General features: G+C 42.1%; 5 protein-coding genes and 2 pseudogenes across 11 annotated transcripts; 3 read left to right on the top strand and 4 right to left on the bottom strand.

The window, feature by feature from the left end:
* Positions 1 to 28690: 28690 nt before the first annotated feature.
* On the top strand, positions 28691 to 30293 carry LOC114205278 (stress-induced-phosphoprotein 1 pseudogene; annotated as a pseudogene).
* Positions 30294 to 41732: 11439 nt separating this feature from the next.
* Positions 41733 to 80190, bottom strand: LGI1 (leucine rich glioma inactivated 1). 4 transcript variants are annotated; one of them, XM_028098898.2, is made up of 8 exons: positions 79726 to 80190; positions 79258 to 79329; positions 59979 to 60050; positions 59806 to 59877; positions 48571 to 48642; positions 45598 to 45767; positions 45154 to 45318; positions 41733 to 42568 (listed from the first exon to the last, which is right to left on the bottom strand). In XM_028098898.2, exons 1-8 carry the CDS (start codon positions 79938 to 79940, stop codon positions 41733 to 41735), a joined length of 1674 nt encoding a protein of 557 aa, XP_027954699.1. In that variant the 5' UTR covers positions 79941 to 80190. The 4 variants fall into 4 exon arrangements, with proteins under 4 accessions (XP_027954699.1, XP_087876005.1, XP_027954700.1 ...); XM_088019879.1 differs by having other exon boundaries at positions 45598 to 45779; XM_028098899.2 differs by lacking the exon at positions 79258 to 79329 and having other exon boundaries at positions 79726 to 79940.
* Positions 80191 to 114164: 33974 nt separating this feature from the next.
* LOC114205394 (protein FRA10AC1) lies at positions 114165 to 156012 on the top strand. 3 transcript variants are annotated; one of them, XM_028098848.1, is made up of 15 exons: positions 114165 to 114332; positions 114443 to 114512; positions 116427 to 116503; positions 117816 to 117911; positions 118034 to 118079; positions 124097 to 124173; positions 125620 to 125703; positions 126291 to 126375; positions 134690 to 134735; positions 136767 to 136880; positions 138010 to 138052; positions 142320 to 142438; positions 147908 to 147946; positions 153322 to 153400; positions 155845 to 156012. In XM_028098848.1, the coding sequence occupies exons 3-15, from the start codon at positions 116427 to 116429 to the stop codon at positions 155885 to 155887; spliced, it is 948 nt and encodes a 315-aa protein (XP_027954649.1). In that variant the 5' UTR covers positions 114165 to 114332; positions 114443 to 114512; the 3' UTR covers positions 155888 to 156012. The 3 variants fall into 3 exon arrangements, with proteins under 3 accessions (XP_027954649.1, XP_087876342.1, XP_087876343.1); XM_088020216.1 differs by lacking the exon at positions 114443 to 114512; XM_088020217.1 differs by lacking the exons at positions 114165 to 114332; positions 114443 to 114512 and adding an exon at positions 114546 to 114927.
* On the bottom strand, positions 120761 to 121073 carry LOC114205396 (ATP synthase F(0) complex subunit g, mitochondrial pseudogene; annotated as a pseudogene).
* Positions 156013 to 160038: 4026 nt separating the features above from the next.
* PDE6C (phosphodiesterase 6C) lies at positions 160039 to 207357 on the bottom strand. Of its 2 annotated transcripts, none has more exons than XM_028098846.2 (22): positions 206923 to 207357; positions 200463 to 200615; positions 200269 to 200358; positions 199162 to 199302; positions 197851 to 197925; positions 196784 to 196848; positions 196617 to 196683; positions 192281 to 192328; positions 188018 to 188167; positions 187293 to 187436; positions 185938 to 186006; positions 181623 to 181769; positions 181276 to 181383; positions 180779 to 180888; positions 175033 to 175120; positions 168037 to 168137; positions 166101 to 166208; positions 165937 to 166000; positions 163487 to 163561; positions 163288 to 163371; positions 162753 to 162906; positions 160039 to 160100 (listed from the first exon to the last, which is right to left on the bottom strand). In XM_028098846.2, the coding sequence occupies exons 1-22, from the start codon at positions 207355 to 207357 to the stop codon at positions 160039 to 160041; spliced, it is 2538 nt and encodes an 845-aa protein (XP_027954647.1). The 2 variants fall into 2 exon arrangements, with proteins under 2 accessions (XP_027954647.1, XP_087876341.1); XM_088020215.1 differs by having other exon boundaries at positions 166101 to 166223.
* Positions 207358 to 216314: 8957 nt separating this feature from the next.
* Positions 216315 to 222410, top strand: RBP4 (retinol binding protein 4). Its single transcript, XM_028098705.2, has 6 exons — positions 216315 to 216388; positions 216495 to 216622; positions 216739 to 216875; positions 217006 to 217112; positions 220253 to 220465; positions 222125 to 222410. Exons 2-6 carry the CDS (start codon positions 216512 to 216514, stop codon positions 222160 to 222162), a joined length of 606 nt encoding a protein of 201 aa, XP_027954506.1. The 5' UTR covers positions 216315 to 216388; positions 216495 to 216511; the 3' UTR covers positions 222163 to 222410.
* A 2819-nt stretch (positions 222411 to 225229) lies between these two features.
* FFAR4 (free fatty acid receptor 4) lies at positions 225230 to 243499 on the bottom strand. Its single transcript, XM_028098887.2, has 3 exons — positions 242929 to 243499; positions 234228 to 234356; positions 225230 to 225823 (listed from the first exon to the last, which is right to left on the bottom strand). The coding sequence occupies exons 1-3, from the start codon at positions 243493 to 243495 to the stop codon at positions 225434 to 225436; spliced, it is 1086 nt and encodes a 361-aa protein (XP_027954688.1). The 5' UTR covers positions 243496 to 243499; the 3' UTR covers positions 225230 to 225433.
* Positions 243500 to 245249: the final 1750 nt, after the last annotated feature.

Genomic DNA, 245249 nt, shown 5'->3' on the forward strand with positions numbered 1-245249 from the left:
ATTACAGTTTGATGGGGATCAAACCCCTCAGTAAATGTATGAAGGGTACCACAATATGTTATCCCCAAATATGTCTCTTCGGTGTATGTATTACTTTGTGCTAAGAGACCATTGAGAACCAGCAGGCACAAGAAACGCTCTTTACCTCCCCCTAACTACCTAAAAATAGAGTATACATTTCTCCTTTTATAAAGGAAATTTACACTTATAAAGGAAATTTCCACATAAAGTTGTCTCCATATCAGGAAGAGAGCTCCTCTCAGAGATAACCTTTATCTTCCAAGGGGCTTTTATCAGTGTAACACAACAACCCTTATTTGTCATAAATTTCTTCCCCTCCCCTTCCCATAACCTGGCTCTCCTGACCAGAAGCCCCCAAACTGTTTCCTTTGTCTGGCCTATGATGGTATGTAAGTGTCAATCATCTGGCAGCTTCCTTGAGCCATGTTTTTCTTTGTGAACTCCCATGCATGGGTATGTAATTAAAACTGTTTTTTTCTCTTATGACTCTTATCAGTTTGATTAATGGGCCCCAGATATTAAATCTAGGAAGGCAGAGGGAAAAAGATTTTTCTTCTCCTACATATATATGACCAAATACTGAAATATATATATCTATATATAACTCCACCCTTATTCTATGCATGTGAAGCTATGAGATTATTCTTTAACCTAATTCTCATCTTCTTTCCTCAAAGAATTTCTGGGCAATGCCTACTGAGATGATATCCCCCGTATCCGACTTATCATTGCATAAATGCCACATTATTGAATGAGCAGGGGTTAGCACAGAGGTTTCAATAATGGATAAGCTACAAGCCTTGTTTCCAGGGAGCTCCTGGACTAGGGATGAATGATTCTAAATGTTTTCTGGGTCACAGATCCCTGATCATCCCTGTAAAAGTCCATGGACTGCAGATTAAGACTTACAGATTAATAGAAGAAAAACAAGTTTAATTACGTACATCTGTGGTGCTTGTAAGACTATGAGACCCAAGGACAAGTCCAGCAATTGGGGTTTATATACCATTTTGAACTAAGGAATGGGATAGGGGCCTGGGGCTTCACAGGGGAGGATAATCCGAGCCAGACCCCCTATCTAAATACTTCTGGGCAGTTAAGGGAAAGGTAAAAGTCTTGTGGGGCACCTGGGTGGCTCAGTAAGTTGAGCGTCTGGCTCTTGATTTCAGCTCAGGTCATGATCTCGGGGTCCTGGGATTGCCCTGTGTCTTTGTCCTTGTCATTGTCATGGGGCTGCCCACTCAGCAGGGAATCTGCTTGTCTCCCTCCCTTTGCCCCTCTCCCCACTCACACGTGTGCTTGTGCTTTCTCTTTCTCTCAAATAAATCAATAAACCTTTAAAAAAATCAAAGTTTTTCTTGAGTCAGCTGGGTCTTTATTGTCTTTAGCTCAAAATAATCCACTTGTTCAAGGGATATATTTTGAGGTTACATATTCTGTTCCCCTTCAGTTCAAATATACAGAAAGAATTTTAAAGCATTTCATTTCAAAACTTCTCTGCAACTCTTATTATCCTATGAAGATGAAAGAAAAAGAGAAGTGGATGGATATTTAAATCAATTAAAAATGAATTAACCTGGGCAGACATATGGAACTTAGGATAATTCTTCAAGTGCTTCAAACTTCCAGACAATTACAGTTTGATGGGGATCAAACCCCTCAGTAAATGTATGAAGGGTACCACAATATGTTATCCCCAAATATGTCTCTTCGGTGTATGTATTACTTTGTGCTAAGAGACCATTGAGAACCAGCAGGCACAAGAAACGCTCTTTACCTCCCCCTAACTACCTAAAAATAGAGTATACATTTCTCCTTTTATAAAGGAAATTTACACTTATAAAGGAAATTTCCACATAAAGTTGTCTCCATATCAGGAAGAGAGCTCCTCTCAGAGATAACCTTTATCTTCCAAGGGGCTTTTATCAGTGTAACACAACAACCCTTATTTGTCATAAATTTCTTCCCCTCCCCTTCCCATAACCTGGCTCTCCTGACCAGAAGCCCCCAAACTGTTTCCTTTGTCTGGCCTATGATGGTATGTAAGTGTCAATCATCTGGCAGCTTCCTTGAGCCATGTTTTTCTTTGTGAACTCCCATGCATGGGTATGTAATTAAAACTGTTTTTTTCTCTTATGACTCTTATCAGTTTGATTAATGGGCCCCAGATATTAAATCTAGGAAGGCAGAGGGAAAAAGATTTTTCTTCTCCTACATATATATGACCAAATACTGAAATATATATATCTATATATAACTCCACCCTTATTCTATGCATGTGAAGCTATGAGATTATTCTTTAACCTAATTCTCATCTTCTTTCCTCAAAGAATTTCTGGGCAATGCCTACTGAGATGATATCCCCCGTATCCGACTTATCATTGCATAAATGCCACATTATTGAATGAGCAGGGGTTAGCACAGAGGTTTCAATAATGGATAAGCTACAAGCCTTGTTTCCAGGGAGCTCCTGGACTAGGGATGAATGATTCTAAATGTTTTCTGGGTCACAGATCCCTGATCATCCCTGTAAAAGTCCATGGACTGCAGATTAAGACTTACAGATTAATAGAAGAAAAACAAGTTTAATTACGTACATCTGTGGTGCTTGTAAGACTATGAGACCCAAGGACAAGTCCAGCAATTGGGGTTTATATACCATTTTGAACTAAGGAATGGGATAGGGGCCTGGGGCTTCACAGGGGAGGATAATCCGAGCCAGACCCCCTATCTAAATACTTCTGGGCAGTTAAGGGAAAGGTAAAAGTCTTGTGGGGCACCTGGGTGGCTCAGTAAGTTGAGCGTCTGGCTCTTGATTTCAGCTCAGGTCATGATCTCGGGGTCCTGGGATTGCCCTGTGTCTTTGTCCTTGTCATTGTCATGGGGCTGCCCACTCAGCAGGGAATCTGCTTGTCTCCCTCCCTTTGCCCCTCTCCCCACTCACACGTGTGCTTGTGCTTTCTCTTTCTCTCAAATAAATCAATAAACCTTTAAAAAAATCAAAGTTTTTCTTGAGTCAGCTGGGTCTTTATTGTCTTTAGCTCAAAATAATCCACTTGTTCAAGGGATATATTTTGAGGTTACATATTCTGTTCCCCTTCAGTTCAAATATACAGAAAGAATTTTAAAGCATTTCATTTCAAAACTTCTCTGCAACTCTTATTATCCTATGAAGATGAAAGAAAAAGAGAAGTGGATGGATATTTAAATCAATTAAAAATGAATTAACCTGGGCAGACATATGGAACTTAGGATAATTCTTCAAGTGCTTCAAACTTCCAGACAATTACAGTTTGATGGGGATCAAACCCCTCAGTAAATGTATGAAGGGTACCACAATATGTTATCCCCAAATATGTCTCTTCGGTGTATGTATTACTTTGTGCTAAGAGACCATTGAGAACCAGCAGGCACAAGAAACGCTCTTTACCTCCCCCTAACTACCTAAAAATAGAGTATACATTTCTCCTTTTATAAAGGAAATTTACACTTATAAAGGAAATTTCCACATAAAGTTGTCTCCATATCAGGAAGAGAGCTCCTCTCAGAGATAACCTTTATCTTCCAAGGGGCTTTTATCAGTGTAACACAACAACCCTTATTTGTCATAAATTTCTTCCCCTCCCCTTCCCATAACCTGGCTCTCCTGACCAGAAGCCCCCAAACTGTTTCCTTTGTCTGGCCTATGATGGTATGTAAGTGTCAATCATCTGGCAGCTTCCTTGAGCCATGTTTTTCTTTGTGAACTCCCATGCATGGGTATGTAATTAAAACTGTTTTTTTCTCTTATGACTCTTATCAGTTTGATTAATGGGCCCCAGATATTAAATCTAGGAAGGCAGAGGGAAAAAGATTTTTCTTCTCCTACATATATATGACCAAATACTGAAATATATATATCTATATATAACTCCACCCTTATTCTATGCATGTGAAGCTATGAGATTATTCTTTAACCTAATTCTCATCTTCTTTCCTCAAAGAATTTCTGGGCAATGCCTACTGAGATGATATCCCCCGTATCCGACTTATCATTGCATAAATGCCACATTATTGAATGAGCAGGGGTTAGCACAGAGGTTTCAATAATGGATAAGCTACAAGCCTTGTTTCCAGGGAGCTCCTGGACTAGGGATGAATGATTCTAAATGTTTTCTGGGTCACAGATCCCTGATCATCCCTGTAAAAGTCCATGGACTGCAGATTAAGACTTTGGTTTATCAGGGAAGGCAGAAAGGTAAATTATACTAGAGGGTGTTTGATACCATAGACGTATGTATAACAATGGTTCTCAATCTTGGCTGCACATAGAAACATCTAGGGACCTTTTTAAAAACACCAGTGCCGTGGTCCCATACCCAGAGGCCATGATTTAGTTGGTCTGAGTTGCCACCTGGGTATCAGGAGTATTAAAAAGGTAAATAAATGAAAAAATCTTTAAAAGGGGGGGCACCTGGGTGTCTCAGTCGGTTAAGTGTCTGCCTTCAGCTCAGGTCATGATCCCAGGATCCTGGGAATCCCTCCACATGGGCTCCTTGCTCAGCAGGGAGTCTGCTTCTCCCTCTGCTCCTCCCCACCGCTCATGCGCTCTTGTGCTCTCTCTCTCTCTCTTTCTCTCTCTCAAAAATAAATAAATAAGTAAATCTTTAAAAAAGGAGTATTAAAAAGGTCCCTGTTCCCTGGTCCCTGCGGGGGATTCCAATTCCATCTACTGGCAAAGTTCTGCAGAAGCACAATGAGGGAGTGATTAGCCTTAGCTCTCCCCAGAGCTAAAGTAGCCCCCCACCTATTCCCATTAGGACACAGAGACATGTAGCTGAATAGGCAAGAAGCAACACTCATCACAGGAAAACCCACCAAGAATCAAATGTGAAGGGAGAAGCAAGGCCAGATCTTGGAGAACAGTCTGGGGCAGGTTGGGGAAGCGGTTCAGAACTCCATTTCTGGATGCAGAAGGAGCACTGAAATGCTGTTTTGAGACAGCATTTGGGACATACTCTTAGGTGGTTGACAGTGGCTGAGTACCACTACATTTACCACGGTCATCTCATATGACCAAAAATCACTAGGGGCACCTGGCTAGCTCAGTCAGTGGAGCATGGGACTCTTGATCTCAGGACCATGAGTTCAAGCCCCACAATGGGTGTAGAGCCTACTTTAAAAAAATATGTATCACCATAGAGTTCTATAAAAATGTTAAATTAATGTTACTTAATTTTTGCAAATTATGAAAATACAGAGAATTTTAAAATGACATAAAATGAAGGAAAAAATTTTTTAAAATAACAGATGGGGAATTGAGACTCAAAAGTGTGAAAGACAAAATGCACTGGACAATTAAGGAGATAGTTTTATTCAGGCTATTGCACGAGGGAGAAAGTTCATTACTAGGACTATCTCAGTGAAAGGGAAGGGGGCCTGGGGTTTTATAGAAGCAGGTAAACAAGGGAATGAATCTAGGGGAGTTCTGGGAAGGGTGGAGACAGGTCTTGTCTTGGAATCTGGGAGGTCAGCCTTGTCCTTTGTGAAATTAGCTGTTCCTGGAATACAAAAAAGGGTGGAAGAATTTTGAAGTACAAAAGGGTGGGGGGACTTCTTAACCCTCAGTGTGTTCTTGGGGCTCAAGTAAAATTCAGTATTGTCAAAAGGTTGAAACACATGTTCGAAGTCAATTAGACAGTAAGTGGACCAGCTGGATTCAGACCCAGTCTGACTGGTGCTATCCATTCTGGATTTGTGTCCAGAACATCAGTTTCTGTAAAAAGAGAGATCGAGTGCTATTCCGCTAGGAAAAGCCAGGCTAGAGAAGACTCCACCATGGTTCAGACCCAGTTAACCCATGAGCATGCATGAAATCACAGAGTTGGGTTCTAAGTAAATAGGTCTAGGGTCAGCCTTTGAGGAATCTAACAAACCAAGGTCCAGGCTAAGGATCCCAGTCTGGGAAAGTCCCAGGTTCCCTATAGGCTAGAACAACCAGGAACTGTCAAAGACACCGAGGTAGAAGCTGTCTCAGCTCTCCTTCCATTTTCAGTACCCCTCTGGGCTTGCACAGACAGCTGGGCACATACACAGGGAGCCAGAGAGAGACCTGTTCCACTTCTAACGGGCTGTTCAAGTGATCCTAGCAGCTAACTTGGCAGAGCAAGTAGCTGCTTCACATTAATTAGTAGTCATTCTCATGGACTCATTAAGCAAGTTCAAGGACCTTTATTGCTTTGTTGACTGAAGGGTAAAATCAGAATGAATTTTTTTACACTTGTGTAGCTTAATAATTAAAAGGCAGAGAGGTAGTTCTGTGCTTTCTAACTTGTGGGGCTTCATAAACTTTCCCTTAGGCTGCTAATGCAAATATCCTCTTATTTATTTATTTAAAGATGTTATTTCTTTATTTGAGAGAGAGGTTGAGAAAATGAGGAGGAGGGACAGAGGGAGAAACAGACTCCCTGCAGAGCAGAGAGCCCGATGTGGGACTTGATCCCAGGACCTTGGGATCATGATCTGAGCTGAAGGCAGACGCTTAACCTACTGAGCCACCCAGGTGCCTGAATATTCTCTCATTTAATATATGGAGCACCCACAATGTGCTAACCACTGACACAGGCTATTTAGTGAATAAAACAGATAAATATGCTTCCTCTTCTGAGGCTTACAAGGTAGTGGAGTAAAGAGATAATGAACACAGTAAATAAGTACATTATGGGAGAATGAGAAAACATGATAGGTGCTTTAGAAAAACAATAGAGCTCAAAGTAAAGGGAACTTGGAAGTGCTGGGAGGTAGGGTTTGCATTTTAGATAGAGTGGTCAGTTGAGAAGTTCATATGTGGGTAAAGACTTGAAGGTGAGAGAGAGAATGAGCCTTGTAGATGTAGAGGGAAGATACTTTGGACAGAGGTTAGAGCCAGTTCAAAGGCCCTGAGGTGGTATGGTAGTGTGCCTGGTATGTTCAAGGAGCAGCAAAAAGATCCGCCTGGAGCTGAAGAAAGAAGGAAGAACATGATAGAGAGGTCAGAGACTTGATGGGGGCAGATGATATAGGGCCTTAGAAGCCTCTAGAAGGGCTTTTGCTTTTATTCTGAATAAAATGGGAACTTGAACATTAGTTATCATCATATTATTAGCACTGTTGTTCTTATTTGCCTACCCTTGGGGGGAAGAGGCTTGGGTCCTTTTAGAGTCACAGGGGTGCAGGACACCAACCAGAAACAAGAATGCCAAAATCTGGATGTTAGTCCAGCACATCAGTCAGAGAATTTGGGGTCAGAAACAAAGACGTCAGGGTGATGCTGAACCTGAGGGGAAAAAACAGAAAAGGCCAGAATTGTAGGACTTGGTTCAACTAACTCCACCTCTGGGAAGCCTTCACTGACTTGTCTCCCAGTGACAACAGCTGGGGACACTTTCTTTGGGTTCCCATGGCCCCTAGGGCTTGCCCCATCATAGGATCAATCCATTCAGTTGCATTTGTCTGTCTGTCTGCCTGTGAATCTTCCCTTATAAATTCAGTTTTTAAGGTTAGGGTTCCTGGGCGCCTGGGTGGCTCAGTTGGTTAAGTGACTGCCTTCGGCTCAGGTCATGATCCTGGAATTCCAGGATCGAGTCCCACATCAGGCTCCCTGCTCAGCAGGGAGTTTGCTTCTCCCTCTGACCCTCCTCCCTCTCATGCTTTCTGTCTCTCATTCTCTCCCTCTCAAATAAATAAATAAAATCTTTAAAAAAAAAAGGTTAGGGTTCCTGTCTTATTTTTTTTTTTAATATGGTTTCTTTTTTTTTTTTTAAGATTTTATTTATTTATTTGAGAGAGAATGAGAGAGAGAGAGAGCATGAGAGGGGGGAGGGTCAGAGGGAGCAGCAGACTCCCTGCTGAGCAGGGAGCCCGATGCGGGACTCGATCCTGGAATTCCAGGATCATGACCTGAGCCGAAGGCAGTCGCTTAACCAACTGAGCCCCCCAGGCGCCCGGTTCCTGTCTTATTTATTGTTTCTTTCCATAGTATCAAATTCACTTCTGGCATATGGTAGATACTCAGTGAATGATTCATGAGTGAATGCTCACTGTCAATTTTTGAGTGCTCACTCTGTGCTGGGTACCATCTCTACATTTTATATACATTAACCCATTTCATTCTCCCAGTAACTCTCAGAAATAAAGACTATCCCTAACCCCTTCTGCTGATAAGTCAACTGAGGTTCAGAGAAGTTAAGTAACTTATCCAAAGTTAGTAAGTGAAGAAGCCACAATTTCAACCTAGGCAATGGGAGTTCAGAGCTGTGCTATAAACATTTACAAGATGGATGGGTGGACAGAGGGGTGGATGGATGGCTAGGACACATCAGAACTATGATGCAAAGTTTGAATCCCAGAACTTAGCAAGGCTGGAGGACATATTAAAATTAATAATTCGATAGTGCACAGAAGCCCAGGAAGCTATAATTATCTGTCTACTGTTGAAAGGAAAAAAGAGGAGGAATGTGGAATGCAGAAAGGGCAAAAAAGGTAATAGTCCACCTGGATTGCTACCAGATACACTAACATTCCTCGCTTCGGCCCCTTGGCTCTCTAGGAAGCTCACCCCCAGGCTCTGGAACTGCTGGTCTTGATAGCCATCCCTGCCGAGTTGGGGGGCAAGGATGGGAGGTTGTGCTAGGAATACTCAGAGGAGATGAGGGTTTTTTCTTTTACTTTTTGCTTGTGTGTCAGGTATAATTTACCTACAGTGATATGCACACATCTTAATGGTTACAGCTCAATGGGTTTTGACAGATAAAGTGAAATTTTGAGTTGAGTCCTGGAAGAATGAACAGCAGGTTAAAGATCAGGAATACCTACCTGCAAAGGCACGGAGAGGGGCGCCTGGGTGGCTCAGTCGTTAAGCGGCTGCCTTCGGCTCGGGTCATGATCCCGGGGTCCTGGGATCGAGCCCCGCATCGGGCTCCCTGCTCCGCGGGAAGCCTGCTTCACTTCTCCCTCTCCCACTCCCCCTGCTTGTGTTCCCTCTCTCACTGTGTCTCTCTCTGTCAAATAAATAAATAAAAATCTTTAAAAAAAAAAAAAAAAAGGCACGGAGAACTAAAAGAGCATCAAGTTCCTTCCAGGCAGTAGTTTGCCAAGAACAACATGCCTTTTGGGTATGACCAGTAGATAAGGGTGGAGGAAAGTCCACACATTTACACGTCAGGGATAGGAAACTAGTTTATGATGTAGAGTTTGGTTGCAGTTTATGTATAAAACTTTAACTCCCGAGAGCAACACCTCTCTGTCTTTTGCTTTCTCTTTAGAGTTCTTTGATTACTTCCATTTCATCGTAGCTTACGCATAGTACTATTCCATATCCAAACAGCCTCAGGTTTGCTGCTTACCTGTCACCAGTCCAGGCTGCTGTGTTAACCCTTACATATCCAGCCAATTTCTGACAGTGTAGAGCTGTTTATTCTTGAGGATGTGGATATGTACATCAGCTGCATTTGGGATTGCTATTTATAGGCTGTGGATAAGGACACCATTCAAGAGTTGTGAGAAGGGACAAACCATCTACAGTGTAAACACATCAGCTCCCACATGGAGGAGACATCCCAAACAGAGTGAGAGTTAAAGAATCAATTGACTGTGGTTCAGTTACTCAATACATGAGTGTTCTCTATCTACCTGGCATGCCCCCCTTCCTTCCCATCTTGACTCAAATGACATCTTTTCACCTTGAGGCCTTATTTAAAAGCCCACTCCACCCCCGCCCCCACCCATACACAGATTTCTTTTTTTTTTTTTTAAAGATTTATTTATTTATTTTGAGAGAGTGAGAATGAGAGAGAGAGAGAGAGCACATGAGAGCGGGGAGGGTTAGAGGGAGAAGCAGGCCCCTCGCCGAGCTGGGAGCCCGATGCGGGACTCGATCCCGGGACTCCAGGATCATGACCTGAGCCGAAGGCAGTTGCTTAACCAACTGAGCCACCCAGGCGCCCTAAATGTTTTTTTTTTTTAAAGATTTTATTTATTTATTCATGAGAGACAGAGGTGGGGAGAGAGAGAGAGAGAGAGAGAGAGAGAAGCAGAGGGAGAAGCAGGCTCCCAAGGAGCAGGGAGCCCGATGCGGGACTCGATCCCAGGACCTCGGGGTCATGACCTGAGCCAAAGGCAGATGCTTAACCATCTGAGCCACCCAGGCGCCCATACACAGATTTCCTATGGACATTCCTCTACTTAGCTTTCTTCTTAGCACCCATCACAATCTACCAGAGTACCTATTTTACTTTTTTTTTTTTTTGGTTGTGATAGTACATTTTATGTTCTATTTATTTTACTACAATTACACTTAATTATTAAAAAAGAAAATACTGCCTAAAGAATGCAGCCCCTGAGGGGGTCTCCAGAAAGTCACTTAAGATTATTTATAAAACAAGCAAGTCAAGGAATAGGTCACTTAGAAATGACAAATACAGGGGCACCTAGGTGGCTCAGTCATTAAGCGTCATGACCTTTGGCTCAGGTCATGATCCCAGGGTCCTGGGATCGAGTCCCACATCGGGCTCCTTGGTCAGCAGAGAGTCTGCTTCTCCCTCTGTCTGCCGCTCCCTCTCTTTGTGCACTCTCCCTCTCTCTCTCTTGAACTCTCTCATCCCAGAGATCCTGTTCCTGGTCTTGTCTCTGTTCTGAGTCTTGATCATCAGGTTCTCTTTTTCTCTGGACATGGAATCTGGATCTCCAATTTTGAAACCAAATTTGGACTCTTGACTCTGGAATGCCAATTTCTTTAGCAAGTTGCTCTCTGGTATCAATGCCAGGATAAGGGTTGTTCATAAATGCCCTGATGAGGGTGTGTAATTGTGAAGAAGTATAGCTGGTACGACACCGTCTGTCTTCTCTACTTTGAATCTCCTCTTCAGAGTGATCTTGGTCTTGACTTGATTCTAAGTCCTCATCGGGTTCTGATTTTTTCTGGCACTGATGCCTAGCTCTTCGATTCTGAAACCAAATCTGGATTCTGGACTCATCAGTGTTGATTTCTAAAGCAAGTCTTTGTTTGGTAGCACAACCTGGGTAAGGATTTTGGTCAAATGCCTTGATGAGGATTTTCAATTGATCTTCTGTGAATTTGGTGCGGGTGCATCTCTGATTCATTGTTATGGTCTTGTTTGGAGAGTTGTCTTGGGCCATGTTGGAAGAGAGTTCTGAAGTCTAAGGATCAGCCTTATTTTACTTATTTATCTTATTTATTGTTTGTCTTCATCACTAAAACGCAAGTTCCAAGAAGGCAGATGTGTTTGTTTACTGTTGTTTCTGCGATAGGCAGGCACTTACAAATACTTGTTGAATAAATGAATTATGCAAGGTTCCACTAGGAACACAGACACTCTGAACTAGAGGCACATTATTTATGATGGACATAGACCCATAACTCAAATAACATTAGAAGGAAATGAATGAAAAATGAATAGATGAAGGCAGAAGGTTCAAAATCACTAACAGAAGCCCAAATAGCCCACTTTAAGCTAGTCAATCATCTTATAAATTTGACAAACTTAACCAAATTCCCTAACATTTCTTTAAAAGGCACAGATAATGTACTTGCCTCCTTTTTAAAAGCAGGGCATAATTATAAATACTTAGACTTCAGAAGGGTAAAAGATTTACAGATTCTATTTGCCTATTTTTAGAAAAACTGTGCTCTTTGCAGATCTGAAGAAATGAACTTTTGTGGCATTCAAAACATAGGAGAATTAAACCCAGAGACTCAGATAACTAAAATTTTGAATATTATAATCTTACATATTGGGAAGTGGTTTGCAGACTTCATTAACATATGACAGCTTTTAACATTCTTCTTCCTGTTCTATCCTTGATTCAACTCTGAATTCTTGGTGATTAATTGAATTTGATTCTTCTTCACCTGAATTTTGGCAAATACTCCATTGGATATGCAGCTTGTGGCAAGTTTTATTTAGTGTTAAAATAAGTTTTTATTCATTAGAAAGGCTCAGTTAAGTCTATTTTTTTCTGAGATAAAATTTAAGTGAAATACATCCATCTGTCTAAAGGTTTTTCATGCTAAAGGTTTTAAAATGTAATGTTCATGAGTAATTATTACCTCTCAACTCTTGGATTTATGTTGGATATAGACTGACTTGCTGATTTTCCCTTAAATGTCAAATCAGAAAACCCTGCGCTACCACTTGAGAAAGACCTGCGAATTCTCAACTTTTGTTTTTTCCTTCATTGACCTTGTCAGTGACTTTTCATATGTAGTGCAGGATTTGCAAAAGAGTCCACATGGATTCTGAGGAACAGTGCAAGCTATGGGCCCCTGTGGTACCGAAGCTTCTAGCATTATAGCATTTATGCTCATGTTTCTGGTATGGATTAACAAATATTCATGATGTTTAATGAAAAGAAAATGTAAGTTCACTCATTCATTCAACACCTATTTTATTGAGTACCTAATAAATGCTAGGAATAATGTGAAGCAGGGGACTGCAGCTGTGAACAAAACAGAGATAGACCCGGTCCCTATGGAATTTACATTCTAGTGAGGGCAAAGATAACAAACAGGAAAATAAGTAAATAAGCAACTTAATTTTAAATATAAGAGTAGTACTCTAAACGGAATAAAGTGGTGTGATGTGATGGAGTGACAGAGTAGGGAGGGAGGGATTTTAGAATGGGTGCTTAAGGATGGCCTCTCTGAGGGAGGTGACATGTGAGCTAAGACCGGAATGACAAGAATACAATGAGTTTATAAAGATGTGCTGAGAAGATAAACGGTAACTCTTAGCATACCATGGCTGGCAAACCGCTGTCAATTATCCAATCTGATTTTTATTCTTCCCTAACAGGCACCTGCTGCTCTAGCCAAGTGTGTGCAGAGAGTGACAACCCTCACCTCACCCCTCCACGGGGGTGACATCTTTTTCATCAGCCCCAAATCACCTTTCACAAACCCCAAACATATAGATGGCTCTTACCTGTGAATCTTTTTTTTTTTAAAGATTTTATTTATTTATTTATTTGACAGAGAGATAGAGAGAGCACAAGTAGGCAGAGAGGCAGGCAGAGGGAGAGGGAGAAGCAGACGCTCCACTGAGCAGGGAGCCTGACGCGGAGCTCGATCCCAGGACCCTGGGATCATGACCTGAGCCAAAGGCAGCCACTTAACCGACTGAGCCACCCAGGCGCCCCTCTTACCTGTGAATCTTAGTGTTCCTTACATGATAAAATAGAAATGGGGAGAGGAAAATTTTGTGGCATCATTTGGTATCTGGGGAAAACCACTCCCTCACCCACCACCTTCATCCTGTGGGGAAGAGAGTAGAGTTTTGTGTAAGGAGGACTCTGCCAAAGATATAAACATGAATGGGAGCTTTTAGAACTCGGTGTCCAGCCAACTGGGGCACCAATCTGTGAACTTCCGGTGGACAAGCATTTGGTGCATTGTGTTGACCCATTTGAGATCTGATCAAACCCCAAAGGAAGATTTCTCTGCTTATTTCCAGGGGGACATCCAGCAGCAGAAACTTGACACTCTGTGTTTTATCTAGGAAGGAACGTTCCTGAACCTGACACCCAGATTCTGATTTCCAGGAGCATTCTAACAATAAGTGTCTCCCCTGTCATGCTTCTCCTGCTTCTAAGATTCTAGAATTCTAGAATGTTCAAACCTCTCCAATCTGCCCATGTAAACACTGCCTACCATTCAAAGCCATCTCTTCCCTTAAAGCCTATCCCAGTCACTCTGGCTTCTGTGAGGCCCTGCTGTGCTCAGTATATTACTCTCAGAGCCTCTGATTTTGTATATCAGTATTTTTAAAAAATAGTTTTTGGAGTACAGGTTTTCTACCTCATTGGTTAAGTTTATTCCTAGGTATTTTATTATTTTTGGTACAATTGAAAATGGGATTGTTTTTTAAATTTCTCCTTCTGCTACTTCATTATTAGTGTATAACTATACAACAGACTTCTGTGTATTAATTTCATATCCTGTGGTTTTACTGAATTCATTTATCAGCTCTAGTAGTTTTTTGGTGGAATCTTTAGGGTTTTCAAAAAAATAGTATCATGTCATCTGCAAATAGTGAAAGTTTTACTTCTTCCTTAACAATGGAATGCTTTTTATTTCTTTCTTTTTGTCTGATTGCCGTGGCTAGGACTTCAGTACTATGTTGAATAAATAAATCGGTATCCGTATAAACCACTTCTCCCAGAGTTTGTGATCAGCCTGGTCCAAGAACTTACTTTCCATCTAAAGGAGACTCAAGAGGAAAGGGAAAGCAAGTAGACAAGTGGGAAAGAGACAGGGCTGGGCCCCCCTCTCCCCAGTTCTTTGGTGACCACAGAAAGACCTTCTCAATTTAGATGAAACTGGTCTTTCTAGTTCAAGGTCACCATTCTCAGTGTCAAAGGTTCTCAAACTTTAGGAGGCAGAAGAATCACCCAGGTAGCTTGCTACAAATGCACATTTCTAGGGATCAGCCACAGAGATCCTTGTTCAGTTAATTGGGTAAGGCCTGGGAATCTGTATTTGTAACCACACCTCCAGGTCATTGGGATGTTGTTTACCTGTGGACATTTTGAGAAACCCTTGCCTAATGGAAAGTAGGGTACTATTGTCTACCTCTGCCTTCTTCCTTGTGTGACAGGGCACTCTGTTTTAAGACAGGGTCCTAGGGGCACCTGGGTGGCTCAGTCGTTAAGCGTCTGCCTTCAGCTCAGGTCAAGATCCCAGAGTCCTGGGATTGAGCCCCGCATCGGGCTCCCTGCTCGGCGGAAAGCCTGCTTCTCCCTCTCCCGCTCCCTCCCTTGTGTTCCCTCTCTTGCTGTCTCTCTCTCTATCAAATAAATAAATAAAATCTTAAAAAAAAAAAGACAGGGTCCTAACATTCTCATTCATCCAGCAAGCATTTACTTAAGCAGAGTACCATACTAGGCATACAAGGGAGTAGAGCCATAAGCCATAAAAATATTTGGGACATATTTATACTAAAAAATTATCCAGGGATGCCTGGGTGGCTCAATTGGTTAAGCGTCTGCCTTCGGCTCAGGTCATGGTCCCAGGGTTGTGGGATCGAGTCCTGCATCAGGCTCCCTGCTCAACAGGGAGTCTGTTTCTCCCTCTGCCTGCTGCTCTCCCTGCTTGTGCTCTCTCTTTTTGACAAATAAATAAATAAATAAAATCTTTTAAAAAATTATCCATTGTTTATCTGAAATTTACATTTCATTGGGCAATATTTTATTTGGCAATGCAATTGGCAGGGGATAGGAGGAATTTTTGCAGGTTGGGTCCTCTGGCAAGCAGACTGTGAGATGGAGTTTAGTGTGCAGGGTTTTTACTAGGAAGTGCCTTTGAGATCAACACACTCAGAAGGGGGGCAAAGAAAGCTGTACTGGGTTGAGAAAGAAGATGAACTGAGATGTAGGCCCAACAGCCTCAAACAACCCTACAGGCAACCAAAAGCACCCAAGTTGTTCCATATTGGGTTGAAATGGCTGGGACTTTCTACCCCGGCTTCCATCCATTCTGGGGTATAAGCTGTCCCAGGGAAGCTATGGCCTTAGGCAAGGCATCTCTCTGTAGCTGAGGCCGACCCTGAAGGAGCTGACAACTGAAGTTTCTCTGCGGACAATAGTCCCAGTAGCTGGAAAAATCCTCCCCTGTAGGGTGACCTGGGATTCGCCATCCCTGTGTCCACTACAGCCTCTGCGGTTTAGCAGTGATCCCAGTGGTTCCAGTCATTCAAACGTGGACATTAAAAATTAATGTGGCTTTTGGCTTTCGGCTCGAGGAGGCAAAGGTGCAACTTTCTTCGGTCGTCCCGAATCCGGGTTCATCCGACACCAGCCGCCTCCGCCATGCCGCCTAAGTTCGACCCCAACGAGATCAAAGTCGTGTACCTGAGGTGCACCGGTGGCAAAGTCGGTGCCGCGTCTGCCCTGGCCCCGAAGATAGGCCCGCTGGGTCTGTCTCCAAAAAAGGTTGGTGATGACATCACCAAGGCCACCGGTGATTGGAAGGGTCTAAGGATTACGGTGAAACTGACCATTCAGAACAGACAGGCCCAGGGCGCCTGGGTGGCTCAGTTGGTTAAGCGACTGCCTTCGGCTCAGGTCATGATCTTGGAGTCCCGGGATCGAGTCCCGCATCGGGCTCCCTGCTCAGCAGGGAGTCTGCTTCTCCCTCTGACCCTCCCCCCTCTCATGTGCTCTCTCTCTCTCTCTCTCTCTCTCTCTCTCATTCTCTCCTTTCAAGTAAATAAATAAATCTTTAAAAAAAAAAAAAAAAAAGAACAGACAGGCCCAGATCGAAGTGGTACCTTCTGCCTCTGCCCTGATTATCAAAGCCCTCAAGGAACCACCAAGAGACAGAAAGAAGCAGAAAAACATTAAGCACAGTGGAAATATCACTTTTGATGAGATTGTCAATATTGCCCGACAGATGTGACACCGATCTTTAGCGAGAGAACTCTCTGGAACCATTAAAGAGATCCTGGGGACTGCCCAGTCTGTGGGCTGCAATGTAGATGGCCGCCACCCTCATGACATCATAGATGACATCAACAGTGGTGCGCTGGAATGCCCAGCTAGTTAACTACAAAGGAAAATGTTTCAATAAAGGATCATTTGACAACCAAAAAAAAAAAAAAAATTAATGTGATCTCGTTTTATACTTGACAGATTGTAATACCTGGTTATAGTGGGTAAATCTGTGTGGCAGGAAGCCTCTGGCCTACAGTCATATATTACCATTGGCTTTCTTGAGCTGGTTCATAGTATGACATTTTTGTAGACACCAACTTTTAAATGCCTACAGCCCAGAAAATAGGTTTCTGAAAAATGAATATGTGATTCATAGTGAAATCTCTCAAGGTTTAAAAAACAGAACTGATGAAAAGCTGGGATTAGTGGTTAATCATGGGGTGACGAACCCCTCTAATTCCCATAACCCAAGTGAGTAGTAAAGTGTGACTAGTTTATCCAACACTGTCTCAGGGTTACCTTGTCTCCCATTCTTCATTCATTCATTCATTCATTCATCCAACAAATACTGATTGACTTTGTTCATAGAAGTACATAATTGACTAATTCCCCACATAGCAGAATTTCTGCAAGCTTTCCATTAGTACAATTTAAGTGAAGAATGAAAAGCTCTTCTTGTTATTGTGTTCAGGTTTTTAATTTTTTAAAAATATCTCCCAATGCCTCATTTGTTTTTCTTTGAGATAGGCATCAAAGTCTCCTTTTCCTTTACATAAATAATTTATTTAAAAAACACTGGTTCCCAGAGCAACTTCAAAGTTTAACAGCACATGTGGGCCAGAGGAATCTTCAGAAACTTGTTTATGATAGAATCACCAGGTTTTCAAAAAAAAAAAAAAAGATGCTTTAAACATTTAAAAGCTGCTTAAAACTGTGAGAGAAACACACACATGGAATTGGCTAGTGGTGTAATGTGGGATTTTCTTCATTCTAGCATCTTATTACAGTGTAGGAATGGGACAGAATTCCCTGAGATGGATGGGTACACACTATGCTAGGGGCTCTGGGGCTAGAGAAAAGGGGTGGGCCCTAGCTATAGTGAGAATAGTATTTTTCTGTTGCAAAATTTCAAGGGGGCCTCTTGGAGAGCTGGAGTTCCTCATCTTTGTCAGATGTTAGGAAAATGCATAAAGTTTGGTACCATCTCTCTGATTTTATAAAGGAGGAATAGAGGCTCAGAGAAAAATAATACTTGGGAGATCAAAGACCAAGAAGAATTGAAAGGAGAAAAAGAGGATGGGGTGGCCATGAAAATAGACCACCTTTATTTTCTACTGTGAAGAGCAAAATTCCCTAGCTGGCCACAACCTCTGCCTCTCTAGATCCACTGCCACCATTGTGTTGAGACCTGCTTCCCAGGGCTGCTCCTTCCAATGACTGAGCATGGCAGAGGGACTAAGGTGAGCCCATTCTATCAAGAGGACCCTGACTTTGGTTTGAGGACTCCACATCAGCTTGCCAGAGATTCTTCCTTCCCAGTCTTCCTTCCTTTCCAGTTTTTAAAATGAAGTAATCTATCTTCTCATTATTGAGTTATAAGAGTTCTTTATATATTCTGGATATAATTCTTTTGTCATATATATATATATATATATATATATATATGAATATTTTATCCCATTACATGACTTGTCTATTTCTTTTTCAATGGTGTATCTGACAGAGCAAAAGTTTATAATTTTAATGAAGCCTAATTTATCAATTCCCTTTTATATTTTGTGCTTTTTATGCCCAATCTAAGAAATCTTTGCTTATCCCAGGGTCACAGATATTTTCTACTGTATTTTCTTCTACAAGGTTTATATTTTTAAATATTATGTTTAGATTTATGATTCATCTTAAATAAATTTTTATGCATAATATAAAGTAATAGTTGAGGTTCATTTTTTATATGGATTTTCAGTTGTTCTAGCACCATTTATTGAAAAGACAATTCTTTCCCCATTGAATTACTTTGATGCCTTTATAAAAAATCAATTGACCATATATGTGTGGGTCTACTTTAAGACCTTCTATTCTTTTCCACTAATCTATATGTCAAGTCTTATGCCAGTACACTGTTTCTTTTTTTTTTTTTAAGATTTTATTTATTTATTTGACAGAGAGAGAGAGGTAGCAAGAGCAGGAACAAAGCAGGGGCAGTGAGAGAGGGAGAAGCAGGCTTCCCACTGAGCAGGGAGTCCGATGTGGGGCTCGATGTGGAGCTCGATCCCAGGACCCTGGGATCATGACCTGAGCCAAGGGCAGACACTTAATGACTGAGCCACCCAGGCGCCCCCCAGTACATTGTTTCTTTCTTTTTTTAAAAGCAGTTTCCCCCCCAGTTTTATTAATAAATAATTGACATACATCATTGCATAAAGTTCAGGTATACAGTATGATGGTTGGTTTACATATATCATGAAATGATTATCACAGTAGGTTAGTTAACATCCATCATCTCATATAGATAGAATAAAAAGAAAGGGAAAAAATTTCTGTGATGTGAACTCTTAGGATCTACTCTCTTAACTACTTTCCTGTATATCATCTAGCAGTGTTGACTATGGCCATCTTGTTGTACGTGACATCTCTAGTATTTATCTTATGAATGGAAGTTTGTACCTTTCGACAATCTTCCTCCAAATCCCCCTTTCCCCACCCCCATGAATCTGATCTCTCTATAAGTGAGATCTTACGGTATTTGTTTGTCTCTGTCTGACTTATTTCACTTAGGGTAATGCCAAGTCCATCCATGTTATAAATGATAGAATGTTCTCTTTTTTAATGGTTACATAATATTCCATTATATGGGTATATATACCACAACTATCCATTCATCTATCAGTGGACACTTAGGCTGTTTTCATGTCTTGGCTATTGTGAATAATGCTGCTATGAACATGGGGGATGCAGATATCTTTTCAAATTAGTGTTTTTGTTTCCTTTGGATATATTCCCAGGAGTAAAATTGCTAGATCATATGGTAGTTTTCTCTCTCGCTTTCTTTTCTTTTCTTTTTTTTTTTTTGAGGACCTCCATACTATTTTCCCATACTGGCTGCACCAATTTATATTCCCACCAACAGTGCACAAGGGTTTCCTTTTCTTCACATCCATGCCAGCATGTGTTATCTCCTATCTTTTTGTTGATGGCCATTCTGACAGGTATGAGGTGATTCCCATTGAATGCCACTCTTTTTGATTATGGCTCATTTTATAGTAAGTCTCAAAATCAAGTATTTTAAGTCCTCCAACTTTGTTTTTTTCTTTCAAAATTGTTTTGGCTCTTCTAGGTTTTTGCATTTCTGTATGAGTTTTGGAAACAGCTTATCAATTCCTACAGTAAAGTTTATTGAGATTTTGAGTGGGATTGAGTCTATAGTTTAATTTGGGGAGAACTGATATTTTAACAATACTGAGTCTTGTGAAATAATAGAAAAAAATATATATGTTTCTGTCCCTGGTTCCTGGCACAGAGGTCCTAATACCCTTGTAATTTCTTAAGTGCTGAGAGCACAAGTAGCATCTTCTGTTCTAACATTTAGTCTTTGATCTTGGTTCCTAGCAAAGAGCCCCTAAATCCCTTGGGTGGTAGGAATGTTTTTTTGTTTTGTTTTGTTTTTAAAATATTTTATTTATTTGATAGAGAGTGAGCAAGAGCAAGGGAGGGGGGAAAAGCAGAGGGAGAGGGAGAAGCAGACTCCCCCTGAGCAGGGAGCCCAATGCTGCTCCATCCCCGAACTCCAGGATCATGACCTGAGCCAAAGGCAGATGCTTAACTACTTAACTGACTGAGCCACCCAGGTGCCCCGATAGGAATGTTTTTTGTGAGGTGACTCTTCGTGGGTTCCTGGATGGCTTCAGGATGTATGCTGGTCACCAGAAATATGTAGCCACAATTAGAAGTTTTGAACTTTCAGCCCCACCCCCTATTCTTTGAGAAAGGGGGAGGAGCTAGAGATTAAGTTAATGATCAGTCATACCTACACAATACAACCTCCATAAAATCCCCAAAGTATAGGGTTTGGAGAGTTTCTGGGTTGGTGAACACATCCATGTACTGGGAGGGTGGTACACTCCAACTCCACAGAGACAGAAGTTCCTACATATGGGACATTTCCAGACTTTGCCCCACGTATCTCTTCACCTGGATGTTCATCTGTGTCTTTTATCTTATCTTTTATTATATACGAAACATAGTAAGTGTTTCCCTGACTTCCATGACCTGTTCCAGCAAGTTCTCAGACCTGAGGAGGGAATCACAGGAACCCTGAATTATAGCAGGTTGTTGGTCAGAAGTATAAGAGATAACCTGGGACTTAAAATAGGCATCGGAAGTGGGGACAGTCTTGTGGTACTGAACCCTTAAATTGTGGGATCTGATGCTAACTCCAGGTAGACAGTGCAGAACTGAGTTGAACTATAGGACACTCAGCTGGTATTGGAGAGTTGGTAGGTGTAGGAACAAATCCACATTTCTACTATCCAACACTGTCAGAAGAGTTGTTAAGTGTGAGAAGAAAGGAGAAACAAGGAGTTTTTCATAGACAAGTCTATAGTTCAATCTGGGGAACACTGACATCTTAATAATATTGAATCTTCCAGTACATGAACATGGTATATCTCTCCATTTTGGATTGTAGGTTTAAATACAAGTTTTATTCTAGTGTTTCATATGTCTTCTTCAGGGGTTGGGATGATTTATATCCTTAATTTTCTTTGTCTTCCGTTTCAACCACTTTCTCTCTGAATCTTTTTACTTCTTTCTTTATTTTGTTTCTCTTGTTTATCTTCCTGCCACTCTTTGATACTCTGTTAAAACTTCATTTGAGTCTATTCTCCATTGGGTACATGGAGCTTTCATTCCTAAGATGATTTTGTCTTTTCTTTCCTGACTTCGATCTATCTATCTATCTATCTATCTATCTATCTATCTATCTATCTATCATCTATCTATCTATCTATCTATCTATCTATCTATCTACCACTTTGTCCATTTCTGTTCTTGGATTTTAAATTTCTGACTTAAGGTGATTTTTCATATTTTCAGATGCTTGTTTGAGGATATTAATTCCATTTGGAATTTTGTGTTTTCTGGTTGCTCTATGGTTGTTTTTGGTAAAAATTTTCTTCAACTGAGGTGTTTTTATCCTAATTGTTTTCTTCCCCTTGGAGTAGCTCTGTGTGGATTTATGGAGCTTCATTTCATGTCATGGATAGAGAGTAATTGCCATTCCTAGTTCAAGATCACCCTCTTCTGTCAATGTAGTGAAGTACAGTTCCTTTAAGGGCTGGTTTTGTTTTAAATTTGAGGGTGGATAATTTTTTATGCTCTTTTCATTATTTACCTATTCCAGTTTTAGAATATCTTATTGATTTTATTAATGTTACCTTGTTTTATTTCTTTGAAGATTTCAGACAGATTCATTTCAAACTTCTTGTCAGGTTCTTGTATCTCTGTCACCTTAGGATATAAATCTTTCTTTTGTGACTACTTTTCATTGTGCTAAATGTGTTTTTAAACTTTTCCTGGAAATCTCATATTGTGTGGGAATTTTCTCCTATATCTCCCTTGTCTGTGAGGTAATTTCTTGGCTGCCTTAGCCTTGGTCTCATGGATTGACCAGACTCAACTGATGTCATATATTTGTAGTTCAGCTCAGAGCTCCCCATTTCTGGAGTGACAATTCTCTACAATTCACATGGTGTGGACCAGAAGGGGACTGCGCTATGGACACTGGCCCTGAGCAAGTAGTGTGTTTCTGCCACAATTCTAGATGCATGGATGGAGCGATATCACCCACTGTTCTTGAGTGGGAAGTCCAGCTCAGGTTCTTGTTACAGAAGGTGTATTCCAGCTTTTTCTAGGAGGTATTTAACTCCATTTCTGCCTGCCTGGCTCCAGTCCCATCTTCGGTTCCTGTGACTTAACAGTTCCCTTATTGTTTAAGCTTTACTCTCTGTTTTGAGCCACTGAGATTTTTCTCTTGTGTTTTGAGAGTAGTGTATAAATATATATCTTAATATATTATCTCTCATTCTTATGGATTTGGGATACAGGAAAGAGGATTATGAGTATATTTACTTTTAGAACTCTATCCATAAAAACCTTTTAAAAAGGGAGAATGACAATATGTATCGAAACGAACAAACGAAATCCTTTGATCCAATAATTCTGCTTCTGGAAATCTGACTTGAGGAGGTAATCCAAAAGGTAGGGGAAAGAAAGCTACATGGACAAAGATCTTCATAATTTTTTTTGGTTATAAAAATCTGGATATATTGTAAATATTTTTTGACAATAGGGAAATATTTCATAAGTATATTCACTCAATGTAATATTGTGCAGGTACTAAAAATAATAATTTATAAAGAATGTGCATATAAAAATGCTTTTATAATGCAAGAGAAAAAATTACCTTCAGACATTTTTTGTTTTATACAAGTGTGCTTAAAAAAAAAAGAAGCATAAAAATATAGAACAATGGAAAGAAACTATATCAAAATGATGAAAGTGATTGTGTTTTGGTGACTTTTTCCTTTTATTTTCGATTTGTCCAAAATTTTATGTTATACCTCTAAATCTTTTTTCTTTTTTTAAGATTTTATTTATTTATTTGACAGAGAGAGCGGGAGAAGGAACACAAGCAGGGAGAGTGTGAGAGGGAGAAGCAGGCTTCCCACTGAGAATGAAGCCCGATGCTGTGGTGTGTGTGTGGGGGGGCAATCCCAGGACCCTAGGATCATGACCTGAGCCAAAGGCAGACGCTTAACGGCTGAGCCACCCAGGCACCCCCTATAAATCATTTTTATAATAGAAAAAAAACCAAATAAATATGTTGTCAAGAAGCTGAATGATAGAAGAATGAAATTTTAGATAGGAATGCTTTCATGATTATAAAGAATGGGATGGCCACATGAAGACTGATTATAAAACATGGTTCTGATGGCCACAACCCAGAGGAAGCTTTGTGGTGTGGGATTATTGGTTTTGATCAGATCACTTTTCAGGAGCACCAGTTGGAGATGCAGAGCAAGAAGGCAGGACTAGGAGGGATGGCAGATGGCAAGAACCTTCGGTTTGCAGGCAACTAGCCAGGATCCAGGCTCTGATGAGCAACTAGGAGACTGCAGTAGGGGCCAGTTGGCAGAAGGCATAATGGGGAGCCAACATTTGTTGAAGGATTGCTGCGTTTGGGCCAGGCACTATTTGGACCCTGACGATAGAGATAAGCAAGAACGACACAGTTCTTACCTTCATGAGTCTTACAGTCTAGGGCAAGGGTTGTCAAATTTTCTTTGGATAGTAAACATTTTAGGTTTTGTGGTGCCACGAAATTTGTCATAACATAACATACAGCTCTGCCACTGTAGCCCAAAAGCAACCACAGAAAATAGTCGATGAACAGGCATGGCTGAGTTCCAATAAAACTTAATTTACAAAAACAGATGGTGGCTGGATTTGGACAATGGGCCATCATTTTACCAACTCCGATCGAGGGGAAAGACAGTAAACGAATCAACATAAATACTAGATTGTGATCCTTGTCAGGAAGGAATAAAAAGGGATGATGTGGTAATGAATTACTGTGGTTGGCCCACTTAATATTTTATCTTTCACTGAGTTGTGACATCCATACAGTAAAACACACAAATCCCAAGATAACATTAGGATGTTCTTAACCCAAATGACATGATCTGATTGAAGTTTTAAGCTGATGTGTGAACCCATTTCTTGTCTTGTGTTTGGTCTTTTCTATAGTGGTGTTTGGGTAGAGCTGGAGCTGAGGTGGCATGAGTGAGAAAAATCCATCTGAGAACATCAGTACCACTGCTGAACCATAGACATTGATTTGTTTTGTAAAACACTTCTTTGAAATATTGCTGTGATGGAATTTATTGATACCTGCCACTTAATTGGTAGATGCTGTAAGAGCTGTGTATTAATCATGGACAAAGGCCCGAGAAAAGTGCCAGCAGGGAGCTCAGAGGTGGCGTCAACTGGTACAGGTATAGACCCGGCAGAACAACGGGCAGCTGCAAGAAAGCTTAGTGAGGTCAGTGTGAAGGCGCCAGGTGAGGCTGGAGGAGGTGTCATCACACACTGGGAGCATCCAGGAAAAGGCAGTCTGAGCTTGTAGGAATCAGAGAGGTTTGGTCTGATCGTGTGTGGCTTTGTTCTGACTGGATTGTTTGAAGACATTGAGTTAGTTAAAGAAAGTTGAATAGTTAAAGGAAAGTTCTATGATGGTGAGGAGAGAGAGGAGCAAGCAGGAATGGAATGTGGGTCAGTAATAGAAACTAACCATTGGGTGTTCAGAGGGTCCAGATCTGCCTTCCCTCCCTCCGTTTTACCCTCCTTCCCTACCTCCCTTCCTTCTTTTTCTCCTTCCTTGCCTCTCTCCTTTCTTTTTTAAATATATAGGGGGTGAGAGAACAAGAAGATACTTAAGTAGTGGGTGCCACCTTATGAGGGTTGCCGTGGAACACAAACCTACTAAAATATTATTTGCTGTTTATCTGACATGGAAAATTAACTGGCATCCTGTATTTTTATTTGCTAAATGTGGCATCCTGTACTTCTGGCGTTGGTTTTTCCACGTAAGCCTGTAAGGGAATCTCTGGGAAGACAGCTGCCCCCAGGAGGCAGCCGGGTGCTGTGTTGACTCTAGATGCCTGCAGTCTCTGGGCTTCTGGGTAGCTCTGAATGTGCCTTCCTTTCTCCTCCACCCTCGCCATCCCCACCCCCAACTCAACCACAACTTTCCACTGCTCACTCGTAATCTCGCTTTGTTAAAATAGCTAAACTCTAAAAACATTTAAAACACTCTCTAAATGTAAAAGGAATCCATAATGTAACATGCATCCTGCCTTCCTAGTTAATTGCAGTCACAAATTCTTTCTTCCTTTAAAAACCTGAAGTTAGCTTAAAAGCTCCTGTCACTCACCCTGTTGACCTGGGTGTCTCCTCCCCTCCCTGCGTTCCTCCTGCCCTCTAACTGCACTGGCTCTTTGCTCCCTCCTCTCCCCACCCCTTACTTCCTCTGCTTGTCACCATGGTTACAGGCGGACCTGTTTCTTTGGTGCCCTTATCTATAGCTGGTTTCTGAGGTAATTTCCCCAGTGAATTCTAGCTCTTCTCAGTTATCTCTGCCCTCATCTTCCTCCAATGAGGAAGAAAGTCTGGGAGAGAAGGAAATCCCAGCTGCTCACATATCAAAATTCTATCTGTAACCAGGAGATTTTCTCTAGGTAATGTTACCTCTTCTGTTTGTTTTCCTTTTTTAAGGAGGAAAAGCCACTCTTGTCCCCATGCCTCTTACTCTGGTGTCACCCTAAATCCACATGTAACATTTAATTAATTAAGCGTCTTTTGGCCTTGGGGCTATAATAACACCCAGCAACTGTTTTCTTCTTTAAATGCCTTCAATTCTGGAAGTTAAAAGGGTCCCTCCAGGACAGAAAAAGGCACTGTAACCAAGATCACTGGCTCTGTCACGTGGGGGAGGCATCACTGTAGAAGGCATCAGCCTGGTCAGTCTGGGTCATAGTGAGAGGTTTTGGAGGACAGCCTCGAGCTGTGTAATGAGATGGTAAAGCTAACGGTCCCTAGAAAAAGAAACTTTCCAAGAGAGATGGAGTGGAAATATCTCCAACAGTTTTCAAGCAGCAAAGATGATTCTAAAAAGCTTTAGGTGTAACAACATGGAAACAAAGATCAGAAACAGCAGAGTTTTGATAAGTATTTTTGGCTTTTGATTTGCTCGGCTTTTGGTATGCTGAGATTCTGTGAGTTAGGTAATTTTCCATGCTCCTCATGAGCTACAGGATAACCTACTCAAATTATGCAAATGATCGTTCAAAGGAAGAGGCAGAATTATGTTAGCGTCTTCTATAATTCTATTGAAACTATGATTCATAGGGTCCATTCTCAAAGAAGATCTGCACCAAATGAACACAGTCGAGCAACATTTTTTTTTTTTTTTAATGTCATGAAAGGCTGTAACTCACAGAAACACTTAGAATCCCCATGTCCTCGCCCACCCACTCCCCTTCCACAGCTGCTGCTGGGCCTCTCTCTTCTAGAACACAGATTTGGACATGCTCCTTCAGCCTGATCTGTGAGTTTCTTTGTGTTATTCTCCTCCCAACTCTGCCTCATGAGAGCCCCTAAAACAGGAGCCTGCTGGGAGGACCGTGGGAAAGGAAGGAACTGAAGAGAAAAAGAAAGAACCTTCTTTAGCTTACAGGGCCAGGGGAAGGGCTGGAAATCCATTGCCAGCAACGCTTTTGCCCGGTTAGACTTATATTTCTGATAACAAAGCTAGTCATCATTTCCTTTAAGCATCTGATCATCTGCCCCGACCCTTTGGGACAGTCATCTTATTAGGAATAATTCGTAGTGGTATGCTGCCCTTGACCCTACCTCTACAGGTGAGATGTAAGGAGCCTTGCTATTTTTCAAGGGCAGTAAAATTCAACTATACTCAGTCATCTCTGGCTTAACCAAAGAACGGGAGGCAATGAAGCAGGTCCTCGCTGTGTGTATTGCCCGTACTCGCCACCCTCTGAGTGAGAACACTGACCTTCTGGAAAAGAAGATGGAGGGCAGGAGATCTGTTGGGAAGATGAGAGCATTGTGTTTATATTATCCCTCTTTGTTGTAGAGGTGGTGGACATTGGGGGCATGGGCAATGTGATGTTAAATCTGTTGGGGCATACAAGGAAGCATGGGTGACTGTTTCAGGCTGAGTTTAATGAATTGTTTCTATCTTGATTGAGTCATTAGGAGTTTATGTTCTAGTCTTCAGCTTTGCGTGATCCAAATTGCTATTCTGTTTCTCTTGGGATGACCAGGCTTTGGAAGATTAATCTCATCTTCCAGGAGGCTGGACCGTGGATTGATTTCAGGGAAGAATATCATCACTGGGAAGGAAATCTCTTCCCCCAAACCTCCTTTCCCATTTTAGCTGTACCTTTTCTAGGGACTACCCTTTGTGGTCCTGGTCTCCTGGAGCACGCATGTCCACAGCAGTTGCCCCGGGGTCACAGGGGCCACCTGTAGTAGTAGTCTGGTTCTGCTGCCCTCTGCTGGCCACAGTGGGCATACTCAGCCTGTTAACCATTGGGTCTTGTCGCTCGCCCCCAAGAGACTGCAATTCTTACCCTCCAACTCTTCTTCCTCCACAATCCCTCTTATTATTAAGGAGGCTGGCATGGAGCCAGCAGCTTCCACGTAGAGTTTATCTAACATGCCCGGGAGAATGATTCTGGCACCCATCACAATGGATAATGGGTTATTTCTGGGAAGGGCCCTGAAATATGTCCAGGAAATGTCTGAGCTCATCAACTATGTCCCGACTCATTCAGTTTGTTATCAGATGGTGGTATCTCTTGACCTTGCTCCCACATATTATGATAGTTTCTATTTGGGAGCCTCTAAAGAGAAAACCTCTTTCTATAGCATAATAATAATTGTTATTGTTATGGTTCATCTACTATAGCACCCTTGAAGCAGTAGCTGAGCATTGCAGAAATCTCAAATCTCAGCATCAAGTTGACCCTTTAAACAAAAAGTGAAGGGGAAAAGGTTTGGAAAGAAGCTGATGGAGGTGAAATTGGGTGTCCTGAAGATAAGGGAGACTAGGTTGAGATAGCCCAATGTGCTGGGTTATCAGGGACTAGTAACACATGCCAAATTTTATTGTACATTGTAGACCTCCTCAGAATCTTGGGCTGGCCCCTCTGGCCCTTCCTAGCACATCAATGCAGGCCAGCAGTGCCACGCTTGCGCTGTGCTTCTGGGAGAATTCACCTACCATGTAACCTTTCTTCTTTGTCATAGAGGAGCCTTTTAGCTGATGTGTGTAGATATAAGCGGTCTGCACTTTGGCCCTACACCAGTGTAAATATTATAAATATGAGACATCTGGCTCATGTCATTAATAACTACCTGGCATATTGGCATCAGATTAGGAAGACAAGATAGTAAAATCTTCATCAAACTAACAGTGATATCTCCAAGGGGTCAGGCCCTTTTAAGCTCTCTATTTGGGGGGAAACTTCCCTTGAAAAAAGTTATCCAAATATTAAATGAAAATAATTTTTAAGGGTTGAGAATATGGAGTGGATGAAATTGATTCAACTGGGTTCCAGGCCAGGCTATGGAGCAAGTAAATGAGCTAAAAGTGAAGGGCAATAAGGCCCTGAGTGCGGGCAACAGTGCTACTCTGAAGCAATTAAGTTAAATCCCCAGAACCACGTGCTCTACAGCAATTGCTCAGTAGCCTACGCCAAGAAAGGTGACTACCAGAAGGCTTATGAGGATGGCTGCAAAACTATTGATTAAAGCCGGACTGGGGCAAGGGCTATTCACAGAAAGCAGTAGCTCTTGAGTTCTTACACTGATCTGAAGAAGCCAAGGGAACCTACAAAGAAGCTTTAAAACATGAAGCAAATAATCCTCAGCTCAAAGAGGGCTTACAGAATATGGAGGCCCCGTGGTGCAGAGAGGAAATTCATGAGTCCTTTCAACATGCCGCATCTGTACCAGAAGTTGGAGAGTGATCCCAGGACAAGGATGCTGCTCATTGATCCTACCTACCAGCAACTGATAGAGCAACTGTGAAACAAGCCGTGTGACCTAGGTACGAAACTGTAAGATCCCCGGATCATGACTGCTCTCAGTGTCTTGCTGAGAGTCGATCTGGGCAGTACGGATGAGGAGGAGGGAGTTGCAACAGCTCCACTACCACCTCCTCCCAAAAAGGACACCAAGCCAGAGCCAGTGAAAGAAGATCTTCCCCAGAAGAAGAAACAGGCACTGAAAGAAAAAGAATTGGGGAGTGAGGCCTACAAGACAGAAAGACTTTGACACAGCCTTGAAGTGCTATGACAGAGCCAAGGACCTAGATCCCACCAACATGCCCTACATGACCGATCAAGCAGCTGTGTACTTCGAGAAGGGCGACTACAGTAAATGCCGGGAGCTTTTTGAGAAGGCCGTTGAGGTGGGGTGAGAAGACCAAGACTATTGACAGATTGCCAAAGCTTATTCTTGAATTGGCAACTCCTACTTTAGATGAGAATGGGTGCATTCAGGGTGGTATAGCCTTAGATGGCAACTCCTACTCCAAAGAAGAGAAGTGCAAGGATGCCATCCATTTCTATAACAAGTCTTTGGCAGAGCCCTGAACACCAGGTGTGCTCAAGAAATGCCAACAAGTGGAGAAAATTCTCAAGGACCAAGAGTGGCTGGCCTATATAAGCCCTGACCTGGCCTTGGAGGAGAAGAACAAAGGCAATGAATGTTTTCAGAAAGGGGACTTTCCCCAGGCCATGAAGCATTATACAGAAGCCATCAAATGGAACCCAAGAGATGCCAAATTGTACAGCAATCAATCTGCCTGCTACACCAAACTCCTGGAGTTTCGGCTGGTGCTCAAGGACTGTGAGGAATGTATCCAGCTGGAGCCAACCCTCATCAAGGGTTACACACGGCAAAGAGCTGCACTAGAGGAGACGAAGAACTACACAAAAGCCATGGATGTTTACTGGAAGGCGTTAGATCTGGACTCCAACAGTAAGGAGGTGGCAGACGGTTACCAACGCTGTACGATGGCTCAGTAGAACTGACATGACAGCATGGAGGTGCAGCAAATAATGAGTGACCCACCAATGCAGAAGGACCCCCAGACACTCACTGAACACTTAAAAAATCCTGTAATAGCACAGAAGATCCAGAAGCTGATGGATGTGTGGGTCTGATCACAGTTTGGTGATGACTTGCTCATCATCTTCTTCCCTTTGCCCTCATGTGGAAAGAAGAGCTGGGGCTGTAGCAAGTAGCTGGAGCAAAGCAGAGAGCAAGGGAAAGCAAACTACTTCTCTCTATATATTTACATAGACCTATGTGGAAGATACAGAGAGTCCTACTCATGTTACTTGTACTGCCACTGCCTTGGAGCCCCCCCAGCACACTCATGGTCTCTTCTGCTGCCCTGGGGTTCCGTGTTCCCTTCCCCACCCTCGGTCACTGTCGCATCGGCTCTCCCGTAGTTGGAGGAGTAGTTTTTTTTTTTAAAGATTTTATTTATTTATTTATTTGACAGAGAGAGAGATAGCGAGAGCAGGAACACAAGCAGGGGGAGTGGGAGAGGGAGAAGCAGGCTTCCCACCGAGCAGGGAGCCCAATGGGGGGGGCTCGATCCCAGGACCCTGGGATCATGACCTGAGCTGAAAGCAGACGCTTAACAACTGAGCCACCCAGGCGTCCCCATAGCTGGTTATTTTTTATTTGAGGCAGTGGCCACATATGGGGAGGGGAGGGTGTTCTTCCTGACCTCAGGTCCCAACTGTCTTCACGTTGTTAACTCCACATGCCCTTCTCCAATAAAACAAGCTAGTTGGGCGTGGTTATAAAAAAATAAAAGAAAATCATTTTTTAAAAAATCAGATAAAGAAATCCAATAAAAGCAATAGTAGCTGTCATGCATACTTTGCCATGGCTCTTTTCTCCTCTGATATTGTTACTTAGTAATGTCCCAGATAGTAGCTGTTCTATCAATGCATGAATCAGTGCATGCAGATTATGATGACTTGGAACAGTGCTCTCAGTAACATGAACAAGAAATAAGTCTTTATTATTTTAAGCCAGTAGTATTTGAGTGCTACTGAAGTATTACAAAATAACCCAGGTTATCCTGACAGATAACAATCAGTGTGAGTATATCAGTGTAAGTCAATCACTAGGGCTCCGATTGCAGAGAGACCTGGTTTGAATCCTGGTTCTGCTGTTAGCTGCATGCCCTAGGTAGACTTCTCTACATCTCTGAACTTCCATTTTTTCTTTTGAAAAAATGGATAACAATAACATTGTTGCAGAGGTTGAATGACTAAATACATATAAAATATTCAGCACATGTTCTACACATAGTAAGTGCTCAATAAGTGGTAGCTGTTTTTTTTTAAAGATTTTATTCATTTATTTGTCAGAGAGAGAGAGAGAGAGAGAGAGCACAAGCAGGGGGAGCAGGAGCTGAGCAGGGAGCCTGATGTGGGGTTTGATCCCAACATCCTGGGATCATGACCTGAGCCGAAGGCAGACGCTTAACCAAGTGAGCCACCCAGGCATCCCAATGGTAGCTATTATTATTGCTTTCAATCATTAACAATATTTTAGCCTATTAATCATAAATAGGCAGGCCATGCAAAGAAAGGAGGAGTGTGTGTGAGCCAGTAGAGTTATTAAAGTAGATGTAATACTGCCTTTTAGAAGATATAAAAAGTGGTAAGTTCTTCAAGCTTTGTGGTGAAAATATGTACACATATGACTATTTTGTGATGGGGAGGGGGGTTATATTTGGTCTTTTAAAATAGTATCTCTGCTTGTTCACACTCCATTCACAGAACAAGCCCTCTTTACTAAAACTTAGAGAATTCTGTGCTAAAAATATTCCATTCCCATTTGGTGTAGTGAAATGTCATATCCATTAAACACCAACATACCAAAGGCTGCTTGCAGATTCTCAACCCAGCAAACCCAAGTCAACAGGAAGTTATGATCAACCTTGGCTTGTTCATACTGTACATTTTGACAGATTATTTTGGACAATTATCTAAGGCTTAATTGTTATAGCTCTCATAGTATTATAACTCATTTATTTCAACTAATTTTTATTTTTTAATTTTTTATTGTTATGTTAATCACCATACATTACATCATTAGTTTTTGATTCAACTAACTAATTTTTAAAGAAAAGAAATTGTGAGCCAGAGAGTGAAAGTGACTTCTCAAGGTCACAAAACTATTAAGGCCATTGTATTGGGCCAAGATCTCTAAACTTCCAAGCCACTTTTTTCTCCATTATAACAGAGAGTTACAGACTTTTCAGAGCTCTAAGGATCTGTAGGTTGACCTGATCCAGTTCCAATATCTTTTTTTTTTTAAAGATTTTATTTATTTATTTGAGAGAGAGAGAATGAGAGATAGAGAGCACGAAAGGGAAGAGGGTCAGAGGGAGAAGCAGACTCCCTGCTGAGCAGGGAGCCCGATGCGGGACTCGATCCCGGGACTCCAGGATCATGACCCGAGCCGAAGGCAGTCGCTTAACCAACTGAGCCACCCAGGCGCCGCAGTTCCAATATCTTATAGAGAAAACTAAGGCTGAAAGAAACTCAATGTCTTGCTCTAGGTAATCCTTAAAGCTAGCATGTTCCAAAGCTTTTGGCCAACTTTTGTAACCACAGGCTTGCTGCTCCTGACATGCCACTGATCAGTTCAATGTGGTTATTTAGAGCAGAGGCCCAGCTAGTGAACTGGTGATGGGCTAGCAACATCACAATCACCTAAGGAATGTTTAAAAATAAAAATTCCTGGGTCCTATTCTTTGAAGATTCAGTTTCAGTGGCCCTGAGGTGGGGGTCCCAGGAACCTGTATAGTTAGTTTGCTTTCTAGGAGGTTCTGGGGGGGGAAACCAGGTCCAGGAACCATTATTTATTTATTTTTTTAAAGATTTTATTTATTTATTTGACAGAGGGAGAGAGAGACACAGCGAGAGAGGGAACACAAGCAGGGGGAGTGGGAGAGGGAGAAGCAGGCTCCCCGCTCAGCAGGGAGCCCGATGCAGGGCTCGATCCCAGGACCCTGGGATCATGACCTGAGCTGAAGGCAGACGCTTAATGACTGAGCCACCCAGGCGCCCCTCCGGGAACCATTATTAACAGAAGTCAGTGTTTTATGTTCTTCTCTTCTCTGGTTAGATTGATCTATGGCAATTTCCAGCTAATGCCTAGATACCTATGGGAAAGCTAAGTCAGGAAAAGTAGTGGGCCAATAAAGAGGCTCTAAGATTTTAATCTTCAAGCCAAGCTCAAGGTGATTAGAGCAAGAAGAGAGCTACCCTTGCCCGGTGAAGATTGATCTGAAGCCAAAGCACATCCAGGAGAACAAAACGTGATCTAGGAATGCTTGTTCTTATTTCCCAGGGATGGGTGGCCACGGAATCAGAATTGGCAGCTTGACTTCACTTGGGAAAATATCATTTTGAAACAGAGGATATCAATTTAAATATTTTAAAACAGAATGTTTGAGAGAACACCATTTAAAAATGTATATAGAAATTGTAGCAGTGAATCATCATGAATAATAGACAAAGATGGGAGATTGTATTTTGTCAAGTTTTGCAAAATAAGAGCTGGAAGGACTCTTTGAAACCTTTTAGTGAAGTGATTCTAGACACATCTAAGGGTGTGGTCTCTTCCCTGGTAACTCCAGCTCTCTAAATGGAGATTCTCCACAGAGACCACACCTCCGGCTGATGACTTCTGTTGTTTTGCCTGTTCAGCATCCTTTCTTTCTTTTTAATAGCACTACAATTTCACTTTAGGGAAATACCCTTACCTCACTTTCATTGCACATGGTTCTCACCCGTGGGTTCCAGGGGTGGGCATATGACCCATGCTTGGCCAATCAGAGCCTTCTATCCTTAGAACAATTGCTTCACGGATGGGCACTGGGCCAATGAGCATCAGCCCCAAAATTTTGCTAGAACTACTGGAAAAGGAGCACCATCTTTCTATTAGGCACAGCTAAACTGGCAAGATGTCTTGTTGGAGCTGCTGATGGGTATCTCTCCACCATGAAAGGAGAGACTGACTTAGAAAGAAGTCAACAATTGAGTCAGAGAAAAACAGATTTATGAACTATCATCTGAGTATCTGGTCCAGATATTTCTGAAGCTATATGTATTTTTGTATTTAAACTAGTTTAGTTGGATTTCAACAATTTATAACCCAAAGCATCCTAACCACTATGTCTCCTCAGGGATCAGAACCTGGGTGGAGAAATGATTAATGATTAATTAACTTGTCTAAGTTTATAAAGTTAGTGAGTAGCCACAGTGAAATGCAAACCCAGGTCTGCCTGAGTCTAAAACACATGTTGTTAATCATTATGTCCACTGCTCTAAAGAGAGAAATATTGTGGCCACCAACAGGATAGATCTACAGGCAAAAAGCAAGAAAAACATTGGTCATGTTTCACTTCTCCTTTAGATCCCTATAGGACTTACTTTTGCCCCTTTTGTTGTTTCTGCATGCTGCCTTTTAGAAATAAACCCCAGAGGTATGTAAATCCTTTAAGAGTAGGGACAACTTCTTGCTCATTTTGTTTTCTTCATACCATCTTCCATAGCACTTTGCTTATAATAGATGTTCAAGAAATGTTCTTGATACAATTGAGCTTGTTGTGTCCTTTGGTGTAATACCAATCAATAGTCCTGGGATACTTAAAACACTCCAGGTTCTTGGTTGGGGTGTCTATCTGGCAGTTCACAGGAGTCATGAATTTTTTTTTTTTAAGATTTATTTATTTATTTGAGAGAGAGAGTGAGCACAAGCAGGAGGGGCAGAGGGAGAGGGAGGGAAAATCTCAAGCGACTTGGTGCTGAGTGCACAGCCTGATGCAGAACTCAATTTCACAACCCTAGGACCATGACCTGAGCCAAAACCAAGGGTTGGACACTCAACTGACTGTGCCACCCAGCTGCAGAAGAATTCAGAGTCCTGAATTTTTAGTATATATATTTTGTCTTTAAGCACTTCATAGCACGGTGCCACTGATGGATACTATCCAAAATGAGTCTTGTCTTTGCTTCTTAACTGGCTATATGATTGGGCAAGTTACTTAGCTTTTCTAAGACTAAGCTTTCTCATTTGTAAAACAATGCTCTTATTACAGAATCATAGAGGATGGAATGACAATATGGATAAAGCACTTAGTATAGTGCCTGGCTCATAGTAAGTGCTTAGTAAGTACCACCTATTATTATAATGAAATTTAAATGTTAAAATATAAATTGTAATATTAAATTAAAGTATTAAAATTCCTAAAGTTTTTTTTTAGAATTATTAAATATGTGTGGGTAGACAGGGTAAAGGGAATGAAGGACAAAGGACAGTTGTCCTGGGATCTGGCATTGTTGGGAGGACTGATTTCTGGGACACAGTTTTGCTGACAATTATTGTTAAAAGCTTCAGCTAGGGAAGATGCTCCCCCTGGGGCATCTCTGAGTAGTGCTGGCCATGATTGTGGATCCCTCTTGGGGATAGAAATTTCGAAGGCATAGACTTTCTGAAAGTGTTAGTATCAAGCTTCTTGTTCTTTGGGTCTCCGTGGATTAATTAAATTAGTTCCCATCCTTCGTTTTTGTGGATCAAGTTTTAGGTAGATTTGCCGCATGTATTTGAATAAGGATTTACTCAGGAAATAAATTGTGTCTCTTTTATCTTCCAGACCTCCCCAGTTAGACCTGGGAAACAGGTGGTCTTGGCAGGTCTATCCTTTAGGTATAACCCATGGCCAGGATTCTTTATGAGGCTGAAAATTTGCTGTAGGGGAGGAGGCCACTTCTCAGATATGCAAACAGGAAGGCTGAAGCTGGTGGGCTTAAAGCTATTTCATTTCCACCAGCTTTATGGATTTTCTACAAAGTAGGACTATTCCAGGGGATAGAGGGTGGGATGGGCTAGAAGAATCACAGACCCCTAAGACAAAGTACTGACCAGCAGGGATATGTAACTTGGTAGGAGAGATGGATAGATCAACAACCAACCATAATACAAGGCAGAATGAATTATGAGCCTTGTTTATGGTAAAAGCCATGGGCTGAGAAAGCTGGAGAAAGGAGAAACCACAGGTAGCTGGTTGGATGAGGACTAAGATGTCCAAAGGTAGGAGAGTAGGGAAAGGGGATTGTTGGTTGTTGGGGTTGCCTAGGCACAGAAGCAAGTACGAACGTGCTCAGATGAACAGGGATTGGCAAGTTGTGAACATGAAGGGAGTGTGGGTGAAATGGAGGATGCTGGAGTGGAAGGAGAAGCTGGTCAGATTTTGAACTCCACCTTTAGGACTTTATAGGGCCACTTGTAGGTCTTCCTAGGCCTGTGGTGGTCCTGGATGCCCAGTGCCCCTGATAGCAATCATGTTAAAATGCATCTACATCCCACACGAAGATCAACATGTAAGAACTGCGTTGAGTAAGTTGAGCCCTCAGCGATTAGCAGTATACCTACAGATGTGGTCCTAGGACCAGTGCCAGGCCGGGAGGAGTTTGGAATCAGTTTGGGATGGAATGAGTACAGGAGTTGAGAGGAAACGTTGAGAAACTTTTACAGCAATTTGGCATTGTCGCAATAATGAAGCATGTGATCATTTTTCTGGTAATTATTCATTTTTATTCTGATTTCCAAAAATATTGGTCCACAAGACAATGGAAAGACATTGGCCAAAAATACATTGGAGATTTTTTTTTTTTAATTTCCATACTTGGAAGTTTTTTTTAACATTGGAAAATTTTTTAAAAGTTGAGCAGCTCTGATCTAGTTGGAGTAATATTACTTTTTAAAGAAATTCGAGGTGAGAGATGACAGAGAAGACAGCCCGTGAACTTGAAGATAGATCAATAAAAAATCACACAGTTTGAATAGCAGAGGAAAAGGTGATGGAAATATCTAGTACTCAGCATCGTACCCACACTGAGGTAACTACGCCTAAACATTCTGCTTAGGTGAAGATAATTGTGTGGCAAGTACAGAAAGCCACTCAAACTAATGTGGAACAAAGCCAAATGTGTATGTGTGGTGATGGTGGGGCAGGGTTGTTATTAGAAGGCTCCAGAAGTACATCAAGGAATTCAGGGGCAGGGAGTGCCATTGGATGTAATGAGGGATGAACGGGAAATGGACAGTCACTAGGAATTTCTCCCACTCTTTTCTCTCTTTCCCCCTGTGGTGGATGCTGTATTGCACTGCCCAGATCCTCTTTCAGGAATTAAAAACTTACTTTCCCAGCTGCTGGGAGGACTCCCAGAAACAGTCTCTGCTACAGTCTGCTAGTCTCTGGGGATTGCTGTGGCTAAAACACAGCCTCACCTCGGGCCATACTTTCTTCCAGCCCACATCCAGTGACTAATCACCATGGAGGGGGAAAGGTCTGGTGGGTCCCGTTGCTTCAGCTTGGGACACCTGAGAAGGAGCATCTCAGCTCCCTACAGGGCTTTTTTTTATTGGAACTGAACCACGGCTCAGCGGCTCTCTGCCAAATTCTCCTTTCTTCTCTTCCCTTCTAGGTGGCATCTCAAGGGTACTACTTAATAAATGTGTGTACATTAGCCTCACAGAGTCTGGTTTTCTCAGGCGACCTTACAGGGGCCACCAGACCTCCCTTCCCCTTCCTTTTCTCCCCTTTTCTCTCTCTGCTCTTCCTCCCCCTCCCCCTCAGACTATGTAGCTTCTCACCTCTGCTTCTCTCTGACCTTCTACCTCATTCTCTTCTCACCTTTCAGACCAGCTTCCTCTGCTTTTACAGATGCTCAGTCACTGTCCCTGTAGCATATGCCATTGGTTTCCACCCAGAGGCTCCTTACTGGGTTGAAGTACCCATCCTGCAGCTGCCATGGGCGTTAGTTTATAACAGTCTACATTTGCATACTTCTCTGGAGGATTGTCCTTAGCCGACGGGAACCTTCATCACTGGAGATGTCTGAAAGGTTATGCCCCATCCTCTTGGCTCAATGACCATTAGATGGAGGGTATAAACATCCATCCTCCTTGCCTCAAGGCAGGACACATTGTGTGGTACAATTCACATTCTGGAGTTCCCCGTGGAGACAGTCTGAAGCTAACTTCTCCTGAAAGAACATCTCTGTGTAGCACCTTCCCCTGCCTTAGTCTCACTCCCTTACAGGTGTAACAGGAAAGCACTCCCTCAGTCAATCCCTCTGCTTTGAGGGAACCTGATTTAAGATAGTCACTTTACAAATCTGGTGCCTGTGACTAAGTGACCGAGCCTCTCTGTCCTAGTTCCAAATATCGAGGAAAAAGAACCGGATCAGTTCTTTCCCAGCCCAGCTTCTGGGTTGAACCCTGGATCAGGAGTTCAGTCCAGTCATCTGAGGCTGGAGAGGAGGCAGAGTTATATAGCAAAGGGCAGAAGAAGGGTACAGGGAGAGAGGTCAAGTCTCAGGAAGGACCGGCCAATTCCTGTGAAAGTGGATCCTACCATGTGGCCTCCTCCTCAGTTCTTCTTGAATTTCTGTCAGCCTTCTCACTTCTCACCTCTTCCCCTTCTACAGTCCCAGGTTCGGATTGGAAGATGAAGTGTTGAAAGGTAGTTCCATGTGATGAAGATGGATCTGGATTGAATGTCCAGAGGCCTGGTTTGGTGCTGTCTCCCTCTGCTCACTTCACATCTCTGGCTCTCCAGGTTCAGGTGAATTAGAGAGTCAATTTGCTAATTTAAATAGTCAATGCTTCTGTGAAAACAAACAGAGAAGAATCTAAGCCTTTCATTTCTGCATCCCTGAACTCAGCAGAAGGCCTGGCACGGAGTTCGAACACTGGCAATGTATTGAAAACAGGAGATATCCTTTACAAATGAAATGGCCGTGAATTACATTAAGGTAATAAATGTAGAACATGACCCTGAAGCATGCAATATTCTGGGTGTGGAGTCGGCACACTCGGTGAGTGCTAATTTGTGTCAGGTTGGTGTTAAGTACCTTGTATGCTGTCCTGATCACTGCTGCAGTGTAACAAATCACCCCAAAACTTAGATGCTTGAATTGACTGTTTTATGATGCTCATAGATTCTGTGGGTCAGGAATTTGGACCAGGTACCGTGGGGATGTCTTGTCTCTGCTCCGTAACATCCAGGGCCCCAGTGGGGAAGATTTGACAGCTTGGGGCTGGAATTACCCGGAGGCATCTTCATTCACAGCACTGGTGCTTGTTGTGGTTGTCAGATGAGACCTCAGCTGGGGCTGTCGACCGAAGCCTGGGCTTCTTCACAATGGTGGCCTCAGCCTCGTGGGACCTTGTGAGTAGCCGTTCAGGGTTCCAAAAGTGATTGTCCCAGTTCACAAGGTAGAAGCTTCATTGTTCTTATGATCTAGTCTCAAAAGTCAAACTGCGTCATTTCCACTACATTCTATTGATTATAAGCCTGCCCAGATTAAGTTAGGCACCACCTCTTGATGGGGTGGGGGCAAGGTTCTCATAGAACATGTAGGATGGGAAATATTGTGGCCATATTTGGAAAATTCAATCCACCAAGTGCACATTATCTCATTTAATCCTTCCACTGTCCTTGGAGTAGGCATTATTTTCCCTTTGCAGATAAAGAAACTGAGGCTCAGAGAACTTAAATAACTTGCCTGTGGACAAAGCCAGTACATGGCAAGGCTGGATTTAAACCCAGTCTGTATGGAGCGGGTGTTCTTCAACAGCATATATCCTGTTTATAGAAAAAAGGAACTGAAGAAAATAAGAAACTCAAAGGCCAGTTCTCCCTGTGTGCAAGATTGGGAATGGGTAAGACTTCTTGTCCCCTATAACTTTAATGTCAGTTAACATCATCCCACGTGGTAAAGGAATCTGGTTCCTATGCATAACTTCCCGAGGTACTGCTTCTTGGAGACTGTGTAACTACTGTGTGTACCTTTGGTGCCTCAAGTTTGCCAGATATGTGCCAGCAGAGAGGTTGATGTCTGCCCTCTTCCCCCTACCCATTCATTTGGCAAAGGAGCATGGGGAGCAATAAGCTGGAGGAAGCTCTGATTCACACAGAACCAGTTCATGCCAGGAAAATCTTCTATGCCATGATCCCCTTTCGAAACCATATCTCCCCTTTAAGGGGAGATAAAACAGGGACCACTTCCTCCAGGAACTCATCTTTGATACTCCTGGGATCTTTATAAATCAGAATGTTCAGATGATGATTGGCACTTACGGCTTACTCTGTATGTTTCTTTCTTTCTTTTTTTTTTTTTTTTAAAGATTTTATTTATTTATTCATGAGAGACAGGGAGAGAGAGAGAAGCAGAGGGAGAAGCAGGCTCCCAAGGAGCAGGGAGCCCGATGCAGGACTTGATCCCAGGACCCTGGGATCATGACCTGAGCTGAAGGCAGACGCTTAATCATCTGAGCCACCCAGGCGCCCTACTCTGTAGGTTTCTATGTCTTAAACTTCCAATTAGTCTAAGGCTCCAGAGGGCAAGGGCCATGCCCTATTCCTCCTCAATTCTCCTCCCCAACACCACAGGAACAATACCCTGTTCTTAATAGGTACTCAATAAATAGGGCTGATTAGATCAAAGGGACTTAGGAAGTTTATTATTATAACAGGAGGACACACATGCCTCTTCTAAAGCCTAGCCTACCATAGGCACTGTGCTAGGTGCTAACAAACCATGTGATCCAGGAGTAGGAATTTAGAAAATCAAATATGAGCCTCCTGGGCACTCTGTAGCATGTCAGTAATATCCAAACTGATGTCTAGAAGTGAAATATCCTTGATCAGATTAAGAGGCCTACATATTGGGTGAATCTGAGGCAAGTACTATAAGGTTACAATCTCAATTAGCTCTCAGATGATTCTAGGGTCAGACACTTAGAAAGTCCCTAAATAGTGTTTTTAAAATTGAAAATCTTGACTTTTGCTTCTTTTATAAGTTTTTTGAAGAATTTTTTTAGCTAGAGCTGTCAGATAGGAAAAGAATGGGTCTTACTATTTATTTCAAATCAGTCTTCTTGAAATATGCAAATTTCTCTACCGTGCTTTAAGTTTGTCACCATTTCACCACAAAATGTTCTTAAAAGCATGACCTTTGGAAACACCCTTGAGTGTTCCAAATCAGCTGATAAACTTGTTCCTAAATCTTGGGTAATGAATATCAGTGTTTGATCTTCACACCATAAGCTCTTCATCTAAACATAATCCTATTGTATAAAACTATTTCCTCAATGTACCATCACCAAGAATAAAACAACTGTAAATAATTACCTTTGGGATATGAAAGAAAATGTAAACATTTTATTTGGCAGTTGTTTCTGAACACATGAATAAATAAATGGAAAAGTACATATTAATAATTCTTTTTGGAGTAACAGATACCATTAAACACTTATTTACACATCTTCACTGCAAAGAACAGTCACACAATTCAATTTTGTCTTATAAAAGGTCACTTCCCACATCACTGGACTGGACAGTTAAGGATGGAGATACTGGTAGTGCTTGGTTCTAGCAGTCTCAATGTTTGAAAGGCATTCATTTGCAAGTGTGATAAGAAGAGTCATCATGCATTGAGTTCATCCGGATCATGTACTGTAGAAAGTTTCTGATGGCAGCCAAAGAATTTGGTGTGTCATGCGCTTAAGTCAACTATCACATGTTTGTAAATCTGTGTATTTCCCTTAAAACTGGAAGCAAAAAGAAAATTACGCTTATTAATGGACACATGCGTGAATGATCTTGGTGCCTGAACATTTAATTCCTGAAATTTCACAAATTTGGCTTTCTCTGCATCCCAGTTATACACTTGCGTAAAGGAATAATCACTTCCAAGAATTGCATATTGGTAGTTATTTATCTGAAGAGGCTGGAACACCATGGATCCTCGTGATGGCATCCTCTGAATATCCTGAAATGAGGAACCTCCCCATTTCATTACTTTGGAATCACCAATGAATCTTGTCAAGCAAATGTACACGTCACCTTTCACTGAGAAGTGCTTAACGGCATATACATCCTCCATGTTAGGGATGTCAGTTTGGTTAGTGAATAATTGTGTTGCTTTGTTCCACTGATAAATTACAGGACGCTGGGAACTACTAGACAGGATTAAATGAGGCGTTCTGAGTGTCTGAGGTGTTCTGGCTATTTCTAGATATTCCACATCAGTGTCCCTGTACCACGCATGTAAGGATTGATGGGAGTAGAATCCATTTCCATTCCATTTATAAATGGTAGTAAAACCAGCTTTTGAACTGTCAGCAACAACAAAGTACCAGTTGTTTTCAATCTTGAATGTTTCAATGTCATTGGGTTTTCGGATTTTGAGAATTTCAATATCCTGGATTTTTATAAATTTATTTGCAAAACTGTCTCGCTTATAGATGTGAGAGCCGCCAAACAGCTGGGCCACAATAACATAGAGCTGAGTTTCAATGACTATAGGCTTGCACACTACAGTGGACGTGCCTGGGAAAAGACAAATGAGAGATTAGTTGGATGGCCATCCTCTTTTGCAGCATGTAAACATGCAGCCTGAGGCCATACAACTTCCACCAAAATCAGCCTGGAATTAAGAGATTTCCTTGGTTGAATAGGTAAGGCCAATCTCCAAGGCCCAATGGCAGCAGGATCCTGAAGTTCTGTGCCTTTGTGCCTCACAAGGCCTTGTTACCAACAACTGAGTTGTCAAGTCACATCCAACCTGCACTAGACATTCAGGACACACAGCTGTGGCCTGAGTTTTCTCCTCTCACTTCTTGCAGAAAGAAAGTATTGCTTTCCCTGACATATCATGAGTTAATTATAGTAATTCTAGTGAAAACTTCCATTTATTGATCACCAGCTATGTGCTTTGTCAAATCATCTCATTAAAAATTCCCAAAAATCTTACGAGATAAATATTATTATCCTCCCTTTTGCAGATGAGCAGACTGAACTCAGAGAGGTTCAGTGCTGCTAGGAGAAGGCAGAGTTGGGATTCAAACCCAGGTCTACCAGCGTCTCTATGCTTTTAACCCAACCTGTGGGGAGGTGAACTATTCCAGGGCTTCCGACTTGGGCTAGGATCCCACAGGTTTCTAGAACCACCCTACAAAGTCTTGAGCAGTCATCTGGATAGCCCATGGTAGCCCATGGTTCTACCTGAAATTGGTTTGTTCCTAGTGTGAATGGCTTCTTGCTCTAAAAATAGGTGATTTTCCCCTAGGGAAGGAGAGAGATGCCACTTGTCATTTTTCTGAAGCTTTAGGTCACTGGTAGCAAGAGAGAAAACAAGGAAGAGAAATCCTTGAGAAAAATGAAAGAGGGGTACAAGTCACAGGTGATACTCCTAAAAGTTATTTTGAGAAATCTTAGAGAACAATATGGATCAGTGTCCTTGCTCAGTATCTTTTTGGTATCAATAAATGTAAATATTTATCAGTAAATATCAACTAGAGGCAGTTTGGCTCTAGGAAATCCAAAAAGAGCAGGGCAAATCTGGGCCCCAAGCCTTTTCTAACTTTAGAAGCTCCAAGGCAGTAAGTTCTGCATCAACTCTTTCTACTAATAGGTGAGATTATTCTATTTGTGACCCTTTTCAGGACTCAACTGTGTAACTCTGGGAAAAATCACTTAACTTCTCTGGAATTCAGTTTTTTCTTCTGTACAATGAGGATTTGACCTAGATCAGGAATGGCCACTAGACCTCAACTATGTATCAATACTGATCAACTGACTGGGAAACTGCCTGGAAAACTGTTTTGAGAAGGATTCTGTAGTCGGGTCTGCACTCTGTAAGCAAGAGCATTGTCATTGATTAGTGATGTCTTTCTGGCATAAAGGAGGTCATAGTGACAGCATATTGGGCATATATTTGTCATCTTACATGAGATGATGTCCTCTGAAAGTATGCATATATGTGATTCATTTCTCTTTCAAGTATTCATCTTAAGATTCATCTAGAATAATAGATGGACATACACAGGTAAGAACCTGGTTTAAACTGCACAAAGCTGCTGCAGTTCACTGGAAAATTGAGGGGGCTTTGGGAAAAAGGGAAGCATGACCTTCTTCCTTGAGAAAGAAGGAGGTTTCTGGGAGGACCTCAGTTTGGAGAAGATCCCTTCATCTGGGCACCTCAGTCTCAAGCAAGCCCCAGACTTGTCTCAATCCTGTGAACAATGGGGCTGGTGGCCACCAACACAATCTAATTATGACCCTTCCCATCCAAGAAGGGAAATCTTTTACAGGGAGGTTTGAATGTTCTCAGAAGCAGATTTAAAGGTATTAGAAGCTAAAGCTGATGGAAACATTTTAGAGGGAGCCCCATATTCTAACTTACTTAAAAACTATAAAGTTGTTGAAATGAGAACAAAATTTAATAGGTCACCTAAGTAAAAGTTTTCATGGAAGAAAAGTGGTTTCCAAGGTCAAATTAAATGCACAAATCACTGGAAAGAGGCTTCCTCACTGCTAGACTTCTCAGGGCCTCTAATGCATAATTATTATGAATCTCTAAGAGGGAGATACGGTTCACAGATTTATTGGACCAAAATCCCTTTTTGTCACAGGAGTACATTAACATTTTGAGGGGGTCATGTTTGTACAACAGAGCTTGAGACTCATTGATCTAAAATAACATCTTTATTTTATAGTTAAGAAAAAGGGAAGGCCCAGTGAGGGTGAGTGGCTCACCCATCTAGTTTGTGGCAGAATCTAGATTAAAACTCATGATTCCTAGTCCAATATTTTTCTTTTAAAGAAAAATAATCTACCTTTTATTTGGCAGTTACTATGCTTGGTTCTATGCTAAGTTTCTTCAATGTGTGATCATAATATCTTATGAATACATTATCTTACAACCACCCCATGAGTTAGGTATTATTATTCCCACTTACAAGTCAGGAAATTAAGGTTTAGGGAACAATCCCCAGTCATTTAGTAAATGGTACAGCTGGGGATTAAAGGACTCTAGTGTGCCCAACAATCCCCCTATACCAGTTGTCTTTTTCTGTTGCCCTTGGTCCAACCTGCTTGACTTTCTATTCAAAATACGATCAGGCTTTTCATACCTGTAATGTTGTCATAATTTCGGAAGGTCTTTTCTACATGGTCCCATTCAAGGAAAATGCACTTTCCAGTAAAAGGCTGAGCAATGACTACATACTCATCATTCATATAAGAAAAAGTATCTATGGACAGTGATTGATAAGGCAGGTCTTGAGACTTTGCAAATTCTGCAAAAACAGGAAATGATGATGAATAACCGTGTGCTAATGCCTCATTCCTTGGCTAGATCTCAAATGTCCTTAAGAGATACATTTATTTAAGAGAAACAGTAAAATGATAATTTTACTTTGCTTTTAAACCCACAAAGTTTTGATGCTTTATCATATTTTAAAAATTAAAATTGGTCATTCGGTTTTTAAAGATATAAAAAATACCAATTCCTGCACACACACAACATGTAGCCCTTATTTTAGCTTTATGAGGTGGAATGACTTGGAATACATTACCTGTGATGATGCAATCAAAATCCTTGGGCGAGAGACTATTGATTTTGCGCTTCTTGTATTCTGGGGGGCCTTCACAGTAGATGTCTTCAACAGTTGCATTGGTGTGGCCCAGCCATTCCACCAGCCACTTCAGTTTACAGTCACAATTAAATGAATTCCCTCTCAGGTCCCTGAAAGACAAACTTCAGTTGATTTTGCTGCATGAGGGTCCTACCTACGCATGTATGATCTCTACCTCAGCAATTAACATATGCAGAATGCCTTTACCCAGCTTTACGTCATGCTGCATAATCTACCCTGAACCTGACTGACCATTCAGTTTGAGTTCAGAGAGTTCCCACAGTGCACCCTTGAGTGCCACCCAGTCAATAGAACCTCATAAGTTATTCCCTCTTGGATCAAAGGCAGCTCTGTCTAGAGCTGTGCTGTCCATAGAAATATAGTGTGAACTACATATGTTATTTAAAATTTTCTAGGGGCACCTGGATGGCTCAGTCCATTAAGCGTCTGCCTTCTGCTCAGGTCATGATCCCAGGGTTCTGGGATCAAGCCCATGTCCTGATGCCTGCTCAGCAGGGAGTCTGCTTCTTCCTTTCCCTCTGCTCCCACTCATTCTCTCTCTCTCTCTCAAATAAATAAAATCTCCAATTTTTTTTCTAAATTTTCTATATTTCTAAAAAAAGTAACAAGAAATAGGTGACATTAATTTTAATAATATATTTGATTTAAAATAATTTATTTTAAAATAATATATTTTATTTAATATCTCACACAAATATTATCATTTAGCTGTGTAGCCAACAAACATTATTAATGAGGTATTTTACATTTTTAAAAAATGTTAAGTCTTTGGAGTCTAGTGTGTATTTTACACTTAGAGCATAACTCAATTTGGATGCTAAATTTTCATCAGAAGTATGCGATCTGTATTTAGATTTCATAAAATTTATAGTTGGAAAAAAATAGTTTCACACATCCAAGTTGTTCTGAACATAATTAAGTCTTGCAATAACCGAACTGAGAATCAGTTTTTCAATTTAACTTAGTTTTCTACTTAATTTTCTAAAAATTAAGTAAAAATTTAAAGCTTTGTTCCTTAGTTACACTTGGAACACTGCTTGGTGACCACATGTGTGGCTACTATATTGGAGTGCAGGTCTAGAGAATAGAATATAGTGCTTATTATATCATATTTAATTAAATCAGCTATTTGCTTTTGTTCTTCCTCAGAGATGTAATTCATCCTGATCCTATTCCATGGTCTACAAATTCAATTTTAATAGGAAATGACTTTGACACAGCAGAGTTAATTCAGACATCCAGCAGCTCATGTCTGTAATAAACTATACAGCATGGATCATTTAAATTTCCACACATGATCCCAACTCACCAGGTTTTCTGTTTATTTGCATTGCTTCTGTTCAGAAATTCCGGCTCCTTCCTAAAACCCTTTTTGGTCACACAGAATTCCCAAGATAGGTATTGCCTAGTCTTCACACAGCACATGAATAACTTTTAAATGTTGAAGCATTTAGAAATGCTTTTTTGGGGATACATTCAAGAAAACCAAGAAATCCACTAAAAGACAAGCTGTCAAGGATCCTTGTACTTAGATAATTCTTGATTTGGGCATATTAGGGTAGGCCCAAGAGGCCAAACCCATTATGGCATTTCCTTAGAGACTGAGCCAATTTCAAGTGGGTTTTGTGTTGTTGTTTTGGTTTTTGCTCACGTGTGGTACTGGCTGACACAAGGATGGGCCAGAAGATGATGCCCGAATAAGCTGTATCCCCAAGTCGGCTATGGTATATCATCTAACCTCCAAGACATCCCAGGGCTGACTTCATCTCCCAAGAATATTCTGACCCCAAATAATGAGTGTCAACTTTTCTGGGTGATTGTAAACCAGAACAGCTAACTGTGGTCTGTCTGAGACTCTCTTGAAAGTGCCCTGCTTCTGGCACTCTCTTGGAAATGAACCATCATTCAGGACTTGGGGTAATAGGCATTGAGGAGGGGCTGGGGAAATACCACAAGGAACAAAGAAAGTTTTTCATTAGCTTACTGATTTGAAGTTAAATACTAGGTTTAGGAGAAAATACTTGACTCAGATCTTTTGTTATTGGAGAAAAGTTGTTTTGAATACATATTCTATAGCAAAGTACCTGAATTGATAAGAAATATTTTGGTTTCCCATATCCTTTCATTTGTTCCTGTATCTACCTTCTGACCATTTAAATACCCTTCTAATGTCTGGAAGGCACTCAATGAAGCTAAATTGCTTTTGAGAGAGTTAAGCATATATTACTTGCTTTGCTTACAGCAAAATATACAAATTCCTTACAAAGATCTTTCACTCTGGGGCTTAAAAGTCAAAGTTTGAAAGCTCTTTTGTTTGAAAAAGGGTCAAAAATAATTAAGTTCATTCCCTTCCTGGGGCTTAAGCCAAATTCCTGGGGATTAAGCCTAGAGTTGTTGTTCAGTCTAAGGAGAGAAAAGGCAAACTTGCCTCCCTTCCCCCACTTCCTGCTCCATTTCTCTGTTGACTGACCAACCCATGGGTGTAACCTTTCATCTGTACTCGGTCAGTTTCCCAGACTCCTTTATGTTTTTCCTCTGTAGCCCCATTTCCTGGACCTCGTGAGAAAACAGGCATCTTGAAATTTCACTCTGGGCCTCCTCTTCCCACCCCCTCAAAGTCCCTTATCAGCACTCCCTCCCATAAGATACACACTTTGCCCCAAGGAATGCCTGGGCATTATATATTCAGAATATAGAATATATATATTGAGTCTTCACTACAGAAGACTCAAACATTAGTTCCAGTAAATTTAAAATTTAAGCCAATTTAAAATTTAAATTGTAAAATTCTTATTTAATTTTAAAGCCAATTACAAATTCTAAACATCAATACCAAGTTTCTTTGTTAACTATTGCAAATTAATTAATCAGTGATTTCTTGGGTCCTCTTACACATTTGTTAAAGAATCCAGGCCTTTGAAAATATCTTTTGGGAGTGTCTGGAGATTGTTGTTTGCGAGGCTCCTGGAAAAAAAAAAAGAGCAATGTAAACTGTAATCATAAACTAAATGGATGCATTTTATGATAAAACTTAATTATGAATTGCTTTTATTCTTTCCTGACTACACTAAATTACTTGCAGTACCTTTATTTCTTCTTCTAAGATACTACTCAGATTCCCACTATCGCACTTTCAATTCTTGGTCTCTTTGCTTCAGTGCTCACTCAGTATTTATGGCACTTACGTACCATGGCAAAAAAGAAACTAACAAACAAGCAAAAAATGATATTGGGCATTGATCTTTCTATGTAGAATGGAATATGAGATTCATACTCTTAGACATTCAGTTTAGGGAATGTGTCCCAAATACTGACTAACTAAATGGGTGACAGTGCCCATTTCCCCTCACACTCAGCCTGCCCCTGCTCCTCCCTCTCTCCTTCTCACTTGCTCCAGAAGTGGCCAAACCCCCAACTGATAGTGCCAATAGCTCTAGAGTTTGGGGACCTTCTAGCCTATCCCCCTGCCAGCACATTCTTTCTTCTTTTCGAAGCATATACTCCCTTTTTATATTTTTCTTTTCTTTTAGTTCCATTCATTTGACCTCAGAAAACAACTTTCTCACAAATACCCATCCATCCATCCATCCTCTTTAATCATCTCCTTTCCTTTTCTTCCAGTTCTTATTGTCACAGGAACTGTTTTCTCTTTCTCTTTCTATTTTTTCTTTCATGAATCACTGGAGTAATTCTAATCAAAGCTAATGAGTAAGGAGTAGTCCTGATGATATCAAGAAAAGGGAAATGTGTCCATACTGTAGAAATGTGAATGTAACAAGGAATAGCAAGGGATGTAGGTACTGATAATTTTCTATTTTTAACCAGCATTGTGTGTGTGTACACACCTATCTATTATATACTTTTCTTATGAATTTTTTCCACAAAAAATTTAAAAACTAAACCAAAACAAAAAGAGCTTATGTTGTTGGCTTCCAAAGTCCTTGAAAATTCTCTCAAATTCCATTTAAAAGACTCTCAAAACTCTTCTGTCTTCTACCTGCTCTAATTAATATGAGATTTCTCAAGTGCAAACATTCAAGACTTTTAAAACCTATTTTTAAGTTAATTATGTTGTTTTCCTGAGTTTTAGAAATTATGACTAGGTTGGAAAACTTCAATGAACCTTGGAACATAAGAATGCGAACTGAATCAGAATGTTCCCATCTCAATGATGGTCCATTATGTAAAGAAGGGCACAGCTTTGGAGCCATTCTGAGCTTTGTTTGAATCCTGACTCCACTATTTCCTCGCTGTGTGACTTTAATTCTGAATTTTCTTCAGGACTCAGTTTTTTTGTTTTTTTGTTTTTTTTTTTTTTAGGCGGGGGTGGGGTTGGGTAATAATACCTCATGTCACAAGACAGAAAAAGTAAATGAGATACCTGGCTTCTGGTCTATTTTCAATAAAGGGCAGCAGGGAGGAGGGGAAGAGGAAAAGAAGGAGAAGGGTTTGCCTAAGAAATAACATTTAGGGGCACCTGGGTGGCTCAGCAGATTAAGCGGCTGCCTTTGGCTCAGGTTATGATCCCAGGGTCCTGGGATCGAGTCCCACAGCCCGCTTCTCCCTCTCCCTCTGCCTGCCTCTCTGCCTACTTGTTTTTTCTCTCTCTCTATGTCAAATAAATAAATAAAATCTTAAAAATAAAGAAATAACATTTAGAAAACTGGCCATATGAAAGAACCACTATGACTGTAGTGGTATTAGGATTAATAAAATGTTGCTAAAGAAGACTTTTCAAGAGAATGTCTCTACAATTTACCTTTCTGGCTAGTGGTTGAATGAAGAGACTTCCTGGTGTCTTGGTCTAGTCCTGAGTCACTCCCAAGTTATGTGTCTCAATTTATTTTCTGGCACCATGTGTCTTAAAGTTCTCATGTGAACTTCTAAGTGGATGAAACAAACTGCAGCTGGTTGCAGGGCACGAGGTTGGAGGAGGCTGGGTCATAGGACAGCGGGCATGAAATGAAGAAACAGTCAAGTCGTGAATTACTACTGCCACCAGGGTTGCCCAGGAAGAGGCACCATGTTTGCAATGCTGCCCAAAGCAGTTGTTTTATTATTATTCTTTTTTCCAAGGCTGTTCTTTTAAACAATGAGCAAATCTGGGAGTTCCACTTCCTGGCCAAAGGATAGAGCTCTAGACCTCACATACTCAAGGTGAAGGCCAACCACAGAAGCAGCTGTTAAGACACAGACTTGGAGCTACAAGGTTTTTGGGGTAAAGAGACATCATTTTTCCATGAGAAGATGGAGGACTTTTAAATCAACAGAGTTGGGGGCTAAAGCAGATGAAGGCAGGCTGAACTTCTTGGGCTGTAAAATGAGGCTTTATGCCTTTTGAGGACTTACTGTAACAGGGAGGCTCTCACTCTGGGGACCAGTGGGCGGGGGAGGCAGAGCAGCGTGAGGGGTGGCAGAGGCAGAAATGGTGGCTGGATTTACTGCACTCAGTATTACTCGTTTTCCTGTTTCACTGCCAAAATTCAGTGAAATACTGACTCACAGTGGACTGTTTCTGAAAAAGATAGGATGGAGCTTCACGCCTAGGTTTGGTGAAGAGTAGGCAGGAGAAGTCTGCATGGACTCATAAAAGAGGCAGAACCAAGAGGAAGTAAGACCCAGAAAGGAGAGGAAGGCTTCCGAGTCCCAGGAAGTGGAGTTCAGACAGTTTCCCTAAAGCCTTTGGGAGGCCTCAGTGACAGGGTTTACACTTGTGTAAGAAGAAAGCAGGCAGCACGGACTGGACCAGAGAATGTCTTAGGAAAACAATGCTGATAAAGCCTGGGAATTATTCTGCAAAACAAATGTAACAGGGTCCTGATATAAAGCAGCCATCCAGTGCGGGCTGATGGGTCAACGGTAAAGGATGCCTTAGGGCACATAGGAGATCAGCAGAATCTGCAAAGTTAAGAAGAGAACAATGAAATGCCTCCACACATTAATTAGCTGGCCAGTTAAGAGTATTTTCCAATTTACTAAGTGAAGAGAGTTGGAATTATTTTGAGACCCACTGCACAAAGGGGGAAAGATATTTAATCTAGCATTATCTATAGTAGAAAAGAATTGGAAACAACCTACATGTTCATTAATAAGGGATTGTGTAAATAAATGATGGTTTACACTTAACATGGAATACTTTACAGAAGATTTTAAAACAGGAGGTAGATCTCTATGATTTGACAAGAAATGATGCCCAAAAGAAAAAAAAAAAAGAAATTGGAGAATAGGATGTAGAGGGTAATCCCACTTGAGGAAGGAGGATACATGTCTAACAATGCATGAAGAAAGGTCTGGAAGGAGATAATAATTTTTTTACATTTGGAATCTTTTGCTATATAAACATCTGGATTGTGAGAGTTTTTATCATCAAGCATGTATTGTTATTTTAAATTCAGAAGAAACAAAGAATAAAGTTGAGGTTTTAAAAAGACCCCATTGCTTAGTATCTGTGTATAGAATGGTTCTGTCCAGTGAAGATTTAGTGATTCTAAATCAATTATTTTACTTCATTCATAAAGTCCCGAAGTTACCAGGCTCACCAGAGTGTAACTGTCAGGGTCAGCACAAGGGGGTCTGAGTGGTCAGATGATGTTAGCTCTTGCATGAGATGGGTTTCAGGATGGAGCTCCCATTTTTCTCACAAGATTACCACATGGCTTCAGGCCCTCATCATCTGGGGAAATTTAGGACTGCAGTCAGTCCAGATTTGGAGCCATCCCTCTGGGTTCCTTATACCAGCTGAAACCCAGCTTCGGGGAGGGCCTGGAGCTTCAAAAACCATCATGGGCATCTCTGCGGGAAATTCTCTGTGGGGGTGGAGTAGGGGTGAGAGGGCTCCTGAGGGCTCTGCGCTAGGGCTGCCAGGAAGAAAAAGTAACAAGTCCCTGATGCTCCCTGAAACTTGCTCAGCATTTGGTCCTTAGATGAAAAGGGTGAGGATCTGGTGCCTATTAGGTTAAACAGCTACAGATATTGAGATAGCATTTCATGGGTTAGGGTTAAGGTTTTTAGGCTTGATGTTACGATCATTTGATTCTTCAGATTCCATCTCTGCACTGAGTCTTGCTATTGGAGAGCAAAATGGAAAATCGAATTCATTCAATTTTCTCAGTTTCTCCTTTTCCTCCATCGTCCTCCCAGCTTCACAGACTAACAGCTTCATATTATTATTCCCTTTCCCCTAATAGATGCTCTGGTTGAAATATGTTCTGTATCTTTTGTAAACTGGCTGTCACTCTCATCTCCAGCATCACTGAATACAGTGTGGTCATTTGGGGGGTATTGGTTTCTGTCTCTCCATCTGCAAAACTGAACAAAGAATACCAATTTCATTTTTTTGTGAAAATTAACACACACAACTACTAATATTTTTTATATACACACTTTTGAAATGGATTCCAGGAAAAAATTTGGCATTTGCAGGTGAATATTTAAGCCTTATGTCAGATAATCAAGACTACAAAACTAATCTGTTTCTTTGTTGTCAAAACCAGTGATATTTAATACCTAAGCACTTTTAAATGCTCAATTCTGGAGGCTGAGGTCATCTATTCTTTTTGCCTCTCTGAGTAGACAGAACTCTATGCCTTGGTATTTTTAAGTGTCCCATCTTTTACTGATATATATATAAACTTTATTTATATATATATAAATAAATAAAATAGTGATATATATATCACTGGAATATATATTTTCTGATATATACACATATATATACACATGCATACATATATACATATATATGTAATAATACTTATTATTTCATCAAGAAAATTTGGAAAGTGTAAAAATTATTTTTTTTAAAGGATGAAATAATCATCCTGGCAGAAGTAATCACTATTAAGATTTTGTCATATTTTCTTTCAGTCATTACTACGGAGTTCATCTCATGAGGGATATTTGTGTGGAAAGCAAGAGATTCCAGAGAGACGTGCCACTGGTCTTGAAGGTCTAGAGACCTTCTTCTCTCCCCTTCTTTCTGGTCCAGAGTGAGATGGCTTGAAAGAGTGTGAGCCTGAATTGATGTGGGGGACCTCTTTCCTCTTCGAAAGTCTGCTAGGTGGGCAAGGGTCGAATCAATGCTGGATTTTAATTCTTTTAAAGATTTTATTTTTTTTATTTGACAGAGACACAGCGAGAGAGGGAACACAAGCAGGGGGAGTGGGAGAGGGAGAAGCAGGTTTCCCGCAGAGCAGGGAGCCCAATGCGGGGCTCGCTCCCAGGACCCTGGGATCATGACCTGAGCCGAAGGCAGACGCTTGACTACTGAGCCACCCAGGTGCCCTAGTGCTGGATTTTTAAACTAAATACAAGTATTATTAGGAAGAAGAGGAAGACACATTAGGAGGCTGATGGAGAGAGAGGCAAGGAGTCGGACGTGGCCATGAGTGGTCAGGAAAAGACGTTCTGTGTGGTATGACTGAAGAAAATTCTGGTGACTGTCCAAGCCGACCCCTTGCCTGTCCATCCTCACCAGGGCTCCTTGGATTGGGCAGCAGAGCGGGGTGGAAATGACATGGTCCAGGAATGGCATATCTGGGTTTGAGCTCTGGTTGTTTTCTTTTCTACAAAGTGAATGATCACTTGGTCAGAATTATCTGCAAGTTCTATTCTAGATCTTAAATCACATCTTTATATTTTTCACCATGAAAGGCTATGGCTTCATCTTTAATAATATTAGGAGAGGTAACACTTTAAGCCACGTAGTTTAGAGTCAGTGAGTTTGACCCCAGGTTTTTATAAGGAGTAAGGGTGCACTGGAATGTCTGAGTGGGGGGAGCAGATAGAACTGATCAGGAGGAGTGAAGATGAAGCAAGGAAAGGTTTTGTTTTGTTTTGTTTTAAAGATTTTATTCATTTATTTGACACACAGAGAGAAAGAGAGCACAAGCGGGGAAGCAGCAGAGGGAGAGGGAGAAGCAGGCTCCCTGCTGAGCAGGGAGCCCAATGTGGGGCTCGATCCCAGGACCCTGGGATCATGACCTGAGCTGAAAGCAGACGCTTAGCCGACTGAGCCAGCCAGGCACCTCGAGGCGAGGAAAGGTTTAGGACATATTTCATCCATGTTAATTTTTTCTAGGTTGATTCTGTAGTGAGTTCTGGAAGGAGGCTCTTCTTACCACCATATTCCTAGTGCCTGGCACAAAGTAAGCCCTCAGTAGATACTTTGAAAGGAATGAATGAACAGGGCAGGCTGGAGTGGAGGAGAGGAAGGGCAGCAATCTAGATGAAGAAAAGAGTAGAGGTTGCTTCTCTTAGGCCCCTTGTACCAAGACACTGAGTTAGGAAGAAAGTGCAAAGTCTGTGAACTGCCCTATGCCACCCACCCCCACATCACAGGGACCTGCTGCTCATAACGTGCCCTCCCTCCTCATCACCTCCCCGTGGCAATCATTCCAAAACAATGTGGAGGCTCTTTAAAGTGTGCCTTCCACTAAGCACCATTCCCTAGTCCTGATTCAGAGCCTGCCTAAGAAACATTCTTTAAGACACCAGGACACTGCCCAACTGAACATCTAGTTGCCTTGAAACCAGCTGAGTAGGGTCAAGCATTCCCAAGGGCAGACAGTCTGTCCTTCCCAAAAGAGGGATGACCATTCCCTCCACTTTGGTGTCTTCCTGGTTTACCTGGGAAAACCTCTGATGATGACTATGGAACCTACTGGAAAGTCTCCTCTCTGAGGCAGACCACACTGGCTTCGACAGCACGTTTGTTTCAGTGCCACTGGGCTCTGCTGCTAAGAAAGCAGCGCCCACAGCCATCTGGGGTCCTCCTAGCCTCCCTGCAGTGCAACTTCGCTGCTTGAGTTGGTGTCTCATGGAATTTGCGGTGCTTCAAGTGCAGTTATTTTAATTTCATACAGAATCTTTAAAGGGGATAAAAACACCATAGCACTTGAAATCCTGATCCAGGACCAAGAGAGGTTAGGCAGGGAGTTTTAGTTTATTCCTCGATAACGGTGTTTCCTGCATACCAGGTTCTAAGCACTTTGCATAGATGAACTCATTTGATCTTATGACAACCTTAGGAGCTAGGTACTCCTAAGCACTTTCTTATCTCCTGTCCCTGCTTTTACAGATTATTGTTATCACTCCCATTTTACACAATCGAAATTTGAGGCACAGTGAAGCTAAGTGACCTCCTGATATCCCACAGCTGTTCAGGCTTTGGACCTCGGCAGTCTGGTGGCAGAGGTCACCCTCAGCCACTACCCTGCACTGCCTCTTTACATGTATGTCATCGTGAAGGCTGAAATGAAGACATTTGCCTGCCTGACTGGGGACACACAGGCACCCTGAGTTTGGGGACTGCTATATGCATCTTTTGCACCCCCCAATGCTGAGCAACCAGCAGGTGCTCTGCAACACATATAGATTGATGACAGTTTTCCCCAAATATTTTTATACATGCATGCCAACAGTCCTGTCTCTACCGGGCCTCAGTCACAGTGACACATATGTGATACCAAAGGAAATCATTACCAAAAAGGCTCATGGATGTTAACAGAAACTAATACCTAATGTTTAGAGATTTCTGTCATCATTGGCCATAAACTATTTTTAATGCATTTTCACCCTGATTTCAAAAGTAATACACAGTCAGCAGAAAAATTCAAACCTTGTTGAAATATATGAACTATTCAAACATTAAAGTTAAATACATATAACATTGGGACAGTAATTCAGAATAAAGTAATAAATAGAGGGTCTCAGGATTTGACTGGCATTGTAAGGATAGAAATGTAAGGAATTCTCCTTTTTCTGAAAGCTAGCTTGAAGGGGCGGGGGTATACATAGTAACTTTTAAGTTGTCTATAAATCTCTCTTTAGAAGTTAAGTCTCCTGAGATAGATGTATAAGAAAGTGAGATAAGTTTGTTGCTTCCTTGGGAACTAACTGAATCTGTATAAATGCTCAGGTAGGCGCATTGAGGCAGCTTTGATGTTAGGCCAGAGTGGAAACCAGTTGGATCTGAAGGTATATGTCTCATTCCAACATTTGCATTTGGAGACTAAGAGTGAGGCTAGGGCCCTGTCTTCAGGATCTTCTCCTTCTTCCCTAGTCATATTTGCCCCTCAGACCATGTCCTGTGGAAGGATCCAAGTAGCTCAGGCAAAGCTTTCTGTCCCTGCTGTAACTGATGTGGTGGGCAGGGCATGAGACATCTCATTAAAACCCCAGGAAACTTCTGCCTTTACCACTACTAGCTGGGGAGCAGCTTAAATGCAGAGTGCACCTCCATGTTCTCATCTGTCAACAGGGGCAGTGCTATACCCTCTTTTGTAAGATCACCAGGAGACTATAACAAGGTCAAGAATCTGAAAGAGCTTTGTAAACTCTTCCACCAGTATACACAATTTAGAGGGTCAGATGATAACTCCTCACTGATTCAGTGTTTGCCTTTGGTTGGGAAGGGTTGGTCTGAGGTGGAGGAAAGTACACTTTAAAGCCTAAAATCTTAAAAAGGAAACTAATGGCTCAAACAAATGTCAGATTTATTTATAGGTGGTAAACAATGGAAAATTAACTTGATGTACTGAGCAGTCAGAGGGACATTTGGGTTTCAAATCCTCCCTACCCATCTCTCCTTGAAAGAAAGAAAGGAAAGGAGAAAAGAAAGAAGGAAGGAAGGAAGAAAGGAAGGAAAAAAGGAAGGAAGGAAGGAAGGAAGGAAGGAAGGAAGGAAGTACATCTCGAAGAACAGCATAATAACTTGGGGACAAAGGTATTCAGTGAGAAAATATCTGTTTGTCTAATTCCTCTTGCCAGACTGAGCTCTTCCAGGTTGGAACTGGATCTTATTCATCTTTATGTGGCGCTTCTTAGAGACTATTTAGGATGAATCATATGGCATTGCATTTTTGTAGATCAAAAACAGTCTAATATTGGCAATGCCATATGAGTCAACCTAAGTGTTAGATAAAGATGCAAGAGACCTAAGGGTCATATTCACTCAGTCAGCTTTAACCTGTTCCCTCATAACACCTCCTTCCCACCTCTAGCACCTGTTCAGAGAGGTTGGACTTTCCTTTCACTGTCTGACCATTAAGATTTATGCTACTCTCTTTGAAAACTGACTTTGGTGTTCCCTTGAGCTTGAAAATGTCTGGATGCTAAGCACATGTTATACCAGTGTCCCCTTCTTATAAGAGGCCTCCTTAAGACCCACATTTCAATTCCCATTTCATTTAATGGACCTGACAGGCTCTAGTCAAATAAAATAGTTGTTCTTCATTAAGGTGTTGTATAGATTTTTTTCTTTCTCCCTTTGCTCCCCATCTCTCCCCTCTTTCCTTCTGTTTTCTCTTCCCCTTCTTTTCTCCCTTTCTCCGTCTCTCCCTTCATTAACCCTTCACCCACCCTTTTCCCCTCCCTTCCATCCATCTATCCTTCCTTCCTTCTGGGTCAGGTAGTCCTTCAGACTGGAGAGAAGATACACTTGAGTGAACCAATGGGAACAGCAAGGCTTATGTCATGAGTTCCCAGAGAGGACACATGGATTTTACATCCTTCCTTCAGTCCTTGATTATGCTGAACATCAGACAAAAGCTCTGTTGAATGGGATTTATGTGAATTAAGCACCTCTCAAGTTGAGGTTATGACTTCTATTTCTCCTTCCATATATTTGTTTCTGTTTTTTATTATTTTCTAAACAATAATGTTTGGTAGTGTTCGGTTCTATGATAAAATGGCATAACATGTATACCATACACAGCTATTTCTGTATCACATTACAGCATTGATATGTAGCACAGCAAAGCAAATGTTTTTTATTATAACAACTTTTTACAGAAGACTTGAAGGGTCTAATGATTTGTGTGTAATACATCTGGCCATCAGTGCCCCTTACTGCAAATCCAAACAGCAGCTGAGACAAGGTTTGGTGAGAGGAAACATTATGACCCTGTGGACACATTAGAATGTAGACTCCAAAGGCAAGTATTTTTGTCTGCCTTGTTCCCTGCTGCATCCTGGGGCTTAGAGCAGAGCTGACAGTGAGGTATTGTGAGGGAACACATTAAAGTTGACAGAATGACGCTGGGATCTCTTACATCTTTGTTTTAACACTAATGAGACACATATTAGGCACTTGGAAAATAGTCTTAAATGCATGAATAGCCATTGCAGTTCAACTACTGAATTGATGTTATAATCCCATAACTCTTCAGCTCACTAGTCACATATCCCCTCCAGGTCTCTGTTTCCTCATTTCTAAAATAAGGATTATTGTGCCTATCTGGCAGGATTGTTGAGAGGATTAAATGAAAATCCATGTAAAGCAAATTGACTGACATAATAGTAGGCACTTAATAAATGTTAGTACCTTTTCTTCCCATGCCTTCTAGCCTCCTTCAAAATACGTGTGTGTGTGTTTGTGTATGTGTATGTGTGTGTGTTTAGGGGGCGAGAGAGGCTAGGAGAAATAAGTTATTTAGTTCATGTTTTTCAAAGCTTCCCAACCTCAGCACTATGCCATTTTAGGCTGGATATTTCTTTTTTGTGGGGCTGTCCTGTGTATTGTAGGGTGTTTAGGATCACTGCTGCCCTGTACCCACAAGATATCAGTTACAGCCCTGAGTTCTGACAATCAAATTGTCTCTAGATATTGATGTATGTTCCCTAGGAGACAAAATTGTCTCCCGTGAAGAACTATGACTATAGTTATAGTCATCCATTGAATAAGTATTTCATTTACAAACAAACTGTTCAGGTACTGTGTAGACATTGCTGGTGGTTATAGTATATGTTTAAATGTATATAAAGTCAAGCCTTACACAGAAAAAGAAAAACAGCACATATCAAATTAAGCTATATAGTCAAACCATAATTATCCATGAAGTGAGTAATGATGTAGATAATAAAAAAGTTATTTCAGTCACACAGTTTCCCTGCATTAGATTGTTTTCCTAATTATTGTTGGGTTAGGCTAATCATATTAATAGCAATCAGTTTTCTGAACCCACATTGGCTGATGAGAGGGAGATATGGCATGTATACATGGAGAGAAATCATTTCGGTTTCTTAAGTTTCCATGGACTACCCATGAAGTGGGTGTTTGAGCCACAGGTTGTCAAACTGCATTGTCCATTAGTAAGCTTAAAAAGTAATAGCAACATTCATACTTACAGGTGAATTAAAGACTTTAGTCCCCGGAAAGTATGTCTTGAAATGGACTTGATGTTGTTGTTTTCTATGAATCTGCAATAGGTTATAATATTTGTTGTCAGACAGCTGTAGGAACCTGAGAGCACTTGTCCTGAATTATCATGTCAAAAAAAAAAAAAAGTTTCTTTACTTACAAATACTCTAGATGTGGAAGACCAATAAAAGCATCATCACTGATCACATCAAAGGAGTTCGATGTGAATAATCTGCCCAGAAAAAGTACACAATGAAAATGGTTAACCTGACAGACTGTCAATCTTTGCTGCTGTTATCTCTTAGAGAAACGAGTGAGAGCTGTGTATGAGAAAGTGTCTGGACGTCTGCCTTTTACAGTGTTATTTATTTAGGTAATCTTTGCAGCTCCCCCCCCCTTATCTCCTCATCAAATACTCATTGAGAGAGGCTTTATGCCCCACTTCTCACAGTGGTGGATGTCACATACCTTGGGTAACATTTTTAGATAAAACTGGACAAGTATAACAGTCAAAGCAGTCAAAGCAACATTTTGCACATTATCACAACAAAGACACTAACAATCTTTCCCTCTTGCTCTAGAAACTTCTGGAACAGTCTCATCAGCTCAAACAATGGTGCCTCAGGGTGGGAAGCCCGGAAACCCTGGAAAAGCAGCTCCATTAAAGCCTAGTCATGCTTTGATATCTCATAGTAGATAAGCTATTGACACTGGCTCAATGAACATCAACTAACCTTCTTAGAAAATAGAACAGGCTGAAGATGGGAAACAATGAAACTTAGGAAAGGTATTAGACCCATTTCATTACTAACTAGTTGAAAAGAACAGTTTCACTTGGACACATTTATTTGCAATTTCAAAATCCAACAATTTGGTTTTGAAATTACTGATGAAAAAGAACATCAGCCAGCAGTCCCAACATCCTATTGAACAATTTGGAAGAGTTGCCAGTTTCTGAACAGGAGATTTAAAAGAGGTGGTTGTAGGCCAAATAATACAAATACAAATTATTGATTTATTTTTAGAGTGAGTATTAATTTATGAAATTCATTAAAGTGTTGATGCAAGCTAAAAATAAGTTTTTAAATGTACTGATGACAAACTTATATTGGGTTCAAGTGTTGTTCAGTCTACATATTAAGGTTCTTGTGTGGGGAACCTCTTATTCCACTTATAACTATTATCCAAAATGTGACCATGGTCACAGACCAGACCAGATGCTTGACATAATTTGACAACTCATATTTCACACATACCATTTAACTGCACTATGTAAAGTCCAATATTCTGTTAGTAGCCTTTTGACTTACTTTTGAAGTCTAGGGATTAAAAATAATTGCCACTGGGTGCCTGGGTGGCTCAGTTGGTTAAGCGACTGCCTTCGGCTCAGGTCATGATCCTGGAGTCCCGGGATCGAGTCCCGCATCGGGCTCCCTGCTCAGCGAGGAGCCTGCTTCTCCCTCTAATCCTCCTCCCTCTCATGTACTCTCTCTCTCTCTCTCTCATTCTCACTCTCTCAAAATAAATAAATAAATCTTTTAAAAAATAAAAATAAAAATAATTGCCACTAACTAGCTTGGTGACTTCACCTCTCTGTGCCTGTTAACTAAGGAGATTAAAACTAAGAGACCTCACTTTTTGAACGTTTATGAATAACTTATTTGACAACCGGGATTGCTTTAGAATAGTCAGAGGAAGGAAAAGCAGTGGGTTAGAGATGAATTGAGCATGATCGATAGTCTTTGAAGGTAAAAGGTGGGTACATAGAAGTGAATTTTACTATTATCTCTACTTTTATATCTTGACATTTTCCATAAAAATGGGGGAAAACATGAATTAGACAAATAAAACTAGATGATCTGTTCCATTTCTTCTTAAGCTGTCAATCCTGGAGTGATGTTAGATTCTCTGTCCCTCCTCCATCATACTCAAATCATTCACTAGGCTCTGAAAAGTCAACACTAATGAATAATGATACATATTAGATGCTTGTAATTATTAAAACGAATTCAGAGGTTTATGATTTCAGTCTAACTCTGGCAATTGTTTCTTCTTACTTCATGGTTCTAGAAAGCAACAAGATTGCTCAGCTTTACTCCCAAAGTAAGCTAACATCCAAAGCCTTCTTTAGGTTCCAGATTTTTGTTTCATTTTGTGTCATTCCATATAGGCAGTATCAAGGATGGAGAGAATAGAATAAGGCAAAATAGATACAGAGAAATACCTCCCATGCTCACTGGTTTATAAACTGCCTCATGGTTGGACCAGCCACTTCAAAGCTGTACATTCCAAGTCGCCAGAAGAAATAGCTTTCAGCACTAGTTCCCCTTATGTTGAAAGCAGATGCAAAACAGAGCGGGAAATGGATATTAGTGGGCAGAACTTGCCCACACATGTCAGGGAAATAAAACAGAGAATTTCTACTAGAATTTGTATCTGCTTGTTCATTGCTTATCCCTAGCACCTGTAACACTGCCTGTCCCATAGTGGACACTGAATAAATATTTGTTAAACAAAAGGAATTCACTTTACATTAAATTCTTGTCAATACTACTTTACTAGATTGAATGTTCCTTATAGCAGGGACTTACCCTATTTGCTTTTGTGTCCCCAGCCCTGAGCACAGTTCCTGGTTAAATAATGCTTATTGAACTAGATTTCAAGGATCAAAATCTCTGGCTAAAGCTGAAACTACAATCAAACATATGAATGAACCAGAACACAATAGAGTATATCCTATGTGATTTCACTTATATAAAGTAAAAAAAAAATACAGTAAAACTCATCTATACTGGCAGAAATCAACATAGTGTTTACCCTCGGAGGTGGGTAGTCACTGGAAGGGAGCACAAGGGGAGCCTTTGGGGTGAGGATAGTGCTGAGTTTCTTGACCTGGATGCTGGTTACAAAGGTGTTTCTTGACCTGGATGCTGGTTATCATAGTGTTGGGGAGGGAGGAATGAATAGGCAGAGCACAGAGGAATTTTAGGGCCGTGAAAATACTCTGTATGATACCGTAATGATGGGTACATGTCATTATACATTTGTCCAAACCTATAGAATGTACAACACCAAGAGTGAACCTTAATGTAAACTAGGGACCCTGGGTGATGATGTAGGTTCATCAATTGTAACAAATGTCCCTCTCTGGTGGGGGGTGTTGGTAATGGGGGAGGCTATGCACATGTGAGGGCAGGGGTATATGGGGAATCTCTGTCCCTTCTCCTCAATTTTGCTGTGAACCTAAAGCTGCTCAAAAAAATAGTCTTAAAAATCAAGATAAACACTTAAGATATATGCACTTTTCATTATGTGTGTTATATATTTTTTCAAAGATTTTATTTATTTTTTTGACAGAGAGAGACACAGCGAGAGAGGGAACACACAGGGGGAGTGGGAAAGGGAGAACAGGCTTCCCTTAGAGCAGGGAGCCCGATGCAGGGCTTGATCCCAGGACTCTGGGATCATGACCTGAGCTGAAGGCGGACACTTAATGACTGAGCCACCCAGGCGCCCCGTGTATATTATATTTCAATAAAAAAGTTTTTTTTTTAAAGATTTTATTTATTTATTTGAGAGAGAGAGAGAGTGAGCCCAAGAGGGGGTAGGGTCAGAGGGAGAAGCAGACTCCCTGCTGAGCAGGGAGCCCGATGCGGGACTCGATCCCAGGACTCCGGGATCATGACCTGAGCTGAAGGCAGTCGCTTAACCAACTGAGCCACACAGGCACCCTCAATAAAAAAGTTTCTTAATAAAACTAGAAAAATCCCTCTGGTTAAGGTAATAATGAATATCTTAGTCTTTTGATTCTAAATTCAACTGTAGATTTTTTTTTTTTAAGATTTTATTCATTTATTTAAGAGTGAGAGAGCATGAGCAGAGGGAAAGGGAGAAACAGACTCGCTGCTGAGCAGGGAGCCCTGTGCAGGACTCTATCCCAGGACCCTGGGATCATGACCTGAGCTGAAGGCAGATACTTAACTGACTGAGCCACCCAGGTGTCCTCAATTGTAGTTTTCTATGGACAAGGATTCTGTGGACTAAGATGTATAAAATTACACATATACTATAAATATAGTTGAGCAGGCTATATCCATTTTATTATCCTATATATACTTAAAAGATTAAAAATCATGTTCTATAAAGAGGGTAAAACTCTGATCCTCAATTTTTATGAATTTCTTGGAAATATGTTTGATTTCAATATTATGATTTGTTATTGAGCTAGATAGTAAAGAATCCCATAGTCCCTGTTAAAAGGAAACTGTGCCACCCCACACCATCTACTTCACATGCAAAAGACCTGGAGAGGACCAAGGTGGCCATGTTCTATAGCACACGACCTCTGTCCTTTCGCACAGATTATTAGGGCAAGAAGAGCTCAGGTCTTCATCCAGAGTAGCTGATTCTGAGGTGGGTCAGCCTCCTAAGGCCCAGATGCCCTGGTTCAAAAAGGCACATTGGGCTAATGATGAGTCCCTTCCTGGGGATTTGGAATCCGCAGAGATGGAGCCAGCCAGCAGAGGAGCCGAAGGAGAGAAGATGCATCAGGGTTGAGTTAGCTCCATGACAGGCCAAGTGTGTGCAAGGCACACTCAGGAGAGAGCAGAATGTGGAAGAGGCCTTGCAAAGGAAGGGTGTGTGAATGTTGGAGCAGCGGAGATGCCTAGATCTGTGTTCAATCCTAAGCCACTGCTTCTCAATCTTGGTTGCACTTGGGAATGACCTGAGAAGTTTAAAAATACCGATACCTGGTTTTACCCTGAGGGGTTCAAGTTAAATTCTACATTTGGGGTGTGGCCTGGGCATGGGGATGTTCAAAATCTCCCCAGGTGACTCTTCTATGCAGCCTGGGCTTTCCTTCCAGGTCAGTTACACTACTCCCCTCCGCCTCTTATCTGTGGCTGCTTCTCTAGAGAGCAGTCTGCTCTCCTTGCAGCAAGTCTGATTGGAGCAGTGGCTCTGGACATGGAGGTGCTGTGGACTGTCCTGTCCCCATAACTACATGTGGTAAGAGTCTGCAATAATATGACTCAGATTTGACAACCATCCTCACAATTGCAGCATCCTGGAAGGGTTGGTGGGGACCAATGCACCACGTGAATGGACTTGTTCCTCAGAGCCACAAATCAGAGATCTGGATCCCATAGCCTTGCCAAGCAGCCATCCTGCGGCTTTGTGTGGAGATAGTATAGAATTTGCCCTTCACCCCGGTCCTGTGGGAACCTGTGAGGTCTCTGCCATTTCCTCTATTCTCAGGGAAGGAAAACACCAGGCATTTCCTCATCGAGCTTTGGTGGAGGGATGTGTAATGAGCTATCTGTACCTCGCCCCCAAAGGAGACCCATTTATATCTCTTAGCACCCTCACGAATTCAGTAGAAAAGGGACTATAGGAGGAATGGGGAGGACTTTTTTTTCCCTCTGCAACCAAGGGAGTATATGTTTCCTTACAAGAAGGAGACTTAGGAAGATTGTACAAACCAACTGCTAATTCCAGGCAGGCAACAGCTCATTCTTTAAAGGATGGTTGTTGCCTTCATAATAGCCTATATTTCATAGACTCCTGCTGGAATATATTCTTTGGTCTTTGGAAAAACTCTGTGAAAGTGGTAAGGGAGGTGTTAATATCTGTTTGATAGGAGGAAACTGAGGCTCAGAGGGCTGTTAAAAACTTTGCTCAAGGGGCGCCTGGGTGGCTCAGTTGGTTAAACATCTGCCTTTGGCTCTTTGCTCAAGGTCCTGAGGCCCAAGACTCCTCATCCAGTGCCCTATTGGCACACCTGGTAGCAGTTTAGTATAGGGTCACGTAATGACTTAATATCTCCATTCTGGCAGACAATCATGACAACACTGCTTGGCTCATAAGGATTTAAGAAATCTAATTAAATAATAATCCCTTTTTAAAAGGAATTAATCAATTTAAGTAGTCTCAAAGTGATGTTAAGATCATTTAAACCTGTATTTTTTTTCAAGTAAAGACTAAAATTTTGGAATGCACTTCAGTGTATTCTGCTTATGAATACAATATGCTCATTGTTGCAATTCTGCAAAACACAGAAAAGTTTAAAGGAAAAAATAAAGATTGCATAATCCTACTATCCAAAGATATTGATATGCATATACATGATACATGTATGAGATATACACATATATATTTATAAAATTGGGATAATGATGTTATGTTTTTATGCCCTTTTCATGTGCTTATTTTATCATGAACAATTTCTCATGACAATAAATTTTCAATAATATAATTTTAACAGATGAGTACGTTTTGTGTTATAGATGTAATTTAATTTTTTATTGTTGATTCCAATTTTTATTATTATAAACATTACCATACCATCCTCATATGCAAATATTTTTGCCTATTTTACCACATCAACATTTATAATTATAATTTTTGTTTCTTTTTCTATGAAATCATGTCCTTTGACAATTTTATTGCTTTCTGAGCCCTTTTATTTTTATTTATTTATTTATTTATTTTTAAAGATTTTATTTATTTGACAGAGAGAGACACAGCGAGAGAGGGAACACAAGCAGGGAGAGTGGGAGAGGGAGAAGCAGGCTTCCAGCTGAGCAGGGAGCCCGATGCGGGGCTCGATCCCAGGACACTGGGATCATGACCTGAGCCGAAGGCAGATGCTTAACGACTGAGCCACCCAGGTGCCCCTTTCTGAGACCTTTTATATATTAAGAACATTACTTATTCTTTTCTTTATTTGAGGTTTTTCCCTATTGATTATGATTTGTCTTTTCATTCGTGATTTTTAACATATAGAAGTTTCACATTTTTAACAAAACATATCAGCTTCCATTGTGTATTCTTTCTTTGCTTTTATTCTTAAAACATTCTTTCCTACATAAAGATCAATGAAATATTACCTACATCTACTGCCTTAAAAATTCTTTTTTTTTTAACATTTGACTCCTTCATCCACCTGGGACTTACTTTTATGTATAATGTGAGGTGAGACACTGCCTTGATTCTTTCCTAAATACTCAAATTTACTCAAAACCTTTTGTTGAATAATTGATGCTTTCCCCATTTACAAGTGTTGCTTCCTTCAAATGTCTGCTATTTTATTGGGTTTTTCCAAGAATCAAATCTTGGATTTATTTATTATTCCTAGTGCTTCCTAATTTATTATTTTATCTGATTGCTATTTATTTTCTCTTGATTTCCTTAGGATATTGAGTTTAGTGCTCAATTCATATATTTTTACTCTTTTTGATTTAAAAGGAAAGTATTTAGAAATATGACTTTACTTCTGAGTAAGGCATCCAGTAAATTTTGAAGGTAATAATCTTTTAAAATTGCATATTTGATTTCCACAAGTATTTAGGATAATACTCTTAAAACTCCCCGTCAATGATAGGATTTTTTAAAAAGGCTTCATGATTTTATTGTTAATATAGCACTGGGAACAGAGGATGACATCCCTGAAAGATATCTGCTCCCCTCGAGCTCTAGCTCCTCCTGGTGTCTACATCCAACTACCTAGATGGGTGGGTCACATCTCTTCACAAACAGTAAATTAACACCAAGGCCGTGAAGTTGTTATGGGGTTCCTGATTGAACTGAAAAGCTAGCACCAGAGCATTTAATTCAAAAGCAGCAAAAAAGTGAGCATTAAGGTTAGTGTGGAGCTCGGAGTCCTGAGGGAAACCGAGGTGGCGACAGAGAAGCAAAGAAATGAGCAGATCAGAGAAGGCAGATCTAGCTACAGGGGAAGAAGGTGAAGTTTTAGGCTGCCCGATGTCCAGCCAAGAAGCTGAAGATGGGGGTCCACAAGAGCAAACGCACTGGGCAAGCCCAGGTGTCGATGCTGAGGCTGATGGGCCGCTGAAGTGGTTTCCTGTCCTGGTTCCTCACTTTTCCAGGTTCCAGGGAAGGAGCACATGAAGAGGGAATCAGAAAGCCTGGGTCTTAATTTCTGTGAATTGGTCGTAAATCCCCTGTGTGGCCTTAAGACTTCTCTCTATGTTGTCAAATGAGGGGGCTAGGTCGTTTCTAGCTTGAAATATGTAGAAGTCTATGCTTACAGCATTGTGGGCTTCATTCTTGGAAGAGTATGCATGGGCTTTACATGGGAAGCAGGGAGTGGTGTGGAGGCAGGTCTGCAGAGAGCTGAATGGCAGGTGTAACCCTGCTGAGAAAATCTCCCCTTGTCTCAAACTGGACTGCTCATCTGGTCATGTGCCAGGACCCCCTGGCTCTACTGATACTTCTTCAAACTCCCTCTAGGCACTTGTGACATCTCTATTATCATCAGAATTGTCATTGACCCATGAGTGGCCTGCATGGTGTCTTCTAGCCCAGAACAGGTTCTCCTGGCTGTGGAGGGGAGATGATTTGGGCAGGGGGCGGGGGGGGAGAGGTGTCTCCAATATAATCTCCCCTCAGTGAGGACTACTCTGGATGAAGAAGAAAAGAGTGAGCAGCCAGCACTTGGCTGTCACTTGGAGATGGCACTGATCAGATATAGAATGGAGAATCTGGTTTCTAAGTTTGTGATTGCCACTCATTATGTACATGATACATAAAGTAGGTGAATCTGTTTCATCATCTGTCGAGATAGGAATTATAATAACAAAAAGACTTCCTAGAAGATTCTAAGAATTACATGAGATAACATATGTGCGCATGTCTCCTCTGCTTCTGCCAAAGAATATCTAAGCAAAGAGCGTAGACATAAAACATCAGAGCTGGAAGAGCCTTTAGATGTAGTGAAGAACCTTAGTTTTACTGCTAGGGAACTGAGAGCTAGTGAGATTATCACCTGTCCCAGACAACTGTTATGGGCATTGTCCAGGGAATGAGGCAGCCATGGGTAGTGTAAGTAAACACAAAAACCCACAAATCCAGGCACATCTGGGATGTATATTTGCATATATAGGAAAGAGAGAGATGAAGCCACACGGGCCACAAGCTGCTGGAAGAGCTAGGGGCATAGCTGGAGGGACTTGACAAGTTGCTTAGAGCTTGCTGTGCTGAAATGATTCAGCCCCTTCAGATACTAATATTCTCCTTTATCCAAAAGAATAGGGCTGGCTGAATGATAATTAATAATAGGCTGATGATTCACTTTAGTTAAATGTGCACATTCTAAGGGCATGTGCCATGTGAATAATTTACATTTGAATATTTAAAAATATGCTTTTAAGACAGGAAAGCATTAAAATGGGAAGCATCATACATGAGCACCTTATGTCACAGTATTTTGGTTTTTAGGATTTTTTGGGTCTTCCATCCTTGAAAACCATTTTCAATGAAATTCAGCTGATCCTTAAGTAGACCACCACCTCTTAATCCGGGTTGACGGGAAATAACCCTACTTTAGCTTCACATAAATCTGGTGGGGTGTGAGGGGCACTCCAAAGAGATACATAGTTCAATTCTTCTTTTTACAGGTGAGGAAACTGAGGTCTGCGGAAGTTAAGGGATTTACTCAAGGTCAGATACATCTTTTATCAGCGGCAGGGCCAGGATTAGAATGTAGGTTTTAGGGATCCCCTTGGGAATATTCTTCTTTTTTTTTTTTTAAGACTTTATTTATTTATTTGACAGAGAGAGACACAGGGAGAGAGGGAAGATAAGCAGGGGGAGTGGGAGAGGGAGAAGCAGGCTTCCTGCTGAGCAGGGAGCCCGATGCGGGGTTCGATCTTAGGACCCTGGGATTCATGACCTGAGCCAAAGGCAGATGCTTAAACGACTGAGTCACCCAGGCACTCCCCTTGGGAATATTCTTGGCATGCCTACTAGCAAGTAACAAAGCACGGATCTACCTCTTTGCTTTTATAGTCTATTACCTCTTATCCCAGGACAGTCAAATTTTCCTTTCCAGGAATTGGCATAACTAGTCTAGGAATTGGCACAACTAGTCATCAGCCTACCCTCTCGATGTTGTTTATAAATTCAGCCTATATCGCCCTGGTCCTGAAGCACCAAGGAGAAGGGACTTAACAGTTTATGGAAAGCCTATTCTGTGCCAAGCCTCATCTTCAGCAGCTTGCCATCTATGAACTCATTTTAATCTTAAAATGAACACTATAATTTAAGTTTTATATTCTTCTCTTAAAATATGAAGGAAACCGAGGTGAGAGAGGTAAAGTAATTTGAAGCTTGTAACTGGCAAAGCTGGGATTCTGTGCTCAGACTGGTGATGGTCATAGGTGAGGCCATGATTTCTCTTTTTAGTCCCATCAGATCTGCCCAGTGTCTGCTGCAAGTCTAGAACAGCCTTGCCTGGTAATTCCCAGAGTCTATTCCCTGGAATACAAGGCCTTCTTAGGGTCGAGAGGTTTTACATGAATAGAAAAGTGGGTAAGTAAAGATCATTAGAGTTCTTAATTACACTACTCTTTCTATCCTTAAATAAATTGAGACTCTTCAAAAGGGAATGAAATACGCAGTTTCCCAATTTTATTGATCATGGGACCCTTTTATCATTGATCCTTATGTAAAATGAATATTCCATGAAACATACCCAGGGAAATGCTGGATTAGCCATTTGGGAAATGGCTGTGAGGGAACCTGCTCCAAACAAAAATAACGAGAGTGTAAATATAAGCTCAGGGGCGTTTTTCCTGTTGAATATGCTGTAAGGGGTAATCTACTTCCTCAGAAAGATGGAGCATCCACTGGGAGGTCCCCAAAGCAGCTGTGTGTGCCGAGCTGCTTGACCAGGTGGACAGTGTGGGAGGGAGGCATGCTCCCAGATATCACAGTCAATGAATCCACACAAACAAAATTGTCTGAGTTAACTCCTTGTATGGAGATAGATGGTTTAGTGTATCCTTTAAGATGGAATTCTTTGTACCTGCCTAACCACTGCTAGCAAGCCTTTCTAGAACAAGGTGAGTATAAATAATTAAGCTAATAAATAATATGAATACCAAAGGTGTAGATTCCCAATATCCTATGAGATGTGAAGAAAAGCGAAATGACATAAAATAATTCCAGAGGCTTTTCTAAGGCAAAACGCATTGTGAGTAGCCCAGGTGGGGAGATAAAATGTACAGTTTCCCAAATTTATTTGAGCACAGACCCGTTTCTTGCAGGACAATGGTTCCACAGGACACAAGTTTAGAAAACATTGATCTAAGGCATAACTTTAAAGTATATAAGTCCTTTTCTTTTGCTATTTTCTTCTCTTTCTCTTTTTTCCAAGCAAGGAGACCAGGGCTTACACATACAAATGAGAATTAAATCCTAGGGAAACAAGTTGCTCTTGCCAGCAATGCTACCACTCTTTCAAAGGGCTTTTGAAACTCCTTCTCATTAATTGTTCTCCGGAATCAGGACACATTCCCCTGAATACCCTTGTTAATGGCAAAGGTTGACCCTTTGAGAGGGGGTTGGATTTTGGGAATGGAACTATGTAAAGTCAAGCCCAGTGATTCATGTTCAAGAGGAAATAGATGCAAGTAGTTAAAAGTAAGGATGTGGGGTTAAGCCCCAGATGTGCCACTTAGGAGGGGTGTGACATTGAGGAGGGTTACTTAAAACCCTTTTATGATTCAGTGCTTCATCTGTGGAATGGAGGTAATCATATACCCTCATAGGGTTATTGTGATGATGAAGTAAAAAAATGAGATCAATAAAGTGCTTAGCATCAGGCAATACAAAAATGACAAACACCCCCCTGACAGAATTTTGCCTGGTTTTATTGCATGGCTTGTAAACTGGCAGTGAAGACAGTTCTCAAAGAAGGATATAGAAATGTTTAGCCATGGAAGCATAGTTGGGAGGAATCTATGACCTCCCACAGGAATTCTCTAATGACTCCAGAGTTATTTGTACATATAAATTCTAGTCTGGTTTTTTTTTTTAAGGCTCATTGCTTTTTAATCACATTGTACACAGGCAAACACCTGCCATTTTGCCATGTAAATGGGCACAACAATTTCTCTCTAGTCCCTGCCCATGGGAGGGAAAATGAAATATTGTTTTATCATCAGCCACCATGGGGAGGTCTTGGTAAAATCCCAAGGGATCTACTTGGAAAATTGAGAACCACATTATTATTTTAATAATGACTTTATAATAGCTAATTCCATATTATGAGGCTCTTTCATTTAATAATCTAATTTACTGGTTTGTTAGAATTGATCCAATAAATTTTGTCCATTTCTTTAACAAGATCACCTTCTATATTGTATTAATTTAAAGTAACTCTATTTGTAGAATGGAATACAATACAATAGAATTTTTTAAGCCAGGAAACACCTTAGTTCATCGAATATATAGGTCCCAAAATGTCAACTTATGTTTTGTTTGTTTTTTATCCTTTTTAAAAATCTGCTTCCAGATTTTTGCCTTCCCCTGAAAATTAGGAAAATATGGCTCCATGTTCATGTACCATAGTCTCATCAGCAATGATTAGCTGGAGCCGAGGATGTCATTTTTAGGCAAGGCTTGTCTTCTCTGGTTTACCCCAGTCACTACCACCCCCTATTGTCTTCTACTCAACTGCTTCTTTTATTTACCCTATCACCCAACCCCCATTGGCATTTGAGTTCAAGAGCCATAATTTTATCTATCTCTGGTATTTTATACATTTAAATTTTAGGCCCAGGGATATTTTGTGACCAACCCAAGTTCAGAAAGCCTATTAGTGGCTGAACTGGATTTGAAACTCATGTCTTCTATTTCAGACCTCTTTCCATCCTACCATAGAACCACTCATCTGAAGATTGGTCAGTGTTAATTATTTTGAACAAAATCATATTTTACAAAATGTGGTGCCAGTTTTTTTTTCACGAGGAAGAAGTGAGAGGATTCTGCTCCTCTCGGTCTGCTACCCCCCAAAAAGGTAAATAGTTCATGTTTTCTGTGAGAAGTATTTGAAGGAAAGATTTCTTAGCAGGTTCTGATGGAGACCTCTGGGTAGAACAATAACATTTCGAATCTAGGATCATAAGCAAATCCAACCCATACAATCAGATGCTAATCCAATATTGTGGTTGGTCAAATTAAAGTGATTTTTAAAAACCGTAATAAAAACTAACGTTTATTATTGAGTTACAGGAACTGTGCCAAGCACTTTATATTTATTGCTTCAGTTAATCCTTACTGTAATCCTGTACAGTAGGTATGATGGTTATTCTCCATTTTGCAGATGCATATCATGAGGCTTGACTAAACTTGTCCCAAAGCATAGAACTACTAAGCAACAGAGTGGGGATTGAACCCATGTTTATTTGACCACAAAACCTGCATTCTTTGCTACTTGCCACATTGTCAGCTCTCCAGGGTTCACCACTTTGATATCACAGCTGTCACCGTAAAGCCCCTGTAATCATTTTGTAGCCTATATCTCAACAGTTGGCAAAAGTCACCATCCTAACCAATCAACTGAATATCATTTTGAACAAAATAAGAAAGCCTATCAAGACTAGTTATGATAAAAAAATTAAAAAAGAGTCTACCTTATGATGCATTCAAACACAGGCAATTATAATTTACCTTTTTAGGGATCACTGCCAACTTGGAACTTCCATATCAGAGCAGGGAGGGAGAGAGAGATGACACTCATCTTTGTGTCCCTCACGAAGCCCAATACTGTGCTTGTTGCACAGTAGAATCCCAAAATGCGTTTACTGAAATGGGAGGCTTTTACTTTCATTTTTTTACTGCTTGCAACACTACAATGAATACCTACTTTTAGCTGAGCAAATATAAATAAGTCAAAAAGGAAATAACCTTTCTGTCAGTGAATTTTTTTTCCATCTTAATACTGCTTAACCAACATTTCCCTTTGGATGTCTTGTCAGACTGGATAAAGGGGGAATGTTACCCTTCACACCATTGATGTTAGTCAACCTCCAGAGTCAACAGAGAACCTGGGAGGCAAATATGATTTTTTTCATGTCAAAGGCCTAGAGGAAGTCCACGTGGGACAGAAGAGGCTCAGGCAGTGGGTTTAAGAAAGGCTTTGGATGCTTTGCCTTTTAAATTGTGGTACACTAGAGATCTCTGTTGAAGAAGTTTAATATCATAATGCTAGGGTTTTATCCTTTTTTAAAAAGTATAATTTATATGTACAACCAATACACATGATACAGAAGAGGGGATTGGGACAGCCCAGGAATGGGTGTGAAGAGACTGGGAAAAAGGCAGCAAGAAAGGGAAGAGACCGTGAAGAGGAAGGAGGTGTTCACCATGCAAACTGCTACTTTCCCTGGCCTCTCCTCGGGAAGAGGATGTGCCTGTGCCTCCCAGACTGCCCTCCACTATTTTGTTCTGGTCCCGAAGCCAAGGTAGTTTCCTGACTTAGACTCTGCCTGACCCATTCAAATTTAGTCTGTATTCAGGCCTTCAGGAGGGAGGGGAGAAGTCCTCCAGGAACCGGAGCCTCAGACCTGGGGGCTTCCCCCATGATGGCCTTTTGTGTTCTGTTTCATACTTTCTAGGTGACCTGGGTCCCTAGGACAGATTGGGGAGCTTCTCTTTGGCTTGAGGGAGTATCACCCAACCATTACTCTCTTTGTAGGGGTAGTCCTTGGTTCCTAGGGAAGGAGGCCAATTCCCAACATGAAATGCCAGTATGGGGGAGGTAACTGAGTCAGTGAACAACACCTTTATTCGGGGGTGAACAGAATCTCTTCACAATTTTTGGGTTCAGTTCACTTTCTAGACCTCCACACACTTAGTTCACGTGAAATCTGATAGGGTACACCAAACATAAAAAAGAATGGGACTATCTACTGATAGGAAAGCAAGACTCTTTAGTATAAAATCTGTGAAAATATGGATTGAATTCAACAAATATATGCTGGTCTAGGCTTGCAACATCTAGGCTCTTTTCTAGGACCTTGGCTATTGATGACCCTCTACGATGTCCAGAGACATGAGGCAGATAGAAGCACAGATATCTCTAGTAAATGACAGGAAGAACTAGAGATATCCAAAAAGTCTATAGAGTTTGAGACAACAGAGGTCAGGGAATAAGGTACTTCAGTTTGTTAATGGACGAAGCTTGGAGAGTGTTTGTGTGCACGTGTGGTGTCAATATTATGAGAGATGACCCTGGACAAATAGCTACATTCTATTAAGACCAACTCAGGTGTTCAGACTTCCTCTGTTTCCGGGAAACCATTAAAAACGTCCAAGCACAAGGGTGACATGATGAGATCTGTGTTTCTGGAAAGTAACAGTAATGGAGGTGGGCAGCAGGGGCACCCAATGCAGAGGCTCCCACAGCAGCTCGTGAACCCCTGATGGCAGCTTCAGTTAGGGCCATGGCCTTGGGATAAAGAGGAGGTGGCAGGTTCTCATCCTGTTTGAGAGAGGACTTGTCTGGTTGGAAAACAGTGAAGGAGAAGGGGCCGGTAACTCATAAGTTTCTTGCTTGAATAACTGAGAGGATGACATACCGTTTCAGAGAAAACATTGGTTGTACAAGATTACTTTGCAGTCACAACAATTAAGTAATTAAAAAGTTGAAAATCAGAGCTATGGGTCATGAGGCAAATTGTAGACAACACAACCTAGTTGCTGACTGAAATTTTTACTTCTTGGTCTATTGTGAGGGGCATCAGCTGGCCACAAACCAAAATATGCTTATCCATAACCAGCTAATAATTCTTTGAGAAGCCCCCTTAGCTTATAGGTCTGGCTTGAGTAGTCATTAAAGAGTGCTACATTTTTCTTATGCTTGTAACATTAAGGAGGAATAGAAGAAGGGGCCAATAACTGCGAAGGTGAGATAGGCCATGGATATTTTTTCGTGGGCAAATAGTATTTTGAAGGACTAAATGATAAAACCTCAGTAAGGATGGATGTATTATTTATCTTGTTCATGGTATTGCTTTTTCCTTTTTTAATTTTTTTACTTCTTATGGGCTATGTACTTGTGTGCTTATTGTGGATTAATAAAAGAAATAGTGATATCCCCCCCCCCCCCCCCCCCCGCCGAGGGATCAATTCTATTGCTTCAAACAAGACCAAATCACATTGGAATAAATAGAATTTTTTTTCGGACCACATTGAATTCTTATATACATGGATTTTTTTTTTTTTAGCATGATACTAAAATCAACCTTGTAATTTGCTCCCTGCAAAGAGAACTCTCGCAAGAGTTGGAGGGATTTAGTTTATTAAAAATTTTATAAACAAATGGCAATGTTGCCACATTTTATATTCTTCAGTTAGAATTTTACTTCTGCAATGAGCCTTTATCATTGGGGATTTCAGTCTGTAGTTGAGAAGAACAGGGCTTTAATGTGTGAAAACACATTTCTGTAAATTGCATTCGCTACAAGCGCTGTTCCCCACCCCTAAGAGCAAACCCAAATGAATAATCATTCTCATTGGTTATGTTTTACAACTGGCTCTATGGAAAACATGAATGAAATTGCATTTGCTTGGCCAAAGTTTTGTTATTGTGGCTGTTTAAAACCAGAAATAAGACATTTTTAAAGTGTTTTGTACAACGTTTTTGATGAATTTTTATTAGATAATTCTATTCTTTCTCTCCTCTCTACCAGTGTGCACTCTTGTTGTTCTTGCTCTCCAACACACATTGTCTTTTCTCCCAAAACACTGTATGTAACTTAAGGAGGGCACTGCGTCTATTCTCCTCAGTACCCCAGGCTGACATTTCAGAAAGTACTTCTCATGATGCTTCTGCAGAAGGTCTGAAAAAGCATCTGGGGCCATAACAAAATTATCAGATTGTTAGCACGGATCATGGGAATGGGTCATTTCTTTTCCTTTTTTCAACAACAGAGCAAGAAACCAACTGCCTTTGCACATCAATCAAGCAGAATCGAGTTTGAAGTTTCTCTCTTCACAGGCTAGGACAGGTCAGTTTGGTAATCCACGGTCACAAATGCTGTTAGAATTCATTGCAAAGCATAAGCCATGGCTGGTGTGATCCAGGCCTCGTCTGATGGCCAAAGTCATGCAAAGGCAAATTCAGGCCCCTTCGTCTTCGTGTTCCGGAGGGGACTGGCAGCCCACGTGGGGTTTTCAGGGCACTGGGTGGCCATGCCCCACAGAAGAACTCTTTTGATCTGTGAACCATCTATTCCCATTAATGTTATGATTATGGCACAATTCCTATTTGGAGCCTTATGATTTATTTCCTCCTCAGTGAAAACGAGCTTATTAGACCCTTTCCTGAGGAGAAGGAGGAAGCAAAGAAATTGGGCAGGAAGAATCGGGAGCAAAATCTTTAGGAAACAGGGTGCTGAGATCAGAGACCAACTTTGACACCTGACACTTTTGCATAAGGTCTGTTCTGGCACAAATTTGCATGTTGAAGTTAGCCAATGTGAGTTAAGTAAGGACATACAGGGCAAGAATTACTCGCCCTTTTGTTATTTCTGAAACCTGAACTGCTTTTAGAAATAAGGGCTGGAATGTTCCTTAGGAACTCAGAGCATGGGACACAGGGGCATGGCACACACTCGGTGTGGGCTATTTAAAAACCAGTTCCTTGGCTTCCCTCTGCGATTCTAAATACGTGTAATCACATTACCCCGCAGCAGCCGGTAACTATTCCTACACCACTGTCCAGCATCTGTGCTTGTGAGGTTGGTCCACTGGTTAAAAAAAAAAAAAACAAAAAACACACAAAAAACCAAAGTAGACATGTTCTAACTGATCGGGTTGCCCAATCCAGGTTTTCTATGTTACAGCTAATGACTATTTAGTGTTGGAATATTAGTATGTGTTGACTGACGCTTCTCCTTGAATTTTAAGGACTCATCTATTCAACTGTCCTGGGGGGGAAAGAGGTGCCTTAGCTCCTGAAAAGGATGCTTTTTAAATGAGCCATTTATTTATTTAACAAGTGGACAACATAAGCACAATTATCACTTTTTCAGATACAACCAATTCTTATGCTGCGGGAGGATCCCAGCATTGGAGACTTTGCCTCTCTATGTGCTAAAGACTCTTTTTTGGATTTGTTTGATGTGCTAACCCTTCCCCTAATCATACCACTAGCCATCAGTCAGATAAATCCCTTAAGAATATTCTACTCAATTGCATATCAATCCAAGACATTAACTAGTAGAAAGACATTAGCCAACATTGTTATATAATGTCCGAACACCTGATCAGGTTTGTGAATTCAATGAAATACTCAAACCAGTTTTGGAATTTCATATAGATAAAACAACAGATTAACAGATTTAATTTATAGATTTTTTTAGCTTTTTAGCTTTATGTAAAAAATTAAAAACCCTACCGTTCATAAAACTTGTAACCATTTGTCATACCTGATGCCAAGCATTTTATCTACTTAAATCTTATTTATCTCTGGTAACAATCCTTCAATGTATCATCACCTCCATTTTACAGATGAGGAGACTGAGGCTCAGAGAGATTTAGTCATCTGCACAAGATTCCATGTCTAGTTTCTAGTGAGTAGTGGGGTTAGATTTACACAGGTATCTCCAATTTCAAATCATGCTGTTTGTCTCTGTATATATAACCTCAAACAGCCAAAATGGCCAATTAAGGCAAAAAAAAAACCAAAAACACCCACCCAAAAACCAAAAATCAAGCAAGCAAAAAACTTGGGTCCTGAATCATGCAGTTCAGATAACAAAAACTCAGTTGATCGACAATTGGCTAATTTCCTCCTGGAACCATGTCACTACAACTTCAATCTGTCACCTGACACCTGAGTCTGGGGAGACCTCTTGACCCTCATGTGGTCCTGCTCTAAGAACTAGCACTCCAATGGCCAAACATTACACGTCAGAACAAATTATACATGTGATATTGTGCCTGTGGAGAAATCTGATTTCTTAGTCAAATATTGTTTTTTGACTATTTTGAGACATAGCTGGAATATGTGGTTCCCTCTTGGCTAACTCAAAACACACAGCAAAGACTAATCCTTTGCACCATCCTATATTAATATTTTCTTTGCCTCCTTGTAAGGCGACTAGTTATAAATGACGGGAGATTAGAAAACAATCTCATGAGAGTTAATATATTAAGGAGTTACCTAGAAAGAACCCGGATTTGTTTTTCCCCACATGGTAAATCACACAGAGTAGCAGCCTGCCCCAGATCACCGGGAGACAACATCTTGAGCGCATATGTTATGCAGGGTTCAGTATCGACTAATTCAAAAACTCCAGGGCAAAATAAGCAAAGTTCCCAAGTCAAAAATGAAAGTAAAATAGTGGCATGGAATTGGCAGCATTGTTGCAAACATTCCAACAACTTCATAAATAGCCATTAAAGTAGACAGCATTACAGGTTAGCAAATTTACCATTGCAAGAATCAACCTGCACTGCCCGTGTCAAGTCGCAAACAAACCCAGCTACCTCTGACTTTACTGATAGTCTTTTTCTTTCCAGAAATGCAATCACATTTGACAAAATTAATATTGAGATCGTTTTACTAGAGGGCTTATCAAAATATATGCTATATTAAAAATAGTCATGATATAAATATTTCTCACAAGAGCTGCAGCGATGGTGTGAATAAAAAACTCCCTTCTGAGATTTCAGTAAAACCAGATCTCACAAAGGATCTGAAAGAAAACAAACAAAAAACAAACAGACATACACAAAGAGACACACACACACAGAACAAACCTTATGTTAATCCGGTTTAGCAAAACAGGCACTATTTTGACACTATTTTATGAAGTACCATACTGTTCCTTCCCAGATGGAGTAGGAGAGATGAATCGGCTACAGGTTTCTCATAATAATGTTCAGGGGTGGGGGGTACTAAGCATGTTCCATAGCAGCTTAATCAAAATCAAAATTTCTAAATGCAGCAAAATGTTAGCACTGTCAAATGGCCAAGCACGCAAGAGGAATTTCTCTCTCCATGCCCTCCTACTGATACATACAAAGCCCCAAATACATCGGCTGGAATTTTTAAATCGTAAATTAGATATCAAAATGCTTACGGGCCTTACAATGAGATAACATCAGGAGGAACGGTGCGTGGAATGGATCTGGCATTCTCACATAAAGCATTATCTTTGGTACAAGTACACACGGCAGGGCATTTTGGCTTCGCCGGTTTCTTCCCCTCAGTCAGCAAAAGCGCAGATAAGAGACATAGGAAATAAGCAATTCTTTTCAGGGGGATGCAGGCATTTCCCATCCTCTGGCTTTTCTCTGATTCCATGCGGTCGAAAAAATATCCCCAAACATGAACAGGGCTTCTGGAATTCAGCTGGTGATTGTCTTGCTCTGAGACCAGGTCACACAAGAGTCCACCCTTTTCCTCTGCCTCTGTCTCTGCTTTTCAAAACGGGGACCTGCAGCTGATTCGTGAGCTGCTCTTCGCTCCAGCAACGCACTGCTCGGGGAAGAGACCTGTGAGGTGCTGTACGATGGGAGGGACCCAACTGCTGGAGGAGAGAGCCGACTTGCATCACCAAGAGAACACTGGTCGCAGACCAGCCTTCGAAGGCAAAGCGAAGTGATGTAACAGAAAATAAACAGTGTTCTGCTTGCACCGGGAGGCCCTTTAATTGTTACCAAAAATAGGATGGCTTTATGTCTTATTAGTGGGTGGGTGGGTGGGAGCAGTCATCTTGTGTCAGATCTCGGCAGTCTCAGAAACCTCTGGGAATTTGCTGTGCATGTAGCAAACGACCAAGTCAGAAAAACTCGCTTCGGAGCCAGCCCTGGCTGGAAAAATGAAGTTAAATGAAACTCTCTCCCTCTGCAGCATTTGGCTAAAACCTTGGTATTGCTGGCTGAATCCACCTGACTGATGCCATCGTTGAAAGACAAATAGGAACACATGGAGAATGTGGCTTTCAGGGAATGAATGTGAGTAAATACTTTTCTGACACTTATCAACTCTTATGAACTCTTGCCTCTCATAACTGGCCCCCCCCCCCATGTGTAAGCCATCCCCTCCTTCCACGATGAGGGAGGAAACAAGAGTGTAGACTGCCTCCGTACATAATCCACCCTCCTCATTTCTCACACTCCCTTCCTTAGCTGTAGGACCAGAAGCCTGTGGGAGTGCCCTGCAAGCAGGAGGCTGCCAACTTTGGCTTCTCGGGGCCCTGTAAAGGGCCTGGTTTAGCCCAGGAGGCTCAGACAGGGTGGGGAAAGCACTGGATTAAGAGCCAGAGCCCTGGCTTTGAGGTCCCAGATCTGCCACCAACTAGCTGGCCTTATCCCTGCATCTGTTTCCCTGTCTGTGAAATGGGGATGGTTGCAGAGGTGTTCCATAAATATCACGAACGTTACATCAAAATGGTAGGCTACATCACTGTCATAGTTGATGAGAAAGAGAGCATGCCCTTGGAATAGGAAATTTATTTAAAGAAAAAAAAAACAGGCCTTGACATTTGGGCAGAGTGGTGTAGTCCAAGAGCGTGGGAAGACCCTTGCCTTGAAGGACAAGGAGGAGAATAGACCCTGAGTCCCCTTACCACACTGAAGTCGGCTACCCTGGAGCTGGCCCAGCTAGCCAGGGGATGTCAGTCTACAGTCCTTTCTCCCACTCAGCTTCTTAGACTGAAAGCAGTAAAAGGACTATTTGAACAAATGTGTGATTATGACCAAACTCATCCTCCACTGGAGATTGATGCATTGGTGGTCTACCCCTTCCCTCCCATCACATGCCCCACGCTCACTGCAATCATTTGTTTAATCTCTGTAAGCTCTGGAGGTGGGGGGAGGGAGGAAGTGGCAGGTATGTTCATTCTTATATTTGATTACTGTCTGTTCACTCAGAAGACTCTAAGCTTCATGAGGGCAGAGATCCTGCAGTGAATCCAGTGCCTGGACAGCGTTGTGCACATGCTGGGCAAACAGTACACCTAGAGCAACAATGAAGCGTAGAGGCTATTCATGACCAGATCACGCTCATCCAAAGAAACTTCACATCACATCTCAGAGTTATAATAGAGGAATTTGATCTCATCAAGGGGGTCAGAGGACAATTCCCTGAAGAAGTAATGTTTGAGCTGAACTCCCAGGTAAGGGGGAGTGAAAGAGAGAGCAGGAGCATTCCAGGTGGGACAAATAGACACAAGGGCCTGGCCTCGACCCTGAGAACAACGGACACCTCTGCAGTGTTTTAGGCAAGGAATGATATCATCTGGTTTGTGCTTCAAAAGGACCAGTAGTTTATGATCATTAAACCAATTCTTGAGGGCATATAAATATGTTGTATTTTTACAGAAAAGGAAAAAAACCTCAATCCAAGAGAAGTAATGATTTTAGAAGAGATTCTACTAATGTTTCACTGTCAAAGTCTCTATGGAGGGAGGGAGTATATGATAGTGTTTTTAGAAACTGTGACCCATGGGCAAGCCCCACTTGAAGTGGTAAAAGTGTCACTTAAAAGTTGGCTGCAAGCCAGATTTCTGTAAATTGTTTCAAGTGCACAGTGGCACCTTGCTCCATAAAATAATTATGTGGTAAAAATTTTATAAAGGACGTTTTTTTATTCTAACTACCCATCCCCTAACTTATCTGACTTGTAAATGATGCGTTTTGTAATTATAAAATAAAGACCCCAAGAACCTTCAGGGACCTCAGAGTTGTCAGATCCAACCCCCAAAATGTTATAGGTGGGGTAACTGAGTTCCTGAGAGGTCATACAGATGGCAGGGAACAGAGCTACCACTCTGTGTGGGGTGACATTGTCAGACTTGGTGAAATGATCAGTGTGGTTAAACAGGATAATTCACTCCCTATGTTTCACTTTCAAATGTATCAAACTATCAAGATTGTTTGATCAGCCCTCGGTTTTGTACTCTGTAGACACCATCAGAGAAAGGGTGGGCAGTCTTTCATTTTTTACTGGACGAAGCCAGAAGGGCAAATGAATGAGGGAAAGAAATCATACCCATAACTTCACTTTGCAGCTGTATTTATCTGGTGGTTCAGTGTGTCAGTTCCAGTGGAAAAAGGACCAAGGAGGGGGGGGTACTCTAAGGACAAATTACAATGGGCATTCTGAAAAGACAGTAACTTTTTCTTTTTCTATGGCATTTAAAGCCCAGACTTGAATTCCCTATTCAAGTAAAACACCCACTAACCCACTAAGATCAGGCAAAATTGTAACCGTGTAATGTGGAATGCTGATGGCCTTTTAAGGGAAGAGAAACTGCCTGACTCCAGAATTGGATCTGAGGAGGGGGCTAGGAAGAGCAATTTGCCATATTGAAGCCTTGAAAGGCCTGGAGAGGGGGCTCTTAGTGCTGATGAGAATTCCCTTCCCCACAACTCCTCTTGCCTCCTCTCCAGGAAGCCCTGGTAGGGCACACAGAGCATGTGGGAGTCGGGAGGGTAAAAGCTTAGGGGTTTCCACCAGGTTGGACACCTTTAGATAAGGTTTGATAACCCACCTGTGGATTACGGTGGGGGCCCTTGGGAGGGTGGCCTAGAAAGAATGAAAACAGAGCTGGAAGGAGGCGCAGGGGGGACTGGGAGGCTTGACTGAGGAAGGCTGGATGCGCAGGCCCAGCTGTAGAAGCCCAGTGGGTCCCAGGCTGGCTCTGCACTTTGGTCATAACCACAGGCTACAATGTAACCTTTCTAAGCCATAGTTTTCTCTTCTGTATCATGAGGATAATAGTAATACATATCACATGGAATTGTTGACAGAATTAAATGTATCTAAAGTGTTTAGCATGGGGTCTGATACATGGGGAAGATTTGTTATCGTCCTCCTCATCATTGCTGCAACAAAACTTGAACTCTGAACATGTGACTCCCAAGACCTGGGAAGCCAAGCTCTCAAATAAAAATGGGTTTCTCTTAAGTCTGCATTCACTCTAGGAAGCAGGCACTTCTGGGCAGGATGACAGACTGCGCCCTTGCCAAGAGTCTATTTGCATAAAGCAACCAAGGATCCTCCTGGGAAAAAAAGAACTCACCAGTCTGGGTGAGAGTAAGAACATCCAAGCCCAGTCCAAGGACAAGGTCGAGAGCTGGAGAAAAAGAAGGTAGTTTTGGTGATGAACACAGGACAGAGATTGTTGTCAGCCTGCTGCCCTTGAACACGCGTAAGTTAGAAGGGGTAAGAAGAATCTACATTTGGGTCCTTGGAACAAAGGGGGTTCTTTCTAGGTTAGTGAGCATCATGGCCTTGAATGTGGGTGCTGTGAGGAACTGTGCCCAGCGCTGCGGCACCGGAACTGCCATGGAGATACAACAGCGTCCCCATCTGAGCCCGTGACTCACATGTCACCAAAGCCACTGGGTTTTCCACCAGGAGCAGCTCAATGTTAGTGGCCCAGCAGCAGTGATGGCCACAGAGAGAAGTAGGCAAATGATCCCAGCAGGGAGCCAGAGCACAAGAGAAGGGAAATGAGGCCCTGGCGTGTGTTCGGGAGCACATGTGCGATGTTCTCTGGGCATCCTCGGAACTGGGACAGGGGCTTTGTGGAGGGGCTGGAGATTCTGGGAGAGCTGATGAAAGCAGAGGGAGAGAGGAACAGCCTGTGCTGGTTCTGATCCCAGCTCTCCCCTCAGGCTGGCGTGGCCTAGGAAACACGCATTATGCAAGTAAACAAATCATTATTATGAGCCTCAAAAGCTCCAGCTTGGCCCTGCCTCCCTTTTACAAACACTCACACATGCAAATGGGTGTCTGTTCTGTGTGTGTGTGTGTGTGTGTGTGTGTGTGTGTGTGTGTGTGTGTGTGTGTGTATGGTTGTGATGTAAAATGTTTCTTACAATCAGTCTATGACCAAAAAAAAGGAAAGAAAAAGAAAATGCTTCATTAGAGGATGCAAAAGATCTTCACCCACCCCAGGAGTCTGTGAAATGACAGAGAAATGTTGATCTCAATACCAAAAAATTCACTTACTGATTAAGGGCAGTAAGTAGATGGGTTGGAATATCATTTCTGTTATTTACTAGCTGTGTGAACTTGGGCAAGTTGCTTAGCTACTCTGTGCCTCATTTTCTACATTGATAAAGTAGCAGTAATACCATCTTTACATTGTTGATATTAGGATTAGTGATAATGCATGTGGAAGGCATGTCACAAAGAAAGCATTCAGCTACTGATAGTTCTGCCAGAAATTGGATGGGAAGTGGGCAAGGCCGGTGAGCAGAGGACCAGATTTTACTTTTTTTTTTTTTTTAAGATTTCATTTATTTATTTGAGAGAAAGAGATAGCAAGAGAGAGAGCATGAGCAGGGGGGAGAGGGAGAAGCAGGCTTCCCACTGAGCAAGGAGCCAGATATGGATTCAATCCCAGGACCCTGGGATCATGACTTGAGCTGAAGGCAGACGCTTAACCGACTGAGCCACCCAGGTACACCGAGGACCAAATTTTAAAGATTACTTAGAAAGAGGGTGTCACTTAGGACTCTTTGGTAGAAAGTGTCAGACATTGATTCCGCCAATCTTGCATAAAAGGCCCTCATTGCCATGGTGATAGAGTGACTCACAGAATCCAAGGATGGTCTGTCCAAGCAGGTTTCAGAAAGGAGAAACTTGGGGGAGCTTGGGGATCTAGGCAGCAGGAGGTAAGGGACAAGGACCTCAGGTGAACCTGCTCCAACCAGTTCTTGTCCCCATGTTCCTCCCCAGAGGAGAGAGCCTGGTGGGCTGAGCTGGGGTCAGGTACCCACCCATTTGCCACGGGAAAGCAGGACACCTTGGCAGCAATCCCACCAAGAGTGGAGGCAGTGGGAGGGGTGTGGCACCCCAAAGGAAACTTTGGTGTTACTACCAGGAGCAAAGAGGATGGCTGGGCAGGCAAAATCAAGGGACACTAACTAGGGGATGGTATGTGTGCCAGCATTTTTTAGCTAATATCATATCCCTTGTCCCCAACCTATCACCCCAACCAACCAACCTCATGATTTTTAAGAGAATGACCCAGAGGGCAACTTAGACAAACAGATATGGGTAATTTCTCAAAAGACAGATAAACCCTTATGTCCTGACTATGGAATTGGGGCATTTTTGACTCCTATGGTCCAACTTTGGCCGAGAGGAGTTGCAAGGCAATAGGAATAAAGCTGACACTTACAGAATGCGTATTTTGTGCCATCAGCTGTTCTAAGCCCTTTATGTAATTAATTCATTTAATCCTCATAACAATCCAATGGGCTAGATATTTATTATTATTGTTGTTGCTGTTGTTATTTCCTCTCCACTTACGGAAAAGAAAACTTAGGGCCAGGAGATGAAGTAGTGTGCCCAGGGTTCGGCAGCTGGTGAGGAGCGGCACTGGGATCTGACCCAGGCATCTGAGTCTGATGCCCACGGTGTTAGCCACTACTGGACACTGCCTCCCTGAAGGGTCAGTGGGATGCAGGATCCTGCATGCTGCTTTGGAGGCCCATAGCGCCTCACTGGCGAGGCGCTGCTCTAGAACTACAATTCCCAGCATGCAACTGGGCTATCATCTTAACCCTTTCCTCACCAAAAGTTCCTCGCGGTCTTGGGTAAAAAAATTTTTAAGGGCAAATGTGGCAAAATCTGGTCTCCCTAAAGGATGATTATGTAATTGAGGCATGAATGCATATGTAAGTGGGAGTAGATAGAGAAGAAGGTAAAATTCTAGTTTAAAATATCCTCTGCATTTTTTAGTGTTCAGAGGAAGGCACTGAAAGTTACTATGGGGAAGACCATTTTTTAACTGAGAAATGTGTACCGTGATAATATCACTAAAAGCGTTGTTAAGCACCCATTCTCAAACTTTCTTGCACTTTGCAATCACTTGGGAGAATTTCTAAAAATACTTAATGCTGGGGTCACATCTCTAGAGGTTCTGATTTAATTGATCTGGAGTATGACCTGGACATTGAGCCTTTTAAATGTCGCATGAAACTCTAAAGTGCAGCAAAATTTGAGAACCCTTGTTTTGAAGAAGAGAAATATTCAGGTGGGGTCCTATAGATAAACCAAATTGTGACTAGCTCAAGGAAACTTATCCGAAAAAAGAGAGGGAGACAGAATAGTCTCTCGAGCAGCAGTTTTCAATCCTGGCTGCACATTAGGATCACCAGGGAAATGTTTTTAAAAATTACCTTACCCCAGACCAACTGAAGTAACATCACCAGGGATGTATTCTGGTGAAAGAACTGAATCCCAGAATGGTGGTTCTTGAAGTGTTCCCAGACCAGCTGTTACCTGGGAACTTGCCCCACCCCACCCCTGACCATTGGGAACAGAAACTCAGGAGGAGCGCCCAGCAATTTGTGTTTTCACCAGGTTTCCCAGTGATTCTGGTGCACTGTCAAGTTTCGATAACCACCACCCTGGGATGGAGGCTCCATGGAGACGGGAACTTGATCTGATGTTTTCACCAATGATCCTAGCGAAGTGGTAGGCACAGAGAATGTGCTTTCCGTAGTCTGTTCCATTAAGGGCCCTCAATGAACCAGGCCTCCTAGTACTCATGCCCTTGAGCCCTCTCCCCTGGGAGCTGGACTGACCCTCTTTAACCAACAAAATGTGCACAAGTGATACGAGGCCAGTTCCTGGCCAGAGTTTTAAGAACCAGCAGCTTCTGCTTCTATACTCTTAGGAGCCCTGAGGTGCCATGTCAGTAGTCAGGCTCCTTGTGAAGAGGCCACATAGAGTTAGAAATCCTGAGTCTCCGTAGAGAGAGAGACCCAGCCACCCCAGCAACCAGGCTGAGTTCAGCTCCAGCCGGACCTACCAGATGAATGCAGCCACAAGAGTGACCACGGGCAAGACCAACAGCAGGAACTCCCAGCTGAGCCCAGACCAGATCAAAGAGCTATGAGCTCTATGATTTTAAGCCAGTAAGTTTTGGGTGGCTGGTTAATGCAGCAACAGGAAACATGAAACAATGCTCAGTACATACCTGTTGACTTAATGGTGAAAGTGCTGTAGGGACATGGAGCTAGAACACAGCCTCTCTTCTTTGTCAAAGGAGGCAAAACAGGAGTTAGATAGAAAGCAGGGACATACTAGCCAGTTGACAAAAAGGATGGCTAAGGAGGAAACTTTGACCAGAAGCTATTAATACTGCACCCATGGCCCAGCAGCCAAGGCCCAGAGTGCCCAGCCAGGAGCAGAAGAATCAGAGGTACTAACTCTTGCACACTGACTACAGATTATATGCCAGGCATATGGATAAAACATTTTTCTGATATTAATTCTCAACAACAAATACTTCATATTTAAAATATATAATATACACATAACTCATATAATATTCTATATAATTGTATTATATATATTTGAATTATATATTAATTCTTCTCAACAGATTTGCATAAGTACTATTATTACCCCATCTTACAGATAAGGCAACAATGCAATATTGGTGTGACAAGAGAGAGAGGGTCGGTGGGTTCCTAAGGCGCTCAGAACTGTTCACCTGCCCCTTTTGATTGCTCTTCATTCATTGGTTCAACATGTACTTCTGAACACTCTGTTATGCATGAGGCATTGGGGAATGCAAAGGCACATAAGTCTCTGTCTTCAGCAAATGGAATGAATACCGAGATTATAAGATGGTAGACAGTTCACTCTCCTTTCTTAATTCTCTCTCTGCTTCTTTGGGAGGCAGCAGTAGAATTGTAGAAATGGACAGATCTGAGTTCAAATTCTGACATTGCCACCTACTGGCTGTGGGATCATAGTCAATCCCTTAGCCTCTGTCTCAATATCTTTGTGCAAAATGAGGTTAATGTTGACCTTACAGGCTTTTGCCAAAGGCTGGATGAAATCATGTCTATGAAAGCATTTTATCAACTCTAGTCTTTTACAAGTATGAGGGGTTCTTCTTATGCTGTTCTAGTCATGTTTACTAGATTGAACTCAACCCTCCCTCCCCAACTGGCTCTTTTTTTTTTTTTTAAGATTTACTTTATTTATTTGAGAGAGAGAAAGAGAGAGCACAAGCTGGGGGAGGGGCAGTGGGAGAGGGAGAAGCAGGCTTCCTGCTGAGCAGGCAGCTTGCTCTCAGGACCATGAGATCCTGACCTGAGCTGAAGTCAGACTCTTAAACGCTGAACCGACTGAGCCGCCCAGGCGCCCCTCCCCCAACTAACTTTTATCTCTGATTCTTTCCCCTTTTATTTCCCTTTATTGTAAAGGTAGCCAAGATTCGTTTCAGTCAGGTATACGGTATGACAGGCAGACATGGAAATGACTGTCATGAAGGAAGAAGTTGCTGTATTCAGCCCTGGAGTGTGAAACAGGAGGCCGGGCAGGCCATGCAGGGAGGCCACGTGAAGAAGCACTGGGGACAGTCAGGAGGCAGAAGGAGTGAAGGGAAAATGTAGACAAGAACCTTTATTGTGCTTGTTTGAATAATCGCAGTGGGCTTTGGGACATAAGAGCTGTCCCTAATTATGGGGTACCTGCTTCTGGAATGAGTAGGGCAGGTGGGCAGTGGCTCAGAGGAGGAGAGCCCAGTAGAGGAGATGGTTGGGGAGATGGACTCTGCCTTGGTTGGTTTGCGTCTGACAGATATTCTCACAGATGCGTCGTTTACTATCTCTAGGAATCAGTTAACTCTGGCAGGGGCAGTCCCTCCAGGGTTAGGAAGGCCCCAGATGTCAAACCATCAGAATATAGAAAATAAGAAGACATGTTTAATACACGCTTCCAACCGCTCTTCTGTAGGAAGCAACCGACGGGGCTCTAAGAGAATTAAGAACAGTGTGGGAGCCTGGGGAACCACCCAATTAGGAGTGCTGGTCTGTGAGGAAGGGAACAGGAGGGTCAGTGAATCCGGTGGGATTTAGGCTCTGCCGTTCTTTAGTTTACTGAGATTCCAAGCCTATCGCAGAGTGAAGCCCAGGTGAAGGGGTTGAAAGGCAGCAAGTTGTACAGCATTAAAAAGCCTCCTTGAAGGCAAGAACTGCAATTTATGTATCTTTCTATTCCTTTGGTTGAATGATCATTACCTAGGAGAAACAGCTAAAATGGCCCTTGTAAAGGAGAAAATATAGTTCAGATGTGTGGCCTGGTATTTTCTTTTACTTTTAAAAAATAAACTTTGTTTTGTTTAATTTTTATTAATGCAGTTAAGTATGCTGAATTTATACATGTTCATAACCGTCTACCATGTTGAGTAGAAAGTGAATTTGGCATGGACTGGGGACTCTTGCTTGCAGCCCCAAAGAAGGAGACCCTCTGGCTCATGCTAGTGGGAGAACTTGAACGGGCCCTGCTGTCCTTCCTCAATTCAAGTTTCAGGGGAGGAAAACTGATGTAATTGATGATGAATATGATGATGGTGCCGCCGCTGCTGACAACACTTAGCATGTGCTTACAGTGTGCCGAGGACTGGTGTAGGTGCCTTGGAGACGTTACCCCATTTAACTGGAACACAGTTTGGCTACTATTCACTCCCGATTTATAAATGAGGAAACTGAGGCGCAGAGGCCAGGCAGCTTGCCCAAGGTAAGAGGTCCACCTGGCTTAAAACAGAGACATTCCGCACTCTTCCTCACTCCACAGTACTGTCTCCTTGCTGCAAAGTGGTTTCCTGGAACAAAGGTGACCCCACCTTACTCACACAAGGGCGGGCAGGAACTGCGGGGTGCGGAACTCCTGGGAGTGATGGCTGTTGGGCCCTTGTGCTGGTCCAGCCGTGTACCCAGGGCTGATCCCTTGGAAAAGTTGTGGCATATGGGAAGTTTGTCTCTGGGACGTGGTAGAAAGAGAAGGGGTCAAGATCTGGTTCTGTCTGGGATGAACTGTATGACCTTGTGTGTAGCTCTTGACATCGAGGTTCTGCTTTTCAAAGGAAGTGCCGGGGCTGGATGAGATCTAAGGATCCTGTACATGTGAACTGCCTCTGCCAGAAATCCTACCGGAGAGAGGATTATTGGAAAGGCAGGGAGAGTGTTGAGCAGATTCTTGAATGTACAACAGCAAGTTACTAATAGCTATTTGGGTGCCCGGAGGAGTTGTGAAAATATTGGCCTAGTAGCCTCCTGCTTCCCCCTGGCTGCAACCGCTGGACTGGAGATGCCAACATCCTGAAACTCTTGGAACCTCCACACACAACGAAGAATTGTCCTGCCCCAAAGCTTTTAGCATTCCCACTGAAAAGGAATAAAAGAAGTTCTCATAGTGGGAACATAAAAAACTTCTTTGTGCGTTTTTCTGAACATTAATCAATAATCCATTAGCCCAGTGAAGCTGAATGCTCTACATACAGAATCCAAAACAAACTGACAGATATCCTCTGGCAAGAACTGTGAAGGTGTTGTGTGGCCGTGGACAGGCATTTCATTTCCTCAGGTCTCAGTTTCTCCATCTTCATAACACTAACATTCTAGAACTTCCAAACTTCTCTCCTCAGGCAGGAGAAATACCTTGTCAAAACAGAGGCTTGAAAAGACTTTGTTTTCCTCATTTTGTGTATAGTAGATGCATGTGCTACAGTTAACCAAAATGCACATGGCAAAGTTTATTTTATTTTATTTTTTAAAAATATTTTATTTATTTATTTGAGAAAGAAAGAGAAAGTGAGACACAGAGCGGAGGGGAAGAGAGGGAGGGGGAGAAGCAGACTCCCCGTTGAGCATGGAGCCTGATGCAGGGCTCAATCCTAGGATCCCGAGATCGTGACCTGAGCCGAAGGCAGACACTTAACTGACTCAGCCACCCAGACACCCCACACATGGTGAAGTTTAAATCAAAATACAAAAGCATACTCTACTGAGTATATTGACTGTAGTTAACAATACCATATTGCATATTTGAAAGTTGCTGGGAAAGTGGATCTTAAAAGCTCTCATCACAAGAAAAAAAACCTCTTTTGTGGCTATATATGGTGACAGATGTTAACTAGATTAATCGTGGTGATCGTTTTGCAAAACTATATATGAATACCATTATGTTGTATGCTGGAAATCATTGTAATATTATAGGTCAATTTTTAAAATAGTGTACAGAAGCAAATGATCCAAGAATATTTTTGTTAATGTATGATTTTAGTTATTTAACTTTTTCTCTAGAAATATATTTGAATTTTTCAGAGCCAAACACCAAAAATGCAGGGAAGACCTTGGTAGGCTGCCCTTCAAGTGGCTAGACTTGAATAGCAAAAAAAAGGTTTTTAGTGAATAAAACAAGCATAATTCTCAGTCATGGGCAAGGTGAATGTAACTGAGCCAGAAATATGATTTGGGGTGGTACTAAGGGAAAACAGTGCCTCTGAGAGGCGTTGCTCTAGGGAGGACTTGTTTATTGGAATACAAAGCTGAAAATATGATTATTCTCCTTTCTTCTTCTTCTTCTTCTACTTTATGCCTGAATCACTCCCACAGTAGTTATTAGTAGTCATTTTTTTCTTACAAGAGACACTTCTTCACCATTTCAAGGAGACCATTAAGTGCTTTTTTTGGTTATTTTGGTTTAAGATTCTGAAATTGAAGACGAAACCTGCAACTAGACTGTTCGTGCTTTGGAAACATGAGCTTCATGATGTTGGATTTCAAGCTTGTTGCTTTTGCCTTATCCCTTTAGAAAGGCCCTGTTTTGTTTTGTTTGGCTTTGTACTCTCATTCTGGAAGAACTAAGAGCTTTCCATTGCTGCCCATGACTTGTGGCCTGTACTACACCCATTAAGTTTTTGTAGGAATGATGATCCCAGAAGCTTGGAATTTAACCCCAGAACATGGTAAGGGAATGATAGAACTGGTTATGACCATAGAATTAGTGCCCTGCTGGTCTGGAGCAGGGAGAAACATGGACAGCAGGCGAGTGTCAGGCCCCTGCACCAGCCCCTCTCTTGGCCACACGCTTGGCACTGCCTCGACTGCTCCCAGCAGCAGAGCCAGGGAGCTGGAAGAACCAATACTTGCTGGACTAATTGATCATCTCACCTGCCCTGCAGCCCAGGCATTATCATCCTCACCCTGCAGGTGAGGAAACACAAGCTCCCAGAAGTTCAGTGACTTGCCCAAGGCCATTTAGTTTGGCTTCAAACTGACTTCGGTCTGTTTCCAAAATGTTTATCATGTGATTCCTTATTTTTGATGTGTATGAAATTATGGGCAGTTCTTGAGGCCTTGTCTGTATACTGTATGGCGTTTGGGGCATGGAAATAACTGAGGCTGATCCAGCCCTGGCTCTGGAGGCTCTCAGGGGAAGCCTGGAGGAACCCTTGGGTCATCCCAATCCAGTAGGATGCAGTGTAGCATGGTGGTTGTGGCTCAGCTCCTGGCGTTGGCATTTACTAGCTGCGCGACCTTGGGAAAACTTTTAAACTTTCTTATCCTCAGGTTTCTCACCTGTAAAATGAAGATCACCTCACAGGATCCTTATGAAGAGGAAATGAGATAACGTAAGAAAGTACTTAGAACATAGCAAGCTATTATTATTTGGATCAAGAGCGCCCATCCTGAAGCCATCAGAATGAGTGAGGGAAGAAGCCAGGCCTGGCCAGGGGGGAGAACAGCCTGGAACGGCCGCCTTCCCAACCCAGACTATACCCTCAACCCCAGACATCTGTGATGCGTACCCTCCATCTAGGCTGAGGATAGATCCCAGGACCCTGAAGAAACATAGTCCTGAGGTAGCATTCCCTACTCTCCCCACCCCAGACAGCAGCCAGATCTCAGACGGGCTTTCAAAGGACGGCATCAACACTCTAAGACGAGTGTTCAGGTTTTTCCAGGAAAACACCACTTTCCCCTTTTGTCACTTTTCTGGACCAACATTGAAGTGAGTTGTGACAGACATGGGCCCTCCTTAAATGGAATGTTCGTCATCTGGCATTTGACTGTAATCATGCCACTCAGATTAGAACTAAGTAAATGCTGGATTTTTATTTATTTATTTATTTATTTATTTATTTATTTATTTATTCATTTTACTTTGAACAATTTTATCTTAGTTCTTACTCAGCATAGTTATCTAAGTTCATTCATTCAACAAATGTGTGCTAAGTGTGTTTTCCATGTGAGGCACAGCCCAGCGCTGGACATTCAGTACAGGGCAAGACCTGCAGAGCTCCTGCCTTTGAGCATCATAGTCTAGAGGAGGAGTCAAGAATTAAGTAAGAGGAAGCACAAGGTGGGAGAAGCCTGTGTTCGGGGACGATCAGGTCAGTGGAGCAAGGATAATAGCACAGAGTCTCAACTGGGGGGTCAGGAAAGTTTAAACTAAACCCAGAGGGCTCCATTTCTGTTTCAGTCCAGCCTGGCAGCCTCATCAAGGTCCCCAGATTGCCTGTGGTTGTCAGGTGGCTGCACTAGTAGAGAGTGTCCCACTGTAGTCTCTGCTCCCCAAGATCTGGGAAACCTCCTCACGCCTCTGCCTCTGACTCCTCCCCACAATGGGCAAGGCTTCTGAGAAATGGTTTCTAGGGTAAACCAGGGAACCCAGAGTATAATGTGAAACAGGAAAAAAGTACAAGAAGAAAAAGCTTTCGTGCCTCTGTAGGGAAGGAATATTTTTCTCTTCCACTCTCTTAGGTTCTCTACCTGAGCCCCGCAAATTAAACTGACAAAGGGCAGATTAACAAGAGTTTTTTAAAAACAGGATTTAATTATATACTTACGCACAGGAGTTCACAAAGAAACATGACTTAAGGAGGTGTTACAATTTGGGGCTCATATATCACCTTAATAAGGGATGACACTGTGTGGAGAGGAGGCTAGACAAAGGGAAAGGGGTTTGGGGCTTTTGGAATGTGGGTAAGTTATGAGAAGGTGACTGGGAAACATATGGTAAATAAGAGTTGTTTAGGGGCGCCTGGGGGGTTCAGTTGGTTAAGTGTCTGCCTTCAGCTCAGGTCATGATCCCAAAGCCCCCCACATTGTTCAGCAGGGAGCCTGCTTCTCCCTCTTCTGCTGCCCCTCCCTCTCCTTGTGCTTGCTCTCTCTCTACTCAAATAAATAAATAAAATCTTAAAAAAAAAAAGGTTTCTTAAAGTTTGTTATGTAGATAAGAGTCCTCTCAGGTGATAAGAATTGTCTCAGAGCAGTTCTTTTCCTGGTACTGAAGAGGTAGGCACATTCACAAATGAAAATTTGTATTACATTTACAAAGGGAAAGGGGTGCCCTGCGTTTAGACAGGAAGGGAAAGGGCAAAGAACCAATCCCTTTCAGCTCAAAACCACTTTATTCCAAAGTGGCATATTTTGCGGTGACATACTCTAATCTCTTTCACCGGGCCCTGTGTGGGTATTGAGCACTGGGCTAAGAACCTTTTATGTATATTTCATTCTATCATTTATTTCTCATTACAACTCTATGAAGCAGGTGTTCTTATGCCCATTTTTCAGGTCAGGGAACTGAAGCCCAACAGGTGCAATAAATAGGTCATAGAGCCAGCTAACCGCAGAGCTAGGATTTGAGCCCAGGAAAATGAGAAAATTAATTGATCCTTTTTCAGTAAAGGCAAGTTTTTGCAGGAGTGAGGGTGGGAAACACCATTGTTCTGAAAAAGGGGCATTTAAAAAGAATTAAGGAAGGGATTCTTGGTAGGAACTGTAAATCCTCCAGCAACTGGGAGTGCGGGCCACAAGGAACCCCATCAGCATGAACTGAGTACTGCAGAGAGGGGAGGCTTGAAGAAGGGAGTAAGGGGAGGAGGGAAGCCCCTCAGTCTCTCCCAACTTATCAGGACCCATCCAGGCTCTTCTCCCACCAGTCCCAGTAAGAGTCCAGTTGCCTGCACCCTCTTCTCTTGTATCTGCCTGCTCCCAGGAATTTGGAGAGCGTGGTGTCTGGTTTCTATCACTCTGGTCCCTAAAATCCTGATTCTCATGGCACTTGACAAAATACAAGGAATACTTTAAAGTATTAGCTTTAAACATCAATGTTCTAAAAGAACAACAATCTATTAGCAGCAGCAACAGCAGCAGAATTTGATTTCCTCCACAGGCAGAGTAAACCTGAAGCAAAATGTAAAGTTGGTTTTCATCCTTTATTGTATTCCTTCTCTCCTTCCTGCCTGGCCACACACCAACAGGGCCCTTCAACCTGGGTTTGCTATTCTATCTCCCTGTCTCAGCTACTAGGAAATTATCTGATAGGATACAATGTATGAATGACACTAAGTGGTTCCTCCAAGGCCATTTGTATCAAAATAGGGCACAGACTCTTTAAGCTAGTGGCTTTTAGACTGTATTTCTTGGACTTCACATTGAATTCCCTCAACTTTCCTCCTCCCTGCCTCTCCTCCCCATAAATACACTTTGACCAGAACAACTCCACGTGTGCACTAAGATTCAGGTGAGATTTCATTTGAATGATCAGTTACTTAGGAGATGCACCGAGCCTAAAGAAGTGAAGCTTTAACAATGGGAGAGGCAACTGTGGTGTCGTGGTAAGAACTCTGAAGCCACCAAACACGTGAAGAGTCCCCATTCGGCTCTTCCCAGCTGTGCAGTCTTGTGCAAATCGCTTGCTTTCGTGGAGGCGTGGGGTCCATATTTATACCCCGACCTTGCTGGAGAATTGGGAGCAGTAAGAGAGATCCTGTAAAGTGAAACATAATTGTGAAAAGTTACTATGAACCACTTTTTAGGCATTGCCGACATGCTACAGAGGAGATGTTTGGGGGCCACGGGGGAGCCCGTGGAACTCCTCAAATCATGCTGATTAAGTGGCCACCTAGTCACATGACTATTGATTTTAACCTTAGTGTAGGAGCACTTGCTTCCTCAATAACTTAAATTCCTTGTATTTGTCAAAATTCCTTTTGCTGCCCATCTGGGTCTCCAATGTCTAATTAAAATTTGGAAGTTTTGCGAAAACTCAGCAGGAACACTTTTTATGGAATGTTTTCTCCAGTGGAGGAGATCGTTCAACTCTCGGCCCTGTAGCCTTCACGTGGAAAGGCAGGGAAAGCAGAGCCGAGCTGTGGAGAAGGGTGCCAATTGGACTGCCTCATGCTTCTGACTCATTAGCATGTCAACAGAAGCATCTCCTCTCTCCCCATATTTTTTGCAAGGAAATGCTATTAGTGAAGCAAGGTCCAGGCAGAAGTATTGCATTGACATTGTGATCAGGCTTAAAGACAAAGCAGAGAGACATCCAGATATGATTTGGTCACTGGATCAAAGGGAAGAAATACATTAGAAAAAAAATGGGAAGGGAAAGTCTAGGTACCCAAAGCAGTGCAAATATCACATAATAATAGATAGCTATTACTTACTAAACCTTTGCTGTTCTTGACATTGTGCTTCTAAGGAAATTAACTTGTTTGATCTATGATTGCTGTATAAGTGACGGTAGGCTAATGTCCATCACAAACATTTCCCAAATCTCAGTGACTTAGTATAGTAGAGGCTGATTGCTTACTCCTAGCCCACCCTCCTCAGGATCTTGGAGTCCTCCACTGGACTCTGCCTCCCAGCAGCAGATGAGGGGAAAGGGAGAGAGTGCACATGCGGAGGTTCTCAAGCGAGGTTTTCTTCACTTCTGCCCGCATTCCATTGGTCAGAACTCAATTTCATCATCTTTAACCAGGAGAAAAAGGAGACAAGATTTGGGGACTACATAGTGTGTGCCATAATAACCATGGCACCCTTTCTCAAAGATTCTTTAAGATTCCCTTTTTAAATAGCCTCTGCTGTGATGTGGCCGTAGCAACATCTACCACATTTTAGACTTGGGGACAGGGAATTAAAACCTACACGACTATTTCCATGTACCACTGAACAGTGGTGGCCCCAGTGTGTCACCTAATGCTTCATTTCCCTATTCTGTGTTCCAGGCATGCAGACCTGTAAATATCCCCATAAATTTATCTTGTTCTCCAGGACTTCCCACTCATTGTTCCTTCAGCTCAGATGGGTCTAGAATCACTGGTATGGGCCTAGACATTGGGAATTTTTTTAAAAAGATTTTTATTTATTTATTTGAGAGAGAGAGAGAGAGAGAGTACGATTCAGGGGAGCGGCAGAGGGAGAGGGAGAAGCAGACTCCTCGCTGAGCACAGAGCCTGATACCAGGCTCAGTCCCAGGACCTGAGATCATGATTTGAGTCAAAATCAGACGCTGAACCAACTAAACCACCAGGTGCCCAGGGAATTTTTTTAAAGCTCCCTAGGTGGATCTATTTTATGGCCAGGGAAGAGGACCAATGAAAGGATTTGTTGAATGAATGAACTCCTTACCAATCAAGATTGGTAAGATTTTGAGGTGTCCGCTCTCATGACAAGAATTATTTCTCTGATTACTCTAGGCTGACTTGGGTATATTTTCAAGGACCTTTAACATGTTTAATCTATTCCTCTCATAGAGCTAATTAGTCCATGTTAGGTGATAGACCAGCCTGGGCCATGTCACCTTAACGATTTGGAAGACTGGCTATTCCCAATGTGCTGTCATAGCTTGTTAGGCCTCCCTGGGGCCACCACTGCTCTACAGGACACTGAAGTGTTGGCAGTGGGTTCTGGGTTTTGCCCCAAGTCTAAATGTGGTACAAAGAGCACCTTTCAAGATATCTCTGTATTCCAAAGAAAGAATGAATGCTTCTTTAAATCTTACTGCCTCTGTACTCCACCACCCTGCAATTGTAGATCCCCAAAATGGCCTTGCCTTCCTATGACATTTCCTACCTCCCTACCCTTGCACGAATTCTGTGTCCAGACACATGAAGGTTGCTTGAGGCTGAGACCATTCAGCTCCTCACCAAGGAGAAGGCCCAGATGGCCGTGGGCAGCCCCCTGCTGCAGCACCATCATATACATAGGGCTTGCAGATTTCAAGCCTCGCTACCAGATTGGCGCCACCATGATGAGTCACTAGGAGAAAACAATGATAGTGTGATCAAAACACTACTGTGAGTGCTGGGCCAGGTACGGCGTCTTCATCAAGCCATCAGTTGTGATAGTGGGGGACTTCCCCCAAGGAAGACTATGGTTTGGGTGAGATGTGATGCCCAAAGAAGGGCATCCCCCTGCTCCAGATCCTAACTTGTCCACTTCTTGCCCCCTCCCTATATGTGCCCATTGCCCTCTTCCCTGACCCCATTTTTATTTTGTTCACCTTTCCCTTGCCATTGAATTTTGAGTGTTATGCATTAAATTTGCTAGAAACCTGAGGAAAACAAAAAACAACAACAAAAAAACTGCTCTGTTGGTGATACTGTTTGCTTTCCTAGGATGCCTATCTGCTACTCTCCTTCCCATCCTTGAAGGTTCTGCTTAAATGTTACCTCCTTAAACTCAAGCTCAGGGTTTCTAGGCTCTCCAGGGGAGAAAACAGTCAAGACAAGGGTTCTCAGCATGGTGTGAAGCTGATGCTGGACTTGCTGGTCCAGCCACCCAGGCACCACAGACATGCCTAAGGATAGGCTCTGTGTGTGTGAGTGCGTATAAATTGGCCAGTGATATAAGGCTGGAAGCACAGATCTGTTTGGTGCAGAATCTCTTAGGATTGTCAATGTCTGTCTCTCTTGGTGCTGTAGCAATATCTAAAAAAAAAAAATAGAGGCTTGTTCTACACAACTTCATTTCTTGTGTACCAATGTAAATCTGTACTAACAGCAGATGACAGAGCCCTTAGGTAGACTGACCAGACTTTCTGGCTTCTTCTTCTTGGAGGCCATAATAACTAATTAACAATGAACAGGTTGCTCTTGCTCTTAATGATGGGCTGAGCACACTAGTAAGAAGAGTACGGTGGACACTTGATCAAGAATGAAACTTCAGAATCATTATGTTTCTCTTTTATTGAAGTATAATGGACTAATGACATTGTATTCCTTTCAAGGGCACAACATAGTGATTCAATATTTGTACACACTGGGAAATGAACACCACAGTAAGTCTAGCTCCATCCGTTACCATGCAGAGTTATGAATTGTTACGGTCTGAGCCCTAACACAAATGTGGCCTCATTCTGAACCAAAGGCTAAGGAAGCAAGGCTACCAATTAAATTGTGGAAACAGAGACTTCTAATCTGGTATCTCATTTTCTTCCTCATATCTCTGATGTGCTGAACTCCTTCAGTGAATGTGCCCCGAGGCCTCATGACATGCTGGGCACCCATCACGCTGGGTCGTGCTGGGTCCATGGCAGGAAACGGAGAAAGGAGGTCCCTGATCTCAAGGAGCTGCTGGTCTGCAGCTGAAGGTCTTGTTTCATTCTCAGAATCTCTCTTTTGTGGGTGTCTGGCTGTGTTAGGGGGACTTCTTAACCAGCGTTAACATTTCCCCCTGGAGAACAGAGCGGTAATAATCAGTATGGGAAGAAAGGAATTGTTGCTACTCTGGTACACACGAACTGGAGCATAAACATCTTGGTTTCATGTCTCTTTTCTCCATGTGAGAGGCAGTTAGCTTCCCTGATTCCATACTGTTGAGGGTGACTTTTCCATTCTTCTCTCTTGGAAACAATTTAATGGGAAGAGTCTACTGGTGGGCTGCAGGTATGAGGCATTCTCAGGATAATATATCTGATTTCCCCTTTGAAATCAAGTCACATTTATTAAGTGTCTTTTTTATACAGGAGGCACGGAGCAAGGTGCTTCCCATACATTATCTCACTTAGTCTCCTGTAAGCCTCCCAATCGCCCCATGAGTGAGGCATCATTAGCCAGCTTTCACAAAGAAGATAAAAGGGGAAGGAGGAAATGGTAGCTCAGGGCCTGAAAAGTGCTAATTCACTTCTAGGGGATGAATATGCTTACTGTCTAGTTTCTATTCGATGGATTTCAATAAGCATGTTTAATATTAATACCTGCCACACATTTGCATAATCTTTTCAACTTTTCAAAGCACCGTTACCTCTTTCATATCTGGTTTGATGCTCATGCTAGTTCTGTGCTGTTATAACAGTCTAGAACTACTTGATGGCATCTCTTTTCAAGCCTGAATCTCTGCAGAGAAACTTGCTTTTTAAGCCAATAGAAACCTTGCTTCCAGAAATCGAATCTACATCTTCATCTGCAGGGTCTCCCTGGGATGGTGTAGTCGGCTGCTTAGTACAAGCAGAAGACATCAGCACTCATAGCAGGGCTGATTGCTATGATTACATCTGCCCCCAACATTCTCAAAAACTCCAGATTTTAGAAATTTAAGTGCCTTTACTACCCTGCCTTTGTCCAGATCTTCCTGCCACTCAGTTTGCCCCAGTTAATGACAGCCAAAAAAAAAGAAAGAAAGAAAAAGAACGGAAAAGCATTTGTGTGCTTGTGCACCGAGGTGCATTTATTCTCAAAAAAGCCCCCAGAAACCAGCCTAAATGAAGCAGGGAGGGTGGTGACGGGAGATGAAACATAAAGCAGGTGCTTACTTAATTGCTGCAGCTGGTGTCAAGCATTTGGCATAATTTTTCTCCTCGTTTTATTGGCACTAGTGTTCATTTAACTTTTTAGCTGAAGCATCTGAGAGGAGCCTAGGAACTCACTCTGTTCCTGGTTTTACAGAAAAGCAAGCAAGGCAGTTTTCTTTTTTCTTTTTCTTTTTAGATTTTATTTATTTATTTGTCACAGAGAGAGAGAGAACACAAGCAGGGGGAGCAACAGAGGAAGAGGGAGAAGCAGGCTTCCCGCTGAGCAGGGAGCCCGATGTGGGGCTCGATCCCAGGACCCCGGGACCATGACCTGAGCCGAAGGCAGCAGCTCAACTGACTGAGCCACTCAGGCATCCTGCAAAGCAGTTGTCTTAAAATATTGTAAGTAAACATAATCCCGAGGATTTTTTGTTTGTTTGTTTCAAAACAACTCATTGATTATAGAAAGGGAGATTGGCTTAAATGCCATTTGACATCTTATTTGATTCTGCCCTAATTGCCATGGGTCAAATTTTTAATTTGTCACCAAAGACTTGATTCAACTTGTTCAGACTCATCTGTGTGGTGTGGATTTCAGAATTGTATGTGTGAGCCCAAAGCTTCCTAAGGTGTTTTCTTTGGAAAGGCAAGTTGTTAAATTCTCCAGTTGATGTGGCACATTCATTTTGCTGTTTGACTTTTCTCCTTTACATGGTGAAGGGACAAGTTGCAAAAATATTGTCTGCAAGTTACTTTATGCGCTGTCATTCCACAAATGTTTATAAAACAGAAACACCATGCCAAAACCTTTTGAAGAATAAACACCGTGCCAAAAACAATACAAAGAATCATGAGGCATGCAAAGATAAGGTCTTTTCCTTTCAGCAGACTGGGTCATGGAAGGAAAGGGAAACAAGTACCAGGAATAACATAATGTAGTTCCAAGGGAAGTAACAGTAACATGCCAAAGAAAAGCACATGTAGACCAGTTACTTCTGATGGCAGGTCTAATTTAAAGGAAAAAATTCTTCTTTTTCCTTTCTTAAAGTAATTCAATTTAAAGAATGCTGTTCAATTACTGCATTTAAGGTGATATTTGAATTTCTCCACATTTACCATAACTTTTTAAAAAGATTTTATTTATTTGACAGAGAGATAGATAGAGCCAGGGAGCACAAGGGGCAGGGGGGTGGGGAAGTGGCAGAGGGAGAAAGAGAAGCAGACTCCCCATTGAGCAGGGAGCCTGATTCGGGGCTTGATCCTGGGACCCTGGGACTGCGACCTGGGCTGAAGGCAGATGCTTAACCGACTGAGCCACCCAGGCGCGCCCCCTCCCCATTTACCATAACTTTATTGCCTTCTATTGACTCTAATCTGTATATATATGATATATATTTGTATATTTACGTATTTAAATATAAATATATAATTATATTTCATATAAATATATTTATATTTTATATATTCTACATATATAACTAATACTGAAAAAATTTTTTTTATTTTGGAACTTTATTTCAGGTTGCATTTCATGGAGGGGGAAAGACAGGTTGTAGTGCAGAGAGGGCTTTAAGAGACCTGGGCTGGTCTTGTTTTCTCCTTCACCACTTGTGTTCTGGGCCTGTGAGCGCTTAGCCTGGAAGCTGTCCTTTCAGTCCTGATGTTAGCGTGATGCCTCCCACTGTCCCATAGCAGTAAAGGAAGCTGGAGGCGTGAGGGAGGAGCAGAGATGCTGGAAGCAGGACAGGAAGTACCGGACTTGGGGGCGGGGGGAGATATTCCAGTGCCTTTCTGCTCTGTCAGCCTTCTCTTTAAATACCACAGTATTTGTAGAAGGCCATGAGGTCAGGGCCACTTGCAATTTGTGGTGGGTCTGATTCCTTTTAATTATCAGTTGGTATAGCACTGGCTCTGGAAGATGGGGAGCATGGTCTATCGAAAAATATCGGAAAGATCTACAGGGTGGCTAAAGTCTGTGCTGAGTTGTGTCCACAAAGCCTTGAAGGCAAAAGAAGTGAGTTCTAAGGAACAGACGGAAGGAAACTGGGGACAATGCGGAGTGAGAGAGGAATGCTGTGTCTCTTCGTGGTTCTTTATTAATGGCATAGCCAGCAATTTGTCCGGGCCCTAGTTAACCACATGTCTAGAGGTTGCTGCTGGTCCCCCAGCGATCCCTCCCTTCACACGTCACTGTCCTTCCTCAGACACTCCACTCATCATGGTGCTTCCTAGGCCGTGATTTCTCATGAATCTCTGTGACCTGTCACATTCATCTTGACTTTTTGGCTCAGGGTTTGTTATTTTAGCTCAGGAAGCATGGTAATAAAATAGGAGATCTAGCTTTTGCCTTGGTCTTCACAGCTTTCAAGTTGTGTGATCCTGGGCATGTTCTTCAACTTCCCTCACCTTCATTTACCTGATCTATAAAATGACTGGGGACTCCAGATGTAAATGGTCTCTTAGAAATGCTCATCCACCATGACCGCCCTGGTCTTACATTTCCCAGGGATGCCCAGATCCAGATATGCTGGCCCACACTCCCAATAGCCTCTATGCTCCCAAGCCAGCCTTGGATCCCAAGTTTGAGTTTTAAAAATGTCATCACCCTAGCTTGTCAAGACCATCTCCTGTTATTCTCCATGGCATTCTTCTACTCCAGACACGTGGGTAGCCTCAAGGACTCTGAACAAACTCAACTGATTCCGTCCTAGCTGCTCTGGCGCTGAGCCACTGCAGCTGTCAGAAACCAGCTCCTGGTCCCTGCACCCCCACCCCCAGGGCTGTCATGGCTGTCAGCTCCCAGATTAAAGCTCATCTTACCCAGAAGCCCTCGCTGGCTAACTCTCCCTACCAACGGCCACTGCTTCTGCCGCGGCAAGTGTAATAGCCATGTTCTTGGCTCCAGTGGCCTTTGGCAGTCTGTTTTAAAATTCCAATCATCCCTTCAAAAGTGCTTTAAAAAAAAAAAAACAAAAAACCATGATCATTATTATACATATGTACACTATTGGAGGCTTTTTCCCCATTGCATCATAGATGTTTTCTCTCATTGTCTCAAAGTCTGCACCAGGCGTTAATGAATGCCTTGGGACTCTGTTAACGCTTCCCCTCATGTTGGACAATTAAGTGTTTAATTTTTCGATATTATACATACCTCAGCCCATGTTGTTCTTGAATTATTTTTTTAGTCAACTCAGATGTGTTATTGTAGGACAGAAACATTCTTACCTGTTTATGGCATCTTGTAGTTTGGAAACCCCTGCACAGGTCTTACCGACTCTCTAGCATGCACCCAGAACAGTTGTCCCAGCCTCCCTCTCTGCTCCTTCAGCCTCCCCTCCTTCAGGCCACACTCAGAGGATGGCCTGCCTAGGCCACCACATAGCTTGGTCTCAAAGATCCCTGCCTCTTCAACTCTTGCCTAATCCAGTGGTTCTCCAGCTTCAGGTACATTGGAATCGCCTGGAGGGCTCATTAAAGCAAAGATTGCCCCATACTCCAGAGTTTCTGATGGAGTAGGCCTGCAGTGGAGCAGGAAAATTGTGTTTCTAACCCGTTCCTAGTGGTACTGATGCTGCTGGGACAGGGTCCACACTTGGCGAACTCGGCTGTAATTCTTTCCTCTGATGTCAGGGGAAATGGTTCAGCTTCTCTAACTCATACCCACCCAACTATCCATCCTCTGAAACTCCTTGTCATCTTCTCTGAGACTGGACTCCTATTCCTGTTTTCTTTTATTTTTATTTTTATTTTTATTTTTTTTAAAGATTTTATTTATTTATTTGACAGAGAGAGAGACACAGCGAGAGCAGGAACACAAGCAGGGGGAGTGGGAGAGGGAAAAGCAGGCTTCCCGCCGAGCAAGGAGCCCGATGTGGGACTCCATCCCAGGACCCTGGAATCATGACCTGAGCCGAAGGCAGACGCTTAACGACTGAGCCACCCAGGCGCCCTCCTGTTTTCTTTTAGTGCCTCCTATATCTGCGCCATTGAAACTATCCTTACTTTGTCTTTCAAGCTCCCTCCCATCCCTGCTCTTTCAATAGTCACCTTTTTCTTACCAACACTACCCGGTTCTAACTACCAACCCCAGTGGCTTTCCTTCTGCTTCACGTTTTTCTGAACTTGAACCTGATCTTCACTTGCTACTTCTACTTCTTATCCATGTATTTGCTTCCAAATTACCAGAAATGTCCCAAGCTGCTCTACGGAGACTATCTGGAAAATTGAAAATCACCCTTCTTCCCAAATCCGATGACCTTTCTTTATTATGTAACAATAGCAATTGATAGTCGTTGACTTCCGACTGTGTTCCAGGCATTGTGCTAAGCACTGAATATACAGCTTGCATATATAAATATAATCTCATTGTGAAGATTATCCTCATATCAACCCTGTGGGGTAGGTATTATTTTATAGACTTGAAAAACTAGGCTCTGAGAAGTTAAATATTTGCCCAACAGCTTAAGTGAAGGAACCAGAATCAGACCCAGTTCTGATTCCACATCCCATGTATTACACATTACTCCAGAATATGCATCTATGTCCCTGAGCACCTATTAAAATGCCAATTCCTGATTGCAGGGCCAGAGATTCCAAACCAGGTGTGGCAGAGGCCTGGGAATCTGAATTCTTAATAATGGCCCAAGTGATTCTGATGTGGGCGTTCCCAGAACCACACACATTTTGCGAAACAGTCCCGGTATTGACATAATTGGCCACTTCCTTTCTTTAAACATTTCCTTTGGTTGCTATGATACAACATTTTTTTCTGGTTCTGTGGGCTCTCTGAGTCTGTTGTTCTCCATCTCCTTCTTCCTCTCCTGGCCGTATCAGTGGCCCCAGATTCTGCCCCCCTGCCTTCTCCTCCCTCTGCTGTCTGTCCCCATGTGCCCATCCACTTGCGGCACTCCCAACTCAGGCAGATGGTCCCCAATCCAGCCATTCTGGTGCCAGCATCCTGGTGAGAGTCATGGAGCAGCATGATAGGATTTCGGAACAGCAATGAACTATTGCCCAGGCTCTGGACAAAATCGTGAGGCAGATGATAACATTGATTTGGGTGCCCCACCACCCCACACAACCCTTGGGTCTTTCCCCTTGCCTATAAGAGCCCTGTGCTTGCAGCATTGTAATCAAATCAGTTCAGCAAAAGGCTGATCATTGTACACAGTCACACTAATGTGTTAATTCTCATTTGCCACTCATTTGCATTTTTAAAGCCTTTTATCTTTTTTTGTGGGTTCAACCGTTGTTCACAAGTTGAAGACATTTCAGGCTTCATTTAGCAGATGGGGATAGTTCAGAGGGAAACTGGGTCGGAGGAGGAAGGAGGGCAAGCTGATTTGGGAGGAACCCTTCTCTTCTCCTTGACATTTTTTGAAGCTTAGACTCAAAGACAGCCATTTTACCACCACTGGGAAGGCAAGACCTGGCCTTTGTTGCCTCCTGAGCACTGGGGCAGGGATAAGCAGTAACTATAGCTGCTGCAGACCTGTCCCTAGAAGCACAGAGGGTGAACACAGACTGTAGAGTTGGCTGCTCTTCTGGCTTCCTGCCACCCTCCATGCTTGGAGTAGCTGGCTCCTGTTCATTTTTTAAGTCTCAGCTGAAATGTTCTCTTCAGAGCGACCATCCTGACCACCCTACTTACCTAAGCCCCTCTTGGTGATTCTCTGTGTTGGCAGCTACTTTCCTTCATTGCATTTATCAGTTTGTAATTATTTTATTTGTCTATTTACTATTCTTCCTGTACCCATTTGGACAGCAAGGCTCCAGAGGACAGGAATCAGTCCGCCTGATCCCCATAGTGCTCATAGCATAGTGCCGGCTCAGGGTAGATAGTATTTGTAGCAGGAATGGCTGGATAGCTGTACCTCCACCACACGGCACCTAGTGAGCAGTGCTTGAGCTGAAATAACCATCCCCAGGAGCCATCACAGTGCTGACGGACTTCAGGCAACCTGAGAGCAGCTGGTGCACTTCACTGGTGGGAGAATGGTGCTGGGGGTGCTCTGAGAGCGGCATCAGGAAAAATTACGAAAGACATTGAAATAGGCAAAAAAGAGTTACCAGGCTGGCACCCTTTTGAGTTATTGGGACTTTCATCATCTTTGAGCTACTTTACAACTTTTTAGGTTGTATAAAACCGATAGCATACAAATGATTCTTGTCAAAGAGACGCAAACTCGTTTTGTTTGGTGGAAGTGCAATTGAGTATTGCCCTTGGATACTGACCAGTTTTGCATCTATTTGTAAATTCCTGTTAGCTTTCCTGATTGCCTTTATGCGTGGGTTCTTTGAATTTTTCTTTGAACTGATGGTAAACTCTTGCTGGTTGTCTCATGAATTAGGTAAATAAAATCTCTGATACGTGTTTTTATATTTGTAGAAGAGTCATGATTTTGGCTTTTAAAAAAGTCTAATAGAAAACAAACCAGGATGTAGTTAGGAGAGGCTTTTATTCAAAGATGTTTACAAGGGAGGAAAGGAACTATTGCAACGGGGGAACCTGCAGGTGTCTCAGGGGTCAGGGCACATAAAGGTGGTCTTTTGCACAGAGGCATGAGCAGGGCTGGAAAGAACCAAGTGTGGGGAAATGGAATGAAAGTGTAGCATGATCAGATGGTAGATCAGAGAAGATTTTATGCTAAGGCCAGACTGTTCTCAGGAGGGGCTCGGTGCTGGCTCAGGCTGTGGGTGGGCCAAAGTTCAGGGGCTTGGAAGACAGAAAGAAGCTTACCCAAAGTTTGGGTAACAAGCATTGTGTTCCAATTGATCAGTGGAGTAAGCAGTTCAGCTCATCATTTATGAGGCAAAGAATGGGAATTTGGAAGGTCTGTATGTAGCTTTGTCATTGGTTAAACAGGGTCTTCTGAGTCTTATCTAAGTCTTATGGGAAAGAATGGTTCTTTGCAGTAAGCTGTTTTCCAGAACACAAAAATGAGGGGATTCCTTTAATCATCCCTGTTTTCTAGGAGTGAAGAGCTCAGGTAAAATTCAACATTGTCAGCATGCTCTGGGATGTGAGTTCCATCCCCCCAGTCTGTGGGTCACTCTGATGTTCTCAGTCAGCATAGATATTCCTGCCCAGGAACTTAGGGACCGCCCCTGGCTGTGGCCCATGCTGTGACCTCTCTAAGCCCCCTTTCCTGAGTGTTTATTTAGGGCTTTGATTCCTTCTCCTTGACTTGCCAGGAGCCTGTCTTATCCCCAAGAGACAAACCCAAGATAGCTTCATAATCTTTGTTTCCAAACCACCACCTCCAAAGAGGATAATGGACCACCCCTTGGAAATTGGCATCCTATGGGCTGAATGCAGGTCACAGAAGTGTTTTATTCCAAGTGGTGTTTTGCTTTGATTTTTAAACTTGAATTAGATGCCAATATTAACAATCAGAATATTGAATCTAAAAATCCAGATTTTCACCTTCTCTGGAAAAATGGATTGCTCTGGCAATTCTGGCTTGCATTTCTATTGTATGCCATCCTACAGCATTTAACAGAATTCCTGACAATAAAGTGTGTCATTGAAAAAGTTCTATTTATGGATCCAAATATGACTTTGGGTGCTGTTGCTTTTTTACAGCCTGAGGAAGGAGAGGCATGAGCTCTCCATCTCCTGTTTACTGCTGCTCCTCTAAGCCTGCTCAGTCATTTAGGTTATTGTGTGTGTTGAAGTATTTCTATTTCCTTCCACCAATGATCACTTTCAGTACCAGAACAACTAGTCAAAGAGGTTTTACTTTCAAGAGATTATGTAATTAAGGCATCATTTAGGAAAACTGCTTACTATTTACATATAATTGCCTGACCACATAATAATACTGAGATGTGTCCTTAACCATGCAGCAGACCTATTTCACTGGACATTTCACTCGGCTACACCAGCATGCTCTCTACATGGTCAACTTGTGTTCATACACTGTGAAATCATGGGATTTGGTCAACTCCTACTTGGTTCTTGCTTATGCTTTATAAAGAAAGAGGCTGTTGGTGGTCACTGGTGAACATGGGAGGCCTGGGAAGACATACTGCCCTTTCCTTTGGTTGCAAAGTCAGTGCAGTTTGTAGCATAGAGTTAAATCTGTGGTTTAAGCATTTGGAACATAAACATTAAGTCCTCTGTCTCCTAAGTATTTTCAGTCTTTCCATTCTCAGGACTAGAGGCCCCTCCCTGGTGCTTCCACAGCCTTTTGGGTCTCTTCCTATCACTTCCCACAATACTGTACTCTAATGACCTGTGTCTGTGTCCCACAGAGAGCCTTGGCCTTGATGGGGAAATTATGTATTTTCCATGATGATAGGCCCAGGCCTAGCCAGCCCTTGAGGCAGGATCCAGAGATATGACACCCATCAACCTTCATTAGTCTAGTGAATCTCTCTACTTTGCATGTGCCTGAGTGAGGCATGAAATCTTTAGACACACAGATATTATATGACAAAAAATAAGTGCATCAGTTTTCCGGTGACATTTAGTGTTCCTGGTGTCTGTTTCTCATCTCGTCTGATCTGGTATCTCCCTATCTCTTAATCACAAGGCTCCCTACCCATGACTGCCTCAGAGAGGGGCTTTATAGACATCCTGTCTCTGTTCTTGCCTCCTGGGAACAGGCCTAAAGATGACAATCAATTCATTTGGTAATTGGTATATTGCTGTCTCTCCACTTAACTTCCTAACATCCATCCAACCACAGTGTTCATGCTTTGGTAGTTTCCTTTGGGCATTTACACAAGCAAGTGCCTGACCTTTGACCAGCTTGCACAAGATACCTATTGGACTGTGTCTGTATTCACGGACTGAACTCTATCATGGAGGTTGTAGAGCTACCTTCTGCCAGATCCTGAGTTGTAAATGTTCAGGAAGCACAGGCTGACCTTGCCAAGGCCTGGGTGCTTTCTGTCCTCTGGGTGCTGACTAAGCACTTACAGAGCTCCCTGCCCCCAAACCCCTGGCTGCCCCCATCTCAGTGCTTAGGAAATTTGTCTTTGACTATGTAAGATTTATATGGCATGATTTCCCAGGAAATCCCACCTCTCTATTCCCCAAACTATTCTGTCATGCCTGACACTGCTTTAATCACCAACACTTGCATTTGCCCTTTAGAGCCAAAGTTTTTAAAAACCTCTAGGAATAGGTCAATTTTTTTAAATGTAAACTTTTTATTGAAGTATAACATTCATACATAAAAGTACACAAACCAGGGGCACCTGGGTGGCTCAGTCGGTTAAGTGTCCAATTTTTGATTTCGGCTCAGGTCATGATCTCAGGATCGTGAGATCGAGTCCTGCATCAGGCTCCATGGGGAGTCTGCTTGAGATTCTCTGTCTCCCTCTCCTTCTGCCCCTCCCCCCGTGCTCTCTTTCTCTAAAATAAATAAAGCCTTAAAAAAACAAAGTACACAAACCATAATGAACCACTAATGTAATGAATGCAAGGATCAAGAAACAGAATATTGCCATCTCCCCCAGAAGCCCTCCCCACCACTGCCTTGTGTTCCCTTCCAGTCACCTCCTCTTCACCCACCAGGGAAACCATTATCCTGACTCATAAGAGATTACTTTTGCTTTTGTTCTTTATATAGATGGAATTGTATTACATGTATTCTTTTGCATATACAATGTTTCTTTTGCTCAGTATTATATTTATGAGATTCATCTATGTTGTTGCATATAGTTGTGGTTTATTTGCTTTTATTGGTGTATGGTCTTCCATTGTGTGAATAAGCTACAATTTACTTAACTGATGGGCATTTGGGTTGCTTCCAGTTTTTTACTTATAAATAGTGCTATTATTTGTAAATAGTGTTTCCTAGTTCAGGTCTTTCAATGAACATATGCACACTTTTCTGTTGAAAAATACACTGAGGAATGGAATATATGCAACACAGGATATATTCATCAGTACTAGATCCATTCTTTCCATTTAGCCATTCTGGAGGGTGTGTAATGGTATACATTGTGTTCTTCATTCCCATTTCTCTGATAACTAGTAAAGATGAGCACTGTTTTCTGTGCATTGGCCACTTGGATATCTTTTTTTGTGAGTTGTTTGTTTGAGACTTTGACTAAATTTTCTACTAGGTTTCCACCTTTTACTTAATGGTTTTTAAAGTTTTTTGTATAATCCAATAATTTGTTAAATATGCATACTGCAATATTTTTTCCCACTTTGTGAATTAACTTTTCATTGTTTAATAGTCTTCAAAATAAACAGAAGTCTTTATTTTTTTTCCTTTATGGTTAGCCCTTTGTGTATCCTGTCTAGGAAAATTTTTTATGCCCTAAGGAAGATATCATGAAATATCATGAAGATGTTTTCCTGTTTTCTTTGAAACTGACTTTTATGTAAAGGGTAAAGTAGGAATCAGTATTTTTTTTTGCCATATTATTCAATTGACCCAGAACTACTTATTGAAAAGTCCACACTTAAAACTATGCCTTTAATTATGGGATTATATATGTGTGGATCTGTTTCTGGGCTATATTCAAGAAGCAGTTAATTGTTAAACTTATTCTCAAGAAAGAATGCCTGTAATCTGCTTCTTTCCTCAAGTAGCATTCATTACATACTCATTATGAACTAGGCATCATGCTAAGAATTTTTCTGCATCATTTCATTTTAAACCTCATTAACCCTCTGTAAAATAGCTACTAGTGTAATCTCCATTTTGTAGATGAAGAAATTAAGACTCAGAGAATTAAATAATTTGCTCAAGATCTCCCAGCTAGTAAGTGGAAGAAAGTCTGGCCGACTTTAAAATGTGGTTCTTTACTATACTGTCTCCCAGAGCAGCTTTTTGAGTGGGCAATAAGAGTATGTATGTTGACAGTAAAAGGTAATGCAGAGGAGTGAGACCAACTTCCCTCACCTCCACCTATCATAGTATTTTGTTGCTTTATTTGAGTTATATGGCATGTGGCAGTGGTATACATTTAAATTTTCATATTCATTGAAATAACACATTTTATAAATTAGGAACCATAGGTTTATGCTATTTACTAGGTACTTGGCATATGCTAGAATATATTGTTCCTTTTTTTAAAGATTTTATTTTTAAAGTAATCTCTATACCCAATGTGGGGCTCAAACTCACAATCCCAAAATCAAGAGTCACACGCTCTACTGACTGAGCCAGCCAGGCGCCCCCATAGAATATATTGCTGTTATTATACTATTCATTTTTTCTTTATTACTTGTCAACCTTTTACATATTTGTAACCCTGATGAACAGAAGGGTGCTCTGCCCAGAGCAAGGACTTAATAAATACTTGTGTTTTTATAGTTGTTGAGCTCTGATTGCTAACTTGAGGTTTTCTGTTTAGGTAGGTTTTCTATCCTGTACAAATTGTTTTTAGTTCAGATCATGTGATCTATCCCTAACATATATTTCCTATTTTTTCCTCTTTCTTTTTCTTTTCTTTTTTAAAATATTTTTTCTCTTTCAATAACTGCTGCCTCAAAGGGAAAAAATGCAGATCTTTGGCTGCATGGTCTGGCAGCAACAGATCTGAAATTCTTAAAACGTTAGAACCAGGAACTACTTTCCACACAATCAATGGGTTAAAAAGAGAGGGAGAAATTGACAGAGACACAGAGACAGAGAGAAAATGGAGTCTCATAGAGAGACAAGCACTCCTAGTTCTAGACCTTTACCAGGTCTGTGGCTTTAAGTTCTGTGCTTTAATTTCTCATGTGCAATTGGGGCTGATAACAGGATTTGTTTTAAGAGTAAAATGAAGCAGTGGACAAAAACATACCAAGAATGGTAGAAAAATGCTATTAAATGTCAAATACTGGTAGAAAGTAAATTGAATACAATGTACAGATATGCTTGGTTTTAGTAATAATAAAAGAACTAAATATTGATTTTAGATATTTACTAAAAAAGGAACTGCTTGACAAAGTAATTCAGTATAGTATAATATTAAACTGTGGTGTATTATTACTTTACATCTTTTGAGTTAATGTTTTTATTGAAGTATAATCTGGGGCGCCTGGGAGGCTCGGTCAGTCTAGCATTGGTTTCGATTTCAACTCAGGTCATGATCTCAGGGTCCTGAGATCAAACCCTGCATATGGCTCTGTGCCCTGTATGGAAACTCCCTAAGACTCTTTCCTTCCTCCTCCGCCCCTCCCCCTCAAAAAAAAGTATAATCTGATTGTATTTTGAAATGATCGAATTTACATTACTTTAACTTACATATTTTTAAGATCACATTCACTGCATTGAGTAAAACAGGATTTATCTATAATTTACTGTCAGGGATAGAAGGGGGTCTTGAATATCGTTATCTTCTGTTTAGTGCAAAAGATGTAAAATGATATGCATGTTAAGTGCCAAGGTTTTCTCTAAAATGGGCCTACTGTAAAAGTCATTGGCGTGCCAGTTCAATTCACCAAATACTTAATTAGCGCTTTTGATTTCCAAGGAACTGTGCTGGGTACTAAGGAGGCAGCAAGGATGGATAGCATCAGATGAAGGCAGACAACACCTGAACCCAGTAACTAGTCCGCAAAGCAGTTTGGGGCATCATAACATAGAAGAGGTAAAACACAGGGAGAACCTGGTGGAGCTCAAATAATTTAAAATTTCCTGCCTACGTTTTTTTTTCCTTTTTCTTCTTTTTTTAAAAAGGAAATCTTTTGGATTCCTTTTCACATGTGCCAGGTTGTTGTCTGCAGGGAAGCTGCGACCCTGTTAAATCTCCCCTATTCCCTGTTCTTCCTTTCCTCCCATATTCCATGAGCTCCTCTGCCACCAGCACTGCATTTGGAATGGCATCTATTGTGTGGGTGGTGAAACGATGGAAAGTTATTTTTGTTCTAATTATGAGAACTGTTTTATGGAGGGGGGAGGAGAGGCAGATCACAGACAGACGCTCAACGAGGATGCTCCGAGGAGGCGTTACTAAGGTTACTAGAAAGAGGACGGCAGGTGATATTTAGGCAGGGCTTTTTCTAAAACAAAACATTTTCAAACGATGGGCGTGGGCGTAGTGTGAGCAGTGCCACACGACATTAGATGACGGGCTCCGAGCGGAAGGAAAAAACTGAGGGCTGCGACTTGAGAAAGCAGGAAGCCTCTGCCTCCCCTCCCGGCCCTGTTTTCCGCTGCCTTTGTTTTCCGGGGCTGTTCTGGCTGTAGCACAAGGTCGCTGCGCCTGAGGACGGTGTCATTTAAATGTGACACGCGGCTGCGCCGGACCGGAAGCGAGGCCCAGTCGGGACCCGTAGGAAGAGGCGGGGAGCGGGCGGCGGCAGTTGTCGCCGTGACGAGGCTGAGCTGCCGGCGGGAACGGGACGGGCCCTGCAGCGGCTTGCTCAGGCCGTGGGTCGTCGCTGCAGCCAACGGGAAAAAGGGAAAGGACTCTGCGGGCGTACTTGGCAGAGCAGGGAGGAGGAAAGGGGTGTGTCATAAGGGCCTTGAGTGTATTTGGGGTTGGGGAGAACGACTTCCAAATTTGTTCTTCATATGCTACTAGTTGATTACCTTTTTGTTGTTGTTGTTGTTTGGTAGGTTCTAGAGACACCCGGCGTCTCTCTTCTCGAATTTCTGTCGGCCCTTGTCTGTTGATTCGTAGCTCGAAGTGAGTGAGAGCTTTTTAGTTCCACCACTGATTGGAGATGGGTATGGAATGGATGAAGACGCCAGAGAAAGGGCGAGGGGGAGCAAGGATAGGAGGTGGTGTCGCGGTTTGTGGGAACAAGATGACGTTAATAATAGTCAACATTTACAGGATTTTACCATACTGGATTCCATTCTAAAACTCTTTATATGCTGTAACTCATTTAACATCCAGTCCTATGAGACTGGTACTCTTACAGCCTCATTTTATAGAAGGGGAAACAGGCTCAGAGAAGTTAAGGAAAGTGCACAACGACAGACATGAAAATTTCAGAGCCAGGACTGGCACTCTGGTAGGCTGATGCCAGAATATATCTCTAAGCTCCACACAGTGGTTGACCCCCATCAGAATGTAAAGAAAATGAAGACATAAAAGGGTGAGAAGCTGGTATGGTTTGAACAGATGTCATAAGACAGCTGGAGCAAGGAGTTGACATGATAAAGGGTGTGAGATCTGCAGGTGATGACAGACGTAAGGGAGGATAGAGTTGGAACTGTGGCCTTCTAACCTTTACCTCCAACCTAGGCTGGGACCTTCCTGTCTAGAATTCTGTGGGACAGGGAAGAGAGGTGTACACCCACACACTTAAGTTTGAAAAAGATCACAGACTTTATTTATTCAGGGTAGCCAGAACTAGAAATGTACCTTGTCTTAGGTCCAATGCAACAAAGTTTAGGGAGTTATTTCTTCTTTTTCCTGCTGCACTTGTAATAGTAAATCTAGTTTAAAAATTTTGATATGTCATTTGACCAGGACTAGTTCCTTGTAGCCATATGAATTGAGTATGACCTCAAAAGTCAGATCATCCACTGATTCCCCATTAATGTGTGTCCCAAATTCAGTATAATGCTGTAACCAGAGGCTTCCAACACAACTGAGTGACAACTGAGATCTTTCAGTATTTCTAAGAATTTCAGTTAAAAAAATGAATTGGAACAAGATAAAGTTAACTAGGTCAAAGGGCAAGATTGTTTACCTTGAAGAAAGAAGGTTTAAAAGAAAAAGGAAATCTCAGGGCACCTGGGTGGCTCAGTCGTTTTAAGTGTCTGCCTTTGGCTCAGATCATGATCCCAGGGTCCTGGGATTAAGCCCCACATCAGGTTCTCTGCTCAGCGGGAAGCCTGCTTCTCCCTCTCCCACTCCCCCTGCTTATGTTCCCTCTTTTGCTGTCTCTCTCTCTCTCAAATAAATAAATAAAATCTTAAAAAAAGAAAGAAAGAAAAAGGAAATCTCAACATATGTTAAAGATAGGAAAGTTTTATTGAACTGATAGTGTACTGTTCAGAAATACAGTAAGTCTAATGGAATATAATAATGTTAGCATATTCCAGAGGCAATTTGGAGTAGTTGAAATCATGAGCTTAAGAATCAAGTAGTTAGTTTAGCTGCCTATTTGCTCTATAATTGATTTACTTAACTTTGTTTGTCCTTGATTTCTTCATCTGTAAAATGGAAATAATAGTTCCTAACTTGCAGAATTAGAAGCGGTGTTTGTTAAGGACCTACCATAACGTCTGGAACAAAGTTGATGATAAATACACAGCAACTGCTAGTAATCTGAGTCAAAAGTGAAGCATCACTGAACCTTGTGTGCAGTCACACGGCAGCTTCTAGATCTTGTTTTTAGTGAGAAGGTCAAAGGGTATCCCCCTAGTAATTAAGGTGGAAAGTGTTGATTCATTTTCTGAAGGGTAAGGCTGTTATTTCAAAGTGAATGAAAGTTTTAGGTGGCTGGATAGCCATGAACAGTGATATACCCACCATGATCCTTTACAATTATTATGGCTTTTAAAGATAATTTATTTTTGAACTATTCTGTTTCCTGAACTATGAGCAACTTAAGTTCTAAGTAACCAACTTTATATTCTTTTACAGATGCATGGTCATGGAGGCTATGACTCTGATTTTAGTGATGATGAACATGGTGGAGAATCTAACAAAAGGAAAAAAAGGTAAGTAATTTTTTATTGATTTGTGTTTCAGATCCTTTCTAGATTGCGATGAGGTATAAATAAATAATATTGAAAGTTTTCGGATTGTGTTTGCATATGAAGACAATGATGCTCTATTGAATGAATTTTCGTTTATTAAACTAGAATGAATTGACTCGAGAATTTGAGAACAGTTACGTGAAAAATAATGTTTTTGCTGTGAAGGGATTTATGGAAAGGGAAGCGGGGGGAAAAAGAAATCAATTAAAACTCTTGGATTTCTCTGATGCATCTATTTTTCATTCAGCTGTTAAGGACTTGCGAACATCATAGCTAAGAGAAGGGGCTTGGTTGGTGGTCCTTTTACAAGTACGTGGCTTCAAAATGAGGTTAACATGGAGGGTAAGATTGTGATACAGTGCAGTTTTATGGTTTTGTGAATGAGCAGACTAAGTGCTCAAAGGAAGGAGCTCATGGAAGTTTTTATTGAATTGGAAGCGACAAGAACTGTCAGCAAATAAAGCCTGGGCCTTATAAGAAGGTCTCATCTTGGTGATGTTGCTGTGTGAGGGGGCATTGTTTTCAGCTTTTAGTGCTTAGAAACTGATTTTATCTGTTAACTTAGGAGTGGTTGACTGATTCATATTAACCAAACTTATAAAAATTGCTTTATTATTTCACACAGAGAGCAATATATTAGGCATACTAAATGGGACTGAACATTTTTGTTGTGTACTTAGTCTTCATGGATAACCAAAAGAATAGAAATAATTATAATAAATTGTATTGTTTGGTTCTTCACATTTTCAAGAATTTTCATTCAAAAATACTACTTTATAAGAATAGAATTTGAGCAAATCTAGATGAATAGTTTCTACTCTAGGGTTATATCTATCTTCCTAACTAGGGCTGATCATCTATAGTCTGTATCACTTATAGTCAGCCCTTATTTTTTATATTATTGATTACCAAAACCTTCAATAGCTTTACAAACAGGAAAAGTGTGGAACGGAGAGATTAGGTAAGTTAATCTCACTTAAGGTTAAGATAGTGAATGACAGAGCCCAAGTTTGGATCTCAGAACCTGAGTGGTCTGACACTAGAACGCATTCATTTGTTAGTTTCATTTTCTCCATTTTATAAGTATTAAATAAAGTTAAGATATTAATTAAACTATTTAAGGAGACATAAAATGTCTCATTAAAGATCAGTGAGTCTTTTTTAAGACTTGAATTTTTAAAAAAACATGTTCCAGTTACAAAAATATGAAGAAATAAGAAACATCCTTTGAGAAAAATGAACTCTTTAGTAATTTTTCTTCTTCCCAAACCAGGACAATTGAAGATGATATATTGCTCAAAAAGCCATTTCAGAAAGAAAAACATGGAAAAGTGGCCCATAAACAAGTTGCAGCAGAATTGCTGGATAGGTATGTACCTCTGTAAATTTTTTTTTTGGTTTAAGATGTTTTTATAAACTCAGGGACTTGGGAATTTAATTCTATTAATTAGAATAAAGACATTTGAATTTGCTTAAAATTTGTCTTTACAGGGAAGAAGCAAGAAATAGAAGGTTTCACCTCATAGCCATGGATGCTGTATCCTTTTTATATTTCTAGATTTTTCTAACTAATAGAATATTTTAAAATTTACTTTTTTATTTCATAAAATCATGTGAAGTCAGGTAGACCCATATTATATTTTTAAAGGTAACTGTTTATTGATGTGCAGTCTTGTCATTTATACTTTTAAATACAATTCTTTTATTAACACATAAGAAAGACTCAGAGACAGAAATAATAAAACATATTACTAATGGTCTATAAGTAGATTTACAAAGTCCATGAACTTGCAGATGTTTTTCCAACCTGTTTTTGCCAAGCTCTCAACATTTCTCATTTTAATACTGCTCTTATCTTTAGTCTCATTTTAACTCTTACTCTCTTACTACCTGGTTCTGGGCTGTTTAAGGTCTTTGTAAAACCTGTATCTAGCAGTAGATGTGTCTTTGGGCTGTCCTCAGGCCTGTTGTGGCTTCATCTCTCAGGCATGGCTTGGGGTTGTCGTCAGGCTATATCATACTTCCCTATTATGGCTACGTCTCATCTCAACTTTTTGGTAAGACTGTGGCTCGTTACACTAACTGCTACTACTGGCCATCCATATTACTGTTGGGAATATTGGAGAATGGAAGAGAAGCCAAGCAAGACCTGAAGTGTTTCTGGGTATTTATTACTACAGTCAGGATTAAGAGAAGGAGACAATGGCAAGTAGATACATCCCCTACCTATTGACATCTGTTTCACTTTGTTATTTCCTAATCCTTTTCTTTAAGTTATAGAAATTCTCTTACCACCAATTTATTCCTCTTATCTTCTAACCCAATAGCTGAACTTTCCCATGCATCTCATCTGCCTTGTTCCTTTGGCATTTCAACATCTATTGTGCCTCCTATGACACCACTTATTTGGGGGTGTTGGGGTATCTAGTTACAGCCTGGTGAGGGTGAAAGTGTAGGTTCCCTTTTCTGGCATGGGTGGAGGTGGGGCCATAATTATTTCTAGAATTTTTGGCTGGAGTAGAGTGGGTACTGTCTAAAAGTTACCTGTCTTGTTAGGCTGCCCTCTATCTTGGTTATTCAGTTAGAGAGAGCAGGCTTTGTTGGGACTGTTCTTGTTGGCATTTTCAGCTTGCCAGCTTCATTTTCAAGTCTGAGTTTATGAGTCAAAAAGAAAACCTGAGGAGCTTACCACCGTGTCATTCCATGGGTCTTGAGCTCCGTAGCTGTTATGCCTTCTTCTCCTCACCTTTCAGAATCTTCTTATATTTGTTTTAGATAGAAGTTCCAAGGTTTTTAGTTGTTCTTAGTGGGAAGAATAGGGAGAGGTACATCTTTGTCTACTCCATCTTCCTGGAAGCAAGGTCCCACTCAGCACATGCTTTTGTAAACAAAGCTTAATTGGCACATATCTGTGCTTACTCATTGAGGTGTTAACTGTGCCTACTTTCATGCTGAAATGACAGAGCTGAGCTGTTGTGACTGGTACCATATTGTCTGCATATTGACCATTGACAGAAAAAGTTTGTTAACCTAAAAGATTGAAGTGACTTGCCATGGTCATATGACCAGTTAGAGATAGACCAAGAACTAGAAAGAACCCAAATCTCTGGATATCTGGCTTTTCTCTTTTTTCTTTTCTGAAAGTTTAGCTGCTTTGTTGCCAGTCTTAGAAGTATCATATTCTGATTCAGTAATCTGTTAGAACATACTGTGATGAATTAAGTCATTATTTACCTTTGATACAATAGGGTGTAGTCAGACAGTATTATGGATGAGGTCAGTTCTGTTATTTGCATGTTCAGCTCTGGAGAGAATACTGTTGAGCTTTTTAAAACAAAAAGTAAAATGCTCATATATCTTGTTATATTGCATTAAAAATAAACATGACTAAATTCTGATATATTAAAAGAAAGTATAAAAAAAGAACATCTAATTATATTTACAGGTTTTTTTTTTTGATAGCAAGCATTTCTATTTATTTCAGGACATAATGTACTATTTCAAACCATGGAGGATACTAAATTTATAACTATTTAAATATCCATAGGGTATTTTATTTTTGTAAAGATAGGCTCTAAAAATCATAAACTGAATAGATTAGTAATATAACACACATCAAAATTATATTTAAAAAGGAGGCGGTGACTCTAGTAGCTCTGTCCTGTTGTTAAAGATGGTATAAAGATACTTTCTTAGAATGCCACCAAGTACTCAAACATTTGTAAATGCAGGTGTTATCAAAGTCTATCTCTGATTCTAGCAAAGAGAAACCATCCAAATTTTATTCTTTATATTACGGACATGATTTAACTATATCACTCTGGCATGTGGTATTACTGTTTTTCCTACTGTAGCAAGTCCTAGTTTTCCTAAGACCTTTCCCCTGACTATTCTGGAAATCAAATAAATTTATCATGTATTTCAAACCTTCAAATTAGAATGTTATCCTCATAAATGTATTTGCCAGGTTGGTATATTCACATATATCCTTTCCAATTTTAGGCTAAGCAAAAGACATGCCCTTAGAGCTTTATTAATGTATTAAAGGAAGACAGCCCATCTTATTATCAAGAGAAACTGTGATCCATGGAGCATCTGATAGAGAAAATATTGATTTTGATACATTATCTTCTTTTATTCAAATACCAGTCTGATCACACATGGTCCAAGAACACTTAAATAATAAGCCACATATAAACAGATCTTAAAGATTGGTCTTCAAACATTATAGCCAATGATTCCACGCTTGCCTATGATCTTGCCGACATAAAACCACATCTACACCTCGGTGGCCACCAAACCATTCAGCAGAGCTTCCTTAACTGTGAGCTGTTTGAAGCTACCATTTTGAGCACTCTTGACTATTTTTTTCAAGCTCTGAATAGCTGTAGGGATCTCAGCAGGGGTTGGAGGAACCAGCTCAACCTTGGCATAGTGCCAAAATGTGGCCAGTTGAGGCTTTGAGTAAGTCACAGCAGTGTTCACCAGCGTTGGGGCCTTCTTCCGCAAGGTTACGGACAAATTGGGCCATGGTTCCAAGCTGGAAGGTCATATTTACAGGTTTTTGAAAGCCTAACGTTAGGATTGAATATTATAAAAGTTGTATCTTATATTTTAGAGGCTTTATCATTACTGGAATAACTAAATTATATGTTATAGTAATAAAAGTTAAATTATACTCCTTATCTTTAGTCTTAGAAACTATAATTTATTTTTCATATTATTAATAAAATGAATATTGGTGTGAGGCTGTGTGTATTTCAGCAATAGAATAGGAAGGTCTCTTTTTCCCCAGGTAGAGCTATATTTTATCACAAGAGTAGTATATGCTTGAAAAATGTTCAAAACAACACAAACAGTATTCAGTAGAAAGTGAAAGCCTCTCTGCTCTATAGTATTGACTCCTCTAACAATTAATATTTACCCTTTTAGATGTATTTTTTTAAAAGATTTATTTCAGAGAAAGAGCACGTGAGTGGTGGGGAGGGGCAGAGAGAGAGGGAGACAAGCAGACTCACCACTGGGCGTGGAGCCCCACGTGGAGCTCGATCCCAGGACCCTAAGATGGTGACCTGAGCTGAAATCAAGAGTCAGATGGATGTTCTAGTATTAGAAATCCTAGCCACAGCAATCAGACAACAAAAAGAAATCAAAGGCATCCAAATCGGCAAAGAGGAAGTCAAACTCTCACTCTTCGTGGATGATATGATACTTTATGTGGAAAACCCAAAAGACTCCACCCCAAAACTGCTCGAACTCATACAGGAATTCAGTAAAGTAGCAGGTTATAAAATCAATGCACAGAAATCAGTGGCGTTCCTATACACCAACAACAAGACAGAAGAGAGACAAATCAAGGAGTCAATCCCATTTACAATTGCACCCAAAACCATAAGATACCTAGGAATAAATTTAACCAAAGAGGCAAAGGATCTGTACTCAGAAAACTATAAAATACTCATGAAAGAAATTGAAGAAGACACAAAGAAATGGAAAAACGTTCCATGCTCATGGATTGGAAGGACAAACATTGTGAAGTTGTCAATGCTACCTAGAGCAATCTACACATTCAATGCAATCCCCATCAAAATACCATCCACTTTTTTCAAAGAAATGGAACAAATAATCCTAAAATTTGTATGGAACCAGAAAAGACCCCAAATAGCCAGAGGAATATTGAAAAAGAAAAGCAAAGCTGGCGGCATCACAATTCCGGACTTCCAGCTCTATTACAAAGCTGTCCTCATCAAGACAGTATGGTACTGGCACAAAAACAGACACATAGATCAATGGAACAGAATAGAGAGCCCAGAAATGGACCCTCAACTCTATGGTCAACTTATCTTTGACAAAGCAGGAAAGAATGTCCAATGGCAAAAAGACAGTCTCTTCAACAAATGGTGTTGGGAAAATTGGACAGCCACATGCAGAAGAATGAAACTGGACCATTTCCTTACACCACACACAAAAATAGACTCCAAATGGTTGAAAGACCTAAATGTGAGACAGGAATCCATCAAAATCCTAAAGGAGAACACAGGTAGCAACCTCTTCAACCTCAGCCGCAGCAACTTCTTCCTAGAAACATCGCCAAAGGCAAGGGAAGCCAGGGCAAAAATGAACTATTGGGATTTCATGAAGATAAAAAGCTTTTGCACAGCAAAAGAAACAGTAAACAAAACCAAAAGACAACCGACAGAATGGGAGAAAATATTTGCGAATGACATATCAGATAAAGGGCTAGTATCCAAAATCTATAAAGAACTTATCAAACTCAACACCCAAAGAACAAATAATCCAATCAAGAAATGGGCAGAAGACATGAATAGACATTTTTCCAAAGAAGACATCCAAATGGCCAGCAGACACGTGAAAAAGTGCTCAACATCGCTCGGCATCAGGGAAATCCAAATCAAAACCTCAGTGAGATACCACCTCACACCAGTCAGAATGACTAAAATTAACAAGTCAGGAAGCGACAGATGTTGGCGGGGTTGCGGAGAAAGGGGAACCCTCCTACACTGTTGGGGGGAATGCAAGCTGGTGCAACCACTCTGGAAAACAGTATGGAGGTTCCTCAAACAGTTGTAAATAGAGCTACCATACAATCCAGCAATTGTACTACTGGGTATTTACCCCAAAGACACAAATGTAGGGATCCGAAGGGGTAGGTGCACCCCAATGTTCATAGCAGCGATGTCCACAATAGCCAAACTGTGGAAAGAGCCAAGATGTCTATCGACAGATGAATGGATAAAGAAGAAGTGGTATATATACACAATGGAATATTATGCAGCCATCAAAAGGAATGAGATCTTCCCATTTGCAACGACATGGATGGAACTGGAGGGTGTTATGCTGAGTGAAATAAGTCAATCAGAGAAAGACATGTATCATGACCTCACTGATATGAGGAATTCTTAATCTCAGGAAACAAACTGAGGGTTGCTGGAGTGGTGGGGTGTGGGAGGGATGGGGTGGCTGGGTGATAGACATTGGGGAGGGTATGTGCTATGGTGAGCGCTGTGAATTGTGCAAGACTGTTGAATCACAGATCTGTACTTCTGAAACAAATAATGCAATATGTTAAGGGAAAAAAGAAGAAGATAGCAGGAGAGGAAGAATGAAGGGGAGTAAGTCAGAGGGGGAGACGAACCATGAGAGACGATGGACTCTGAAAAACAAACTGAGGGTTCTAGAGGGGAGGGGGTGGGGGGGGATGCGTTAGCCTGGTGAATAGTATTAAAGAGGGCACATTCTGTGTGGAGCACTGGGTGTTATGCACGAACAATGAATCATGGAACACTACATCAAAAACTAATGATGTAATGTATGGTGATTAACATAACAATAAAAAATTATAAAAAAAAGTCGGATGTTCAACCAATTGAGCGACCGAAGCGCCCCCTTTTAGATATTTTTTTAACTTTGTAAGCATGTATAGTAGGTTTTGCATATTTAAAAAACTAAGTAGACTTATACTGTTTACTTACTCATATCATAGACACAGAACAACTCCTGAGCAAATCAAATCCTTAATTTTTTGCATTTCAGTATCAAAGGCACACAAAATTTGTAAATGACTATATTTTATACTATGGTGGCAAAAAAGAAGACTTTAGGCGATTGGGGTAAGTGTCATGAAATTTACATAGAATGGGAGGAAATTATGGATGTGTTTAAAGACCCACAGCTACTGTGTCTTCTGATTCTGTCATTCTCTCCTGCTTTCCATTCCAATTTCCTTATAATATCCTGGAGTGAAGAGGCTATCTATAACTTCTTGCTAAGTACTTCATCATGAACCCCATTTCTCTGGCAACAGGCCTCAGGTAGCCTGCTGAGCCAGATCTGTGTTTGGTGAGGTTATGTGAGGAATATTCATGTGCCTGATTATGCAGTAAATTTTTTTTTTTTTTAAGTTTTGGGCAAGGATCTTTGAAATAATTAACTTTTTAGACCTTAGTGTTTGGGATTGCTTTTTAAAAGGTAGGGCAAACAGGAAAAAAGCCAACTCCTTCCTAATATTTGAGGCTCTTCTGTCAGAGCCTCTTGGTTATGTGTGGGTTTTTTTCTCTGACTTAATAATTTTCTGAGTTTGGTAGAGCCTTAAAAAACTTTATATGATCTCATCTACCCCAAATTTATCTCCCTTCTCAATTTAGCCTGTATTCTCCAACAATTCCTTGTTCTACCCCCAAACTGTTAGCATCTTAAAATATCATCCCTTCCCCCCATTCTCTTCTGCCCTTACTTAGTCTTTCTAGGAAGCCGTAGTAAAATGAGGTATGGAAAACTCTTCATACAGGTTTTTTTTTTTAAAGATTTTATTTTCTTATTTGACAGAGAGACACCATGAGAGAGGGAACACAAACAGGGGAGTGGGAGAGGGAGAAGCAGGCTTCCTGCCGAGCAGGGAACCCCATATGGGGCTGGGTCCCAGGACCCTGGGATCATGACCTGAGCCAAAGGCAGATGCTTAATGACTGAGCCACCCAGGCGCCCCTTCATACAGTTTTTTAAATGTGATCTCAGTGGGATGGGGTTACTGTCACTTTTTAGATTCTAAAACTTACTTTCATTATTTTTCCTTATCCACTTAGTGTTTATTCAGGTTTCTCATCCTGGCTTTGGTGATTTAGCACCATCTGTATGATTGAAGCCAATATGAAAGGTGGATGGATGCCTTATCCACTTAACTTGCTTCTGTAGCAGCACTCTTTATAAGTGTCTTTTGAAAATATGGAAATTTTTTTTTTTAAAGATTTATTTATTTGAGGGATAGAAAGAGAGCGAGAGAGAGCAGGAGTGGAGAGGAGAGGGAGAAGCAGGCTGGATCCCAGGACCCTGGGATCATGACCTGAGCAGAAGGCAAATGCTTAACCAACTGAGCCACCCAGGTGCCCCAATATGGAAATTGTTTTTATAAGTATATGTACATATGTATATATTCACACATAAAACTATCTTAATCTTGATGTATTTTTTCTCAAGTATTAAAAAAATCTCACAGAACTAACCTCCTAAATTTGACTAATTTTGTGTTTATATGTAATTGAAATAGTTTTATTTTCCAGGGAAAATGACAAGACAGACATGGATGTTATACGAGAAAATCATAGATTCCTATGGAATGAGGAGGATGAAATGGACATGAATTGGTAATTTTTGCCATCTGAGATGTAATGCATAAATTGCTTTAGTCCTGTCTCTCCTGCTCTCTCCGTGTTTTCTTACCCTGTCAGCTGTCCAGGGCATTCAGCCCCGGCATGGAGGAGCTCTGAATGGAGGACATAAAAACATGCCTCAGAGTATTTGTGTCTGGTTTGGTTCTTTTGGTAATTTTTAGCAATTTTAACTGACTTCTCATTGCTTGACTTTGTCTTGGAAAGAAAATGTATTACATTTTTACTGTATTGTTTGTTGTCCTGTAATAGGCTTTTTAAAAAACTTTTAAAATATTTTGGGGAAAAGTAATACCTGAAAGTGGTTTTAAGAATGCAAACATTGCAAAAGGTGAAAAGCGAGGAGTAAGACTCCTCTCCTCTGTCAGTCTTCCAGTTTCCCTCCCTGAGAGAGCCACTATTAGTAGTTAATATTCAGGTATTCTATGCACATTTAAGTAATAGACCTCTTTTAAAACATTAATATTTATATCATATATGTTATTTATTTGACATTGCTTCCAAGTAGCAAACTGTGGTTGAATTTCTAAATGTAAAAAATTTATGTTTTTTTATGGATCTAGGGAGAAGAAACTTGCAAAGAAATACTATGATAAATTATTCAAGGAATACTGCATAGCAGATCTCAGTAGATACAAAGAAAATAAGGTATGCCTTTCAAATATTTATAGAAGGTTCTTATTTAAGTACAGTATTACTTTTTGTTATACTGTGACACCCCACATTATTCTTTTAAAGGTACTAAATGAGCTAGGTTATCCTGCATCTATGAAATATCATTTGGACCATTTAACCTCTGCAGCTATGAAATTTACAAAGGGCCCCTTAGTCAGGGGTGCTTTGTGAACTGAGGCATGAATAGTCTAAAATTAAACACAAGTGGCTACTGGATCCTGTTTCCTCCTGACTCTGGCCTAGAGCCTCTACTGATTATAATGAATGATTTGACACTGCAGAATGATGTCTTGTTTCATAGATGATGTTTGAAAATGATAGGCTTTTTTTTCAAATAAATTACCATCTGTAAAGAGGCAGATGCACATCTTCTTTTATACCAATGTCTTTTCTAGTAGAATTAACTCTTATTAGTGCTATTTAGTAATGGCAGATTTCCGTTCCTGCTTTACATCTTACTTTAGTTGATACTAAAGTGATTTTTATTTCTATCTCAAATTTCACATTTGCAGCTAGAGAAGGTGACCTGGAACAGATGATCTCAGTTTGAAATGGGAGAGGGAATGTTGCATAAATCTGTATGTTTTGGATAGTGTATATTTGTATTAAGACAGACAATCTATTTAAAAAGTTGTCTTAGATTTATTTATTATAAGAATTTCTTTTTCATTTAATTAGTTAAATCTCAGAACCATGATTGGTTTAATATTTTTTTCCATAGTGCCTTTAATATGTGGGTTGCTTCACAATATTCTTATAGATAAGAGTGTCCAGTTTTACAATCCTATTTACAAACCCATGCACATCATGTATCCCAAAGGCTTCCTCGGTTTCTTAGGAGCTAGCTCTCCTCTCTGTACTAGTTATTGATCACATCAAATCCAAAAGGCACCACGAGGAGTTACTTGAAGTTACTACACTGCAAGTTGAGTATGAAATACAATCTTTCTAGGAGCACATAATAAAGCAGCTTTTTCACTGCTGGCTCATTTGTTGGTTGCTTTTCAGTATTAAGGACTGGGCAGGGTGCTGTGAATTAAAACATGACTGCCGTTCAAAAAAAACCCAAAACTATAATCTAGTTGAGGGGAGAAAGTGTACATAAAACAATTAAATATTTGTATTCTCCATTCAAAAAACATAATATATTACTGGAAAACATACTTTAAAGAGGATACTCTTGAAACAAATTATATTTTCTTATTAGACATGATGAATAATTACATATGAGGGTAAATTCAAGTAAGAAATCAGAAATAGGAAATGTGGAATGAGGCAGATGTTTTTTTTTTTTTAACTGTTTTTTAGGGGTAGTTTTAAGTTCACAGCAAAATTGAGGGGAGGGTACAGAGATTTCCCATATACCCTTTACCCCATACGTATGAAGGGTATCGTTTCTAAAGGAAAAGATGACTGTTTTTTGGCATACCATGTTTGAGTTAAGAATGGTGCCTTTGATTTCCTTGCTAGGATGCGTTTTCTCATAGTTTTATTTATACAAAGAGTGTTTTATTCACTTTTTACTAATCAGCTCCTTGCTCACTGCTTATTACTTGGGGCATTTTTAGTGAATTCCAGCCTTTGTCCCACACACCTATCCCCTTCCTTATTACTTCTTCCCTTTCATCATTGAGAATTTGGTTGAATTGTTGGATCAGTTAGGATTAGAATCAGCTGCAAGGACTGATGCACTCCTAAATAATACTGACTTAAATGAGCTAGAAGTTTATTTTTCTTCTACATAGAAGTCCAAGTAGATGGTGATGGAATTTTGTGTTTTCAGGAAGTTAGGATCTGTTTGTCTTATTGCTTGAATGTGTGATCTCTGTGCTAGAAGGTAAAGTAAGAGAAGGAGGCTTAGCACCAAATCCTGAGTAACTCCAGTATTTAATCCAGCCTATCAGCAGGAAAATGTATGTCAGGAAAGAATATAAAAACTCACTGAGGCAAAACCTCTATACAACCTTTAACTAGTAGGACATACCATATTTGTTTGTTATATTTCTTATCCCCTATAAGATTATAACCTTCTTAACAATAGACACTATTTTCACAATCATCTTATATCTTTAGCAGAGTGCCAAGCCCCGTAAGTAGTTGCTTAATACTTATTTGTTGAATAGATTAATGAATGGAAGAAAAAGTTGGGAAACTATTGCTGTACACATTTGTCTGTGCTTCAGTGGACATCCCAACATATATGTTGGATGGCAAGCAATCCTTACATACAAGTATAGGCTTAAAAATAGAACTAAACAGAGTTATTATTTTTTTTAATATTTTATTGTTATAAACAGAGTTATTTTGGATGTTTTATTTTTTTTCCTAGACTGGAGGGGGGTTTATTTTTATTGGATTTTAATCAGAATATTTTCAAATATTTGAGCCCCCAGTTGCATTTAAACTACAAAATTGCCTAATTCATATAGTAGGCGATAAAATAAAAATAGACCGTTAACTAGGCATTGAACATTTCATCTGAATTATCTCTTTTAATACAATAACCTTTAAGATTGGGGTTTTTATACATAAAAAGGAAGTAGACTGAGAAGTTAAGAGACTTTCCAAGGCCACAGAGGTAGTTAATGAATGGTAGAACTTACATTGGTTCTGCATGATTCTAGAGCTGAGCTTTTAAGTATTATAATAAACTGAATAGAAAACGAAATCATTTACTAAACCTACAGAAAATTAGCATATGGGTATGAAAGATCTTAAAAAGGCAGTGGAGAAAAATTATTTTTAGCCAAAAAACAAAGTTACGTTTAGGAATCTGGAGGGAAGTTTAACAACTTTCCACATTAGGACTCCAGAGGGTCCCCTTTCTCTTTCATGTTCATCACTTTGCCAGTGGGGAAAGAGCCATACATGAATGAATGATTGTGGTTGTGTTCCAATAAAACTTTATAAAATAGGCAGCAGGCCGTAGTTTGCTAACCCCTGGGATACTATGTACCAGGTACTATTCTAAGTACTATTCTATTCTCAGGTACTATTCTATTATGTGTATTATCCCATTTGAACCTCTTAGTCCAAAGAAGTAGGTATTATATTATCTTTACATTACATATGAGGAAACTGAGGCATAAGAACATTAAATACCTTGTCCAGTATTATAAAGCTGTTAAGTGGTGGAGCTAAGATGTAAACCCAGACAATCCAGCTCTTTTGCACTATAGTATATTGCCTCTTTACTGGACCATAACCTCTTTTTTTTTCTGTCAGTGTCATAAAACAAGATACATATTTTTTATTAATTTAGGTATTGTGCCCTAGTACTTGTATCTTTTATTAGGTAGTTTAAAAGTAAAGAAGAGGGGCGCCTGGGTGGCTCGGTCGGTTAAGCGTCTGCCTTCGGCTCACATCATGATCCCAGGGTTCTGGGATCGAGCCCAGCATTGGGCTTCCTGCTCAGCAGGGAGCCTGCTTCTTCCTCTCCTCCTGGCTTGTTCTCTCTGTCGCTCTCTCTGTCTCAGTCTCTCAAATAAATAAATAAAAATCTTCAATAAAAAAATAAATAAAAGTAAAGAAGATTATTCCTTAACAGAAAAGTTGGTAATTGTTCAAATGTATTTTTAAATACCTGGAATCCTATAAGGAGAAAAAAGCTATCACAATGAAAATTAGGTTTGCTTCTTCTTTTTTTTTAACTTTTTATTTTAGTCACCCGGTGCTCATTACAAGTACACTCTTAATCAGAATCACCTATTTAACCATACCCCACCTCCACCTCCCTGCTGGTAACCATCAGTTCTCTATACATAAGAGTCTGTTTTTTAGTTTGTCTTTCTCTTTGTTTCCCTTTGCTCATTTGTTTCTTAAATTCCACATGTGAGTGAAATCATACAGTATTTGTCTTTCTTTGACTGACTTATTTCACTTAGCATTATACTCTAGCTCCATCCATGTTGTTGCAAATGGCAAGACTTCATTTTTTATGGCTAAATAATACTCCAGTGTGTGTGTGTGTGTGTGTGTGTGTGTGTGTGTGTGTATTACATCTTTATCCATTCATCAGTTGATGGATACTTGGATTGCTCTCATATCTTGACTATTGTAAATAATGCTGCTGTAAACCAAGGGGTGCATGTATCCCTTTGAATTAGTGTTTTTGTTTCTTTTGGTAAATACCCAAATAGTGCCATTGCTAGATTGTAGAGTAGTTCTATTTTTAACTTTTTGAGGAACCTCTATACTGTTTTCCAGAGTGGCCATACCAGTTTGCATTCCCACCAATGGTGCATGAGGGTTCCCCTTTCTCCACATCCTCACTAAAACCTGCGTTGTTTTTAGCCATTCTGACAGGTGGGATATGATATCTCCCTGTAGTTTTGATTTGCATTTCCTTCATGATAAATGATGATGAGCATCTTTTCATGTGTCTGTTGCCCATCTGTATGTCTTCTTTAGAGAAATGTTTGTTTGTGCCTTCTGCCCATGTTTTAATTGGATTGTTTTTTGGGTGTTGAGTTGTTTAAGTTCTTTATATATTTTGGGGGATACTAACCCTTTATCAGACATGTCATTTTCAGGTATCTTCTCTCATTCTATAGATTGCCTTTTAGTTTTGTTGATTGTTTCCTTCACTGTGCAAAAGCTTTTTATTTTGATTTAGTCCCAATAGTTTATTTTTGCTTTTGTTTCCCTTGCCTCAACGGACCTATCTAGAAAAAAGTTGCTGTGGTCAATGTCGGAGAAATTATTGCCTATGCTCTTTTCTAGGATTTTTATGGTTTCAGGTCTTTAATCCATTTTGAATGTATTTCTGTGTATGGTATAGGAAAGTGGCCCAGTTTCATTCTTTGGCTTGTTGCTGGCCAGTTTTCCCAACACCATTTGTTGAAAAGACTGTCTTTTTCCCATTAGATATTCTTATCTGCTTTTTGAAAGATTAATTGACCATATAATTGTGGGTTCATTTCTGGGTTTTCTATTCTGTTCCGTTGATCTGTGTGTCTGTTTTTGTGCCAGTACTGTGCTGTTTGTAATGTAACTTGGAAGTCTGGAATTGTGATGCCTCCAGCTTTTCTTCTTCAAGATTGCTTTGGCTATTCAGGGTCTTTTGCGGTTCCACACAAATTTTAGGATTGTTCGTTCTAGTTCTGTGATAAATGCTGTTGGTATTTTGATAGGGATTGCATGAAATGTGTAGATTTCTTTGGGTAGTATAGACATTTTAACAATATTTGTTCTTCCAGTCCATGAGCATGGAATGTCTTTCCATTTCTTTGTGTTTCCTCACTTTATTTCATCAGTGTTTTAGTTTTCAGAGTACTGGTCTTTCACCTCTTTGGTTAGGTTTATTCTTAGATATCATATTATTTTTGGTGCAATTGTAAATGGGATTGTCTTCTTAATATCTCTTTCTCTTGCTTCATTATTGGTGTATAGAAATGGAACAGATTCTGTACTTTGATTTTATATCCTGGGACTTGATTGAATTTGTTGATCAGTTAGTCATTTTTTGGTAAAGTCTTCCAGATTTTCTATATCTAGTATCATGTCATTGCAAATAGTGAAAATTTTACTTCTTCCTTACCGATTTGGATGCCTTTTATTTCTTTTTGTTATCTGCTGTGGCTATTTTGTGAGTTGCTTGACTGGTGTTTTTCAGAAATATTCATTTTTACTGCTTTTGTGTTTCCTACCTTCATACTCTCATTTTTGGTTTTTCATTTCCTCTCAAGAAGTCCACCTTTATTTATTTATTTATTTTTTAAAAGATTTTATTTATTTGACAGAGAGAGACAGAGACAGCGAATAGAGGGAACACAAGCAGGGGGAGTGGGAGAGGGAGAAGCAGGCTTCCCACCGAGCAGGGAGCCCAGTGCAGGGCTCGATCCCAGGACCCTGGGATCATGACCCAAGCCGAAGGCAGATGCTTAATGACTGAGCCACCCAAGCGCCCCAAGTCCCCCTTTATTTTATTTTATTTTATTTTTTTAAACTTTTTTATTTTATTTTATTTATTTATTTATCAGAGAGAGAGAGAGAGAGTGCACAAGCAGGGGAATGGCAGGCAGAGGGAGAAGCAGGCTCCCTGCTGAGCAAGGAGTTGGATTTGGGACTCGATCCCAGAACCCCGGGATCATGACCTGAGCCAAAGGCAGACGCTCAACTGACTGAGCCATCCAGGCGTCTCTCAAAGAGTCCCCTTTAATATTCCTTGCAAGGCTGGTTGAGTGGTCATGACCTCCTTTAGTTTTTGTTTGCCTGGGAAACTTTATCTCTCCTATTCTGAATGGTAGCCTTGCTGGATAGAGTATTTTTGGCTGTAGGTTTTTTCTATTCAGTACTTTGAATAGATCATGCCATTCCTTTCTGGTTTGGAAAGTTTCTGCCGAAAAATCTGCTGATAACCTTATGGGGTTTCCTTTGTGTGTAACTGTCTTGTCTTGCTGCTTTTAATATTTTTTCTTTATCAGTCTATTTTGTCATTTTAATTATAATATGTCTCGGCGTGGGTTTGCTTTTGTTGATTTTTTTGGGGGTTCTCTTTGCCTTCTGGATGTGGGTAACTGTTTCTTTTCCCACAGTAGGGAAGTTTTCAGCTATTATTTCTTCTAATAAATTCTCTGCCCCCTTTTCTCTTCTTCTAGGACTCTACTATAATACAAATGTTACTACCTTTGATGGAGTCACTGAGTTCCCTAAGTCTGTTAACACTTTGCATAATTTTTTTCTCTCTTTTGTTCATCTTGATTACCTTCCACTACTCTGTCCCTTAGGTCATTAATTCGTTCCTCTGCTTCTTCTTGCCTGTTGTTTATGCCATCGAGAATGTTTCTCATTTCATTTATTGAGCCCTTTATTTCTGCTATGTTATTCCTTATCTCTGTGTTTCAATGATGCCTTCCACTCTTCTCAAGTCCAGTGAGTTTCCTTATGATCATTGCTTTAAATTCTTCATCAGGCATGTTACTTATATCTGTTTTGCTTAGATCTCCATCTATGACCTTGTCCTGTTCTTTCATTTAGGACATATTCCTCTGTCTTCTCATTTTGTCTAAGTCTCTGTGCTTGTTTGTGTGTTAGGAAAGTCAGCTCTGTCTCCTGTTCTTGAGGGTACTGGCTTTATGAAGAAGAGGTCCTGTAGTGCCCTGCAGTGTAGTGTCCCCTCTTCTCCAGGGCTTGGTGCTTCTGGGAGTGTCTCCTGGGTGTACTACATGCACTCTGCTTTTGTGTCCTGGCCGCTTTATCTTTCAGGCCAGTTGTCTGCAAAGGTTCTCTTTGCCTGTCATAGGCAGTGTTTGGTCTCTGACCTGAATGTGGTATGTTTTAACTAGGTATGCTCTGGTCTGCTTGTGAAATGAGACCTGTCACTGACATTACCAGAACCAAGGCCTTGCAAGACTCCCTGGTAGGGAGACATGGTGTGGAAGGGGTTTGGGCTAGTTGTCTGGGGAAGGGGGCCCACTGTGCTGGGACAGAGGCAAGTGTGCCTGTGAAGCAGAGATTCTCTGGAGCATGGGGACGGGTAGGGCTTGGTGTGAGCAGGTTAGATAGTGAGGGTCAGCACTGCACTGGTTTCCACAGGTGGCCCTGTGTTTATTCCGAGGGGCAGGGAAGGGAAATGGTGCTGGCCAGTTTCTTTATCCCCAGAGGGGTCTTTCTGTGAACACTGCCTTTCTGGGACATGCTCAGAGATGAGCAACTGACCTCTGCACTGTGTGCCCCAGGCACTCTTCAGATCACTGTTTCTATGCTGTATACCCATGGGGTGTTTGACCTGCCTTTTGTCCAAGAGCAGTCCCAATGTCCTCCAAGTTGTGCCAGAGCCAAGCATGCTGACCTTTAAAACTCCAGACTTTTGGAGTTGCAAGAACTCACCAAATTTTGCCTCCCTTGTTTTCCAGGCCAATTGCTATGTGGATTCATTTGCCCCGTGCACTCCCCCGTGTGCTAGTCTGTCTCTCGCCCCTCTCCCTGACCATAGCTCCCTCCCCACCAGCCACAATCTGTTTCTCTCCAAAGCCACATCTCCACACTTTCTACTTACTTTGATGTGGCCTCTTCTCTAACTAACCTTTAGTTGTGAAGTTTGTTCTGCCAGTCTACAGATGGATTTCTGGGGTATTTAGGATAACTTGATAGTTACCTAGTTGTATTCATGGGACAAGTCAAGCCTAGGGTCCTACTCTGCTGCCATCTTCCCTTCCTGGTGAATTAGGTTTGCTTTATAGATTGGTAAATGTCATGTCAGTTGTTGGCTGTATGTTTAGATGTATATACAGTTTAAATAGTGTTTAAATTTACACTGGCATAAATGTAATTTTTTTCTCATTAGTTTGGATTTAGGTGGCGAATAGAAAAAGAAGTAATTTCAGGAAAAGGTAATTCTTTTTTGAAATTTTACTTTTTAATAGGATAAGGTTATTTTGTTGTATTATTGAAGTCATTGGGTAAGATTATTCTTCATTATACAATAAATGGTTATCTATAAAAGTAAAATTAGAGACAATGTATTCATGATATTTTACTAGCAAAGGTCAAAATATAATGCTTTAGTGATTTTTACCTTTATATTTTTGCTTTTAGAGCATTCAATGGAGATTAAGTAGAAAATGTTTAAAGAGTTAAATCAGACTAATAAAGGATGAATACTTGAGTTTTTCTTTTTATCAACTTTTAGAATAATGAGTTGGTATTACTGTATTCCAGTCTAATCAGATTTTGAATGTAGAGATTAAATATCACTTTGAAACTAATAGAATTTTTGGACAGGCTAGTTCTTACTTTGGGATGTAATTGAGATTGAGCCTGAATATTTAGTCTTATGGCAAAAGATCAAACATTTGGTAGGCAATCAATAAATGCTTTTTATATGCATTGTTGTAATCTCATAAATCTCTGAAAAATTAATATCTTTGTACTGTCTTATGATATAAAAGCTCTTTATTGATAAGTGCATTTTAAAGTGTTAATGCTTCTGAAAACTACAAAAGAGCATTTAGGAAATAATTTTAAACTAATTACTTAAAGAACCTTTAAACTGAAAATAAAGGTTGCACTTTAAAATGATTAAACATTGATGCCATCATTGTGGATCATTTACATCTTCCATAAATTGGATGTCTGTGTGAAGTATAAAACTGGATTTGCAATAAAATAAAATTAAGGAATAGGATTTTTTTTTTTTTGTAGATGAAGGATCAGCCCTGAAGATACTCTAAAGGAGAAGGAAAAAGAATAAATTTAAAGCTAGTTTTAACTTTTCTTAGTATTACATTTTAGTTTGTGTTTTTATCTAAACAATGAGAAATTTTGAAATGTCTCACAGTTTTAAAATTTCATACTTTTATTAAATGGAATTTTCAGGTGATGGTAAGTAATGCTGCCTTTAAAAAAATTGATGAGCATTCTTTAAGTTACTATAACTGAAAAAAAGGATTAGTTGGTAAGAGAAAGCTATTGCTCTGATTTAGAATCATAATTTTGTTGCTGTTTTAAAAATAGAGCCATTACTGAATGTGCACAGATTTCATGAACTATTCATTTGGAATGAGTAAAAAAAATGCCAGTTTAGAAAAGTTATAGGTTGTTTGGACTGATAATTTTCAAAATTCATTTTGATTATTTCTTTTTATGAAAAGTTTAGATTTGTTTCTGTTGATGCAAATTATTGAGATAAAAATTTTTTTGTTTGTACAAATACAAGGTTCATCTTCTGCTGTGAAAGTAAATAGTTGTTGAGTAGTTTCTTTTATTTTTTCTCACAGATCATCAGTGTTAGTCCTTTTTTGCAGAATGTTTTAATATACAGTGGACATGATAATGTGTTGATTTTAGTGTCCGGTAACTCTAAAGTTTAGAGCATTGGGTTTAATTACTTACTCTACTTCATTTCAAAGTGCTACTATTTTAAAATGTGCTTTAAGTGCCATTTTATGCTGGTACTTAAAATAGAAACCATAATGTTAATACTTAAAATAAGAATTTTAATCAATTTAAAAATTATTATTAAATATTAAAAGGATTCACCCAGGTGTAAGTACATGTACTATGGAAATATATTTATTCTTTTTGGGTATTATTGAGTATGTATTTTTAGTACTTCCATTTTTCAAAGTATAAGATTTCCTAACCAGGGAGTCACTGAAACCCTGATCTGTATGGTGTATCTATCGAGCAAGAATTCTGTGAGTGATTTTTTTTTAATAAACTTTTCTTCAGTTTTTTGATTTAATACTTGTATATGCATTTGTTGAGCATACTATAGTTATTATGCTCAGTTATTTTTTAATACTGACTACCTAAAACTAAGAATTTATGTGTGTTAAGAGTAAATTTTAGGAGTAATTCCAGATTGTACAGGTAAACATTGTCACCAACTATCATAGCTAATATTCCTTTCTTTATTGCAGGCCAGTTTTTCTGTGGAAATAAATGTTGTGATAAAAGAGAAGACTTGAAGAGTTGGGAAGTTAACTTTGGTTATGTTGAGCATGGTGAGAAGAGAAATGCACTTGTTAAATTAAGTAAGTTGGCTTTAGGTGGGATATAATAGATTTCTTCAATTTTATCTAGTAATTTAGATTTAAAAATATAGAGAGTAAAATTTAATTAAAAAAATTTATCTTTCTGGAAGTGCTCTTTTTTCTGAGTTTCCCAAAGTGACAAATAATTTTTTAGCCTATAATTTTTATATTCTCAGTATTATGGTGATATTTAGGTGAAACAGTTCTAATGCCAAATGTAAACCTACAATATGTAAAGTGAAGACCTCTTCCCGCTAACGTGGGAATGTCACCAATGCAGAATGAGATGCGGAGTATCAGAAAAGGCAACGTAAAATCTCATGTTACCTGGTAACTATATTGTTGTGGTGTGGACAATAAATACCCTCTCTTTGTGTCAATAAAGAAAAAACTTTTAGGATGGCATAATTGTTCTTGATATCAGTCTTAAAAGCTTATTAAGGTTATACCCCAGAGTGCAGCAGCTTCTGTTAATATGCATGTTTTAGAATCTGTTGTTCTTTCTTTTTTTCTTTTTTTCCCATAAATTAAGCTAGTCTTATCTGTGTCAGCTTCCTCGGTCCATCATGTTAGCAACCTTCTCTGGGTCCTAAATAAATGTGCTTCAGAGTTTTCTGCCTACTCCCTATAGGAGTCAAGAATTTCCTCATGTGCTACTTAATGCACACCAATGCAGAAGTTCCTCCTAGAAGTGCTCATGAGGAAAAGTCAATTGGTGTGAACTGAGATTAAGGCAAAAGAAGAGGCCACAACTGTGGAACTTCCTGAAAAGCTATTTGAAAACTCTGAAAGCACTTCAGAGGAAGTGACTATACCCACACTGTTGTTATTAGATATCTTTGATGTGAGACACACATTAATGCTGTAAATGGAACAGAGTTTGCTTTTAGAATAAATTGACAGCACTTTTTTCTAAAGTAATGTTAGAATATTTTCTATTCCTCAAGCATTCTGTTACCCTTTTTATTATGCATATGCATTTTTTGAGGTGGAGAGAATCAGATTTTTTTTTTCAGATACTCTATAAAAGGGATATGAGGAATAATAAGAATGTATGATATTAAAGGTAGAGTAGCAGTACAGTTAATTCAAATTCAGCCTTTAAGTGGTATCACTTTTTTTTTTTTAGGGTTATGCCAAGAATGTTCCTTTAAATTAAATTTTCATCACAGGTAATATTATCTTTTAAAATGCTGTTGTTAACGTTTAGTAGTCTTGGACATAGTCACTTACCTGCACTGAATGTCTAAATGTGGACTTGAGTGGTTGATGGTTTAATTAGTTGATTATACAGAATATCTGGCATTACTGTGTGATACATCATACACATATACTGGGGAACTGGAAGTTTGCCGTGCCTTACTCTAGCCAAGCAGTTTTTGTTTGTTTGTTTGTTTTTAAAGATTTTATTTATTTATTTGACAGAGAGAGACACAGCGAGAGAGGGAACACAAGCAGGGGGAGTGGGAGAGGGAGAAGCAGGCTTCCTGCTGAGCAGGGAGCCTGATGCGGGGCTCGATTCCAGGACTCTAGGATCATGACCTGAGCCGAAGGCAGATGCTTAACGACTGAGCCACCCAGGCGCCCCTAGCCAAGCAGTTTTATTTATTTATTTATTTTTTAAAGATTTTTATTTATTTGAGAGAGAGAGAATGAGAGATAGAGAGCATGAGAGGGAAGAGGGTCAGAGGGAGAAGCAGACTCCCTGCTGAGCAGGGAGCCCGATGTGTTACTCGATCCCCGAACTCCAGGGTCATGACCTGAGCCGAAGGCAGTCGCTTAACCAACTGAGCCACCCAGGTGCCCTAGCCAAGCAGTTTTAAACATGACGGCCTGTGCAGGGTGGTAGATAGATGCTAGAATTTTTAGTTTGGAGTCAATGTTCAGAAGCCATAATATTCTTAGAAACTGTATTGTAAAGCAGATCTTCATAAAGTGATTCTTATGTCTCATTTCTTTTTTTTAAATTTAAATTCAATTAATTAACATATATTATTTGTTTCAGGGGTACAGGTCTGTGAGTCATCAGTCTTATATCATACCCAGTGCTCATTACAACACATACCCTCCCCAATGTCCATCACCCAGTTACCCCATCTCCCTAGGCCCCTCCTCTCCAGCAACCCTCAGTTTGTTTCCTAAGATTTAGTCTCTTATGATTTGTCTCCCTCGCTGGTTTCATCTTGTTTCATTTTTTCCTTTCTTCCCCTATGATCCTCTGCCTTGTTTCTTAAATTGCACATATGAGTAAGATCATAAGATAATTGTCTTTCTTTGATTGACTTATCTCACTTAGCATAATACCCTCTAGTTCCATCCACATTGTCGCAAATGGCAAGATTTCATTTTTTTGATGGCTGCATAATATTCCTTGTGTATATATACCACTTCTTCTTTATCCATTCATCTGTCGATGGACATCTGGGCTCTTTCCATAGTTTGGCTATTGTGGACATGGCTGCTATAAACATTGGGGTGCAGGTGCCCTTTCGGATCCCTATATTTGTATCTTTGGGGTAAATACCAGTAGTTCAATTGCTGGATCATAAGGGTAGCTCTACTTTCAACTTTTTGAGGAACCTCCATACTGTTTTCCAGAGTGGCTGCACCAACTTGCATTCCCACCAACAGTGTAGGAGGGTTCCCCTCTCTGCATCCTCGCCAACATCTGTTGTTTACTGACTTGTTAATTTTAGCCATTCTGGCTGGTGTGAGGTGCTATCTCATTGAGGTTTTGATTTGTATTTCCCTGATGCCAGGTGATGTTGAGCACTTTTTCATGTGTCTGTTGGCCTTTTGAATGTCTTCTTTGCAGAAATGTCTGTTAATATCTTCTGCCCATTTCTTGATTGGATTATTTTGTTCTTTGGGTTTTGAGTTTGTTAAGTTCTTTATAGATTTTGGATACTAGCCTTTTATCTGATATGTCATTTGCAAATATCTTCTCCCATTCTGTCAGTTGTCTTTTGGTTTTGTTGACTATTTCCTTTGCTGTGCAAAAGCTTTTTATCTTGATGAAGTCCCAAGAGTTCATTTTGCCTTTGTGTCTCTTGCCTTTGGAAACGTGTGTAGCAAGAAGTTGCTGTGGCTGAGATCGAAGAGATTGCTGCCTGTGTTCTCCTCAAGGATTTTGATGGATTCCTGTCTCACACTGAGGTCTTTCATCCATTTTGTGTCCAGTTTTGTGTATGGTGTAAGGAAATGGTCCAGTTTCATGCTTCTACATGTGGCTGTCCAATTTTCCCAACACCATTTGTTGAAGAGACTGCCCTTTTTCCATTGGATATTCTTTCCTGCTTTGTTGAAGATTAATTGACCATAGATAGAGTTGAGGGTCCATTTCTGGGTTCTCTATTCTGTTCCATTGATCTATGTGTCTGTTGCCAGTACTATACTGTCTTGATGATTACAGGTTTGTAATAGAGCTTGAAGTCCAGAATTTGATGCCACCAGCTTTGGTTTTCTTTTTCAACATTCCTTTGGCTATTCAGAGTCTTTTCTGGTTCCATACAAATTTTAGGATTATTTGTTCCAGTTCTGTGAAAAAAGTTGATGGTACTTTAATGGGATTGCATTGAATGTGTAGATTCCTCTAGGTAGCATAGACATTTTCACAATATTTGTTCTTCCAATCCATGAGCATGGAATGTTTTTCCATTTCTTTGTGCCTTCCTCAATTTCTTTCATGAGTATTTTATAGTTTTCTGAGTACAGATCCTTTGCCTCTTTGGTTAGGTTTATTCCTAGGTATCTTACAGTTTTGGGTGCAATTGTAAAAGGGATCGACTCCTTAATTTCTTTCTTCTATCTCGTTGGTGTATAGAAATGCAACTGATTTCTGTGCATTGATTTTATATCCTGCCATGTTGCTGAATTCCTGTATGAGTTCTAGCAATTTGGGGGTGGAGTCTTTTGGGTTTTCCACTAAGAGTATCACTTATGTCTCATTTTAACAGTGTTTTATTTGGAGTTTGTCATTCTTACACAGAATTATATACCTTTATTCTCATTTCAGATGTTAAAATTAGGCTCCTGTTAAGTGAGCTAGAATGTGTCTGTCATGTTGAGTGGGGGAGGAATATCAGTGTTCTACAATGTGCAGTATATATAAATAAGATCATGGGCTTTGAAACAAGACACCTGTGTGTTCCTCTCAGCTTCACCACTTGCTAGTTGTCTTCTTTGGGCAAGGTACTTAAACTCTGTAGAACTCAATTTTATCACCTCTAAAAATGAAGATGCCAAGGTTATTGTGGGGATTAATGAAAGTACATGTAAAGTGCTTGACATAGTGCCTGGCATACGGGAAGTTAAGCATAATGGGGTCCCTGGCATTGAAGATGTTCAGACAAAATCTGTGACCTGCCATTATTGTGATAACAGTGAGATTCTGCAACTATAAATATATATGTCAGTATATTAATTTTAAAATCAGCTATGTTATAAATATGCTTTAGTATTTTAGTTATTAAAAATAAATATTAAGTAATTAATTTTTAAATTCTTGAAACTAGCAGGGTTTTTTAGATTACTTAGATAGCCTAACCTTTATTTCCCCTCTCCATCAGTGATACTGAAAGGTACCAGAGAGTTTTTTTGACCTTGACTTTCAAGCTTCATTTCAAAATTGAAATGATTCTTAAGAGAGGCCGAAAGTGGTTACTACCTTAAATAATCTTACAGCATTTGGTATAAGTACCTTAATTTGGGAAGTCTGATGAGCAAGTTTCTGGAAACTGAACCTCTTTGTTGTCCTTTCATTCTCTTTCCTGGTCCTAACTTCAGCGTTATCACCTTTTCCTATCTAGTATTTCCTTTCTTAACCAGTTCAAATCAATTACTTGCCAACCATGGTACTGGCAGCATTGTAAACCTGGCCTAGAAGAGATAAAGCTACAGCAGTAAAAGGACAAATGGTCTAAAGTAGACATTTGAGTTAACAATGAGGCCGTCCATCCTCATTCCTTTATGCCTTTTTACTGTATTCTTTTATTCTTAACAGAAGAATTTTCTACTTAGTGGTGGTTTAGAGCTGTTACAGTGTTTCTTCTTATTTTATGTATTTTTTCAAAGTATAGGTAGCTATAAATTACATGGAGGGAAATGACATTTGTTTTTGTAATTTAAAAAAATGGCTAAATGATAGAAAATAAAAAGAAGGAAATGAGTAAAACTATGATTTATATTTACTAAGGTTTTATATAGAACTTACAAAAAATAATTTGTTTCAGAATTTTAGGCTTGATTATCTTACAGAATTGTCTTTAATTAATATACTAACCTAAAATATTTACAGACTCATTTAAGGCTTTCTTATGTAAATTACATTGTAAAAATAAGGTACTCTGACTGATTTGACGTCTTTGCTTATTGGTTCCTTATTTCTCATAAAGGTCATTTGAAAAAGTTAACTTTAATTTTATGTTGTTCAACATAAAGGAGAAAAGAAGTCAAGTCAAAAAAAAGAAAGGATAAAACCAAAAAAGATTATGAAGAGTCATCACATAAAAAATCCAGATTATCTTCTGCAGAAGAGACCTCTAAGAAAAAGGAAAAAGGTACAAGGGAATTAAAATATAATAACCTACTCACTTTTTTTTTTTTTAAAGATCTTATTTACTTATTTGACATAGAGAGACACAGTGAGAGAGGGAACACAAGTAGGGGGAGTGGGAGGGGGAGAAGCAGGCTTCCCGCCGAGCAGGGAGCCCGACATGGGGCTCAGTCCCAGGACCCTGAGATCATGACTTGAGCCAAAGGCAGATGCTTAATGACTGAGTCACCCAGGCGCCCCCCCCACTCACATTTTTTAACATGAAATGTAATCTGCTATATGTGTCAAATGTAGGATTTAATTGGTGAATGCATTTAGATTTCTGTTTTTTACTAGATGAAAGAGGGGGGCGCCTGGGTGGCTCAGTCAGTTAAGCGTCCAACTTTTGATTTTGGCTCAGGTCATGATCTTGGGGTCGTGAGATTGAACCCCAGGTCAGCCTTGTGCAGGGCATGGAGGCTCCTTAAGATTCTCTCTCTCCATCTCCGTCTGCGCCCCCTCACTCGCTCATTCTCTCTCTCAAATAAAAAATAAATCTTATAGTAGCTGAAACTGGTTGGGGAATTTATAAGATTTTTTTTTTAAGAGAAGCGGGGAGGAACAGAGGGAGAGGGAGAGAATCTTAAGCAGGCTCCATGCCCAGCGTGGAGCCGGAGCACAGCACAGAGCATGATGCAGGGCTTGATCTCAGGATGCTGAGATCATGACCTGAGCCAAAATCAAGAGTTGGACACTTAACCAACTGAGCCACCCAGGCACCCCCTGGTTGGGGAATTTAGATATAAATTTACAGCAGCTTATAAGAGTTTCAAGAATAAGGTTGGTTTTAATTCATTTTAGGTAGATAGTAATAATATTGCAAACAACATTCTCCTTCCTCACTTTGTCTCTTATAGACTCATTACCTTGAGCAAGTCCCTGAACTTCTTCAGTTTTATATTCCTCATATAAGTAGGGGTGATGTGACTATCTGGCTTCTGTACTGTTTGAGCTTATTGTGGAGAACCAAATAAGAATGTGAAAGGCATTTTGAACACTGTAAAACAGTACATAATCTATAAGTCAGTATAAAATTATAACACTGGGATTTCATTACCATGGCCTATGTGATTTTCACACTAGCTTATGAGTTTGAAATCATGGAGCTTGATATGCATGTGTCCTCAGAACCTAGCATGGTGCTGTGCACATACACTTAGTAAATAATTGTTAAATTCAAATCCATCAGTCAGTCACTTACTTCTTCTTCAGTAGTGCTTAAGCTCTCTTAAGCCGTAGTTTCTTCATGTGTGAAATGTTTATGCTCACATTTCCTAGCTCATAGGATTGTTCAGAAGTTGAAAGGAGATAAAGGATTTAAGCAGTTTGCATGGTGTTTGGCGCATAGTTAGCTATTTTGAAGGTTACTGCTAGTTTCTTTTTCAGTCCATAATAGAGTCAAATTGGCTATAACTTAGAGTGAATCAAACTTAAATTATGTAGTTAATGGTAGATTACATTAGATTCAGGCAAATGTTAACACAGTATTTGGACAGGAGAGGGCTCCCTTGCTCCAGCTATGAAGATTGTTAGCTAGGTTTCATTCTTACATATACTTTTTTCTAGTGAATCAAACCTATTCAAGCATATAGTATCACCAAGTTTTCGACTTGGTGAAACTGATAGATGAGAGGAAAATACTGTTCTTGTTTATTGAGAAATGGTATTTGAAGCCGAATGCCTTTTTGTGTCTAAATCATTTCCCAACTCTAAAATATATGTCAATTAATAAATGTGAAAATTCCATTTGAGTTTGAAAAATTTTTGTTTTATTGTTTTATTTTTTATTTTTTTAAAGATTTTATTTATTTGAGAAAGAGTGAGAGATAGAGAGATCACAAGCAGGAGGGAGGGGTAGAGGGAGAAGCAGACTCCCTACTGAGCAGGGAGCCTGATGCAGGACTTGATCCCAGGACCCTGGGATCATGACCTGAACCAAAGGCAGAAGCTTAACCGACTGAGCCACCCAGGTGCCCGAAAAATTTTTGTTTTAAAAATGTTTAATGTATCATACTTGAGAGTTTTGTATTCGTTATTGTATTATATAATATTTTATTCTTATAGTATGATACCGTGTGGATCACTACATATTCCAAATTAAAGAATAATTCCTACCTTGTAAAATCTTGGTTAGTACCTTCAAAGCAGACAATTAGCTGGATACTCAGGATTGGGTATGGGGTTGGAACCCTCAGATTATACATACATATGCATGTGATCTTCCTTATAGATGTTTTCCCTGTAGTGTTCCATATTTCAGTAGATGACACCTCTGTCAACCTAAAACCTAATCAGATATTTGGAAATTATGCTTGATGTCTTATTTCTCATTATTTATGTTTAATTTGTCATCGAATCCTGTCAGTTTTACCCCCAGGGTATATATTTCTCGAATTCTCTCCACCCTAATTCACACCACCATGTTTTCTCATCTAGACTACTGCTATATTGTCTTCTGTTTCTGCCACTGTCTTGTCATCCCACCTACTCTCCCCTTACGGCATTCTCAATAAAGCGGTGATTGTCTGTTGTTCTTAGGATATTACCAAAATCTGCACAAAGCCCGGGTGCTCTATGTGATCCATCATACAACACTTGTTTCTCGCCACACTCCACCTCACTTTCTCACTCCACGCTCACAGCCTTTCAGTTTCTAGAAAATGCCAAACTTATTTCCATTTAGGGACTATGTAGATGCTGCTTCCTCTCTTTACAACCCCCTGCCCCCCACTGCCAGGTCCCATCCTAACTCATCCTCTGGGTCTAAGTTTAAATTTCACTGATCCTTTCTTGATTCCATCCCTCACCATGAATTTAAATTAGTACTTCTAATTAGTATCCCCAGCACCCCACTAGCACATGTAAGGTATAAGTAATAAAGAATGAGGAAATGAAAGACTTTGAAGATTGTTTCATGACAACTTCAGGGATAGAGAACTAAAGCAGAGTGGAATTGAGATAACTGTTTCTCATTTATTCTTTATTTAGAGCACCTTTGATAGCAGAGAGTACAGGATAAAGTTCTTCTTTTCAACTTCTATGGTGTAAAGCAAATGACATTTTAGCAAACTTAAGAAAACCATGTGGAACTCTGTAATATCTTTGTATCTGGGATCATCTGGAACTAGCTTGATTTTGATGTGATATTTTATAGCCAGACTACCTCAGTTTGTCCCAAACTTGAATAGTAATTAATAAATGCTTCATATCTCAGCTGCATTTGAACTGTTGACAAAACTAAAAACAATCTACTTTCTTGATTTCCTTCCTATCTTTGTGGCCTCTCCTCTGCCTCTTGATATAGGTCCTTCTCAGTCTTACCCTTAGATGTTGGAGTTGCCCAAGGCTCTTACTGAACTTCTCTTCTTTCTCTCTGTTCTCCCTGTATGATCCCACCTACTCCTGTAGTGTCAGTTTACAAACATACAAAAACTAAGTGGGTGGATGGATGGATAATTGGATAGCTAGATGGCTGAATGAATGGATAGAGAGAACATGTAAGAAAGACCAATAGCTTGACTTTGAGGACCAGTCTGCTTTGGGAGGTCTGAGCAGATCAAGGTACTTAGGTAGAGTGTCTTGGCCAAAAGTTGAGGATCTTATCACTCCCACCACTACCACTGCATCCCCAAGCTCACTTCCTTGGGAAGGCCTTTGCTGACACCCTTCAGCCCACTCCTCCAGGCAAGGTTAGGTCCCTGTTACACATTCCAGTAGCACCCTGCACTTATTTAGAGATACATAATCAATCACCCTTGGAATAATTTGCTTATTTTCTGTTAAGGAAGGGACTGTGTGACTTATTTAATTCTTTATCTCCAGTTTCTAAGCACAGTGCTTTCTCCACATAGTAGGTGTTCAGTAAATGTTAGGTGAGTGAGTGAATCAGTGAAACAACAGTTTCTCAATGTTGAAAGGAACATCAGAGATCAGCTCTGGGATCATGATCAAAAAGATATTCTATGGTTTTGCTTTTCAAAGTATGGTTGTCTGCCATTGTCATCACTTGGGAACTTGTTAGAAATGCACTTTCTCAGACCCTTCCCCAATCTCCTGAATTACAATTGCATTTTAAGTTCTGGGATGATTCATATGCACCATAAAGTTTGAGATGTACTGCTCTATATCAGGTACTTGTTCTGCTTTTGCTTCAGCACCTCCAGGGAAGAGGAACTTAACTACCATCCTGAATAGTCTTTTACATTTCAGTTAGTTGTAATTGCTAGCAGGTATCTCTTTAATTTAGCCCAAATCTACAATTTCTTCCCTTTGGTTCCAGTTATGTCCTTAGGCCTCCAAAGTAAACCTAACCTCTTTTTTACCTATAGACATTTGGAAACGGGTATTATGTTCCTTATATGACAGAGAAGAATTTTGTCACCGGCTTAGCTATATTTTTATTTGTTTTCTGATGAGTAGGAAATTGGAGTGAAGAAACAATAAGCTAAAAACAAAACAAAAAAGAAACAATGACCTAAAGCTGCAGTCCAGGCCTTGGCTTCCTGTGGAGTCTTTACCCTGTGGTTCTGACACCCTATTCATTGGGCTTGAAAGGGGCCATGTATGCACCAGCTTTGGTTTATGAGATCTCCAATCCAAGGAAGTTGGAGGAATTGGTACTCTCCATCTGTTATCTATCATTTTTTTTAAAGATTTTATTTATTTGAGAAAGAGAATGAGAGAGAGAGAGAGAGCACATGAGAAGGGGGAGGGTCAGAGGGAGAAGCAGACTCCCTGCTGAGCAGGGAGCCCGATGCGGGACTCGATCCTGGGACTCCAGGATCATGACCTGAGCCGAAGGCAGTCGCTTAACCAACTGAGCCACCCAGGCGCCCTATCTATCATTTTTTTGATTTACCAGCCTTCAAAATCATTTCCCTTGTGGTCTTATTACAGGAGACTCTGTAGAGTGATGATTTTTTAAAATTACGTTAGTAGATTTTTAGTACTTTTTTCTTTCTGTTTCTCTGACTGGATAACTTGTAGAACTGAAACTTTGTTTTGTCAAGTAATATTTGTGTGAATTTTAGTTACTAAGAATTCTCATCTGTATATGAAAAAGTATTATGAAAAATGAGTATTTACAAACTACTTTCAGATGTTGAACATCTATAGATAAAATATGGTTAAATTGCAACTAATCTATGAGGTTTTTTTTTTTAGCAACATGAGATTTTTTTTTTTTTACAGCTGTTCATATTTTTTAAGCTGCACATTGTGCTATGTATTCCAGGCATAAAATACCTCTGCCTAAGAGAACCTAACATTTTAATTAGAGAGATAAGTCTGAGGAACATGAAAGATTGGAAGAGTGAGGTGCTTTTCTGTAAGACTATAAAGTAAACTAGACTCTTAGGAAGAATTCTAGTTACAGCTATAACTGTTGTACCATTGCAAAATGATTTTTAACAAAACAATGCTGCTTTCTTTTCAGGGCATTCATCCTCAAAGAAGTCAGAAAAGTCTGTAAACAGTAAGTATCTAGTATTTCTTTAATAAAAATATGTAGATTCAAGTTATTCACAGTTTGGGTTTCCCATCAGTTGTGACTTGCTCTGATATATTATTTTTTGGTTTGGTACTATGGAAAAAAATCATAGAAAAAAATACCAAAAGTGTATGATTTCTTCCCCAATTTTGAACATTTTAAACTTTCTTATTTTAAAATAGAAGAGTGTAAAATTTCTTCAGTAAATACAATGGATATACATTTTAATTTCACTTTATAGAATAGGAGGAAGAAAAGTAGAAGGATGAGGTTGGAATGGAAAAAGAATTGGGGAAGTGGGTTAAGATTTAGGAAATGTTGCTTATATTGTATACTGAGTAATCTCTGTTATTTGCTGATCTTGATTGATCAAATGAAATGTGTGGTTTGTATATGGAAAATAAAATGTTGGCAACTGGTTATTACTGGTTAGTTTTTTAATAAGTACTGTGGTTTTCACCAGATTGTATCAAACCAGATTGGATTTTATTCGATATTTGCCACAGATTTTTTTTCCCCTGCAACATTCCAAAAAACATTCAAATAACTTATAAATACAATAAAATAAGATTTTAAAAAGTAAAATCAGGATAATGGAAAAATAGAATAGCAAAGTAAAGCTATTTACTTTGTTAATTTTTAAAATTAACAAAGGTAAAATTAACACATAAATGTTTACTAAAAAGTCCTGCATAATTACAAAGGTAGAGCACACATTTGTCACTGTTCTTCTAAACAACCAAACCAAAGAGGGAAACCACCAGTAGAATGATTAATTGTACCCATATAATCATATGCAGGGTATTCATCTTTTTCCGGTCAGAGTTCTGAGAGCAGACTCTCCCGTGGGCTCATAAAAGGGGCATCCACCTGTGAGATAACAAACAGTAGCCTTGCATCTCAATAGTAATACAGTGTCAGATTTCTTAAAGACTTGCAGTAGGGTTAGGGCTAATGATAAAGTGTAGTTCAATAGCCTTTCTAATTCATTTTATAATATCTGGACTTATTTTATGAGACTTCTAGGCTTGGTAATTTGTAAACTTAAGCATTAATTTTTGTTCTGATTTAAAGTAATATATATTTTCTGTGGCAAACTCAGGGGAAAAAATTAGTAATTCCTCCAAATCCCACCATTCAAAGAGAAACATTATTAGCATTTTAATATAATTCTTAAGGAGAATTTCTGAGTAGTCAGTAAGCAGAAATTTTGCACTGTGAGAAATAGAAAAAGAGACGTTTTAAGATATTTACTGTTCAAAGATTTAATGGAGAAGGAGGTGTCAGTGGAGGCATTCCTCTAGTTTAGGGATACAGCATATTCCTTATAAATTATTTTGCTCATACCAATTTTGTTTTCAGCTTATCTGAAGTGTCCTAAAGCACTGATGCTTTGTTTCTTCCCATGTGAATCCTAATTGATCTGTAGCTCCTTTTCCTAAATTAGGTGAAGTGTAGTGACAGTTTCTAGAACATAGCCAGATGCTATCTGGGCTGAAGGTGTGTGTGTGTGTGTGTGTGTGTGTGTGTGTGTGTGTGTGTGTGTGTGTGTGTGTGTGTGTGTGTGTGTGTGTGTGTATCTTTCATTTCCACTTGGATAATGTTGTTACCCTTTTACCACCATTTAACGTATGGATTATTAAAACTAAATCTATGAAGAAAAACCCAATTTCTGTGGGGAAAAGAATTTTAACTTGGATTTGTTGATTATTTACTCTATCAGCCAAAATGGCAAGTGGTTTACTTGTATTACCTTATTTAATCTTAATAATGGGCATGCAATATCCCATTTTGCAGACAGGAGAACCGAGACCCAGAGAATTTACATAAAATGCCAGAGATCTAGTAGTTGGTTAATAGCAGAGTGTGGATGAAACACAGATTTATAATTCCACAAAGTCTGTGCCCCTTTACCTATATCATCAATAACTGTTCAGTGAATCAAATGTAAGTCTACTCTTTATACCCCAATTTGGGCAGATACATTCTATAAATCTACATTAAATGATTTGATCTGTCTCAGGTCTATATGTAAGGTAGGTATAAGGAGACTTCACTTTGTTTTATTATTATTAGAGCCAGATGAGACAGTATGTATGTACAGCACATGTCCCAACGCAAAGTACTTCTTGATAACTTGTAACTGTTATCATTGTTACAGAAAGGAAAAAAAAACACACATTAAATAGATTCTGTGTTTTGTTCTCTAGAATTGGTCAAATCAAAAGTTAAGTCTGTAAAAGTTTGGCCGGTCCATTTGTTATCATAACTGGAGACTTGCCACTTCTTCAGTAAGCCCAGATTATTTAGGTATCATATAATATCTAGAAAAACCAAGGTGACAGATCTGTTTTCATTATTCAAACATATAGGGAAAATTATATGCAATTTGCATTTTAGAAAGGAACATTGAAAACTTAAAGCAGGTCAAGAATGGAATAACCAAGGCATTGACAGAACTTGAAAATTTGTGTCATAGGAAGAAGGTTGAAGGAAATATAGATGTTTAGTTTGGAGAAATTGTAGGGATGGGAGGGGAGGGATAAGGAGGTAGACAGGGAAACTGTAGATGTTTGTAAGACTGCTTTTGTGTAGGGGCGCTCAGATGGTTAAGCGTCTGCCTTTGGCTCAGGTCATGATCCCAGTGTCCTGGGATCGAGTCCCGCATCGGGCTCCCTGCTCCTTGGGAGCCTGCTTCTCCCTCTGCTTCTCTCTCTCTCTCTCTCCCTCTGTCTCTCATGAATAAATAAATAAAATCTTAAAAAAAAAAAAAGACTGCTTTTGTGTAGGAGACTTATTTTTGATGACTATTTGGCAGAACTAGAGTCTCTGGATAAAAATTGCCCAGAGACAGATTTTTGCCTTAATTTAAGGAAAAACTTGTCAATTAGAACTATCTGAAGACAGGGATGGAGGAATGGGCTGCTTCAGGAAGTAGTGAGGTGTTTAAGCATAGATTGGACATCCACTTGTCCTGGGAGATGTTGCAGTAAGAGATTTAATCATTTGATAAGGGCTAGATTATAGACCTGCAAGATCCCGCACAGAGTCAGTGATGCCCATTCCGATCCCCGCTCTCTAATAACTACTGCGTAGCTTTGACACTGATGCCAGGGCACCCGTTGGTATTGCCTGTTCTGCTCATTGTGATTTCCTCCCCCTCCGGCCGGCTGTGGCAGTTACCACAGCAATGGTTTCTCTTCATTGCCGTTCTCAGGGGACTAGGATGCTATAGCTTCACAACGTAGTCCAGTCTTCTAGCTTTGAATCTCTGACAGGATTTGGCTACTTTTTAAGCATATGATCTTTCAAAGAGAGTTATTTTATAATATTCTGAACAGATTCGATCTTTTGGTAAAAGTGGGTTGTCTAGTATCCGAAAACGTGTAGGAAAGGTGGCATGTGGGAGGTACTCTTGAAAGGGAACAAGAATACAGATGGTTGTAAGGCCTTTTAAAATTAGCTGCCCGCTTTCAAGGATCTTACAGGTTTTGTTCTTTGACATCATTAACAGGGTAACACTGTCATGTTAACTATTAGGCCTCATTAGTTTTTCCGTGCTTTCTTTAGCTCATGTTAGTGAGTTTTCATAAAAATAAGAGTAGAACACTTTTATTCTCTCTTCTCACACATTCAGTTTGGGACACTGGCAGTTTCAGTGCTGATTGTCATTGAGTGGGAATCTAGTTCCCAAGGCTTTATAATTTTATCATCTTTTATTGTCTTTGTATGTAGATCATTATAAATACAACCCCTGGGGCGCCTGGGTGACTCAGTTGGTTAAGTGTCAACTCTCGCTTTCAGCTCAGGTCATGATCTCAGGGTTGTGAGATCAAGCCCCATGTTGGGCTCTGCACTGGGCACGGAACCTGCTTAAGATTCTCTCTCTCTCCCCCTGTTCCGCTCCCCCACAAAATACAACCCCTCTCCTTTTTTTTTCCTACCATTTTTGTTAGTTTTCGTGCCAGAATAGATGCAGTTAGGACCAAAGTTCAGACATGCATATTGATTCATGGTCAAAGTCTAACAGGTAAAAGGCTAAAAACACTGTGGGCAAATCAATGCTGTTTTATTTTTTGTGTGTGTTAAGAGACATTCTGTATTGACAGGCTGAATTTGTGTCAGTTCTTTCTGAGACTAACTTACTGGAGAGGAACTGTTTGCTAGTATAATTACTTTATGGCATATACTTTTATTGCCCTATAATATCTTTTTCAGTATTTGATAATCTTTAGTTCACTAATATAGGGTGATTTTTAAAACATGTCTGTTTTGTTATATTTTAAAAATAGAAATATCTTTATTGTTTTGACTGATTTTTAAAGGCAATACATGATCATTGTTTAAAATACAAGAAATTTGGAAATGCTTAAAGTAGAAAGTGAAAGTATCGCAGGCCACAGGTAATATAATTACTGTTAAGTATGGTTGGTCCTTACAAACTTACAGTATATATATACACACATATGTAATCATAAATCAGATTATACCATGCATGCTTTAACTTTTAAAAAATTTGGAATAGCACAGACATTTTTCCATGGTAATACTATAGACATGCTAAGGTTTTTTTTTAACAGCTATATAGTATTAATTTAACCAATCCTTGATTCCTAATTGTGGGGTATAGGTTGTTTTCTTTTGTTGTTGTTGTTGTTATATAATGAACATCTTTGTACATGTATCTCAGGTGCTTATTTATTCTAAGTAAATAAATTCTTAAAAGCAGCATTGCTGGTTAAAGGATATGTATATTTTAAACTGATCTTTGTTGCTAGATTTTCCTCAAGAAAAAAGTTTACAGAATTTTTACTTCTCTAACAATGTATGAGTATGCCTATTTCTTTACTGAAATCAGCTTCTTCTGATTAATTTAATCAGCATCAATTTTTAAAAGCGTCTGACAATATTTTTTCATGATTTAACTAACTGGTCCTACCTATTAGTTCAGTTCTTGAGTTCTTGATCTTAATGTAAATATACTCTACAAAAAATCTTAACCTGCATGTCTTTTGTATGCCAACAGAAAGAAGAAACTAAATCAAAGGCAATTATATTGCAAGAGATCTTTCCTTTATAAGAGTTAATACTGAAATTGCCACTTTAACTCAGTGTAACTTAGGGGAGTTTCCCATGAGACTTTCCTTGGTCTTTTTGCTGAGACTCTGTGGTATATCTCAACTTATTTATTTATTTTTAAGAAGAATTTATTGGTCTGAAAGAGTGAATTACATTTTTAGAGGCATAAAAGTTGAAACTAAACTGCAGTTAAATCTGAAGTTAATTTAATTGCATTGGTGGGTAGTTCAAAATATGTTTTAAATATAATACATTTTAAAAACTCTCTTTTAAATGAACAGGAAATTCTGATGAAGAAGAAGGTACTTCAGAATCTGAACTTTGGAAGGGCCCCCTACCAGAAACAGATGAAAAATCACAGTGAGTCCTGATATTACTAGATAATGCATACCCTTTGCATCAGTAGAGAAGCCACAGCCACAGCCATTCTTGATAACAATTAATGAAAAGCTTATCATCATGAATGTTTGTTTAATGCCAAGGACTGCCTAGCCTGGTAAGATCAGAGTTTATTCCCAGTCATTTTTGTGGCCATAAACAGTTAACTCATCCACCTTCCACTCAGTGAGTAAATCTTTCTTCAGTTCGCCTTGACAAGTGACCTTCTGGTCTTTGCTTAGAATCCTTCAGAGAAAGGCTGTTTACTGGTTCCAGAGCAGCCTATTCTTGATATTCTGATTATCATAAATGTGTACAGGGAGCCCCTTGAAGCTGTCTATATACGGGTAAAAGTTTACTTGCCAACAACTACCTTAACCCCCCAAAGACAGATAACTCAGTGTGCATATTGTTATCTGCCTTGGGTTGGAAGAGTTGTCTGGATGTGGGCTGGAATTTTATCAGCTCTTGTCATATACTGGGATGTTCAGCATCTGAGCTTTATATGTTAAAAGAGGATAAAACAAATACCTACTGCATAGAGTTTATTGTGAAGAGTTAATGAAATAAAGAATGTAAAGCACTTGGTACAGTACCTACAAATATAAGTGCTCAATAAATTTTAGTCCCATTTTGTTAGTCTTTAGGCATATTGGTTCATAATATTGAATCAATCACAATTCATTAATTTAAGCTGATTATGAAACATCTTGCTAATTATGGTATGTTCTCTGTGTAGTAGAATTCAGATGTGTTGGAAAGAGGTTTTTTTAAACAAGATCACTTTTTTTTTCAGCCAAGTAAAGAATTCCTAAAAGTGTGGTCATAGATCAGATTATAAAAAAGTTATTACTGTAAATAAAATATTGCTATCCTAGTTAAACTATGGACTAAACTTTTAATGGTATAACTTCCCATTGAAGAGCTTTATAGCTGAAATTGACAGAATAGGTCTTAGGATCAGCTCACCATTTTAGGCAGTGAAGATACTTGAGTAAATCCTTCTAAGAAGACTCTTATCAGGGGCACCTGGTCGTTAAGCGACTGCCTTCGGCTCAGGTCATGATCCCAGGGTCCTGGGATCGAGCCCCGCATCGGGCTCCCTGCTCTGTGGGAGGCCTGCTTCTCCCTCTCCCACTCCCCCTGCTTGTGTTCCTGCTCTCGCTGTCTCTCTCTCTGTCGAATAAATAAATAAAATCTTAAAAAAAAAAAAAAGACTCTTATCATCCAGAACTTTTTGTGACCTTATAAATACTTGACATTGATCAAGTATGGAACATCTGAGCCTACATAGAGATTCAGTTAATTTCCTATATTTAAGTTCTTACTACAGTTTTAAAAATTTCACTGCATTTTGCTGTCATGTTGGGGGAAAAGGGACAATAGCATGGGGAATACCAAATTGCAGATAATTCTTAAATGAACTTTATCTGATTCTGTAGTTTTTTTTTTTTAATTTGAACATGGGTATAATGGCTTTGTGCATTCACAGTTATTTAAAACCAAATAATGGAGTCCCATTGTGAATTTCTGAAGAGACTGGTAGACTGGATTTGACTTTCCCGCTGGATTCCCTGTCCCAGAAGGAAAAAAAGCAACTCTGTGTGTGTGTGTGTGTGTGTGTGTGTGTGTGTGTGTGTGTGTGTATTTAATCCTCACAGCACCTGTGTAAGGAAATACAATGTTCTCCTTTGTACAAACAAGGAGACTGAGCCCAGAGAAGTTAAGTAACCTGCTCATATAAGCTAATAAGTGACAGAGCTAGAACTTAAACACTGTCTGACTTGAAACCTTGTGGTATTTTTCTGTATCAGTCTGGTTCCTAGTGCTAATATTTATTTAGTACTTGACAGTTTTCATAGTGTTTTAACACATTACAATACAATTTAATATCTTCTTTCAGACTTTGATTCATTGTTTTAGACATGATATTTACTGCTACAAATATATATTTACTATTCCCAGAGCAATAAAGACCTATAGCTTAAACAGATTTTCCCCATTTCTAGGAGTAAGACTTGTATTTTTCCTGAAAATAGTTTTCTTTTTCATTCATTCTTGATCAGACTAATTTGAAATGAGAATGAACAGAGAAATTATAAAGTCAACCAGAAAAGTAGAGAAGCAGTAACATTTCACAAAGTATGTACTTTAAAGTAAAATCTTGGGTAATAAATACATTTAGGAAGAGGTGGCAACATATAAAACATTTTAAATTTAATCAATTTGGGTATAGTTATGATTATTCCAAAAGCTAAGAATTATTTGATGGCTGAATCATGAAAAATATCAATATATGGAAAAATTAGCAAATTATATTGAGTTAAAATATTTTATTTTCATTAATCACTATATATATAATGTGTCACCTAATTTTTTTTCTGTAATTGATTTTAATCAATATGTATACCTTTTCTTTTAAATAGAGAAGAAGAATTTGATGACTATTTTCAAGATTTATTTCTGTGAGATGGAAGAGAGAAGCCCACATTCCTTAATGTGAAAGTACACTTTGAAACTCTTCACAAAAATTTTATCTACAAGTTGCAGCTTGAGTGGTTTATCTTCAGAAATAAAAATCCAACTACTCTCAAGATGTCAGCTGCTTTGGAAGTTTTTCAGTTCTTTTGGAGACATGCTTCCCCATCCCTTTATATCTTTTCAGTTGCTTGTCGACGACTGCTCCATCTGTAGCTGCTGGAGGATGAAGTTAGTACGCTGTACAGAGAGGCCACTGGGCCGGTATTTTGTAGGGGTTTTTGCTGTTGTTTTTACTCATTCATATTTATCTTCCCTTGCTTCAGTTAGTTTAAGTTATTAGAATTATTGGTGTCTCACAAAAATTATAAAATAGACTCATTATGTCTTCACCTTTCCTTTCCTTTGATACGCTGGCACCCCTGTTTTTAAGCACCTACTTTCCCATTACCACCTGTTTTTAGCTGCCTTTTTTTTTTTTTCCTTTGCTTACCTTTCTCTTCCTTCTCACCTATCCTACTTAAGGGACTTTGTTATAATCAAATTTGACTTCCCACTGTGTGAGAAGTTCATTATAAAGTAAATTAATACCATGGAGTGGCAGGGCACGGCAAATGAGGTCCCAGAAGTCTAAAACAGTAGATTAGGTTCACGAAAGTTGACTCTCCAACAGAGGGATTCTTTAATAAGACAATTTAACTGAATAATAATATGTGCTAGATCGTTTCTCAGATACAGTCACACAAGTATGGATATACTTATATGCCAGGATATATTATAAAATGTAACTTCTTACTTTGCTGATCATACCCCTCAGAGTCAATGGATGTGCTTTAGGAGATCTAAGCACTCCTAGAATCTGTGTGTGAACTTGTGTGATTATGTGTATTTATGGGGGAAAAGGGTCCATAGTTTTCATCAAATTTTCAAATGGATTTACTGATTTTTTAAAAAAAGGTTTTAACCCATGTTTGTAAAGAGCGAAGAGATGGCTAAGAAGATGCATGATTTAGTGAAGAGAGGCCTGGAGAAAGCAATCATAGCATTTCAATTATTTTGTTATACTGTTTTAAAGGACATTTAAACATGGAATGATTGGCATTAAATTGCAGAATAAGTAGTTTAGTGTCTTATTTTTAAATGGTTAGTATCAGAGATATTCCTTTTAATAGTTGTTATTCATTAATTCAAATATTTATCAGGCTTCTATTATATGTGAGGCACTATGCTAGATGTTGCTACAAAGGAACTATCTAGGAAATAATTATGCAGTCATTTCTAAACCATCAAAAAACAGTAAATCAGTATTGGTTTGTTAACGTTGAACATTGTTTTTAAATCCCCTTATTTTCTTAAAAAATTGTATTTTTTTTAATCTCACAACTTACAGTGAATAAAAAGGAATCTTGGTTTCTAAGGAAAAAGTGTTGAAATATCCAGCAGCAAATTGATATTAGTATATATGTAGCTAAAACATGTTTATGATAAAAATATATTCACAGTTTAGTGATCATCAGAAAATAAAATTCCTGTAAAATTAAATGATAACTAAAAAGCTAGACTCCTTTAAAATAGATCCATGTATTTGGTATTAAAAGTATGGTTTATGGACGTTAGGTTCATTAGTAAATTTAGGTCATTATATATAATCACAACGCTTAATCCATTCATACATAATTGAAGTCATATTTTTAAGGAGTCTTTGAAAAGGCCTCAAGATGGCGAGTTTAAAGGATAATTCTCCCAACAGACCTATCTCATATTCGGCTATAGTGCAGTCAGTAGTGTTCAGTGGACCAGCGTTTGGGATATAAAGTTAATGCTTTCTTCTGCTTGCTGTTAAGCAAAGTTCCTATTTGTGCAGACCTTCAATAACAGCACATCTCTGCTCCTCAATTTGCTTTCTAGTGAATGAGGAGGGTAAGTTGTTTGAGCTGATAATTTGGGGTCCAAATAAAGGAAGAGGTTTTTTTTTTTTTTAAGATTTTATTTATGTGAACATGAGCAGGGGGAGGGACAGAGGGAGCAGCAGACTACCCCCTGAGCAGGGCTGGGTGGGGGCTTTCTGGGATCATGACCTGAGCCGAAGAGCCACCCAGGAGCCCCTAAAGGAAAGTTTCTTAGGCAGTTTCTAAATTAATCCTAAAAATGGAGTTTCAAAATTATTTTAAGTAATGGAAAATAAGGTGTACGTGTATCACTTAAGGTAATGACTTAATAGACAACACTCATGTGCATGTATATATTGAATGAGTTTTTCCCCCCTAAAGATATTTTGTAAACTTACAGGCACTCCTCATTTATACCTGTTTGTTATGACATTTATTCAAAATATTTGTTCATATTCACTGAGAACCTACCTTGTACCAGGCGCATCTTTCCTCTCACACACCTTACATTCTAATGTGAAAGTAGCAATCCTGATTCTAAATCTTATAATTTTTACTTGTAAACATACAACAAATCGTGATTTTTTTCCCCTGGCTGCTTAAAATTGGACGATATCTTCTGTATAACAAAACATTTGAGATTCATAGTTTGTCAGTTTGATTCATTAAAATTTAGATAACTTTTGATAAAATCTGTGGCAGAATCTAGGGCATAATTATTATTATTTGGTCTGTGATTATAGATAAGGAAGAAATCCTAAATTTCTCTGATGTCCAAACGTCCACCATGTAGTAATAGTTGACTATCCTTAGTTTCTCTTGACACAACAATATTTAGAATGCATGGTAGATGGTTCTAGTGATCTTTTTTTTTTAAATAACCTCTGTTGAAGTTCTTCTAAACTGCTTTTGATAGTAAAATTCTTGCATAATCAAATCACATGCTTAATGGATAACATTTATTAGCTGATTTAATTTACGTTAGGACTATCCAGGGAATGTCTTATAAACTGATTATTCTTTCAATGAAAAGAATAGAATATTAAAAAATATTCTTTGTTATACATATAATAATTGCTTTCAGACTGTGGAGAGGGATGGGCATAGGACAAAGACATAAACTCCCAAAAGCAGTGTGGTCTTCATCCTTCCATTATCAAGGATAAAAAGTAGAGAAAAGAGATGATGAGCATTTCAGATGGAATAACATTTGACATCCTATTACTTGTTTTGTGTATAGTACTTACAGATATAAATTCTATACTGTATTTACTCTTTAAGATGTGTAGATGAGAGATTTTTAGTTTAGGAAGGAATTTGAGGTATGAATTACGATTATTAATGTTATGGGCTGAATTATGTAACCCCCCCAAATTCATGTTGAAATTCAACACCCCAGTACCTCAGAATGTGACTATATTTGGAGATAGGGTATTTAAAGAGTTAATTAGGGTAAAATGAGATCATATGAATGGGCCCTAATCCAATATGATTGTGTCCTTATAAGAGGAAATTAGGGGGGCTCCTGGGTGGCTCACTCGGTTGAGTGGCTGCCTTAGGCTCAGGTCATGATCCCAGAGTCCTGGGATGGAGCCCCGCATCGCATCTGGCTCCCTGCTCAGCGGGAGGCCTGCTTCTCCCTCTGCCTGCCATTTCCCCTGCTTGTGCTCTCTCTCTCTCTCTCTCTGTCAAATAAATAAATAAAATATTTTTTTTAAAAAAAGAGGAAATTAGGTCACAGATACACAAGAGGGAAGACTATGTGAGGGTAGGAGAAAAGATGGGCATCTACAAGCTAAGGGGAGAAGCCTCATAAGAAACCAACCCTGACAACACCGTGATCTTGGGACTTCCAGCCTCCAGAACTGTAAGAAAATAAATTTCTGTGGTTTAAGCCAGTCAGTCTCGTATTTTGTTATGGTAGCCCTAGCAAATGAATACTATTTAATAAGAATCTTTAAAAAAAGAATTGGTGACTGGTTTCAGGATTACATATTTTTAGTTTAAAACAAATCGGCACCAAAAATGCACTTATTTTCATCTTATATTTTATATTTTTGTTGAACTTTATTTTACGCTCAGGGTTTTCAAGCTAGCAATATATTTTCTTTTGGTGGTCATAAGGGTAGCGTATCTGAAGATCCTCTTACTCTGTTAGTTGATGGTGTGCTGAATGAAGTTTGCTGAAGCTCTTTTGTTTTTTCTGTTTTTCTTCAAAAGTAGAAACAATATTTGAAATTTCAACCAGTCAGATTATAACATGAGACATGTTTTGGACTTTTTGTCATCACTGCCACCTCCTGAATCTTCTGTGGCTAGTAGAAAGGAGAAAAGCAGTAGCATTGGGAATCTGTGGACACACAGTGTTTTTATTCTAACACTCTCATAATGTTAGTATCAACTTTATAGCTAGTTAATAGTTTTAACTTATAACAAGTACTAGGGGTTTGATCATTTTAAAACTTGAATTCATGGGGCGCCTGGGTGGCTCAGTTGGTTGGGCGACTGCCTTTGGCTCAGGTCATGATCCTGGATTCCCGGGATCGAGTCCCACATCGGGCTCCCTGCTCAGCAGGGGGTCTGCTTCTCCCTCTGACCCTCTTCCCTCTCGTGCTCTCTGTCTCTCATTCTCTCTCAAATAAATAAATAAAATCTTAAAAAAAAAAACAAACGAATTCATGTTCAGAGTTGATCCATTTAAAAAACAATCTTATAAATGATTAACCATTTAACAACATCTGTTTCTCAAACCGCTGAACTGCACAGTCTGGGGATCTGAGTTGTTGCTTTGTGCCAACAAGCACAAAGCTTGTTGCCTGAAGATAGAAAATAATGTTTTTAGTTCACAGAGACTTCTCAGGGTAGCAGGAAGAAAGTTCACAAGTAATTTTCTATGCAAATAAACAGAAGATCTATATCCGATATACTGAATACTAAAAGAAAGTGTCAGGAGCCCCTTAAAGAACCTGATATCCTGTTCATCATAAAATTGAGATAAAGATTAAATTTAATTGTACTAAGAAATACCTTTGCTTTCTACTTGCATTGTAAAATTTACCACTTTTGTTATCTCTTTTTTTTTTTTTTAAGGTTATTTATTTGAGAGACAGAGCTTGAGCATGAGGGGGAGAGCAGAGTGAGACTTGTTATCTTTTTGAAGTGCAAATCAGGTTATTGCTTTCCCATCTAAATCCCTTTAATGACTTCCCCTTGCTCATTTAGAGGACAAATCCTCAAGCAAGGTATTGTGCTTTAAGGCAGCACTGTCCTGCCTAACTGCCTTACCAGCTTTATCTGGTACTTTGCCCTGCTTGTTCTCTAGACTCCAGCTACATCAGTTTCTACATTCTTCAGTTGCACCAAGCTTATTTCCACTTCAAGGCCTTTGTGCATATTCTTTTTTTTATTATGTTAATCACCATACATCATTGGTTTTTGATGTAGTGTTCCATGATTCATTGTTTGCGTATAACACCCAGTGCTCCATTCAGTACGTGCTCTCTTTAATACCCATCACCAGGCTAACCCATCCCCCCACCCCAATACTTTAAGTGGAAAACCCAAAAGACGCCACCCCAAAACTGCTAGAACTCATACAGGAATTCAGTAAAGTGGCAGGATATAAAAATCAATGCACAGAAATCAGTGGCATCCCTATACACCAACAAGAAGACAGAAGAAAGAGAAATTAAAAGAGTTGATCCCATTTACATTTGTGCATATTCTTTTCCTTCCTTCTTCCCCAACCCCTCCCCCTTTCTTGGTTTAGCCAAAGCTTCCTGTGTTCAGAGTTTAGCATAAGCATCCTTCTTCAGGAAAGCCTTCCCCATGCTTCCTCTGATAGTTACAATCAATTGTTCATGATAGATAATTAATTGTTCATTTATTGGTTTAATGTCTAGCTCCCCGACCAGGGGGTAAGCTCTGTGAGGTAAGGACCCCAACTTTCCCCAGGCCCTGCCTAATCCAGGGCCTTGTACAGAATAGACACCCAATAAATACATTGGTGAATGGATTATCAAGAAGTCAATCTCCTACTTTTATTCTGTTGAAGGACATCCTTAACCTTTTAAGCAAAATACTTTCTCCCTCCATGAATTTTTAAAAAAATATCAGTAAACACAATAGAATCATCTAAAAAGAATGTTGTATTTTTTTGTTTTTTGTTTTACAAAGCTCTTCCAGAAAGAGATGATTTCTTGGTTAAACAATAAAAATTTCTTATAAAACCTTATAAGTGCTGAACCCTCAAGACAAAATAGGAAGTCATGACATTAGCATTCTCAATTCAAGGTAACATTTGAATCATCTGATAAACTCATAGTTGACCCTAAGCATCTTAAGAGTGGCTTTCTGAAGATAATGTTAAACCAAACAGTGACTTCAGGAGTAGAAGTTTCATCGAGAAAAACCACTCTATGGGGACATTTGAGAAACAGTCAGTCTTGGAATACCTGTCAAGTCATCCCATTCAGTTGGCCAGCTTGGCTTTCATGTGGGGCTTCCTTAAGTCTGAAAGGGAGGCTGGAGGTCTGTAAAATCTTCTCATTATATAGAGAAGAATATTGAGCTCAGAGAGGTTAAGCAAGTTGCCCAAAGAAACAGCTAACGTGTAATGTTAGGACTAAAATTGTTTTTCGCCTAACTCTGATGCCACTGATTCTATGGCTTTTATATTTCTAAAACCTCAGTATTCTGTGGAGGTACTCAGGAGCCACGTACTAGAGTGGATGAAGAAGCCTAACCCCAACCCCACTTCAACTGGACCAGTCATTTCCTCCTGGAATTATTCCTAAGAACTTGTTGGGGGTGGGGGTGGATATCTGAAAAGCACTAATCGATTTATTATAGTTACTTGAAAAGCGAGTTTCCTGTTTGCATTTACTTCTTATGGTTTTGTCATGTGAGATTAAGCTCAGCCTGACTCCTGGCTACTTTACAACGAGCAAAAACACATTTCATCTAACCTTTTGTGGTCATGTTTCCTTCTTCCTGCTTTTTCACCTCTTCAAGCACCTTCATCTTTGCATCATACTCATCAGCTAGGGATTTCCATTCTACTCTGTTGTTCTGAAGACCATTCAGCATTGGTGTGATTTCTTTATGAAACCGTGAGAACTCCTAGAGAGAATTTTAGGTCAGAAGCTATTTAAATCATATAGTTGATTTTCAGTACTTTTCATATGCAGAGAAGGAGCTATAAGGAGTTGTCACAGTGCTGAGTGCTCAGAGCTGCTTGGATGAGCTTAACTCAGTGCCATGGAAACAAGAAAGACAGTTGCTGTTTTCTGAGTACGTCTCATCTGTTCAATGTGCTCATGTCTGAATTCTAGTTTTTCTTCCACCCCTAAATGATTTTAGGGTAATTCCTCAAGCTACTTTGGAGAAACAAGTATACCCCTAATGGCTTTCCATGTGGGTGACTTCTGATTTTGGTAACACTTTGAAAGAAAAAGTCTCATCCCCAGATGATTATATATTTCATTCACTTTGTTTACTTACCTTATACACAAAAGTACAGACAAAATCAATAAATCCAACTTGAAGTTTGGGTAGTTCATCTTTTTTGTTTCTGTCCATCATAGGCTAGAAAGAGAAATAAATTCTTTAAGGATAGTTTTCTGAGACTCAGGGAACAAAAGAAACTGATTTATATCAATAATTTGTAATAAATAGTGCATTTTTATGTCAAGGTCTTTACAATAGGCTGTTGCTGCAGCACAGTCCTCTCCAGATCTCCTTGTTCCCAAAATTCATTTGCAACCAGAAGTGCCACCTGCAAATAAGAATAAGACTTGGTTCGTGAAACTGACTCATTCATAGAGAATTTGCATTTTGTTAGTATGAGTGACATTTAAGGATAACATTTATATTAATGCTTGAGGCACTGTCACATCGCATGCTCTTTGGTTTTAGAAAGATGGTGCCTGGGTGGCTCAGTCGGTTAAGCGTCCGGTTCTCAATTTTGGCTCCGGTCATGATCTCAGGGTCATGGGTTTGAGCCCCGTGTTGGGCTCCACGCTCAGTGGGGAGTCTGCGTGAGATTCTCTTTCTCCCTCTCCCTCTGCCCCTCCCCCTGTTCACGTGTGCTCTCTCTCTCAAATAAATAAATCTTAAAAAAATAAAAATGAAAAATATAGATCATACTGAAACGGGAAGGTGAAATTTCTCTTGCCCCTTCAGCATTCTAGGCCCATTCTGGGAGTACCTATCTCCTATTTGCTATTGCCACCACCTCTCAACAATAAAAAGGGGAGATGGGAGGATGTTTAGTTCTGTTACATTTTGCTTCGAGCTCTGAAACTTCCCACACATCCTCCTCTTGTCCTTATCTGTCAGCTTCCGGCGTATCTGCATGTACACACATGCACACAGACTAGAACACAGCTTGATTACAGGGTGAGGATAGTTGAGGGTAAATTTATATAGCTTTTAAAAACCCAGTATCAAGTTTAATGAACACCCACTAGCTGCCTTATATTGGCATGAATCAGGCTTGCCAGGAGGAATCAGATGGGACCTTTTTCTTTAAGATGCTTCCAGTCTCGTAGAGAGTCATGTAAACTGTGTAGATAAGGGCTATAACAGGAGTAGTTTGAAGTGCTGGGGACTGAGGAGAAGGAAGTAAAGACGAGTTTCATAAAGGAGCTTGCATTTATGTTGCATCAAGGATGAATAGTAGTTTCTCAGATAAAGAGGAGGGGAGGACTATCTGCAGAGATAAAACCGAATATCCAGAGCTTAGCGTGAGAGACGGTGAATGGGAGAGTGCCAGGAAGTAATCTGGTGAGTGTGAGTTGAGGACAAGGACAGGTAGTGACAGGCCCTGTAAGCTTTGCTGGGAAGTTTGATTCTCTAGAATGGTGATTCTTATTCCTGGAGCCCTAGTGCACCAAAGAGCACTAGCAGCCCCAGCCAAGAGAGATTCCAGCTAGAGTAACGTTGCTTTTTTTTTTTTAATATATATAAGTGGTCTTTGTACAGCTTTATTGGGGGGGGTGGGGAGGACAGGCTTTACTTCTTTTTTAAAAGAAAGCTTGGAAACCTCTAGCTGTGGGGAGTTTAGAAGGCTTTTAAGCAGAGGAGTGGCTGAGCAGAGCTCTATCTATAAATAATCCCCGCAGCAGCTCAGAAGAGGGCTGGGTAGCTAAGGATGAAGAAGGATCCCTTAGGAGAGTCCCGCCACCACTGTGCTGATGAAAGAGGAAGTCCAACCTGAGGCTGTAGCCAGCATGACAGACAGGAATGGGGAGCTGAACTTCATGCAAGGCCCCAGGTTTCTGGCCTGGGTGACTGTTCAGATAAAGAATCAAGGGGGAAGAACAGGCATGTCAGGGTGGAAGAAGCACAAGTGTTTGGTTTGGAATTTAATGGTTCTAATTATTCTATCTTTACTCATACAACCCACAATTATAGTTGAACCCAGTGAATTCTGGCCTTTCTTCCATGTAGGGTTTCTCCTAGAAGTCACTGAGGGGAAAAGAGAAGCTTCTTTCATCCCGTTAGTAAGAAATCAAATAGTAAACTAGTTGACTCCTGACTCTCACTCCCCGAGGTTGGCAAAGAACTGGGGAAGGCACCCTTAAACATGAACTTACTATAGACAGTGCCTTTTAATTATTGATAACACAGTGAAGAAGAGGCTGTAGGAGCAAAACCACCCTTGATAGAGGAAAGCACTAATGATTCATCTTTGTCTTGTGCCAATTTATCTCCTCTATTAAAAACTCAGACATTCCCTGAATAATTGTATATAAACTTTTTGCAGTCTGTTTAATGATAAGGAATTCTTTGCAGAAAGCATATTCTGTTCTAAGGTCCTTTCTCTTTGCCTTGTTCTGGGGCCTAACCAAATGACTTACTGTCTTATTGACACTTGGGAGCTCTTGAAAGCTAGTTGTCTTTCTTCATTAGCAGAAATCCAACAGGGAACATTTTTTGTCTTAACTTCTCAAGTTTCATTTTTCTTTTTAAATTATAAACCGATTGTTTGTTCCAGGGTAATGAAAGATAATTGCTTACAAAATATATAGTCACATAATTGCTAGCTATAACAAAATTCCAAGATTGCCAGAATCTTCGCGTTCACTTTTACATGGATCTAGGTAGCAGCTGTGCAAGTGACAGAAAAGGAAACATAACTGTACTCGCCTGACTTTGTACCTCCCAGGGTTTGGTTATAGCTGACAAGTCACATGCAGTCATCATCATTGCCCTTGGGAGAAAACAACAATTGTTAAAACAGAAAGATATGCACGATAAGGGTTTTTGTTTTGTTTTTTTGCCAAAAGAGGAATAAAATTCTGATTACTTACATGATAATCTCCTTTTTGGTTGGATCAATGGTTACATATTTGATGGCCTCTTCTTCAGTTTCCATTTTTTCACAGGCATCAACAATTTTTTGAAACATGGTTCTCTTCCTAAAAAAGATATAGCTATGCAACAATTTTAGCATGTAAGACCAGAGATAAAAAGTATCTTTAATATTTGCTTTTCAGATTTCATGTCCCCACTTTGCATCAGATGTCCACATAGTGGATCTAAACGGTCACAGGGGCGAAGAGAACAGGGAATGGCTGTTAACCTTGGCACAGAAAAAGTTTAAGATAGAAAAATCACAAGCCACAAAAGGAAAAAAAGAATTGGTAAGTTTGAATACATTAAAACTAAAAGTAACATGTGACAAATTAACATGACAAAACAACATAAACATAAAGGCCACAGTCTGTAATGAGATAAATGATAAAAAATGCATAAAACCAACAAAGAATTAGAACCTAAAATACATGAAAAGATGCTTAGTGTCACTGGTAAAAAAAATACAAATTTGAACAGCAATAAGATACCATCTCTACTCAAATTGACAAGATAAATAAATAAATAGATGTAAGTGTGCCCAGATCCAAGGTAGTCCAGATATGGGATAACAGAAACTCTTGCACACCGCTGGTGGGAATTTAAATTGGGAAAACTACTCAGGAGTGCAGTTTTGCAATGTAGTATTAAGACTGAGGATTTGCAAACCCTATAGCAATCCCATTTCTAGGCATGTACATTAGAGAAACTCACATGCATACAAGGATATACAATACAGCATTGTCAACAATAATGAAAAGTTAGAAATCTGAATATCCATGTGTAGAAGAACAGCTGAATTCATTATGGCATCTTCATAAAGTTGAATATACAGTTAAAACTAATGAACTGGATCTTCGTTTACCACCAAAGTAAATCTTTAAAACATAATGTTACATGAAAAAGCAAGTTGTAGAAAAGTATGTACAGTAGGATACCATTTATGGACAATTTTCAAACATTCTTAACAATATAAAAACATGGATGGAAAGGATGAGTACACATCAACATCAGAATGATGGTATCTGTGAGGGAGAAGGAGGGGCTTTTTGTGGAATGGGAGGGATGCCTCGATTGCATTACCTTTTTTTCCATAAAAAAAAAAGATCTCAGATGGGTGTGGCAAAATCTTAGCATTTGTCGAATCTGGGTTATGGATGTTTGGATATCAGTTATGTTATTCTAAGTATCTGTCTTCATCTTCGGACTATAGAATAACTAAATTTTTAATTAAGAAGGATCAGAGGGGCACATTTGATACTACCCATCTAAGTCATTAAAGGGGCACATTTGATACTACCCATCTAAGTCATTAAAGAGTTGGACATTAAACTAGTTCACCTTGTTCTAATCTGTTTTCACCAACAACTTTATAGTTCACTGATAAGAAAATGGGCAGAAGCTTGGAGTCTCTAGTCTCCTTGGTTATTATTATTGTAAATAGGTTAGTGCTCTGCTGTATGTAACTCAGAATTATGTGTTTGGTTAATGCACATCAGTATCACCAAGATTTTTTAGCTCCCAGGTTCCAGAAGGATCAAATGTCTGATCCCGCAACTCTAAATATCAGACCCTGGACCATGATGAATCCACCAGGACCAAGATCGCCTCCGAAGGCTGTGTGGCATCACTCTTTGGGCAATGCACCAACCTTGCCATACATCCTTCAGTTCAAACTTCTTCAGACAACAAACTAATTGACATTAGGAGGTTAGTTTTTTAAAATGTTTTCAGATGTCTAGTAAATTATCAGGTACCTTGAGGGTATTCTACTGATGATCCAAAAGGAAAGTGGATAAATGTGTGTGTGAAGAAATGCCTTTTAACTTGAACGCAGTGGGTCATTTATGTAAGGCAGAAACACGTAGAGCATAAAGGGAGTTCTGTACTTACTTGAAATATAAAGCCAGGTCAGTTGCTATTATTGCAACTTCAAACAAATGAATAACTGTTTCAAACTGGCGTTTATTTAGGTTCTGGAAGATATTTAAACTCTGTAAGATAAAAATTCACATAAATGGGACTATTTTAAAAAAATCACAATAAAGTGCAAACATTAATTTGCCTTTGATTCAACAAATAAACCAAACTATGCCTAACAAAATAAAGATAATTAGCATGGAAGAAAGCTTTCAGCTTTCTCTCTTGGGTTAAGTTACCCCTCTACTTTGAGTAAGGTAATTTAAACTATAAAAATAGATATTCTTAGCAAATCTTCTTGTAATCAGTGTATAAGTTTGGGGAGTAAATAAAAGTGTTTTCTCCAGGATCATTTATAAATATAACAATAAATTTTAATTTTGCTTGTATTAATGGAGGAGCTTTAATAAAGAATATCTGGTACATCCAATTATTAGGTATGCTGAATTATCCACCGGATAATTTTAGAGTAATCATAGAAGTTGTTGGAAAACGTTCAGAAACTACAAGTTACACTAGTACTCATGTATATATCGGAAAAAAATAATGAAATCCTCTCAAGTAGTTCTTAAAATGTTTTCTTGCAATTATATTTTACAAAAACTTAACTAGACCTTTCTTCAAAGAGTTTCCCACAAATAATCTCCTCATACATGGATCAGCTTCATAGTGTCCTAGAAAATGAGAGTAAATTTGGGAGTGGTTTTTAAAAGCTCTCATATTCCAATATGTATCATTTTGATGAGTACATTATTTTATTTATTTTTAAGATTTTATTTGTCAGAGAGAGAGACAGGGAGAGAGAGAGCACACACAAGCAGGGGGAGCAGCAGGCAGAGGGAGAAGCAGGCTCACCTGCTGAGCAGGGAGCCCAATGCGGGGCTCGATCCCAGGACCCTGGGATCATGACCTGAGCCGAAGGCAGACACTTAACTAACTGAGCCACTCAGGGGTCCCTTGATGATTACATCATTTTAAACAACAAACTACATCTAGTTAATAGTACCGTAACAATATGTATCATTTTGCAAAAGGTCTCATATTCCAAATAAATCATTTTAGGTATACAGGCCAAAGGACAGATATATAGTGGTTTTGCCAAATGAAGTTGATGGTTATGAAATACATATATAGACCTGAATCACATTCTTATCTTTTTCTCTCATTTTCTTTTTAAAGATTTTATTTATTTATTTGACAGAGAGAGAGAGAGCACAAGCAGGAGGGGCAGCAGGCAGAGGGAGAAAGAGATGCAGGCTCCCCGCTGAGCAGGGAGCCCGAAGACCTGGCCCTTGATCCCAGGACTCTGGGATCATGACCTGAGCCAAAGGCAGATGCTTAACCGACTGAGGCATCCAGGTGCCCCTTCTCACTCATTTTCACTTTCATCTAAAAACATGGACAAATCTTCTAATTGAAAAACCCTGTCTTAATTCTATATGCTTTTTATTTTCTTTTCTTTCATATCTAAGGATCTTAAAAGAAGAGCTTCTAAGTAGTTTCTTTATAACCTATGGATATAGATTCATATAAAAGATCCTGCTTCTGTTTTATATTAGTGGCTAGAAAGCCCTTGACCAAATTTGGGGCCCATGTCTTATACCTTTCGCTGTATACATTTTGGGCCTTTACTATGCTTCATCTTCGTTTTATTTTTCCAGTAGTCCTATTTCTTTTTCTTTAGCCCCCTCCCACCCTTGTTTTTGTATTTTTGGAAGCTCCAATAAAATTTTTGGGAACAAATTGAGTAATAAGCAGATATACACACATGTTTTTTTTTAGTAAGCTAAGGCAGAGCCTAGTGATTAGAGCAGGAAAAAATTAATACAAGATGATCAACACCACGACATCCAGATGACGTTACTAAAATATGAAGAATTGGGGCGCCCGGGTGGCTCAGTTGTTAAGTGTTTGCCTTCAGCTCAGGTCATGATCCCAGACTCCTGGGATCAAGCCCCGCATTGGGCTCCCTGCTCCGCGGGAAGCCTGCTTCTCCCTCTCCCACTCCTGCTTGTGCTCCTGCTCTCGCTGTGTCTCTCTCTGTCAAATAAATAAATAAAATCTTTAAAAAATAAAATACGAAGAATTAAGTATCAGATGAACATCTATGCAGAAAAAGCAAGTCATATAAGACAAAAAGATTAGCCATATACAGCTTTTCGGGGCAATACTTCAATGCCAAAAGACAGTGAAGCAATGTCCTCCAATTTCTGAGAAAAAGCATGACGCAAGACCTTTATGTCCCGCCAAACTGATCTTCAAAAACAAATGTAAGAAACAGGTATTCTTAAGCATGTACTTAGCTTAGCCTCTCTTGGAAAAACTACCATTTAACAAAAACCTAGCCAATCAACACGTGAATCAAAATAAAATACAGAGGAATGGAGAAGCCAGAGTAAAAGGATTGATTGTAAGTATTGGGCCCATTTAAAAGTAGAATTAAGAATAAACAATTGTGTTGGAGCTAGAGAGCATTATGCTAAGTGAAATAAGTCAGAGAAAGACAAATACCATATGATTTCACTCATATGTGGAATTTACAAAACAAAACAAATGATCATGGGGGAAAAGAAGAGAGAGGGAGAGGCAAACCAAGAAACAGACTTAACTACAGAGAGCAAACTGATGGTTACTGGAGGGGAAAGGGTCGGGGCACGGGGGAAATAGGGGTTGGGGATTAAGCAGTGCCCTTGTCCTGATGAGCACGCATGTTGTATGTAAGTGTGGGATCACTAAGTTGTACACCTGAAACAAATATTTCACTGTATGCGAACTGGAATTTAAATAAAAACTTTAAAAAAAGGATAAACAATTGTGGAAATTATCGAGCAACATGTGAATTTTATAAATACTGATAATGGTAAAAAAATGCTAATGATAATAAACACCTTACAAAACAGAGATGAAGATGTGGGAAGAAGCAGAGGTATTTTCATTGCTTCATGTTTTATAGTGAGTTAATAGATAGTATAAAGTTAATACATATAGTCTAAAAATATCAAAATTCTAAATGCTGAGCTATAGTTTTTCACAATTTCTCAGTCATTTGTTCATTGTAGAGGGCTCTTTAAGAGCTAGTATCTCTTGTTTAAAGACACAGTGTCTAAAGCTCTGCAATTCCTTCCATTTCCAAAATGTTTTTTCTATTAAATTCAAATAGAATTACATAAAGATAAATGGAAAACTAGTCAGCAATGAAAAGGAATGAATCACTGATATATACAATGCAGACACATCTCAAAATGATTGCTTTGTATGAAAGAAGCCAGCACAAAAAGTACTTGTATAATTGCATTTACATAAAATCTACAAAAATCTAAACTAATTTATAGTGACTGAAAGCATTTCAACGGTTGTCTAGCGCTGGGAGCAGAGAGGTACGCACTGCAAAGGGGCATGAGGAATGGTTTGGGGTGATAGAAATGTTCTGTATCTTGATTGTGGTGGTGGTTTCTTAGGTGTATAAAATTATGTAAACTCATAAAATTATACACATTGAAGGGGTGCAGTATTGTACACATATTATACTTTAATAAGGTGATTTTAAAAACATAACTCTGACTTTAAAAAAAAAGCTTGGATAGTATGATCCCATTTTTCTAAAATGGTTTCCATCCTGCCTGTATACTCACAGGTGGCCACAATGAGTTCATCAGGTGGTACTGAAAGAGCAATTTTTTGAGTGATAGTATTTGAAATCATTATATTTGTTTTTTAATTTTTCCCTGTCATTGAGTTTTTATATTTGCAAGTGTAATTTTTACAACCACTATGAAGTCATTGATTTTAAAAACATGTATGTATGTAATATTCCATTTGTTTTCCCGAGGACTGTGCTGAAAACCTAAGGTGCAGACAGGTGCCCCAGAGCATGAGAGGAGGCCTGTTTCCCAGCTGACTCCAGCGGGGCCCAGGCGTGCTTAGCTGCTCTCGCTAGCCCACAGAAAGTGTCTATGTTTGTTCTCCTTTACTATTAAAATGGCAGTAAACATATCAATTCTGAACAGTACACCAAAATAGGTAGGAATGACTCCAATACATCCTGAGTAGGGCTTTCAGGTGAGGTGAGCCTGGAGAAAGTACAGGCTGTTCCAGCCTTCAGTATGGTACCTGCAATACCTATCAGGAGAGATTGCTAACGTGTTCATGGCTCGATGGGACCATACACAGGATATTTCATTGCTTCTTCACTCCTTTGTATAGGATGGAGTTGGTATGGAAAAGCATAAATAGAATTATCATAAACTCTGTAAGGAAGTGTTTTGAATAATAACACGGTTCTGTTAGTTAAGCTGAGCAATTCATTTTGTTGTTTCTACAATACATGATGGCATTAAAGTTTATACTCTTACAAACAAGTTTTCCACCTGTTCACTCAGGTGAAAGAGTGGACTTCTGTCTGGTTTAGAATACAGGTGGTTCTTAATCCTCAGAACTGTGAATCCCACTCTACTAGCACATAAGGGCATTTTAATTCAAAGCCTCATAATATGCAAAACAAAATGGCTGAGTAATGACCACTAAATGTCAAAATTGTTATATAAATCATGAGGATGCCCTTATTTTAATGCTTTTAATGCAAATATTTTCTGTATACAAAAAAGTAAATGAAAGAACAACACTGTCTCCCAAAAGTGTAAAAAGAACATCTGATGGCTAAAAATTTCATTTTTCTTAGCGTTCCATTTGCCCGCTCATAAAAAGCTCTGTGATTGCATTGCCTAGCAACTCTATTTACAGGCCTTGTAAGTTTGCAATTAGCAGGTTGGATAGCATTGTAGACAGGTCCTTGCCAAGGTGGTAGGATTACTGAGATGTAGTATGACTTTTTAGAAAGAATAGTAAGCCTTTATATAGCCATCAAAACCAGTTTCAGACTCCAGAATAAATAACATTAAAAAAGATGGAAAACAAGTCTATTATAAACCTTTAAATTCCAGAAAACAATATGAGATACGAGGACACCCGCCCCACCCCCACCCTCCTAGCCCCCCCAATGTTAAGCATTTAAACACTTGGTTGCAGTTCTCTTTTTTTTTTTTTTAGATTTTATTTATTTATTTGACAGAGAGAGAGAGCTCAGAAGCAGGGGGAGCGGTAGTCAGAGGGAAAAGCAGGCTCCCCACTGGGCAGGGAGCCCAATGTGGGCTCGAGCCCAGGACCCTGAGATCATGACCCGAGCCAAAGGCAGACGCTTAACTGACTGAGCCACCCAGGGTCCCCTTGGCTGAAGTTCTTAAAATATATTTTGCTTTAGTAGGAACATGTAAAATTAAATAATAATATTCGACACTACCTCCTTGTTGTGTCACATAATCAGTGACACCACTGATTATAAAAAGTAGAGAAAATTCTTACTCAAAAATATAAGATTGTCCCAACAAAGACTCATAACAAATTAGTAACAGCAATTTATTCTTGTCTTCCTGAATTCTTTCAATTCTATTCCTTTTAATTTTCATAGAACAAATAATAGCATCATTTTTATGTTATAAACGCTACTGCAGGGAGAGGTTCTGGCTGTACACCAGAATTATCATTCTCATTAAAAATGCATGAGTCGCCTGGGTGGCTCAGTGGGTTAAGCGTCTGCCTTTGGCTCAGGTCATGATCTCAGGGTCCTGGGATCGAGCCCTGCATCAGGCTCCCTGCTCAGCGGGGATTCTGCTTCTCCCTCTCCCTCTGCCTCCCCACCACCCCCCACTCATGCTCTTGCTGGCTGTATGTCTCTCTCTCTCTCAAATAAATAAATAAATAAAATCTTAAAAAAAACCCTAAAAATGCAAATTCCTCGGCCAGAATCCCAGAAAGCCCCATCAGTAAGTGCAAAATGAAGCCCAGGAACTGTTTTTAACATTCTGTGCACACCCACCCTGTGAATTCTGATGCACTCCTTGGTCTGGGTCCCCCTGTCTGGGCGCGGCATCAATCACAGGCTATTAAAAACACTCAAGTTTGTTTTTTTTTTTCTTTTTCCACCTTTCTGCCTGGTCACTCTGCCTTACAGGTTTCCCCACTTGGCTTTCTTTACATTATTTGGGAGAATTTAGTGTTACCTCTAGACTTGAGCATATTTCTGTATGTTCCTTCCCTGAGCCTTTAATAAAAGATCGTTACAGAAACTGAGAAAAGCTCCACCCCCCAGAGGGCTTATTTCTCCCAACTGAGCACATGTGATTCTCAACAAGTTCTCTGCAATGACAGGTGTTTCCCTCCATCTAATAAAGACTCATTTTAATCAGTTTTGGTGTGGAACCTTCTCAAGAGATTTTTTTAAAGTATAACTAGATTACATATCCACAAGCCTATATACCCCTTCAATAAAATTAATAAAAGGAAGAATGACGGCCTCCTATGGAATGTTAGTAGTACATGACATGTGCAAATCAAAGTGAATTCAAGACCAAGCTTCCTGCACAAAGCTGTCCCTGATTCCACCCCTCTGCTCCCCTATGCCCTGCCTACTCCTAAATGTGGCATCTCCTTCTAGAATCTCAGAGCATTACCAGTGCCTCTCTGATGGCAGTTGTCTGTTTCTGTCTTATATCCTGATTTCATGCTTACCCCTGCTACCAAAGCTTGACTTCCTCAAAGATACAAAGCCTCACAGGGCATGCCCCATGAACAAGAAAATCATTGGCTATCTAGCCTCCTTTCCCCTTTCCATATATATATATATATATATATATACCTTAGGATACACAGGGCCCTCTCACATCCACCATAAGCTTTTTCTTCTTTCTTCACAGACCAACAGAGATTTTGTCTTTCCCTGGCTCTTTTCTATCTCCACTCCTTCTAAACTGGTTGTTCAAAACACTTGCAAGAGAGCCATTTCTAGCAACCGACTTCAATAAGGGTATAGGCTGCCAACTGCCATAACTCAAGGCCATCCTCTTTCTAAGCATTTTCTTGGGTTAGGGCTTTGACCCAGAGCTTCTGAGCTGCCCTGGAGAAAGGCTCATGTACCTCATCCTGCAGGAGAGTCTTGCTGTACTCCAGGTGGTGCCTCTCCAGAATGGAAGATCCATGAAGCTTTGCTAATGCGGACGTGGATCTAGGAGGAAGAGGATATGCCAGAAGTTTAGCTGCTTAGAGATCACAATAGAGTCCTTACTCTCTAAGGACGTTTTCCATTTCTTCCTTCTCCCTCTCTTCTAATAACTGTGAAATGATCGAGAGTAACACGTCGGAAGTGATGTTTTAGATTTAGAACATGAGAATACGCTCTTTAAAAAAACTCTAAAAAAACTAATTTGTTGAATGCATAAAATGACTGAATTATTTAAATCAGGAAGTTTGGTTCATCCTCTGCCTCTTTAAAATCTTTAGGTTCCCTGGAGCTTATAGCACTGGCCTGTGACTCCCAGAACATGGAACAAACCTGTTGAAGGCCCACAGATCATTTGCATGGAAAACGTTTATTAAGAATTTCCAGGAACTGGGGTGCCTGGGTGGCTCAGTCGGCTAAGCGTCTGCCTTCAGCTCAGGTCATGGTCCCAGGGTCCTGGGATCGAGCCCTGCATGGGGCTCCCTGCTTGGCGGGGAGCCTGCTTCTCCCTCTCCCCCTCTGCCCCCTCTCAAGCTCTCTCTCACTCTCTCTCTGAAATGAATAAATAAAATCTTTAAAAAAAAAGAATTTCCAGGAACCAAAATAAAAATGATTATAAAGTAATCATTTCTTTTCTCCTTCAGGACAGGGATATCAATTTTAAAGTTAAAATTCCCATTTGTTAATGGTTAGGTCACAGCTTTCTATAAGTGGGGACTGCAGTCTTGGGTGCCCTGTCTTCCTTCAAGTCTTTCTGTTTGAGGAAGGGCAAACCCTCGAAAAAAGCAGGGAGAGAGAGGAAGTGACAGAGAGAGGCTGAGGCCAAAGGCTTACACAGGTAATGTGAAGACTTTGTTATAGAAATATGGAACGAATAAATAATTTTAAGAAAGGAAGAAATCAGAGATGGGGTGGCAGCCTTAGTAGAGAAGTTTCATCTTATTTCAGAAAGAACAGAACTTTAGGGAGTAGAGGAGATAGTAACAGGTCACTAACAAGTCTGGTAACCCACATGCTCTAGTTAGGGAACAATCAGACTGTGTCTGAGCAATATAACTGATCATAATTTTAGCCCATATTTAAATACCTCCTCTGTGTCAGTGCTAGAGATTTAAAAAATTAATTAAAGCTCGATTCCAGTCAGAAAAGAATGGTGTCTTTAATTCCTTTGGGTTTAAAATCAAGAAAGATTTCTGGGGAGTTAACGATACACCCAGTCTCAGAATAACACCTCCCCAATTACTTATTAATACAAAGGAGAAAATGTACCTTTACATAAAGAGATCTCCCGGATATTGCCCATAAATAATTTAACTAAACCTCATAAATAATGGGACAAATTGCTATCATGGGCCTCCTGATGCACTGAGAAGGGCATCATCCATGTTGAATTCCCACCAAAAATGTTTACCCTGAGTCTGGTAATCAGGAAACCACTGGGAAAACCCAAATTGAGGGCTTTCCTGCACCAGAACTGGCCTAGACTCAAAAATGGCCATATTCAGAAAGACACAAGAAGGTTGAGGAGCTATTCCAGATTAAAGAGATTAAAAATACTGGACAACCAAACACAAGGGGTGATCCTTGATTAGATCCTGAATCAGAGAGGGGAAAAAAGCTATAAAGGACGTTATTAGGAAAATTGGAATCATTTGAGTAAACATTCTATATTGGATAATAGTATTGTACCAATGTTAAATTTCCTCAGGGTGATCATCATGTTGTGTTTCTATGGGCAAATGTCTCCCTTATTCTTAGGAGATACATGCTGAAATATTTCGGGGTAAAATGTCATGATGTCTGCATGACTCACAGATGGTTCAGTAAAAAGAAAAAGAATTAATTTATATACATACACAGACACACACACATATGTATAGATATATTTGGAGAGAAAATGAATTTGGCAAGATATTTTTAAAATAAATTTCAGAGATGTTATTAAAAGTTTCCATGGGATACTGAGAAAAAATATTTTTTTAAATCACACCACCCATCAATAAAGTCTGGAAACAGAAAGCTTGAAGTATGGAAAATAGCTAGTTTAGACTCTGCAACTGTCTGGGGAGAAAAATAACCAAAGGAGAGAAACTCAAGCAACAGAGATCATGGTGTGACTTGACTAGCCAACCTATCAGTTTTCCTGGTCTTTTCAAGAATGATTTTTGGAAATTAAGACTACAACAAGGGGAAGTGTTGGTAAGAAAGTGCTAAGGGGTTCTTTTAAGGTAGATGAGTAACATCCCAACTTCCTGAAGAAATCTGAGGATTATAGTGCGGGGGGAGGGGCACTGTCAGTATTCCCTGGAGAATTTTGGGGTGGTGGAGGAGATGACTGAAGACCAGATACAAGTAAATTTTATCCTAAAATTTAAGAAGCAGAAAATGACACAATCTGTAGATGACAGAACAGAAAGATTGACCTTTATCTCTGAAACAGTTTAAACTATTTCGGAGTTTGTGAGCACTTACAGAATAATCATTAGGAAATCCCAGAGAAGGTTTAGAAGGAGAACATGAGGCCAGGTTGATGTTATGGACACTTCTGTGACAGGGTTGGTGGGAGCGGAAGGCCATGGACCCCCTGTGTCTGGATTTCAGCAAAGCAGTTGACAGGACACCTCAGGATATCTGCAGTAGGTGCTGGAATAGTGAGTGTATCCACACACACAGCTGGGCAGCAGAGCCCAATGAGTGTGCTTCATTGACTGTCTTCAACCCTGGGAGTAGGTTTCCAGCCCTGGGCCCCAAAACTTTGCCCTTGCTCTTGTTCTGATGCATAATTTTTATCAGTGACTTGAATGAATATTAATGGAAATCATGACTAATTTTCCAATGATAAAAAACTGGAAAAAATAACAAATCCATCGGCTGATAGAGTGTGACAAATGGCGATTTCAATTAAGAGTGAAATGAAGAATCAAGAAGATGAAATTTAATTAAGATGAAACATAAACCACTTCAGATCCTGTCTGGATTATTGTGTTAAACCCTAAGACCCACATTTAAAGAATGACATAAAAACACTAGACTGGATTCACAGAAGAATAGCAGATAAAATGACATGTGTGGCAACTGTTATATATAAAATGGTTTAAACAACTGGATGTGTGCAACCGGGAAAGGAGGAAGGAGAAGTGATAATTCTCTTTAATATGAAGGAATGGCCTGTGGTTGAGAAATTATACATATTCTAGCAGCTCCAGAGAGATACCTGAATGGGACAAACAGATGTGATTGGGAGACCAATTTCAGTCCAGCATCATGAAGAACATCCAACCATCAGAATCACCTAAGAGAAGAGCTGTGTGGCCTGTGGACCGTTTTGGGAAAAACCGGATGTGGACTCGAGGACGTCAGGAGGAAGGCAGTCAAGGAGAGGTCTGCGCTGGGTGGGGGATGGGATAAATTCTAACATTCCTCATATTTTTGTCCCTGCAACAGCGTTTCTTTGGGGACAAGATGGAGGAGAGTAAAGAAGCAGAAAGACAAGAGGACCGAAAACCTAAACTGAGAGAGGGGGTGAAAGGAACGATGGAGTCAGTATAAGCTGAGACACGAGTGAAGCAGAAAACAAACTGGCTGGCAAAGTCAAGGGACCAAAGGAACCGGAAAGCTGGAGGGAAAAAGAGACAGCTGAAAACCGCAAGGTTTTTAAGGCATTGTCAGAGGGTGGGCTAAGGCTGGCTGACGAGGGTGGAAACCAGAACCAAGGGGGCTAGACATTTTGGAGACAAGAAATCGGACCACGGGCACAAGGTCCAGTCAGGCAGCAGAGTCCTCTGTGTCCTCTAGTGCTTCATGTCACCCTCCACGGCCACCTGATTTGTCACCATCGATACGGGAATAATAATTGTGTTTCGTTCAACCTTTTCATGAACTGCTTTTGCCAATGTCATGTCTCCAAATCTCTGTGGACTCCTGAGCAATTCTTCCAGAACAACAGGGATGTGAAGAGCCTCAGGACAGCGTGCAGCAAGGCTGTGTGATCACGGTGGTGTAGCCAAGCCGCCAGAACCAAGGACACCCATGCTGAGGAGCCCGCAGCGGGGAAACCCGCACACGGGTCCCAGTCCTTCCATGGCCACGTATTCCCGCTGTCTGGTCTACAGAGAGAAATGGCGGGAGACATTCAGCTGATGGACGGGGGGGACCCGCCTGGACCCCAGGTGCCCGGCCAAAGCAGAGACCTCAGAGGTGGCTGCGTCCTTCCTGGAGGCCAGATGCCACATCCAATCTGGCAAGTTGGACTTGGCCTTTCTGAGCTTGTTTCTTCCTCAGTAAAAGAGGGAGGCGACAGTCGTTCCCAGGCGGGAGTGCTGAGAGGCCTCAAGGAGGCGATGAGTGCCAAGTTGTTAGCGTGGGGCAGCACAGGACTGGGAGCTGCTTTGGAGCCGAGGTGGGTCCTGCACTGGTGAGCAGAGGAGAGGGAGGGAACCCCGCACTGTCAGGAGCCTGGTGTGCAGGAGTGCGGGGTGGGGGGGGGCGCCCGAATCTCTGGAGGGGAAGCCATCCGTTGCCCGAGGTCACGGTGCCAATCCTCTCTTCAAGACAAAGCCCCATAGCTAGAGTTGCTGAAGGTGAGCAGTCACCGCTCGCAAGGCGCTTTTCATTCACTGAAGAGATCGCTCTTGAGCACCTACTATGTGGTTTCAGATCAAATTTCATCTGATTCCCACAACAGTCTTTGAGGGGTGGGATATCCTGCCCCTTCTGTGGTTCACAAACGGAATCTCAAAATGACCAAGTGACTTACCCAAGCTCCCCCAACCAGGAAGTGGTTGGACCCCACAAACCCAGACTTCCAAGCTTGTGCTCTCTAAAATGCCTGGTGCCTCTGCAGAGGGGTAGGTGGTGTGTCAGAGATGAGGATACAGTGTGTCTAAGTCAGAGCAGCTTAAAAGCCATGATCAAGGAGCTCAGCTGGCCACCGCATTGCTGATGAATTTTGAAGAGTGTCAGTGACATCATAATAATACTTAGTATTTATTTACTGCCCAGAGGCTACCATGAGCCTAATGCTTTATATGCCTGATCTCATTTAATCTTTACAACTGTCTTACTTGTTAGGTACCATTGTTACAATTCTTACTTTCCAGATGAGGAAGTCGAGGCTTACAACTTGTGAACCCAGGGAGCCCACATCTGTCTGAGCTGAGAACGCACGCCCTCATTGTTGCCCTTGGTTGGGGCAGGAGGGGAAGGCGGCAGTGAAGATAAGACTCCAAGCCAGCTGCCAGAGAGCTCGGGAGCCACAAAGGAACCAGGGAAGGGAAGGGGAGTGAGCCCAGGAAGGAACGCCCTCTGGCGTGAGCTGGGGGCTGGGGTTCCACGGTGGGGTATGCATGTAAGCCCAAGGCTGGTGCACTTTCATATAGGAACTCCATACTCTGACTAACCACGGTGACAAAAGGAGGAGTGAAGGTATTTACGAATAAGGCAGGGCACATCTGGAAATGAAAACCACGGGGGAAGGGGGCTGCGGGCGGCAAGCATCCAGGGAGAAAGAGCAGACATTATCATGAGGGCTGAGGCTCTGAGGGAACAGAAAGTGGCCCTGAGGTTCCTAAATGTGATAAAGAAGAGCTGACAGGGCTAAGAGACATAGACAAGTTCTCTTCTCCCCCAAGGCGCCTTCAAGCGTCACCAGTACATTTCACTTACTTCATCTGATACAAATTATTGGTGCCTCTGTGGTCAATGTCATGGCAGAAGGCAGCAGCGAGCATGGCGAAGGCTTCAAGATCCGTATAGTATTTCTTTAGTCTTCCTGTCTAAAAAAAAATATATATATATATATTTACTTAGACGAATACACCTCTGAGCAGGTGCACTGAGGCCTGCCTGCAAAGGAGAAGATGACCTGCTGTGTTTTTAGAGCAAATTGGCTTTACATCTTGGGTATTGCAGCTCATTCCTGGCAATTACAAAACCCGGCAGGTACCTGATGTTTCCTTTAAGGAGGTAAGTGTGTGAATGCTAAGGTGCTAATCCAGCCACGTGCCCAGGGATACCCATGTTCCCTGGCATCATCTACAGGGGAGTTTGGGGTTGATAGGATCCAAAATTACTGATCTAAAACGATGGACCATGTCCACTTGTCATCACACTCGTGAGGGAAGCGTGCAGGTTTCCCATGGTCTGCAGCTGTCTGTACCTACCATGAGCAGAGTGAACATGGTCTGCCCCACATTGAAGCCGTGCCTCCAGTTGTGGTAGGTGATGGAGCGGTACCCTTTCCTCACCGTGTACATCCACCTGGTCAGAACCTGCCGCCCAAACAAGACAGCTCCGTTCAGACTTTGGAATCGAATTCTAAAGGTTAGAAGGTCTGTGACCATCTTATCTAAGAAGATAGTTTGGTCCTGTTTACAGGGTTTAAGCTGATATATTTACAAAGTTAATAATCATTGAAAACCCAAACGGAAGTTAATCTTTTGAACCACGGGAAACACGGGCGGGGGCAGCAACGGTATCTCACAATACTTTCAATTAAACACTATCTGACCTCGACGGGTACTTTGAATTTCTCCACCACATTGATTTCAAAAAACAGCCGCAGCCCACACTTAATCAATTCGTGCTCTGTGATGGGGAAGTCGCTGAAGCGGAATTCGTACAGGTCCACCACCTGCGGGTCCGGCAGGTCCTCTTTCTGTGGAGACAAGGACGGGCTGCTTCGGATTACATGCCTCTTTTCCCCCTCTGCTCTCCCCTATTCCACATGGGGCGTAAAGCAGAATGAGCATGAAAGGGACCATGTGCAATCCCCCGAGCCTCTGTGTGCCGGGCCCCGGGGCCATGCGAGGGACGTGTGTGATCCTCACAACAAGCCTGCACCACCATCCCCAGTTTCCAGAGGGTGACACTGAGACTCGGCTATATTAAGAAACTTTCTGGGCGATGGAATTCAATTCCGAATCCATCCCCAGTGGCTGTTTTCTGTCTCTGATGCTAAAGAAAATGTTTCGTTGCAGCAGCCCGGCCCATTTTCAGTACCCAACTTCTCTTTTCTCCTCTTCCAGAAATACTCGGTAAACAGTAAATGATCGCTTTATTCATTCATATCCTGTTCTTTACCTGCTCGGTGGACTGTGGGCTCCGCCACATGGGATAGAGGTGTCTTATTTGCCATGGCTCCCAGCGTCCGGGGGGTCTGTGCCAGGGAGGTGCTTGGGAAATGTCTGTGGAATGAATGACGCCTCATTCACCCCCCACCTTATTAGGATCGAGGACTATGGATAAAACAGTGAACTCGGCATATGACGATTGACATGGCCAGGGAAATAAAAATGTGGATCTCGCCCTTGGGGAACTTAGCTTATTGAAATGGTTCTAAAATATGGATCATTGAAAGGTGAGAGCTTAGAATACTCACAGAGCATAACATCCAGGGCCCAGAGCTGGGGGGAGAAATTGAAGGCAGGCTGGAGGGGGAATTACAGGAAGAGAGATTCTGGAAGGATGTGGACTCAGCTGCTTTGGTGGAAGGCAGGGAGGAGACCATCGCAGGGGAAGAGAGAAAGCTCCAAGAGGGAGAAGCTAGCAAGAGCTTTCCGGGTCCACTAGATGCACACGCAGGAGCAATTCGGTCCAATGGGTATTTATTGAGCCTGTCCTAAGTCCTTTATACAGTGCTAAGGCCACGTCCCTCAGCAAGTTTAAGGTGTCCCAGGGGAAATAGTTCATGCTCTATTTTATACAAATTTCAATAGCAAATGGTAGATGGCTGTTTTAGGTAAAATTATGGTTTCTCATCCCTTAAGCCCTGAGTCTGGGTTGGTCTCTCACCCTTGTCCTTCTCTCCCTTCCCCGGGGCTCTCAGAACCCTGTGATTCTTTCTCACCCATGCTAGTCTCGGACTGGTCACTTTAGGCAGAGATGATTTTTTTCGCCCTGTAAAGCAATGGTTTGGAGCCAAGAGACCAGCCTTCAGTTCTGGGTTCCGATTAGCTGCATCTCCCAGACTGAACAAGCCTCAGTGTTCTCATCCGTGAAATGGGAATAACAATAGTAACGTTTTTGTCTTTGCTGTCTTAATTGAAAAGCAATGCTAATTTCATCTGCCTGCATCACAGAGAATTAATGGAGATTCAGTTCACAAAACTCCTTTCTCATAGGACCCCCCTATGTCCTTTGCTACTCCTTTTTGTCACCTTCTTTCTCTCTCCAAACCCTCCCAGGTTCTATGCCTATGTAGGTTCTTCTGTTTCTCTCATTCATTTATCATTTATTCATTCAACAGACATTTATCGGTTCCTATTTGTGTTGTAGGCATTATGGATGAATAAAACAGACAATGTCACCGACCCTGAAACATGCATTCTCATGGGGAGAGACAGACAATAAGCACATCTTTTAAAAATCGGAGTGGGAGAAGGTTAACGGGGTGTGGTAGGGAGTACCCCATGCCACACAGACTCCCTGCTGGAGGTTTGTCTCAGCCCTACAGTTTGCAGAGTGAAGATAAGATGTGAAAATGATTTTAACGCATTAAAGACTCAGTCACACTAAATTGTAAATGTGCATTTTAGCAGGAAACCAAGGAAGACGTTCTCAGAAGTATGACTCCGAGGCCCCATTTGCAGTAACAGCCAAGCCAATAAAAGAGTAGTTTAGTACAAAAATTACAGGTTTTGAAGAACAGCCATTTTAAAATCTGTGGTACAGAGGGTCGATAAAAAATAAAGGCTTGTGGTTGATCCGCTAAGTAGGAACTCGGCACCCACGGCCAGCTTTCTCCTTTCCGCAGGAACCACACAGCTAAGCCGGGATGAGGGCAGTTGGGAGCACCTGCCGTCCGCTTGGCTCTGAAGCAGCTCTGCTGGCACCTGCTGAGGCTGGCTTGCTCCATCTGCTCCCAGAAGGGTCCCCTGGGCACCTGAGGGACCTTAGGTCGGAGAAGCAATAAAATGGGCAGAGAACCAGTAGCTTTACAAAGAAACATCTGTTTGAGTATAAAATCTGCTCCAGGCTCGTCCCAAATCATTACTGCATAAAACTTAGGAACTCAAAAAGCAAACAATCACGTATTTCAGAGAGGTTCTCCAAAAATTATGATCTCCACTTACCATGATTGCATTTTCACTGCAAGCATTTTCATTGCAAACATTTTTGCCACATAACTAATTGGTTACAAGGCAATTTTTGCCATAAAAAATAAAATCACAAAAAATAAGAGAGGGACATTCATTAAAAAGGATGTAATGGGGGGCATCTGGGTGGATTAGTCAGTTAAGCATTCTACTACTGATCTCAGCTCAGGTCTTGATCTCAGGGTCATGAGTTCAAGCCCCATATTGGGCTCCATGCTGGGCATGGAGCCTACTTAAAAAAAATAAAAAATAAAAAATAACATAAAAAAGGATGTAATAAAACACAAAAAATGAATAACAAAATGAAAAAGACTTTATTATAAAATAAAAAAATATTTGAATATATTTAAAATGTATAGGGTAGATTCATGGCAACGTGGTGCAAATAACTGATTTTATTCTGTGGATTGAACCTAATCAATTGTCTTTAAAGACATTCGTTCAGAGTAGTGTGTGTATATATATATATATATGTATATATACATATATATATTTTTTAACTTGTTGATTTATCTCCTCTTTGGCATCACACTTTCTTTTTTCACTAAAATTTCTTCCTTCATTAAGAGGGGCATCAGTTTCCAAATGCTAGGCCTAATGCCTATTTATAACAGAGCTTTGTATTGTGTTGTGAAAGCCTTCCCCACCGCTGTTTGTTCTTGGCAGATTGTCCCACGTCTGCTGATAGACGTTCCAAGTTCTATGGAAAACATGGAAGAAACGCTAATGTTATAACGTTAACGCGTTTTTAACTGAGCTTCGGTCACTGTAACTGGTGTGCTCCCATTTCCTGGGTCGTCTGGTGTGCAGCCTGGCTCTGCGTTCTAGTCACCGAACTTTCTAGCAGGTCCATATATGGAGTTGTCATCATCCATTACTTTAAGACCCTACCTCATCTACTTGTCACTGCATAGACCACTAGGAGGGCTAGCTGAGGTCTACATGCTATCAAAATGAAAGTAAAAATGGAGACATGAAACCAAACTGACAACTCTGCTGAAGGCAGTTGGTTCATGTTGATTCATGAAGAAAGGAGACTGTCAACCAGTTATTTTATCTTTTACGGCAAAATTGCCTTACAAACCGACCAGTTACGCAGCGAAAATGTTTGCCCTGAAATGCTTGCAGCAAAGATGTCTATGGCAAAGAAGTTTAGGGCAAAACTACCTAGAACCAAACATAGGATGAATAACCTATATTAGTATAGGTTATTATTAATTATATATTAATTATATATAATGTTAACTATATTAATAACCCGAAGAGAAGTTCTTTCAACTCGAAATGATAGGGGTGGCCTAATGGCAACAATAGGAAAGAACTACATTCCTCCAAGTTCCAGAAGGAAGAAGCCAGAGATGGCAGAGGACAGTTGTGCCTTGGAGGGTCTATGTTCTACTGTATATTTGTCATGTCTTCTGGGGTGACCATGGTGCAATCCAAACCTATTAAAATAAATAAGGCCATGATATCCTTAGAGTTTGTGTCTGTGTTTCCTTATGTGGAAGTCTGGTTTCTGATTCTAAATTATCTTTGTGGATTAGACTGTAGGAGACAAGGAGGAAGAAACACAGAGAACCAGAAGATCACTCTTTATAAGAAATCTCTTTTCTTTTTAGCCTTTAAAGGTGCCAGAGAAAGGAAAGTCAACACTTACTTGAGAAATGAGAACATGTATCCTAATATATTTTATTTAAAAGGTGTTAAGGATAGAAGTAAAACACTTACCAAAATTGTGACAAGCTGTTTTTCTTCACAGTCTTCAATTACATCTATATTTAACTTCTCTTTAATTTTCTAAAATGTAAAAGCAATCGAGGTGTGAAATTCCTATAAAGAAAATTCCTATCTGATTCCTCTACTCTTAAAATTGGTTTAAATGATTTTAAATTATGCTGTAATGGGTTCCATGCAAAGATGTATTCTGGATACAAAGAAGACCTATAGCGTTATTATGAAGAATTTTCTCCAAAAAAACACAACACAAAAATATAATTGATTTCTTTATTCCCCCAAATGTAAAATTTAACAGTGACTGTCTTAGAGAGAGGCAGAGAGAGAAATGTGAGCTGTTTGTATGCAGGCAAGAAAGAGAGAAAAATTTGTTTTTCTATGAGTTTTTCTATTTTTTCATTTGTTTTTCTATGCATTTATAGCAATTTCCCTTCACCCTCCCCAGCTTTTCTCATTTTTAACATCTCAAACTGTCAAATAAAATTTCTCTTAACCTTCAAGCCACTCAGCAAAACCAAAACCAGAAAAAAGAAGAAAAAACACCCCAAGAAAACTGCACCTACACACACATTCAGAAAACTAGGGAAATAAAAGGAATAAAGATAGTGGGTGGGTGACATTTTCCCTTCATGTGGTGGTGATTAGCACATTGTTAGTAAATATCTACTTGCTTCTCCATCAACCATGATATTGGTCTTGGCCACATTTGGCCAATGAGACTTTTAGAGAATGTGACACGAATGAAGACTTGAAATGAGCTTGCACACTTGGGCTTAATCTCCTGCACTTCTGACATCACCATAAGAAGAACACTTCTCAGATAGCTGCTGGTCAAGAAGGATGATATATGCATAGAGCAAACCAAACTCACAGCTTAGAGCCAAGCCCAACTAAGAATCAGTTGAAGCCTGTCATCCTACCAATGCCTGAGTAAGAAATCGATGTTTATTGTTGGATACCACTGAGATGTTATAGTTGTTATGCAGCATTATGTGGCAATAGCTGACTGGTACATTTCCCTTCCTGGAAATATTTTTTCCTTGCTAACATATTTGAATCTAGAAGTCATTCCTCCAGCTCCTACTGACCCAGGAGCTGTTTTTTAAATATTATTTTTTTTTTAATTTTTTAAGCAGAGTGCTATTCCAACCAAGCAGCCGAGAAGTCTAATAAGGTTCTGTGTCCGCTGGGCGACCCAGGTTATCCCCAAAACTTCCTTCTTTGTCTCCTCTTCCTTAGCCCAGGACTAAACCTATTCTCATTTGTCAGACCTCTAGGTAATTAGGCAAATTCCAGAAGCTGTGCTTAGATGCCACCAAATGTCCACAGAACTGAATTCTCCCACTTACCAAAATAGACTTGATTTCATCAGGAGTGGCTTTTGTCTGGCTCATGAGCATTTCCTGAGCTATATCTTTTCTGTTTTCCAGCTTATTCATTTTATCATAGGTGTCAGTATTTAAAAGAGACCATCCAAGAAATTGTGTGAGAGTCTGAAATGGATAAAATGTGACTCAATTCTCTACAATTGAAAAATTGATTTGGAGGCAACGATCCACATTCTTTTCCATCAATCAGTCTCCTTCCCACCATCAACAACTCAACTTCTTATTTCCATCTAAGAAAAAACATACTAATAATCAGCCCCAGACAATAAAACTGGCTAAGCCCTTGCTTTTCAAAATGCACCACACACTGTGAATACTTTATTAGAGGAAAGGAATTACAAATATCCAGTAGAATAAAGCACAGCCCGAGACTCAGAGGATTGGGGGTGACAGCAAGAATGACAAAGAATAGAAGGCGTGGGGAAAGGAGATAGAAACCTTCTTTCTGATTTCCTCATATTGTAAAGAATTTTGATTAAGCCAAAGTTCAATCTTGGGAAGAAAATGTTGCAGTCTACAGACGTCAGGAAACGGAAATGACACAATGGGCACATATTGACCACAACCGTGTGTGACTCATGCCTTAATTGCCCTTCAACAACATCCCTCCAGAGTAACAAATAATTACGCCGCCTCCATTGTTTCATGAATTTCATTTACCTCCATTATTTTATAATTGCACTTACCTCAGTAATGTGTTCATCGTACTCATCAAAAGGTTTTCCATCTTTCCTGTTATAAAATGTAGCTACTCCCACAATATCTTCTTTCTTGTTGACAATAGGCAGGGATAAGACATTTTTAATGACCCAACCAGTTTCATCTACAGGTCCTTTCTACAAACAATAAGGACATTCAGATTATGTTTTGACTTTTAATTTTGAAATAACTATAGATTCACAGGATGTTGCAAAAGAGACCTACAAAAAAGTGGTATGCGCCCTTCACCCGGCTCCCCAAGTGGGAACAGCTTATATAACTGTAGCGCACTACCAAATCCAAGAAATAGAGATTGATAACAATCCATGGAGCTCACTCAGACTTCACTAGATGCACGTGTACTTATTTGTGCATGCATGCGCATGTGTGTGTGTGTGCAAATTCATCACACGTGTAGCTATGTGCACCCCTCAGAATTGAGATACAGAACTAACGCAGCACCCCAAGTCTTCTCTGAGCTACCCTCTCACCACCTTCCCCCCAACCTAGGCTACCTTTAAAGAAAGAATAATCTAATCTCTCTGTCCGATGCATAATTCCACCCTGTGTCAGAACGTGGCTAGAACTAATAGCCATAGAAGTATTCGAGCACATGTGATTACATGTACTAGAACCAAGTGTCTGCATTGTGACAACCCAAAGCTCTTCTCTTTGTCCCCCCTAGCACTTACCTCTATATTACCTCAGTGTTCCCTAGTCACTTTTTCTGTCCCTCAACACCTGTTTAGCAAATTCCTCATATTAAATTCTCTCTGTTGAAATACCCAGTGTGGTTTCTCTTTTCCTGACTGATCCCTCAAAACAGACTTCTGTTCTGGGGTGCTGCCCCACTTAATGAACGTCTGTCGAGTCCCTGTGATGTGCCTAGGCTAGTTGCTGGGGCTACAAAGAGGAAAAAAATCACAGGCCCTAACCTCCAGATGGTAACATTCTAGTGTGGGATGCAGACACAGAAGCTTAGGACAGTTTCTTAAAGTGTGGCCCAAGGACAATGTGCAACAGACTTTTTTTTTTAAGCTTGTTTCATAATTTTGGGATGTGCATCTTAAATAAGCTTCCCAGGTAATTCTGATGTTCTCTGACGTCTGAGATCTGTGGTGTGGCACCCGCATGGTCTGAGCAAGGCAAAGGTAGCCAAGCACTCAGCACGCCACGCTATTCCTTCTTCCACCTCCTGCAGCATTGTTAGCCAAGCCTTAGAGGCCCAGGCTGTCTTGCCTCTCCCGTGACGCCTTCTCTCACCCATATGGAACTTCTCTTTTTCGGAATTCTATCAGCGCTTAGAGCCTGGAGCACAGTTAGAAGCTAGATAATTTCCAAATGCTTCGGAGTTGCTGATTTTTGTCTGTGAGGCTATAGTCTAATCTTGCCGAAGAGCGTCTCACACACTGTCAAGCTCTGCACAAGTGATGGGACAGTGTGGGTCATGTGACAGGTGCTCAGTAAACAGCTGCTTATTAGTCAAAGGGTTCATCTTTATACTTGGAATGAAAAGTGGAGAAACCAAACCTCAACTTATGTGTCCTAATGGTCAAAGCTTTGGGAAAAAATCAGTGCACAGTGGTTTTCAAAGTGTTTATCCTTGGAAAATACGGTGAAATGTTTCTATATGTATATTGCCATGTGGACTAGGGACAAAATCAATTGCAGAAAATATATTACCTGTGTGCAAAATAGTTTCACAACCATAAGCACCCTGTATATTTTTTAAAGCTTCTAGAACAAGCTTTAGTGACTATTTCTCAGTTTTTGGTAAATATTCATTTGTTGCCTGTTCATGTTCATGTGTTTTGCTATTACTAAGTTAGTTAGAGCTTATTGACAGAAAAGTGGTAGAAGGAACTTAAGAATTAAAAAAAATTAATAGGACAAAAACTTAAAATTGAAGAAATTCTATGTGTTTTCTTTTTCCTGTGAATTTAAGATCACTTTAATTGATATAAAGGAAAAACGCCTTCATCCACTTCAAGGAACTACCCTGAAGTTGTCTGCATCCAAATCATAGAGCCTGTGGATATGTTACTTTACGTGGCAAAGGAGCACTAAAGCTGCAGCTGAAATTAATGTTGCTCACCAGCTACCCCTAAGATAGGGAAATTATCCTGGATTTTCCAGGTGGATCCAATGTAATTATAAGGATCCTTAAAAGTATAAAAGAGAGTCAGAGACTCAGTGAAGGTAACGGAAGCAAGGCTAGGGTGGTGTCATTGCTGACTTTGGAGATGGCAGGGGGACATGAGTCAAGAAATGCAGGTAGCTTCAAGAAGCTAGAAAAGATGAGGAGATGGGTTCTCCCCTACGGCCTCTAGAAAGGAACACAGTCTGGCCAACACCTTGATTTTAGCCCAGTGTGACCCATTTTGGACTTCTGACTCCAGAACTGTAAGATAATACAGTTCTGCCTGAGTGGCGATTTGTTACAACAGCAAAAGGAAGCTAACACCCCAGGCCCCCTGAGGAATATAGTTTGAGAACCATTGCCTTTGCAGGTTTGCTCTGACCATAGTTCACTTTGGATCAGTGGTTTTTCCACTAAACTTCCCAGGGACAAGAGGGACTAGTGAGAATAGAGGTGGGGCATGAGCCGGTGGAGAGACAGCGGGAGGGGGAGAGAGATGGAGGAAGGAGGGCGGCCACCCTATTCTGAGTCTGCTCTGTGGAATGACCCCCAGGGGCGGTGTCCCCGAGGAAGCGGGAAGGGGGTCTGAGGACGCCGAGACCACCATCAGATTCAGTCCCGACAGGGGTAAGGACAGAGGGGGGCATGGAGGGTTTGGGGAGACCACAGTGCTGTTGTCAGAGTTCGTGGGGCTGTTGGGATTCCTGGGGCCAATGTTGCGGTGGGAGGAAGGAGCTGGTGTCTCCCAGCAATGCGCCTGCCTCAGTATCCCGGCCACGCTCGGCCAGTGGCTGGAGCGGCCCACGGGGAGCGGCCCAGGGCTCTGGTGACCGTGGATTTCCCAGCCCAGCAGCCATTGCACGGTCATCCCTCCCGCCGTCAGAGACCCGAGAAGCGCACGTTCACGGGCACCGCACTGGGGCTTCTTGGAGAGCTGGGAAATTGTGATGGGCCCGAGGTTTCCCCGGGTCGGCAGCCTCCTGGCAGCCAGGGCCGTCGGGGCTGCCCTCAAACCTCAGAGCCCAGCCCCGGGTCTCCTAGCTCAGCTCCCCTCCCTCTGCGGCCAGACAACAGCTGCCGAGGCTCAGATGCTTTAGAAAGTGCGCGTCCCGTTTGTTCCTTCCTGCGCACTCCTTCCTGGCACCCAGCTGCTGTAAAGGTCAGGGTCAGGGCCGGCACAGCATGGTCACGATGAGGCTCTGGCTGCAAGGAGGGGGCAGCTGGAGCAAATGTGCCATATGGTGTTTGTGTGATTTCCACGTGGGTGAGCAGAGGAGGGATGAGCAGGGAGATCGGAGGGAAACCTTCCAGGAAACTAGCCAGGTGCGCCTAGCTTTGCCAGGGCCCGCTTGCAACGGGTGCTGCTCATCCAGCCCTCAGGCCCCAGGGGGCTGGCTTCTGCAGGTGGAGATGAGAGTGTGTGTGTGTGTGTGTAAGCCAGGCACCGATGGCCCCCCATGGGGAGGACTGTCTCTATTCCTGACTGACTGTCACCCGGGCTCTAACTGGATAACTGGATGTTTGTTAAAACAGGACACAAAACACAGGCCAGAAGGCAGAAAACTGGCTCACATGCCAGTTTCTCCCCAGCAGTCAGGTGGGGGGTGTGTGGAGGAGACAGGTGGGGAGGGGCATCCCTGGATGTTGCAGGAGGAAAGATAAAACCAAGAGTCTGACAGCAGGAGAGGCCCTCAAACACCCAAAAATAGTTTTTTCTTTTCCAATAAGCTGCAGGGAAGGACCTGGGAAAACCAAAGGACTGCATCCTGGTGGAAGTACATATACAGCTAAACCCTTAGGCAAAGAACACTTAGTGAGCACCTGTGATGTGCCAGGCACTGTTTTAAGCCCTGGATGACCAGGAGTGGGTAGACTAGAGGAGTGGCAGGGACCACCCCCCCCCAAATGCTAGGGTGACAAACACCCTGTCTCCTCTCGTCCCCCTCCTTCGCTCACCTCTTCTCCCTTCCCCGAAGAATCTGCTACTTGGTGAATGGGACAGAAACTCGAGTGTGTTTCTCCGGGCCACCTGAGCACGAGGCAGACTCTGGGGATGGGGCGGAGGGCAGGGGCAGTGCTGATGGGCGAGGCCTGCCTGAGGGAAAGTTACCTGAAATGTGAAGTACTCATCTGTAGGGGCATTCAGCATGTTACATATCTGTAAAGCAAGAGAACATGAAAGTCCTAAAACATCATGTGGCAGAACCACGAACCCACAAAGCAGACGTAAGAAAGAATGCATCAGAAGTGAGGGTTTCCTCCGCGCCTCTCCATGGCTTGCAGGCAAATTATTCACACTGAACCCTGGCTGGGCCAAATTTGCTAAAAACACATTGAGGTTCTCTTCTGCTAATTAAGTCATTGCATGACATTTAGCACAATCTTTGCTCTTTCCTACTCCCAGCCTCTAAGGATTCTTCTTCCAGATTCAAAACAACTAACTGTTCAAACCAAGGAGAGGAGGAAGCTGAGCAGAAGATGGTTCTGCTAGAGCAGGTGGGGCAGTGATGCGAGGAAGGCTCTGTTTCCCTCCCTCCCTCCCTCCCTGCCTTCCTTCCTTCCTTCCTTTCTTTTTTTCTGCTGTGGGATCTGAATTGCAAGCAGGTGCCTACGGGGCAGAAGGAAGCAGCCAGGCAGATTTAGGTATAAGGTAAGAAGTCACTCTGAGATATATTTGAAGTACTGAATTCAGAAACTATTGCTTTCACCCATAAGGACAAGAAATCATTCCATTCTTGGTAATTTTTAATTATCTGTATGTCACATCATATCCACAAATGAGTCTTAATAAAATGCTATAGCTTTGTTTCTACCAAAATTCTAGTAGATATTTAAAATCATAACATTTTAAAGTTGGAAGGAACTTTAATCATTAAGCTTAGCTTTTTTGTCTAAAGATGAGGAAATAGAAGCCCAAAGATGTTAAGAGACTTTGTTCAAAACCATGGGCGGAAGCTCGAAGTGGAGTCTGAGTGTGGCGGCTGGTGTTACCAGCTCTCCTGGTGAGGGGTGGGGAAGGCCCTCATTCGTCAGATCTGCCAATTTCCACGGCTCCAATTCTCCCACCATGGGGGATTGCCAGCAGCTGACAGTTTAACAACTTGCTCATAAAATCCCTGAAACTCTAACGCTGGTGAGCAGGGAGCAGTGGCCCTGTACACTCGCCAGCCCGGCTCACAGTGCCTCCGGCCCAGCGTCAGCGCTCGCAGCCCACGGTGGCTGAGCCACATCAGCTGTGTTTGCGTTACTCTCAGGAAGCAACTGTGCAAGTCTTTCGAAGTTTTTGTTAGCATATACAGCCGAAGAATCGAAGGAATTATGTGTGCCGTCCATTAATTTTATGATCTAATCTGAATGAATTACATGAATTCGTGGCTGAGCATCCTTCAGGTGTGTTTTAAAGAGGCAAAATGTAGCTTAGTCCTCTTTTCCGACCTTTCTACCAACAGTGTCAGTTTTCACCCATCCTTTTAAGGACTCTAGAGAACATCTACAGATGGGTCAAGGTCCTAGAGGCCAGGTTTTTATCTCATTCAGAAATCCTCGCTTCTCTCTCTGTCTCTTTCTCTTTCTCAGTTCACATGTCTTCTTGATTCCAGCTTGGCTCGATCCTGTATTTAGTGCCTTCAATTCTACAAATGTGCCTAATTCTCATTTTTAATATCTGAGAAATCATTAAACCAGTGCCTGTCACGTCCCATTCAGAGCTGGGATGTACTTGTCTAATGAGAACTCTGTGCATGTGTCCCCTAAGTCCAGAGAGGTCCAGCCTCGGGACTTCTGCGACAGCTCACCCTAAAGTATGCCTTTACTCTTTCTCTCTCTCTAACCCTTTTAGCTTTAAAAAGCTAAAAGGAAAAGTTTCAACACTATAGGAACACAAATAATTTTGATTAAAATTGCAGATCATTTTTATCTAGAAAATAGCATTTAGAAACTCTCGAAGTCCCCATCTCTTAAATGATTAGGTCAGTAACCTTATTTTACAAATGTGAGTGTTAAAACCCAGAGAGGTCAGGGCATTTGCCCGAGGTCAAGGATTTGCCAAGGGATTTGGCCAAGGCAGGACTGAGTCAAGGCACCCAGGGTTCTTCAGCCATAGCCTTTTGCTCTCTTGGCCAGAATGCATGACCATATTACAGAATGCAGGCCCCCGGGGATGCATTGCTCTGGCTGAGGCTGCTGAAATGTTTGAGACCATTCTTTAGACTAGGGGTTCCCAGCCAGGGTGGTGTGTATAGCGTCTGGTGGGTAGAAGGCAGGGATGCTGCTGAGCACCTTACAATGTGCAGCTAGCTCCCCCTGCCCCCCATAAAGAATCGTCTGGCCCCAAATATCAATAATTAAGTTTGAGAAAATCCTGTGCTAAACACAAAATATGTTCTTAGTAATCCCTGCCTCTTGTAAGTACGTCGTATAGTCTGACACCTTTAGGAGGGGAGAGGAGGACTATTAACTCCAGCACAACAGGTGTACATGGAAGCTGGCCAGGCAAACTGGGATGTATGTTCACCCTAATTATGGAATCCCAGGAAATGGCTCAAGCTCAACTCTCTGAAAATCAATTCCCACTTTGGGAATGACAAATTGCCTAATGAGCACTTTGGTGAGAAATACCTTAAACTAGATTTACAAGAGTTTGCCCCCAGTCCTGGGCTACCAGCAGAGCAGGGTTGGGGCCTGGGGCGGGAGCTGAGATATGAAAGGCAGGGGTGCAGCATATGCGGGCGATCTGTGATAGAACCGAAACCTGGGGGAAAATCCTCCCCTGCTTTGGGAATCCATCCCTTGGCAAGCTGGTTATATGGCAAGTTGATGACTTGGCAGATTAGCCATTCAGTGAATTGGCTTTTGACACCTTTGCTTTGTCCAAATTGATTTTGGGGGGAAAACCTGTTTCCCTAGGAAAGAGCCTAGGAGAGAATAGGTACTTAAAAGTCGGGGCATAAATCCCTCCACACTGGCATGGCAGCTTTGGCCATATCGAATTTGATAAAAGCTCCAAACAGGGGTCTAGTAGGTGACCCTCTCCAGGAAGCCAAGGACGGGTGCCGATGGTCAAGGAATTTGGTGATGTACTGAAGCTGAAAAGTTGTGGTATCTGTGGACTCAGGAATGAATTGGAATGTTTTAGTCATTACTACTAAGTCAAGAAGGACATTTAAAAAACATTTTGACTATTTTGGAGCAAACATGAAAATATGGTATTTATTTGTACATAGTCCTGTTTATTCCTAAAAGAAATAAGCTTGTTTTTTCCCTTCTTTCTCTTTTCTTCTCCTTTGGCAAGTCTCTACACTAGAAAAAGGGATCATGTCACCTGTTCGAGGCCACCTGGTCCTGTAACCAGTGAGCCCAGGGTTTAGGCCTCCTGGGAACCCCCAAGTAAAGCCCCTTGACATAGGAAGATCCTTCAGCCACATCCAGAATTTTCCTCACTCTGCTACCATTCCAAACCCAGCAATTTTCACACTAAGCAGAGACCAATTTGTGCCAGTAAAGGAAAACGGGAGCTAACCTAGGTTTTGTTTCCCCTTCTCCCCGACCCTTGAGTGACTCTATTGGTCACTATAATTTACATGCCCATTTACTAAATAATGAGGATGAATGAACATGGTCGACAACACAAGGACAACACTAAAGAAAAACCAAATATGCAAATAAGTGCTATAAATACATTACAGAAACTTGGACTTGTAAAGCGGAAGACAGGAAAATGCCAACATAAAGAAGTGTGGGAAGCACTGAGCTCTCTTGCAGGGAGGAATCTTGATGCCAAAAGATGACACAGATGGTGGAGAAGCCCAACAGGGGAGAGAAATCCACCAAGAGAAGGAGGGAGAGTATGCTAGAAGAGTGGGGAAGTTATGCTGACTCTAGTTCTCTGGCCTGGAGACCTATGGGACCTACCAGAGACCTCTTGTTCGTTGTCTATCCACACCTGACCTCTATTCGCCAGACCTGACCTGCTATCTTTCCACCCCACCCCACCCCGACCTGACAGACCAGGGCAAAACTCTTTACTTCCTTTATCAACTCACTCATTTTGCATGGCCATCAGTGGCAAAGTTCTCCATTTACACATTTTTGTCTTTTGTCAGTAATTTCTCATGCTTCGAAAGTTTTGGCCGAGGTAACTACACTTGAGATCTAATTAAACCCAATACGAATCATAGCCACAGACTTTCAAAGGACATCTGAAATTTGCATGACTGCTGAATAAGAAGTTGGGGGGTTGGATGAATCTTTCTCATGTTGACTAAATATTTTCGTGTAGAGTTTGGAAGTCTCTAGTTAACCTCCTTTCAACTGCCAAGATTCCTCTCTCCCACGTCCTGTGCAGGCATGTCACTCTTCCCTCCTGCATTTTACTTTCACAACTGTTCCCATCCCATAACAAATAAGAGTTTCATCCAATACTATTCAAGATTTGAATAGGAACTTACAAATCCATTTTCGGCAACGTATGTTGGCAACCCACTAACAAGAGTCCAGTGGTCTGCAGGGGGTGTCCTTGAGGAAGATTAGAAGAAAGAGAATCATTGCCACACAGAGAAATGCAACATGGGCAAAAACAAAATGACAACTCCTGCCACCTCAGGACAGTACTCACGGAATCACTTTGATCTCTTCTTTTCCGTGTAAAATGTAATCGATGATTTTGTAAAAGATGACTTCCTAGGAGGAAAGAGATTATGAGAACAATCTTATTTCCCAAAGAAAACACTTTTCATCAGCGAACTTGTACTTTAAAGCTCATTTAATTGTACCTTATTTTCTAACCACATTGCTCTGCATAAGTACCACCTAATTACTCACGTCCTGATTACAAGCTTGCAGTACATCTAGAAATACTAGTGGCTGTTTATCTACATGAACAAGCCTGTGGAGCTAAATTTTTTAAAAGTTGAATTTATCCAGACAGCTTTCAAAGGAATCTTGTTTTACTTTTAACTGATCCCTTTCTATTGTCCAGAAATATCTGGCTGATAACTGTAGTGGAACAAAGCATGTAATTTCTCAACCTCGGTCAATGTGTTCCCTTCCCCACTGTGCATTGAACACTTCCCACCTTCCAGCACTGGCTGATTGGAACAGGTGTCTCAGGAACAGGATTCAGCAGTTGCTTCGTCAAAGCTGGGAGGGACTTGAGAACTAGTCTCTCTACTTCTTTGGGCAGATGACGAACCTGAGGCCTGGACACATTCCATCCCAATACCCTTGCTTTCCTGTGCGCTGGGAATACGGTGGTGAGACATCATTCCTGCCCTCTGAAGCTTGCTGGCAAGGGGAAAGTAAATCCAATCTAACCCTTGCCTGGAGTTTCCAATCTAGCAGGTTTGAAGGAGGGCCTGGGCACAGGGTGCTCAGAAAGCTAAGCAGGGGACACTGATGTGTCCCTCCCTCTTGAGAATTACTGATTCACCAAGCCCGGCTATATAGAAAAGGAAACTGAGAAGTGGAACAATGAGTTTAGGCAAGGGCCACCCAGCCGGCTTGGGCAGAGCTGAGACTTGAACCTCAAACTCCTTGTCCAGTGCTCTTTCTACTACTCTGAGGTTTCCCAGAAACTCACAGGACTAGAACCCAGGGCTTCTCGGGCCGGTGCTCTTTCCTCTCTGCTGGTTTTGGCACTCTGTACCATGCACACGTATCACTGAGGAAGATGTTGGCACTTACTCTGCCATCGGGGGTCTTCGGACCTTTATAAGGTTCGACTTCTCCAAGCTTGATTGGCCATTCATCGTAGAATTCCTGAAAGCAATTATATTTAAATATTATTAAACAAACTGTTTCATGACCTACTGTATCTTCTGTGAGTTTCATGGCTTTGCGTATTTTATGTTAATTTAGAATTCTGGAATTTTAGAGCTGAAAAAGACCTATAATTCCCAGCAATACTGCTTACAAACTTGAGACTGTGAACAAGTCACTTAGCTGTTTTCATCTGTAAAACAGGGATAGTAATAGAATTTATACTATAGGGTGGTTGTGAGGATTAAATGAACAATACAGACAGAGCACCTACCTTGACACATAGGTAAAGGGACTCGGTAGCTAGCAGCTTTTTATAGATAATTAAACTAAATCTAAGCAGGTTAAGAGATGTGGCCAAGGTCACGCAGAGTGGCCAACAGTGTGGGCTGCCTTACCCAACGTCTATTCTCCCCCTCTTCCTCTTTAACAGATCCCAATTTATTTAGGCATCAGGTAGTCATTTTCTCAGGGAAGATGGGCCTGCACAGCCCCTGAGTGGCGTATATATGGTGCCTGGGATTAGTTGGAGGGCAGGCACACGGCCAGTCCTGGACAGCGGAGAAGGGGGAGAAGTCTGTAGAGGCGCTTCTGGGGAAGAGCATCCTCGGATGAAAGGCAATGGAAATGACATTTGCAGGAGGCGCCTCCCAGTTTTGTCCTGTCTGTGTGTCACACCTTGAGCTGCAACAGCTTTCTTGCCACCCCTAAGAGGAGACCTCTCCAACTTGCTGCAGGTGGCAGAGACCTTGCTAGGGGAAAACAGCAAGCCGCTGGGACCTTGATGACTATACTGAGCTCTGAATGAACCAGTCGTAGAACTGCCCGATCTTGGGACTTCTTGTTAAATGAGATAATAACGGTCTTGCTGTTACTTACTGGGTCTTATGTTCCTTGCAGTCAAAAGCACCCTAACCAATACACTCAACCACCAAGTCCCAGAGCCAGGATCGAAGCCCAGCTCTCCTGACACCTGGTCCCGTGTTTATCCACTTAGAACAGTTACTCTGAAAAAATAACTTCCATTCACATGCAGAATAAGCAGTATAAATGATATAGTATTCATTACTTATGTTGAGCTAGGAGACCTCCAACCGAATTAATGAAACAAGATGAGAAATGAACATTATATATATATTGTGTGAATAGTATCCATTTTTTAATGGATCACATTTCATGTGGTAGGTGTTGTATAGACGATTTGAGGGGAGACAAAATGTGTGAAGTGACGAGGACCTTCTCCTTGGTCATGTCCAGCAGTCCGATGGAGTACCGCTCACAATTCAGGTATGCTCTAACTGTGTAGAGTGCTTTGTGAAACTGGCGCTCCACATCTGTGAGCTCTTCAAACACTTTGTTGGCCGACCACATGAGGATCTGGAAGGAGGAATTAAAAAGAAAACACTCAGAACAAAACACACAGTGAAGAGGTAGAGCATTAGCCAAAAGAAAGTAGGAGGGGTCTCCAATAAAAAGAACATGTATCACTGAACAATGCACTTTCATTTTTGAACTTGTGCATGTCTGACACACTACTCAGATTCTCTGAGTGGGATGATTAGACCTGTGCAAGGGTGAGGGTCTCTGAAAGAGGTATGCCATGATTGGTCCCCATGTCAAAGGGCAAGTGACCTCACCTTGGAAGCAGAGACAGTCCCTGGGCAGAGGGTCCAATATTGGTGGTGCCCTGGCTCCTGCCGTTCCCCCATTGGGGAGAAAGCCATATGCCTCCTTCCACACATCCTGAGCTACTCAGAGGTAACCTTATCTGGACAGTTGGATAGGAGGGGATGTTGGAAGCCCTTCATCCCCACCCCTCTCCCACCATTGTACAGATGAAGAAACTGATGTCTAGAGAGTGGCCCAGACTGAAGTACTCTGGTTACCAATGTTGTTCCTTATCCCTCTGGCTCAAGGAGGCAACAGACTTCAGAAGAGTGATTGGTTCCTCAAATTAATAGCTTCGATATGTACCAGGAACTGTTAAGAGCTTTGTGTGGACGAATTCATATCATGATCATGTGATAGTCACAACAACCACGTAGGGTAGGTACTATAATTATCTCACAGAAGAAACCATGGCTAGCCAGGATAAAGACGAGGCAAGCCAGTTGTACACACAGATGGAGGAGCAGAGAAGTGGGGGTGGGAGGCAGGGGCAGACCATGACCATGGTGAAGACCATGATTATGACCATGAGAAGACAGCCAGGACTAAAGTCTGAGAATCAGCTCCATGTGCCTTAAACCCCCAAGAGCGATAGGAGGGGTCTGGGCTTGTTGCCTCTGGGTCCCTTTGTCAGCACAGGAAAGCATGGAGTGATGAAAGTCACCTTCCTAGTACCTGGCTTCTTCGGGATTCAACACTGTACAGGTAGTTGGTGTGATGAAGCTTTAGGATGACAGACACAAAGTTGAGGTATCTGCAAAAGACCTACAGGAAGCAGAGAAAAACAAATTAGGTATGATGTCTTTCTCTCCATTAAACAACAAATAAATTTCCTAAGCTTCCAGCTGGATGCCCAAGGTTAGCATTACCTCTTCATCCTGTTTGGAAAATTCAGATGCGTTTACTTTGTTAACTGCCATAACCACGGCAAGAACCTCTTTGCCCATCACAATTGGAGTTGCCAGCAGGTTCTTGGTGACATACCCAGTTTGTTTGTCCATGAAGTCAGAGAAATGGCTGTTCTGAAAGACACATTCACACGTTTGCCAAAGCAGCACAGAACCATGGAGTGTAGGTCTAGGAATGGCAACAGACCATTCTCTCTAGTCCAAACCCTCTGGACAGATAACCAGGGCCCCAGCACAGCGGTCCCACCCACAACCCCATCCTATGATTGCACAGAGTGAACTCACTGGTTTTAGGACGAGCAGCTCCCACCTGAGCTATGGCCTATCTAGGTGAGGCTGCGGTAGAGCTGGGAAAAAAGAGGTGATGTCACGGCCAAGAGGAAAGTGAGATGCTAAGAGGAAATGGGGTTACAATGGACAGAACGTGTGCAGGGAAATAGCACACAGCTGGGATTACAGGCGTAGGCGCATGGAGCTCTTCTTTCTAATTATGAGAGTAAAATGTACGTGAAACCAAACAACCGGTACATCATAACATAAAGAAAAAATTAATGACTCCTCAAACTCCTTCTAATCTCGCTTACTTGAGGGAACCAGTGTTAACAGCTTGGTATGTCTCCTTTTTTCCCTTCTTATTTTTTAGAGATTGATTGATTGGAGAGAGGGAGAGAGGGGAGAGGGGCAGAGAGAGAGGGAGGCAAGCAGACTCCTTGCTGAGCGGGGAGCCCAACACTGGGCTCCATCCCAGGACCCTGAGATCACGACCTGAGCCGAAACCAAGAGTCAGATGCTTCATGGACTGAGCTACCCGGGTGCCCCGGTATGTCTCCTTGTATGCCTTTCTCTAACTCTTGGACAAAAGTTTTTCTTTTTTATAAAATTTTCTTTTCTAATTCACACAATGCTTGCATCATATAACAATATTTTATGGACTTCCATCCAGACTCGTGTATATGGGTGTGAATTCAGCCTCTAGATTCTTGCACAATACTGCACAGTGTGGGAGGCCCATGGTCTGCTCAACCATTCTCCACTGACTTAGTCTGCTTATAGTTTTCCCCACTGAAAACAATGCTGTACTAATCATTCTTGCTTTCATTTTTATGTGATGGATTCCCCGAATTGGAAATCTCTTTTGCTGGATCCACAGGTGTATGCGGTTTTTATTTACACAGATTACTTTTATAAAAGGTTGGAAATCTTACTTCCACTGGTCATGTGTGAGAGGACCCTCTCTTGCCAGCACAAAATGCTTATCAGTTTTTAATGTTCTACCAAGCTAACATCTTTCATACATGTTTCTCTCTCTCTCTCCCTCTCTCTCTCTGTGGGAGAGAGGAAGTGGATCTTCCCAGATACAAGCCTCATGCAGTAGATGTGAGAGATGATTCTAATATCCTAACCATGGAAAGGGCGGAGTGATGAGTGTGGCAAGGTCCCTAAATGGAAGAGCTTCAGAAGGTCAAGGACAGCGGTTCTTATTAGCTATGAACTAGAGGATCGCCCGCTCTAGATGGGTGTAGACACAGCCTTCCATGGTTCATACTATCTCATCTTTGAACTTGAGTCTCCTTCAACTGGAACTAAACTTTCAGCCTGATTCTGAGACTCACTGGCCAAAGTTAATGGGGTTTTCCTTTCATAGGTTGTATTATTTTCATTTCCTTGTGTTGACGGTGCTTCTGAGATAAGCACGAACCCCTGGAAGCTGGACTCTGTTCAGTTTCTAAAATTAAAAATGTGGGAGTCTGCAGTGCTACTTCTGGGCCAGAATCTCACCCAGGGAGCAGGGCTCCTTGGCCAATAGAACTCGCAGCTCAGCTCAGAGCAGCAGACCTGGGCTGTGCCTTACAAACACCTGCAGACAAACTCAGATTTGCAGACCTCCCAGCAGGCCCACCGAATCCTGACCTTCTAGAGTAGCATCTGTCTTCCCCAGGAATCTGTACTCTTAGTGAGTGAATCACTCCTGTGGAGGATCCCTTAGGAATGGTGAGATGCTAAGGGAGTCAGATGCAGCCCCTTATCACAGATCTCTTTTCTATCTTTCCCAGCGTGGACCCACACAAACCAACTATTTACTTACGAGGCTGCATCACCTAATGTTGAAGAAGGCTCTGGCATCAGAGTTGCCCGGCTAAAACCAGACCCCAGTTCACTAGCTTTGTGATCCTGGGCATGTTACTTAGCCTTTGTGGAAATAAACGCTGATATTATGGAATGTTTAGAGTCCCGGCACATAGAATAATACAGTATGGGAAGAGCACTTAGAAAAGTGTCTGACACATGGTAGGTCCTCAAGGATTACTGGGAAGAGACGCCTGGGATTTTATTGGGCTTCCCTGGATGAGAAGTAGTTCTCTTTTGCAGTGACCATTCTGCTTCTAGTTCTAGCTTTTATAACCAATCCTAACCACTGAAGAAACTAGATGCTCTTAGCCCATGTAGGCCTCCTATGCCCGGAAGCACTCGTTTGCCTGAGGGCCAATCTCTGGCTGGCCCCCCATCTCCCACCTCCAGGCTCCACCTTCAAGAACCACATTTCTTTCCTAACCACCTGATCTGCCATTCTCTCTGCCTCTGGTAACATCTTCCCTGTCAGGTCAGGACGTCTTCAGACTTTGTTAGTTTCTTTCTCCTCATCCACTGCTTGCCCACGGCAGCTCGCATTCCATTTTCCTCCTAATCTATTACCCATTATGGGTTGCGATCACCTTCATTTACACAGCAATCTTGGCCACTAAATGAATAATCAAAATACCAGATCAGATGCACACACCATGGCATGGTCAGGCAGGTGTGTTTCTCTGCAAGCACACTTCACTCGGCAGCTTCAAAGCTTTATGCTCTTTTATTCTAGATTCTAAACACAAGGAAGTATTCCTAAGTTCATTTGGCTGTTTTGAGAAAATGACATACGTTTCAAAAAGTAATGCTTGCCTATTATTGTATCTGAAAGCCCTACATAAAACCATCCGTCAGATGACAGGGTAGGCAAGGTGAGGCTTTCAGGTTCACTAGCCGAACAATCCCTAGTGAAGTTTGCTTGAGTAATTCCTATGGTTCTCGGATTCATGAACTCCCCTGGGTAGACCTTCAAAGATGCCAGTGAAGGCATCTGGGGAACACTGTGTACAGCGGCAGATGGACCGGGCCCCTCATCCAGTCTCAGCCTTGTTAAACTCTGATTAAGTGCCATTATCCCTTGAGACCAGGAGTCAGAAAGAGAGGTGGGAAGGAAGAGAGAGGAGAGAGGAACAGGAGTTAGAGGCACTCTGTTAATTATTGAAAACTTAGGATTTCTCCCATGGTTTCCTTTTAAACCACAGTCAGAAGGAGAACCACCCATAGAGTTAATCAGCAGTTTTCCCAATAGAAAAAGAAATAACCTGAGGAGGCTATCACTCTGTTTCCTGTTATTAAAAGTTTCCCTGTCTTTAACCTGTTTTAAAAACAGGCGATAATCAGCAACCCTTTTTTTGGCCACCTACGCCCAGCCCCCAAATGCCCCTTGGCATAAATATAATATTATAATAGTTGTCATTTATTGAGCACCTACTAGGAGTCAGGCACTTTATATTCATTTAATCTGTATATTGGTTTGCCTCCACATCTTAGGTGCAGAAATGCAATCTATCACACAGTTACCTAGCTAGTCTCAAACCCGCATCTGCGCCGAGGTCTCTCTGATGCCAGAGGTCTCACCCTACACCTTAGCTTCCTGGCTATCACCTTCATGGACCCCCAAGATTGGGGACATCTGGCTGTACCTCTTTGTCTAGGTATGAGAACTCCTTCCCTCACCTGTGCACACATTGCCAACCAGGGAGAAGCCACGTGTGGTCAGTGGCGTGGTAAAAGAGGGAGGCCTCAGAAGACCCAAGTTATGGTCCCAGACCTGCCACATCCTGCCTGATTGACCTTGACAAGATTCTTCCACATACAGGTTGGAAATAAAAATATGCTCCCTCCTTCCTCACAGGGTCTTTGCCAGAATCAAATGAGATTAAGAATGTGAAAATGCCTTAGAAATTGTCAAATACAATGAGAAGGTGAGAATTAGAAATTTCATTCAAACATTGGTTTCCATTTTCTTGCTTTTTGCAGATTTTACCATAGCTATTCAAGTCTGGCAAATTGCAGGGAAGTGGGGGTAGGTGGACGGTGGAAAGAGTGCTGGACACAGAGTGAAGACACCCCGTCTAGTCCAGCCCTTCTCACTCACTGACCATACCATGGACTCTAGGAGAGACGCAGCCCCTGTGACCTCAGCTTCCTGTCTGCCCAAGGGAAGAGTCAGCTCAAGAGTCCCAGAGCCCCCGCCACTGAGAATCCCCTGGTTGCTCTGAAATCCAATTTTTCCTCCTGCATCTGCTCACCCAACACACCAGTGTTTTTCAGTATTGACTGCATTTTAGAATCACCTGGGGAGCTTTTTAAAAATACTATTGCCTGCATCCCAACCCCTGAAAGTCTGGTGTATTGGTCTATTGAGTCTTGGACGGTAATTTTTTTGAAGCTCCAGATTCAATTTTAATGTACATTTGGAGTTGAAAAGCACCACTCTTCTCTTCCTAAGAGAAACATGCTTAGAAGCAGTAGAAATGGAAAGCAAATGAGGCCCTGTCTCTCCTCTGAGCTGAGGAGGGTGTCTGTCTTCAACTTACACTTCTCTGTCCTGCCCAGAAGAGCCAGGAGTCCTTAGGAAAAAAGACAAGGGGAAAACATGGCCCCCCCCCGCCACCTCCATTTACTGCCCTGTCCACGCAGTGACGCTCACCATGGACAGCAACACACTAAGGCCACCTGCTCTTTCCAGCCGCCCTCTGCTATCATTCTCTTCTCAACATGCCAACTGGGCTCACTGATAACACGTTACAACAGAAATCATTTTACCCATCTCTTTAAACAATTTTTTTTTTCAGAAAAAAACTTGCATGTCCCTTTCTTAAGTTTGAAGTCCTAGTAATTTTGGAGATGTCCTCAGTTGGGGACTGCCAAGAAGCATACTCCTGTGAGAAAACCTCAGAGTATGCGGGCCTAGCCTCCTAATCGAAGTCTGGAGAATTTTGCCTAAAGGGGACAAATCTGTCTAGTCACGGGAGCTGTGACAGCGTCAGAAGCTCCCTGAAACTAGCTTGAGCTCCCTGAAGGCAGGGATCAGAAAGGGACTGAGGACTCTGTGGTGGCAGATAGCAACCCTTGCACCAGAGGGTTGTGCTGGGCTCGTTTGCTGAGGGTTGCTAATGTTTGACGACTTCTGTGCCTTCTGGATCCGTGCGGCCCTCATCCTGTAATCAGCTTCAGGAGGCATGTAGGGGATTAGCTTCCTGCCACCAGCTGTCCCCGTCCACGAGCGGCCAGTAAACCTTGGCACAGAAGCGGGAAGCATTTCAGGGACACTCCCCATCAACCCCATTCCATCATAAGCCACTGCTCCCCTTCGGTTAACAGCAAAATCATAGTCACAGCACATGCATGTAGAAAAAAAGTTAGCGAGAGAAACCCCAGGCTGGTACCTGTGGTTACTGATGAGCAGAGCAATTATGAGTGATTTACATTTCCTCCTTCTTGTTTATTTGTATTTTGTATTTTGTAATTTTTTTTTTTTTTAATGAACAAGCATTGTGGTAAGAAGGGTGATTTTGTTGTTGTTGTTTTTAAAAGCGCATAACAACACCTTGTGTTTGCTCAGTATGCTGTTAATCTCAGGAGCATACTGCATGATTGGAGTTGATTCTTGCTAGAGCTGACTTATGGGGGGTTGGGATGGTCGATTACACTTATCAGCCAAATTTACATTTTTCACAATCCAAATGTGAACATCTGAATTTTCACATGGTATTATCTGTTCTTTCTGCACATTTGGTCTGTAAGTGAAAGAATCTATTTATGAGCCCTGCCGTCCCAGAGAACTGAGTGACCTCAAAGGGTTGTGAGTGAAAAAAAAAACCAAAAAACCCCAAAACAAACAAACAAAAATAAGGGTTGTGAGTGAGAGGTGTGGGGAGCCGCTCATGAGTCTCGGCACCAGGCACCTTGCTGATCTCACCAGTGTGGGCTGCTTTGCCACGCTGTTCAGAAGGAAAGTTCCCAGAGCAGGGAGGATATGTAAGGAGCAGGTGTCGGATGCACCAGGCCCAGCTAAGTTTGCCCGATAAGATGCCAAACATTATAAGGGACACCCACTAAAAACCTACTCATTGTTTATCTCAAATCCAACTTGAACTGAGCATCTTATATTTTTATTTGCTAAATTGAGCAACCCTCGGCCTCGGGGATCCCCTCCCCGCTGTTCCTACCCCTCAGGTTATAGCCACGCCGATGCCGCAGGCTGGCCCCTGGCTCCCAGCTCTGCCCACCGGCTCTTCCACGACCCTGCCAAGACATTGGTCTGCCCCACTGTCATCAAGCCACCTACCTTCTGCACATCTGGGACATTAACGGCTTTCTTCGTGCGAGCAACCCAACCCACTATCCCAATGTCCAACGGAAACACAACTTCTCTGTCGGGGACCACCAGGCTGTCCTCAAACCTGGAGGTGGGGGTGATGTCGAGCAGCCTGGAGGCCACCTCGGGCGTGCCGTTGCGGGCCCGGCAGGCAAAAAGGCTGCAGCGGTCAGCCTGCAGCAGCTGGGCCACCTTCTGCAGGGCCCGGTACACCGTGGGCTCGGCGCTGGCCTCCTCCTCCCGCACGGCCAGCAGCAGCTCTTTGCATACGGCCCACTCTGCGGCCAGTGACAGTGGCCCGCTGGGCCCTGGGGCTTCCCCCAGCCTCTTGGCGAAGTACTCCTTGGCAAACTGAGGGTGGTCCTCCAGGTACTTCTCTACCGCCTCTTGGTTGATCTCACCCATGGTGTGGCTTGCTTTGCTGTTCTGGTTCAGAAAACGAGACCCTCAGAGCACCACCTGGGATGGAGGCCCCAGAAGGAACTACATCCTGGTCAAAGTCACTGAGAAAACCCTACGTGGCACCTCAGAGGATCCCCCAAAGATGGAGCAGAATGGTTGCTTAGCAGAGCTTTCAAAAAAAAAAAAACAAACCAAACTGCCGGTCACTCTTGGGCTGTGACAGAAGGTCTGGCTTAGAGTAGGATTCAGGGAGCACAGGATTAAAGAGTTCTTCAGGACATGCAATCCCTAAGCATTCTTAGCCCATAAGTCCTCAGAGAATCCTCAGAACATCTTAGATCAGCCAGGCAAGTGGCAAGTCGAGGTGACTATTCCAGAAAAATCATTGGACATGGGCTGCCGTCCACAGCAAGGAGAATCATCGATGTATCCATTAATGATAGGACATTAAAATCACACTTTGACCCATTTTTTTTCATGATAGCTACATAAAGTGAAACTATTAGACCTTGGACGTGTCTGGTTATTTATATAGCAACTTTAATTAGCATTTGGGGGAGACAGAAGGGTTTAGCATCAATGCAACATAAAATGGCATATTAATCTTTCCTTCTCTTAAAAGTCCTATGATCATCCAAGTTGCCTGGCCTTCTTTTTCTAAAACCTTCGCCTCTCAATTCCCCTCATTTAAAAGCTTGACCTCGGGAGTGTTTTAAAGGAACAAACCTTAATCTTGTTCTAGAAAGGTGAACATGGCAAAACATTTGCCTGTGATCCAAGCCTAATCAAGCCACAACGTAAACAATAATACTTGTCAAAAGACATGATTGTAAAAGGCAGCCCATGCACCTGCTAACTGGGTCTTCCTGTCACGCGTATTAGTTTGGATTTTGTTTTGAATAGTAATGGCCAGCCCCATGCATTTTTGCTTCAAGATACAGTCTGTTAAATCTAGTGGATAAAACCTGTCTTGTCTGTTGCTAGGATCTCTAACGTCTCGGGGTGGGGGGGTTAGGCGTGGAAAAACACTTACCGCTACTTAGTTGTGTTTAATGTTTCGTTTATTAAGCTTTTACATCGATTAAGCACACTTTCCCAAATATTTAAACACTATTATACAACTAATGAGGTCACACAACACATTTCAGGAACCAATTTCCTTGAATATTTAAATGCTGATTTCAAACTTCGTCAAGGTCTTCTAGCATTTCAATAAAACTGCAAACTTTGTGACAGATTCTCCTGAATGAACACACACATTACAGGGACTCTAAAAGTTAGTGTTAGACCCACATTTAAGTCCACTTCAAAGAGAGCAATGCTGTGGGTTTCATTTACTTTGCTAAACTTATCTTGATAGAGTGATAATAGTCTTATCAGAAAAGAAAAAGACATCTGCTGAGGTTACAGGTTCTAGGCCAGTAAACAAGAGGTTCTTGGTCAGAACATGGTTTTCCCAGGGGAACTGAACTCAAACTGGCATTTGTTAAGCTATGTGGCTTCTTTACAGATGAGTTCACTTACCACCTCGAGAGCCCTGCCAAGCACATATCTTTTCTTGTGTCTTCCTCTGTCACACTCAGTGTAGTCTCAAGAGGGTCCTCTTCAGAGTACTGTTAACTGCATAACATCCTATTAGCATCTCGTTATAATTATAATAATGCAGAGATTTATCTCCTAAGAGGAAGGAGTTGAGTCAGCCCAGTCACCCCTCCCAGGGACCATCACATTCTAACACAGTTTGGGACACTTTCTACCCAGTTATTTTGTGTGACCATGGCACAGCTCCAAGTTCTACCAAAAGTATGTTGTGTGCTCACAATTCCCCAATTCCACGCTTCCCTCGTGCGCAAAGAGAGAAAAAAACACGTATCTGTGTTCCATATGCAGATATCTACTTAAGAAGAAAAACAAAATAACCATAGATGTAATATTCCTCTACTTATAGAAATGAAAATTAATATAAAAATGAAACATAGCCTACTATTGTCACCATTCTTTTGGTTTTATAACTATTTCTAGATTTGTGATTTGCTCATTCTTTGAACGCATGCCTATTGATTGTCCATTATAAACAAGTCGCCATATTAGCTTCTGTGGTAGAGACTTCATGTTCCCCTTCATCTGATTCTCCTCCTAGTTATAGGGGAAGATCCTTCTTTTCTGCCCTCCTCCCCCGGTACTTTGCCTCTGGGTTGTGGTGTTAAATGTCTCTTCCAGGTAAGAACAGTTCATTGCCAGCATAAGAACCTGGGCTCTCCATTCTCCCCGTTGCCACATCAGTTCCAGATGGAGGGGTCTCTGGATTCCGAGTGAGGATGTCCTGGAACAGAGCCCCTGCGGACCTGGGATGGACTTGTAGCATGAGGGAGAAAGAAACCTTTCTTGTTTTTAGTCTCTCCGAGATGAGGGTTGTCTGTTCCCGCAGTACAGCCGAGTCAATCCTGACTGTGACACTTGTACTCTGGGGATGCCAGGGATGAGTAAGTCTTGGTTCCAGTTTCACAAGCACTTGTGGTGGAGAAGGGAGATGAGAGCAGTACATAAAGAGCCATGGAGCGAGGTACAGAATATGATAGATGCCAGAAGTGAGTTATATACCCAGGGGTATGAAAGTTCAGAAAAGAGATCATATCTAGAATGGGTAGAGATTGGGGGGGGCGGAATCGAGTGTGTTCCAGGTGGTAGGAACAGCAGAAGCAATAACATGGGGTGTAGAGTAACGGGGAAGAGTGAGAGATGAATCTGAAAAGGCGAGTTGGGCTCAGATTACAGGTGCCTCAGAAGCTAGGCTGAGGCTGGACCCTGGAAAGTTTTGGGGGCAGGAAGAAAACATTATAAGGGTCCTTTCCTACAAACTTAATCTGGCAGTGCTTAGAAAGATGAGTTGGAAAAAAGAAATACTGGACATAGGGATAAGATTAAGAGGCTATATTGCATTTGGTTCATCATCAAATACCCTAAAAATGTGTATAGGCTTTGACCCTGAAATTCTGCTTTTATGAATTTATCTTGCAGAAATATAAGATTGTATGTGATTAATGCAGTTATCAGGGTGTTCATCAAAAGTACAACTATAAAAGTGAAAGATCAGAAATAACCTAGATTTTCAACAATAGGAGGTTGAGTAAATAAATAGCATTATATCCACAGAATAGAAAACTACATTTATTAATAATCCTACTGTTAAGGTTTATTTATTTATATGAAGAAATATTTATGATATGCAATAAATTGTAAGATAGTTTTGCAATACGATTCCACACATATACACATACATGAAGGTGTATGTACCAACATGGTAACAGTGATTATTACAAAGTGACTGGATTCAACACATTAATCTTTTTCATTTTTTTTGCTTATCTGGTTTTTCTCAAGTATCTACAATGAATATATATAATTTATGTAATAAATTCATGCATTCATAAACAAAGGTTTTAAGGTTATTTTCATAGGCTATGGGTGAGGTTGCTTGGGAACAAAAAAGGAAGAGACAAATGTGAGACCCCAATTCTAGGCAACAATTGACAGAAGAAGGCAATTGATGAGTTAGAAAAAGCAAGCAAGACAGAGGGATCACTGGTGACTACTTTGCCTACGGCATGACATTGTATAAAGACAGATTGTTTTTAACGTGAAATATTGGAAGTATGCCTTGTTGCACGCACACAGATCTCTCTCTCCTTCTCTTGTCTTTGACTGAGTCCCCTTGTCTTCACTGCCCTTCCTCCTGGGGGCTGGTCCTTGCAGAGTCTCTGGCTCACAAGAGTGAGCTCACAAGATCTTTGTGTCTCCTACTGGCTTGTCAGTCTGGGGCACTGAAAAAAACAAGTGTAAGAAAAGAACAATATATTTTTTTTAAATTTTCAAACAGACCACTTAGAATGAATTTCTAATACTACACAATATGTGTTGACTTTGTTGAACTTCACTGTTTCTTATGTCAGCATTTCTAAGATTTTACAGACATTGATTATCATTTACTTAGATAAAACATCTCTGAAACAATAACCAGGTCAATGTGAAAACTCCATTCCATTTACTCAGAATATTTTTAGAAATATAAGCCATAGGTATTGATAATAAAAAAATGATCATAAGAATAGCTAACATTATAATATATAATCTGTGCCAGGTACTCTTCTAAGACCCTTACATATATTATCTCATTTAATTCTTACAGTAACCCAGTGAGGTCGGTACTCTTATTGTTTGTATTTTACAGGTGAAATTGAAGCATGGAGAAATTAAGTAACTTGCTCAAGGTGACACAGCTAGTAAGTGATAGTGACCTACCCCAAAACTGCCAGTTTAAATAGGATTAGATTAAAAAGGGTACCCATGAGGTGCACAAGACATCATACTAGCTTCTCTAGGGGAATATTCAAAGACATTTCCTTTAAGAAATTTAATATGTAGGGTGCCTGGGTGGCTCAGTTGGTTAAGCGACTGCCTTCGGCTCAGGTCATGATCCTGGAGTCCTGGGATGGAGTCCCACATTGGGCTCCCTGCTCAGCAGGGAGTCTGCTTCTCCCTCTGACCCTCCCCCCTCTCATGTGCTCTCTCTCAAATAAATAAATAAAATCTTTAAAAAGAAAAGAAATTTAATATATATACGAGAAAAAAATATATATATCAGAAAATGTTATTAAACACCAATTTAAAAAAAATCTAAATAAAAATTCCAGGAACTCTTTTTAAAAGCCTACAGAGGGGCACCTGGGGGACACAGTCAGTTGGGTGTCCCACTCTCGGTTTCAGCTCAGGTCATGATCTCAGGGTCATGAGATTGAGCCCTGCGTCGGGCTCTAGGCTCTGGGCTCTATGCTCAGCATGGAGTCTGCTTGGGTTTCTCTCTCCCTCTCCCTCTCCCTCTCCCTCTCCCCCTCCCCCTGCATGCTCTCTCTCACTCACTCTCTCTCTCTCAAAGAAATAAATCTTTTTTAAAAAGCCTATAGATGTACCAAAGAATGGTTTCATTTCCTTAAACTTTCTGCTTAACAAATTTACGTTTTTCAATAGTCTACTAATAAACACATGTAACGCCTAATTCTATCATTGCTAACATTTCCCACGGCAGTTAACCATTTCTACAGGAAGCAATGCTTATAGCCCAACCACATGAGCCTGAGGTTGAAGCACCAACCAAATCTAACAATGTCCTGGATTAACCGAATGCACTCCAGATCATTATACTGAATTCACTCTTCGGCTCCACTTTAGCCAGAGTCTCTGTTCCTACCATTACTCATCACCAAAAGGCACCCCCTAAAGTTAGGGATTTCAGGCACATCCCAGCAGTCAAGTGCAAATGGGCTCTTTCACCTTGCACATCTGCTCACAGGAATCTCTGCGCACACCTAATTGTTGGGTGTGACCCAGTGTCTCACAAATAACTCACTTGGTGGGATCCATGTGATTTCCCCTAAATTAAGGACACTGACTGGTGGCTTTGTGATCACTGAAAGAAACCTTATTGAAAAAAATTAGTTTGACTCTTTGTACCTGAAAAAGCTGGCCGAATAATCTTTTCATTTTCCCACGAATTATTTTGGCATTTTAAAATGTAGTCAGAAGATAAATCCTACCCCATTTCCTTGTTTTTCATTTTCTTTGGCCTCTCTGTCAGGATGTGGATGTAAATGTCAGTTTGCACAAAATGGAGCTGGTTTGAAATGTTTCATTTTTATGAGGGCAAGGACATAAAGTTCTTGCCTTAGCTCTTCTTTTAATTAGGGTAACACATATTTCCCTATTTCCCAGGAGCCAGTGACTAGCTTGTTGCTGAGTTCATTAAGGCCGCACGAGCTTCTGTTACAGGTGGCCCCCTCAAAAACGCAGCAGCTAATCCAATGGAAGTTTATTTTTCATTCACAGAAAGTTAGTCACTGGTGGGGTCCCAGGATGATGGAGGCTCCACCACTTGGCAGATGAGAGAAGAGGGACAGGCAGCTTTTGCAAGTCCTGTCTGGGAGTGACACACAGCACTTTTTTCCACATTCCTTCCACCAGACTTAGGCATGTGGCTTTATAGAGCTACAGGAAGTGAGGAGGTGCCCTCTGGCAGAAAAATCTCTTCCTAACAACTCTAAACCATGGAAGAGGAATGCAGACTTTTTGGTGGAAGACTAGCTAGCCACCTCTGCCACAAGTGCTAAATCCTGAGAAATTATCTATTTTTAAAGATATTTTATTTATTTGAGAGAGAGTGAGCAAGAGAGAGAGAGAGAGAGCATGAGCAGAGGGAGAGCCAGAGAGAGAGAAACAGGGAGCCAAACGTGGGGCTTGATCCCAGGACCCCAGGATTATGACCTGAGCTGAAGGCAGATGCATAACCAACTGAACCACCCAGGCACCCCCCGAGAAATTATATTTTAGAAACAATGACCTCTGACCAAATCTTTTTAAATAAATATTTTTGGAAGTTTACCTAATGTGATGAATTTCAGTAAGATTATAAATCATTATATTATATGTATATTTATAATATATTATAAATCTATTATAAGAAAATAAATCAATATCTATTGGTTGAGCACCTGGTAAGTACAAGTCTCAATAAATCTCATGGAAAAGTTTGGAGGAGGGACAGATAACAAGATGAATGAATCACGGTCTGTTCATGCAGTATGGCAAAAATGAACTTTTGTGTATATACAATTACAATTACATCCATTAAGATGCCATTTAAAACATAATCTCATTGCTAGAAAGAGAAAAATGTTTGCAACAAGAATATTTGTTTTGTTTTCCGATTAAACAGTTTCACTGTAGGAAAATTTGGAAATTACAAAAACTACAAATCAAATGTCCTTAATTCTATCACAGGGAGGTAATCACTGTGAACATTTTTTCCCTGTTTATATTATATATATATGTATATTCGAAAAATTATTTTATGAGGAAAAATTTCAAAGCACTGAAGTTAAAAACATCAGTCGGCCTGCATTCACCTATTTGTAATCATGAAGAAATTCGAGAGAGAATGCCAAAATAAACTTTTTCTTTGCTGGTATCTGGGACACCAAGGTTCACGATTTATCATTAAAGAGAGAAGAAGAGGGGCACCTGGGTGGCTCAGTCGTTAAGCGTCTGCCTTCAGCTCAGGTCATGATCCCAGGGTCCTGGGATGGAGCCCCACATCGGGCTCCCTGCTCAGCGGGGAGTCTGCTTCTCCCTCTCCCTCTGCCTGCTTGTCTGCCTACTTGTGATCTCTCTCTCTCTCTCTCTCTCTCTGTGTGTGTCAAATAAATAAATAAAATCTTAAAAAGAGAGAGAGAGAAGGAGAAACAGTTGCAGCCCCTCTTAGGCATCTAACACGTAGAGGAAAAAAACATGTTGCTGCAAAAACAATCAACGTAACGATGCACTGAAAGTCCTTCCATTCAGTCAACATTTATGTAGCATGTGCAAGGACCACCAGAATATGTTCTAGAAGAAACAGATGAAAGGGAAGGGGCTGTTGGGAGAACTTTTCTGGCAGCAATAACTGTCCAAAGGCAATTAAGGCTCAGCCAGGAGCTCTCCGTCCATCACTGGACGTGTTGGAGAAGAAGCTGGAAGACCTTGTGGACTCTGGAATGTTGAGGAGGGGACGCAAGCGCTGGGCAGGAGAAAGATGTCCTACGGTCAATTCCCACCCAGGGTGCGTGGACGCTACCACTGCGCACCCCCACACGTGGTCCCTGCAGGAGCAGCTCTTATAGGAGCTATTTGGGATTACACATCCTGGGATAAAACTGGCCGAACCAGTTAGCTGGTTGGCCAGAAACAGGGCTCTCCTAGCTCTGGGGCAGGAAGGAGTTAAATGCGGCATCCTTGGCACTCCGGAGACCCCCTAAAGACTCAACTGGGAAGCAGGAACGGAGGAACGGTGGAAAGTGGAAGCGGAGAACCAGGCAGGTAGATGTCCAAAGAGTTATAGGAAGGTGCCTATTTCTTTGCCAAATTACTGATTGTCATTCAGTCAAAAGCTGCATCTTGTGACTTCTTTGATCAATTAGAGGAACTGTAACTCTGAATGACATGGTCAGTAAATTCTGCCATCGCGTAGGCAAAATAACATAACTCGTCACAGCGTTTTGACTCAATTGACCATTGACTATAGAATTTTGTTCACCTCCCCACTCTTGTCCGCTCCTCAGGTGAACGCACCTTAGCTGTTTTGAAAACAAACCTCCACTGTGGCTTTGCAAACACATTGCGTCATAAACAATTGGTAGAGGCGCTTCCAAGTGGTTTGAGCGAAGTGCCACAGAGTAAACAGGCGACCACCAAGGTTGCTAAAGTTATTTCCTGCCCTGAGCAGGGTTCATTTCTGGAGAATATTTAACAGGGAGGGTTTTAATGCTTCTAAAGATGTTGAAACTAAAGAACAAATATTGACCCAGAAGGTACCACAACTCTCCTGAAAGAGAGTAAAATAAATCCTTTATAAAATGAAAAACTACTTGGCCGAAATACCGCGCCCCCCGCCGCCCCCCCCCCCTTCGCTGCACAACTGGCCCTCGAGGGCAGAGAGGCCGACCTGGCAGGGCCGGGGCGCGGGCGCTAAGGCACCGGCCAGCATCGCGGGTCCCCTCTCTCTGGGAGGCCGCGGTCCACCCGCCAGGCCGACTCGCGCCTCCGGCCAGAGCAGCCGCCCCCCCCCCCCACTTCCCCCACTCCCCCGCCAGACCACCCCAGGCCGCAGCTGGCGGCCGCTGGCACGAGTGCCGGGTGACCAGGCCAGGGCTTGTTCCCGCGGCTCGGCGCCGTGGGGAGCTGGGCTCGGCCGAGGCGGCCCTGGACGTGCGGCTCCCGCCCAAGGGGACCCTCCCTGCGCCCGGGCGGCGGTGAGTCAGGGCGCGTTATGCAAGTGCTGGCCGGCCGGCCCGGCGCCTCCCCTCGGTCTTTCACCCCGGCCGTTACGAAAGCGCGACCCCCCTCCCGCCCCGGCTATAAAGCGGCCGGGCGGCCCCAGCGGCTCGCTCGCTTCCCTGGCTCCACGCGCGCCCGACGCCGCGGCCAGGCTTGAGCGCAGCTCCGGGCGGTGAGCGGCGGCAGGGCGGCCGGGGACCGGGGGCCGGGGGCCGCGGGCGGGCAGGGCCGGGGGCGAGGGGCCGCGGCCAGGCACTCACGGCGCGCGGTCCCCGCAGGGAGGACTCCGGGCACGATGGCGTGGGTATGGGCGCTTGTGCTGCTGGCCGTGCTGGGCAGCGCCCGGGCGGAGCGCGACTGCCGGGTGAGCAGCTTCCGAGTCAAGGAGAACTTCGACAAGGCTCGCGTAGGTATCTGCCGGGCGGCCCCGGTGGCCGCGGTGCCGGGTTCCCCGCGTTCTCCCTTCCCGGCGGCCGGCCGTGCATGCCGGGCCACCAAACCCTGCGCTCACCTCTTTCGCAGTTCTCCGGGACCTGGTACGCCATGGCCAAGAAGGACCCCGAGGGCCTCTTCCTGCAGGACAACATCGTCGCTGAGTTCTCTGTGGATGAGAATGGCCACATGAGCGCCACGGCCAAGGGCCGAGTCCGTCTTTTGAAGTCAGAGCCCCCCACCCCCCAACCCCCGGCTGAGCACCAAACCAGACTGGGGAGGGAGGGGAGCATCAGGGTGAGACGGAGGGAGGAAGCCCTTTGCCGGCCTGACTTAGGATCTCCTTGGCTTTTGCAGTAACTGGGAAGTGTGCGCAGACATGGTGGGCACCTTCACAGACACGGAGGACCCCGCTAAATTCAAGATGAAGTATTGGGGCATAGCGTCCTTTCTCCAGAAAGGAAGTGAGTAGTCAGTTCAGTGGAACCGTCTCAGGGGATGGGGATCATACCTGACAAATTTGCTGGGTTTCTTCTCCAGTGGCAGCCTGGAAAACAATGGTGTGTAGGTGGCAGGAACGATCAGCAGAGCCTGAGGTTAGGGACGTGAGACCGGGACTAGTGAGGCCCCTTCCTGGCCCACCCTTCACCTTCAGCTCCAAAAACCGGGCCCAAGCTCAAAATGACCTTTGGGCCTGTCAGGTGACATCCTTCTGCCATTTTCACGTCCAGCCCTTGTGCCAAGGTGTGTCTTCTCCATGCTCAGACGTCCCACCTCCCCAAGACCCAGCCCACATCACCACTCAACCTGGTTTTGTATTTCCTCCATTTCATTGGGCTGGATCCCTGGGACAGCTTGATTACTCGGACACCCCCAGCAGAGGCGGGGAGACCCTCATCCAAGGATGTAGGGAGCATTGTGCATAGGGCTGGCTCACTCCCGGGTGTCCTACCTGCAGATGCTGAAATACTGAGCCAGGCATAGCATTCTGAGTGGCACCAACCTCTTCCCTTGTTCTAAGCACCAAAACTCAGATGGGGGACAGGGTGTTGAAGACTCTCAGAAAAGCACCCTACAATTTGGGCTGATCATAAGAACACGACATTTACGTGCCCTTTCTAATTTCTTTCCATTTCTCTTAAGTTTCAAATCTGGAATCTCTTTGGTGCCCAGAGAATAAGGTAGGACATATCATGGGATCTTAGAGATGGAGAGTTAACCCTACGAAGGGGGTTCAATATACAGATGAATAAAATGAGACCAAGAGAAGGTAGCGATTTGCCCATGGTCTTACAAGTTTATGGGAGCCAGTGTCAAAAGACAGGGGTTCCAACTCCCAGGTGAGTAGTAACAATTATTTCAAGTAATGTAGCAAAACTTGCTAGAATGAGTCATTTAGTGTGAAAGGTACGTTTTTCTGATAATGAATTACAAATTACTCTGGGGTGGGGCCCCAGAGTCTGTAGGTTTGCTGTGGTCCTTAGGAATGCTCCTGCACAATGAAGCTTAAGAAACTGCTCTAGATAATTCAGTCCAAAGAATTTGGAGTTTGGAGGACCAAGTTCATTCTTTCGAGTGGCGCTCAGGCTGTTCATCTCTCATCTCAGGAGGGAGAGTCTAGTAAAGATTGTTAGGATTTAAATTCTTTGTTGTCTTTGAACTATTTAGCCAAAAAGAGCCTGGAGATCAACCAAACCAACTTAGGCCTTTCTTTTAAAGTCAAGAATGGTAGTCAGTTTTCTTTAAAACCAAGCATCGAAAGTTACTTAGTTCTTATGTCAGAATTCACTTCTGGCAACAATCTTGGAAAAAGGAAATTAAGCAGCAGATTGGCTGAGCTAATAGCTGCCTCGATCATGAATTGGGGTAACATTTCAAAGAAGAGTGCATGTGTGTCTGAGGGGTTAGGCTGCTGGGGTGCCTCCAACGGACAGACTGAGCCCCACCACCAGGGAAGAAGTGACTTCATTTGCAGAGGAGGAAGACTGCCCAGAGGCTCAGGAGCCGGTGAGGGGAGCCCATGGGTAGGGTGAGGCCCAGCAGGTGGTCCCATGGCTTCTGTTCCTGGCCCGTCTGATGAATAACTGAGCAGTCATGTGTCTGGGCGCCCCCAGCTCTGGCCTCTGACACTCTCCTGTGGGAGAGCCTGGGAGGTGCCGTGGTGGCTCATTCTTCCTCCTGGAGAGCTTGGAGGGAGCCGAATGTGGGGCTCTGGGACCCACTCCCGTGCAGCTGTCCTGCAGGCCTGAGTTCGGGCTGAACCCCTCCTCGGCTGGCACTCCGGGGGTTCTCAGAACCGAGAGGTGACTTAGGGTGGGCAAGAGAGTCCTCCCTCATGCTGTCTGATGCTGGGGGACCCGGGTCCCTCTGCATTCCTCCCGCATGGAACCAACATAGAGCAGAGACCATCACCTGCTTCATGGCCTGGGCATGACATGGAAGCATAGAGGCTTTTTGTTTCTTGTTTCTTGTCCCCTCTCCCCCCAACTTACCTACTGCCTGGAGACAGTGTGGTGGAGATATTAGGCATGTGGGCTTCGGTTCTGTCTTGCTCTTTGTGACCTTGAGTAAATTAGTTTCTCTGTGCCTCGGTTTCCTCATGGGTAAGATAGAAATAACAGCGTGCACTTTTGGGTAGATGTGAGGAATAATTGAGAAAATATGGAACCTGTCTACATGGTGACTGATACATCATTAAGTGCTCAGAAAGTCCTAGCCATGGTTCCGTGTCAATGAGAGCATTAAATCAAGTGGAGGTGTGCCACTTTTTATCAATGTAAGGTGTTTGGATACACTTGAGCATTGTTGTTTCTCCAGGGTCAATCTCTCCAGCGCATGTTGTTATTAATGTTTTTTCTCATCCTGCCTTTGTTGACATTTATGCCCCCTTTGCGTACACGTCTTCCTGGCCTACCTCCCAGCCTCAGGAATAAATGCGATCTGAATTCTTCAGGGGCTCAGCTCTGCCTCTGTCTGGGGAGATCTGAAAAGTACAAGCTCTAAGAAAGAAGACTGTGTGAAGCAGAGGGTGGGCCTCTTGTACCCTCGACACAAAAACTACTCTCTTTTGTCAGCGCAGAGAAGGCAGTCAGGTGACTAAGCCAGAATTAGGATGGAACAGAGTAGCCGTGAAGCAGATCATCAGAGTGGCATCCTCCAGGGGATCGAGGGACGGCAGGGCAGCGAGACAGAAGCTGGTGGCCGCCAGACGTCAGCCACAAAGGCACACACATTGTTGGAGAACAGATGGAGAAGACAGCAGTAGAAAGGTCTCTTTTATGGTTTCAATGGGCTCACATTCTCTGTTGTTCTTTGGACAGATACCAGCACATTTATTGTCAGGGTAAGAGATAATCATTGAAGCGAACGAGGTCTCCCCCTGCCCCACCACCTCCCGACCCCAGGATTCTTTTCTGTGAAGGAGAACAAGGTCCTTTCTTGTCCTCCCAATTTTATGAAAGCCATCAGAATCCTCTGTAGTCTCCTGCTTCCTAAAGAAATGAAACCAGTTTCAGGAAGGCGCTGGTTTCGTGAGCCTGGTGCTTCCCTGATGCCTGAGCCTGCCGAGGGAGAGGCATTGGCTCTGTGGCTTTCTGGCTTGCAGATGATGACCACTGGATCATCGACACGGACTATGACACCTACGCTGTGCAGTACTCCTGCCGCCTCCTGAACCTCGACGGCACCTGTGCCGACAGCTACTCCTTCGTGTTTGCCCGCAACCCCAACGGCCTTCCCCTGGATGCACAGAAGATCGTGCGGCAGAGGCAGGAGGAGCTGTGCCTGGCCAGGCAGTACAGGCTGATCGTTCACAACGGTGAGTGGGCGGCCGGCAGCAGGGTGCCGCTGACTCTCCCTGAGGGGCCAGGGAGATGCATTTCATCCGCATGTGGGAGAAAACGGGAGTCTGAGAAGCCCCATGGGACCCATCTTGGTCCTTCTTTTTAAATTTTTTAAAAAAGATTTTATGTAGTTATTTGTGTGTGAGAGAGAGAGGGAGAGATATCACGAGCAAGGGGCAGGGTAGAGGGAGAAGCATACTCCCCACAGAGCAGGGAGCAGGGACCCCGATGCGGGGCTCGATCCCAGGACCCCGAGATCATGACCCGAGCCAAAGGCAGACGCTTAACTATGACTGAGCCACCCATGAGCCCCATCTTGATCCTTCTTGACCAGATCTTTCATGGTACTGTTTGATAAGGAGTGGGGGGAAAAGCCCTTTTCCAAAACCCTGGCACTTTTAATTAAGTCAAGCTGCAGAGGACAGGCTCTGCCTTTTTATCTGCTCCCCTAGGTCCGGCCTGTAGTCACATGATTTTTGTCCCCAGCTATACTGCCCCAAAAGCCATTTTGACTGAATTCATATTGTTCAGAGATTCAGTGGCGCCAGTGAAAGGCCAGGTAGCAAACATGCCCGTTGGTGTAAAAAGTGAAAGAGAGACATCACCATAGCAAAGTTCAAAACAGAACCATTTCAACAGATGCTCTTTTTCTCATATGGAACAAAATAACGGTGGAGTTGCCTAGCTGGTTTTCCTCACTTATGTTTTTTGAGATTCCCTGGAACAACCACTGAATCTTTTTATAGATGTTACCTTTGTTAGGATCTTGATTTTAAAACCAATAACTTTCTGGAGGAAAGTGTGCAGTCTATTTAGAAACGACACTCCCTCACTCCCACAGGAAACAGAATTTCAACGTCCATATAGGGTAATGTTAAAATGTAGAAACAAAACTGAACTTTTCTGTTGGTCATCTAACTGGTTGGTCCACATGACAGCCAACAGATATGAACCCAAACCAAAAACATTAAAAAAGAAGGTCTTGATGCTTCATCCTGGGCGCAGCCTAAATGTAGGGCGGGGGAAGGACCTCACCACAGGCAGGCCCCATGCCATGCCGTTTACCTGCATTACCCCCCTCAGGCCTCAGAGAACCTTATGAAATACATACTGTCATTATCCCCATTCTACCGATGAGAAAACGCAGGCTGAGAAAGATCAGACAGGTTGCCCAAGCTCTCTCACGGTTAGCTGAGCTGGATGTAAACCAAGGTTGTTCTGTGATCCCAAAGCCCCCTGTGGCACTGCCTGGTGACACCTGGCACAGGACACGGTGAACATTCCATAAAGCCACCCACACAGCAGCCAAGGCCAGGCTGATTTGGCCCCCACTTCCCGAAATAGGAGCATGTGCCCCCGATCCTTCAAAATGCAGTGAGGCAAATTTAAGACAAGGCAAAGGAGAACTTTCAGAAAGCAGATCCTATGCTCTTGGACCCTCCCTTGCCCCCAGAGAGATTCAAAGGGTCTCAGGAAGAGCCTGGAGGATGCCTCTTAATCACAGCCACATCTAGCTGTGACCTTACAAGACACGTTTGGACACAGCCAAGCCCTAAGTCCATCATGATATTCGCTGTGTACATTGAACAATGGGTCCATCTTTCTGTCCTCGATGACTGTTTTCTCTATTTCAGGTTACTGTGACGGCAGATCAGAACAAACCATTTTGTAGCAACATGGAGTTTCATAGGAGAAGTTCCCATTAAGTCACGCAGCCTTCAACTCGATCTGATCTTAGGAGTTTAGTTTGCCCTGCTCTGCTCCCCTCCCCTCTGCAAACACGGAACCTCAGTGCACATAAAAATATATGTGGGGATAAGTGAATCTGCACCCAAATGACTGTCTTTTCTGGAATTTTCTAAGCAATTGTTTAAGGCTTAGGACTCCAGACTTTGATTTATTAAAATATAGTCACCCGTTTCCTATGATCTGGGTTTTTATTTGTGCTGCATCTGCGTCAGCGTGACAAATCCTGTAGATGGTTGGGTAGGGTGCGCTGTTATATACCAGTAGGGGCTCCTCTCTCCCCACTCTTCATGACTTTTGGTCTTTTCTGGTGCCTAATCTCCATTATTAATGACTGTGGCTTCTCCTGACTTCCTGGAAAGGGGGCTTCCCTATTAACCGAGAAAGGGCCTTAACTACAAGCCTGGGCAAGTCACTGGAGACCAAAAGAGGAGGTGAGTGTTGGCTAGGCCAGGCCAGCAAGCTCAACGCCTCAGTTGACCCAAGGTCCGTAAGGAAGGTGGGATGGTGGGCTCACCCCCAGCCCTTCATGGTCTCTAGCACTTAATTCACTGCTTAGTTCAGGTGTGGCCAAAATATTGAGGGAGAGGTGGCTGGGGGCTTCCCTGGGGGAGTTAGGAGATGGGCCCCTGGAAACCAGATCCGTGGGGAGATCATGGCACCTCCCGCTGGAGTGCGGGAACGGGCTAGCTGGGGAGAGAAGTAGCAGGACTGGGGAGGATCACCAGTGTCCACACCATCAGTGGCATCCGAGAACTCAGTATGTCACCGCATGCAGAGTCATCTGCCTTCGTTCCCCAGGAGCTCCCGGGAGCATCACGTTTTTATCTGGAAAAGGCATCAAGGCTTTGGTACCAGAGTCTTGGTTTTAAATCAAAATACGGGTCAGATACATATTAACTGTGTGATTTGGAGCTGCTTATCTCTCTTCTCTGAGCCTCGCTCTTGTGAAATATGGGGAAACAGTACCTGCCTGATGGGGTGCGGTGAGGATGTGGTGAGAGCCCTTTGGAGCTGTGCAATCCTGGCGACAGTGCCAGGCTGACATCTGTGACATGTGTCGGGAAGTGGGGAAGGGCACAGGCGTGTAGAGACCGCTGCCCGTGAGCTGGCAGAGCAAGGAGCCATGGGTGCCCTGCGTCCCCCCTTCGATGTGCTTTGTTTTCCCAGCAGCAAGAAGAGGAGACAGCAAGGGAGGAGACAGGCAGCTGGATATGGGAAAACTCTGCCTGTTGCTCATGTCAGAGCCAGGCGCTTCAGCCTGTTTGATGATCCCAGACGCCCATAACATAGCCACACCTCACTTCACAAACAGCTTTAATTTACCAAATCTAGGAACTAAAGATGAACCAAAGATCCCTGCTGTCCTCTTGTTCTCAAGCTTGTGATCTCCATAAATCTTACTTCAGAAGCAAGCTATTCAAGAAACCTCGTGAACAATGACAACCAGTGGTACTGATTTGCTTTGCAACGAAGATTCATTGAGCACCTACAACATGCTAGGCCCCAAGCTGCTGTGCGTTCCAGTCGTTCCCCAGCCTCCAAGTGACAGGTTCTCTTTGGCTCTGGTTTCTTCTCCCCATCTCTTTGTCCCAGGGATATTTCATAAAACCATAGACCTGTAAACACTACGTGATGACTCCTAGCCTTGTATGTTTGGGCCCAAGTCCCACATCCCTTTCCATTAGGAGCTCAAATTTGTATGCCCCAAGCAAAACTCTTGGTTCTCCTACCTGCCATTCTTCTAGTCATTCCCATTTTTGTGGCCTGCCCAGCCATCCAACCACTGTCAGGAGTCACCCTTGAATCTTCTCTTTCCCCCACGTTCTACATCCTGTCCATCAGTAAATGGTGCCTACTCTGCCTTCCCAGAGTGATTCTGAGATCCCTTCTCACAACACCCCCACTGAGGCCACCCAGCTCTGACTTCCCTCTTGTTCTACTTCAGCAGCCGCCTAACTGGTCTTGTTTTCATTCCTGCTTCTCAGAGTCCATTCCCTGCACATCAGCCAGGGTCATATTTAAAGATAGATATTAGGTCATATCAGTCTCCAATTGCAAACCTCCAATCGTTGCCCACTGAACAGAATAAACTCCTTATGTGGCCTCCCAGACCCCACACAGTCCAACCTTCTACCTTCTCTGGTTTTAATCAATGGGCTCCAGTACATCACCCATCTGTCCTGGCGTCAGGGACAGTTTGTAGCATAGAGGAAGCTCAGTCAATACTTTGCTTCACCCACACCAAATTTTTTTCTGTCCCACAAGTATACCAACCCCTTTGCACCAGGACCAGTGTCTGCAAGGTCTGCAAAGCCCTGCTCCCCTGGATTCAGATGGTTGGCTCTTTCTTGTGGTTTAGCTTTGGGCCCAAATATCACCCCCCAGAAAGGTCTTCCTAGACCCCTCCCCACCCATCCAAATTGCCATCACTGTCCTATTTTCTCATGATGTTACTCCACTCTCTACTGACTTCTATTTATATTATCTACTGACTTCTGTTTAGTGCTTCTCTCCCCGGAATAGAAGGTAAGTAAGCTCCATAAGGATAGGTCCCTCCCTTAAGAAGGACCTGACAGGTGGATTTGTGGAGGGAATCTCCTGTGCTCTCACTTTCAGTGTTTTGAATCATCCTATCTCCTCTCTGATTTCATGACATGGCTTCTCCTAAAGGGGTCCACGGCATTTCTTATAAGTGAAAAACTAAAGTCGCCTTTAATTATTCCTTGGAAATTCCTCAAGTGCTCTTGACATTAGTGAATGGTCTTGAGGCCTTGCAAGTCCGGTGGAAGGCAGGGAGGGGTACCTAGAGTGGCTGTGACCCTTCAAGGAGAAATCTGGGTCCTGGATCATTTCCAAGACTCATTCCAGAAACCAACATGGTGTGGCTTTACATGTAAGAGATGTGATTGCTGAACAGTTATAAATAAAAATTTATTAAACTCAATCATATTACAAATATTCTGAAAAAAAGTTCATATTTAAAAGGAGCCCATAGCAAAACCTTTTATAAAGGGTAAAACTGTTATACTGAATGATCACCCCTTAATTGACTGGTGCTATAAATGTGTATTTGCATAGGTTATATTTTGTTAAAGCAGGCTACACTGATGTGATGGTCCTGGAAATTCACTCCCTTTGAAAACATATCATGGCCTTCCAGAGGGTGATAAATTCTGCCTAGAGAGAAAATTTAATTAGTTGGAAATAATAGACAGATCATTTCTTCTGACAGACGTATCTGTAAACATGGCTCCCTTTTCCGGGTAGAAGAAGCAGTGAAAAATTCTCCTCCATTCATTCCTAAACAGTGACATGTTATAGAGAATGGGGTTCAGGGCTGAGTTGGCAAACGTGAAGGCCACCACCCAGAAGAAGAGGGATGGCCAGATGACCAGATCTTGCTTGAAGTTCTGGATCAAGATGAGGAGGATGGTGATGATGATGGGGCTCCACATAATGAAGAAGGAGATCATGAGCAGGAAGAGGGTCCGGAAGAGCCGGAAGTCCTGCTGGGACACGCGGATATGGTGGTTCTCCGAGTAAGCCAGGTTCACTGTGAGCCTTTTCCTTGACGCCTTCGTGATCTGCAGGAACACCAAACAGAGCCAGACCACAATTTACTGCAGGATGTTGGGGGATTTTGACTTAGGAGGAGCAAAGCATCCAGCGTTGGAATCTGCCATCCCTGCTGCCCTGGGACAATTTGGCTTTGGAACTTTGTGTGGAGAGCACCTGTCTCAGCAGCCTGCACTCAGGATGCTCTGGGGAAATGGGGCACCTGGCTGACCCCCCACTCCCAGGAAAGAAGGCAGAAAATCATCCATATTGTAAATAAAGTTGATGCAGAGAAGTGAAAAGGCTGAACTGGATCGTCTAGAAGAGAAATATGTAAACAGAAGTGCACTGCTACAGTCCGAATGCCTCCCCCGACATTCATACGGTGGAACGTTACGGCCTTCCCAGGGCTATGGCCCTGGGAGGCCGGGCCCTTGGAACGTGATCAGGTTATGGGCACCAAGCCCCCAGGTGTCCCCAGTCTGTGGTACTTTTTTTGTTGTTGTTGTTGTTTTGTTTGTTTGTTTGTTTGTTTTAAAGATTTTATTTATTTATTTGAGAGAGAGTGAGAGAGAGAGAGAGAGAGCGCACCTGAAGGGGGGAGGATCAGACGGAGAAGCAGACTCCCTGCTGAGCAGGGAGCCCGATGCGGGACTCGATCCTGGGACTCGAGGATCATGACCTGAGCCGAAGGCAGTTGCTTAACCAACTGAGCCCCCCAGGCGCCCTGTGGTACTTTGTGATGGCAGCCCAAACAGACTAAGACACACATCTGCCTTAGTATTTCTTTCTTTCTTTTTTTTTGAAAGAGGTAAGTAACTAACTGTATAAAAGCAGTATCTGTTCAAGGTACAAACTCAAACAATATGATACCGAAGCAGATCAAATTAAAAATATAAGGACTGTGGCCTCCTGTACCCTCCATTTCCACTCCCTGGAAGAGACCGGTGACCAGGGTCCTGTATGTCTTTCTGGGAATGCTCTGCTATCACACACAGGCCTGGCCATGGGAACACAGATGTCTGCACTTTTGCTTTGCACACACTTGGGACCATGCCACGGCACCTCATTCTTAACCCTTCTTCTCTTTCGCTTAGCAGTTTATATTGACGCTCATTCCATATCAGCCCAGAGACAAGGCACCTCATTCTTGTTATTGTGTCAGTGGTTGCAGAGGTTCCAGAGTGTGGCTTTTCCAGAATTTATCCAGGCCCCTATTGATGGGTATTTTATTTATTTCGCCTTTTTTAAGGGGGAGGGGCACTGGTTGAAGTGGCGACACACACACTAGTCCATTTCCCCACCCCTCCAGGTTGTTGGGTGGCAGAGGGGGCAGTGGGAGATGGCATGAGGGTGTGGCCAGTCGGGCAGAAAGGGAGCACTGAACCCCCACATTTGGTTCCTTTCCTTCCTAGGAGCAATTGACCTGGACCCTAGTCTTGCCACAGGCCCCTGAGGTGAGGTCAGTGGAAAGTGGCGGAGACTGGAAGCTGCTCATTTGCTAGGACAGCTGTAACCGGGAGTCAGCCTGAAAACGAAGCTGGTCTGGGAAGGGCCCACGATGCCTGGAGTGTGGGCCATTTGGGAATGATCCCCTGATCGGTGGGCTCTGTTGGCACCACCATCGGGCTACATAGAGATCAGACACCATTCATACAGAAGGGGACAGTCCCCTCACAAGGGTGGGCACATAGGGAGATTTCAACAGCAGCCTCATCATTTATGCTGTCCACATTACCCTGCCAAGAAGGCTAGAGTCCATCATACAGTGTCTTAGACATATTTTTTGAGTGATGTGGATGTACATTCCTAGTTATTGAGCACTTACTACGTGCCAGGCCCTGTACATATCACTTGTCTTATCTCTTTACATTCTCCCAACAATTCTGTGACAGATGTACTTTGATGATCCCCATTTTACAGATGAGAAAACTGAGGCTCAAAGAGGTTGAGGAACTTGCCCAACAGTGCCCAGCTAAGCAGTCACAAAGCTGGGCTTCAGACCTGGGCAGTCTGACTCTAGCCCATGCTCTTAATCTTAAACTAGTTCCTTCCTACCCTCTACTATTTCCACCAATGGAAATCCTTCTGCCTGACCTATGACCCCAAGCTCTAATGGCAGCCACACCAAGAAGGCTTTCTGGTTCCTCTCCCAAGTGGCATCCTGCCGTGCTTTGTTTCTGGTACTCACGTGGCCCTTGCCACGTGGCCTGTGCCATGTGGTCGCTGCTGATGTGTCGTGGCTACCTCCGACCATCTGCAGACCGCAGTCTCCCTGGGGGCTGGGCAGCCGTGTGGCTTCTGTCGCCCGGGGCTCTAGCAAGTGCCTGACGGTGACTGGGAGCAGACAGGGAAATGGGCTGACTCATGGACCGAGTGGGTAAGTGGTTGGGTCTGTTTTTAGCACTGACTGATGCTACCATTTCCTCTGCCTGTGATTCCCATGACTTCCAGGGAGTGCGAAGAAAATGGGCTCCTTATAATCCAGTGTGACTCCTTGTTGCTCCCCTCCCCGTGTTAGATGACGAGATGAGTCAACTTCTACCTGGGCTTTAAAATGTCTCTGTCATTGCACAGAATGCTTCGTGTGTTTTAGGAGAAATTCAATGTTCGACCAACTTGAGGGTTAACTTTAATCCTTAAAACAGGCCTATGGGGTAGGTTCTGTCATTGCCACAAAAGATGGAGGCTCTGAGAGGTGAGGTAACTTGCTCAGGGCTCATGGTCAAGGGTCGGGGGGATAGCATACCTCAGGGGGAGGCGTCTGAGCTCTTCACTGTGGGGCTACGAGGAGAGAGCACGGTGCACCCAGGTGTGCGGTCCATGGCCACCCTCTCAGAGTGACCAGGCAAGTGCCTGGGCGCACTGTCAGATACTTTTGTGGGTCTGAGTGGGCCCAGAAAACTGTACTTCTCACAAACTCCCAGGTGATCCTTGCTGACTAAAATATGAGGACTACTAATTTAGGCCAACAGATCTGGGATTTTCTCCCAGTTCTTTGAAAAGAGTCACTTTGTAAACTGTCCTTTTGGACGCATTGCCTTCACACCCATGGGAGTGTCCGAAGGCCCTGAGGGAAAACTCTCTCCACCTCACACCTCTGCAGGTCTGTGCCTCCACGCCATGGCTGCCAAGGCTGGGTGCAGGGAGAGGCAGGTCCCCACTGACACAGCTCGTGCCCTAGGGGTTGGCTCTCCTCTGGGGCTGCTTGGTCAATCAGCAACCTCCAGATTAGAATCTTCAGACAATAGACTCCATCTTTCCAGAGGGCCCACCTCCCTCTCCATCACCAGCAAGCAGGCCCCAAAGCTGGGGAGGGGCCAGACGTGGAGAAGGGGCTGCATGTTCACTACCTAACACCTTCATGGTTAGCTAAAACGGAGTTCATTTCTCAGGTGAGTGCTGAGATAGGGGAGGGTTTTCCAACTTGAAGCTAGACGCTCACACTCCCATTCGGCAAACATTTACTGAGCCCCTACCAGGTGCCACGTACTCTTACAAGTGCTAGATAGTCAGCAAGAAAGAAGGGAGCCCTGCCCACTCCGCTTTCCATGGAGATCAAGGATGGGGAACGAGAAATGTAAACCAAGCCCCAACAGCCAGCAGGGACAGGCACATCGAAGGCACTTGGGAGTGACTGGGAGATTATTACCCTGGGAAGGTATTGATTGGAAAAAGCCACTGAAGATGTATAGTGTGCTTGAGTCATGAGGAAAGGGGAAGGAGGGAAGGCAGAACGGTGAGTAAGGCCACTGCCCTGAGCTCGTGGAGCAGCTCTGGAAGCGAAGGGCCCAGCTGAGGCCTGTTCTCGGTCCTTGTGTACGTGAGCAGAGGCAGTGCCCAGGGCAGGGACCTTAGAGCAATGTTCCCCAAAGGAGACCCATGGAGCACCAGGGCAGAGAGATGTTCTGTGGGGGGAAAAGAAGGGGGTCTGTGGTCAGATTTAGCAATGCTGCCTCCTCTGTTCCTGTGTCAAAGACTCTCAAAGTACATTAGTGTAATGAAGTCTCTCAGAAGTCCTGCAGTGAAGAGACCCACTTGACACTGATTCATCGGCATTTCCCAAACTCATGGGATCAGGGACCCCCTTTTTTAACATCTAACAGCCCATGGAGTTCTAGAGAGTGCTTTAGGGGAGATGCTGCTTTAGAGCAATGAAAGATCAGGGTGACTTTAAAAAGGCACTTCTCAGGCCCATACATGGAAACTGAATCAGAGGCCGTACTAACAGGAAAGAGGAGGGAAAGGGGTGGTAAGTGGAGTTTTGTGTCTTCAGGTTTCAGATGATTTGCTAGTTGTGTCTCTATGAAAATAGCTGAATAACACTGATGTTCATTTTACAGAGTTATGCTCTTGACAGAAGAATCTCAGCTGAAAAGCTGTTCCAGTGTGTCTGAGTTATGAGTATCTTCAGAGGGAGAGAGACACAAGTTATGAGGCCCTGTGCAGACGCTCCATCCACCTGGCAGCTTACCTGCTTCCAAGTTACCCGCCAGCCAAACCCACAGGTCCAAAGTGAGGACAAACATCACAGTCTTCCCAGAAAATGGGCAATAGTAAGTTTGGCTAGTGGGGTGGAAAGTAAATTTTTTTAAGTCTTATATTTGCATTAGCATGATTTTCAATATCACAATGCTAGATCTCTTTCCATTTAAAGTCTAGCAGCCACAGGGCGCCTGGGTGGCTCAGTTGTTGAGCGTCTGCCTTCGGCTCAGGTCATGATCCCAGGATCCTGGGATCGAGCCCCGTATCGGGCTCCCTGCTCTGTGGGGAGTCTGCTTCTCCCTCTCCCACTCCCCCTGCTTGTGTTGCCTCTCTCTCTGTGTCTCTCTCTGTCAAATAAATAAATAAAATCTTAAAAAAAAAAAAGTCTAGCAGTCTGTTTGAAATTTTATCATATTCTCATTTTATTGTGTTAAGCAATCCACTGAGGCCTTTCTAGCTCCAGACAAAACTGAGGCCCACGGTAGTTAAATGACTTGCCTAAGGTCACACAGTAATAAAGTTTGGACTAGAATCTGGGTCTTAGGACTTTTTGTTCAGTGATTTTGTTCAGTGATTCTCCCGCCCAAAAGGAGAAGGTACTGTAGGCCCTTTCAATGTGAGCCAAGGTTTGTGTCTTACTCATTCAGGGTTTACTGAGTATCTACAATGAATAAGCCAGGCTCTGTGCTAGGCATGGAGCTACAGCAGGAAACAAAACAAAGTCTCGGCCCTTGTGGAGCTTGCATTCTAGTGAGCAAACAGATGCTTTACAAATAAATCCACATAAATGGAATATGACGGGTTGTAACTGCACTGAAGAGAAATAAATCGGAGTAATAGAGACTGGAGAATGATGAGGAGGGTCTCCGGGAAGAGCCTTTTGAGCAGAGACCTTATGGAATGGGGGAGTGGCCCGCACAGAAATTGGGGGAATAGAGATCCACAAGAGGAAATCACAGGTGCAAAGGCCCTGAGGCAGCTGTGTGTTGGCATGTGTGAGGGACAGCCCCACAGCCAATGTGGCCACAAGAGAAGGCAAGAGATGAGGTGAGAGGGCAGCCAGATCACACAGGGTCTTAAGGTGAGGGCTTTGAGTTTTGCTCAATGTGTGACAGAAGCAATGGGTTCTAACTGGTATCTTTGAGTCACTACTCAGAGCACTGTTTCATAACTGTGAGTCTTAATACATATTCTGTCTCACCCAGCAGCCATCCTGGGGTCTGTGATGGGAAGAGCTGAAGGCCGGCCATGGATCTGGAAAGTGACAACCTGCAGTTTAGAGGCAGATGAATACAAGGACACCTCTCCCAAATCATCAGGGCCCTTGGGGGCTCCTGGAATGTTTCTGCATGGGCCCTGGCCTGACAGAAAGATGGAAGGCGGTGGGATAAGTCAATCCTCCCTCAGAAGGTGACTGAGAAGTCTGAGGTGAAGTACATAGGGGCAGACCCAAGCCCTGGCGGCCTCTAGGGAACTCGGGAGTGCGACTGCCCAGGGAGGAGCCCTGCTCCAGCCAGCGAGCCCTGCTCTAGCGTCGGTTCCTGGTTCTTCATTCTTGCCATGCTCCGAATCTGCGCCCTGCGGTTTATTCAAAATCTCAACGGTAGCTTTCCCCAGCATGCTCTGAGAGAAGGGTCAGAGGGGCTACCTTGCCTAACACATAACAACAGAAGTAGTTTACTCATCCCCTGCTATGGGCAGGCAGTATCTCTGACCTGTCTCCCAACAATCCTACACCATCCGAGGCATCACCATTCCGCAGATGAGGGAGCTGAGGTTCAGAGAAAGTAAGTATCTTGCCAAAGGCCACACAGCAAGGACTCAAAAACTAGGTTATTAAAAGAGTCCTTTCTTGTCTCTGTGTCTGCCTTTCATGGCCCTTTGCTCTTCTCTCTCCTTCCCCTCATTCACTTCCTACATCTGTGCAACACTCAACAGTTTGCCGAGGGTTAAAGCTCCTTCTGGATCAAGAATGTGACCTGCTCGCTCTTGACCAATCTCCACTCCCCGCCAACACGTCGCATAGAGCAGCTTCTTAACAAATGTCTGAGGAATTAAGGTGTTGGGACCCTGGGGCCAGACTGCCTGCCTGTAAATCCTGATCCTGTTGCGTATGCGCTCTGTGATCTTGGGCAATTTACTTAGCCTCTCTGTGCACTGGTTTTCTCATCTGTAATTCTTAATAGGATTAAATGAATTTGCTCCTGACACATTGTAAATACTACATAAATATTTGTTAAATAATTTTTAAAGAATTCATTCTAAATTTATCTTCCTTTTTCCCTTACCCCCTTTCTTTTAAGGTAATAACAGCTAATACTGATAGAGCATTTACACATGCCAGGCCCTCATTGCAAGCATGTTACAGACCTTAACTTCAGGCCTGACTCTGCCTCATACCCTTGAAAAAGCCCCAGGCTGGGTGTCACTTAAGTGGGTCACAAGTCAACTGGTGGGGAAGAGTCTAGAGAAGAGCATGGCCGGCCATCTCCCACAGGACCCAGGATTAGCAGAACCAGATGGAGGTTGGCCTGGTTTTGGGTTCCAAGCCTCTAAGAAGTTTACAGATCCTCAGCTACAAAGAAAGGGCCATAAAAGTGGCCAGATAGCAAGCAGGACGTACAGGGCCCCACTTCAACAAGTTCATTTGCCAGATGACCTGTAATATGCAATAAAAACCAAGATTCAACAACTATAAACCTCCAAGAGGACTTCTTGCATTAAACCTTCTGAGATGAGCATGAACACACGCCAACTGCCTGTGCCCATGTGAATGGGCTGTGTCAAGAGGCAGGAGCCAGGGGTGCCTGTGTGGCTCGGTCGGCTGGGCATCTGCCTTCGGCTCAGGTCATGATCCCAGGGTCCTGGGATCGAACCCCACATCGGGCTCCCTGCTCGGCGGGGAGCCTGCTTCTCCCTCTCCCGCTTCCCCTACCTGATGTTCCTGCTCTCACTGTGTCTCAATAAAATCTTTAAAAAAAAAGAGGCAGGAGCCAGGCTGGCAAGGTCCTTCCCATTGTCCCTGTACATATTCACTTCGAAGGTAGCGATCACTTCCTGGTTCAGCGCACTTTTGAAAAGCACCTTCTCTGGGAGTGTGGGGTAGCAATGGGACGGTCACAGAAAGGGGCTCTGGTAACGTTCTGTTTCTCGTTTTGTTTCTGGGAGCTGCTTCTAGGAGTATGGTCACTTTGTGAGCTGGGTATGCTTTTCTGGATGTATATACACTTCAATGAAAAGTTTTTAGACATGTCCATTCTCCATCACTATATTGCTATTTGTAATGGGGTAACAATGGACTCAACCCAAAAGTCCATAAAATAAATTATGTCACATCCATAGGATGGAAGACCATGAAGCCATTAAAAAAATGAGGCAGAGATATAAAAACAAATATGGAAAGATACTGCAATCTAGTGTTAAGCCAAAAAAGGAAATCACAAATAGTGTTATCTCAAATCTGAAACAAACAAACCAACAATGGGTTGAAACATGATATACAGTTGATATTTGACCATTTTATATGGTTTATCATATATATATGTATATATAACATATATACACGCATATGGCATAAAAGTATGTATATAGGTAAATTTGTAAGAAAATTAACCTCAAAAATGTACTTTGAACTGTTAACAGTGGGAGTAGATGTTTGATTTCTGTGTTATACATTTCTACATGTCTTTAATTTTTTATAATGAGCTTTGCATTGCTTTAGTGATCAGCAAAATAATAAAAATAATGATAACAGTCATAAAGATATAACTTTTTTTTTTTTCAAATACCAAACTCTTGCCCCTCAGTGTTGCAGAAGGGTGGACCTGGGCAGGGAGCCAGGACTGGACTGGCGTGAACCCTAAGATAACTTCTGACCTGGAGGCTGATTCCATCTGAAACATCCCGAGCCCAAGTGGACTTCAGCTGTGGCACTCGAAGCACACATACCTGTAAAATTTTGGAGTAGCTGATCACAATGAGCAATCCTGGCACCAAGAAGTTCAAAGTAGCAAATGACACATCCCAGGAGATTTCTCCGGCAGTGCTGGGCCAAACCAGAGTGCAAATCAGAATTTCCTAGTTACAAGAAGGAAGAGAACGTCATTTGCGTGGTGGCTTCTTATTTGACTTTAGCTCAGTCCCAGTAGGAGGGTGCCCTAAACTGTTACACTGGGGTGTTACACATGATGCAACTAGGATGACAAGGAAGCTCAGCATCTCTTCCCCTGCTCAGGCAAACACACCTACAAATCATTTCTCTCTGACCCGCAGAATAACCACAACTATTATGCCCATTCTCCAGGAGATGCAACTGGGTCTCAGGGTCACACGCTGGTAACAGCTCGAGTTAGTTCCCGGGCATGACTCCAGGCCCCGTGTTCTTCCCACTTCCCTGGATTGAGCTGCCAAGAGCCCCGGAGCCTTCTCTGCCAAGTCCCTCATTTCATAGATGACAACCCTAGACTGGAAGGGACATGCTGCACATGGATTGGTTACATAGATTGAAAGTGACATGCTGCACACAGGCATATAAAAACAGTCGTGAGGTTGCAATGCAGTCACCCTGGGACCACTGAAGGCACCAGAAACAATGTTAAGGCACTAAGGGTTCATTTAGGGGATGTACAAATGTCTAAAATGCGTCAAGCTGCATCAAAGAAAGCCGCAGCTTACCCCAAGACAATCCTGGGGCCCAGACTTGGAAGCTCTCTCCTCACGTGTCTCTCCTTGCAGAGGGTCACGCGACAGCCCCGCATAAGATGGAAAACCACTGGCATGGGGCGGAAAGGCCTGGTTTGTGACCTTGCTGTTGCCAGTATGTTGTGCTGAATTCGAGCGTTTGACACTAATTACCAACCTCAAAGCACGTGGGGATCTTATTACATAGTTACTAGGAGCTACCACAACAATTTCCTCCAAAGAATAAATAGGTCAATGAAAAGAGATCTGTCTGTCTGTCTCTCCTACCAAACACAAATTTCCTGTGCCTGCTTGACTGTAGGAGCAAACTATTTAGAAACCAAGTTGCCCTAAACACTTCTGAACACAGAGCAGACTTTCAAGAGCACATTCTGTGTAAAAAGAGCACATGCTTGACGTTTGATGGACAAGGCATCTTAACGAATTGTAGTACTAGGATTTATAGCGTCATTCATTCATTCGGCCAATATGTGTTGAATGCTACACTAAGCAAGGGCAAAGGACTTTTATCACGTATATCATAACTGGGTGCTCAAACTCAAAATGCAAACAAATAGGCACTTCTTTTCCTATTCCGTATTAACAGAAAATACTCACTGAGCATTTATTCTAAGCCAGGAAGCACTTTACATACATCATCTCCTTCAGTATTCACAACAACCCTATTGAAATGCATGTTAGTATTTTTCCGATTCCACAGAGGAGAAAACTAAGGCTTGGAAACATCTTCTTAAACAAGAGTCTAAGACACTAAAAGTGTAGTTCTTTTTAATCATATAATATCTTCTCCAGAGAGCTAAGTGGTTATAAAAGAAATACAGGGACCTACCAAGAAAACTCTTAAGGCAAGTCGAGCAGGGAAGAGTGCTTTAATGGTATTTGTACCTTGAAAGAGGGGTGAGAATGTTGCTTCCTTTTCCTGTCTTGTTTAGATGACTCACAAATGTACTAGTCATTCCAAAAACTTGGCCCTCGATCCCCAGCCCCACTGTCCACACCCAAGAGGACAAAGTACATTCGATCTTTCTACATTGTGGTGACTGGAAAGAAATGTGTGTCCCTCAAGGATCTTCCGAGTATTGGCAGTGTGGTGATTATTTTGAGATGATCTCTGCCCACCATGCCCTCAGTCTACTACACCGGTGGGCAACACGGACCAGCAAATATGCTGGAGCAGCAATCAGAAAAGATGATTCCAGCCCTGAATGTGCCTTGGTCTCTGATTGCTATACTTGAGATAGAAAAATGTACAGGAAGGGCAGAAAAACAGGCCCCAGAACTGTTTCTTAAAATCCCCAAAGGCCCCCACCTCTTTCCAAAAGCCTTCTCAAGAATGTCTGCCAAAATCTCTCCAGGCTTAACACGATTTTGTAGAATGTGTAACAACAGAGCCAGGTGTTCTCCCTTCGATAGGAACAAAGAAGTAGATCCCCAAACACTCTGCCTGTATTAGTCCCGTGTTGCTGAAGAAAATGCGTAGGTGTGAATGGACAGATAATCACCTGTGCGCACACCTCCACCCACCCCGACACACATATGCGTAGACAAAAGACTGGAGGGTACATTCCAGAAAATTAAGTGTCTGTTTCTAGGTGGCACTCAAGTTATTTTTGTTCTTTTGGCTTATCTGAATTTTCTAGAATGTACATATTTTATTTTATAAGAGCAAAAAATATGGCGATAAAAGTCCATTTTTTTAAAAGAAATGAGCATCAGGGCACCTGGGTGGCTCAGTTGGTTAAGCGACTGCCTTCGGCTCAGGTTATGATCCCGGAGTCCTGGGATCGAGTCCCACATCAGGCTCCCGACTCAGCGGGGAGCCTGCTTCTCCCTCTGACCTTCTCCCCTCTCATGCTGTCTCTCTCTCTCTCTCTCTCTCTCAAATAAATAAATAAAATCTTTAAAAAAAGTAAAAGAAATGAGCATCAAACATGAAACATAGATTACCATGCTAGTTTAGCAAAATTAACCAGCTATTTTTTTCAACAAAAACAAGGAACTCATCCAGGAAGTTCCCCCAATTTCATGACTCTGATGAAGACCCTCCTTTACCTTCTGATTTCTGGCGCTCGCTCTAAGCACAGAGTGTGATAAGGAAGTAAGAGAAGAACTTTGCACAGCACCCCCATGCATGGCCGGAGTGACGGTGCAACTGGCCTGTGTGGACTGCATGACGGATTTATATGCTCTTTAGAAAGCTTTATATGGTTTCCTTGGTGAAGGGCAGTGTTTATTCTCATTTAAAAATCTAACAACAGGCACCAGGTGCACAAAGAGCTGGCCTGGTATTAGAATTGTGTTTTTGTGGGAAAATCTGTCTGACTTACATTATTTTGATTCTAGGTATTCTCTTCCGGGCTGTGACTTAGGAGGGAGCGTGGCAGTGAGTCGGCTCTGGAAGGTGGGAGACGTGAATCTTATAATATTCCCTCTACTTTTTCTGCACATTTGAAATGTTTCCTGATTTTAAAAAGGAAACTTGAAAACCCAAAGGGCTAGCCCTGCTTTGTTACTGAGCTACAGAAGCAGAGCTGGCCAAGTCCCCGACTGTCCTTTAATTGCTTTGTTCAACCACTCGCTGACTCGAGCCCTGGTGGCTGCATCACCGTAGGCCACAGTGAGGATGGGCAAGGCGAGGCCCCTGCCCTCAAGGGGGCTCTGATGTGCTCAGGGAGAGAGAGAAGCGCTAAGAAGCTTCAATACAGGGCAGCGAGCCGCAGTGCCCAGAGCTACTGGGGACAGGCGAGCGCAGTCCCAGAGGACAGTGGCATCCTGGGGGGGGGGCTGGGTCCGCTGTGCCTGGAGGGATGGGGCTTCAGTCAGGAGAATGGGGAAGCTGGAGCTCAGTGTTGGGACCAGAAGGGATGAAGGCAGGAGGCCACATACAAGGGTGTTAAGTGTGGTTAAGTGTGACTTGTATCCCCATCCCAACCTCTACCTCTCCTGGGCAATCTCATCCATTTCCATGGTTTCTTTTCCAAGGCGCCACTGCTTTTTCCCAGCCCCGTCTTCTCCTGAACCCTAGACTGGCCCCTGTGCCCTGAGGACATCTCTCAAGGCTGCCTCACAGGCATGTCAGGCTCCGATGTCCCACCCCAGAAGGCCCCACCTCCTGCCATCCCTGACTCAGGGCATGGAGTCCCCGTTCCCTACGTTGCCAGCAACCTGACTATGGGCTTTCTGCCGTCTCCCTTCTCCCTCCCCACTCAGAGGGAACCTTTAAGCTCTGCCCTAATAACTATCCAACCCCCCACCCCCATCCCTGTATCTCAGTCTTGCTGACTCACCCCTCCCAGGCCAGGCCACCTCTCACCTCCAGGGGCATACCGGACCCTTCTCCAGCCGACCCCCGCCGCTCCTTCCAGCACCATGTCTTGCCAACACGTGGGCTATTTCCTCTGCTTGTAATGTCCCTCCAGCCCTCCACATCCGTGTCTGGCTAACTGCCTTTCATCTTCACCTGGAGCTGAGATACCACTCATTCTCTCCTGAGAAGACTCCCCTGTGGATGGGAGCATCTATCTGTAGGCGCTGCTCAATGCGGACCCTTCTCCACCCTGGCTGACTTATTTGCAGATGCCATCTGCTTCCAGCTATTCCTTGTCAATTCCTCTAGTGGTCTTTCTCCGAGTAGCCCTGGGGGCCCCTTTGTAAACCATTCTCCCTCTTCCAGCTCTTCAAACAAAATGGAAGTCTTCGCGAGCACTTTAAGGAAGTGGGAATTCTCGTGGATATCCGCTTGTCTACCAGCTTCCCAACAGAAGAGAAAGAACATATCAAGGCAAGAGATGCACTTATATCTTAAAGGTATCCTCTAATAGGAACAGAGGCCAGCCAACTGTGTTTATCTCCTCAGCCAATTCACACTCAGCAGAGACACGATGGCCTTCTGGCCCGCCATGAGACTGGGGCAGGCAGAGCAGTAAGACAGAGGGCTCCTAAGGAAGTGTGAACTCGCAGGAAAAGGCACGGGAGAAGCACAGACCTGGGCTAAATTCTGGTTCCATCCCTTGTCTGCTCTGTGACTTTAGGCATTTCCCCCTTCGGGAAATGAACATACGAACACCTATTTGTAGGGTTTCTTCGAGAACCAAACTGGGCCAGGGTCTGAGACCATCTGCATTGTCGATACGTGCACCTCCTTGATCAGGATGCTGTCGTGGTCATGTGACTCCTGGTGAGGGCAGCGGGGGCGGGGGGGTGCTCAGTAAATGTTTGTGCTATGAATAGGCAGCACATTCTGGCCGGGGTGGACAGTCCCCCCAACCTGCCGATGGGGGTCAGTGCCTGCCAGAGCCACAGCACACACAGGCAGGAATCCTGTTGGAACAGGCTGAGTGGACCAGGCTGAGATGTCTCTGTTGCTAGAAGGTACCCACCCTCTTAAAATGGCAGTCTATTATTTTACAGCAATCAAAAGAATTACACTATTTAAAGAATGTTTGAAATATTTATAACCAAAGATAAGGAAACTAATAATAGCTGGCAATTCTTGAGTGCTTAACTGTGTATGTGCCAGGTGTTGGCTCGCTCACTGAACACTAGTCCGCATGGCAATCTTATAAGGCTCTACTGTCATCACGCCAGTTCTACAAATGAGCAAAGGAAGGTAAAGAGGTGGGGACCCCTCGCCTCTGTCACACAGCCCCTAAATGACAGAGATGGGATTCAGACTCGGAACACTGGACTTCAGAGCCCACACTCCGAATAACAAATTATCTATCATTCTTAACATGTCTCTCATTTCATCCTCCCCGCAGAGAAGTTTGAGGGAGGCTGGTCACCCTGGACTGCAGGGCACCCACTGCACAAATGGACAAAGGTACTCATGTTGCTGTTCTGGGGAGCTGGGGGGCACTCGGATTGGCAGAAAGCTCTGAGAGGCGCTGTCGCCCTGGCTAGCCCTCCTCAAGAGGAGGTGGCCAGTGTGTGCTTGGGGTTAGTGAGTTCCCTCAGCCGGTGGTTTGGGTAGGAAAGTGTCCCCCATCCAAAACCTCCGTATTTAGTGTCCACGTAGGAAGGGGCGGGCAGAATCTACAGACAGGAAGCTGGGAATAGAGGATTAAGAAAACAAGCTTTTGCTAATTTTAAATGTGAGACTCTGTTCCGTCTAGCCTAGATCCTTCTCTGTCTCTCTTTTTTTAAATGGCCACACTCTTTTTTTTCCCCGTTTCTCATTCTTTCAACTTATTTCTTCCACCCCTGAGCCTCAGTTTGCTCACCTGTAAAAGGAGTTGTTTCCTATATGCTCAGGTCACAGCGCTTGAGGAACAGGGGAGTTTTTCTGTTCCTTGGCTTGTTGGCAGGTGCACGTGGTGGGGGAAAAGACAAAGTGGATGGGGAGTTCGAAAGGACCATCTGGTTTTTTCATTACAAGCTCCCTTGCTCCCTCCTCCTAATTTCAGGGAGGAGGGCTCCTGCGGCCAACTCACCTAGCCCTCAACCGTCTGAGGTGCTTCTGGGGTGCTCTGCCCAATCCCTCTCCAAAGGCTCTATGACCAAGGAGGTGTTTCTGCATTTATAAAGGAGAGGTCTGCATGCCTGCCCCAAGGGAAACTGAGGGAAAACCACCACAACACAAGTCCCCATGGAAGCCCCTCACAATTCAGCTCTGGTCATCCTGGAAGTGCTTTCGAAGGCTCTGACCACACAGGCACCCTACCAGAGGTAAAGTACAGAGTGACAAAACAGGGAAGCTCCCTCATCTGAGAGAAGGCCTTCTTGCTCAAACAACCACCTGTGTCCATGTAAGCAAGCAGTTTTAGTCTGGGAAGAGACAAGAGCCTCACTTTTTTTTAGCATTATTTGCCAATTAAGTCTAAGTGTATCTAAAACAGTTGTAAAAGGGAGGGGCACAAGGTACAAGTCTGGGAACATAAGATACCCTGAAGATATATTCTATTTGATCTTTAATTTCCTGACTGTCATTGTTTTCTGTAAGAAAAAAAAAAAAACAGGGAAAAGTCCCTCAAGGTCTGTGAAAAATACAGAAACACTGTTATTCCGTGAGAGAATAACTTAAAAAAAATCAAAAGGCCGATGGCAAAACCTAGCCTCCAGCTGATCCAATGGGTCTGGGGTGAGGCCTGGTCTTTCACTTATTTTAGAAGCATCTGCGTGACCCACTTTGATTCTCCAGTACATCCGGGTTGAGGAGGACAGGCCTGCCCACTAGGTTAGGGTCCTTGGTCTGCTATGCTAATGGCACCCCACTAGCTCAGCTGAGCCCAGCCATCCTGGCCCCCACTTGAGGGGGCATGGCCACAGGCTTCCATGCTCTTTGATCAAGTGCCACAGGCCTGACACGGTTCCTGCCTATTAGTCATTCAAGGCCTTAAAACAAAACAAAACAATCAAACAAAAACCCCACAATGTTCCATGCAAAAAATAAACTATTAGGAAAGAGACTTTCAGGTCTGATTTGTGTTAAAAAGAAAAAAAAGAGAGAGAGAGAGATACTGCTTACACAGGATGCAGACTTCTCCCCACAAGCCATTAAAAGGCCTGCGTGAGAGACTGGTCTAGGGAGACCCCCAGAGAAACCCACATCTGTGTGTATGCTCCAGAGCACATACCCAGGAGGGCGCCCTCTGCTCAGACTGTGTCCATCTCTGTAGCAGGAAGCCTTCCCCCAGGTCACATCTCATTCCTGTACCTTCCTACCTTCTCACTCCCTTCTGGTCACTGGGTAGGCCTCTCTTTGGGACTGTGGTTTGTGATGGTTTTGCTCAGGCCAGAAAACCAGTGAGTTGTAGAGAAAGGGAGGGGGCCGGGGAAAACCAGCTTAGGGCAGACCCTCGGAGAGGCTGAGCCCAGGCAGGACTCCTGCCTTCCTCTATAAAGGGTGCACAGACTTATGTCCTTTCTCTGTCCCTCCCCATGAGGCGCAGAAAACCTAGTACACTGGGCTGACAACCAGAACCACTGGCCACTCTCCTCCACCCGGCCCGCCTGCAGGTGCCGCGTCCCGGACTGAGTCTCGGTGCACAAACTCTGCAACAGCGCAGCAGGGCAGCAACAGGAACAGATGTGGACCGCGATTCTGGACCGTGATTCTGGACTGCCGAACTGGAGTGGACCCGAGCCAATGTCATGAACTGTCCGCAGAACACCCCCCCCCCTTTTTTTAGGTCATGGACCTCCACAAAGATCCTAATGACAGCTCTGAGCATACTGCTCAGAATAAAGCTCATCTGCCAGCGTCCGGAATCTGCCGAACATTCAGGCGCCCAGGATACTCCGAAGCCACCCAACATGCCAGGCTCACGGGGCGAGATCCTGTGGTCTAGTCTAATCTTTCCGTCTTGCACTTGGAAAAACTGAGGCCCCGGGAAAGGATCACAACACCCCTAGTGGCAGCATTGGGTTTGGGGTCCTTGGGTCTCCGATGCCCTTTCTCCCTGATTCTACCCTCTGGTTCTCAAAGCAGGACCCTTACCCAGCCCGCGCTGAATCTGCTGAGCACGATCTCAGCTCCTCCTCGCGCTAAGGATGAGATGCCCTGGGCAAGTCATTCCTCTGTGTGCCTCAGCTTCCTCATATGTAAAGTGGATGTGCTAGTAAGAGTCCCGTAGCACCCTGCGAGAAAGCAGATTTCAGTATACACGAATGCGATTAGCCATTCCGGATCCTCGAAGTTCCATCTGGCTGGCTCCTAAACTCCCCGCTCTTTCACTAACCTCAATATAAAGAGTGCACTTTGCAAGCGTTTGGGGGACTCCACTTTCAAGTTTTTGGAGGGCGTTTACGGGACGTACGTCGCTGCAGTGAAATTTAGAGCTAAAACTTCAGAGCACCCGGTACAGTGACACAACGATTAAATGCAACAAATCGTCTATTACTGTTCTGTTGTTTTTGTTACTCATTATCCCAGGTCATCGTTTCCGTGGGATCCCCTCCTGCCAGCCCGCCCCAGACACCTGCCTGGCGAGCACAGCCCGGCGCTCACCTGGTCCTGGCCGGAGGGCAGCTGGGGGACGACGCGGAAGAAGACGCACAGGGGTAGCGCGGCCAGCGCCGAGTAGCCCCAGATGAGCGCCAGCAGCGCGGCCCTCGCCCGCCGCCCCAGGCCCCGCATGCCCCGCTGCAGGCGAACGATGCACACCATGCGCTCCAGGCTGACGGCCGCCAGGGTGAGGATGGTGACGCTGCCGCTCAAGCTCATCACGTAGAAGAGCAGGTGGCAGGCGACCGGGCCCAGCAGCCAGGCCTCGGTCCATCGCACGGCCATCACCGGCGGGATCGCGCTGGTGAAGAGCAGGTCCGCGCAGAACAGGTTGAGCACCAGGCAGGCGGTGTTGCCGCGGCGCCGACGGCGCGCCACCAGCACCAAGGCGCACACGTTGCCGAACAGCGACACCGCAAAGATGAGCGCCAGCACGACCGTCTCCACAGCGGTCAGCACCAGCCGGTGGTCGCCCTTGACGTCGGAGAAGAATGGGAAGCGGGTGCGGTTGGCCCGCTCCAGGCTGCGCGGGGACCCTGTGCCCGCCGCCTGCGCGCACTCAGGGGACATGCCCGGCGCCCGGCGGCCCGCAGCCGTCTGCAAGCGCGCTCATCTGGGAGGCGACTGAGCGCCAAGGCGGGGAAAGAGGGAGGGAGGCGGTTGCGACATCTCCCCTCTGGCCCCCTCCCGCCGCGGGAGCGCCGGCGCTGGGCGTTGCGCGCTGAGCCTGGGGCGCGCGGGAACGAGGAAGTGCCAGGCGACACCGCTGCATGTACCCGGGCTAGGCGGCGGCCGGTTCCCGGGCCTCACGCCCTCAAACTCTGGGGGAGCGCCTGAGAGGCCGGGAAACCCCACCTAAAGAACCCCCTGGAGCCCCTGCAGGGCCTCCCCAGCTCCTGTCATCCTCCAGGGGCATCTTGTATGTGAAACCCCTAATCCATCGATTTAAGTAAAATTGATTTAGGAGTGTCAGAGCTGGGCTTTGGAGATCATTTTGGAGATCTGTGTTGTTCAGGCTTATCAAAGAAGCCCTACGGGTCTGGGGGTAGATTCCAAAGCACTCTGCAATGGGCCCAGACCTTTTGGGGGTGGGGGGGAGAGGGAATCTTTTGTTTTATCATTGCTTAGTAACATGTGACCTTGGCTAGATTATTTTATTTCTCCATTCCCCGGGGTTTTTTTGGTCTATAAAATGGGACTAAAATATCTCATTGGGTAATTGTGAGGATCATAAAAAGAGATGAATACTTGGCGCATAGTAATTGCTCCTGAAATGTCATCAGTTATTAGTTTCTATAATAAAAATGTATATACATTTTGCATTTTGAGCAACAAGCAAGGATACAAAAATGCTTTCATGTAAAGAGTGGGGTCCCCAAAATCTTCAATAAGCTTGGCACCCCAGAAAGACAGACACTCCACAATTTTCAGGCGGACACACAGGCTGTGAATGTGTCTCAAACACCCCAATTTGAGAAGCACTGGGCAATCCAGTCCCCTTTATAGATTAGGAAACTGAGGCATAGCGAGAAGTGACTTGTTCAAGGTGGCCCCTGGTTAGTCATGAGAGCTGTGTCCCCTGACCCATGTCTTTCCACCACCCCCACAGTGTCTAGTTTTCTGTTACAGTCAATTAGGCAGTTGGAGAATGAAAAATGCGCTTGTGACCCTAGACCCAGTGACTACTTCCCCAGCCGGGCCCTCCCCCACCGCCCCTCTCCCCTTTGCCATACTCCCAGGCCTCTCCCGGGGCCGCATTCTGTCTGTGTATTTATTCAGGATTTGGCACACCAGCCTGAGGTGCTGTCTGGGGAAGGGATGCAGTCTGCTTATCACTGTGTCATGTGTTGACAGCGTGACCTCTGACCTGAGGAGCAGATTGCATGTCTGTGGAAGATGTTCAACTGGAAACTTGAGGAAATCCAAGTTGTAAAACAGAACCAGAGTGCTTCCTGACACTGTTGAAAAGGGGCAAGAGATTGAAAGAAAGGGAACTCATATGGGATTTGGCAACTGTCTGGGGCCAGGGCATATTTGTTCTTTGTGTGAGGGAAAAGGGAGCTGTGTGTGTGGGAGGGAGAGAGACAGGGCTGGTGGAGGAAGGGGCTGGATTCCATTAGCACAGGCTCATGTGCCATGGGGACATGATAGGTTTCCCCAGAGTGGGTGACCAGCGTGGGGTGGCAGGGCGAGAAGATCTTCCCCATCATTACCCTCCAGGTTCTTCCAATGGCAAAACAGTGAGTGCAAAGTTTCCCAAATTTTCTAGTTTTACACTGCTTTCGTGGCACCCCCAGGCCAAAAGAAATACCTGACAGTTTCAT

Source organism: Eumetopias jubatus, unplaced genomic scaffold (genome assembly GCF_037043125.1).
Source record: "Eumetopias jubatus isolate StellerSeaLion01/CBP00866 unplaced genomic scaffold, mEumJub1_p1.0 scaffold_17, whole genome shotgun sequence".
In the NCBI taxonomy this organism is placed as follows: domain Eukaryota; kingdom Metazoa; phylum Chordata; class Mammalia; order Carnivora; family Otariidae; genus Eumetopias; species Eumetopias jubatus.

Coding starts and splice junctions, on each gene's coding strand:
- LGI1 (XM_088019879.1), bottom strand. CDS start 79,940: ATGGAATCAGAGAAAAGCCAGAGGATGGGAAATGCCTGCATCCCCCTG. Junction 59,878..59,978: donor CTTCCACATCTAGAGTATTT/GTAAGTAAAGAA, acceptor AACCTATTGCAG/ATTCATAGAAAACAACAACA. Junction 45,780..48,570: donor CTGGATTCTTTAACAAATGT/GTAAGAGGACCC, acceptor AATCAACTGAAG/TTTGTCTTTCAGGGACCTGA.
- LOC114205394 (XM_028098848.1), top strand. CDS start 116,427: ATGCATGGTCATGGAGGCTATGACTCTGATTTTAGTGATGATGAACAT. Junction 116,504..117,815: donor TCTAACAAAAGGAAAAAAAG/GTAAGTAATTTT, acceptor TTCCCAAACCAG/GACAATTGAAGATGATATAT. Junction 142,439..147,907: donor CTCTAAGAAAAAGGAAAAAG/GTACAAGGGAAT, acceptor CTTTCTTTTCAG/GGCATTCATCCTCAAAGAAG.
- PDE6C (XM_088020215.1), bottom strand. CDS start 207,357: ATGGGTGAGATCAACCAAGAGGCGGTAGAGAAGTACCTGGAGGACCAC. Junction 168,138..175,032: donor AGACTCTCCTGCAGGATGAG/GTACATGAGCCT, acceptor TTTATCTTACAG/AGTTTAAATATCTTCCAGAA. Junction 163,562..165,936: donor CCTGGGAGGTACAAAGTCAG/GCGAGTACAGTT, acceptor TCTTATTTGCAG/GTGGCACTTCTGGTTGCAAA.
- RBP4 (XM_028098705.2), top strand. CDS start 216,512: ATGGCGTGGGTATGGGCGCTTGTGCTGCTGGCCGTGCTGGGCAGCGCC. Junction 216,876..217,005: donor GGCCGAGTCCGTCTTTTGAA/GTCAGAGCCCCC, acceptor TGGCTTTTGCAG/TAACTGGGAAGTGTGCGCAG. Junction 217,113..220,252: donor GTCCTTTCTCCAGAAAGGAA/GTGAGTAGTCAG, acceptor TCTGGCTTGCAG/ATGATGACCACTGGATCATC.
- FFAR4 (XM_028098887.2), bottom strand. CDS start 243,495: ATGTCCCCTGAGTGCGCGCAGGCGGCGGGCACAGGGTCCCCGCGCAGC. Junction 234,357..242,928: donor TGCCCTCCGGCCAGGACCAG/GTGAGCGCCGGG, acceptor TCTTGTAACTAG/GAAATTCTGATTTGCACTCT. Junction 225,824..234,227: donor GCTACTCCAAAATTTTACAG/GTATGTGTGCTT, acceptor GTGTTCCTGCAG/ATCACGAAGGCGTCAAGGAA.